The following is a 288,358-nucleotide window of genomic DNA, read 5'->3' as shown; positions in this document are numbered from 1 at the left end:
GGATCAATTCCTTCCATATTAAGACGAGGATCCAATACTGGTCGGCATGATATCAATTGAGGAATCAAAACGTATGCTAAAATCACCGAATGCCAATTCATGATCAAACACAATCAGTCATGTTTTACTGTCACTGGTACGATATATAATACAAATATGCAGCGCTCAATTTGCGGCTCGAAATCATACACTGCGCCGTGAAATTTGTCCTGCGGAAACTTATACTGTCTGTAAAAATTCCTCAAGTTGTACACTTATTTGACACCATCGACACTATAACCATTGACCAACACAAACCCTATTGTTGAGCGCACAGCGTGCACACCAGGTAAATAATTATTTTGTACAGGTGTTAAACGAACCAATTGAAATACGCCCTGCAACGAATCACGTGAATTTGCAAATGCACCGTCAGGCTCTGCTGTGTTACAAAATAAGCCGAATTTATACCTCGTCGCTTAGCGATTGGTATTTGACCAACAAGGTAGCTCACTTTTCACGGAGTTCTATCTCATTGGCTAAAAACCAATCGTTATCGCTCAGCTTGAGGGGAGGGGGTGCTGCAGGAGTGTTTGCTAAAAATTTAATATTTCCGAGTTCCGACTGATTTTGCTTGATCGCATCACATATAATTCCAATTGACACTATTACTGATGGATGTTAATATCATTACAAAAATGTAAATTTTATAACCGCTGGAGTAACATGCATTAGCGCTAGTAGTTAATTCCAATTTTCTTTGCTTTACCTCACTTGTTCGGCTCAAAATCAAAAGGGAACATACCTGACAGTAAAATTACATACAGAAATTCTCTTTCATTTTATAGGCTATCGTGCATTATGTGCACCATGTCCCACCCCAAACGTTGACATTGTGAAAACAATGACATCAGGTTTTGGTAAACGTCATTGATGAAAATCATTCAGAAAGTGTATAGTTTGACATATCTAGGATGTACCACCCTTGAGTCATTTCCTAAAAGGTCAAAGGCCAAATGTTTGTTTTTATTAATCAACACTTATGTGGCGCTCTAACCAATGAGCACAGCGCCTTATGAAATATACAAGCAAAAATAAAGCAAGAAACCAATACAACCAACATTAATACAAATGTGTTTTAAGCAAACGCTTGAAAGCAGGCACAGCCACCGCCTCCCTCAACTGTATAGGCAACTGATTCCAGAGCTGTGGAGCGGCAAACAGCAAACGAATGATCACCAGCTTTCTTATTTGATCGTGGAATCAAGAGCCTTGTTGTATCCGAAGAGAAGCGGAGTCTAGGCCTATTTTCGTGTGTTACCGTGTCGCTGAGCAAGGTGAACAGGTCACATAAATATGGTGGAGTACATCAAACACTTATAGACATACAACAATATTTTAAACAGTATTTTGTCCTTCACTTGAAGCTAATGTAAGGAGTTCAGGAGATCAGCAGAGCACCTGTCCCGGCCACAAGCAAAAACTAGCCTGGTCTCCTTATTCTGGACACGTTGCAGGACACGTTGGCTTCACGAGCACCAAACAAAGGAGCATTAGCATAATTATAGTCTTTGCGGGACAGGACAAGTGCTCTAACGGCATGATGACATGCTTCCTGAGAAATAAAACGGCGTATCCGCCACAAATTGCGAATGTGGAAATTGACACAAGCTACTAATATGAATGGACATGTTCATTGAACCATCGAGTGTTACACCCAGGTTCTTAACAGAGATTGAAGGCTCATTTGTTTTACCATCAAGCTTCAGTTGGATATCAGACACCAAATTTAACACTCTTGGGGTAGCAACAACAAAAAACTCATTTTTTTTTCTTGGTTCAATTGCAGTTTGTTTTAGCCCCCTAAATTCAATAGTCACTTTCACGACCTATGTGCGCCCAAACCTGCCAAAACAGTCAGTCAGATGCCCCCCCCCATTGTTTCAAAAGAAAGAGTAGTCAGTTCTTTGTTCCCAAAGTTCACACCCCTACCATCAAAAAAATTGAGTGGGGGGGGAGGGTTCAGCACCTTTACTGAAGAAAATTTCCATACAATTATTACAGCACATATTTTATGCGTATTTTTATTGCCAAATAAAGTCCGGCTGCCAAACGAAATTTTGCCACAAAAGCTTGTTTTGGTGTCCATAGTTTTGTTTTTGATGGATATTGCTTCTCAAGGCCACCAGCTTTAAAAATAAGTTTACTGGACCTCTGTCAGCATTGGGCAATTTGATATAAATTCAAACTGCGCAAATGCTGTTGAAAAATTACCCAAATTATTCCTCTTGTCATGCCGATCCAGAAAAAAACTTGCTGACGAGTTGTACAGGGTGTCCCAAAAAAAGAGGCCCCTCATTGTACCCTCTTTTTCTCCTATTTCTGAAATGTTGGTCAAGTATATGTTGGTATGTAAAGAAGCATTTAACCGTTAGCTTTAATAAACCGAAACAATTATTTCAATCGGCTCATAACTTTTGAAGATATGCCCTTTTAAAGAAAAGTACCCGTTTTTTCACTCTGTCCACGGATAGCAAACAGAATGGTTAGGATGGTTCATGCTGTGGAGTGGCCTGCAAGATCAAACAGACCTCACACCACTTGATTTCTTCTTCTTGGTTGAGTCGGTAGATACAGATTATTAGCTGCAGTTCACCAACTTTTTGGGTCATGGTCGCGGATATATGGTGCGTGTCTGACGGTGTCTCTATCTAATTGTTCTGTTTGGTTGCACTGTTGAGCCGGTTCTTGAAGCTGTCAATTGTGCTTGCCTTGATTGTTTCTTCTCCTGTTGCGTTCCACTCCCTAATTGATCTTGGAATGTGTTGAGTCTTGCATAAATTGGTTTATAATTGCTGCTGTTCTTCTTCCTGGTTCTTGTTTCTTTTATTAGCTCCATATGGTCGTTCTTGTTTATGCCCACCATGTTGTTTGTTATCTTATACATCATTGCTAGTCTTGCTTGCTTCCTTCTATCTTCCAATAAATCCCATCCTAACTCCTGTATCATCTTGGTCACACTACTTCTTTGCTTGAAGTCCCCCATGCAAAATCTGGCAGCCTTACGCTGCACGGCTTCAAGTTGATTTATTGCTCCATCCTGGTATGGCCCCCAGACTGTGCTTGCATATTCGAGTATTGGTCGCACTAAAGCCATATATGCAGTTTCTTTAACTTCCTTGGTGCAGAACCATAGGTTTCTTCTGAGACAACCAAGCACCCTGTTTGCTTTAGAGATTGTGTTTTTCCTCTGTGTATTCCAATTGAGCTTGTTATCAATTTCTATTCCCAGGTATGGGTGCGATGACACTTCTTGCAGTTTTTGCTGGCAAAAAGTATAATCCATATCCGGAGGTTGCATCTTGTTGCTAATTTTCATTATGTAGCATTTTGCTGCGTTAAAGGACATTCCCCATCTATTCTGCCATTCTTCAAGCTTTCTCAAGTCATCTTGAAGAGTTTGAAGGTCCTGCTGTGTTTTTGCCGCTGTGTAGATGACACAGTCATCCGCGAACATTCTTGCCTTGTTTGCAAGGTTATCTGGAAGATCATTTATATAGATCAAAAAATCCAGTGGTCCTGTGACTGGAAGTAACTTGCTTGGTTTCAGATGTGATCCCATCGCAAACAACTCTTTGTGTTCTTTCTGTTAAAAAGTGACGAATCCATTTTTGCAGATTCCCTCGGATTCCGTAGAAATCTAACTTACTAAGCAGACGTTCGTGCGGCACTTTATCGAATGCCTTTTCAAAATCTAGAATAGTCATGTGTACAGTTTCTCCCTCTTCCATACTTTTTGTCAAGTCATTCAATGTCAGTATTAACTGGGTCTCTGTTGAATGCTTGGCCCGGAAACCATGCTGGTTATCTACTAGAATATTATGCTCTTCCAGATGATCCATGATGTGAGAATGCACTATGTGCTCTAATATTTTGCACACAACACTTGTTAAGGAGACAGGTCTATAGTTACTTGGTTTAGCCCTGTCACCTTTTTTAAATATAGGACATATGTCTGCCTGTCTCCACTGTGTTGGAAGAAAACCCTCATCTATAGACTGCTGAAATAATTTGGTGAGAACCGGAGCCAGTTGCTCTGCCATCATTCTCAACATCCACGGGAATATTCCATCTGGACCCGGAGCTTTATTTGGTTTGAGTTTCAGCAGTTGCTTCTTGACTCCTTCCTCATGAATGACCAAATTCGGGATATTTGTTATGTTGCTTTCCCCAAGTGACGGATGTGACTTTTATCCTCTTGCGTGAATACACTGCAGAACTGGTTGTTGAGTGCTTCCGCCTTTTCCTTGCTGTCTGTTAAAAGTTTGTTGTCAACCTTCAGGTCTGCCACTCCATTATCTTCTTTCCTCAAACTTTTTATGAAAGTCCAGAAAGCCTTAGGATCTTCCTTGACCGCTGACCCCAGATCATTATTGATATACTCCCATCTTGTCTTATTGAGGGCTCTTCTACATTCCTTTTTGTACTCCCTGTATGTCTCCCAATCTTTTGCTTGGCCACTTTGCTTTGCCTTGTTGTACAGCCGCTGTTTCCTTCTTGTTCTTCTCCGACTCTTTCTGTCAAACCATGGTAGATCATTTCTTGTTGATTTCACTTTAATAGGAACATTTTCTTCCACCGTTCTTTTGATTTCCTTTTCAAGATGATTCCATTTGTCTTGCACCGTCAAGTCATCAAGATCTGCAAAGGTCTTTTGGTATTCTCCCATTTCTTGTCTGATCTTCTCTTCATTGGCTTTTTTCCTGATGTAAATTTTTTTAATAACAAGGTTCAGAACAGTGCTTACCATGTCATGATCTCCCACGCCAGGTTCCACTTTGGTGTGATTGACAATGTTGGTATTATTTGTGAAAACTAAGTCTAGGATGCTGTCTCCCCTAGTTGGTTCTGTAACCATCTGCTGCATATTGTATTGCACTGACAGATCCCACAACTTCTCTGCAGCTGCTTTAGATGCATAGTGATCTGGTATCACTGTATTTGTTTCCCAATCAATGTTACCTTGGTTAAAGTCTCCTGTCACTATTATGTCACACGTCCTTGGTTCTGCATTAATCTTTTCACTAGCTTCCCTCGTGCCATCAATCTGTGTTATGTCCGAGTGATTTGGTTTATACCTAACACCAAATATTATTGGTCTCCTCCCTTTAATGTTAACTTGACACCATAGGTTTTCCCCTTCACTTTCTAGATCTAACTTTTTAGAAACTGCAAGGTCTTTCCTGTATACAAGCAGAACTCCTCCATGACTGTCCCCTATTCTGTCACGTCTCAAGATCATATAACCATGTTGCACTATTTCTGTGTTTAGGATATTTCCATTTAACCACGTTTCGGTACCAACTATGATGTCCGGTTTGTAATCCTCAACTATTGCATACCATTCAGCAATCTTGTTCTTTATGCTCTGAAAATTGATTGTAAGGAACTTCAGATTGTTTTGATTTGTCCTCACTTTTGTTGGTGAGGAACAAGTCCAATTAGTCTGATTTCCTCCACTTTCACGACTTGGTGAACCTAAGCTGCTATCTGCTTCGTTCGAGCTGCAACCAGAGGTGTCAGGGCTGTTATCTTTTGTTTCAATATAGTCACAAATTGGGCACACATAAGCAAATGTGGTACCCATAAGTCTGTCATAGTCCATATTGTCAATTCCACCACAATGATTGTGTGTCCAGCAGCCACACTTATCACAATCCATGCCTCTTTGGCCATTTAGAACTGGGTCTTGGCACATAGTACATGGGGCTGCACAGTTGTTGCAATACCATTCTTTCTCACTACACCTCCACTGTTTGTAATCCTTCATCGGCATTGCAATGCAGGTAATATGCGTCCAATATCTGCAGTCACTACACTGAACTCTCAGTTTTCTATCTGTTCCTCCTCTATTGCAAATTTTGGCAAAAGTAGTCACTACCCACTTCTTTTTGTATTGTTGGATCTGGGTCTTGACTCTTTGTGCGCGGAATTGCGCAGTTGCTGCAATACCAGTCTTTCTCATTACACCTCCACAGTTGGTAATCTTTCACCGACATTCCAATGCAGTTGATATGCGTCCATTCTCTGCAGTCGCTACATTGAACTCGTAATTTCTTATCCATACCTCCGCTATTGCAAATCTGACAGCAGTAATCTGTAGGCCCTGGGTTTACACTAATATCTCCTGCCAAGATGATGATTATGAAAAGTCCCAAATGACTTTTGGCTTTCGGTAGCATTTTTGCTCTCCTATAGTTATATTTCAAACCTGTCATGTTCACAAACAAGGATGCATGATCCTCACAATCTACCCTTAGACTGTTGAATTCTGTTTGAAGAACCAAACCAATACCAATACCCAATTTCTCTTTCTCCCCTCTTCCTTCTGTCCGTTTCACAAGCAAGACTAACAAGATGAAGTAACTCACCACTCTTTGCACCTTCATACTTGGTTGTAGGTAACAATTTATTTAATCCGGTAGATGGTCTGATGACTTATGTGAAAGTCTTTGGTGAAAGAGAAAGTGATTTCTTCCTTTGAGGCAAAATCCAAGATCTTCACAAACGTATTACTGCTGCATTCGTAAGTATCCGGCACACAAGGATGGTACCCAACGCAAGTGATGCAATGAGGACCAGGACTGAAACCTGAATTTGCCAAGGAGGCAACCAAGTGTGGGCAGAGCAGCACAGTAAACTCACTTCAGAAGAATCAAGGATAAACCAAAACAATGCCTTTTCAGGGCTACCTTTTATCCTAAAAGAGAAATGACTTATGTTGTAAATAAAAAAGCAAGAAACAACAAAGTAAGAAAGGAAGTAACATAAAAAAACAAAAAGGCATAAAAAACCAAGAAAAAATAAGTAATTGCAAGTAAAGCAAAAGAAGTCCAATTCTGCATCCATTTTACCCACAAATTAATGACACTCTCAAAATCTATAGCCCATAAACCCACCGGTAAAGCACATTTCCTAAATAAAGTTATTTTATAAAGTTATCATGCTTGCAGGAATGCTTGATATTCATAGTTAATTCATGCATGGTACGTATACTCTTTTTCAATCTTGAAGTAGCCAAACCATCTTCGTGGACAGAGTGAAAAACGGGTACATTTCTTTAAAAGAGCATATCTTCAAAAGTTTTGAAGTAATTGAAGTAATTGTTTTGGTTTATTAAAGCTAACGATTGAAGGTTTCTTTACATACCAAAATATATTTCATCAACTTTTCAAAAATAGGAGAAAAATAGGGTGCAATGAGGGGCCTCTTTTATTTGGGACACCCTGTATATATACGAGCTTCATTAATGTCAATCTGGTCCTATAAAAGGCTAAAAACAAAACAAAAACAAAAACAAAAATCCAAAAACCAAAAAAATAAAACAAACAAACAAAAAACAAAAACCCCCCCCCCCCCCCCAAATAAAAACAACCCAAAAAAACAGAAACAAAATTTGTTTCCAGTAGGTGGTTTAAAAATCTAAATGCCAAAAAATAAGTTTTTGTTACATTATTTTCCAGAATCAGGATGTAGGTATCAGTATGGTTCAAATCACTTATTTATTGTAAAGCAGCATAGAGTAGTTTAGATGTAAAAATTGAAAATTAGAACAAATTACTATACACCTGATCAGTGAACTGTATCTTTTTTTAAAGACTTGTCTTGTTAGCGTTGCTATTGGTTTCCATTTATTACAATTTGGTCGTTACAGTATGGTAATCATGTGGATTAATTACACAAGGGCAAATATAAAAGCCCTTGCTTAATGGTATGGTATGATTAAAAAAAAATTATACTAAAGGTATTTTGCCATTATCATTAGGTATTTTGACTAATGATAATCATGAAAATGATATGAGACTTTACATATATCAATTTATACAGACTGTATTACGGTATTTTGAATCACATGAGCGGTATACCGGTTATGATAATCATTAAACGTGTACAGTATAGAAAACAATGCCCTTGTCTAATGTTGCGTTATATATCTCTGACATCTGTGAAGACAACATTCTACGCTATAGGTCTATCTGTTGTGTGTGGTTTATACCACGCAAACATGTTGGGTTTTGAGAAGATTCAAGAGCTCTTCAAAATCATCTTCAAATGGTATGGAGGATTCATATCCCGTTTCCATTGGATATGTATTCTTCTAACTCTCACCATCACTCTCGGAATGATTCCTGGACTTTTTATGATCAATTACGAAGGTAATGTCTACGAGTTATTCACTCCACAAGACGCGAGGTGCAAGGAAGAACGTGCTATCTATGAGAACTTATTTCTTGGTGTTGGAGAAGAAAACACCATTCCTAGCCGATTGATGCACGGTACACGAATCGGAATAGTGATCTTCCAAGCTAAAGATGGGTTGAATGTCCTGACAACCAATGTCATGGAGGAGATTCTAAGCCTTCATTGGTTAATCATGAACATGACTGTTTATGATGGTGAACACAATGAGACAGAGTATCAATTTAACAATCTTTGTCTGAAATGGGAAGGAAAATGTTTGGAAAATGCTGTCTTAGATTCCTACAACTACAACGCGAAAGAAGTGGATAGTATCGAGATAACACATCCTTATGCGAAGAATCCAGAAGATGATGTTTTCTATCTGGGTGGAGATTTAGGAGGAGTAACCGTAGATGATGACCGTAGTGATGACAAAGGCAATGCTCCAATAGAGCACGTAGAAGCGATGCGCATCATGTACTTTCTCCGTGCCACCAAAAAGAGGAGAATCGACTCGGTGCACAATGGGAAAGAGCTTTCCAGAAAGTTGTTCGTAGTTTTGAAAGCGAGAAGGTGAATATAGTAACTTACACGTCAGAGTTAGCGAACCAAGAGATAGATGCTACTGTAGCGGATGCTTTAAGTCTTGGCATGGTAACAGTTTGGCTTATTATCATATTTTGTACTGTCACGTGTATGATGGCGGATTGGGTGTTGAGTAAACCGTGGCTAGGAATTGTGGGATTGCTGACGTCATGCTTGTCACTTGTTGGAGCGTTTGGTATTATGGGATATATCGGAATACCACTTGCGGTTTTAGCAGCTGCGACACCATTTCTTATCATAGGTAGGTAAAGGGGAAGGTAAACTTAATAAAAAAAAGTATAGGTAATGGTGAATCCAACGAACGAGGACACATCAAGTAGGGTAACAAGTAGGATACAATAAATTAGCTACATTAGTGGACGGAACACCTTTGTTCCATAACCATTAAGGTATAGGACATTTTTTGCTTTTGCTATAGCCGACAAATGAAATGTACTTAATTATGTTTGTGAATTTTACATCCGAACTAAGTGCTATTCTTTTTTTTATGGGCATTTTAGTGTCTAAAATGGGCCAAAATGATGGTTTTTCAATATTTCCATCCATTTCTAATCGTCACCCCCATAGACTTTACATGTAAAATAAAAAGGCTCATAAAAATTTAATAGCACCTAGTTCGGATGTAAAATTCACACAAAATGCTTTTTGAGTGATTGCAAAGGTAATTAAATACTTTTCATGCGGGGGCTATGTGGATTTTTTTAATGTATTCCTTGTACAATGAAATTTCACAATAAAATGTCCATTGGAAACAAAGGTGGGAATGCTATTTTGCATCCGCACACCTAGAACGGGGTCCATTTTAAAACCCATATGCTTCCCGCAAGGGGCCGTAGGTCACATTGGGGCCAAAATTAAATATTTGTTATATCATGTTGTAAATAATGTATACCTTAGTTGTTCCTCTTATTACTAGGAATATACAATCAACTGTCATATTGCACTAGGGTGCTTAGTTTAGGAGTTATAGAGAAAAGTATAGGTCAATTGTCAAATATCGCCTGCACAGAGATCAAAATTTCAAAATGCACTGATTCAATAGTAACTTGACTCAAATTACTCCTCTCGGTAAATAAAATATGAAAATAATTTATTTCCGAAATTTGTAACCTCAGAATCGGATGAAATCATGGGTCGAATGTTTAATAATTTACATATTTCTATTGCACTTTTAGCCCATTCAAATTATGAAATGCCCCACCACTAATTACAACAGAATCCATTTCTTCATAAAACAGACATTTCAATTAAAAAAGTGGAATATTATTGGTTAAGAAGCGTACTGCATTGGAATCCTAACAGATAGTAGGTATATTATTTCAATAATTATACTCAAGGTCAGGTTGTTTTCTTTGCAAATCCCTATGCAGATTCAATGTCGATATTTTCAATTAATGCTCACTGAACCAATTCAAAACAAAAAATATCAAACATAACCTACAATGCTGACAACACTGTAACACCACAGATTATAGAAGGATAATCTGTGGTAACACATTCGACCTTACCTAAAGTAATTCCACCAAAGTTGGCGATAGTACGACTTTTACTAGTTGAAGCTGCCGACTCAACCATATCCCGATCCAGATCCAGATTCCAAGGTCACCTTTCCACGGTTCAGAACACTTCTTTGTACAGTTTTGTTCAAAGTTCTGTCATAATGATATGTACTATTATGACACTTTTACTACATGCTTGTCTGAGAGTGCACAGCCACCTTAAGGGCTATCAGTATTCCGACTTAGGGCATCGAGGCTGCTTTATTTGCTGAGATCAAACTATACTGTCAGATATTTTGCCATTTTCATAAGGTATTTTTGGCTATATGATAATCATGATATGAGACTTAACGTATAACAATGTATGCGGACGGTATTGCAGTATTTGTATCACCTGAACTAGGAATTTGCCCGGATTGATTAATGGAATGAAACTTCCTCTTTCTGAATTATTGTAAAAAAGCTTAAATTTCACAGGTATATCAATGTATGCGGACGGTATTGTATTATCACATGAACGGCACGTCGGTCAAGTTTCTCAAACATGTTAGGTCTTGAGAAGATTGAAAAGTTCTTCAGAATAATTTTCAAATGGTATGGAGGATTCATATCACGTTTCCATTGGATATGTATTCTTCTAACTCTCACCATCACTCTCGGAATGATTCCTGGACTTTCTATGATCAATTACGAAGGTAACGTCTACGAATTATTCACTCCACATGACGCGAGGTCTAAGGAAGAACGGGCTATTTATGAGAACTTATTTCTTGGTGTTGGAGATGAAAACACCATTCCTAACCGATTGATACACGATACACGATTCGGAATAGTGATCTTCCAAGCTAAAGATGGGTTGAATATCCTGTCAACCGCTGTCATGGAGGAGATTCTAAGCCTTCATTGGTTAATCATGAACATAACTGTTTATGATGGTGAGCACAATGAGACAGATTTTCAATTTGAAGATATTTGTCTTAAATGGGAAGGAATATGTTTAGAAAATGCTGTCTTAGATTTCTATAACTACACGCACAACGCAGGAGAAGTGTCTAGTATTGTGATAACACATCCTTATGCGACTAATTCAGCAGATGATGTTTTCTATCTGGGTGGAGATTTAGGAGGAGTAACCGTAGATGATGACCGTAGAGATGACCAAGGCAATGCTCCAATTAAGCACGTAGAAGCAATGCGCATCATCTACTTTCTCCGTGCCACCAAAGAAGAAGAGAATCGGCTCGGTGCACAATGGGAAAGAGCTTTCCAGAAAGTTGTTCGTAGTTTTGAAAGCGAGAAGATGAACATAGTAACCTGCACGTCAGAGTTGGCGAACCAAGAGATAGATGCTACTGTAACGGATGCTGTAAGTCTTGGCATGATAATAGTTTGGCTTATTATCATATTTTGTACTGTCACGTGTATGATGGCGGATTGGGTGTTGAGTAAACCGTGGCTAGGAATTGTGGGATTGCTGACGGCTTGCTTGTCACTTGTTGGAGCGTTTGGTTTTATGGGATATGTCGGAATACCACTTGCGGTTTTGGCAGCTGCGACACCGTTTCTTATCATAGGTAGGTAAAGGGTAAGGTAAAATTAATACGAACGAGGACACAAAGCACATCAAGGATCAATAAGTAATACAAGAGGATACCTTGAATATTCGCCATAGAAATGATGATGTAAACGGATTAACTACCATAGCATTAGGTTTAAACAATTGTTGAATATATCGCACCGCACTAGTACGTTCACGCGGTACCTCTGCATTGAGCGTTGAACCATAGATGTCAAAGAACAGGGATAAAGACCTGGATCGAAATTCTACAGAATATTTATATCATGCTGATCACATGTACCTGTAAGACTGTATCCTGTATCTTTGAAAGAGCGGTATTGTAGACATACACATATTCAAAAGTGTATAAACATATTGTTATGATAGTTAATCCTGTTACATCATCACTTCTACGGTGAATACAAACAACTAAAAAGAAAGATCAACTTGGGTATATCAACTTGATGAGGGGAAACAAGTAAAACACAGGGGCTTCTGCAGAGGGGGAACAAGAAACAACAAATGTATGAACAGGAGCAGGTAAAGTTCGATGGCCAAAAATTAGGCTAGTCAAATAAAAAAATTATCCACCACTGAATGCAACAGAATCCATTTCGCACGCGTCCATCTCCAAGCTCACACACAAAAAAATCAAAATTCCCCAAAAATCCAAGTAGTGGAACACTGCCTAATTTGCATAAATCCAAAATGGCCGCTTATGCAGGGGTGAAATTTCAAATTTGGTCGTCAAATCTAGCTAAACACCATACCGATGTATTGCTCTCATCATAAGAATTCAGAAAACACCCCTATTCAACCATGACACCCCTTGACCCACCATGACACCAACTTAATCTCAATGACAGCTCTTGACCAACTATGACACATCTTGACTAACCATGACATTTCTTGAGTTAAGACCAATACTATATAAAAACAAAAGTTTTCATCCTCGGAAAGGACAACCTTTCAAGCCCTGGGATCTCCTCTATGCAATGTATACCATTCCTCTTGTGTGTCAGCTTTATATGACTTTGACGGAGTCTCAATACTAGAGTATAAATACCGCTAGGTCATGCTCCCCCGGCCTGCTTTAATGACAAATCATAATTTTGGTGCAACTTGAGATTTTTTACAGAGGGTTATTGCAACTTATGTAAACAATTAGAATTTTTAATTTTTATGAGGGTAATATCTTTTTCGTTCGGAACAATAGTCAATGTCAATCATCATAGGCGTAGATCGGGGGGGGGGATCCCCCCCAATATTTTGCCAGGGGGTGGTCCATACAATCATCCCCCAATGTTGACGGCCTGTATGTGGGTTTCTGACCAAATTAACCTCGTATTTGGTCATTTTAGCCCCCAAAGTGCCAATTTTTGTGCGCTTCGCGCGAATATATTACACGTTTGCACCATATACAATACTTTTAGCTCAATATGGCGAAATTTGTGGTGGATTAACTATACCCCAAATTCATCCAACCCCATCCCCCCAATGTCAAAAAGAAATCTACGACACTGTCAATCATGCAATTTATTTAATCACCTATTTGGTCTCTCACAAAAAGATTTTCTATGAGCACTCTCGTTGTTGAAGATTGCGCAACTATTATATTGCTGGCGTTATTAACGTTATTCGAATACAGTATAAAATTAATTGACATTTTAAATAAACGTTCTTCTTTTTCAGGAATTGGACTCGATGATACCTACGTTGTTCTTTCTGCGTGGCGTCAGACCGATATAAATGATAACGTGAAGAATCGTCTCAGTGAAGCCCTTGCCGAAGCAGCAATGTCAATCACTATTACGTCAGTAACAGACGCACTCGCATTTGGCATCGGCGCAATCTCCAACTTCCCCGTCATTCGCTACTTTTCCATTTACTGCGGAGTATCTGTTACATTTTGCTATTTGTATCAACTGTTATTTTTTGCACCTTGCTTGGCACTAGCTGGTCACACTGAAAGCACCAAGCGCCATTCATTATGTTGCTGCGCCCGCGCCACGAAGCAAGACGAATCGCGGAGTGGTTTTTGCAATTGGTTGCGCTGTACCGGTGGTGCACCAAAGGAAATGACAAGACACCTTGGTTGATGAACTTCTTTAAAAAATACTACGGTCCATTTCTGAACCATAAAGTGGTGAGTGTGCTGGTCATTATCATATTCTTATGCTACCTTGGGGTCTCCATATGGGGATGCACTTTGATACAACGTGGTCTACCAGAAGAGAAACTTGCACGTGATGGAAGTGAAGCTCGCGAGTATTACGAATTAAAGGCTAAATATTTCAGTCAGTTCGGTCCTCCTATTGCGCTAATAGTCACAGATTATATAGACTATTCAGACCCACAAGTCCAGCAAGATATGGAACATACCCTAGTTACAATGGAAATGAACGACCACGTTCTTGATAAACAGTCATCTTGGCTCAGAACATATCTTCAGTTTCTTCAATCCAATTTTGCGCATCCTCTACCTGCGCCTGAATTTTACGACGTTTTAGGAACTAAGTTTTTGACTGAACCCCAGTTCAAACATTTCACTCTTGATATCATCTTTAATGAGAACACCACCTCCATTATAGCTTCGCGTTTCATTTTAAGTACTACTCATACCGCCAACATACAAAAACACCAGAGTGAGTTGATGTCCGATCTTCGCAGAAAAGCAAAACAACCTGCCCTTCCCTTGATAGTGTATAGTCGTTTTTTCTTGTTTAGTGATCAATATTTGAGTATGTGGTCGAACACATGGCAAAGTCTTGGTATAACATTTTTGATCATGTTTGTCGTGTCTCTCCTTTTAATACCCTCTCTGACATGTTCTTTTGTCGTCACTCTTTCTGTTGCTTCTATAGTCATTGGTGTTTTGGGATTCATGGGGCATTGTCAGATAAGTCTTAGTCCTGTTTCAATGATCAATCTCATATTATGCATTGGTTTTAGTGTGGATTTCTCTGCTCATATCTGCTATGCTTTTGTGAAAGACCGGGGTGAAAAGGAAATGCGTACAGATTACATGGAAATGACACGGCGTGGTGAACATCGTGATCGCTCTACTGCAATAGGCCTAATTCCAACCAATAAAAAGCGCTCTATATATGCCCTCTACAGCCTTGGTCTTCCCATAGTCCAAAGTGCTTTATCCACCATACTCAGTGTCTTAGCACTGGCCTTCAGCACAGCTTATGTCTTTCAAGTCTTTTTCAAGACGATGTTTCTGGTCATCACTTTGGGAGCTTTACATGGCTTGGTATTTCTTCCCATTCTTTTGAGACTTTTGGTTGGTGAAGGTGAGCAGTGGATTGCCAAATACCGTAAAATAGTTGTGGATAGGTTTGCAAATGGCATGATGACTTTGGCTAATGACAGTGGCTACAGTGGCGTAGCCAGTGGGGATACAGGGAGGGCTGAGTCCCCTCCTGACAAAAAATGAAAGAGAAAATTGGGAAGGCAGAGGAAAAGAAAAGGGAAAAGAGAAGGAAAAAAAGGGGGAGGGAAAAGGGAAGCTCCCGGGGAAATTGCCCGGTGCATCTTCTGTGCTGCCCGTTTCCCACCAAAATGTCACACCGATCATGACCAAAAAATCCGGAATATGTATTATCCCACAGATAATACCGTGTCAGATGCAATCAGGAATTGTCTTTCGTCTTTGCTCTTTGCTCCCTCTTTGCGCCCTCTCCCACCACAACCGTTGTTTTATAAGTTTTATTTCTCCCATCAAGAAAGCTGGCTACGCCCCTGATTGGCTAAGGGTCGTCTTCTGTGAGCTCGATGGTCTTTAGTTTTAATTCTTATTATTATTGTGCCGGTCATATGTATAATCTGCATTGTATTATTTACAGTACGTTTTTTGCTGATGTTATGATTACAACAACAACAACAACAAAACCAAATGTGCCTTTGATATTACTCGGATATTATGTGCTTCATTGTATCTTTTCCAAGTTGGATCATGCAGATCTCCGTTTTCTTTTTGTGTTGTGAGCCTCAGTCCGTTTAGGGCCGGCTGCGGAGCACTGCATGATCTGATTATTGGAATCATTTTGCTTTTGATTTGATATTTGTTTTTTAACATGTTTACAATAATCATGTATTGTCGTTTAAGACATCAGTATTCTTTGATGCTCAAGTTCAGTATTTGGCATGCATTATATTTAGTTTCTTCAATGCCTCTACTTATATCAGTACTTGATTGGATTCACATAGCGACTCGGGGTAGTGGAGTGATCTGTGTGTTGTCGGTACCTTGTGTCTGCTCTGTTTTCCTCCCGGCTTTGTTTCCCCAGCTTTGAGTTGCTGTGTGATTCCAATCTTGTACAATGTACCCGATCTCCTTGCAATAGTGCACACCGACATCGCCCGGTTAATAATTACATTATACAGCCAGAGACACTGAAATGAATACCCGGGATCGATACACGTAAATGTGCTATGCACGATTGATATTCAGACGATAAATCTTTGGATACCGGGATAGAAAATGATGAATATCTCGGGTAAATGATTTCGTATAAAGAAACCCGATTTGGTTCCTTGCACTTGAATAGATATGTTCAACGGATATGATAGTCGTTAGCTTGCGTCTTGAGAAAGAAGCGTGCGTCTTGAACTCAAAACTGACACAAATATTCGGATTTTCTGATGTGAGCACTCACTCACATGGCGTATACATACATGTTCACCCCCACACAGAGGTCACACACAGCGTAGTGTGAGCACCCCCTCACATGGCGTATACAAGCTCACTTACACACTAGAGAATTCAATTACCGGGCTATTGTCAGTAGCCTTAGTCGGGACGTCCCTTGGCTCATTATGCGTCTCAAAGGTCGGAACAAAATGGCCATGCGAGGCTGTGGATTCAACCTACCATGGCGATTTCTGCCATGAAGATATCGGGGCGATGACACTGTGTAGTGTGTATGTGTAAAAGTATGTTTGTGTTAGGCTAAGTGTAGCTGTTAGATCTGCTTTTATATCACAATTTTTAGATGATACAACATGTGCGTGGCTGGTTCACGCTTTTGTAACATCGCGCTTGGACTCATGCAATTCTGGTCTTTATGGTTTTCCTTGTTCCGACATCAACAAGCTTCAACGAGTCCAGAACACGGCTGCTAGACTTGTCGCATGCGTATCTCGTCACGAACACATCTCTCCAGTTCTTCATTCCCTTCATTGGCTCCCGGTCAAACAGCGTACAGCTTATAAGATTCTTCTTCTCACCTATAAAGCGATCCACGAACTTGCTCCACGCTACATTTCTGACATCATCTCATTGTACTAGCCCCAAACGTCATCTTCGCTCATCTTCTAAACTCTTCTGTCTGTTACACGCCGCTCATCTACGTAGTTTTACGGCGATAGAGCTTTTGCGTCAGCTGCACCCACACTGTGGAACGCCTTACCAGAAAACATCCGATCCGCTCCATCTGTTGCTTGTTTCAAAAAATTGCTCAAGACACACATGTTTCAATATCTGTAACACCCTGCTTGTTTTTCATTGAGAACCAGATGCTGAAGATCTTGGTTGTGGATGCATGTGATTGTAACCAGGGCTGTTTTATTTTGTTTTTCCGTCGCGTGTTTTGATTATTTTTCTTGTGCTCAGGTTCCCTGCTTGTTTCAAGAGCCAGATGCTGAGGATCTAGGCTGAGGATGCATGTACTGGTGACCTCTGCTCCTCCAGGGTTCCATATAATATTTTGCCTCTACGGTTTCATTTTGCTTCATTATATTATTTGTTGTATTTTATGACATATAAGATTGATTTATCATATTATTATACTTTTGTTTGCATCAAAATGTTGCTCATTATACACTGGCGTGATAATCAATAACTAAACTGAGCTCAAAAAGAAACTTATATTTTTTCACAAGGTCATATCTTGAAATCCTGTCCATCAAATTGAACCAAAATTACACACAGGTTTACTTCAATACTCTACTCTTAACACATGTCAGTAACCAAGCAGATATCAACTGACACAACAGCAAAATGCACTGACATGGAACAGCTTCCTGGACCACATTCACAGCCCAGCCCTGTTTCATGAAAAAAGTGTATGAAAAGCAGAAAGCAGCACCGTTTTATCATCTGTGCAAGGATCTTGTGTGCATTCTCACAGATTTTTTGTGCTGGGTGCCAAATGTTGGGCTGTGAAAGTGGAGGAACTTTCAGGAAGCTGTCCCATGACAGTGCATTTTGCTGTTGTGTCAGTTGGACAACTGCTTGGTTACTGACATGTGTTTTGAGTAGAGTATTAAAGTAATCATGTGTGTAATTTTGGTTCATTTTGATTGACACTATTTTAAGATATGACCTTGTGATTCACAAGTTGTAAAAAATTATAAGTTTCTTTTTGAGCTCAGTTTATGTATTTATGTTTAATTTGTTTGATCTCGATAATTATGTTTTCATAATCTACGTTATGCTTTCATTATCTTTGATTTTCAGATTGATCATTTTGTGGTTCGATTATTTTGCTGAAATGTATGCTTTTAATGATATTTAATACTTTGTTGAAATGTATGCTTATAATGATATGTGTTTTTTGTTCAAATGTATGCTTTAATGATATGCAATATTTTGTTGAAATATGTGCTTATAATGTTTATGTAATATTTTGCTCAAATGTATGCTCTAATGTTATGCATTATTTTGTTGTAATGTATGCTTTAATGATATGCAATATTTTGTTCAAATGTATGCTTTGATGTTATGCATTATTTTGTTGAAATGTATGGTTATAATGATATGCAATATTTTGTTCAAATGTACGCTCTAATGATATGCAATATTTTGTTCAAATGTATGCTTATATTGACATTTAATATTTTGTTCAAATGTATGATGCCGGTCATTCATACTCCCTTATTAATTCTTGCTGCAAAAAATGTTTGCAAAAATAGTTTACAATAACATTTCGAAACCATTTTAAAAATACTGTTGCAGCGTGTTTTCATACAAAAGTTTTAAAACGTTTTCATGACCCTTATATAACCCGACATTTTAATGTTATCAAAACGTTTTTACTTAAACCAAAAGCCAAAATATAACTTATTTAAAACGTTTTTAAAACGTTTTTGTGTTTGCTGGGAATGCGCTTTATTAAGTGCCTGTTTATTATTATTATTATTATTATTATTAGTATTATTATTATTATTATTATTATTATTATTATTATTATTATTATTATTATTATTATTATTATTATTATTATTATTATTATTATTATTATTATTATTTTATTGTACTTTGTAAGCTGATATTATATATATTTAAAAAGAATGTGCCTTGGATGTCGGTGTTTTCAGTCAATCAGGTGTATTTGTCATTAAAGCCATATTATAACATTTCCATAAAAATAGATTAGTATTTCTTTTCCATAAAAATGTTAGCTTTTACTGTCAGATATGTCCCCTTTCAATTTTGAGCCGAACAACTGAGGTGAAGCAATGAAAATTGGAATTTACTACCCAGCGCCGATGTTGTCAATGCATGTCACTACTTTGGTTGTACTACAGTACGATCCTTTGATGTGTCTATCCCGCACAGTGTGTACGTACTGTGACTCTGTGTTAGGGGTGGTGCAATAATTATGTGTACCCCCGGGTGGTGAATTATAGGGGGGGGGCAAAGATTTTTTGGCAGGCAAAGATTTTTTGGCAGGTCGAAAGGGGGGGTCAAGCAATTTTTGGCAGGTCAAAAGGGGGGTGCAAGCCATTTTGGCCCAGATATTTTGGGCACCGTTTCTATATTAGGCCATAAAAAGGTGTAGGAAAACGTTAGGAACACATTCAAATATGCAAAATGTCCTGCTCGCTGCGCTCGCATTCTATGATAAGACAATTTAAGGTTTCAAATTTAGGTTCCCAAAAATCTTGCTGTGTAGGGGGAGGGGGGGTGGGGGCAAAGATTTTTTGGCACATCAAAAGGGGGTGGGCAAAGGTTTTTGGCACGTCAAAGGGGAGGGGTAAAGATTTTTGGCACGGCCAGAGGAGCGCTCAGAGGGGGGGGGCGATTTTTGGCAGACCATTTTGAGAATTCACCACCCCGGGGGTACACATAATTATTGCACCACCCCTTATGAATATCGTAATAATAAAACGACGATTCCTGCGTTTTATTCAAAATCTCGGATTTTGTCAAAACTACATCACCTCTTTACTTTTTGTAGGGTATGTTAGTTGACAAAAGTACAAATAAATCGTGTAAAAACGAATTTTGAAACATTTCGAGGGCGTCCTCCTCAGCAAATGTTATAATATGGCTTTCGCTCTGTATTTTCTAAAGGTTGGGCTAGGTTGATCTCCGTTTCCTTTTGTTTGTTTTCTGAACCTCAGTCCGTTTAGGGCCGGCTGCGGAGCGCTGCATGATCTGACTTTTTGGAATCATTTCGCTTTTGATTTGATTCGTGTTTTTAACTTGTTTAATAACATTCATGTATTGTCGTATTTTGCCATTATTATTTTTACTTGATTGGACTTGCATAGCGACTCAGGGTGGTGGAGTGATCTGTGTGTTGCCGGTACCTTGTCGGGTACCTTGTGTCTGCTCTGTTTTCCTCCCAGCTTTGAGTTGCTGTGTGATTCCAATCTTGTACAATGTACCATATCTCCTTGCAATAGTGGGTGTGTGTATGTTTGTGTTAGGCTACGTGTAGCTTTTAGATCTGTATTATTATATCTATTGTACTTTGTAAGCTGATATTATATAAATTTAAAAAAAAGAATGTGCCTTGGATATGATTTGTATATTTTGTACGGTGCTTTTAATCAATCAGGTGCATTTGTCATTAAGCTGCTCTGTATTTTCTAAAGGTTAGGCTGGGCTGATCTATATTTCCTTTTGTTTGTTTTCTGAACCTCCGTCCGTTTAGGGCCGGCTGCGGAGCGTTTCATGATCTGACTTTTTGCAATCATTGTCGTATTTTGCCATTATTATTTTTACTTGATTAGCATAGCGACTCATGGTGGTGGAGTGGTCTGCGTTTTGCCCCGGCGTTTTGCCGGTTCCTTGTTTTTACTCTGTTTTCTTTCTCCCGACTTGGTTCCCCGCCTATGAAGTGCTGTGGAATTCCGATCTTGAACAATGTACCCGGTAAATTTCTTGCAATATTGTGTATGTGTAATAGTATGTTTAAGTAATAAGGCTAAGCATTGTTTTTAGATTTTAAATTATTGTACACTAGGTTAATATGTTTTGTAAAGCGCTCAGAGGCTTTTTGTGTTGGGCGCTATATTATCTCTCTTTATTATTATTATTATTATTATTATTATTATTATTATTATTATTATTATTATTATTATTATTATTATTATTATTATTATTTTATCAGATTGGTTAAAATAAATAATAAACAAAATTAAACGATTTTAACCAGCCAATATATCTACTTAGATAATTGTACATTAAGCCGCGTGACAGATGCTATATTGTTTGCCCACTATTTGTTTTCACTGTAAAATCCAATTTTTTTATTTCGCTCTTGTCAAATGATTCCAAGTGCTCTACTTGTTAGTTAGGTTGAAATAGTCATTTCCTTTTATTTTTAGGAGACAATTCGGTAAAAATCGCATGTTCGTGAAAGCCAAAAATCAATTTTGCCTATACTTTTGTACACAGCCTGAATTTCCCAAATTTGCATGAGCGCGATCACATTATGACGTCATAGCGCCATTATGTGGGGAATGTTTGTACTTCTTTAGGATTCCCAGTGCTATACATTGATACCAACTATAACGGTATATGACTTTCATTATTGAAAATTCAACCCCCTTTTGCAGTCTGTGTTATAAAATATGGCTCGTATATCCCTGGTATATAATATGGTGACCAAAATGGCTGTCAGTATACAGCCCGGGGTGCGAACTATTTTACCGTAGTTAACATTTGAATAGGGAGCCCGTTTAAGCAACTGTATACGTGGTGTCCCGCCTGTTAGGGTTAGGGTTAGGGTTAGGGTTAGGTTTAGGGTTAGGGTTATAGGGTTAGGGTTAGGGTTAGGGTCTTAGGGTTAGGGTTCAATATTGATCGGAGATAGGGCCTATATACGTATTAACTAGTAATATAGTATATCGTGTATATACGCTTTATTCCGTAATCAACAAGTATGATAGAAAGACGGCTTTCTGGCAGAACTACTCGTAGCATAGTGGTATAGCGTCTGACTATGGATCGCTAGGTTGTTGGTTCGAACCCCGGTCAATCCTTGGTAGAATTTTAAATATAATATAGTTCGTTTCTTTTTGTTAAGTAAGAAGAAATACTTAGTAATAATGGCATGTGGAATCTAGCCTCATAATACATGTAATACTATACATTATGTATTATAAGTTTCTCCTATTCAAATGTTAACTACGGAAAAAAAATTCGCGCCCGGGGTATACAGCGCGCTAGTACTTCGCTTGGAAAAAGATAGCCTATGGTAAAAGTACAAAAGAACAATGTTTTACACACACTTACCATCTCATTTGTTATATCAAAGACCATATTCTGTCGGTCCGTGTCACGTCACTTCCGGTTGATGATGTTCGAGTGAAAACAAGTCCCTGATTCGATTTTTGTTGATGATTTCTGTCATTGGTGTAATGTAAATTTCGATCGCAAATAGTCAGTGGAATCAGACAACCGTTTCTAAGTCTTCAGAATGAAAGAAACTTACTTGATTTACCGTTTATATACTGACAAACTTAAAATTAAATTCCATGGTCGAGTGTCGTTTTTTCCGAAATTGAACATCACTCCAGCAACATCGCTATGTAGCCTCCTTCACAGCCGGTTTCTGTTGTTCACATCAAACCGTGATCCACATGCAGTTTGGGCCCGAGACTAGAGATAGCCCGGATGTCCGACCGACAGAATAAAGATATTAGTACTATAATGAAAGACAGAGATAAAAAGAATTTATCGCGTCTGATGTCACTGTCAATTACGATCCCTGATTGGTTTACACAAGTTAATAGCGCGTAAAAGGAAGGCCAATTTATCTGGTGCCGATCGGAGAAAAGTCAAGCATCGCAGTCAACCATCCACAAATCAGCGATAACTGACCATGTTGTGGACAATAATCATGTCATCAATTGGGATGAGGCAAAGATCGTTGGTAAAGAGAGTGATAAATACACAAGATGGATAAAGGAGGCTATCACCATCAGAAAACAAGGCACCACAATGAACCGAGACGAGGGCCAGTACAACCTAAGTCACATCTTTGACGACCTGTTGATGGAAAAATCGTCTGGCAACTCCGTTGCCAAGCAGCGATCAACAACAGCTGTTCAACGATCATCACATCAACAGTAGCATTGAGAAAGATAGCTGGTAGCTATCGAAACGTCTGCACGTAAGTGTGTTTTACCTGGACTAGTATATGAAAAAATATACAGTTTTATGGAACAGTCCTGATGAATTTGTTCAAGAAATTTCACACAATGTTCCGAAGAAATACGGTAGATGACAATGAAGTTTAATCAATGATGAATTAGTATTGACGTAAATAGGTTTAGATCACAAAAATATTAAAACTTGTTTTTCTCTAAATGACATTTCTTCACTTAAGGCTTTCTAGTACTCAACCCTCGATGTCAAACCCCAAAATAAAAAGTTGCAACGATTTTCAATGGGAACGCATGTATTGCACACAGGCACCACGGGCCAATCAACAAAGCACACAATGTAACAAGGCACAATTGAATCGTTAAAATTGCAAATTTTGATTTTGGGTTTTGATGGTTTGGAGGCGCATATCTTGGTTAATTTTGCTCGATTTTTACGAACAGGGTGTAAAATGAAAAAGCAAAGTCCAATTAACAAAATTTATATTTCAGAATAATAACTGACGAGTTTCTTTTTGTGCCCGGTGTATGCGAGAATCTGAAATAAATGATACAAGCCCAAGAACACCAAGGGTGACTATAACTGTCGAGTTTCTTTTTTTATGCCTGGCGTATATTAATTATTGTATTATTGTATTTGTTATTTGACTTCATCCAAGTCGTTGTGAATTTACAAGAAATTACTGCAAAAGTCTGGATAAATGTTTCTTAAATAATTAAACAATTTTTATCTTGAACACTTAAACCGCACACAGAATGCGTCCGACGTGTTCTGATAATTTTGCAGAATAAACCAGAGGAGGAAATTGTTGTTCTCAGTCGAAAAATATGTCGATGAAGTTGAGCAGATTGCCATTGACGCGTTTGTAAACAAATATATACCTGCAAAAAGACAAAAAGCAATACTGACATGCCTTAGGCCAAAAAAAAAAAATGGTTGATTGTCCTCGACCGTCCAACCGAACTTCCTGTGCCGACCCAAAATGTTTTATTTTATAATTTCTTTACTTTTACATATCATCATGAGAGTTTGTGTATCCATTTCTACCGTGTGTTCATGAATTTAGATCGAGTTTCATGCTAAAAAAATCCGACATACCAACCCTGCCTTCTACAGAGAACAGACAACCAAACAACTTTTTTGGCCTTCTGGGCGGGGTAGCCTACTATTTAGGTATTGCTATCCCCTTTTCACTCAGAACACTACTGACTATCCTCTATTGTCTGATGTATAGTCGTGCTAAAAGTCGATCGATACATGTTGAAATCAGCACAATTCAGAGATGCACCTTTTTGCTTTTTTCTCGGTAAAATAAAAACAAATACGTAGTTTTATTTTTTCAGTAATGTCGGATAAAAACATGGTGATTGCATATATTATTATAAAAATATTCTGGTATTAAAATTAGGCATGAAATTGTGTCTTTTAGTGTAAGATTTTTGATTTTTATAGGGCTCAGCTTCGTCCATGAGCTTTTTTTGGTATTAACTTTTTAGTGTTTCAAACTAATAAAGTTCACTTAATGCACACCGTGTGGGTCGATATATTATAGTTTTGTCAGAATATCTGTTTTGATTTTACCCTTGTTCACTTGCGACTGCCAAAATGACCAACTCAGTACTTCATATAACATCATGATACAAAATCATTCATCCATGGGTCCATTGGCACCAATAACATATAAAACAACACCAATATCAATAGAATAAGGCATAGAATAATATTTTTGATGCAAAATGACAATTTGCTGACCCCCCCCCCCCTGTCCGAATAAATTTTTGGCCGCCACCTTCTCATTTTTTGGCCGATTTCAGTAAATCAGGAGATCATCCTGCTTCAAATAAGCTGGAGCCCTAAGGAATCTGAAACATCATGGGTGTATAACCCAGTATTATTTATAGGCGCAACTGGCTTCACAAGTTGCGTTGGAAGCTCGATCGGGTAATTACTTCAGGTGAAATAGGTTGTCCATAAATCATACTTATTTGGCTGACTCCCATGAATTTGAATAAATTATGTGTTCTTTCTGAATGCCTGACAAGAGATCCAAAAATTTAGGTATGGGCTTGTTTCCTTATATCAGTGTGTGGGGATAATTGGTAATCGGAATTAAAATATGATGCAATCAAAACCGAAATTTTGACAAAACTATGACAGCCACAATGATATGCTGTAGAAAGTTATGAATTATCTTTTATTAGCGAATATTATGTTACTTCGAAAAGCAAAAACGTTGAACCCCCAAAAGCTCATGGGGTAAGTTGAAGCCTGCGAAAATCGACAATCTTACACTAGACGCCGAAATTTCACACCTAAGTTTAACACCAGGGTTTGAAAAAATGTACAGTACCAAACATTGCAGTTTTTTCTGACATTTACAGAAGAACTGAAAGGTATTGCCATAGAAGAACTCCTGGACGCGGCAGCTTTAATTAGCACGAGGCCGCATTGATATGTAAATAGTGTATTGTTATTTAAATTTGTGCCCAGACGTATTGAGGGCGACAGTCATGTTATCCAGACGGAGAATGGCTGCATATGCCGGGCATGTCAAATTGCTGAGTGAATGCTGATAAATCACCTTTCTGTATAGGTAATAAGCTAGTATATTTCTTGTACCAGTTGGTTATAACAAAAAATTAGTATCATATTAAATATATTAAGTGTATAAACTTTAAATTTACATGAATTTGAAGAGCAGAGCTTCAAAATGTAGCTAAGTCAGGTGGTGTGAAATTCTGCTGCGTGACCCCCTCTGCGTGGTAGAATTATATTCATAAAACATTGAATTTAACAGATATCATAGGCAGCCAACCACGATTTATCAGCATTTAAAATATATGTTAATTAACAAAGATAAATAATAAAGATTACAAATAGCAATTAACTAGTAAACAAGCATGCACTCTTAAAATGTACCCACGTGATTTCCCGAACACATGATATGTCAACATGTGACCACTATTCAGATTTACCGTAAATATTTGGAGTATTGTTGCACGGCTTGCACATACACTGTGCATTTCTTTACCTCCGTATAAAATCAACAATTCATGCTGGGAGCCAAGTAACATTCTGTCTGCTTAGTGCAGATTGGTATTTTATTTTACTTGAGAGCATAATAGAAATACATAAGACGAATAAGGCGCCATGATGGAAGGTCAGGTCGGGTATCATAGGTTAATGTAACTTCAAATACTACTTGTATTTCACACCTTGCCTCTGTCACATATTTCCTTCATATTATTGACAGCAAGTCCTAATTTTGACTTTGCTATTGCAAAATGTCATTTCATATCAAACTAGTAGACTTTCTTTGAAAAAACATATCACTGGTGCCTGATAGGAATACCCGTCCGCCATTTCATTAAACTGGATCGTTTTCGCCTGGTTTGTGCCCAGATGTATTGGGGGCGCGCTATACTCTCATTGAACAGGCAAAGTTCGCAAAACTAACAACGTTGTTATTTGCCAATATCAATTAACATGATCCAAGGGGTCGAACATGAATTATTCATAACGGATCGATAACTGACCTCACTTTCTAGCTAGTAAACCAGCGGAATTTTTCACAGGTTTTGCGTTGCTAATAGAACAACCGTGAATTTAGTGTCACCCCCTTGGTATTGCTTTTCATTTGACTGAGAAAACTAATTATGAAGTAAAAGGTGTAATTAAAATATTTTGCTAATTTCAACACCGAATTCGATCGTTTACAGTGCCTAATTAAGTGACTGAGGGGGTCTCGTATAACAATAGCCATGGACTGACTAGCGTTCTGACCTGTTTTAGGCATATCACTACTGAGCTGTCCTATTGTTATTCAGAGACTGCTATGTATTTAAATAATGCTTATGAATAATGAAATAGCTTTGTGAGCTGGTATGACCTTTTCGATGAGATACTTTTAGAATAACACCAAGTATCAAGGGTAAATTGCCAGAGAGGCAAAGATTAAACAAAATCATTCCTCTTGGAATGTTTTAACCTTACTATCTGCTAAAACTTTGCAGACACCTCCATACCCAGCAAACACAAAACGTTTTCGACATCATTCGCAAAAGGTTATAAAAGGTTGTCAGAAAACGTTTAAATGTCGGGTTATAGAAAGGCTATATTAAGAGTATAAAACGTTTTCATAACCTTAAAAAACATTTTTTGATAATTTACTGCTCAGCAAACAAAAATGTTTTACAGAAAACGTTTAAATGTCGGGTTATATAAAGGGTATAAAAACGTTTTAATAACATTCCAAAAACATTCTTGAAAACTTGATACAAAACATTCTAAACAGAATGTTATTTTGGGGTTGAAAAAATATTTTGCGAAAAATGTTTGCCCAAAATATTTTCAATAACGTTTTAAAAACGTTTTCATGACCTTTATATAACCCGACATTTAAATGTTCTTAAAATGTTTTGAAAAAAACATTTTAAAAACATTTCTGTGTTTGCTGGGTTCAAATATTTTAACATAATGTTATTTAAGTATTGACACAATATTTGGCAAAAATGTTTGCAAAAATAGTTTACAATAACATTTTTGAAAACATTTAAAAATATTACTGTAGTGTGTTTTCATACAAAACGTTTTAAAACGTTATCATGACCTTTATATAACCCGACATTTTAATGTTATTAAAACGTTTTTACCTATACCAAAAGCTAAAATATAACTTATTTAAAATGTTTTTAAAACGTTTTTGTGTTTGCTGGGTAGTTACCGTCCCACACTATTCCATAAGACTCCCTAGTGTTGTGCAATTATAAATGGCGTTTGGTTACTAGTGATTTCTTTCTGTCAACTACTATATAGTGGGCAGTAGTTATGCCCCCTTTTTATGCCCCCTTTTAAAAGAATAAAAAAAGGGCTGGTGTATTTACTTATGTATGCTTACCGAGATGTGCCAATGACTGCATCATCCCGGTAGGCAGTCATGATACCATCTTCCCAAACCTTTCCGAGTTTCTCACCGAATGCATTAGTAGTGTGAGTTCCCCAATTAACATGATTGCTTTCGAACCAATAGGACCACTCATGCGCCATACCTAAAAAACAGTATATTGCCATAAGCACGCAGAAAGTTAGAAATTAAGATTCGTCGCTTTAAAATGCTCCATTTTCTTAACATACATATCAGATGTGCACGAAAATAAATATTTTGCGAATAATATTATACAGCTTGCATTTTGGGCAGCGCCTCACCAGTGGCGGCGGAAGCATTAACATTTAGGGAGGGACGCTTCTGCCCTAATGGTAATTCGTAGAATTGGTCAAATCAGATAGTACTTTGACCTTATATGGCCTTCCAAGTTGCAGCGAGTACAAAACTATGGATGGCGGATACCTTCCAAAGACGCCTAAGATAATACGCCTAACCTTACACGTCTAAGATGCAATCTTAGACGTCTAAGATGCAATCTTAGACTTCTAAGATGCAATCTTGAATGTCTAAAATGCAATCTTGAACGTCTACCAATTTCGCGGTAGACTTAAATCAACGAAAAACAAGGTCAGAAATCCCAAAATCATATTAAGCGTATTCAATTATTGACCAATAACATCTTAGACTCGTAAGATTTTATACGCCTAAGATTTCTTTCACGTCTCAGATTAATAATTGTAGTGATGGACGTTTTTCTTTCGATTCCGGGCACTTGCCGAAAATCGCACCATTTGCCCTCCATGGGTGACATATCAAAATGTCTGATTTACCATAACGTTACACATGGGTCAATTTTGAGTCGGGACTCTTTGGGTATAATGGCTTTGATAATTTCAAAACTGAGGTGTCAAGTAATTTAAATGTTTACCTTCTTTACCAAACACAGGTGCTTGTCCATTAATGATATTTATACAATCATCCGTGAATAACTTGTCAATAATGGCCGAATAATCACTGCCTTCTTCGACGTTTTCGACCAATTCATATCTTTTCGCCTTAGTTGCATTGATCTCGTCTTCAAGAGAGAGACTGCCTTTGTTTGGCGCTGAAAGGGAATTCATGGATTCATTTCAATTATTCAAGATGATGCCAACTTGTATACAAATCTGTAACGATGAGATCATTATTTAAACAAGATGCTTCACAAAATGCCAACAATGAGATCTAGTGGTGACATCGTTATGTTACAAGATACATTACAAATGCCGAACGAAAACGTCATTCGATGACTTGAGGTGCTGTTGCAAATATGGTCAAAAGTTAAGGTTTTGAATGCGTCAAATTGTTCAGCGAATTACAGTTTCTGATGATTCGAAGTTGTTCAAATGCGTTTTAATTTGCGATAGAAAGTCTTTCCAAAATACAATTCAATATCGCAATATTATAGGATCAGTTCGGGGTGCGACACGACCACAAGTGTGTCAAGTTAGCTCAATCAATAAGGCGTTCGATTATGGTGCGAGAGGTTGCGGGTTCGAACACTGGTGGTGCCTAGTATGATCTTGTGGACAAATTGAGTTAGCTTGAAATTCCCCTGGACAATGAACTTACTGCTAATTGTCTCGTTGTAACCCGTACGAAACTCGGCGACGGTTCGCTATCTCTACGGACCGCTATCTCTAAGGTTCGCTATCCCTAAGGTTCGTTATCACTAATTACGAAGAAGGTCCACTATACCTAAGGTTCGATATCACTAATTTTTAATAAGGTTCCGTATTTCTAAGGTTCGATATCACTAATTTTAAATAAGGTTCGCTATCTCTAATTTTAAATAAGGTCCGCTGTCACTAATTTATTGAAGGTTCGCTATCTCTAAGGTTCGCTATCACTAATTTTAAATAAGGTCCGCTATCTCTAATTTTAACAATCCCGGTAATTTTTCTTAAGGTTCGCTATCTCTAATTTTAAATAAGGTCCGCTATCTCTAAGGTTCGCTATCTCTAAGGTTCGCTATCACTAATTTCAAATAAGGTTCGCTATCTCTAATTTTAAATAAGGAGATAGCGGGCCTTATTTGAAATTAGAGATAGTGGACCTTGTTTAAAATTAGAGATAGTGGACCTTATTTAAGATTAGTGATAACGAACCTTAGGTATTGCGAACCTTAATTGAAATTAGTGATAGCGAACCTTAGAGATAGCGAACCTTAATTAAATAGGGATAGCGAACCTTAAACAAAATTAGTGATATCGAACCTTAGGTACAGCGGACCTTTATTGCAATTAGTGATAGCGAACCTTAGAGATAGTGAACCTTCAATAAATTAGTGATAGCGGGCCTTTTTCAAAATTAGTGATAGCGAACCTTATTTTAAATTAGTGATAGCGAACCTTATTTTAAATTAGTGATATCGAACCTTAGAACTAGCGAACCTTATTCCAAATTAGCGATATCGAACCTTAGAAGTAGCGGACCTCTTTTTAGGTATAGCGAACCCTTTTCTCTATTAGAGATTTCGGATCTCCATAGACTTTACACGTTAGTGATAGCAAACCTTAGAGATAGAGAACCTTAGAGATAGCGGTCCTTAGAGATAGCGGGATGTTACCCGAAACTCGGGGAGCTGATCCTGGTTGTGAAGGTTATTTGTGGAATGTCTAGGGTGTGTGCTTTTGTAGCAGCAAAGTCCCTGTTAAATGGTTTATGGAATGATGTGGGGCCGTAGTGGTCAGCGACAACATGTAAAGTGTGCTGAGGCTTGTGGATCAACGTCTAGGCGTAGTGCCTGTGCGCAGCGCACAGTGTTAACACCCTGTATTATAAATATTTTTTCCATACAGCTCAATACTCCGTTGAAATCAATATTCTATTATTGACACAGATAAAGAAAGTGTACATATGCATTGCGTTATAGGACATGCACCTGGAACTTAACTAAATGGGCTAAACGCGTTCCTTTATACCTATAAAGTATAATTGTCATTCTCCAAATTAAATATATCTCAATTTTTACGTCGGATTTCAAATTTTTTACATTAAAAATGCAGTAAAAGATATCCACAGCAAGCTGCAAGGCCCCGCTAATTAGTGTACTGCTTTTCGAGTGAGTGTACTGGAAACAAAACCCTGGTTTTACCTGAAAACACATTTTTTTCTTGTAATAGAAACATCATATGGGATACTAGAGCATGCACAAATCGTAATAATGTGTAGAAACGCTGTGGTATCTCATATGATAGTCATGGTATGCTTAGCCTGAGTCGTTCGGCCTATCTCGAACAAAAATCGCCATGCGTAGCTGTTAAAAAACGAGAGGATTCGCTGTACTATCACGGCAATTTTTAACACGAAGATATAGGGATGATGACGATGTGCAGCGCACTATAAATCACTGCGCTTTTTTTTTTAAATTAAAATTCTTTCCACATCCATGATGTGACAGGTAAAGATATATTTAATTCATAACACTAAAGATAGTCTACCTTTTTGTTCTGGATGGGTTCGCTCCTTGCTCTGTATGGATAGGAACTGAGGGGGTACGGAAAAGTGAGCAATTTGGAACATATCTATTTTTTCATACCCATTCAAAATGTAGTATCTAATCAATTTAAGTGCATGTCATTCACAATACCTCAAGAGTTTACAATTGTGTAACTTGTGATGAACAAAGTTGTCCATTACATTTTGTCAGGGGCGTAGCCGGGAAAAACTGCCCCAGGCAAATTTCAGGGTTAAAATGGGGACGGCAAAGAGTAGAGTGTCCTTAAAATAACTAAAAATGGGGAAAAATTGATATCACTGCCTAAAATACGTTATTGAGTCTAAACTGCAAACACGGCATGGGTTATGTTTGTTTATTTTTTCGTATTTTTGCTTTTGCCTCTATTAAGGAATCTCTGATTGGAAAGGTAAACTAGAATTTGTTACAAAATACTAACATTTACCTGTTAATTTTGAACACGGCATTTTACCATTATCATTTTGTTTGTGGTCCTCACAATGCTTAGTGCAGCCCCAGGGGGGGGCACTCCAACTTTGGAGGTGACGCGTATGTAGGGCTGTTAAGACCCCCTTTTCAGCATCGCTGTCACCCAAAGACCCCATATTTTTTACGAACACATGCTCGCTCCGCGTTCTGTCACCCGAAGACCCCTATTTTTCCATTTGATCTGTCACCCAAAGACCCTTACAAGTTCAATTTGAACAGCAACTTTCATTTATCACTGATTTTGTTACTTATTTTGAAAAAATAAAGAAATTTGAAGCCATTTAGAACTAGAAATTCGATTTTCGAGGTTTTTGTGGCGCTGTTTTGGTTCTCACCCAAAGATTCCATTTAAAAAAAGGTCATGTTCTCACCCAATGACCCCATATTTTTTACATTTTGCTCTCACCGAATGCCAAAATCATGCTCTCACCCAATGACCCCATATTTTTTACATGTTGCTCTCACCGAATGCCCCTTAGTGCGAAAGCGCCAGCCCTACACCTATATCCATTTCAAATTGAAGTGCCCCCCTGAGTTAGTGTGTCCGAAACCTCAACGCATTGATCACAGAGAGCGATACAGTCCACCGATTCGGAGTTTGCAGAGTTGCAAAACATGATGAAAATACCAGTAACTAAGACGACTAGGTTAATCTTCATCTTGATTGAGGTATAACCTGTAATATGGTGTGATACATATAAGATTCATGGATTAATGGATTGTAAGTTATTTGGTAGTTGTGAATTCTACAACAAATACAAAAATACAAAAATATTATAGGCCTAAAAAGTTGTGAGAGCTAAGCTTCTGCCGCTGTCCAGGCTGTATCAAAAGTATTGTTACCCACCAGGCTGTTACATCGAAATGCAACACATACAAGATCCTTCTAATTTGTAGATTAAGTGTTTCTGTGTTACGATAGGCTTTTAAACTATGTCTGGTAATTTCAAGAGGATCCAATGTTGCAATTGGAAGAAACAGACCTTTCCATTTATTTTGTCACACAAGAAATAATTCGTCGGTCGAATTAAATCCATTAGTAACCAGAAACATTCTGGAAATTATGGTTTATAAAATACATCTACTTAAATAGCTGAAAACAGTACAATGGACTTCGAAAACCTCCATATTCTTGCTCTCGTTTGCACTTACTAGTTGCTTTACCGTGTCAATTAACTACTTGATCTTGACAATTTGGTTGTGACTGTCCTCTATGATGTAAAACGCTGTGTAAACCAACGTTGTATGCGGTGGGCACGGCACTGTGTATGTGTCAACCCATAATCATTTTAGTACAGGCGTGAAACTAACCAATAGAAATACGCCCGCAATTCCACGTGATTCGCTGCAGGGCGTATTTTTTTTTAGTTTCACGTCTGTACTAAAATAATTATTTACCTGGAGTTGACACAGTGCCGTGCTCACCGTGCCTACAACGTTTACACAGCGTTTTACATCATAGAGGACAGTCACAACCAAATTGTCAAGATCAAGTAGTTAATTGACACGGTAAAGCAATTAGTAAGGTGCAAACGAGAGCAAGAATATGGAGGTTTTCGAAGTCCATTGTACTGTCTTCAGTTATGTTTTTCAGAATGTTTTTAGTTAATGGATTTAATTCGACCAACGAATTATTTCCAGTGTGATAAGATAAATGGCAAGGCCTGTTTCTTCCAATTGTAATATTCATTGAATCCTCTTGAAATTACCAGACATATTTTAAAGGCCTGACGTAACACCCAATCTAAACAAATTAGAAGGATCTTGTATGTGTTGCATTTCGATCTAACAGCTTGGTGGATAATAATACTTTTGATACAGCCTGGATACTAAACAGCGGTAGAATCTTAGCCCCCACAACTGTTTAGGCCTATAATATTTCTGTATTTTTGTATTCGTTGTAGAACTACCAAAATAACTTACAAGGGAATGTTTTAAACGATTCCATTAATCCATGAATGTCACATTCATCACATCATATTACAGGTTATACCTCAATCAAGATGAAGATTAACCTAGTCATCTTAGTTACTGGTATTTCCATCATGTTTTGCAACTCTGCAAACTCCGAATCGGTGGACTGTATCGCTCTCTGTGATCAATGTGTTGAGGTTTCGGACACACTATCTCATATGAGCTGCACTAAGCATTGTGAGGAACACAAGCAGAATGATAATGGTAAAATGCCGTGTTCGAAATTAACAGGTAAATGTTAGTATTTTTGTAACGCATTCTAGTTTCCAGACAGCCACATTTTCGTCCCCATTTGCAATTTTCCCCATTTTTAATCATTTTAAGGACACTTTACTCATTTCCGTCCCCACTTTAACCCTGAAATTTGCCTGGGGTAGTTTTCCCCCGGCTCCCCCAGCTACGCCCCTGACAAAATGTAGTTGACAACTTTGTTCATCACAAGTTACTCAAGTAAACTCTTGAGGTATTAGTGAATGATGGGCACGTAAATTGATTAGATACTACATTTTGAATGGGTATGAAAAATTGATATGTTCCAAATCGCTCACTTGTCCGTACCCCTTCCTATCTATACCGAGCACGGAGAGAACCCATGCAGAGCTGAAAGAGGTAGACTATTGTTAGCGTTTATGAATTAAATATATCCATTGCTATGAAAATAATAAATCTTCAAGCTCTTTACCTGCCACACCATGGATGGGGAAAGAATTTTAATTTATCGTGTCGCACCCCGTAATGATCTTATAATATTTTGCTATTGAATTGTATGTGGGAAATACTTTTGATCGCATATTAAAACGCATTTGTTTGCCTTACACAATGCACAAATTCAAATCATCAGATACTGTAATTCGCTAAACAATTTGACGAATTCACAACCTCAACTTTTGACTATATTTGCAACAGCACCGCAGGTCATTGACATTATTTTATGACATTTTCTTTCGGCATTCGTGAAGCACCTTATTGAAATAATGATTTCATTGTTACATATTTTATGTATACAAGTTGGCATCGTCTTGAATAATTGAAATGAACCATTGCCTTTCCCTTTCAGCACCGAACAAAGGCAGTCTCTCTCTTGAAAACGAGATCAATGCAGCTAACGTGAGAAGATGGGAATTGGCTGAAACCATTGAAGAAGGCGGTGATTATTCAGCCATTGTTGAAAAGTTGTTCACTGATGATTGTATAAATATCATTAATGGACAAACACCTGCGTTTGATAAAGAAGGTAAACATTAAATTATTCGACACCTCAGTTTTTAAATTATCAAAGCGATTATACCCAAAGAGTCCCGACTCAAAATTGACCCGTGTGCAGATGGATTAAACAATTAAAAGATGCGTCTACAGAAATCAGAGGTCGCTTGAGTGCAGTGAGTTAGCAGAACGGATGTTATCTAGCAGGCTGTTCTAAGGAAACGGTGCAGCGAATGCGAATGATTTTTTCCTCATAATACTTGGTAGATGGACGACATGTGACTGTGAGCGATTTTGAAGACGAACGAAGTTTACGACAAAGAAGTACGAGATGAACTGGGAGATGCACAGAGGAGAAAGTTGATTTTGAGCCTTGAAGGTTATGAGAAGTATCTTATAGATTATCCGCTGTTGTACCGGGAGCCAGTGAAGTGCCTGAGGAATAGGAGTAATGTGTTGATACTTGGATGCGGGAGTGACGAGCTGGGCTGCAGTGTTTTGAACTCGCTGCAACTTGGAGATATAACTATTCGAAAGGTGGTATATTAAAGAGTTACAGGAGTCAATCCTTGAAGTGACAAATGAGCTCAAATGCAAGTACTAATCTCGCTGTGCTGACCTCGTTAAGGTAATATCTGATTTGGCTAATTCTACGAATTGCAACAAGGGCATACTTACAGGTGCTGTCGACGTGGTCTTTACAAAGGTGGGAATCCATTACAGCGCCTAGATTGCGCGCACCACTTGAAGGATTGATCACAGAATCCCCGATTACTTGAGTGAAATGGTTGTAGCATGTCTGTTCGAGAAGCGGAAAGTGATGTGACATGGATGACTTCGGTCTTGGCATCGTTAAGGACTAACGTAATATTTGCAACGGCTCAAGATGTATATGCTCGTCCCTCCCTAAATATTAACGCAATATGTATATAATATGGCATACGCAATATTATCTTACTTTCGTGCTTATGGCGTTATATGTGATGCCATCAAGCAAAATCAGTCGGAATTCGTAAATATTAACTTTTCAGTTTCTTATAGGATAGTAAAAAGCATTTACAAATATGGATTTAGCAGAAAACACCATTGAAATTGAACAACCAGTTTCAAAGATATGAGCAATTAAAGAGTTTCCAAAACAACAGGAATCAAAAGAAATATTTCCTTTGTGTGGCTATTATCTCAAAATCATTATTTCCGAGTTCCGACTGATTTTACTTGATCGCATCACAAATGTTTTTTTAATTTCAGTTATAGCGCGTGGGTGGTCCTATTGGTTCGAAAGCAATCATGTTAATAGGGGAATTGACACTACTAATGCATTCGGTGAGAATAACGGAAAGGTTTGGGAAGATGGTATCATGACTGCCTACCACGATGATGCAGCCATTGGGTCATTTCGGTAAGTTCGGATACATAAATAAATACACCGGCCCTTTTTCATTCTTTAAAAAGGGGGCATAACTACTGCCCATAACATACCAGTAGTGACAGAAAGAAATCACTATCCTCTGATCAGCTCGTAATAGGCGGGACTCATAACATCGTGGATTGATACAGAATACCGTACACACAGCTAGGCGCAGCACCTACGCGAACTGCGCTTTGCGTTTTGCGTGAATAACGCGTGCTTTTGTGAATATACGCGTGCTTAAGTTGGAACTTTTTTGACTCGAGCAGTAACAAAAACCTAATAATACCCGCCTATTAAGAGCTGATCATAGTATAGTGACCAAAGGCCATTTTTAATTACACAGCAGTAGGGAGTGTTCAGGAAGACTTGGGTGGGGTGCGTAAAAAGGAATGGTGTGAGGATAAGGTCCGGGGTGATTTTTTTAATATTATGAAAAGAAAAATGTCCAATAGATCTGCGGGGGTGATGGAATCAATTTCACCTTAAATTTGAGCTAAAATAGTGGGAAAGATAATTGTCCCAGTAAAACCAGGAAAAATTATGCCCACCCTTGATTTTGTTAAATCTTTGACTCTCTGACAACTGACCCCTAATACGACAGTGGTGTTTAAAGTATCTCATCGAAAAGGTCATACCAGCTCACATATTGTCTGTCTTGTCTCATGTTGAGAGTAACGCCATGTTGGATATCGTAGTGGCACAATCAAATCTCGCGCTAACCATTACAACAAGTTACCACAGACCGAGTGACAAACTATAATGAGCTGTGACATCATCACCAAATTTACATATCGCCGTCCACAGCCAATACAATTGGAGCACCATTGGCCTGTACATGAGAACCGCATACACTGCCACGAGAGGATGATCATGTACACAATGACTTGCACATGCACGGCTATAGAGGTTGTGCATATGACGTATCATACCGTAAATATGGCGGACTATTCAAATGCATTCAACAAAAATATGATTGCAATCTACCGCGACAGTTCGTCTCACACACATAACAAATGCACTACCATCAAATAGGTTGATGACAACATTTGATTGAATGGACTGTACTGCGCTACTGATTACGATGAAGGACTCCGGTACAAATCCTTTGTTGGAATGTGTACATGCTATGCAATATCGATAGAAGGCAAATTGCGTCATGTGGTCATGCATGATCAATTTGCATAAAGTGGTGGTTTCCGACCAATATTTATGAATATTGCATGGTACATAGAGGAAAAATACCCGAATGATGTCAAAATTTGGCTCAAATATACTTAATGGTTCATACTATCGAGTGAGTTTGATATTTTTATGAATGGACTGTACTATTAATGGTAGCACACAGCCAGACAGGGTCTAATTCTGCATAAAACCGGGCAACGTTATTTCTATAGATCTGCTGCGCATTCAAATTGCATTGTATTGCATCGTAATTTCATTTGTGTCTATGCTAATTATGTTTACACAACATGAACTCACGTGTTTTAAAGCAAATTCGCCCATAATAGGTGATCAAAAGCGATCGGAATGTTACAAAAGTACAGATCGCATTCAGCTTACTTCATATGAGATGATCTTTGGAAAAATACGGCATAATAATATTTGTCTTGGTGTTTGCGGAATGCCATGCAGTAAAATATTAATACGTTGCGGCAATTCATGATTGACAACTAACAATCGGCGTGTCCTTCGTATCCTCCACTGTCAATTTCTTATCCACTCACTAATCCTCACAAAAGCTTTGTGTTGATTACGTAATGTGTGGAGGCAAATTGCAATAAGTACAATGAAATAATGAGCGGGCTCCGAGGCGGGTTTCTGCTTCATCTTACGTAACAGCATTGTTCTCCAAAAAAACCCGGAAGCTTGTCGTTTGGAGCTCTAGCTGAAATACAGCAAGATAATGTAAGATAGTAAATGTAAACCTGTATTTTAGCTAGAGTATCTCGAGCTACACACAGCCTTCTGCACATGTCAAGCTATGTCAGCGCTGAACGCATGGTACGATGTATTGTCAATGGCATTATCGGGTCTTGTATCACTACAAAACAGTGAAATTCTTGGTTGAAATTACATCTGGTACGTGTGTCGGTTTTTTATTTTTTTGCATGTAATATGAAGATAGCATATTCAAATCAATATTAATTGTGATATTTTGGCCTAAATACATTTGTTTAGCAAGATACGGAGTTTGTAAGGAGTGGATACGTGTAGTTAGCCTATACCGATGATTGTCTGATTTTTACGTAGTCAATTCACTACACACGGTGAATGGGAGATGTTCGAAAACTTTTTCTAATGCCTAGAAGGGCGATTTGTCCGTACGCTGGCGACGCAACCGCGCGTAAACGCACTGGTTCGAGTTTGCCCCTACAAAATCAACTTGAGACGAGACGCAGTATAGCTACTTTATTATTCATAAGCCTTATTTAAATATGGCAATTTTTGGTAGTAACAAAAGGACAGATCAGTAGTTATATGTCTAAAATGGGATAGCAATACCTGAATAGTACCGCCCATAAATTATGTCAGTATTTCGTTTTTGTCTTTTTGCAGGTATATATTTGTTTACAAACGCGTCAATGGCACTCTGCTCAATTTCATCAACATATTTTTCGACTGAGAACAACAATTCCCTTCTCTTGTTTATTCTGCGTTCTGTGTGCGGTTTAAGGGGTGGGTTTGGAATGGCAGGTTGGTCAGGGGTGAAAAACAGATTGTCGCCTTTTTGGCAAGAAGACATGTGTATTCATAATGTACAGTAAAAAAAACAACAGAGTAATACCTCAAAGTATCTTTTTTGTTTTTTTTCTATAAATCTCGGTCATGATGCACTCCCCTCTGTTGTTAAAAATGACATGCGTTTGTTTATCATCGCTCGGCAACTGTCGCTAGAGAAATTGATTGACAATTAATTAAATTATCTTCATAGACTTATGTCATAATTTCTGTATGATTTAATTTCATTCACATGTCCTTGTTGGGTGTGTACGTCCATATCAAAACTGCTACATCAAGGCTGCTACATGTGTCTCATTTCACATAATGGCTAGGAATAAATACCAGACTCATCTCCAAATGGAGGTCACTTCAAATCATCCCAAATCACATGGTTAAGGAATAAAGAGAACATTCCTAAACCATGTAACTTGGGATGATTTGAAGTGACCTCCACTTATCAAGTAAGTCAAAAGTGGTAAGAGATATGACAGCAAAAAACATTACTGGACCACAGTTTATTGTAAAATGTTTTTGGTTTTATTTACACACATGTTACAGTGAACAAATTGTTACAATATACAACATTGTATTTCAGTAATTGGTATCATATTAATAATAAAGTACTTTTTTAACATGTAGTCCGGCTGCAAGCCATTGCTTCATCAGATGGTTTTTAGTTTTTAGTTTTCAATTCACCATAGACTTTAACAAAATGTGACCAGCTTTTAATTTTCACCCTTGTAAAACTTTCACCTTGGATATCTGAAATTGGTTGACAATTTACCACCCCTCAAAATCTGTTTTGGCAACCCCCATAGAATTATAACAACAAAGACAAAAAATTTTATTTGCAAAAACAACCTATACACCTTTAAGTAATTTACCACTTTGTTGTCGTTGGTGGCGGTTTGTTTGGCTAACTATAATTAACTGAAAGCGAGGCTAAAGATTTCAAATGAGACTGGGTACATATGTAGTACAAGTACAATAGAAGTATGTGTTTAGCATCTTCCTAATTTTAATTTGTATAATTAATTAGGGTTCATTTCTTGACAAAATTAAATGAACTCTAATAGCCTTTAATTACTTATGCAGATTAAAATGAGCAAAATGCTAAACGTACAATTTTCCTTGTACTACACATACCAAGTGTACCTACATAGTCCTTATGTAATTTGTATGTAACTTACATCTTTAGCCTTCCTTTCAGTTTTCTGCTTTCATGAACTCCATCCTAATTGGAATTAGCACCGGGGAGTTGGCATAGCCAAATGTCGCCAACGGCAGCAAAGTGGTCAATTACGAAAAGGGTGAATACATTGCTCTGCCACCGGACTAATGGGCTATTCCACTTGAAATTCATGTTACCCATGTGGAACATTTTTGAAATATCACAGGGGCAGAATGTTTTCAAATGTAACTTGTCAGGCTTAATCATTTGCAAACTCATACTTCCCCTGTATTATGGCTATATCTTCCACAACTGGAGTGGGTATTACAAATTTATGGAAGTTACCCAATTGTTGATTCTATTCAAAACTCATACTCCATCTGTGGAAGACTACCTAAATCTTCCACAGGGTAGTGTGGATTTTAAATGGAATAACCGAATATGTCATCAAAATGTGATATACAAAATTAGTTTTTATTATGAAACTATCATGTCACTAATCTATAAGCAATCCTTAATTGAAGTTCTTCTTTCAAAGTAACAACTGATTAAATGAAACATGTTCAACTGTATCAAATTTCAACTGTATATAACTATGTATATAAAATTATAAATATCCCAATAGGCCTAGGCAATGTAACAATTATTCATCATCCCATAGCAAAGATATACGATATGGCCCAATTTGGATTCTTTGCATTAAATGAGCGTAACCTTCGATGGACTATGCTAAAATGAGAATGATACATAACATGACGGTAATTGCCATAAAGGGACGGGCATGCAGGGTCACTGTAAATGGGAATTTGTATACATGGTTTTGCATTGTATCAAAAGTAATGCTGCTAAGCACATACAAGTATACATTTTCAACAAGAAAATACTCTAGTGCTGGCAATATACATAATATCTCCACAGGGAAAACAAATTGGCATAGAAAATCAAAAGTAGGAGTTTTCTCAAAGAACTGCTCATTTCGGAAAATGACTAGTTTTTGAGAAAAGTCCCAGATTTGATTTTCCATGCAAATTTGTCCATGTAGGGTAGATATTCTGTATTTTGCACACACTATTACCTTATGAAATTTGTATGACATTTATCTTGAGGCCTACTCATTGATGGTTTCCTACTGATATTTATTATTGCATTTTACATTTACAAGCTGTAATTCCAAAGTTAAAGCCTGAAATTATTTCCTTTTGTCCAGGGATGCTAAAACGAAATGCTTTTATGCACTAAGTAATGACTGCACAAAAGTAATCCTTCAAATTCATGTCATTATTCTTGTTCATGATTCCCACACACTTCATAAATAGAATTGATCACAACTTGAATTCCCTCCTGTGGTTAGTCTCTGTCAATGAAGAGACCAGGTCAGTAGGATATCATTATAATGTAGAGGCAGTATATGACCCAGATGGGTCAATGAGTGACATAAATTCTCCTTGTGTGGTGTTTTTGGGCGTGAGCCAATGTGTGCATTGCTTTTCAAATGTGGGTTGAAAAAAGAGGTGAAAGCAGTGCAACTTAATAGTTTGTAATCAAATAATTAACACAACTCCTACATGTAGAGTACAACACAACTACTCATAATACTTATGGTGTATTGTAAAACTGTTCTGGGTATCAGTGTGAATAAAATTATGTTTATGTTGTTTATACATGTACATTACAGTGTATTTTCTTTAGAGTACCATATTACCGGTAGTTCATATTCCTGATGATACATTTTCAAATATCTTCATAATAATAATTTTTATTGCCGCATTACATTATGTGATGGTGCTTGCTAAACACCTCTACCCTGCAGTCCTGCACTCTAATGAAATGGGGGTGATACTAAGTCATAAAGTAATAGAGGATAGTTTGGTACATGGATTTTCAATCTACTTCAGCAAGGTTGTGTCCGGTATCGAACAACGTGCATAAAGAAACAGTCATGAACAATATTAGACTGTGACACATTTCAGTGGTCCCAACACAGAGTGCCGTACATGAAGGACAAAATAAACTGGCCTCAAAAAGAAACTTATAATTTTATATAAGGTCATATCTTAAAATCCTCTCCATAAAATGAACAAAAATTGCACACAGGATTACTTCAATACTCTACTCTAAACACTGGTCAGTAACCAAACAGTTGTCTAATTGACACAACAGCAAAATACACTGACATGGAACATCTTCCTGGACCAAATTCGCAGCCCAACAGATTTTCTATGAAAATAAGAATTTCATAGTCTTATTTTTATGGACCTAATTGTGTACAACGATATCAAAATGATGCAATTGTCAGCTGCTGCACCAGCCTGCACGAGTCTTGTTTCTTTATAATAGTTAGGAATAAATTACCAGACTCATCTGAAGTGGAGATAACTTCAAATCATCGCCAACTCACATGTTTTTTTTTATTTTTCTCTGTTTCCTAAACCATGTGACTTTGGGGATGATTTGAAGTCAACACCACTTTAGATGAGTCTGGTATTTATTTCTAGCTATTATGTTAAAAGCTGAGACGAATATACCTAAGGTATATTCGTCTCAGGTTAAAAGATACACATGTAGCAGCCTACAAATGAAGTTTTGGTATGGATGTACACAATTAGTTGGGTGTGATACAGAGTAGGCCCAAATAAAATTGAAATGGAAAATGGCTCCAAAAGAGCAATACAGCTCTGCAACACTTTCATTCATTCATACATAAAACCATTCCTTCATTCACTTGTTCAGTCAATACTCAAAGAAAAATTCTTCATTCATTGAAGAAGTAATAAATGAATGACATAGCAAGTGAATGAATGAGTGATAAATTAATAAATGAATGAATGAATGAATGAATGAATGAAAGTAACAAAGAATTATGGACTAAAAGCAAGTAAGAATTTGCAAATAAAATGTTATGACATTTGAAAATAACCTTTGATTGCTTCTGTTGCAAGGTTGGAGAATGATCAGAAGACACTCTTGGACTGAATTTGTGTAGGGGATGGGATGATTTTCACCTTAGGATTGATTGAAATCAAATCTGAAAACTATATGTAGCTGCTCAAATCACCTGCAGATTAAGTAGCTCTAATGAATTATGCAGAATGAACATAATTATATTTCTCTTGTTAGATGTGAAGTAATGTCAAATGTTACAGATGTAAACTGTCTGCATTGAATTATCATTAGGAATGGAAGATGTTATTTCAGCAAGTCATAAATTCCTCACCAGGAGCTGAACATATCGGCATGGAAGATCTGCAGCATTCACCCTAGGCTACTTAATCTGTCAATGACCTTATTTGCTGCATGTATATAATGCACAAGTTTTCCAAGTACACCTATATAAAGTATTCACCCAGTTTTATAAGCTGCCAATGTTCACAAGTTGTTCATGCACTACAACAAAAATCCAATACCTTTTGTTACAGGATGCGTTTTCTTGAATTTGACACCTGAGATCTGCATCCAGAAAGTTGGTTATTATCCAAATCAAAAGTGACACTTGATAAGATTCCCAATAGCATATCACAGCAAAGCTATTCTGGGTAAAATGATTACATGCATGCATGATGACCCACTTTCTGTTGTATAATTAGAGGCTAATAACTGTGCATGGGTTATTTGGAGGGCATTGTAACAAATCTAAACATTTTGCCTTTGGAACCGAGGAATATCCCGAGGGGCACATCCCCGGAGGTATTCGAGTTGCAAACCAAAATGTTTAGATTTGTCACAATCCCTCCTAACAACTAATCTTGATTATCAACCCATAATTGATAATTTGCTGAAGCATCCTTTTGGATTTGGACAATAACAGGCTTTGGGGAGAGATCTCCTTTGCATCCTGCTCAATTTCATAAATGGTGTGTAAAATTATGTAGACATCTTCTGTATCTAAATTTACTTGTCTTAATTGTTGTTTCCTTGAAGGACTTACGAACAATGGCGACTGAGGAAGAGTTGTTACTTAGTATCGTAGGTGTAGAAGAGAATAAGCGGGGTCACTTTGCTTTAAAAATTGACATTATTATGGTGCTATAAATTACAGATTTCTTAACAAGCAAACCATCATGATTTTCAATGTGCTGACAGGAAAATTGGCAGACACATTATGGGACATTTCAATGCAAGTGAAAGACAATATCACTAGAAACCCATAATGACGAGAAACTACCCATTTTTGGGGAGAAATGGTGAGGCTAGGCGAGAAAGGGCCAGGATTTAAAAATGTGAGGAATGGAGATGTTAAGATAACTAAGTCTTGCTCAGATCATGGGCAAGGTTGGCAAGGAAAGGTGAGAAAGAGGTAGGTAAGGCAAGGTACAAGCAGACCTTCAACAGACATTTTGTCTAGAATATGACGCAATTAACACCCATTGTTATCATGTTGACTCAATTGGTCATAACCAATTTATTACACTCAACCAGAAAGCCCAGGAAGATTATGACCAATTGAGTCAACATGATAACAATGGTGTTAATTGGGTGCTACTTAAATTCCAGATAAAATGTCTGTGGCAGGTTTGGATGTGCTGGATGTACCCCCCCCCCCCTTTCCTTGCCATTTCCTGCCTTTTCTTGCCAAACTTGACCAGGATCTAAGCAAGACTTAGTTATCTTAAACTTGTCATTCCTCACCTTTTTAACAGGCTACCCTGCCTTTCCTCACCATTTCTCGCCAAAATGGGTACTTTCTTGCCTTTGTGGGTTTCTATTGATAAGAGCAGCAGAAATTTAAGCATTACAGGACTTACCATGCCGGGGGTACTCAGTACAAATGACCATACGGGATGTGCCGCAAATATGGGTAGCATTTTCAGCCTTCTGGTATATCAATGACCCCTTTTTCAAAGCCTATTTTGGTATATGAATGGGTCCTTTTTCAAAATTTTCTCAATTTTTCCGAAAACAGCCCTTTTTTTCCTTTCTCTTGTAAAAACTAAGACAATTTTGGGTCAATTCGGCAGAAAATTTTGACTTTTGGTATATCGATGGGTCCAAATTTCTTGAAAATTGGTATATTTATGGGTCTACTTCCAAAATCTCAGCGGCACGTCCCTACCAAAACCAAACTTGAGTACCCCCTGGGTTACCATGACCTTTCATTGGGGCCCCGCATGTGCGGCATGTTGGCATCTTGCGTGGTCGCTTAGATGTAGAGCCAACATGATAGCCACCAGACTAAAGTAGTGCCGGGAAGTAGTGGCTATGGTCCGAATGTCGGAAAGCGTGAGCGGTTTGCTCTAAACGCTTCATGACACGCTTTCTCTTATTTGTCAGTAATGCTTTGGCTTGAGCTGCTCTTATCCTGAGTTTGTCTTTACTTGCTAAAGTATGCTGGGAAGAAGTAATACACTCATTTCCTACTACCTGCATCTATAGCCAACCAACATTAAAAGAAATAGTTGACAGCACATTGCTGTCCGAATCAGTGTTGCAGAGCTGTATTGCCATTTTCCAGAGCAAGCTGTTGTAGGACTCATTGGCGTTCTGTGTCAGACACTGACTGCAATGCGATAGTAAGTCAACATCAGATAGGTCCTGTTGAAAAATACAAAGTTCCACATTCCATTATTAAGTAATGTCCATAATGTGTGATCAATTTGCGAATCATGTTTAATATCAATACTGTCAACATTATTAACATTCACTTGTTGCGATGAAGGTAATTTGTGTTGTGGTGATGAGCGCTATAAGCTGCACTAAAGGTTATGATGAATACATCGCATAAATATTTTTGATATACAATCCTTTCTTGGTATATACTGCAAAAGATTATTAGTGCTGTTAATAGTCACACATCAATTGAGGTACAGAATATTGAAACTTTCACTCCATTTAAAGATTATTTATAAACTTTGCTTCAGTGCTGTGCTGAAATGAATGGGAGATATGTTGTAATGATCTTACAGAAGATGCCTACATTTGATATAGTTGTTTGTAAATGAAAAGGAAATTTGATTTAGTTGCTCGGTGCTGTGGTGAAGCTACAAAGTTGCACTATCACATATATATTCTTACATCATAATGGGCTTCATTACTGCTACCATGGCTGGTGTAAATGGATCATCCACTGGTTCAGAGTTGTTAGTACCACTAATCTCATCTTTCTTAAAATTGCACCAGGTGTCATTTCTTGTCGGGCAGTAACTGTGGTCCCCAGCATAGTGATACAGGCCAGCCATTGTTTCTGCTGACGCTGCTTCAGGATTCCCTTTGTTGGTCCTCAAAGCCTTGCCATAAAATCCTTGCAGCAAATCTACTCTTTTACGGTGGAGGCGACCCTTCTCGTCAATGTCTTCCCGTCAGCAAGTTTCACTCCTTTCACCACACAAAAGAAAAGGAATCAATGAAATCAGCTTGGTTTATGTAATAAATTGAGGTTTTATCTTATTTACATCTGTTTTATGATGTGTCCTGTCAAAATTTAATGACGTTAAAAACCACATATGATAAGCTTTTACACTAGTATAAAACTGTATGATACTCCATGAGGTGGTTATTGCTCGTGATCCTATGGCTGTGGAGCAGGCGACTACAGGATTCCTCTATGCACAGCAATCATTGTCAAGTACGACTCTGGTCTCCAGCTATATACTGTCCTCTGATGGATGACCAGTGAAAAGGTTAAATACAAACTTTAATTATTAATACCTTTTTCTTCTCTACAAGCTTTCTGAGTCTGCATCCCATCCTCTTCTGTATGTGGCCGACACATTCCTCTTTAATGGTTGTAACATCTGGCCCATATGGCTGCTCCTGTGTAATTCTTGAAAATGAAGAAGAATCGCCATCCCCTACATAAGTTGTGTATCTCAGTCCAAGAGTGTCTTCTGATCTGTTATCCAAGAAATGTGACTGATCTGAAACTCAAATCATGTGGACAAATCAGGGGATGTGTGTGCAATAAATAATAAATTATCAAACAATGATGACAGTCACATGAAGTATGACCATGCTGGCTTTACCTTTTGGAGGCACTGGGCCAGGCCAAAATTTGGAGGCCCAAACTCACCGTAAGGAAGGATATGCACTCAAGTGGACAAGTTTGGTTTAGGTATATATAAGATCGATAATGGCAGCGGAACCATTACAATTTAGAGATAGACATGCATAGATTTAACCAGGATATTTAGCCAGAAGAGCACACAAATGAAGTGAAATTTGCTATGGGCCAGTGCCCAAGAAGCACTCAAAATTGTGCAATTTGCCCTATTTTGGCCAAAAACATTGTGTTTTGGGGGCTACAAAGCAAGATCCATAACTCAATTGTAGAGGCCCCAAAATTATGGGGCCATGGACCAAGGTCCATGGGTAATACCCAAAAATGTGTCTTTACCTTGCTAGTATTCCTCTTCTCTGGAACAAACCCACTGCTTGTTGATGGTTCATTTTCCATTCTAGCTGACTTGATGATGTGGCATATTCAGAGAAAAACATAAGATAAATAACAGAATTAAATATGTACTAGACCAGTTGAATGTAAAGAAAAATAAGCCAATAATTATGTATGAGATAAGAAACCAAACACAAGATGCAATCCACATGCCAACATTGACAAGTTTAGATTTGTGACTGAAAACCAGTGAATATGAAACTGAATGACTATGGTACATAGTACAGCGTCAAGCACCCTATGTTACTTTGAACATAGCCTCTCAAATTATGTCATTGCAGATAATTCAGTCCTGAAATGGTTTTCAAGCCTTGCAATAACATTAGAATGGATTCTGAATAAATGGGCCTTGATAGTAACATAATATATGGTTGTTCTGTTGGTGTACTTTTACCCACTGGTGTGATTATAACTGGATCATCAGGTTTTACATAACATTTGTAAGTGCAGGGGATTGACCTTTTTTTCGTTTCCATTAATAACTGCAAGTTCTACAGTTTGCGATGCCCCCCAAAAAAAAAAAAAGAACCGTTTTTTTTAATATGGGTTGTTGAAGGACATTTGAAGTAGGGTCAGTTGGGATTATTGTGGTATTTTTGATGAAATTTCTTTCCTGAAGGCTAAATATGACCCTATAATATCACCGAAAGCTTGGAAATTGTGCAAATGTAATGATTTGTTGGCTAACATATCAATTTTGAACATGTTCAGAGTATTTGTCAAAATGTCAACGTCAAAATCAATAAATGTTAGCCCCAAAATGGCTTATTTGACCTGATTGTAGCCAAAACTTGGTAAAAACAAACATTTTCCCAGAACGTAAAATCGGGGTTGGTCACTCCCGTAAAACCGAGGGGGTTTTCATTGCCTACTGGAATCTGATGCGTCCGGCTGATGCGACTCATCATTTTGTGCAACAAAGGTTTGAAATAAAATATTATTCAAAATCTGACCAATTCTAATTTTTTTAACTTACATTCTTCTCAGTTGCTCCTCACTGCAGTGCTATGGGATAACGCAAAAAGATGACACGCTGAAAAGGATTGGAAAGATTTGGCATTAATAAAAGTGCAACCTTCCCTGACCCCTAAAAAAAAAAAAAAATTTGATTACCCTACCACCGATACACCTTACCCTCTAAACAGGCAAAAATTGAACTGAAATCAGTTAAATTATTTGAAATAAAATAAACACACTATCTGTAGTCATCTTGTGACTCAATGCCTACATTTTGGTCATCAAACATGTGATGACCCTCCTATATTTCTGTCCAAATATTTATAAGCAGTCAAGTTAGCTCAATCGATAAGGCGTTCGACTATGGTGCGAGAGGTTGCGGTTCGAACCCTGACGGTGATTAGTTTGCTCTCGTGGAAAAATTGAGTTAGCTTGAAATTCCCTGCACAAGGAACTCACTGCTTATTGTCTCGTTGTAACCCGTACGAAACTCGGGGAGCTGATCCTGGTTGCGAAGGTTATTTGTGGAATGTCTAGGGTGTGCGCTCGTGAAGCTGCAAAGTCCCTGAGTTTTTGTTAAATGGTTATGGAATGATGTGGGGCTGTAGTGGTCAGTGACAACCTGTAAAGTGTGCTGAGGCTTGTGGATCAACGTCTAGGCGTTGTGCCTGTCGTAGCACACTATAAATCACTACACTTTTTTTTAACCCCCCCCAGTATATTCGGGAGTGGGGACCCACCCCCTTCCAAACAAAATGCCAGCCCCCACCCCCAGCTAGGTTGACAGCTAGCTATAAAAATATAAATACTAATAGGACTCAGCTTTCCATGCTTGTTGTGAGTTTAATTAATATTAAGCTATACACTTCTCGATAATAATTATATACTGATGCCTGCTAACTACTACAGTCTACTACATGATCATTCGGACATTCAATCAAATCCAACTAGTATGCATATAAGGGGGTACTACACCCCTGGCCAATTTTTTTTGCCTATTTTTGCATTTTTCTCAAACATTAAAGCGCATTGGTGACAAGTAAGATATGTATATTATAGGGGCAAGGACTACAACTACTGTACTGAAAATTCAGCAACTCAAAGCAAGTAGTTATTGATTTTTTGATCAAATATTGGTTTTCCCTCATTTTTGACTGTAACTCGATATCTGTTGTAGTGCTGAAATAAAATTTCCAGTGCAGTAGTTGTAGTCCTTGCCTCTATAATATACATATCCTACTTGTCCCCAATGCGCTATAATTTGAAAGAAAATGCAAAAATAAGCACAATCTCATGAGGGGTGTAGTACCCCTAAATAATGCAATGCCAATGATGCATGCCACTGCACTGCAGTGTACATGGATCTGCAAACATTTTATGTATCAGCAGTTTATTCAACACGTATGATATGTACTATACTACATCATACATGTATTGACAACTGACTGGTTCATTGATTGCGCATATTCCAAATTTGTAGTTACTACAAAGTACAACTGCTTCATAACAGGCTAGCAGTGCAAAATTCGGCACACATGAGATCAAGTTTGGTGGTTTTAGGTCGGTCTGATTTTTAGGGCAAAACTGAACTCGTTCGGCAGTTCTTAATTTATAGTTCATATTGTTTTTCTTACCTTAAAAGTTACTTTGAGCTTGTAAATATTATAACCAACGACGCGATGACTTTACATGTATTTACTTTGGCAGCTTAGGCTTACCGAGTACTGTGGCGATCAGCTGTTCCACTTTCAATAATTTACATATTAGCAGGTCAACTAATTTCAATATGAATAGTATTAATGATCCGCCCATTAAATGGCTATAAATCAAGAGTATATCATGAAAATGGTATTTTTTACGATTTATACGTATCAGAAGTCAAATAAAATAATAATGAAAACAAAATGAAAGCTAACAAATAAGAAATATGAAAATAAAAACGGGAAATTGTGAATAGCTCCGCCTCTTTGTCACGCCCGTTTTGGGCACCTTTCCATGTCGTAACTTCCGGTAGCTCCTACGATTCATAGTTTTATAAAGCGATTTAAGAAGAAACCAATTATGAATGACATCTCATGATGTGACGTTGTGTTCCCATTGTTCATTGCCTGGGAGCATGCGTACTCATGGTGCTCATTTTTTTTCATTTAGGGCCTGTGCTTTGTAAAGTCCACCACAGTAAAATAAACCATGATGACAGTCAGTGGTTGTATGTACACACCAGTCCCTTGTCGATCTAGACCTAGTCGCACCGGAGTCGCGAGGAAAAGCGACGTTTCATCGTCATCCCCTAGGTCAATTACAGTTTCATCGTTTGTAATGTTGGTTCACAATGTGAACTTAATGTGAACCGAACTTAGTCTTTATAGTTGATGTTGTATCAGGTTGTATTTCAAGTATTTTTTCTACTGTATGACATGTGTTTGTGAGATATGGGGTGTTGGACTCAACTTTTGCAGGAAAAACCTGAAATAATCAACAGAAGATGATAATCGTGAGTATAAATACAAACCACAGAGCAAAGCATGTCTTGGCTTTGAAACGTCTCCAATTTCGGGTCGATACGTTGAATACGTAAGCTTATAGTCAAGGATTTTATCCTCAAAAACTGCGTAGCACTGAATTCGGCAGATTGGACATAAATGACCTGAAATTAGCACTAAACGGAACGATTTAGACAGGAAATAACTACTGAATGCACGTAAATTTACTTTTCCTCGCTCCAACCAATGATGTAGAACTCTTTTCGTTGTGAAAGTGGGAACATTCGTGAATTTTCATTGACAAAATAGCATGTACACATGGTCGTTTCCCAAGATGCAAAATCACATGAATTTTCTGTCTTGACGAGACTAATTAAGGCATTTGTTGAGCTCCGAAGTTCGAAATAAGTATCATAATTATTTCTTTGGAGTTTTCAACATTTTATACCGAAATGATGCGGAAATCGGTATTAGGGAAAGATATGAAATCTGGGGTGAAATAAAAAAGTGCGTGAGCCGATGTGGAACATTATATATACAGACATATTTACATAATTTCCTAGGACCTTGCACAAGTGATCATGCTCAAATAATAAACTAGAGAGGTTGGTCATTGATATGCACCATAAATTTTGAACCTATGATCAGTATTGCTAGGCAAAATTAACAGCAAACATGGCCGATTTTTCCATTTTGGACCAATTTGAAACCAAGCTGGCCCGAGCCCTTAAGTGTTCAAGATAAACATTATTTAATTATTTAAGAAACATTTATCCAGACTTCTACAGTACTTTCTTGTTATTTCACTACAAAGAAGAAAGGAGGCTGCTTTGTTTATGTTAGACAATCAATACGAGACACAATAATATTAATATATGCGAGGTAATAAATGATGCAAATTCTATTCATTACATGTCAGTTTACTCCAGTTAAATGATATGAAGCTGAGGTAAACTTAACTAACATACTACGATAATTGCCTAAGTTACGTAATCACTCGAATTATTTCGGATTATTCCCTTTAATTTGTATCATTATCATTTATTCTTGTGCAATGATTGATGAATAAATATGTTTAAATGCATGCTAGAACCATATCTTGTACTTTGTTCTAAAAATGACACAAAATGACAAATATAGTAGTAGGGTAGTAGGCTGACGATATAATGAATACAATTTCTTGGGCCTCCTTTTTCATTATTTAATACACAGTTGGGCGTTAAGCTAATAAGACACAGTGAGAGAGTATGCAATCATGACATGACTAGGTGAGATCGTGACTTCTCTTGATCTATAGTCCGAAGGGTCGCTAGGGTTCTCTAATCCATAGGTTCTCTAGTCCGAATATCGAACAAGGGTTAGGGTTAGGGTTTAAAGTTATGGTTATGGTTAGAGTTAGGGTTAGGGGTTAGGGTTAGCGAGCCTTATTCTATATTCGGACTAGAGAACCCGATATTCGGACTAGCGAACCTTTTTCAGAATTCGGACTAGCGAATGGTAAATTACGTGTTCGGACTAGCGAACCTTCGGACTAAGGAGCCTTCAGACTAGGGAACCTTCGGACTAGAGAGTTGTCACCGGTGAGATTACCCGTGTACGAACTGATAACTCTCGACCGGTAATCGTGACGTCCGGGGTTCAAACCCCGCTGAGTCGTGATTTGTTCTCCTTTCAATTTATTATTTGCCCAAGCTTCATAAAGAAGTACGTAACATACTAAAATACTAAGTTACGCAGATTTGGTGCACCCAATAGCTTAAGTTGTTTTAATAAAATGGCAGTGTTTACAGAGTGAAGGGTAGGCACCGGCATTGATTGGTACCTGGGTTAATCTTACACTTTAGGTTTATTATCTGGTGAAATTTTGAAAATGAAATGTACAAGCTTAAAGACCCATACAGTGATCCCAGCGCAAGTGTAAAGAAATTAAAATTGTTTATAAATTGATTAAAAGTGAAGGATAAGTCATTCAAATTGTCATTTGGGTATTTTTGAAAGTACAAATTTGGCCAAAAACAAAGAAAATAGCAGTACTGACGAAGTTGAAGCCCCATGCATATACATGTAGCTAATTTAGATACTGTCAGTATCTAAATTACAGATTCGTGTAAAATGTCTTATTTTGTCTTAAATACACGGCTTTCGGCTGAATCACTCGCAGGTTATGTTTGCACATCTATGACAATGACAAAGGTACCAAAATCTGAATTTTGATGATTTTTACGATCGGCCGGATGAGCAATCACTGAATGGGCCTTTTAAGTCATTAGAGCATTAAATTATATGGAAAGGACATTCCGGAGACTCGGGCTAATCGTAAGTTTAACTTGAACACAGATATGGATTATTGTGTCAAGATATTAAAAAGTATTGCAATATCATGATTTGATCGATGCTTGAACATATTTGAAGACCTTATTTCCAAACCGTGTTAAGTCCACAACCACATATGTTTCTCATTTACGTGTGTGATACAGTCACAATTACTAGATTGACATTAGCAGGAATGAGTTGTACCATCAACAAGTCATTATTTACCACAACAATGCTGGTTAACAATATGCATACTATAATTGTTCTCATTTGGGAATCAAAGACCTCACACGGTATTGTGACTGTGCATCCATCCACTGTTTGCTTTATAATGGTGCATCCAACTGAAATTATTAATACCAATAGCATCACAACCCATTGCAATATCGCACAGGTAAATCAGAAACGTGTGTTTGTGGACTTACACCTTGGTCTGGGCCGGCCGGACATTTTAAAAATGAATTTAGGAGAGCAGCAACGACATCACTTGCATTACATTCCAGATGTTAAATCTACATCATATGCAAAATTTGAGGAAATTCACACGAGTCCGTTTTATTTTAGAGCCATTTGTCTATAACTGGTCTTTACATGTAGCCCTATGGAGAGAGTGCCCGTTGAGGGCGCTATAACCCCGTTTTAGGAACAAAATGTGATTTAAAAAAAAGCGGACTCGTCAAATTTTCTAAATTGTCAGAGTACGTAGTATGAACATGTAGACATATAATCAAGTAGTTGCCCTACCTGCTCTTCTCCTAAAAAATAAAAAGTCCTATACCTCAATGATAATGAAACCTAGGTGTATAATCTCTTTGGTTATTTTAAAACTGAGGTGTCAAGTAATTTAAATGTTTACCTTTTTACCAAATACATGTGCTTGCCCATAAATCGCATTTATACGAATAATCACCATTTTAGACATTTTCGATCAACTCCAATTTTCTAGCGTTGATTGTATTGATCTTGTCTTCAAGGAAGAGATTACCTTTGTTCGGCGCTGAAAAGAAAAGACAAGCCTTATTTCAAATATTGAAGACGATGCCAAAATCTGTAACGATGAGATCATTATTAAACAAAATACTTCATGAATGCTAAAAATTAGTTCCAACAATACATTGATATCATCTTCAACGGAACTGAACTGTCTCAGTTAGATTATTTGGTGCTGAATAGAAAAAGGCAATGGTTCATACAAATTATTCAAGATGAAGCCAACTTTTATCATATATAACATGTATAACATCCACAACGATAAGATCATTATTTAAACAAGATGCTTTACAGATTCAAAAATGGGACCCAAAGGTATGTTGAAAATAAGGTTAAAAATGAAAGTTTTTGAATTGGTCCAATTGTTTCGAGCGAATCACAGCATCTGATGATTTGAATTTTTTCATTGTGTAATGCAAACAAAATTATGCGTTAGAAAGTAAGTAAATGTAAATCCATTGAATTGAATTGTCATTTAAAAAAATATAAATAGCTACTGCTCATTGAAAGTACACAGCTGGTTCACAGATGTAAACGGTATTATGTTTAAAAATGTTAATCAGAAAAGAACATGGTTGGAGTTATTAACAAGGGTATGTTTTCATATAAGGATGTAAATCCATTTAATTAAAAAGGTAATTTTGTTATTTAACTACAGCTCAATTAAAGTAAGTACACAGCTGGTTTGCTGACGTCAAGTTAAACAGCGTTATGTTTAAAATGTTAATCAGAAAAGAACATGATTGGAGTTATTAACAAGGGTATGTTTCATATAAAAATGTAAATCCATTTAATTAAAATTGTAATTTTGTTTTTTAACTACAGCTCAATGAAAGTATATGGATCACAGATGGTTTACTGACGTCAAGTTAAACCGCATTATGTTTAAAAATGTTAATAAATAAAAACATGGTTGGAGTTATTAAGAAGGATATGGTTTCATATAAAAATGTAAATCCATTTAATTATAATTGTAATTTTGTTTTTCAACTACGGCTCAATGAAAGTATATGGATCACTGATGTCAAGTTAAAAAAAATGGTAATCAAAAGCGAAAATGATTATAGCAAGAGTTATGTAGAAGGGTAACTTGCTATTTCAAATGAAACTTGATCTTTGATCCCATATGGATTATGTTGATGAAATTTCTTAATGATCACATAAAGAATGAACCTTTGTCTTTCTTGATACCACATACTTGATTACGTAACATCATCAGTATCAAATCAAATATATTGCAAAATTACCAAAAAAAGGAGGGTCTTTTAAATTGTAGTGAAGGTACGTGTTTAAAATATCAGAGAACACGCGTGGGAAATATGTCTAGTTTTGTGAATTAAGAAACATTAGGTCCCTTGACTACCTTTGGTAAAAACCAGAGACACGCCGCTAAACTTACGGTGGAAACAACTTTAGGACTTGAACGGAAGCGATTTATTGATGAAAAAAGGGTGAAAATGTAAAAAGAACAGATTTTTTATTTCCCCCATATATTGGCATTCACTATCAGATACATCCACTTTTATTTTCAGGCCGAACGTCGGTCAACGCAATCCAGCAATCTAGATTCCTTTTATGTTAATCATTATCTTCATTTGGTACATTTCTCATTTCACCAGCCTTTAGTGACATGCTTATCTATAAAACAATATTATAAAATTCAATATGCCCGAACAACAAGTGATCAAACCATCTGTTTACAGGATTTATGGCAAGTAATTAACATTTTGTCATCGAGGGGTGCACACTTTTTGAAATAATTATTTGAACTACATAACAGCTCCACCCGTGTAGAGCGTCATCATCCCTACGATATCTTCATGTCAGAAATTGTCATGATATAGTAATAGGCCAAATCAATCCACTAGTTCTTCAACAGCCACATATAGTTATTCTGTTCCGACGAGTCTAATAGTTTCGAGATAGGGGCCGAGGAACTAAGGCTAAGTATAACAATATAGCTTGAGAGCTCTTGGACGAAAATTGTGTGCTCAGGTGTATCGAGGTGGAAACTGTGCGCATGATGGTTTATAAGAGAATCGTTTTTGTATAGAAACCTTTCCATATGTTTCAAAGCAAAGACTTGGAGATCAAAGCACAGGTGGAAGCTTATCATATTCTTACAACACATATGGTCGAATCCAACCAAAAGTGTCCACGGGCCAAAAATAAAAGTCCGAAATAAAAATGTCTCCACAATTTTTTCCTTTTGCCCATTGATTGATGGCATATTGGCCTTATAGGAACCAAAAGTGCCATTACTAATCTTGAAAAATAAATCCAGGACGTGTGATAGTAAATGTGATATCAAAACCCAATATTACCTACTGAATACCACTAGGATGCTTTCACTATCGCAATACTAATCAACCTAAAACAAATGGAATATTCCCATTGACGCTTTTTTTAAGGTGTAATGTAGACCACAGGGTGTCAGGAAAATGCTAGCTCAACCAGAAAATATTTGTTTTATTTTTATAACGCGATCAATATGATCTTAGTCAATTTATGCTAGTTTATTTTTGAAAATGAAGTTTAGGTCAGTTTCTGTATTTTATTTATCAAATGAGTATGAATCAATTTACACATTGTATTAGAACGAGTAGGATATATGTTTTCAAGAATATTAGGAATTATACGCATACACCTAACGCTTTATACAATGAAAAGGTGAAGAAACCCGGTATTCGTAGGTAACATGAGCGATTTAACAATATCTATATTGAGTTTAGAGGTTTAAATTTGGCTATTATGGTAATGAATTAATAAAATGGTACTTTTTAGATCTCTTTCAGATGGTACGTCCAAATGAATAAATGCTATTACCTCAGATCAAAAATTTTTGATGCTTTTAGCAAGATTTTGACCACTTCATTTTGATATACAAGTAGTTAATCAGCAATTTTACATAATAAATAATTGTTGAATGAATCCGTATATGGGTAATAATAGTATCCTGGGGTACCGCTTAAAGTTTTTGACAATTAATTTCCATTGGTAGAGACACTTCATTACACATGTCATGTATTATGCAGTATTCGTAAGTAACATTTCAGTATTTGTAGGTAAGAATTAGACTTTTGGTGGATATCGCAATCAAAACTTCATTTTATAAAGCACTTTGAATGTATTATTTTCTTTATGTGCCTTTATTGATACTTTAGACCCTATCATGTATTAATAATGTCGGTTCACAGCGGTTGAAAGAGGATTGAAGTAAGAAACAAAGGCACTAAAGTGACTTAAATTTGCTTAATTGCACACAAATCGCTTAAACCGTTATTGCAGACTTGTAAAGTCCATCTTGGAGTCAGTTACGTCTTGTGGCCTTTCGTTTGAGGGCAACTACAATTAGCTTTATACCAGGGTCCATCAATGTGTTGTCTAGATCATGAGACAATGAGAACAGTCGTTTTTTTCCATGGTATTCGTAGGTAACCTTAGCGAAAACGTCAAAAGATACCTTGAATAAATCAATTTGGACACAAATTACTCAGAAACCAGAAGGTCGGTAAACATTTAAAATGAAGCACACATGACAGTTGACAAATCCAAGTATTTATCCCCTTCTAATCTTCTTTGAATCTGATTTTTCTTTCAAATGAGCAGACCGTCGTCTATTTCAGTACATATTTTTCACCAATTAAGCCGTATTCAGCTTTGCATGGTGGGCATGTATGTGAATTCGCAACTTTCATTGACATATGATTTGATAGCAAACATACAGGCCTTTGTTATGTACCAATATGGGCATTGGCATGAATGGCGGTGTTTCACAATACTGTCATGATGTCAAATTGTATTCAGTAGGTAACATTCGGTTACCAAATTTACCTCTGAATACTTTGCTTTTATTGTTGACATCTCAGAAATATTTAAACGCAGGCTATTGAAACTTGGTAGAAATAAAGAGTGTATTACCCTGCACCTATTGCTTAACTATTGTTTACTATTCTCTCACTTTGTGGAAATGGCACAGCTTTTAACATGTATTCGGGGTAATGCATATTTTTTACCAAACCTACCTTTGTGCCATTTAGAATTTCTGGCAGCTAAACACAATAATAAAGATGTCCGAATGCAATGCTTTTCAGTATTGGACATATCAAAGCTTGTATTAATTAGCATTTATTAGTGATTTCCATTTTTAAAGATATATCTAGTGCTATGAAAAATTGTATTCGTAGGTAATGTAAAAAATACCACTCAAAAAATTATCACAAAAAATTCATAATTATGTACAAATATGTGAAAAGTTGAACAGACAATCTTTGAATACACACCTTTCAGGAAATCAATTTAGATTCAATCCAATGACTTCTTTTCATAACTGATTTATATGTTTTTAAAAAATACTTTAAGAAATAGTTTGAAAAAATGGGTAAAAATAGCATGTTTTGGGGTCTCTGTGTCTAAGTTTTTCACAGAAGGGGGTCTTATTATATATGGCGCGTAGCGTATGATCAAGGCGAGTAAACACAATACAAAAACGAATGCCAATTGATTAATACTTTTAAGTTATGGCCCTGAACATGCCGTGTACACTTTTCGTTGGATTCGACCATATATTCAACTGCAAGCCTAACAATAGGTTTTTATAGAAACCAAAAATAAAGGGATATATTGATGGTTTTATACCCAGATCAAGATCATAGATTTCTGCAAATATCAATCAAATAAAACACAAAATACGCATAGTAGTAAACAACAACTTACTGTCTTCATGCCCGGGTCTCAATGGACTAGATATCGATCAATCCGCAATACAAAGGAACAATATATCTCAAGACTTAATTTATACTACATCGCTGAGTGATAGCGATTGGATTGGTCGGCCGATGAGATAGAACTCATATTCTTGCGTTGTGAAAAGCGACCTACTACCTTATTGGTCAAATACCAATTGCTCAGCGACGGCCCGTAGCGACGGAGTAGGGTCTAATAAATTCAGCTTATTTTGTTAACTGGCACTTGACGGTGTGATTTCAATTCCACGTGATTCGCTGCGGGCGTATTTCTATTGGTTAGTTTCACGCCTGTACTAAAATGATTATTTCCCTGGAGTTGACACATACACAGTGCCGTGCCCACCGCATACAATGTTGGTTTACACAGCGTTCTACATCATTGTAAAGGACAGTCACAACCAAATTGTCAAGATCAAGTAGTTAATTGACACGGTAAAGCAACTAGTAAGGTGCAAACGAGATCAAGAACGTGGTGGTTTTCGAAGTGCATTGTACTGTCTTCAGTTATTTTAAATACAGGGTGAGTCAAAAAAACTGCAATAGAGCAAAGAATCGATATTTATGTAAGAACCAAATCGAACTTTCCCAATATTGAAAAATTCTATAAATGCTACACTCAATGGCCACCTTCTGTGAAAATATGAAGTGAATAGCGACTACCGTTTAATTTTTATGAGTCCTTTTGCTGCGATACCCAATTTCGTTATTTGTCCACGAGGTACCATGTATTTTGAATGAGAGCACACAGTGCGCGGTAAAGGCACCATATCGGAAACTGACTTTAACTTAAATTAGGTTGTTTTAATTTCTTTTTTTCTGTTGAAACAAACTTTCTAACATTACTTTAAGTCCTTCATGCCTCACTCGACTCCAACTCCAGTTTTTTAAACCCAATATGTCAACTTACTGGATATTTTGTAATTCACTCCATTTCAATTTGCGCGCATTTCATTTTGACATTTGAAAAACCCGCCTACAAAATGTGTATGTTTTTGATAGAGAATAAACATCTTTAAATTAAAGGTAAAATGAAAATAACAACAAATACTGTTTCTTTTTCTTAAATAAGACCAAGGGCAATAACACCTTGGGTGCTCCATTTATTTTTAATGCCAATGAGGTTAAGAAAATGGCAGTTGTTCCAAATCTACCTTACACAGAGTGGGCTGACATTCAAATTTTAGATGTCTCTTGGACAAACATTAAAATTGGGTAGCGCTATAAAATGTGTCATAAAAACAAAATGGTTAATGCTAACTCCTTAATTTTTTCACACAAAGTCACTGATGGATATACCATATATAAAATGTTTTCAAATCTAAAACGTTCAACTTAAGTAAAAATGGATTCTTTTCTCTATTGCACTTTTTTTGACTCACCCTGTAGTTGTATTTTATAAACCATTATTTCCAGAATGTTTTTGATTACTAATGGATTTAATTCGACCGACGAATTATTTCTTGTGTGATAAGATAAATGGAAAGGTCTGTTTCTTCCAATTGCAACATTCATTGGATCCTCTTGAAATTACCAGACATAGTTTAAGGCGATATAATACCCTGATTTTCATCAGTACCCATCTTCTTTTTTTTGTTGCAAATTTATGAAGTATATAAATATGTTCATCATCTCATGTCCTGAACTTATAAAATACCTCTACATACAAAGTGGTTTTAAACCATTTTAGAAAATCATTTTAGCCCTATATATTTTTTTGTTTACTGTATCCTGGTAACTGAGATGTGTGTTTCATAACAAACCATAATTTATTCTATTGAACATGTCCAAGTAGAATACATGAATAGAATACATTAAATCCTTTGTTATACTATCTATAGAAATGTACTCACTGATTATAACAATGAATAAATTAAATAGGCCTAATCTCTTCCACATAGACTATTTAATACTACACCATGTATGTATCTTCTATAATGTGTTGTTAGGAAAAGAGATTAAAAAAGGCTATAAGGTCATCAAAGGTCAGGTTATAGGTCAATTGGTTCAGGTCAAATTCAGGCATCAATTTTGAATACATGTGATAGTCTGTGATATCATATACATGTCATAATGAGGCATCAATTTTGATATTTTGTCTGTTACTGGATATATAATGGAAATGTGTGAGGTGGATATACTAAAATACCTTGGGATGTAAATGGTGAGTACAATTTAGATTGCCTAGTTGAGATGGATTGGGCAAATAAATATAAAATAGTTACCAAAATCACAAAAATGAAGCTTACGGAAAACTACCTAATATGGTGGTATAGGTGACAAAAATACAATCTTTTTCAACATTGCTGTAGTGTGGTTGTGGTAACCTGTTACCTATGGCTTAATTAAGTTTCAGTGACATAGTGTCGCAAGTTCAAAATACAAAATATAGCTCAACATTGAAAGTAGAAGCATTTTAACCGGTTCGTTTTTGATAGTTGTGGAGCACCAAGTTCATGAAGTCATAAAAGAAATCAGGGACCACTTATTCCCATTTTACATATCAACATTATTTCCCTAATGTGTTAGCAACACATATCCAAAATTTTAACGAAATCCGTTGATAGTAAGCTTTCCAAAATGAAGTGAATTTAAAACATCAGTGATGTACCACTTTTGGCTTATACCATTAGAAGCATGTACGCGTCATTGATACTGATGCCACCAATTGAACGAGAAGATTTGCCCCTTCATTTTGCATACCACTTTGTCCAATTTCTTTTTCTCATTTCTTCACAAAATGCAAAAAAAAAATGCAATGGGTGTAGTACCCCCTTAAAGGCCTGACGTAACACTTAATGTAAAAAATGAGAAGGATCTTGTATGTGTTGCATTTCGATCTAACAGCTTGGTGGATAATAATACTTTTGATACAGCCTGGATACTAAACAGCGGTAGAATCTTAGCCCTCACAACTGTTTAGGCCTATAATATTTCTGTATTTTTGTATTCGTTGTAGAACTATCAAAATAACTTACAAGTGAATGTTTTAAACGATTCCATTAATCCATGAATGTCACATTCATCACATCATATTACAGGTTATACCTCAATCAAGATGAAGATTAACCTAGTCGTCTTAGTTACTGGTATTTGCATCATGTTTTGCAACTCTGCAAACTCCGAATCGGTGGACTGTATCGCTCTCTGTGATCAATGTGTTAAGGTTTCTGACACATTATCTCATATGAGCTGCACTAAGCATTGTGAGGACCACAAGCAAAATGATAATGGTAAAATGTCGTGTTCAAAATTAACAGGTAAATGTTAGTATTTTTGTAACGCATTTTAGTTTCCAACCAGAGATTCCTTACTACAAGCAAAAGCAAAAATACGAAAACATAAACAAGCAAACAAACAAAAAAACAAACAAAACCCATGCCGTGTTTGCAGTTAAGACTTAATAACGTACTTTAGGCAGTGATATCAAGTTCCACCAATCGCAAGCAAAAGGGAGTAGCGTAGCCAGGTGATAGCCAAATTTTCGTCCCCATTTGTCAATTTTCTCCATTTTTAGTCATTTTAAGGACACATTACTCTTTGCCGTCCCCATTTTAACCCTGAAATTTGCCTGGGGTAGTTTTCCCCCGGCTCCCCCAGCTACGCCCCTGACAAAATGTAGTGGACAACTGTTACTCAATTGTAAATTGAGGTATAGTGAATGATATGCACGTAAGTTGGTTAGATACTACATTTTGAATGGGTGTGAAAAATAGATAAATTATGTTCCAATTGCTCACTTGTTCGTACCCCTCAGTTCATATCCATACCGGGCACGGAGAGAACCCATACAGAGCAAAAACGTAGAATATCTTTAGCATTTATGAATTAAATATATCCATTGCTATGAAAATAATAAATTATCTTTAAGCTCTTTACCTGTCACATCATGGATGGAGAAGAATTTTAATTAATCGTGATCTTATAATATTGTGCTATTGAATTGTATGCGGGGAATACTTTCTATTGCATATTAAAACGCATTTATTTGCCTTACACAATGAAAAATTCAAATCATCAGATACTGGAATTCGCTAAACAATTGGATCAATTCAAAACCTTACTTTTGGAACATATTTGCAACAGCACCGCAAGTCATTGAAATCATGGAATGACATTTTTGTTTGGCATTTGTAAGGAGTCTTGTAACATAATGATCTCATCGTTACAGATTTTTATGTATACAAGTTGGCATCGTTTTGAATAATTGAAATGAATCATTGCCTTTCCTTTTCAGCACCGAACAAAGGCAGTCTCTCTCTTGAAGACGAGATCAATGCAACTAACGCGAGAAGATGGGAATTGGTCAAAAACGTCGAAGAAGGCGGTGATTATTCGGCCATTGTTGAAGAGTTATTCACCGATGATTGTATAAATATCGTTAATGGGCAAACACCTGCGTTTGGCAAAGAAGGTAAACATTTAAAATTACTTGACACCTCAGTTTTTAAATTAAGCGATTATACCCAAAGAGTCCCAACTCAAAATTGACCCGTGTGCAGATGGATTAAACAATGCGTCTACAGTCAGAAATTAGAAGTCGCTTGAGTGCAGTGAGTTAGCAGAACGGATGTTATCTAGCAGGCTGTTCTAAGGAAACGGTGCAGCGAATGCGAATGATTTTTTCCTCATTAAATACTTGGTATATGGACGACATGTGACTGTGAGCGATTTTGAAGACGAACGACGTTTGCGACAAAGTAGTACGAGATGAACTGGGAGATGTACAGAGGAGAAAGTTGATTTTGAGCCTTGAAGGTACGATGAGAAGTATCTTATAGATTATCCGCTGTTGTACCGGTAGCCAGTGAAGTGCCTGAGGAATAGGAGTAATGTGTTGATACTTGGTCTACTCTCACATCCCTGGTGCGAGTGACGAGCTGGGCGGCAGAGTTTTGAACTCGCTGCAACTTGGAGATATAACTATCCGAAAGGTCGTTTAATAAAGAGTTACAGGAGTCAATCCTTGAAGTGACAAATGAGCTCAAATGCAAGTACTAATCTCGCTGTGCTGACCTCGTTAAGGTAATATCTGATTTGGCCAATTCTACGAATTGCAACAAGGGCAGACTTACAGGTGCTGTCGATGTGGTCTTTCATACAAAGGTGGGAATCCATTACAGCGCCTAGATAACACCACTTGAAGGATTGACCACAGAATCCCCGATTTACTTGAGTGAAATGGTTGTAGCATGTCTGTTCGAGAAGCGGAAAGTGATGTGTCATGGATGACTTCGGTCTTAGCATCGTTAAGGACTAACTTAATATTTGCAACGGCTCAAGCCCGGGGGGGGGGGCACATCAAAAAAATTTGGTGGGTATGCTCCCCCGGAATTTTGAGGTGGGGGGTCTTTGGGAGCTGACGGCGTACCGGTAAAAGGGGTCTTTCGGAGCTGCGAACCGGGCTGTGAACAAGTAAAATGGGGTCTTTTGGAGCTGCGAAAAGTCAAAATCAAGGGTCTTTCTTGGCTTTTTGGTTGAAAATCGCCTGAAAAAAAAAATATGAGGAATGATCAATTTTTGGGTCTTTTAGAGCTGAAATTATCAAAATCAAGGGTCTTTCGGAGCTTTATTTTGGTCAAATATAGGGGGTCTTTCGGAGCTGCGAAACCCAAAAGGGGGTCTTTCCGGGGAGCATACCCGTATGGTCATTTGTGTTGAGTGCCCCCCCCCCCGGGGGCTCAAGATCTATGCTCGTCCCTCCCTAAATGTTAACGCAATATGTATATAATATGGCATATATTCGCAATATTATCTTAATTTCGTGCTTTAATATGGCATTATATGTGATGCGATCAAGCAAAATCAGTCGGAACTCGTAAATATTAACTTTTCAGTTTCTTATAGGATAGTAAAAAGCATTTACAAATATGGATTTAGCAGAAAACACCACTGAAATTGAACAACCAGTTTCAAAGATGAGCAATTAAAGAGTTTCCAAAACAACAGGAAGCAAAAGAAATATTTCTTTTGTGTGGCAATTATCTCAAAATCATTATTTCCGAGTTCCGACTGATTTTGCTTGATCGCACCACATGTGTTTTTTTAAAATTTCAGGTATGGCGCGTGAGTGGTCCTATTGGTTTGAAAGCAATCATGTTAATCGGGGAATTGACACTACTAATGCATTCGGTGAGAATAACGGAAAGGTTTGGGAAGATGGTATCATGACTGCCTATCGGGATGATGCAGTAATTGGGTCATTTAGGTAAGTTCGGATACATAAATAAATACACCGGCCCTTTTTCATTCTTTAAAAAGGGTGCATACATAACTACTGCCCATAACATACCAACATACCAGTAGTGACAGAAAGAAATCACTAGTGACCAAAGGCCATTTTTAATTACACAACAGTAGGGAGTGTTCAGGAAGACTTGGGCGGGGTGCGTAAAAATGGAATGGTGTGAGGATAAGGTAAATACAGGGTGTCCCAGAATGATTTATACCGGAAAAGATGGAATTCTTTAGGTATGAACGGCATATCTATTGGTCATATTGTTTTGCATTTTAAGTTCTACATATATTTAGCTTCCTCAGATTTTTTAGATTTTAAAAATTGGACGTTTCTAGTAGAAGTTAGAGAGGATTGCGTAAAAATGGTGAATTCCAAGTTTTGACAAAGCAACCTATTTTGAAAATCTGTAAAATTACTAACCGTTCAGCAGAAAGTTATTTGGAAAATGTTATGCAGTATATTTGTTGTGTCCTGTTCTTACTTCTACTAAATAGTCGATATCTATCGTTTATTTATGATGTTACGAAGCAATCTTTGTATGGAATAAAGGATTTGCTACGCTTGATTGACCTTAAACAATTCTTTCTTTGGCGGCAGTTTTGAAGCCAATTATTGCAGTATGTGAGTTTCATCATTTGAAATGCCGGCAGAGATGGATTTTTCATAAAAGTATAGAGATGGTTCGTCCTTAGTGTCACAGCATACATTTATGTACACAGTATATTGGCAAACCCATAGCTACGTGACGAAGATGATTACAATTTTCTGCGGAGGATCCTTGAGGAAGTTATATCCTCTGTAATAATGACATTTTTGGGTACAAATTGGGGTAAAAATCACATAAAAAGTATGTTTTTCAACCTAAATATCTGATGTCATATTGAAATGTTTCACTTATTCCCATATCAAGAATTATTTAGCACTAGCGGGACACCCGCGCTTCGCGCGGGTCCCCGCTAGATGAGTAAATGGGAGCGTTCACTATAACAGGAAGAATTACTGAACAGGTAGAATCATTGAAAAGGACATTTTATTTATCTAAATAAAATCTGTCTCTTCTTACATTTTCTTTTTTAGTTTCTTCTGCTTAGCTTGTGATTTTCCGTTTCCATGTTATTTATTTATTTAACCCCGTTCTCATTATTTTCTAAATCTGATCTTTCTTACATTTCCCTTTTACCTTTTTTTTATTTGCTGCTTGTGATTTCCCGTTTCCATGTTATTTATCTAATTCTATTCTCATTATTTTAGCTTCTTTTTTTTTCTTACATTTCCTGATTAGTTTCTTTCCTTCTTTGTTTCGTTATCATAATCCCGTGACCCGTCCATGTACCTTTTTGTCCTTTATTTTTCCTTCATTCCGTATTGTCATGTCCACTGGTCTCTGGCTCGCAAGTCGGGTGGCTCTGCGTCGTTTACGCGAGCATTGGCGTAGTGCGCATTACGCACGCGGCGCCGACGCGCTACCGGCCAGCTGCAGTGACGCGTAGGCTGGTAACAGATTTTCATAACAAAAACCCCGTTTTTACCCATATTTTCACTGTTTTTGCATCCAATTCTTGACCGTTTCCAACCAAATTTTCGCATTACCGTCTCGGTATATTCCTCGAATTCCTGTATGAATTTGGCGACATTTGAATCGAAACTGACGGAGCCTTTGATGGACTCAGATACAACATTCCCCTATTTATAGTAAGATTGTAAGCTCTACATCTGTGCCAAATTTGGTGTATTTCCTATAAAAGAATGTAGGATTTCTCCAATATATTGCACAGTGCGGCTGGACGATGGTGATAAAGGATCCATGTGTTATGGCGCCTTTGCACTGTAAATTACACACATGCAGTTTTCGTCCATTTTCAGTAATAGCATTGTCACGCGAAAACGAATCAAGCTATTTCCATGAAAGTCACAGAATAAGTAGGAGACTTGTGTGGCATTGTATTGCACTTATTAAAGTTAGATACACTGTTGACTATATATTTTTGATATTTTGTTCAAACACGGTATAAATCATTCTGGGACACCTTGTATGGAGAGGTCTGCAAAATATTAGCTGATAGAAAGGCTGGGTCTATCTCTTTAACAGTCCGGGGGGGGGGGGGATTTTTAATATTATGAAAAGAAAAATGCCCAATAGATCTGCGGGGGTGATGAATCAATTTCACCTTAAATTTGAGCTAAAATAGTGGAAAAGATAATTGTCCCAGTAAAACCAGGAAAAATTATGCTCACCCTGGATTTTGTTAGATCTTTGCCTCTCTGACAACTGACCCCTAAAAAAATACGACAGTGGTGTTTAAAGTATCTCATCGAAAAGGTCATACCAGCTCACATATCAGTCCCAGAACAACGCCAAATATGGATTAAAAGACCTTTGACCTTGGATGTACAACAGCATGTTATGATCTAATGGGAAACTGTGCACATCAACAAACACCATTTCTATCAAAAAGGCAACAGCCGATATAATTTGAAACCACATAAATTACTAGAGTTGGTTCTTCTCTTGGATTTGGACCAAGCTTTAGAATATCGACTGTTGCGTTTTGAAATAAAACAAACCAGAAATTTATCACCCATTGTAAAGATATGGCACATGTACCGTATACATGTACATACATTGGCTGACCTTGTGGATTTCCTGGCCCAGCCATGCTAACCACATAAGGAGATTATACGATTAACCTAGTGCAGCTATTGTCATAGCAGGGTATTATTATGTAATACTCCTGATCCATATTTGGCGTTCTCTTGGACTGCATAATGTCTTGTCTCACATGATGCAGTCATGTCTACAGTAGAATTCATCTCGACCTTTGCAGGACTTAACCCCGTTAAAAGCTATTAAACCAAGATAACACTCATTGAAACAGCTCAACTGATTAAATCGGATCTTCTCTGGTTGTGCACAAGTGTCTGTTTTCATGTGCGATATCGCAATAAAGCTGGTATTATAGCTTCAGTTGGGTAACCGATTATATGATGTGGGGCCGTAGTGGTCAGCGACAACCTGTAAAGTGTGCTGAGGCTTGTGGATCAACGTCTAGACGTTGTGCCTGTGCGTAGCGCACTATAAATCACTGCGCTTTTTTTATTTTTTTTTTATAAAGGAAACGAAAGAAAACAATGGTATGTGTACCTTTGTTCACGAAATGAGACAATGGTCTGCTTTTTGTAAACCAGAATTCTTGAAAATGAGCAACATAATGATTGTTGACTTAACACGGTTTGGAAATAATTTCTTCATATTTTTGGTGTTATCTGTCGTTTACATATCCTTCCTAAAACACCAAAGTGCGACCCTCTCCAAACACCTAAATTAGCTAAAAATTTAGGACATGTTACAAAACTATATTGTCTAGAATTTTAGAAGAGTACTTTTAATATTGGCCGGTTATTTTTCACACAGCGACGTTAACTAGGCAATGTACTATTACCTATAACATTAACTAAAACACCAAAGTACGAATATTTCCAAACATCTAAATTAGCTAAAAATTTAGGACATGTTAAAAACTATATTTTCTAGAACTTTAGAAGAGTACTTTTAATATTGGCCGGTTATTTTTCACACAGCGACGTTAACTAGTCATATCCCCATACTTTTAACGTAGGGCTATTTGTAGAGGTCACGCGTCAATGGGAAAGATCACTGTGTAATGAGGAAAACGGACAGTAACTGCAGTATGATGTTGAGAGTAACGCCATGTTGGATATCGATCGTAGTGGCACAATCAAATTGCGCGCGTTAACCATTACAACAAGTTACCACAAACCGAGTGACAAACTATAATGAGCTGTGACATCATCACCAAATTTACATATCGCCGTCCACAGCCAATACAATTGGAGCACCATTGGCCTGTACATGAGAACCACATACACTGCCACGAGAGGATGATCATGTAAATGAGAATGTACACAATGATCTGCACATGCACGGCTATAGAGGTAAATATGGCGGACTATTCAAATGCATTCAACAAAAGCATGATTGCAATTTACCGCGACAGTTCGTCTGAAATTGTCTCACACACATATAGTGCAGTACCATCAAATAGGTTGATGACAACATTTGATTGAATGAACTGTACTGCGCTACTGATTACAGTCAGGGAATCTCTATTATATCGGGAATTGCCTGTCACACATGATCGCACACAAGGTCGTAGGCAATTGGTCGGACCTCATCTGCTCAGAACATATTGACCCACACCACTCCACGCCATACATAAATTCTCCCAGTCACATTTCCCCAATATGAAATTTAAAAAAAGTTAAATTTTAATATTACTTCTATTAAAGTTTGGCAGAGGCGGGGTTCGAACTCACGGCGGACCACGCCGCTTTGGATATGCTCTATGAGCCTAGCGCCTTAGACCACTCGACCACTTGTCTTGATGGAATCCATTTGAAACTTATTTGAAGATATAATCGCAACTTCAATATAGGCCTACCACGTGACAAGCAAAAGCAGAAAACGTACCATATTTTGGAATTTTATTTGCCTAAAAACATTAATGTGTATTAATAGCGCTCAATTGTTGTTAATCCGACAATAATAAATGATAAATGCGCGTCTATATGGACAATACATTATATCGATTTTGACATGTGCTCGCACGGTGTCAGTACATTAGCATGGTCAGTAAAATACTATAGAGGAACCTACCATTTTCTTGTATACACGTTCGATGTTTTTATCAATTCCCTAAAAAATCCATTTTAGACCCCAAATGTTTCTTCGGGAAATAAAAGATTAGAATACCATAAAAACGAAACAGTAATCTTTTGCCGGGTCTAATGTTATTTATACATAGAATTTTTAACGTTTTTCTATCCTTATTCTTGCTCAATTAAAAAATATTTTGGCGTATATAAAATTGAAATAAAATTCTCTGCCTCATAAACGACCTCAAATATGCCACAATTGGGTATCACGAATAGTTATATATGATGTGCAGTTAATATTCATATTTTCTTTTATACAGAGGATGCTTCAGTTTTGACAGGAAAAATATTTTCTTGAAAACCCTCTCACTCGGTTATTTCAAAACAGTAACCACGCTTCCCTAGAATGTGCAATAATTTAGCATTAAAATTTTTCTTATTCTAACAGCAAGCGTTTCTAGAATGAATTATGGCGAAATGTGGTGTAATATTGACCCAGGTCAGCATACCGCCATATCCTTCCCGACATGCTTAGTAGCCAAGTCCGCAGAAGAGTGGATCCACACACTATGTACACAAATATACATTTGGCCACATTTTATTATTAACAAATATTCTCTAGCAAATCGGTTATAGATGGAACTGGTAGGCATATTATAAATTCAGGGTATTAAATGTCTTCCTGACCAGCCAGATCTGCGCATGGTCAAAGACGAGACGAGTATCAGACCGACGCAAACTGGCTTAGTCTCCACATCAGCCAGTTTGGTTCCGCCCCTCCACAGGGAGCGTAACCTGTGTAGGAGACTCGGTCGGACCTGGTCGGACCTCATCTCTCCCCATCAATTGTGTCCTATAATCCCCGAAATTGCCCTTATGAAGTCACATCGCCCCAAAGAGGTTTTACAGTGAAGGACTCCGGTTCAAATCCTTTGTTGGATTGTGTACATGCTATGCAATATCGATCAGCCAAGCAGAAGGCAAATTGCGTCAAGTGGTCATGCATGATCAATTTGCATAAAGTGGTGGTTTCCGACCAATATTTATGATTATTGCATGGTACATACAGGAAAAATACCCGAATGATGTCAAAATTTAGCTCAAATATACGTTATGGTTCATACTATCGAGTGAGTTTGATATTTTTATGAATGAACTGTACTATTAATGGTAGCACACAGCCTTCTGCACATGTCAAGCTATGTCAGCGCTGAACGCAAGGTACGTTTGTCAATGGTATTTTCGAGCCTTGAATCACTACAAAACAGTGAAATTCTTGGTTGAAATTACATCTGGTACGTGTGTCGGTTTTTTAAATTTTTTTGCATGTAATATGAAGATAACATATTCAAATCAATATTAATTGTGATATTTTGGCCTAAATACATCTGTTTGGCAAGATACGGCGTTTGTAAGGAGTGGATACGTGTAGTTAGACTATCATACCGATGAGTGTCTGATTTTTACGTAGTCAATTCACTACACACGGTGAATGGGATGTCCGAAAACTTTTTCTAATGCCTAGAATGATGATTTATCCGTACGCTGGCGACGCAACCGCGCGTAAACGCACTGATTCGAGTCCGCCATTTCAAAATCCAACATGCGTTACTCTCAACTTGAGACGAGACGCAGTATAGCTACTTTATTATTCATAAACTGTATTTAAATGCATGGCAATCCCTGGTAATACAAAAGGACAGCTCAGTAGTGATATTCCTTAAAGGGGATAGCAATAGCTGAAGAGTACCGCCCATAAATTATGTCAGTATTTCGTTTTTGTCTTTTTGCAGGTATATATTTGTTTACAAACGCGTCAATGGCACTCTGCTCAATTTCATGAACATATTTTTCGACTGAGAACAACAATTTGGCTTAATCTGCAAAATTCTTGGAACCCATCTGTGTGCGGTTTACTTGTTCCAGATAAAAAAACTTAATCCAATTTCTAAGAAACATTTATCCAGACTTCTGCAGTAATTTCTTGTAATTTCACAAAGATAAACTAAAGTCAAATAACTTAACGCCCTGGACACTACCCGGTCATTATAACAGCATTTCGGATTGGTTGATAACTTGAAATGCTCATTGCAATTGCCAATTATGATTAAGCTTTAAACTATTCATGGTCAAACTTGTATTTGTAGATAATTTTATTAATACCTTCCTTGATTGGTTCAAAATTGGACACAATATTCATTTTGGCCAATCGGCAGGTAGTTCTCATGGGGCTAATAATGAAGAAAGGAGGCTGCTGTCTGCCTAGATATGCTTGAATCTGGCAAGGCGTATTAGACATGTTAGACAATAAAATATGCGAAGATCGGAAATAAATGATGCAACCCCAAGAAATAATATTCATTACATGTCAGTTTGCTCCATTTAAATGATTTTATGAAGCTGAGGTAAACAAAACTGACATATTGTCATCCTACTACGATAATTGTACAAAGTACAAAATGTTATATAATCGCCCAAATTATTTCGGATTAATCCCTTTAAATTGTATCATTATCATTTATTAACACGTTTCAGTCATCTGGGATTTGATCAATAGATAATTAAATCTGGTCAACCAGAAAAACTCACTTTTGGTTCTAAAGCGCGCTTCAGACTCCGAGTATTGTACGTACAATATTGTATGTACAATATGTACGTTATTTAATCTATTGCCATTCTATTTCCAGTAATGTTTAAGTTCTAACGAATGTTTGATGACGAAAAATCGATAATATGTTACATACAATATCTAGCAGAAATATATTATCGATTTTACGTCATCAAACATTCGTTAGAACTTAAACATTACTGGAAATAGAATGGCAATAGATTAAATAACGTACATATTGTACATACAATATTGTACGTACAATAAAAAGTCTGTATACTGCTTAAGATGGAATCACCGGAGCGACGGAGTAGGGTCTATTAAATCCAGCTTATTTTGTTAACTGGCACTTGACGGTGTGATTTCAATTCCACGTGATTCGCTGCATGGCGTATTTCTATTGGTTAGTTTCACGCCTGTACTAAAATGATTATTTCCCTGGAGTTGATACGTACACAGTGCCGTGCCCGCAACATACAACGTTTACACAGCGTTTTACATCATTGTAAAGGACAGTCACAACCAAATTGTCAAGATCAAGTAGTTAATTGACAAGGTAAAGAAACTAGTAAGTGCAAACGATCAAGAACATGGTGGTTTTCGAAGTGCATTGTACTGTATTTTATAAACCATAATTTCCAGAATGTTTCTTGTTACTAATGGATTTAATTCGACCGACGAATTATTTCCTGTGTGATAAGATAAATGGAAAGGCCTGTTTCTTCCAATTGCAGCATTGGATCATCCTCTTGAAATTACCAGACATAGTTTAAAGGCCTGTCGTAACACGTGATCTACAAATTAGAAGGATCTTGTATGTGTTGCATTTTGATGTAACAGCCTGGTGGGTAACAATACTTTTGATACAGCCTGGATACTAAACACCTGGACTAAACAGCGACAGAAGCTTAGCCAACACAACTTTTTAAGCCTATAATATTTTTGTATTTTAGTTTCCGTTGTAGAATTCACAACTACGAAATAACTTACAACCCATTAATCCATGAATGTCACATTCATCACACCATATTACAGGTTATACCTCAATTAAGATGGAGATTAACCTAGTCGTCTTAGTGACTGGTATTTTCATCATGTTTTGCAACTCTGCAAACTCCGAATCGGTGGACTGTATCGCTCTCTGTGATCAATGTGTTAAGGTTTCGGACACACTATCTCATATGAGCTGCACTAAGCATTGTGAGGACCACAAGCAAAATGATAATGGTAAAATGTCGTGTTCAAAATTAACAGGTAAATGTTAGTATTTTTGTAACGCATTCTAGTTTCAAAACAGCCACATTTTCGTCCCCATTTGCAATTTCCCCCATTTTTAATCATTTTAAGGGCTGGGGTATGAACGTTTGGACAGTATTTATTTTGGGACATTAGAGCACATCAGACATATCGAATTGCATTCTGAATACGAAGAAAGTCATTCTGATATCAAATAATTTTGATTTTTGAAATTCGCAATTTAATACATTTTATGGCAAATCATTAAAATTGATATTTTTGATATTTAACAGTACTTGAAGTAAACTTTATAAATCTGATGATTTATACTTAATGTGTATGTAGGTGGGATGAAAAGCCGACGATCAATTGAAAATTTTGACCTTTCGTATTGAAGATATGGATTTTTTCCTAAAACACCAAAAAAAAAATAGGTCTTTTGGGAAAAAATCCATATCTTCAATATGAAAGGTCAAAATTTTCAATTGACCGTCGGCATTTCCTCCTGCTACATACACTTTAAGAATATATCATTAGATTTATATAATTTACTTCGAGGACTGTTATATATCAAAAATTTGAAAAATATCAATTTTTATAATTTGTCATAAAATTTGTATTATATTGTGATTTTCAAAAATGAAAATTATTTGATATCAGAAAGACATGCTTCGTATTCAGAATGCAATTCGATAGGTCTGAGGTGCTCTCATGTCCCACAAAAAATACTGTCGAAACACAATAAACGCTCATTTAGAGCCCTTAAGGACACTTTACTCTTTTTCGTCCCCATTTTAACTCTGAAATTTGCCTGGGGCAGTTTTTCCCGGCTACGCCCCTGACAAAATGTAGTTGACAACTTTGTTCATCACAAGTTACTCAAGTAATCTCTTGAGATATTAGTGAATGATATGCACATAAATTGATTAGATACTACATTTTCAATGGGTATGAAAAATAGATATGTTCCAAATCGCTCACTTGTCCGTACCCAATTCCTATCTATACCGAGCACGGAGAGAACCCATGCAGAGCGAAAAGGTAGACTATCGTTAGCGTTTATAAATTAAATATATCCATTGCTATGAAAATAATAAATCTTTAAGCTCTTTACCTGCCACACCATGGATGGGGAAAGAATTTTAATTTATCGTGTCGCACCCCGTAATGATCTTATAATATTTTGCTATTGAATTGTATGTGGGAAATACTTTTTATCGCATATTAAAACACATTTGTTTGCCTTACACAATGCACAAATTCAAATCATCAGATACTGTAATTCGCTAAACAATTTGACGAATTCACAACCTCAACTTTTGACTATATTTGCAACAGCACCGCAGGCCATTGACATTATTGAATGACATTTTCTTTCGGCATTCGTGAAGCACCTTATTGAAATAATGATTTCATTGTTACATATATTATGTATACAAGTTGGCATCGTCTTGAATAATTGAAATGAACCATTGCCTTTCCCTTTCAGCACCGAACAAAGGCAGTCTCTCTCTTGAAAACGAGATCAATGCAGCTAACGTGAGAAGATGGGAATTGGCTGAAACCATTGAAGAAGGCGGCGATTATTCAGCCATTGTTGAAAAGTTGTTCACTGATGATTGTATACATATCATTAATGGACAAACACCTGCGTTTGATAAAGAAGGTAAACATTAAATTACTCGACACCTCAGTTTTTAAATTATCAAAGTGATTATACCCAAAGAGTCCCGACTCAAAATTGACCCGTGTGCAGAAGGATTAAACAATTAAAAGATGCGTCTACAGAAATCAGAAGTCGCTTGAGTGCAGTGAGTTAGCAGAACGGATGTTATCTAGCAGGCTGTTCTAAGGAAACGGTGCAGCGAATGCTGTCGATGTGGTCTTTCATATGAGCTTTCATACAAATGTGGGAATCCATTACAGCGCCTAGATTGCGCGCACCACTTGAAGGATTGATCACAGAATCCCCGATTACTTGAGTGAAATGGTTGTAGCAGAAAAGTGATGTGACATGGATGACTTCGGTCTTGGCATCGTTAAGGACTAACGTAATATTTGCAACGGCTCAAGATCTATATGCTTGTCCCTCCCTAAATGTTAACGCAATATGTATATAATATGGCAAACGCAATATTATCTTACTTTCGTGCTTATGGCGTTATATGTGATGCGATCAAGCAAAATCAGTCGGAATTCGTAAATATTAACTTTTCAGTTTCTTATAGGATAGTAAAAAGCATTTACAAAATAATATGGATTTAGCAGAAAACACCATTGAAATTGAACAACCAGTTTCAAAGATATGAGCAATTAAAGAGTTTCCAAAACAACAGGAATCAAAAGAAATATTTCCTTTATGTGGCTATTATCTCAAAATCATTATTTCCGAGTTCCGACTGATTTTACTTGATCGCATCACATATGTTTTTTTTAAATTTCAGGTATAGCGCGTGCGTGGTCCTATTGGTTCGAAAGCAATCATGTTAATCGGGGAATTGACACTACTAATGCATTCGGTGAGAATAACGGAAAGGTTTGGGAAGATGGTATCATGACTGCCTACCACGATGATGCAGTCATTGGGTCATTTCGGTAAGTTCGGATACATAAATAAATACACCGGCACTTTTTCATTCTTTAAAAAGGGGGCCATGATGCAGTCATGTCTACAGTAGAATTCATCTCGACCTTTGCAGGACTTAACCCCATTAAAAGCTATTAAACCAAGATAACACTCATTGAAACAGCTCAACTGATTAAATCGGATCTTCTCTGGTTGTGCACAAGTGTCTGTTTTCATGTGCGATATCGCAATAAAGCTGGTATTATAGCTTCAGTTGGGTAACCGATTATAAAGGAAACGAAAGGAAACAACGGTATGTGTAGCTTTGTTCACGAAATGAACTGCTTTTTGTAAACCAGCATTCTTGAAAATGAGCAACATAATGATTGTTGACTTAACACGGTTTGGAAATAATTTCTTCATATTTTTGGTGTTATCTGTCGTTTACATATCCTTCCTAAAACACCAAAGTACGAATATTTCCAAACATCTAAATTAGCTAAAAATTTAGGACATGTTACAAAACTATATTGTCTAGAATTTTAGAAGAGTACTTTTAATATTGGCCGGTTATTTTTCACACAGCGACGTTAACTAGGCAATGTACTATTACCTATAACATTAACTAAAACACCAAAGTACGAATATTTCCAAACATCTAAATTAGCTAAAAATTTAGGACATGTTAAAAACTATATTTTCTAGAACTTTAGAAGAGTACTTTTAATATTGGCCGGTTATTTTCACACAGCGACGTTAACTAGTCATATCCCCATACTTTTTAACGTAGGGCTATTTGTAGAGGTCACGCGTCAATGGGAAAGAGCACTGTGTATTGTGTATAGGAAAACGGACAGTAACTGCAGTATGCATAACTACTGCCCATAACATACCAGTAGTGACAGAAAGAAATCACTATACTCTGATCAGCTCGTAATAGGCGGGACTCATACATCGTGGATTGATACAGAATGCCGTACACACAGCTAGGCGCAGCACCTACGCGAACTGCGCTTTGCGTTTTGCGTGAATAACGCGTGCTTTTGTGAATATATGCGTGCTTAAGTTGGAACTTTATTGACTCGCGCAGTAACAAAAACCGAATAATTCCCGCCTATTAAGAGCTGATCATAGTATAGTGACCAAAGGCCATTTTTAATTACACAGCAGTAGGGAGTGTTCAGGAAGACTTGGGTGGGGTGCGTAAAAAAGGTAAATATGGAGAGGTCTGCAACATATTAGGTGATAGAAAGGCTGGGTCTATCTCTTTAACAGTCCGGGGGTGATTTTTTTAATATTATGAAAAGAAAAATGTCCAATAGATCTGCGGGGGTGATGGAATCAATTTCACCTTAAATTTGAGCTAAAATAGTGGAAAAGATAATTGTCCCAGTAAAACCAGGAAAAATTATGCCCACCCTTGATTTTGTTAAATCTTTGACTCTCTGACAACTGACCCCTAATACGACAGTGGTGTTTAAAGGTATCTCATCGAAAAGGTCATACCAGCTCACATATTGTCTGTCTTGTCTCATGTTGAGAGTAACACCATGTTGGATATCGTAGTGGCACAATCAAATCGCGCGCTAACCATTACAACAAGTTACCACAGACCGAGTGACAAACTATAATGAGCTGTGACATCATCACCAAATTTACATATCGCCGTCCACAGCCAATACAATTGGAGCACCATTGGCCTGTACATGAGAACCGCATACACGAGAGGATGATCATGTACACAATGACTTGCACACGCACGGCTATAGAGGTTGTGCATATGACGTATCATACCATAAATATGGCGGACTATTCAAATGCATTCAACAAAAATATGATTGCAATCTACCGCGACAGTTCGTCTCACACACATAACAAATGCACTACCATCAAATAGGTTGATGACAACATTTGATTGAATGGACTGTACTGCGCTACTGATTACGGTGAAGGACTCCGGTACAAATCCTTTGTTGGAATGTGTACATGCTATGCAATATCGATAGAAGGCAAATTGCGTCAAGTGGTCATGCATGATCAATTTGCATAAAGTGGTGGTTTCCGACCAATATTTATGAATATTGCATGGTACATAGAGGAAAAATCCCCGAATGCTGTCAAAATTTGGCTCAAATATACGTTATGGTTCATACTATCGAGTGAGTTTGATATTTTTATGAATGGACTGTACTATTAATGGTAGCACACAGCCTTCTGCACATGTCAAGCTATGTCAGCGCTGAACGCATGGTACCATGTATTGTCAATGGCATTATCGGGCCTTGTATCACTACAAAACAGTGAAATTCTTGGTTGAAATTACATCTGGTACGTGTGTCGGTTTTTTAATTTTTTTGCATGTAATATGAAGATAGCATATTCAAATCAATATTAATTGTGATATTTTGGCCTAAATACATTTGTTTGGCAAGATACGGAGTTTGTAAGGAGTGGATACATGCAGTTAGCCTATACCGATGATTGTCTGATTTTTACGTAGTCAATTCACTACACACGGTGAATGGGAGATGTCCGAAAACTTTTTCTCATACTGCAGTTACTGTCCGTTTTCCTATACACAATACACAGTGCTCTTTCCCATTGACGCGTGACCTTTACAAATAGCCCTACGTTAACAGTATGGGGATATGACTAGTTAACGTCGCTGTGTGAAAAATAACCGGCCAATATTAAAAGTACTCTTCTAAAGTTCTAGAAAATATAGTTTTTAACATGTCCTAAATTTTAGCTAATTTAGATGTTTGGAAATATTCGTACTTTGGTGTTTTAGTTAATGTTATAGGTAATAGTACATTGCCTAGTTAACGTCGCTGTGTGAAAAATAACCGGCCAATATTAAAAGTACTCTTCTAAAATTCTAGACAATATAGTTTTGTAACATGTCCTAAATTTTTAGCTAATTTAGGTGTTTGGAGAGGGTCGTACTTTTGTGTTTTAGGAAGGACATGTAAACGACAGATAACACCAAAAATATGAAGAAATTATTTCCAAACCGTGTTAAGTCAAAAATCATTATGTTGCTCATTTTCAAGAATGCTGGTTTACAAAAGCACGCCATTGTCTGATTTCGTGAACAAAGCCACACATAACATTGTTTCCTTTCGTTTCCTTTATAATCGGTTACCCAACTGAAGCTATGAATACCAGCTTTATTGCGATATCGCACATGAAAACAGTCACTTGTGCACAACCAGAGAAGATCCGATTTAATCAGTTGAGCTGTTTCAATGAGTGTTATCTTGGTTTAATAGCTTTTAATGGGGTTAAGTCCTGCAAAGGTCGAGATGAATTCTACTGTAGACATGACTGCATCATGTAATGCCTAGAAGGGCGATTTTGCCCCTACAAAATCCAACATAGCGTTACTCTCAACTTGAGACGAGACGCAGTATAGCTACTTTATTATTCATAAGCCTTATTTAAATATGGCAATTTTTGGTAGTAACAAAAGGACAGATCAGTAGTTATATGTCTAAAATGGGATAGCAATACCTGAATAGTACCGCCCATAAATTATGTCAGTATTTCGTTTTTGTCTTTTTGCAGGTATATATTTGTTTACAAACGCGTCAATGGCACTCTGCTCAATTTCATCAACATATTTTTCGACTGAGAACAACAATTTCCTTCTCTTGTTTATTCTGCGTTCTGTGTGCGGTTTAAGTGTTCAAGATAAACATTATTTAATTATTTAAGAAACATTTATCCAGACTTCTACAGTACTTTCTTGTTATTTCACAAAGAAGAAAGGAGGCTGCTTTGTTTATGTTAGACAATCAATACGAGACACAATAATATTAATATATGCGAGGTAATAAATGATGCAAATTCTATTCATTACATGTCAGTTTACTCCAGTTAAATGATATGAAGCTGAGGTAAACTTAACTAACATACTACGATAATTGCCTAAGTAACGTAATGACTCGAATTATTTCGGATTATTCCCTTTAATTTGTATCATTATCATTTATTCTTGTGCAAAGATTGATGAATAAATATGTTTTTATGCATGCTAGAACCATATCTTGTACTTTGTTCTAAAAATTACACAAAATGACAATTATAGTAGTAGGGTAGTAGGCTGACGATATAATGAATAAAATTTCTTGGGCCTCCTTTTTCATTATTTAATACACAGTTGGGCGTTAAGCTAATAAGACACAGTGAGAGAGTATGCAATCATGACATGACTAGGTGAGATCGTGACTTCTCTTGATCTATAGTCCGAAGGGTCGCTAGGGTTCTCTAATCCATAGGTTCTCTAGTCCGAATATCGAACAAGGGTTAGGGTTAGGGTTTAAAGTTATGGTTATGGTTAGAGTTAGGGTTAGGGTTTAGGGTTAGGGTTAGCGAGCCTTATTCTATATTCGGACTAGAGAACCCGATATTCGGACTAGCCAACCTCTTTCAGAATTCGGACTAGCGAATGGTAAATTACGTGTTCGGACTAGCGAACCTTCGGACTAAGGAGCCTTCAGACTAGGGAACCTTCGGACTAGAGAGTTGTCACCGGTGAGATTACCCGTGTACGAACTGATAACTCTCGACCGGTAATCGTGACGTCCGGGGTTCAAACCCCGCTGAGTCGTGAATTGTTCTCCTTTCAATTTATTATTTGCCCGAGCTTCATAAAGTTAAAGAAGTACGTAACATACTAAAATACTAAGTTACGCAGATTTGGTGCACCCAATAGCTTAAGTTGTTTTAATAAAATGGCAGTGTTTACAGAGTGAAGGGTAGGCAACGGCATTGATTGGTACCTGGGTTAATCATACACTTTAGGTTTATTATCTGGTGAAATTTTGAAAATGAAAAGTGATCCCAGCGCAAGTGTAAAGAAATTAAAATTGTTTATAAATTGATTAAAAGTGAAGGATAAGTCATTCAAATTGTCATTTGGGTATATTTGAAAGTACAAATTTGGCCAAAAACAAAGAAAATAGCAGTACTGACGAAGTTGAAGCCCCATGCAAATACATGTAGCTAATTTAGATACTGTCAGTATCTAAATTATAGATTCGTGTAAAATGTCTTATTTTGTCTTAAATACACGGCTTTCGGCTGAATCACTCGCAGGTTATGTTTGCACATCTATGACAATGACAAAGGTACCAAAATCTGAATTTTGATGATTTTTACGATCGGCCGGATGAGCAACCACATATGTTTCTCATTTACGTGTGTGATACAGTCACAATTACTAGATTGACATTAGCAGGAATGAGTTGTACCATCAACAAGTCATTATTTACCACAACAATGCTGGTTAACAATATGCATACTATAATTGTTCTCATTTGGGAATCAAAGACCTCACACGGTATTGTGACTGTGCATCCATCCACTGTTTGCTTTATAATGTTGCATCCAACTGAAATTATTAATACCAATACCATCACAACCCATTGCAATATCGCACAGGTAAATCAGAAACGTGTGTTTGTGGACTTGAACACGGTTTAGAAATAAGCTCTTCATTTGTTGACCACGTATAAAAAGAATCACAATAATTTTAGTTTATTTTAAATTGATATCAATTACCTTCGAGTTATTCATCTCATACACAGTATCTATTCGCCGTAGAAGTGATGATGTAACATGATTAACTACCATAGCAATAGGTGAATAAAATTTAATTTTTGAAAATATCGCACTACACTACAAGCAGGTTGCACTCATCACCTGCGTATATTTGCAATTATATATTTGCAATTATAGATTGAATATAATACCATTCAAAGATACTAATCTAATAGTCTGCCCTGTCTAGGATATTTCGTAATCTAGGTAAAGCAACAAGAAAGGTCAACATATTTTGTATTGGTCACTTGGTAAGGAAATATGTTGACCTATTTTGCTCCGTTACCTAGGTAACGGGTTATCCTAGATAGTGCAAAATATTCTTTATTATAATTGTTCTATCAAAACGAAGATTTTGACACCTCTTTCGTCAAAATCGGAGTATCTTTACATTGTTGACCCCATTTGATAGGTCAAATTATACATTTGCTGAATCCTTATGACTAGAGGAATATGCTGGTATACTTTTGAATATATATAATTAAAGCAAGTTTGTAGTTTGACCCCGGTACAAAGTTTATTGACTCTTTAGCATTTGCATACATTGCATACAGATGATTGGTGTTGTCCCGGGAGAATTTAGAGAGGCAAAGATCAGTATACATAGATAAGAAAATGGGGGACTAGGACGGAGCCTTGTGGTATTTCTGAGATGCCTTGGACATGGTTTGAGGGATAACGCCATGGACAACAGCAACAGACTGCATTCTATTATAAAGACACGAAAGGAGCCAGATCTACGTTTTATATCAAAGGACCGTAGCCACGGCAACATCTTACGGTACCGATTCTCTAGAACATCATAGTCATGAACGGTTGTTGTCAGAAAGTGAGAATTGTTGTTCAAATTGAGGGTGTGCTGGTGACCAACTCTTTCCAATAGCTTAATGATAAAAATTGGTTGAAGTAGACCGAGTTGGACCAGATTTGGAGATTGGAAAGTAGCTGAAAGTCGGAAATATATGCAACTCAATAAAAGCTCAGATATAACTGATGTGTCTACTGAAAACTACTTAATTGTTTCATCAACTTCTTCCAAAAGTCTCAGTTAACCTATATAAGCATTTTATGTGTTTCTTATGTATATATATTAATTAACTAGATAAAATAATAAAATACATAGCATTGAAAACTAATTAATCATGTAAAACGTGTATCCGATTTGATTTAACAAAATAATATTAGATATCTACTGTTTCTAGTGTAAACTAAACACCTCAGAAATCGGGGGCGCTAAAAATTCACGATGGTGCGCAATCTGTTAATATGGATCAGGGAATGGTGGTGGTGGGCACAATATTGGATTAAGGGTGGGTAAGATAACAATCACCTCTTCTTCTGGAGGAGGAGAGTAAAAAAGGCTTGCCAAAGCTGGAAGAATCCACCAGAAAAATATAATACATGTACAACAGCTACCGTATGGATGTTCTGCCATGGTTGCACAAATTCCTTTGGTTCCTGTGGCACAAATTCCCAAAACTACCCGAAGATATTTGGCAATCAATTGTTCACCTTCACCAACCAAAAGTCTTAGAAGAACGGGAAGAAATACTAAGCCATGTAAAGCGCCGAAAGCGATGACCAGAAACATTGTCTTGAAAAAAACTTGGAAGACATAAGCCGTGCTGAAGGCCAGTGCTAAGACACTGAGTATGGTGGATAGAGCACCTTGGACTATGGGAAGACCAAGACTGTATAGGGCATTTATAGAGCGTTCTTTATTGGTTGGTATAGTGAGCAAATTTAAGGTACAGCATGAACAGTCAATGTAGATCTCGTCTTCACTAGAGCTACGCCGTCTCCTAGGTTCACCATGCCGAGTCATTTCCATAGAATCTCTGGGCGTTTCATTTTCACCTTTGTATACCACAAACGCATAGCAGATATGAGCAGAGAAATCCACACTAAAACCAATGCACAATATGAGATTGATCATTGAAACAGGACTAAGGCTTATCTGCCAATGCCCCATGAATCCCAAAACGCCAATGACTATAGAAGCAACAGAAAGAGTGACGACAAAAGAACACGTCAGATAGGGTATTAAAAGAAGAGACACACCAAACATGATCGCAAACGTTATACCAAGACTTTGCCATGTGTTCGACCACATACTCAAATATTGATCACTGAACAGGAATGACGGACTATACACTATTAAGGGAAGAGCAGATTGTTTTGCTTTTCTGCGCAGATCAGACGTCAATTCGCTCTGGTGTTTTTGTATGTTAGCGGTGTGATGAGTGCTAAAAAAGAAACGCGAAGCCACAATGGAGGTGTTGTCCTCATTGAATATGATGTCAAGAGTAAAATGTTTAAACTGGGGCTCAGTCAAAAACTTAGTTCGTAAAACGTGGTAAAAGTCAGGCGCAGGCAAAGGCAGCAAACAAATGGATTGAAGAAACTGAAGATATGTTCTCAGCCAAGACACGGTATACATCGAATGTTTATCATGAACGTGGTCGTTCATTTCCATTGCAACTAACGCGTATTCCAAATCTTCCTGGACTTGTGGGATTGAATAGGCTACATAATCTGTGACTATCAGCGCAATTTGTGGACCGAACAGACCGAAATATTCCGACTTCAATTTGTAAAACTCGCGAGCTTCACTGCCATCACGTACCAGCTTCTCTTCTGGTAGACCACGTTGTATCAAAGTGCATCCCCATATGGAGACCCCAAGGTAGCCAAGGAATGTGAGAATGACGACCACAGTCACTGCTTTATGGTTCAGAAATGGAGCGTAATATTTTCTAAAGAAGTTCATCAACCAAGGTGTCTTATCATTTTCCTTTGGTGTACCACCGGTACAGCACAACCAATTGCGAAAACTACCATGGGAATCGTCTTGCTCCGTGGCCGGAGCGCAGCAACAACATGAGTGGCGCTTGGTGCTTTCAGTGTGACCAGCTAGTGCCAAGCAAGGTGCAAAAAATAACAGTTGATACAAATAGCAAAATGTTACAGCTACTCCGCAGTAAATGGAAAAGTATCGAATGGCGGGGAAGTTGGAGATTGCGCCGATGCCAAATGCGAGTGCGTCTGTTACTGACGTAATAGTGATTGACATTGCTGCTTCGGCAAGGGCTTCACTGAGACGCAGTTCCACGTCCTCATATATATCGGTTTGCCGCCACGCAGAAAGGGCAACATAGGTATCATCAAGTCCGATTCCTGAAAATACACACACAAAAAAAACCCACAACCCATTCATAAACCATTCATACAATCTATTAATTGTCAATTTATTTAATTTATTTATATACTGTACTGCAATAACGTTGAAAACGCTGGAACAATAGAAAAGTTGCGTAAACCAGTGCCCATTTTACGGGAAAGATGTTTGGACGCTGCCAAAAACATGATTGGTACCCATCAGTTTCCAGTGATTATGGACAAGACTGTCACATCAATGCAACATAGGAGCTACCTTATTAACTACATATCCTGGGCATTTCAAGAGGATCCAATGTCGCATATTGAAGAAGCAGGCTTGTCAATCAACAACAAAAGCTCATGAGTACCAATCATTTTGATACAGCCTGTATCCCTTTTGTATTCCCTTTCGAAAGTGGTAGAGTGCTCATCGAAATTGCAGTCAAAATCTGTAAAAAAATCTGTACGATATATTGTTAAGCAGAACCACTAGGAGGATTTAATGCCTGGATTTAATGGCGCGCTAGATTTATTTTGGGTTTTGGTCCACGAGCCGTGCGTTCATCCACGGCAGAAGTTTTTTAATTTGCTCCAAAATTACAATATTTTGGATGAAAGTACTGCATGCTTTTTATAGGAATTGACCAACAATCTAAAAAAACATTTTAAGTCTGTTGATTACGACTCATGTGTACGCCTGCCACCAAAGCTACAAAAATGTCCCGATAAAATGCACATACTACAGTATATCGCAGTTTGAGAAAACTTTTTTACGGATAACGGACAGATGATATGAATGCCGAAATTTAGCAGAGGCCAGTATATAGTCAGACGTATTTTCTGCTTCGACAAACTCTGTGTGTTTGATTCTCCTTGCAATTTTCGGTTCTGCGTGCAATTTTCGGCGTAAATAATTAGCTCTGTTCCTAGCTTTATTCAGGGATTTGTTCTCCTAGTCAATCAGTCTTATCGCAAACAACGCTACGGCGCAATTGTCACATCGCTTATCGCAAGAAAAAAACGCACGTAATCCGTCGAACTAAATACTGACCTTTACTCCCTAAAACGCTCATTCACGTCAGGGCAAAGGAGCAATTTGCAGCAAGTTAAATTCTAAATAATTATTTATTTTACCTTCACCTTTACCCACCTATGATAAGAAACGGTGTTGCGCCCGCCAATACCGCAAATGGTATTCCGACATATCCCATCATACCAAACGCTCCAATAAGTGACAAGCAAGCCGTCAGCAATCCCACAATTCCTAGCCATGGTTTACTCAACACCCAATCCGCCATCATACACGCCACAGTACAAAATATAATAAGAACCCAAAACGTTATGATGCCCAGACTTATAGCATCCGTTATAGTAGCATCTATCTCTTGGTTCACCAACTCTGACGTACTGCTTACTATAATCATCGTCTCGCTTTCGAAAGCACGAACAACTTTTTGGAAATCTCTTTCCCACCGTGCACCGCGTCGATTCTCCTCTTCTTTGATGGCACGGAGAAAGTAGGTAATTCGCATTGCTTCTACGTGCTCTATTGGAGCATTGCCTTGGTCATCTCTACGGTCATCATCTACGGTAACTCCTCCTAAATCTCCACCCAGATAGAAAACATCATCTTCTGGATTCGTCGCATAAGGATGTGTGATCTCAATACTATCCACTTCTTTCGCGTTGTAGTTATAGAAATCTAAGACAGCATTTTCCAAACATTTTCCTTCCCATTTAAGACAAAGGTCTTCAAATTGATACTCTGTCTCATTGTGTTCACCATCATAAACAGTTATGTTCATGATCAACCAATGAAGGCTTAGAATATCCTCCATGACAGCGCTTGTTAGGACATTGAACTCATCTTTAGCTTGGAAGATCACTTGCCCGATTCGTGTGTCGTGAATCAATCGGCTAGGAAGGGTGTTTTCATCTCCAGCACCGAGAAATAAGTTCTCATAAATAGCCCGTTCTTCCTTAGACCTCGCGTCATGTGGAGTGAATAACTCGTAGACGTTGCCTTCGTAATTGATCATAGAAAGTCCAGGAATCATTCCGATAGTGATGGCAAGAGTTAGGATAATAAATATCCAATGGTAGTGGGACACGAAGCCTCCATACCATTTGAAGATGATTTTGAAGAGCTCTTCAATCTTCTCAAAACCCAACATGTTTGTGTGGTATTAAAATCAACATACAACAGATAGGCATATACCACAGAATGTTGTCTTCACAGTTGTTAGAAATATTTTACCGCAACATTCGACAAGGGCATATATTTCTATACACGTTTAATTATTATCATGTTGTGATATGATACGAGTTTTTTCATAAGTGAACTTTGGAGCTGTTTCCATAATAGTATTCACACATAATTGGTATAATGATTAACTTTTCATTGAAATATTATTTCAATTTAGAATGATATATCATGTGCAAAACTCGGTTCGTAACCAGTTGTGGTCTATCTTTTTCAAGTTTCGGTTTCAGGTTGTGAAAATTCAACTCAGGAATTCAAAAAGGACATGCAAAGCAAGTCTTCATAATTTTGTTTCATTACAAAGCTTTTCTATGATGTCCCCAAATACCATACTATAATTAAAGATGATGACTTGCTGAACGCGGATTTATAACCGGGCGCCTTATTGTTAATTTTGCACCTTTCGACATGCAAACCATCTCAAAAGTTAGGTCTTTACAGTAGGAAACGTTCTTTGGTGAAGGCACCATGTCAACAATGCCTAGAAAGCTGCTTTTTGCCTTGTAAAAGTACGTAATTTTTCGCAATTTGCTACTATTCCTTTTCTCCGATCAGCACCAGATAGATCGGTCTTCCTTTTACGCGCTGATTAACCTGTGTAAACCAATCAAGGATCGTAATTGACAGTGACATCAGACGCGATAAATTCTTTTTATCTCTGTCTTTAATTATTAAGTCCCAAAACGTCCTCGTAAATGGGGGTCGATTTGGCCGCACTTAGTGAGTAACTGTCCTGCCAATGCGGAACCAATAATTATTTTATTTTATTAAATGAAATTTCAGTCAGGAAACCAAATTCAATAGTGCTTTTATTCAATGATTAAATTATAAAATACGTAAGTTACGAATTAATCTTTGATTGGGGAATGATTATTTCAGTAGTTTTGGTAACACTTTATTGACATTTCTAATGTTGATCAGCAACATGGTGAGTATTACTTGAAATTTAGGATTTCAAAGTAATAACAGGGCAGCACTTGGAAAGGAGAAGTCTTTAATATTTTATCTTCTAATCGAAATATCGGTCATATATGCCACCAATTTTAAAATAGTTTTATAATTAATTAATTAGTTTATTTATTTATTTATTTATTTATTTATTTATTTATTTATTTATTTATTTATTTATTTCATGTATAAACTAAGCACAATATTGGCAGTTAAAAGGCATTTCATGTGATATTTACAATAATATTTAAAAACACTTAAATTTATAAAAAAAAATGCTAACAATTACAAATGTTATATGAGTCAACTTTCACCACCAACAAATAGGCATTGCACATACATTATGATTCAACCTTCGCCAAAATTACAATATACATTACATATATACCCTACCAACGAATGAACTCGTTCTGGAACCCTAAGAGTTTAAAACTTTGGTACTGAATACTGATGTTGCATACTATTCTGAGATACAGAATGCAGTGATAAATCAGTGTAGGCGCCAGATGGCGGTCTGTCTTTCAGTTCTTCATAAGTATCTTCTCCAACTGCAGGTAAGGTGTTCTCGGAAGATACCTTTATAGGTGCAGCTCTTGTAGGTACAGAGTTGTTATGGCCATTGATTGTGGGTTCATTTTGATCCCTAATTGGAGTAATGTAGTAATTATCAAGCTGTTCAGACGGTCGGCGACGTTTGGAATTGGACTTAATTCTGGAGTGTGGCAACAAAAAAACATAGGAGGAGTTAGTGGTAATCTTCAGGAACGAGGAGACGTTACAAGGAAGATGGCATTCTGTTAATCTGGTGCTCAAAATCAGTCCGGCGCACTAAAAATTCACGATGAAATCTTGACAATGAAAATCACAGTGACATTATACCGTCAGCTATGTAAATGAGAGTAATATATATTAAATATAGAATGTGGCAAGGAGAATGATCCAGATATGTCTCATGTATCTCATGAACACTGAAAATTCACTGAAATACTTCTGAAAAGTTTAACCTGGGGCTAACCACACTGAAAATCTACTGAAAAGAATTAACCTCTTGGTAATCATACTGAAATTGTTAACAGTCATGGCAGTGGTATTAACAGGCACTTTTCAGTTAAAACTGGAAATGGGCAAAAATAGCCATTGCACCGCTATCTCTTCCTGCTCGCGCTCATGTAAATGGGATTGTGCCTAGTGGATCGATAATATTGTACTCATTACCATTTTGTCATGTTTTATTTTTGTTGATTTATTGTGTTTTCTTGTTTTTCTTTGTAATTTTGTGCGGGTAGACGTGTACCGCTGATATAAAAGCTTTTGTTCGAATAATAAAATAAAATAAATAAATAAATCTCTGAAAATTCCTTAATCCCGTTGAAATTTATCTATTTATCTAATCACACTCAAATGAGCTGGTCAATGCTATTGTTATGGATATCACAGCCCTGCATTACTGCTCATTACAGAAGTCAATAGCAAGTATCAAAATACTGACAAATACACTGCAATACTTCTGAAAACCAATTTCAGTGTAGACCTTCTTTTGTTCTGGCCAATTAATAACAATGTAGCGGTACAACTTTCAGTGTTTTTTCTCATAATTGTCAAAATTTCATAGTATTGGGGATTTAATGTGATTCAATTTAAGGCTAACAGATTAAACGCGTAGGTAGTCGGTTAATTTGGTGCAGCTGATGGGATGTTTGCCTGGGAAGAAAGTTGTGGGGAGGGAAGGTCTAGTTACGAAGAGTAATAAGACATATAACTTACTTACTGTAGACATATAGTTTTGTTAACTTCCTTTGCAAAGAAGTTGACAACAGAAGTATTATATCATAATGCAACACAGCATCTCAGTCTCTGAATAGGTACCACATGTCAGAAAAGGAACGTGATGAAATGTTAACAGCTATTACCATGGAGAATTGTTTGAAGCCACTTACCTTATACACAGATGAATAGTTATTCCTACGAACAATATTATAACAATTAACATAATGACTCCCAGAATTACAGCAACGGTAAACGTTGTTCCAGGCCCAGTAAATTGGTCTATGGAAAAGGAAGAATTAACAAAGATCATGACATAAAGGAACAAGACTGAAAATAGTGTACAATATTTAATCAACAATTTCATGAGCTGTTACTAATTATTTTAAATTATATGAAATATTAGCAGTGTTCGAAATAAGGTACGGGGCCCCTCCAATCAAAAGCCCGTTAAAATCACTGCGCCCCTCCGATACGCTACCCTTTATCATCAAATTAAGTTAATGTTGAACGTTGCCAACAGGTTTCATGAATATGGTTAAATGAGTTTCAGTTAAAAACGCTGGTAGAATATGACACATTGTTTAAGAAATCTGTAACGTCATGATATTTTCTGCACATCGTAATTACCATGATTACGTCTATTGTATAGTCATAATCCTGGTAGCCAATGTGAATTGTAGTACAACATGAGCCGCAAGTATTACTTACCACTGTTTAGTTTATTATGATTGTCTACCACTTCTACGTGAAAACTACAAAATGACATTTCGCCACTTCTTTCATCGACGAAAGTATACGTAACCTCAGTAACTCCAAGGGGAAAGACGTCACCAGGTTCATGAGTGCTTGCATAGATTCTTGTGGTTGCATCTGTTGCTGGGTCCATCCAAGTAACAGGTGATTCATCATTGGTCTTCGTTATGTCTGCAGGACAATTTACAGGTTCTGCAGGAGGAACTATGAAGATAGGTAAAAGAAAGAACATTGTATATGCAACTGGTGAAGTATAGAATTGGAAAAAAAAATCAGCATTATGATGTGAAATAGAATACAAGGCATAACGTGGTATGGTAAGAAAATCGAACAAACAAACCGTTATTGAAAGACATTAACTTACATTTGATGAATATACCAAGAGAATCAGCAAATCCAATTTCGTTGTCATCTGCAAGATGAAGAAGACGATGATATATAATTGTCATGTTTGGAGAAAATATGAGAATTAGTATTAGAAATAGAGGAATTGATCACAGAAGGACACTCCGAACCAGTTTTTGCTTTTTTTTGGTAACACATCTTCTCGAGGGGGGGGGGTATCACCCTCTGATTTTCAAAATAGATGTTGTATGTATATTTATTTGGTATCATATGATAGCTAAGCAATGGAGTATATATTCAGCTTAACATACACAGAGACTAACTCACTATCAAATCCTTTTTATTAGAGTACTTTGTAAAATACCCGTGCGCAACCCCGGATATAAGGTAGGGTTGTCAGTTTTCATCGATAAAATGAGCGCATAGGATGGTCCTACAATACATAGAGCCGTTCGGTCACTTTAGCGTTTTAGTGTTACAGGGGCGAACTATTAGGGAGCTAAAGTGTGGTAACCCCCTTGGTAGAACGACGTCAATATTGGGATGCATGATTTGTGTGCCGATATATTCGGCCAGAACTTAATGCCGAAATATATTATTTTGACAATCCCTAGTACGAAGGAATATTGTCAAAACTCTAAAACACCGAAATGAACACTACCTGTTATTTTCAGTTGTTTTGCTCGCCGCAATGTAGACTGAGCACCGTCATTTCGGTCCTCGTTTCGGCAAGTCACCGTTTCGACATATCAGGAGTATTGCGGAGAAATTACATATACTTACGAGATTTAATGCCCATTGAAGGCAAGTGACTTTCTGCGTGGGTACACTAGGGTTACTAGTATATAGTTCCCCTCACCTACCTGTTGTCAATGTAGAAATAGGTATCTCACATATTGATTGGAAGAGAGTACTACACGGCCAATCGTGCCATTTTATGGATCGTTGGCGTTGTGCATAGCCTTCCCCTATAACAAGACAATCTTCTTGTTGGCCGTTTGGTTGTTCGCTTTCCCAATCTGTTGAAGAAGCAAATACCATCAGCAATATAAATGATCAGATTATGAGTTTAGCTGAAAAACCTGATGATGTCAAATTGGTTCTATTTCGTAGTAGTCTCCGTCTACTGAACGAATGGCGATTGTCATTTCGCCAATGAAGTAGAGCGTTTGCACAAACACACTGCTTAAAGGAACACTGCGGCAATCATAACATTAGCTAACATTATGCCTTATATGTTAGAAAAATAATTATCAAGCATGAATCACGTGGTTTTATTGAAGTGAAAAACAACTACTTACTCCAGAACCCTCTGCTTGTTCGGTTGGACTCGACAAAGTAATGTAAGCTATCCTCCGGATCATCTAAACACGTCCAGATGCCAGTATCCTTCACATCCCGGCAACCTAACCACGCAGCATAGGTGTTAGCCGGAAAGAGATTCAAGATAAAATTGTGTTCTTCTATGCTGCTAACCACTGTCAAGTCGGCCTGGTTATGGGTTCTTCTACATTGAGCTGAAGCATTGTCCCGGGTCATAGGCTGTTCTTGAAGTAGGTAGCATGAGTTATTCCAGTATATCCAATTAGGACCAAGATTTTCGCAATCGAAATATCCTGTCAAAGGTGCATAATTGGGAAAGAAAGGTGAAAAATGTTTTTATACGTTAAAGATTCCTTGAACATTTTGTCATATTTTACCAACGTTATACTTCGGTGATAACGGAGTAATAACTCGTTCAGTCATACTCTGGTTAACAAATGCTTCCAATATGCCACTTGTTGTCAACATGCAACTCTTAATTGCCTCAGACAAAGGTATTTCCTGTCAAGAAGAATGGGTTAGAAATTAAAGAGCAATGTAACGTAATGAATAATGATATAGTCCGGGAGGTTTTATGTGAAAAGATGGGTACGAGGATGTGCGACAAATTTGGTGGTACATTGTTAGGCTTTTGGGGGTAACTTTGCGTTGCAATTCAGAAGACTTGTTTGGAGATGGGATGTCTTTCAAAACATGCCGTGTGAACAAGCTTAATAACACAAAACAATCATTTTACATGCATATAGGCTACTTACTACCACACCTCTTCTTGGTTCACCAATATCACAACATTCAAAGCTTTCTTCCGGATCATTTGTATAGCACCAAACACATGATTTTTCATCTGGATTGCGACAGTAATTGTGATCACCCAACCCAGCATCCGGGTATCTCTCCGGGGTTCGATTGTGAGTGTGTGGAGTCTGTGATGTCCAATTCTGACAGGATTTGCCCGTCTTTGTGACTGATGTGGTACCCCGGTAATCTCGACCGTCTGATTGTGTGTAGCATTCGGTATCATCATCTATAGAGTTGTTGAAAGAGTACATTTTATGCTTTATTACTAACATTATTCTGAAGGTGAATGAGCGATATCGGCATTAAATTTCTAATGCATTGTGGGCGGTTTTGGCAACTTTTGACCTATTGAAAAAAACCCACCTTTTTGATGTCTTTGTATCTTTGTGATCGCTTTTATAATTTTTAAAATGCTTTACTAAATGCTGAATTAAAAACAAAATAATATGATTATGACTGTATTAAGAAACCACCATAACCTAGACTTCTCCGTAGTCCACTTGCCCATTTTGCATACTCTGGCTATTGCATTTAAGCATAAAACTCTGATTTATATTGATTTGTGTGCAACTGATAGATTTTCACATCTGTATCTGATCTTTTCAGTCACCGCACTCCCTCTGTTTGTTAGCTTCCCAAGTGGATTTCGTGGTTCGCTATCAATAAACTGGTAGATTCCAAAATCAGAATTGTTCAGTATTAAAGTGAGCCATTATAATTATGCAAGATAATGTTGCATTCAATTACTTTTATTGTCACTAATCATCTGATATTCTTAATTCTTTATGACCATTTTACTATTGAAAACTTTAATTTTAACTAGGCGGTTACCCGTATTTGGCGGTTCTCGGCTGTCGCGATTACCTGGCTGCTGCTGACTGTACTCACCAAGTTTTATGCCCATAGGACAGTTTTTAATTTGACCTTGGATGACCCCAAAATGACCGTCCAAAAATTTGACTCTAAAAGTTGACTGTACCCACCAAGTTTCATGCCCATACGACATTTTTACTAATTTGACCTCAGATGACCCTGGGTGACCCCGGATGACCCCAAAATGACCGTCCAAACATTTGACTCTAAAAGTTGACTGTACCCACCAAGTTTCATGCCCATATGACAGTTTTTACTAATTTGACCTCAGATGACCCTGGATGACCTCAGGTGATCTTGGCCCACTAACCGAAACAAACTTGTTCTGTCTGAGGTCCAGATGCACCCACCCACCAAGTTTGAGGAACGTGTGACCCCTAGTCTCCGAGAAAATAGGCGGAAAACAGTTTTAACTAATTTGACCTCAGATGACCCCTGGGTGACCTTGACCCACTAACCAATACAAACTTGTTCCGTCTTAGGTCAAGATCCACCTACCCACCAAGTTGCATGTCCATATGACAGTTTTTACTAATTTGACCCCTAGATGACCTCTGGTGATCTTGACCCACTAACCAATACAAACTTGTTCTGTCCCGGGTCAAGACGCACCCACCCGTCCAGTTTGAGGAACGTGCGACCCCCAGTTTCTGAGAAAAACAGTTTTTACTAATTTGACCCCTGGATGACCTTGGGTGACCTTGACCCACTAACCAATACAAACTTGATCTGTATGGGGTCAAGATGCACCCACCCACCAAGTTTGAGGAACGTGCGACCCCAAGTCTCCGAGAAAATAGGTGGACAGACACACAGACACACAGATACACAGACAGATAGACAGACAGATAGACAGATAGACGATGCGTTTTATTTTATAGATAAACATCAGTATACTTTTAGTTCAACGAAATGGGTTCATCATGACTAATAATAACATATTTTTAATAAAATTCGACTATGGCATAGTCTAATCATAACATTGTCCATAACCCTAATCCTAACCTTAAGTGCCCGAAACCCTAACTTGAACCCTCTTCGGAATAATGACTATTCGGACTAATGGGCTGTTTCTGACTTTCGATCCTTCGGACTAATTTAATGGGCTGTTCCCGTATTGAGCTCGTAATGACACTAGTGCTAGACTTCAACTTTGTTCTTCCATTACCTATTATCCACGAAGGCCATTGTGCTGGTCTTTGACTGCGACTGTATAAGATGAAAGGCAACTTTGTAGCAGTTTGCCATCTACATGTTCCAGTACCAGTCACCATGGTAACTAAACCGATGTCCATACAATCATTCAATAAAGTGCGTTTGATAATAAAACGTTCTGCAGGAGAATTATTGTCAGATCTGGGAAGAAAATTTATATGTACATGTATTAACAAGTAAATATTAACGCAACATAATGGTGACTTTCAAATGAAATATTCAAAACATAGTCAATGATAGTCAATCATTGGATCAACCAACCAACCAATCAATCAATCAATCAATTAATCAAGCAAGCAATCGATCGATCAATCAATCAATCAATCAATCTACTGCATTTTTACTCGGCTCACAAAAATAGCCACTTATTAATGGTCACACGGCAGTCATTTTACAGTTGTGTGAGGACAAGATGGTGATTAAGCTATCAACTACAGTATAGCATTTAGACGAAATACCTCATACTTGTAAACCTAGTGGCATTTTGCAACCGTATATACCCAAGGGGAGCACGGTGGCCGAGCGGAACGAGCTGCGACTCATAATCGGAATGTTGCGGGTTCGAGCCCCGGCGACGCCATCGTGTTATGTCCTTGAGTTACTCCTCTCCACCCAGGTGTATAAATGGGTACCGACATTCTTAAATGCTGGGTATGTAACCGAATCGCTGTGGAGGAGGCGTAGCGATCCCCCAATAGCAACATTACATGGAGGAGTCCCATGTGGCCAATGAAAGAGAGATGGGCACTCCGATCACTGTTTATACAGGATCGTCTCCTTTACCTTTACATTTACTTTTTTACACCCTGAACAACACATCTACCACGTCACAAACGAACATTTGTTAAAACATTGTCAGGAAGAATGACATATTGCTACCACTGCAAAAACATTTTTCTTAATCTTATGTTTGGCGGAAATACCATAATCAGCTAATAATCAAACTTACCCATGAAGTGAAAAAACTAGATTTGAAAGTCCATTGCCTGGGTCTTCGTACGGATTGAATTGAGTGGCTTCCATACTGTGAAAGAATGAGTCTAATTTGGCAGTTGCAAACCAGTTCAAACTATCGCTATGAGTACCATCGAAATGAAATGATATAAGCTCTTTGTTCATGTTGTTATTTCCCGAATACAAGGCCATTTTGACCTGTTTAAAAAGGAATTCAAAAATTGTGTTTTCATTTTAGCATTTTTTGAAGAAAATTGTCTTATGGTTTTTAGATTTTTTTTCTTCTGCTACATATGCTAAATGTCATCCTGATCACGAAACCAATTCAAGTTAAGAACACTTGAAACTGATATACTGTGAGTCCAAACGTTTGGTTCGTTGTTATTAATCTTTTGTTAATAAACAAAAACATGTCCAATTTATACCCTCTATATGTGTGTATAATAAACATACCCAAAAAGAAAGTATCCAGTTTTATTTTGGTCCATAAGTCAAAGAAGGGGTGTTAAATTAAGACCTACCAAAGGTATGTTGCAGATAAATCTGTTCCACAAAGTTTGATACCTCATTTGTCCAAATCAATGTAGAGCTGATGAGACAATGACCTTTTGAAAGCGATCACCTCAATTTTAAAGGTTGCAGTAATTGCTATTGATTTGGTCCTGCTAGTGATTCATTTTATTTCACTGAGATCATGCGTCGCAGATGTCTGGCAGTCATTGGTGCAGCAGGAGGACATAAACATATCAAAAAAAGTAACTAACCCCCCTTAAATAATGGCCATTATTCATAAAGGGACTATTGTATTACAAATCTGTATAATGCGTTGGAAGCGGAATTTATTTCTGCGCATTTTGACACCTCATTTGATACGATAGCCCAGAAAACAATAAAACACCGGTCAATTTAATGTAGTGAGGTCCAGATTTGGAAGTTGCACTTACATACAAATTTTTACAATACAAAAACACTCAGATATCATCACACAGATTTCCTTCCATTACACTGAATGCAAAATCAATAGAATTTACTGCAACTTTCAAATCTTGGGCTACATTGATTTAAATGTACGCTGTGACGTCAATATTTAGTCAATTGCTACAAATGAGGTATCAAAATGTGCAGAAATAAATTCTGCTTCTAACGCATTTTACAGATTTGTAATACAATTATCCGTTTTTGAATAATGGTCATTATTTAAGGGGGGTCAGTTACTTTTTTTGATATGTTTAGTTACCAGTTATTGAGTGTGAAGAGTGACGGGTTAAACATTGAGAAAAGAGTAAAAGAGCAATAAAACACATGAAGTGAAGTCAAACAGTCGTTAATAGTCCGTCTCTGTTATGGTGTACTTTTATGAAGAAACTTGAAAAGCAGGAAAAACACATCAATATGAATTACTACAACTTTAAAATCCTGGGTAGGTGCATTTAAAAGGTAATTGTGTCATTAATTCTGCATCGATGTGGACAAATGAGGTAACAAACTGTGCAGAATAAATTTATCTGTAACATACTTTTGGTAGGTCTTGATTTAAGACCCCATCTTTGACTTATGGACCAAAATCAAACTGGATACTTTCTTTTTGGGATGGGTTTATTTGCAAATAATATTGTGCACATAACGGATATCAACACGGGTGAACATGGACATATTATTTGTCAAGTAATTATATATAGTTTCATCAATTACAGTATCTTGCCTGTGTGATATTCAGCGACTCCCATTTAGAAACCAACATGCTTTTGTACAATCCATGAAAATCACCGGTAAGTTCCATTGCATCTGGCAAATCTGTATTGAGGCTCCCGAAGCTTTCTGATGACCATAGAATATATGGATCAGGAATGGACACACCACTTCTTGCCACAAACACTAGGTGCCAATCTATACAATGGGTAAAGCGTAGGAAGAATAAACTAACGGATGATGAAATCAAAACCTCCCGGTTCCGCCCGATTACCATTGTTTAGAACAATAGCGACCGGACAGAACCGGCGGTCAACCGCCGGTCGTGTTTTGATTTCGTCCCTAAGAAATCATGTACAATATATATCAGACAGTAGCAGAGACATTGAAAGAGCAAAGCCGAACGAAATAAATCACACTTGTCTGAACTATTATTGAGTAAACCACATTTGGATCCTGGAAAGGAAAATAATATTATGTTGAAAATATAATTATAGATAGAAAATAACCTAAAATAAAAACTTGTTATCGGGACAAAATCGACTGCGTTTAACTGAACATAAATAATGCGACCAGTTTCAACTATATAGTGAAACTTTATCTTATCTTTGCTTAAGGGGTCGGTCACCCATTTTTTCAGACACACCAAATTCCATTTTGCATACTAAAATCTCGAATTAAAAAAAAAATCAAAATTTTTTTGATATCAAAAGGACAATCTTTGTATTATATTAACCAGGAAGCAAAGAAAAAAAAAAAAAAAAAAAAAGGAAAAGAACAAAAGAGAGAGCTCACCACGCGTGACGATTTATTAATTTTTTCTTAATACAATAATAAATAGCTATAAAATGTAGTTCTTACGTGAAATAGGAACTTCACAAGTAGTTGTGTGTTTAGTAATGCATGGCCAGTTATGCCAGAACTGTGTTGCCATAGTAATACCACTGACGAGGCAATCTTCATCTTCTCCATCTGGCTCCTGGAAAGTAGCATCGTCGTGTTCATTGTAGTTATCCCAGTCTATGGAGAGAGCAAGTGAACATCCAAATGAATTGATTTACGGGCGGTAATTATGTTATTATTTTACTAGCTTTTACTTTTTTAGATCTTTCGGGCTTTATTCCTTCACTGTAATTTATATAATGTAATGTATTGTATTGTCATAATGTAATGTAATGTAATGTAATGTAATGTAATGTAATGTAATGTAATGTAATGTAATGTAATGTAATGTAATGTAATGTAATGTAATGTAATGTAATGTAATGTAATGTCATCATCATCAGTCGTCCGTGGGCGGAATAGAGGAAACATCAGAAGTATGCTGGGCCCAAAGTCTTCGGTCTTTCATTAGTTGCAGGCCAATCAGGGTATTAAAGTGGCTGTCGCCGTACAACGCAGTATTTGAATTGTGGTCTCACCAGCTGATATTTAACGCTTGACGCAACAGTTGTGTGTAGCATCCATTGAGCCGGTCTTCCATTTTCTTGTGATGTGGTATGGTGTAGTGTAATGTAAAGTAATGTATAATGTAATGTAATGTAATGTAATGTAATGTAATGTAATGTAATGTAATGTAATGTAATGTAATGTAATGTAAATGTAAATGTAAATGTAAATGTGAATGTAAATGTAAATGTAAATGTGGTGTGGTGTGTTGTGGTACTGTGGTGTGGTGTGGTGTGATGTGACGTGTGGTGTGGTGCGGTGCGGTGCGATGGAGTGGAATGCAATTAATGCAAGTGCTACAGTACAATGTCACGTTAGCAATTTAGGGTTGGACCAATACCATGTAGGTCTACGCCTGACGGACGGTGTGTGTTAGTATTAGCCACTGACCATGGTTAGACCCCCGATATTAAATCAAATTAAAATGACAGGATAGAACATACACCAGAATCCAGCACTAGTCCTGTTTGATTCCACATAATAATGGCTACCCGAATCGGCATCATCAACACAGGTCCAGTATCCATTGTTTTTCCAATCTCTACACCCAAGCCACATTGCTTCTGATGAAGGTTGAAGACTTCGTACGAAAGCGTTCTCTTCTTTGTTGTTCACAACTACCACATTGGCTATTGAATTCAACTCCTTACATCTTGATATCGCATTGTCCCACGTGAGTTTTTCATCAACAAAGTGATAACATGATTGCTCCCAATATATCCAATTGGCTCCAAGAAATTTACAATCGCCTGAAAAGAATACTACACATTAGTGTACACACACTCAATTGATTTCGAAAATTGATTTTCAAAAATATCACAGAATATCACATTAAAAGTTTATCATTACAATCATGATTGTGTCGCTGGCTGTACTGTCTACATCATTACAGTAAACAATAGAGAATGAAACACAATCACACTAAACCAAAGGGGCATGGTTTTATCCCGCGTTTCATACAAGGGTCAAAACAAATTTTCAAATTGTGGCCAAAAGGTAACTGAATCCTATAGTCTAGGATCAAAAGGATATAGTTTATTAGTGGCTACCTAGGATAATAAAGGTTCAAGGTAATCCTGTGATGCGGACACTGTTTCCAAAGTCAACAAATTTTTAATCTTAATCCAGAGCATCCAGCGCACATAAACGTTGAAAAAAAAACCCAGTGCATCCGTGGTCGGATTCGAACTGACAACCTTCGTAATAAATTTGTTCATCATATCAACATTTTATTTTCACTTGTTTCAAAACTGTGTCAAATTCCTGATCTTATCATATGAATCAAAATAATGTGATGCGATCAAGCCAAATCAGTCGGAATTCGGAAATATTGATTGTGAGATATAGCCAAACAAAGAAAGTTTTTCCTTGTGTTTCCTCTTGTTTTGGAAACTCTTAAATTGCTCATATCTTTGGAACTGGTTGTTCAATTTCAATGGGGTTTTCTGCAAAATCCAGCTTTGTAAATGCTTTTTACTATCCTATAGGAAACTGAAAATTACGGCCGAGTTCCGACTGATTTTGCTTGATCGCATCACATATTATTGGTTGCACATCCTATTTCATATCGTAGAGCAAAATATATGTGTTAAGGGTCTTTATTTGAAGCACAATGACACCAAATATTGTTGCTCTTGCAATTTTTTCTATTTCTAAATATTGTTGCTCTTGCAACCAGAGTTGACTCGACTATTTTTAATCTTATGACCCCGTGATTTTGTTTTCGTTACATTTTTGTCTAATGGAAAATGTGCATTTGGATTAAAACTCAATGACACTCATACTAGCGTTTCTTAAAAGGACATGTGAACTTGCCTGAACTACAGTTTGATCAGTTCGTAATCGGCGGGCCTTATAACATCGCGGATTAATGTCAATAGGCCCTATATTTTATTTGGAGAATTGTCTTGTGACATCTTGCCAGCATTACAAGTATTACAAATTATTATAATTGAAGTCCTGTACTTTGTCCACTTTCTTTAACACGCAAAATGTGGCCAGGCAGATATCACTCTTAACGTAGGTCTACATTTCGGCGTAGTGATAACCCGAGTGATAAAAGCCTAATAGTTCCCGCCGATTATGAGCTGATCAAAGTATAGATTGCAATTTTTTTTAATGTTATAGATTGAAATTCAATCAATAACATTGAAAAAGTAGATGCTAATCCAAGACTAATCAAAATTGAGATTAAAAACTATATCCAAAGGATTTGATTTTCAATCTATTAGATTAAAAAATGGTAATCTAATTCATATTAGCTCAATTTTAATCTATCAGATTAAGAATTTTTAATAAAAGCTTGGATTTGTCCCTCATCGCAAACGAAGTTTTTAATCTTGGGAAATTTGGAGAGATACCTATAAATAAGTTCAATGAAATAAATGATTGTTTCACTCACGGAATATCAGGCACAATCGTTATTATTTTGTTAAATATAACATTTTTAATACCAGTGAACAATTTAGAATAAAATAAATCATCAAAATACAAACCTTTGTCGGTAACATGTCCATTAGTTGAAAGAAATAGACGCCATAAAATCATCGCGAAGAATACAGACCAATTCCACAATGCCATTTCAACCAAATTAGTTCCTTCTCTGTCAAAAACGCGTCGTAAATAAAATTCTTGTTAAAGTATAAAAGACATCTCTCTCTACCACTTCATCATGCTGGATGATATCATAATAAAATATAAAAAACACAATATCTAAGTGCAATCATATACCTACACTAAACCATAAATATGTAGATATCAATTATTTACATAATTCCAAATCAGATGTATAATCAAACCGTTCTTACCATGCAAATCTTGATGCATTCAAGAGGATAAACGCCAAACCAATAAGCTCCAATATTAACCCAGATATTAAACCAAACTTTTACCAAAGTAAGAAAAGAAACAGTTATTTTATCAAAATTGTTATTTTTATGACATGTAGACCTATTATTTAAAGACACGGACAATTTACTACAGGAATTTTATTTTATTCAATGTTTTCTTCATGATCAGTCAGGTCGAGGTCTTAGTCTTTATCTATTGATAACGTTTAATCCAAGCATCAATTTTAGAGGATAATTAGTAATTAATGCATAGTATCCTTTTAAATTTGGAGTGGAAAATTACACTTGTTTTTGTAATGATGGCGTCTGAGATTATCCCATTTAGTCCAGTGGTTTCAATCGTTGCTTTTGTGTTTAGGTCAGGGATTCCCAAACTCTGGGTCTCGATCTAAAAGTGTATCGCGATCACTTTTAATCAAAAATATAAGGAGTAATAAAAAATAAATAAAAAGATGACAATTGATCTTTTTAGGTCAATTTCGGTATAACAAAGGGGTTTTTTTTCCAGATTTTTCGGAAAAGGAAGAATTCCAAAACTTTATTGAAATTGTGTTTGGCAAATCTGGAGACAATTCTGGGCCTCGGTTATAAGAATTGGTCATTGTCTTGTAAAATTGGTATAAATATCAGTGGAACCACATTCAGGTTCTCGGAAGCATAAAAAGCGCATTAGTTTTGGTAAATAACAACAGTCGCGCTATATTTTTCTCTAATTTATGCCACGGTAAAAGGGTTTGGGAAGCCTTGTGAAGGAACAGACCTTGGGAAAAAGAGATGTGTGACACGATCAGATTCAAGGAGACCAAAGCCGACAATACTAAAAATTGATATGTAGAAAAAACAGCAAAAAATATATTTAAGAAAAAATTCATCACTTAACAACCATGTATCTCTAAATCAGATCGGTCACATATATTGACTGATTTTAAGGGGGTACTACACCCCTGCGCAAGATATGTAGGCCTATATTATAGGGGCAAGGACTACAACTAGGCCTACTGCACTGGAAATTTTATTTCAGCACAGACAACCGTTGTGGAGTTACAGTCAAAAATGAGGGAAACCCAATATTTGATCAATAAATCAATAACTACTTGCCTTGAGTTGCTGAATTTTCAGTGCAGTAGTTGTAGTCCTTGCCTCTATAATATACATATCTTACTTGTCACCAATGCGCTATAATTTTTGAGAAAAATGCAAAAATAGGCACAAAATAGGGGTGCAGTACCCCCTTAAAGGAAAGTCAAATGAATTTCTTATGCTTTTTATTGTTTTGTAAGTGAGCCGATTTTAAAAGAAAGTCATATGGATTTCTTATGTTTTCTATTAAATGAGCAGGCCCGTACGCAGGATTTCATTTGGGGGGGGTGCTGATTTTGAAAAAGTGGACTTTTTTCCCAAGGTGGGGGCGATTTTGTGAAAAGTGGACTTTCTTCCCAAATTGGACCTTTTTGTCCAAAAAAAAGCGTAAAAAACTGATTTTTTTTTTTTCGCTATGCTCGCAAATTCTGAAATTTTGTGACTTTTTGTATACTTTTCCAAAATTGATTTCTGATATTAGGTTTTCTATTGTTTTGTGATTTTATTCTGGGTATTTTTCGCCTCACTCACATAACAATAGAAAACAAAAGAAAGATGAATTATTATGATGTTCTATAGACTTCTCCGTAGTCCACTTGCCCATTTTGTATACTCTGGCTATTACATTTAAGCATAAAACTCTGATTTGTATTAATTTGTGTGCAATTGATAGATTTTCACATCTGATCTTTTCAGTCACCGTACTCCCCCTGTTTGCTAGCTTCCCAAATGGATTTTTTACTCGGGCTTTCGCGATCAATAAACTGGCAGAATATTTGTGACGTGTCATGTCAAAAGGAGACACTTTTGGGCAGGTTGTCAATTTTGAGGTTTTTACATATCTTAAATATAGAGATATTTTACTCCACAACGCTGTTTTCCCCAACAAAATCGGACATTCCTAAGCGAAGATATTGAGTTCATAATATGGTATTATAAAACTGGAAATTGAGATATCGGCCTTTAAGAATATTATTGACAATGTTGAGAGTTGGAATTACCTTGGAAAATGTCTAAAAAAATAAAAGATGCCAGTTATATTCCGGTCTGATACTATCAGACAATATTTTAAACATTAATAACATCACAAATTCGCAACAAACCCAAATTGTGAAAAATCATCCCCGGCAGATTTTTGGCTATATCTCCATTTACGATCCTGCCCAAAAGTGTCTCCTTTGTTGTTCAGTATTGAAATGAGCCATTGTGATTTATGCAAGATATGTTGCATTCAATAACATATGCCTACCGTATACTTTACTTTTACTGTCACTGATTATATAAACTCTTTATAACCATTTTACTGTTAATTTTAATAAACATCAGTATAATTTTGAGTCCAACAGGATGCGTTCATCATGATTAATAATAACATATTTTTATTTATCAAAATTCGACTATGGCATAGTCTAGATGTTCTATTGGTTAGTAAGTTGGCCGAATTTAAAAGAAAGTGAATTGGTGTTCTTATGTTTTCCATTGTTTTGTAAGTGAGATTTTATAAGAAAGTAAAATGGATTTATGTTGTTGTTTTTTAGTTTTTTGAGTGAGACGATTTAGAAAGAAATCATCTGGTTTTCTTTTGTTTTCTATTGTTTTATGAGTGAGCCGATTTTATAAGAAAGTAAAATGGATTTCTTATCTTTTTTTGTTTTATGAGTAAGACGATTTAAGAAGAAATCATCTGGTTTTCTACGGGGTTTTCTACTGTTTCGTGAGTGAGCCGATTTTAAAAGAAAATCTAATAGAGGTTATCCACTTCACTAATGTGTGACTTCTAACAAAAGGCACTGGTTCCCGTAGTATTCCTCATTCAAACTAATTCAATGCACGACCTCGGAGTTACCTGCATGACTTTGGCGGGCTATTTTGAAACAGTCATGGTTGCACATGCAGGTACTTCTTTAGAATGTCCTAAGCAAGGTATAGCAGTCGTTGATAGGACATGCAGCTTATAGAACATGGATAACCTCTATAGATTTCTGTTTTGTGAGCCGAAAAATGCAAAATGGATGTCTGTTTCATATTTTTTTCTACTTTTTTTTTTTATGTGTGAGACCATTTAAAAAAAATCAGCCTGATTTCTTATGTTTACTATTGTTTTGCGAACCGTTTTAAAAGAAAAGTCAAATGTTGCGCCGATTTCAAGTCAAGTCAAGTTCAAGTCAAGTTAAACTTTATTAATCCATTTCTGGAAATTACATGCACATATGAGATCATAAAACTACATTATAAGAGAACAAGCATTATACAAAAACAGGTAATATAAGCAAAATGAAATTCAAGGGCACTCCCAAGAAATTGAATGAAAACATAAATTAACGACGGTATCTCAAGTTATGATAAAAAATAGCTTGTGGAACAAATGAGTTCAGGTATCTGTCTGTATTTGCACGCTGCAGTTGCATACGACCAGATTTTGAGTTATGGTGATATGACAAGCGATGGTGGAGTGGATGTTGGGGATCCTCCATCACATCGGTGAGCTTCTTTAACAAAAGATCAGTGTACACTGTCTCGAAATCCTGTCGTGGTGAGCCTATGATTCTGCTAGCTTCTTTAATTACCCTTTCCACCCTCTGTCTGTCCCCTATGGTAATGTTCCTCCCCAACAAAGTAAACAATATCGCCAAACACTTGCTACAACTGAATCATAAAACAAAGCGAGAATACGAGAATTGACATGAAAGAAATTCAGTTTCCTGAAACAATACATGCGAGAGTTCAGTTTTTAACCATGTGATCAACATGTATATGCCAGTTCAGCTTGTCATCTCTCATGATGCCAAGGTACTTGTATGATGACACACGCCTCGTTACCTCCCTTTAAGACAACGGGACCTGGAGAACGACTTTTAGAGGTTCTAAAGTCAATAACCATTTCCTTTGTTTTGGAGACATTTAGCTCTAAGTAGTTGGCATCACAGTAGTTGACAAACCGAACAAGCTGTTCTGATGTATTCTATTGTTTTATGAGTGAGCCGACTTTAAAAGAAAGTAAAATATATTTGATTTTTTTTGCCTCTCACAGAACAATAGAAAACAACAGATGATTTCTTATCTTTTCTAATGCGTACCAAAGTAAATGGTTTTTTTATATATTTTTTTTATTGTTTTGTGAGTGAGCCAATCAAAATAAATAAATGAATAAATTACTTGTTTTCAATTGTTTTGCGAGGATCCGATTTTATTGGGTGTTGGCTTTTCATCCCAGCTACATACACTGCAAGTACATAGCATTACATTTAAAATTCTGCCTAGTTTACTTGGAGGATTGTTAAATGTCAAAAATGTCAAGTTTGAATAATTTGCCATAAAATTTGTATTATATCGCGAATTTCAAGCATCACATATCATCAGGACATTCCTTGTATTCATCATGCAATTTGGTGTGTCTGATGTGCTCTCATGTCCCACAAAATAAGATACTGTGCAAAGGTGGGTTACCAAGCCCTTTTAAGATATATAAGATAAACAAGATGATGCAATACAATCACGCAACTGATTATCAAGGTTTCCTTTTTATTTCATCACCAATAATTAACATTTGCACAGATACGCTTATTTGGTAATAATAATAATACAGGCTGAATAAGAATGATTGGTATCCATCAGTTTGAAGCTATTATGGACATGACTGCCACATCATAATTCACAATAAGATCTGCACGATTTGTTGATTTATGTCACAAACAGTTTACTTTAATATATAACAGTAAATTATAGTCATTTCAATGGAACCAAGAATGGAAGAAGAATGTTTTTCAATAAGGCCTAAAAATGTTTGATTGGCGCACCTAAAATTAGGTTCGACCCTAACTTTTTTCTTTCCTTTTTTGATAAAAAAAACGAATAAAAAAAAAAAAATTAAAAAAAAAAAAAAAAAAAAAAAATGAAATTTACAGCTGAAAAAGTTTTTAAAAAAAGAAGAAGAAAAAAAAAAAGAATCCCGACTTACCTACCCTAAATTTTTGTATGTTATGCCAATCAAACAATTTTTAGGCCTAACCACCAAACCTGATTGGTACAAATCATTTTGATACAGCCTGTATAATATCAAGGCGATTATAAATTCCAATGATAAAAAAACACTGTTTGCAAATCTCTACAGAGACATATCAATATCTACAGCCTGAATGGCATGAAGTAAGTAAAAAATACACTGATACAAAAATATGATACACAATAAATAAAGTCTAATCTACAGTGATTGTACAAAAAAGTTTCAAAGTGAAATTTCTTTAAAAATATTTTTTATTTAATGGATGCCATAATTCAATATATTTTATTTTTCATCCAGAAAAGCTATTTTTATAGATTTCAATAATTATTAAACACACACACACATCCACACCCCTTGGTGACCCACTTCAATATAGTACTTTGAGGTGGTGTTCTTTGGTTCAGTTTCAAACATCAAGTTTCATAAACACATTTTTTTAAATGTGTATTTTTGCATTCAATAACACTAATTTAAAAGCTAGTGAAATACACCTGTTGTATTTAAGATTTTGTGGGTTTTATAAAGTACGAATTCTCCATTAAGTAGTTCTTGCAATATTTTAAGTGAATGTTAGATAAGACTTTGTTGGGATATCTAGCACAAATATGCCTTATTTTCAACAATTACCTTAAAGGATTGGATAGCAATGTTTGCTATAAATCTACTGATATGTATTTAAAGTGTATGTAGCTGGGGGGAAAAGCTGTCCATCATTTGATTTCATTGATTCATTTTCCCCCCAAACACCTGAATATTTTAGGTCTTTGGGGAGGAATGTGTATCTTCAACACAAAAGGTTAAAATTTTCAAATGATGGACGGTTTTTCCGCCCACCTACATACACTGTAAGTACATATTAGGTTTATAAAGTTTACTTTGAGGACTGTTAAATGTCAAAAATATAAACTATATCAGTTTTTAATAATTTCTCATAAAATTTGTATTATTTCGCAAATTTAAAAACAAAATCAAAATAATTTGATATCAGAAGGAAATTCCTTGTATTCAAACATGGTTCAAACATTTCTATCCAATTCCTTAAATGGCTCGTAGATAACATTTCTGTTGAAACCCATATGTGATGCGATCAAGCAAAATCATTCTGAACTCGGAAATATTGAGTTTGAGATACAGTCAAACAAGGGATATAGTTTCCTTTTGTTTTGGAAACTCTGTAATTGCTCATATCTTTTGAACTGGTTGTTCAATTTCAATGGAGTTTTCTGTCAAATGCAGCTCTGTAAATGCTTTTTACTATCCTATAAGAAACTGTAAATTCAATATTTCCAAGTTCCGACTGATTTTGATTGATGGCATCACATATGTAGTGCCACTTTATTAATGGTTGGTATGAATCCTGAAATTAAGAAAACTTTTGAGCCTTATTACTTTTACTTTGTTGGTCTAAAATATATACATATATGTGACACAATCGGCTCCATGGGAAGTTGGGAACCTTATACAAACATTAGGCTATCATATACTGACAACAGTATATTTTTTGCTTCAAATTTGTTTGCCAGTATCTCAATTTCAAATTTGCATTTCAGATTCAGTTGGGGCCCCTGGACCAGATCGTGTCACATATTTAGAATGTAAAACTTTGATTAAGCCACACTGTGATGTGACCCATTGTTTGCATGAAACACTGACTGTTCTAAGATTTTATCATAATTACTCATCCTGAGTCATTTTCTCATGTGATGCAATATCAAACTCTTCTAATCATCACAGTAATCTCACTGGCATTTGTCAAGAATCCATGACTAAGTTATTCGCTGTAGAAGTGACGTAAGGCAGAGATGTAACTTAGTGTTGCCAAAATTTCCTGAAAAACATGGAAAAATCCTTGCACAGAAAAGGTAGAGCAAAACTTTCCTGAAATTGGTAAACTTTCTTTAAAATTTCCTGAAATCAGGAAATTTCCTGAAAAGTTACATCTCTGGTAAGGCTACCATAGCAATATATGAATACAATTTTTGACTATATTGCCCTGCACTACAACGTTCATGTGGTACCTATGCATTGAATTATATCATGCTGATCACTTGCACCTGTAAGATTAGTATCTTTGAAAACATACACAGGTAATGAGTGCAACCTGCTTAAAGTGCAGGGCGATATAGTAAAAAATTGTATTCATCTATTGCTATGGTAGTTAATCCGATTATGACATCACTTCTACAGCGAAGAGCAGAGTACTTGACAATAGATAATTTACAATATGGTGGGTTAAAGCTTTTGAATTCATCCAAGGTTTCATAACAACAACAACAACAACAACAACAACAACAACAACAACAACAGCAACAATAATAATAATAAATAGCAGATTTTTTTAAAGACTACATTTCATTATAAAAATATATAGTATACCATGTAGTTACTTTCAGCCTTATGACTTGGAATGAATTCAAATTTTCGAAAGACATTTTTTGAAATATAAATAAATAAACATCAAACTTGTGTCATACTAGCAGGATGCCTGCGCTTTGCATAGAAACAAAATCAAAATTACTCCCTATAATCTAAGCTTTCATTTTGTGTATAATCTAAGCTTTCATTTTGTGTATATTTTAGATCAAAATAGAAAAGCCTTTTGATCACAATCGGAACAACACTCTAAAACCTCGTCTACAAGCATAAAGAGTGCCTCTGATGAAAGTTAAATTAATCCAGGCATTATGGAGTTTGAGCAAATAAATTACAGATCCACTCATATACAAATAAGTATTTTTGTAAGACCAATCTATTGTATTTGCATACTTACGCTTGTTTCGTATTAATTAAGCTTTCATTAGAAACACTATATGTGACACGATCAAGGGAAATGAGTCAGATGTCGCTAATATTGATTTTGAGATATTGGGAAAGAAAATGTTAAAATTCTTTTGTTTTATATTGTTTTCAGCGATTGATAAATTGACGTAACTTCACAAAGAAAAGTCGTATCAACATGGGGTTTTCAGTTTCTGAAAGCTCTAAATGTCCTCTTTAGAAACATGTGTAAAACTCATTTTCGACCAGGGCCGACATGTGACTCATTCCCTTGATCATGTCACATATATGCTTGTAGACGAGGTTTTACGGTATTTCCCTAATTGTAGTCTTGCATCCCCATGTATTAAGCTCACAACTTGAAATGGGGTCCCAACCTGTTGCTTGGGAATCCCAGCATTATAAGAAAGTTTGGTTATGCCCACGGACCCCATGCTCCATCTCCTAGTTTTGGATTTGCTTTTAGGTCTCCTGCTGGCCATACTACCGGTACAGCAGTCTTTTGGTATGCCTTCAACTTGGAAACCAACTCTTCAACAACTTCTGGGTGTTTTTTGGAGAGATCATTGTACTCATTAGGATCAGCAGTGATGTTGAAGAGCCAGATGGTATCGTTGAGAGGTTTGACAGGAATGGACGGAGGGTTGATACCAGAGTCTGGTGCTGGCTTCCAGCCACATCCTCTATCAAAACCTGAAATTATAGAATAGAAATATGACAACAGTGTTCAAAAATGCTTATTATTAAAATATATATCTGGAAAGTTCAAATCATCAAATTTTCACACATCCTACGTGCAACTCCCAAATATTGCAAATTGCGTAAAATCACACTCCTAGTGAAAAAGTGATGATGGCGGCCATCTTGGATATGAAGGTAAGGGAAAACATACTATTATTGAAGACCAAATTAAAAAGACTAGTTTGCGTAAAACGTCCTGTCAACCAAATCAAAAATGCTGTACTGTGCAGGTCAGCAACCAATCACGTCACACCTTTGCCCTGACGCCAGGCTCAAACTAGTTTTTAATTCAGTCTTCAATTATACAAATACTTCATTTCAAATGATTATTCCATTCTCATGTCATGGTGGATCTTGTATGTGCAGGAAAAGGAAATTCATAGATGTGGGCTGTGTGGGAGTGTTAAACCATTTATAATTTCTTTTAATTACATATTTCCCATTGGATGACCTGTAACAACAAATTCAGCTGTGTATACATTCCACAAAGGTTACGTTTTGTTACATGGCACAAAGGTCAAAATGTCGCTACTCTTTCCATACATTTCGTTGCTCTGTTGATCAAGTCTTACCCTAAACAACTATGCCAAGTGTCATTTCTACATGTATACTCTAAACACATATGTGACATGATCAAGGGGAATGAGTCACATGTCGGCAATTTTCAATTAGAAGTTTTTTACATAATTTTCTGGCAGTTTAACAATGCTACAATTTTGATGCAAACCCTATCAAAATTGGACATCTGGTTACCGAGTTATGAGCAATTTATCAATGCCTGAAAACAATATAAAACAAAAGAATTTGAACACTATTTTTGCCAATATCTCAAACACAATATTAGCGACATCCGACTCATTCCCCTTGATCATGTCACATATTGGTATTATCATATTCCCAAAGCAATGGTCAATTTTCTTGACTCCAAACCAGTTATTTAAAATGCAAATCACCCATTATAAAGCTGGAAATACACTTAAACTCACCAGGACAGAAATTGTACTGATTTCCTGCAACTTCTCTCTCTATCAAAGGATTCTTAATACATATGTGACCATACAGCACAACTGAGCCCTGAAGTCGCCAATCATCATTTTTGAGATATTCAACCAAACTATTCTGCTTGAAATTAGCTTTAAAATGATGTATATCATGTCTATAGTACTTGACATTTAAGAAGTGAAAAATCAATAAAACAGTCAATAATTCCTTTGTTTCCTATTGTTTATTGTTAAGTTCAATGGAGCATATCTCAATAGTGGCACTGGAGACATCCGGGCTCAGTTGTGGTGGATGGTCACATATTGAGCAAGGATATCCTTTTTCGAATGAAGGAATTCATACGTGTTGGGAAAAGACATCAAAGGTATATTTTAAAACTGGTCCACAACACTCGCTTTTTGAACCAAATATTTCAGAGAAACCATTCTCCGTCATCAGCGGTGCAATGCTGTTGGTAGACTGACTAATGATTCTCCAGTGTTTCTAGATGTTGTAGACAATGTCCTTTTTGATGGTGTTTCTAGAAAGTTCTTAGCCCCTATCCCTATTTAGGGTGGGGCTGGTCTCTTTTTGATAATGGCTTCCCTCACTTTTCTTGGCAAAAGCTTATCTTCTCTGGAGAGTACTTACACATTTCCAATGGGCTATTCTAGTTGAAATCCACACTACCCCTGTGGAAGATTTTGGAAATATCTTCCACAGGGGAAGTATGTTTTTCAAATGTAATTGGTCAGTGTTAACCATTTAGGAACCCATACTCCCCCTGTATTATAGCTTTAGGTATATATCTTCCACAACTGGAGTGAGTATTTCAAATGGAAGTTACCCAAATGTCTATTCTATTCAAAACTTATACTCCCTCTGTGGAAGCTAAATCCTCCACAGGGGTAGTGTGGATTTTAAATGGAATAGCCCAATGTCCAGTGTCCTTGCTGTGCTGTGCTAATGCCGATTGATTTGAGGTTGTCTTGGCAGTGTGTTCTTTCAGACACTCGCTGAGGGTTCGCTTGCTTTAACCCACGCACATAAACCGGACATTGGAAATTGTTGACCAGTTTTAAAATATACCTTTGATATCCTTTTTCTCAAATTTGCTATTTTTATAATATAGCCTGAGATCACTACTCTTCATTGGAATGATATAATTATTTTTATACACTTGTATTTATATCAATTCAATACCTGGGTCTCCAGTGATAAGTTTCCAGTCTCCGTATCGAATTGCTGCATGCATTGATGTGTTATAGTCAGTACATGGTATGCCCGATTCATTGGTAAATATTGTCCTCCCATAAAATGGATCAATATCATGAAGAATTTCCTTCCTCGGAGATAATGTATCTTTACTGAAAATAGTATAAGCAAGAGAGAATAAAACATTTAAAAAAATTTCCTGAAAGAAACAGTGTTGCCAACAGGGCCGTCGCTAGACCAGTCAGACTGGGGGTGTACAGAGTATTTTTTCCGATGGAAATATTTTTGGCAAATTGTTGCTCCAAAATTGTTTTCGTCTGGGTCCTCAAGAATCTAAAAGTAGGGGGTAACAGAGTGGGGTGAGGTTCAAATATTCTTCAGCAATTTGTATCCCTCCTATTATTAGTAACTATACTAATATATACTATACTATACTATTACATAAAGGTATTGCATATCAACAACACAACACACTGGCAACAACCACACATTCCACATTTAATTCTTATGACTCATTGCAATATGACAACAATCATATGGTTTTGTCGACAAACACTCACTTTTTACCGACAAATCTAAGAATTGGGGATGTGTGTCACCCCATACCCCCCGCTAGTGATGGTCCTGGTTGCCAAAACTTTTCAGTGCCTAGGCTTGATGAGTGCACTCACCAGTCCGTGGTGAATGACTCTCAAGTAGCCCAATTTTTAAAGATTCACCCAATAAAGGCTATGCTTGCAGGCAGGTGTAAGCTACAACTCTGACAAACAGCCTTGTCAATAGTACAAAATGGATTTAACTTATTAATTCATCACTAATTTCTATTTTTTCGACCTCAGAAATATTTGCAGATGTCAGACCAATCGTAAGAATCATGTCCATTTTTACCGAGATATTGCGACAGAAAATTAATGTGCATACCTAGCAATGGCATCCCATACATTGAATCCATCCAGTTTGGTTCCAGTCAAGTCCATCCCAGCCACACCCGTTACCAGCGTAGGAAACCAATCACTCACATGGATCATCTCTTTGTTAACTGTCCCCCTCACATCATCTGATAGGACAGGACCGGTTACAAACCCTACCCCTCGTACTCCCCCTTCCCATACAGAGTGTTTTTCTCCACGTAATGGCCAATTGTTGGCTCCTACATTAATAGGTCCACCATTATCTGAAACAGGAAACAAAACAAACAACTTTATTATATTATATTATTAAAGAATAAATCATAAAACACAAAAAGCTACCAATATGACCACTACTCATCAATTATAATGTAGACTCTATTTGATATTATGTTTCATACAGACACTTAATTTTGATTCAAGTCCATCCCAGCCACACCTGTTATTAGCGTAGGACACCAATCACTCACATGGATCATCTCATTGTAAATTGTCCCTCTTGCATCATCTGTTTTGTTATTATAATTATGTATGTTTATTTATGCCCGGACCCAAGGAAGAACAACTTTTGTTGAATTGGCAGTGGCGTGCCCAGCACATTGAAAGTGGCAGGGCCAGGATGTTCAGTTCCCCCGAATGGAGTCTGATTAGGAGTGTAAGGTGCGGGCGGCTTGCCGCGAAGCCCCTCACGGGTGGGGTCCAGGGTCCCCGGAAGCTCTGGGGTTTTAGCGTTTTAAAAGGCCAAGGAATCCTATTTTGAGGGGGCAAATTTTGATGTTTTTGCACCGTCAAAAGTGACAGACTCTTTCATATGTAAATCAGGTAGATTTTGGACAAAACATCAATGGCCTTTGAGTTTTGCTATCCGCGACAGCAAGCATGATTTTGTTCTACTTGGTTTAGGCCTATATAAAGGTTTGAAAATAATTTTTTAATAAGTTTTTCCTTTCACAGGACCTTCCAATTTCCCCGAATGAGTGATTTCCTCCGAATGACCAACAAAGGTGGGGGCCTGTGCCCCCCTTTGCGCACGCCACTGATTGGGCACTCGTGTTGAAATAAGGTCTACTATAAGGGAACAAACCCAAATTTGATTACATCCTATAAAAGAAAGTCCTTTCATTGGAGAGGATCAACTATCTGTCAAAGTTGATCTTTCAGGTTGAAATTTTCAACACTTAATATTATAGGGAGGAGGGAAGGTGGTCAGCCTCCTTGGGACATGATAGTTCCCTGTGACCCTGTCTATGTGTACTTTTATTGAAATAGCTATCATCCGTTAATGCAAATTGATTCAAACCTATTTTATTGTTTCATTTCCATAATATTTTGCCCATATCTCAGTTTCACATTGCCTTGGCTCAGACTGTATCACATATGTGACTGGACACCACAAATCAGTCGTAAAGTCGGCCCCCGGTCAATTTTGTTTTATTTTGTGTTTAGAAACTATAGGCCTATATCATTAGCTTTAAAATGGTATATCATTTGACTTCAAACGATATCCAGAAGCAGGGTTATGGTTTGTTGAACTCTGTTCCTTCAACAAAATTGTACCTTTTTTCGGTTCTACATGTGTCTCTTTTTCCACATTTCTGGTAATAATTAATATCAAACATTCATAAATGGCGTTCGTTTCAAATCATCCCCAAGTCAACAAGTTTCAGGAATGTCCTCTCATTGTTAATTGTTGGTTATACATACCTAGACAAAATACAATACTTTGTAACCCACCACTTGAACAGGATTTAGGCAAAGCAAACGAAGACAAGAACTATTTAAGGACTCTAAAGAAATAGGTAGAGGCTTATTATCCTCTTCAGCAATAGGATTATTGATTGGTTTAAACAGTGTTTGATGAGATACTTGTTGCACCATATTGAGGTACCTATGAATACAACCTTCACGCACAATTTACACGAACTCAGAATACAATTTGCCAACTTTACGGCTCATTCGTAGTGTCCAGTCACATATAATTGTGTTGAATGTGCTTACCTGTTGAGAAGACAATGACTGTATTATTCCACATGCCTGTGTCATGTAGAGTCTGTGTGATATTGCCTATTCCTTCATCCATACATGATACCATGCCAGCAAATGTCTTGCGAGTTTTATGCTTGATTGTTTTATTGTATGGGTCCATGTAGCGTTTGGGGACTTGAAGTGGACTGTGGACAGCTTGGAAGGCTAGGTAGAGAAACATGGGCTGAAAGACAAAATTTGAAATGAAAACAAAAATTAAATATTTGATTTTTCATTACATGATCCATTTTCAGAGTTTTATTTTGCTGGAAACACTATCATAATTAGACTTTCGGTTTCAGAGATATGACAATTTTAGAGTTGCTAAGAACAACAAAATATTAAGGAAATTGTCTTATTTGCTATCTCAAAATTGCTATCTCAAACCATCCGACTGGTTTTGCTTGATCACATCACAGTTTCCCTAAGAGCAATATTGACACTTATTACCTTTGATAAGTCATGCTGTTCTATCACCTCTTGAACACGTTCTGTGAAGACATGGGTTGAGTATTTACCCGAATAATTTGTAGCTTTCTTTTCACCATCTCTTAAGTCCAATGCATTCCATTCCTTTCCAGGACTAAACCCTGCCATGCTGCCACTACGTGTATGTGTGTAATAATTCTCACTTCCAGATAAATAACCTGTGTATGTAAAAAAATATTTTGTAACCTTTTTGAACAAGACCATATTTGAGGGCTTAAAACAAGAATCATCTATGTCCACATTTACATGTTACTCATTTTTGGCAACAAATGGATGGTTAAAAGGCCTAGTCAGTTAAAGCCATATAATGACATTTCTGTAAAAATAGATTAGTATTTATTTTCCATAAAATGTTAGCTTTTACTGTCAGATATGTCCCATTTTGATTTTGAGCTGAACAAGTGAGGTAAAGCATAGAAAATTGGAATTTACTACTAGCGCCCATGCATGTTACTCCCGCGGTACGATCCTCGGGGTGTGTGTATGTGTATCCCGCACGCCGTGTACGCACTGTGCAAACGTGTTCGACTAATATTTCCATCGTAATAATAAAACACCGGTTCCATCGTTTTATTCAAAATCTCGGATTTTTACAAAACTACAGCACCTAAAGTCTTTTTGCAGAGTATCTTTATTGACTAAAGTACATTACAATCGTGTAAAAACCAGAATTTAGAATTTTTTGAGGGCGTTCTCGTCAGCAAATGTTATAATATGGCTTTAAATCAGTCCTCTTTGATCATGTTTCCCTTCCATATCCACAAAGTAGAAAATTTGTAAGGTATTATACTTCTGGCCATTAAAAAAAATGAACAACATGATTTATTTTGCATTAAATGCAAAGGCATAAACCCACAAGCCTAAGAATATTTAATTATCAGGATAGGTAGCAAATTACTTCAGATCATCAAGCTTATCATTAAAACACATTAATTTTGCCCCTTCAAACTCACCAAAATAAGAATCAAATCCCCTACGTGTCGGTAAGCAATCTTTCTTATAGAATCCAAGATGCCATTTACCAACCATATGAGTACTATAACCCGCCTGCTTAAGTTTCTCTGGTAAAGTTGGTAGCGAGACTGGAAGACAATGAGGCTGTGGTGTGTTAATAATCTCATGCTGGAGTCCTGTATATATCTGGATAGAAAGGAAAAATCCCAGTTGTTTATGTATTCCTTATGAATCATCTATATTTTTTTTTGATATTATTTTACACATACACCTGCTTAAAAAAAAAACCAATTTCATCCAATCCGGAGATAGAAAATCAAAGTGAAAGAATTAAAACCAGAAAGGATTATGTTAATATAACAGGGAGTGTGAAGAACTAGAAAGAATGAAATTCTAGAACCTTCTTAAGGTTATTAATTATTTTAAACTGTTGTGATTAGGTAGTTCACAGCATCTTACGAATGGTAGTGAGCTTTGGCAAAAACTACATTGCTCAATTCATAGCGAGTGTGTAGAAGAATTAAATTATCACAGATATACTTTTATAGGTGCTGCGGTTCTTGAGTTATGTTGTAAAGAGGGCTGAAACAACAACACTTTTGTAAAACGTACATAACTCATTAAAAACAATAAATTAAGCAAGTTTGCAAAGTATACGATTTGTAGAATGAACTTTTGCAAAACATCAAGGTGTTATTTTTCAATAATATATTGATCTAGATAATGAAAATAGATTTTTAGGTTGCTTCGACCAACAATACCTCGTCTACCCTTAATGATGTCATTTCCTGTAGGAGATAAAAGAGCCACTTGGTTTTCCAGTGTAAACACTGTAATTTACTCTTACCTGATATCTCCCACTCATAAGTTGACTCCTTGTAGGAGTATATATAGGTTGTACATACATGTAGTAAATCTCTAATCTGACTCTTACCTGATATATCCCACTCATAAGTTGACTACTTGTAGGAGTACATATAGGTTGTACATAGTAATTCTCTAATCTGACTCTTACCTGATATATCCCACTCATAAGTTGACTACTTGTAGGAGTACATATAGGTTGTAAATAATAATTCTCTAATCTGACTCCTTGTCTGACTCTTACCTGATATTTCCCACTTATAACTTGACTCCTTGTAGAAGTACATATGTTGTACATAGTAATTCTCTAATTTGACTCTTTATCTGAATCTTACCTGATATCTCCCACTCATAAGTTGACTCATTGAAGGAGTACATATAGGTTGCATGTAGTAATTCTCTAATTGTACTCTTTATCTGACTCTTACCTGATATCTAGGTTGTAAATAATAATTCTCTAATCTGACTCCTTGTCTGACTCTAACCTGATATTTCCCACTCATAACTTGACTCCTTGTAGAAGTACATATAGGTTGTACATAGTAATTCTCTAATTTGACTCTTTATCTGAATCTTCCCACGCATAAGTTGACTCCTTGAAGGAGTACATATAGGTTGTACATAGTAATTCTCTAATTTGACTCTTTATCTGAATCTTACCTGATATCTTCCACTCATAAGTTGACTCCTTGTAGGAGTACATATAGGTTGAACATAGTAATTCTCTAATCTGACTCCTTGTGCAGACAACTTATCCAAGTTGGGTGTGAGTATCTCGGAACCATGGTAACCAATGTCGTTGTATCCATAATCATCGGCTAATATAAATATTATATTAGGTGATTTTGAAAGAGAAAACTCTATGAAGGTAAGAGTCAGAACTGCTAGAGCCAATATTAATCTTTGCAGAAACATTTTGTGTATTTATTATCACCTGAAATAATAATGTAAAGGAAGTGTGTGTTATTCAATTGAATCAAAATAATGAGCTTTGCATGTTTGGGGACAATTAATTATTAGGCCTAAATTAGTCATACAGGAAAAAACCCATTTAAATTCACATTTATGATCAACTGATAATTAACACTCAATTTTGCTCTTTAAAAAGCCATGTACAATTCTGTCAAATTTTAATTTGGTTATATAATACCCAAAATGCTGAAATATTAAATATCAGTAATATTAACTACCATGAGGTTATGTCCATTTTGAGCCAAAATAATGATGTAAATTCTGGGCTATTTTGGATGTTTATAAATTATAGTGGAGTTCTATGGGGGACTTAGGAATTGTAATTAGGAATTTGCATCAAAATGTTGAATTTGGCCGATTCCATTTTGGTGTAAGTTGGGACATATCCATGGGTAAACATTACAAATATAGCAAAAAAATAAACCAGATTTGAAAAAAAACCACCCAAAATCATATTGTAAGATTATGAAACATAATGGCTATATTAAAACATTTTAATAACACAATACACATAATTTCACAAGTACATATAGGTTAAATCGGCTTTTCAAACTATTACCAGAGCCGTTGTCATGGGAAGATAGCAACTACGTAGTATTTGCTTTGGGCCCATTTCACACAAATGGGTCTAAAGCAATTACTACGCAGTTTGGCCAATTTTGTATATAAAAACTTGAGGAATATCTGCCACTAGCGGGGTCAAATGGAGGTAGAAATATGGATCTCAAGTAAGTGGTCAACTCATTTGGAGGGAAGCAGCAGTCAGATGATGCACTGATCTGCTTGGGTTGCTAGTTGACTTCTTGTTGGTATTGATTGAAGTAACACTGTCATCACCAGAAATCAATACATCGATCATAAAGGTGGCTTAATTTGAATGTGCCATCAACTCTGTTCATAGATTGGGTGCCCCGCCTCAGGATCCAAATGGATTCCTTGACGAGGCGCTAAACATCATCAAGTGTAAGCGAGAAGAAGACAAAGCTTTAAAAGATAGAACTCTTTTGACAGTTGACGACATCATAGAGTTATTAAAATTTGTTCTCACCACAACGTACTTTGTCTTCAGAGGCACCATGTACAGACAAAGATCAGTGCATCATCTGGCTGATGAAAAGAGCAGACCTTAGCTCTTGAAACGTCCCATACAGTAAGTGTTTCAATTGGACTTGCATAGAAGAAATCTTTAATTAAAACAATGCATATTTACATAGAAATTTGAATTTTTTTCGAGAACAGGTCGGTGAAGGAAACCTACATAAATATGTTTTCTATACTTTACTTGACCTAAATATATGCTTTTTTATGGTGATGAGCCATTCGCACATGGAATTTTAGAGGGATTTTGATAGCAGTTCCATTAAAAAAAGCTGCTATCGCCATGAGACTAAGATCTAGAAACACCCCTAAATGCTGTTTTGGGGAATTTTGCTAGCAGAATCTTTTTTGATTGAAGTCAATCTTTGACAAGATATAACTTTGTTACGGAAAGTGCTATGACAAAAATGTTTTCAGTTTTGGCTTTCTTTACTCAAAGAGTCAAGGGCTTTAATTTGATATGTAAAATATCACAGTTTGATGGCAAATTTGAATTCACCTAGCATACCTAAACTAAAGTACACTGCAAGATTCTCATCTGTGTGACGCCGATGTCACCAGAATGTCACTCCATCGGAAACTACACCTCGGTTTTCCATATCGCCGGTCCGAAATAGCCGGGTAGCCAGCCTCCTAGGTTTCTACAGAGTGACTTCAGCGGGCGCCGGGTGACTTCAGAGGAGAGTCACACCGGTGTGACTACGCGACTGGGCCTGGGTGCTCAGTACCGGCGTTTTGGGTTGCCGGTTTTGCTTTTATTGCCATATTTTTTATATTCTCTTGATTTATTCAAATAATATTCTTTATTTCTTGCTTTTTTAGGGTATTAGGGAGGGGAAATTGCAAACTGAACTTTAAAAATAAGGGAAATAGGCCTATTAGATGAATAAAATAAATTTGTTAGTAAAAGAAATAAACATGATCAGTAAACAAAGTATAATTCAATAAACTAACATGATGAATAAAATACATTTTTGTTAATTGGTGGTTATTTGAATAACTAAATAAATAAAAAATTAAGAAATAAATAAACAGGAAGAAACCAATAAACGAAGAATGGAAGAAACAAAGAAACACTTCGAAAGAAAACAACTTGAGAAAAATTGCAAATAAAGAAGTTAAAAGTAGGAATATTATAAGAAGCATGTAGGCCTATTGATGAATTAAAATATTAAATATGTAAATAAATAAATAATTATAACAATAATAATTCATAACAAGCATTAATATTTGCGTGATAAAAAATAAGACACAATTTCAAACAAACGCTGCAATAGGCCTATATTGATGTGACACCGATAGGCATAATTTGATAACGTAAAAAAATCAACATGAAAACAAAGAGTGTTAAAGGCAACTCGCGTCCACCGTGGTTTACAACAAAACTAAAGAAGTTAAAAAAAAAAAAGAGAAATATTACAACAAAGCTAAGAAATCTGGCAAAAAAGCAGACTGGGACAAGTTTGTTAGTGTCAGGAAACAGGTTGATAGATCAATCAGAAGTGCCCACAGACACTTTGTTAATGACATCATGGACTCAGAAAACACCAAATCCTTTTGGCGGTATATTCGCTCCAGAAGAAAAGACAATACAGGTATCCAACCATTAAAAGTTAATGATAAGTTGCTCACCAGTGATATGGAGAAAGCCAAAGCCTTGGCAGACCAGTTTGAAGGAGTGTTTACACACGAAGATGTGAAACCAGAGTCAATGCCTTCGATGTCTGGTGTCCCATTCCCAGACATGCCACCCATCGTTGTTGGGGAAGAAGGTGTGAAAAAGCTGCTTCAAAATATAAATGTTTCAAAGGCTATTGGGCCTGATGCTATACCAAATCAGGCGCTGAAAATGGCAGCTGAAGAACTAGCCCCAGTGCTTAGACATATTTTTCAGCAGTCCCTGGATACGGGGGACCTCCCATTGGACTGGAGGAGAGCCAACATTACGCCCATTTATAAGAAAGGACCTACTACCGACCCTGCAAACTACCGACCAGTTTCCCTGACAAGCACATGTTGTAAGCTCCTCGAGCACATCATCGACAGCAACCTAATGACTCACCTATCCAGATGGAACATCCTGGCAGACAACCAACACGCATTCCAGAAATCAAGATCTTGTGAAACACAACTTATTCTGACCTCCCACGACTTGACGAAGAACTTGGATGATGGACACATCACAGACATAGCCGCTTTAGACTTTTCAAAAGCTTTTGACGTGATGCCGCACTGCGTCGTCTTCTTATTAAACTGGACCACTATGGCATCCGGGTACCACAAAGCAGTGGATTGAGTCGTTTCTTACAAAAAAGACACCAGAGAGTTGTGGTAAATGGAAATTTCTCAGACTGGGTTCCGGTTCTTAGCGGAGCACCACAAGGGACAGTCCTTGGTCCCCACCTTTTCCTCCTTCACATAAACAACATCCATTGTGGAGTGACCAGCACCACCAGATTCTTCGCGGACGACTGTCTTGTTTACAACACCATCAAGTCCCCCGAAGACGAAAACCAACTTCAGTCTGATCTTAACACCATGGTGAACTGGGCGAAACATGGGGCATGAGGTTTAACCCGTCAAAATGCACTACCATGCGCATCACTAGGAAGAGGAATCCAGGCGTAACTTCCTACAACATGATGGGAGTCAAGCTTGAAGAGACAAATAATAGCAAATATCTTGGTATTTTCATCCAAAATGACCTGAGATGGAACGCCCAAGTCAACAATGCCAAAAACAAAGCCTTCAGAGTATTGAACTTTCTTAGAAGGAACTTCCACCATACCTCAACTACTACCAAGGAAAAACTTTACACTTCTCTTGTCCGCCCACACTTGGACTACGCATCTGCAGCATGGGATCCGCATACTGTCAAAAACATCACTGATCTTGAAAAAGTCCAGAATGCTGCAGCTAGATTTGTTACCAGTACTTATGGGAGAGACACAAGTGTCACAGCGCTGAAAAAATCTTTTTAGACTGGCTGCCACTTCAAGAACGTCGCAGAAGAAACAGAATCTCCTGCTTTCACAAGATCCTGAATGGCATCATGGACATTGACCACACCAAATACATCGCCCCAAAGACAGAACGGACCAGAAGAGGACACGACAACCAATACCAAATTTACCAGACCAACACCTACGCTTTCATCAACTCATTTTTCCCACGAACAACTAGAGAGTGGAACAACTTGCCTGCATCCACCATTACTCATCAAACTAATTCAGCTTTCAAGTCTGCCCTGGCTGAATGTAGCGACGTAGGACCCCGACTCCAAAAATAGACCTCTCAATCACACCTCCAGTTAAAACTTCTACAGGGAGTATTTGGAGGTATAGCATCCAAGATCCAAGATCCAAGAAAAACGAATTAAACTAATAGGCCTTTAAAAACACCATTTTGAAAAACGGAAAAAGAAAATAGCACAAGCCAAAGTTTTGCATAAACTTACGGCAGTAAAAGTATAAATTTGTAGTAGGCCTTTCAGGAAAGTGACAAGAAGTAAAACAAAATGCATGCTAGGCCTATAAATCAAAATGTATAAATTGAAAATGCTAGGCCTATAATAGGCATACTTTGCGAACTTCGGCTGAAAATTAATATCTCTTTTAAAACACAATTCGTTTTAAATAAAAAGGTTTCAATAGGCCTAGGCCTATATAACGTTATCATGCAAAATATGAAAAAATAGGCATAATTTGACAGCAAAACATGTCATCTAACCACTGAAGTAAACAAAGCAATGATATAAGTTTTGTGGGAAAACAAGCAAACAAATAAACAAAATAAAAACGTTTGAAATGAAACAAACAAATAAACCAAGAAAAAGAACTGCAAATAAAACACACACAGTTGATGAGATTATTAAACAGGCAGCACGAAAAGAATTAAAATATATAACAGAGAACAACAAATAAAAGAAACAAAATGAATCGGAAGTCTCACAGTTGAAATATAAATGACAAAGAATGCAAAAGCACGATAAAAAACAAAGACGGCAGTAGGGGCCTACAGCCGCAGACTCGCTGTACAGCAGTCTGCATGCATCAATCAATTAATTATAAAACCAACTCATTCCATTCATGAGCGTATACAAGCAGTAAACAAGCATGATACGCGTATTTGTCATCATCAGCGCGTATTTGGTAGATATACGCCGCGTCTCAGAGTGTTCGAACTCATAACAGGGTTCGGTCAACGACCTTTCGCAGCGTAGTCACCTTGAAGTTCGCCGACTGGGCACCGAGCAGGCGACGCGCTGGGGACACGCTTACGAAGTCACTTTGATGTGACTACAAGATGTGGACCACTGTCGGAATCTTGTCAGTGGTGTACATCATGAGGCGCCGATGCGGCATCGAGCAGATAACACATCGGAGGCTAGCAGTTGTAGTCACTGTGTGATGACACTGCTGCATAGTAGCCTACTGCCTTGTTTCCGATGTAGTCACTCTCCTGTAGTGACTCCGTCGGCCACCATAAGGTAAGTTATTATGGCGTGACGGCGGTGGTGACTTCAAAGTTCCAGTGCGATGTAGTCACTTAGTGCCGTACTATTACGCTATGTTTTAGATTTGAGAAGGATGTCGGTATTTACATCCGCTGTTTTACACGTTATTTTCACCCTTTTATGACCGTCTAAAATTCCCTTTGTGAACCTATAGGTGATAACCACTTACTTCTCACTCTATTGCAATACTTCAGGTTTCTCGATGTGCACTGAAAAAGTGAAATTTCTTGGCCCTTTCTTGCGAGTCAGTTGGAGAGTTCCATACCCACGTTGTCCTGTCAAAATTGATCATGGTTGACCCGGTATGACCTGTGTCATCTTGCAAAGGATATGGTTCATTCCATTATTTCTTGAGGGAAATTCTAGGAAATTCCACCCGCGTCACCAGGCGGTGATGAAAGCGATATCGCTAATTTTGAGGTCGCCATTGGATTAACACATATTCATGAAATCTTCACAAACAATTCTAAATTTGTTATGTGGTGTCAAAGCAAAATTATCTTACTCTAAAACCGTCTGGGTACGACCGTGTACCACACTGCAAGTATGTTAATTTTCCATTTGTAATTGCTATTAACCGTGTATTTTGAACGGGGCTGTCAGCCATGTATTATTCGCCAGCCTCGTACGTCACGTGTTGCGCTTCCTATGCCGCCTGATGAAATGGTCAGCACGTCCATCAATGTGATAGAAAACACCCCTATTCGAGAAATGGATGATCAATATGCATTACGTATGAGGTCAACTCAATCAATTAACCTTTAAGGTCAGCCATTTTGCATTTAAAAATAAACAGGCAAGACACGACGAGATTGTGCTCAAGACGTGACTACAAATTGGGTTTTTTTAACGAATGCAGAACGGCTTTTTACGTCGACTGCACACCCAAACCTTGTACTGTATACAAGCAACAATTTGGAGAGCTCATATATGCAGGTGAGACAAATTAAACTCAAAAGTGACATCAATAACACCATGCACAAACGCAGTAGGAACACTTCAGTCGATTTTATAGTATGTATAATCGACTGAATATTCGGTCTAGTAGTCACTCTGTCGCCAGGAATTTTGCAGTGAAACTTATGCTATAGCCAAAATATTAAATTCTCGATCATGAGAGCCAACTTGGGTACGCACAGTTATTTGCGCCGAGCGTACTACGCAAATACCGGCGCTTACGGCGCAAACACAGCTTTTGAGAATTGACCAATCACACAGTCGTTGCTAGGCAATGTCAAGGTTCGGTCATGCCGGTCGCGCGATCGTGTTATTCTATGAAAAGTACGCTGACGCAGGAGGTACATCCTCTCATGATCGAGAATTTATTATTTTAGCTATAGTAGTACCACTACAGATGGGTAAGCTTAAAGTTTACTGATAACATCAACATTTTGTTAATATATGTAGCCATAACACAGTATCAAGTAATGGTTTAATCAATTGTTTGCAAATAAATTATATGCCTACCTGATTTCGTGAAGAATTGTTACCATTTTCTCTACAACAATCGACGAAAACAATCAATCAAGGTCGATAAATAAATGCTAAATGAAGCCCGTCATACAATGCACGCCACCAATGCAGCACTGGTGCCCATTTGGTTGGCAGTGGTGGTGCCATTCTGGTGCCGTATTTGATTGAATGCAGAAAAAACTTTTGTGAAGGTCATTGATAAATTGCGTTGGGGTTGGGTGCAGTGATGTTGTACAGAAATGCACCCCCCAAAATTGCAAAAGTTTTCATAAAGTCCAAAGCGTAGGGAGCCCAAAAATTGGATTTTTAAAGCTCAAGTTTTTTGGTCAAAAAAGGTCCAAATTTGGGGAAGAAAGTCCACTTTTCACAAAATTCCCACCTTGGGAAAAAAGTCCACTTTTTCAAAATCAGCACCCCCCACACAAAAATCCTGGCAATGGGCCGGGGGGGGGGTGATTCATGGGGTCGGAAGCTCTTTGACTTTGTGTTCAAAAAGGAGGCTGTGCAAAAATTATCTGTTGGGGGAAAATTTCAAAATGGTCTGCCAAATATTGACCCTCTTTCTTAGCCATAACTAATTCTTGCAAAATCTGAAACATGATAAAAAAAAACTTCATTGTGTTACTGGCCATTCTCAGTAGCACATGGTCAACTTGGGTTAGGCTAAGGTGGGGGTGGTGTGAATGACGGTGTAAACAGGAGAGAATGTGGGCGTCAATTTAGGGACCGGTCACTATTTACACTGGGGAATAAAGGATTTCAAATTTTTGATGAAAAATTTCGCTTTCCCCCTTGGCTTCCATTCAAAAATTCTGCATTCCCCCTTATTTTATGAAATTTCTCCATTAAAACTTAACATTTCCCCCTCTTTCGTGGCAAAAAATTTTGCATTCCCCCTCTTGCTCACCGAAAAAATTTGCATTCTCCATTCCCCCCCTCTGGTGTAAATAATGACCACTCCCTTAGTACAACAAGTTATACCTAGAATTTTTTCTCAATTTGAATTTTATTGTTTCTAGATGATACACACACCCAAAAAAATCATTGTATAGATCCCTGTACTAGAAGTCAATAGTTTCATCAAATTGCAGATTTACCTTGGCAGGCCTAAATCTGGGGGAGAGGGAGGATGGGCACTTAACTTTGGTTTGGGTAGGGATGTGCGGCTGCAAATTTTGATAATATACCCAAAAAACTACAAAATTTCAACCCATTGGTCATGATAGTTGATGATTGAAAAAAAACTCATTGGACAAAATGTGAATCATAACAAGAGCACCAAGGGTGCTGTAGCTCAATTGTTATTTGAAATTTGACGTAAATATAATGTTCAGATATATGTATAACCGTTGAATATATCAAATTGGGTTTTTTTAATATACTGGTATTTAATTGTGTTTATAACATTTATTTATTTATTTATGTCAAGAATATTGCTAGTTGGTTTGATAAAAACGAGTTAACTCTCAACATTAACAATAAAACTAAATAATATAGTATTTAGTGCATCTCACATTCTTACCAAGTTCAACAATATGACATGCTTGATCATACAAATGAATTCAAGTATCTTGGTGTTACATTAGATCCACTTCTCATGGTGGGGATGTGATTATGTGAAACAAAATTTTAATTTTACGTGGCATAATGTACATGTATATAAACAGGGGCGGATTTAGGGGGGGGCGCAGCCGGCGCGCGCCCCCTCTATTTTTTGACTAGCAAAGGGCGCGGGTAACTTAAAAATACAAAAATGGTAAGAAATTAAAAAAAAGGAACAAATTCGGCCATGAACAGCAAACAATGGGCCAAAACCGTTGAGTTTTCGAGGGGGTAACCCCCTTTAACACATTTTTTTTCGTCGTCGACCAAAAGGCGCCCCCTTTATCAAAAATTCCTGGATCCGACCCTGATAAAGGTCATTTATGTGCAACAGGGCCCTCCACCTTTGTTCCATAACCATTAAAGACTTAATGTACGATTTCCATCAAATTTTAATTTTGTTATTCTTTATTCAAAATGTTGAAATAATATTAGTAATAACTGCCGGGGAGGGTTGCTGTCCGTTTAAGTTGAAATAACGAGGTAAAGTGAAAGAAACCTCACTAGTTATTTTGACCATTTAACATGCAGTTCTATGGTAGGACATATTATCATAATTTTTAAAATTATGATAATATGTCGAACTTTGCTCTGTTGACCTACAAAGACAACAAATTTGGCCGATTCCATTTAGGTGCAAGTTGGGACATGTGTAAACATTACAAATACGCAAAAAAAAAATCTGGTTTGAAAAAAATTAACCAATTTCATATTATAAGATCGTATATTAAGGCTTTAAGGTATAGGAATTTTTTTTTTTTGCTATAGCCGACGAATGAAATGTATTTAATTATGATTGTACTCACTAAGGTAGCATTGTGTGTGAATTTTACAGCCGAACTAAGTGCTATTCTTTTTTTTTTTTTTTTTAGTGACTAAAATGGCCCAAAATGAGGGTTTTTCAATATTGCTGTCCATTTCTAATCATCACCCCCATAGACTTTACATGTAAAATAAAAACGCCCATAAAAATTGAATATGCTTTTGAGTGATTACAAAAATAATTAAATACTTTTAATTCAGGGGCTAATTGTATTTCTTGTGCAATGACATATAGGTCCTTTCACAATAAAATGTCCATCTGAAACAAAGGTGGCCTAATTAGGAACAACAGCATAGCCAGCATTTTAGTGTGCGGGAGTAAAGCCAAACTCTGTCCCCATTTGTCAATTTTTGACCTTTTTCAGTCATTTTAATGACATACTCTGATCCCCATCCCCATTTTCATCACTGGAAATTTCTGTGTTGGGGATGCAACTTTCCCCCTAGCTCCCAATGCCACTGCTCAGGAGGGAGGCAAGGTGTTGAGGTTATTCTGCATATAAATTGTTAATGAATAATAAATAAATGAATGGGCACCAAATATCTTCAGGTATAAACTGACAGGAATATTAGCAGTAATAAATATTTGTCTTTAGGCATGTCCACACAGAGGAATTTTTGCTTGAGCAAAGCGGCTCTCGGACAAAAACTTGGGGGAAATCTACCATGTGAACGCTCTCAAGGAACTAAGTTTACCCCAAATTTATCTGTGTCTGTTAATTAGTTAAATAAATGTGGGCTTCAAGACATCCAAATTGCACCTGCATTGCTGAAAAGCCACCCATTTTTTTCTTAACCATCTGTTTCTGTGGGACAGGAAATTGTTGGAAGTCTCAGGGAAAATCTTCAAAAGTTACCCAATTGTGCTACCAAACCATGAGCTTGGCAACCCTGATTACTTTGTCCTTTATCAAGCACTTGAACAAACACTCTACTGTTGCCATTAGGTTTTAGTGGTTTATGCATATTTAATAGCCTTGATCAAGTCTTTCTCCTTACTTTTTCTCTGTTCATGCTCTTATGAGGAAGTATACCTTGTGGGCATGGTGTGTATTTTGCATGGTGTGTATTTTGCTCAAACACTACCCCTGTAGTGCACAGTGCAATCTAGTAATTCAAATGTCAAATAGATTTTCACAAAGTTATGAATGATGGTAAATAAATATCTTGAAAGAATAGATAACTTCAAAACTTTGGAAAGTAATAGAAATTTTTGGAAGATGTGGCAAAGCTTCCATGATTTTACATTCACTAACTATGGATGCCAAAGGACTTGAAACAAGTCTAATATTTAAGAGCTTTAGAATTTTACAATCTCACATAAAAAATAATTGCTATGTAAAACTATCCTCACAAATATCTGAGAGGTCTCTGCAAAAATACACATGCTCCAAATCTAAACCTCCATAAAACACAGTAACATCATTGGCAAAGCTAAAATGTAAACATGTAACAGATGACTTATATTGCTTAAAACACCAAGGTTAAACCTGGTGTAGCATGTAAGTAATCTAGGAATGAGATTATTCTTGTGAAACTGCACAATTTTTTGTGACAAATTGCTCGAAAAAGCATACTTCCTGTCCATTTTTTCCCAGCAAAATAAGTAACTTTCATGAACAAACTTGCAAAGATCGCCACCTCAAATTACCAGCTCCATTATTCAAACGATGTAGCAAGAGAAAGTAAAAACCATTGCAAATCTGTACGATGACAATAGGTCAATTTGCCTTGCAAATTGAGCTAAAAACTACTGCTGTTGGGTGATCGACAGGCTGGTTCTAAAATTGAATACCCTGATTATATGCACTTCACAATAACTTCACAATCCATGAAAAATAAGTACCATACCATAATTCTATTTTCTGCATCCAGTCTCCAAGTGTATCTGTTGTTTAAGCTTTAGTTACCGGAATTTGAATTTTTCTACCCAGTCTGATCTGATAAAAAAACCACTGAAAATCCCAATTTTTCAAATTAATTGTTGGCACATTTTTGCAACCCTTATAGAGTTTACTTTGCCCAAACGCAGCAAAAAAACCTGGTGCTGCCACAATATAAAGAAAGAAGTTTATGAAGTGAAAATATTAAATGAAGCACTGTTTAAAGAAGTTCTCACACTTGTCCGTTTTGTATTTCATAATCTTACTTGTAATATTTTATTTCACAAAAATAAATACTCAAGATGATAATATATTTGGTTTTATAAATATTGTATGCTTGATGACTTATCTAGTCCATACTATAAAGTACAAATGGCTACCCAGCAAACACAAATGCATTATAAATGTGTTTTGGTTTTGCTTAAAATGTTTTGAAAATGGTAATTGTTATTGTAAAATATTTTTTGGCAAATGCTTTTGGAAAAGTATTTTTTCAACACTTAATAAATTATGTTAGAATGTTTTTCACTATGTTTTCAAAAATGTTTACTGAATGTTATTAAAACGTTTTATACCCTTTTTTTAGGACCATTTTCTGTAAAACGTGTGTTTAAAAAGTGGCTGTGCAAAAATTATCTGTTGGGGGGAAAATGTCAAAATTGTCTGCCAAATAATGCTTGACCCTCTCTCGGCAGCGAGCATAGAGAGCAGGAAATTGTGCATATAAGAATGATTCCATACTGTCATACATAGGGTCGTCTACAGCCTGATAGACGGCACTTGAAATCATGCGATTGTCCAATCAGATTATGTGTCTACAAACTAGGCCCCTCCCACTGACTAAGAATGGATGTTCATGCACAGGACACAATAGTCTGACCAGTAGGTGGAACATGACATGACCCGACCATTAACATTTGGTATCTCATATACAAGTCTAAAATCATGTTTCATCTTTAAAGGTCTCATTAATACTACGTGGCGATTGCTTTGCGGTGCTGTACCACACTGCACGTACCGCAAAATACTGCATTGCGATATCGCAATAAAGTTAAATACATTTTAACTAGGAAATGCGATGAGTCACGTTGATTTGTGGCAAAAGTAACCAATATATCGGCAACGCATCGCAGTGCAAAACAATTGCGGCGTGGTACTGTTATGATGAACGGACCTTATCTCTCTGAATGAATTCTACAACTAAAGTATGTTCTACCTCAAGTTGACACCATGACCTTTGTCCAACCTGAGGCAAGATCCATGCACCTTGGTCTAGGTCATGATACTCCTTACTGGACAGACTAGATATACCGTATTTGTTCCATTAACCACCCAGGGTGCTTAACAAAGTCAATTTGGGTGGGTGCTTATTTTTTACATTGTTTAAGCCGACAATACTTTAAAAATATTCATCCATCATCAACAGTGTGTCATATGTTTCAGACCATGATTCAGATTTGCATGGGCAGTTAATAAACTAATAAATTACAGTTTGCTTGTTGTAAAGTCACTGGGTGGGCGCTTATAGGGGCATGGGGGTTACAAGGTGGGCGCTTTTAGGGGCATGGGGGTTAATGGAAAAAATACAGTACATGCCGTAAGAAGTACAAGCAGATGAAAACAGATGATGGGTGTGATACCGTATTCATTCCATTAACCACCCATGCGCCTACAAGCACCTACCCAGCAACTTCACTACAAACAAACCCACCCCCCAATCTTCATGTGCAGATACCAACTACACATGACCCCCCATCATTTGCAGGAACCAACTACACATGATTTCCTATCGTTATGTGCAGGAACCAACTACACATCAAACATGGAACCATCTATACAATTAAAATCAATATTTTGGGTCATCTTTTAAGTTTGCAATTATGTAACAATGTCAAAAATAAGCCCCCACCCAAAATTACATTGTTAAGCGCCCTGGATGGTTAATGGAATATACCGGTACATCATTTTGATGAAGCGTTCAGATGCAAAACCCATATCAATTTTTCTCAATTTCTCAAAAATAACTGGCTACATATTAAGAAAATATGTGCTACTGTTGATCATCATTTTCAAAAATATACATTGGAATGTATCAAGTAGGGTGTCAATTTAAAGCCGCCATTATAGGGTGCCAATTTAAAGCTGGCATTATAGGGTGAATGTTGGGGCCTATTATCTAAAAAGTTTGAAAATTGCATATGTTGCATTTTGCATCAGAATTCTTCATATTTACCAGTTACTTTTTAGAGAATAAAGGTATTGTTTTTAGCCACTGGAGTGCATCTATCGTCTCATATAACACAGGCGACATCATTATTTTAAGTAAAACAAGGCGAAGCAGAGTTATTTCACGACACCGGCTAAAAACAATACCTTTATTCTCATTCTTAAACACTTCAATTCAAATAAAAATATTCAAGTATTTCGAATTTTAATCAAATTAAATCCTACATTTTGCAAGGAATTATACCTAGGGCTTAAAATCGATCAGTCCTGTTGTTGCTATGTGCCTCCAATTGGTTCAAATAGCGAGTATGTGTATTGCGTCGATGCACACGTGCTGACCCGTGTGATATCGTGTCATATCACACAGATAAGAACCAATAAGATTGCAGGAACATTCTCCAGTGTTTAAGAATGTTGTATATTGCCCTTGCAAGATTAATGAAACATTGATCACATTCTTATTGGGTTATTCCAGTTGAATTCCATACACCCCTGTGGAAGACATGACCTTGAATCTCCCACAAAGGGAGTGGGAATTTCAAATGGGGTTACCTGAATGGGTGCCTCCATTTGAAATCTGCACCCCCTATGTGGAAGATTAAAGTTATGGATTTCAACTGGAATAGCATATATTGCACATTTTAGGTCATGTTACTTGAATCTATCTTTAAAAAGTTTAAAAAATCTAAAGCTGTCTTAATTTTGTGTTGATATCATAGATTTAAATACTAAATTACATATACTTAAAGGAGTATTTTGTGATCCTGGCATCCCCGCTTTATGACATTTTTCAGTAGAGATCATATCCACAAAAAAAGTTTATTCCCAAAATTTCAGTTCATCCCGATTTGCCTTTGCGAGTAATGCATGATTATGCTTATTACGCTGCTCCATAGGCCACTGTTGTAATTTCATTCTGGTAATACCAGAAATCCCAGAATGTTAAAATTTGATGATATTTTTGACAAAAAAATTAATCTGCCAAATATATTTGTACATAAACATTATGTAGCCAGAGGTTACAGTGGTATGAGGCTGTGGATCATGAAATGCCCCTTTAAGTCTACCAACAAAGATGAACTTTCATGCTAAAAATCCCTACCTATATCGATTTATAGTGTGCTACACCAAGTCCACAGGGTTCTGCACACTTAAGAATCCCAATCATTACGGCCCAAGACACCATATTAAATTGTTATAGCACCAAACACATACACAGCTCTATAAAGGCACAGAAGAACCATCAGCCTACATCTACAAATAACCATCACAACTAGGTTCAGCTTCACAAGCTTTCATAAAGTTAAACTGAGGCAATAAACAGTTCCTTGTCAAGGTGAGTTTCATGCCAACTCAGTATGTTTCGAGAACAAACTAATGTGACTATGGGGTTCTAACTCATAGAGCCACACACTAATGCATGGGAGTCTCACCTTATTGATTCAGTTGACTGCTGATAATAATCAAGGCACACTGGCAATAAAAACTTGAAAGAAAATAGCTTGCAAGCACCTTACTTTTGAGCACCTCACCTTATTTTTTCCCAATGAAGATGCTTCCTTTGTGATAAATCCTTATTATAACCATGATAAAAAGTACCTTATTATCCCATCTGCAAGCCAGTTGCGGGTAACTTTGCTGTCCGGCAGGTTACAGTACCTGCGAGGGCCAGGGCAGCATTAGCCTCAGAAGTTTGGGTCCAGGATAGGATCCACAGACTTTTTACAACAAAGACAAATCAATTTTGGGAGTACAAGTGGTCAAAAGTTATCATCCTGGACCCAAAACAAAGGTTAGGCCAAAAAATAAACTGTTTGCTTGTCCTCACACTCTGTGGAAGATAGGGTCGGTCAGATTTTTAAAATCATTTTTTTTTTACAATTTCAGCCAAAACACAATATAAGAAAGCCTATAAATAAGCTTCATAAAGAGCCCAAAATAGATGTGATTTGGGATATTTATCTAACTTCATTCATTCACTCACTGTATCATTCATGTTTTATAACAATTTAGATCTGTGTGAAGAAACTATTTAAGAAACTTTTCAAAATATCAAAAATTCCAAAGGAAAAAAAACTTTTCTGGAATTTGCAAATTTCTTTTGCACAGTAAAATCTTTTTTACAGATTTTACAGAATAGGGTCGGTTTGGGCGAAGACAAGCAAACAATTTTTTGGACCCTATAGTCCCACGCTGTGGTGCCTATACACCATGGTTATAACCAAGGACCCCAAGCACCATCTCCCAATGCAGGATTAGCTCTTTCATCAGCCGGTGGCCATACTACCGGTACAGCTGTCTTTTGGTATGCCTTCAGCTTGGAAACCAACTCTTCAACAACTTCAGGGTGTTTGCTGGAGAGATCATTGTACTCATTAGGATCAGCAGTGATGTTGAAGAGCCAGATGGTATCGTTGAGTGGTTTGATAGGCACAGATGGCGGGTTGATACCGGAGTCTGGGGTGGGAATCCATCCTGGAGCAAATTCAAAACCTAAGGAGGTTGAGAAGACAATTTTGTTTGATTATTTCATATTTTGCATTTTCATCAGTTTGCATAGATCTTATGATTTCATTTTATTATATCATTTTGACTGAAGAATAAAATTGGTTCTCAACTCATTGTATTCCCATGGCAGGAGTATTTGCACAGGGTAACATTTCCACCCGATCCAAAAAAATCTAAAAATAATCACTATTTGAGACCTTTGATGGCCTCCAAATGACAAAATACTGGCGTTCCAAAGTAATGATAATCCATCAATCTTTACTTATCTGACCCTATGAAAATACAGATTGGAAAACAAATTGAAAAAAGGGAAATACATAAATATGCAAATCAGCTACTTAATTATCATATTTAGCGCTAAAAATCTAATAAGGTTGAGAACCTTGGCCCTTGCTACCCTCTATCAAGTTTTGTCACTGTATCCCAATTGGCTCTCCAGATATTAGCAAAAACAAAAACCTAACCAAAATGGAATACTATTGCATAATCAACCTTTATGACTAAAGCCAGGGGATAAAAATGAAAAGGAGACAACAGGAAAGGTGAGATAGAAACAAACAGACATGCAAAGACACAGACAAGACAGAGAGACAGATGCAGAGGGACTTTCAGACACACATGACACATTTAGGGGAAGAGACATAAGATAGGAAACAGGAGATAGCTAGAATGAAGTCAGAAAAACAGTGGAAAGAGAATGATATGAATATTAATAAGGCAAAAATGAAAGGATATAATGATGAGAGTAGCAAAACACAATGTGGGGATTGAAACAAGTCAACTCATTCATACCTGGGTCTCCGGTGATAAGTTTCCAGTCTCCATATCGAATTGCAGCATGCATTGATGTGTTATAGTCAGTACATGGTATGCCCGATTCATTGGTAAATATTGTCCTACCAAAAAATGGATCAATATCATGAAGAATTTCTCTCCTTGGAGATGTTCTACCCTTCCTACAGACAAAAACATGAAAAAGTGATTTGTCAAACAAACATAAATTATATTTTACCTTCTGTTGACTGTATTTTTTCAACTTTATTTGATTGCATCTTTCTTTGTTACAAGTATCTTGCCCAAACTCTTTACACACTGACATACCAACCCCACCCCAACAAATACCCCTACATAAACACACACACCCCACCCCAACAATCACACCCACCCACTGACACCCACCCCACACCCCCTCATATAAACACACACACCAACCCCATTCATATTTAGTGGGTATGTATTTTCACACTATGTAATAGGGGTAAATACCAAAAATAGCTAAAATACCCTATGTGACCAGAACGGGTCCAATCAGGCTAAAAGTGGCAATAATGAAACTGAAACATAGGCAAAAAAGGATGAGAAAAAAACAATAAAAACATATTAAAATTGACATATAAAAGGTTCATAACTTTGCAACCAAGCATTCAATAGACATGGGGAATCAACATCAGTATAAAGTGTAGGTACTGAGCAAGTTAGAAATGGTATTAACTCTAATTTTAAAATTTCCGACTTAAGCCTGAGTGGACCAGATTGGTTATTCCTTCATGTAATTTTACACAGAATTAGGGTTAGGATTAGGGTTAGGCCAAAAAAAAAAAGTTGTTTGCTTGCCCCCGTCCGACCGACCGTCTCGGCAGTCCCGACCGTAGAACTTTTTTTTTTTAAAAAAGGGTTTTTTTTTTTTATTTTCCCAAAAATGCCATGTATTTTTGTCTTAAAAACCGATGATTTAAAAGAAACGTTGTAAAATACCATATCATGCATGTTTACGTGTCCTGACTGTCGGGTTCCACAATTTCGTATACCACCTCAGCGTCTAAGCTCTAATACAATTTGCTATCCACCTGCACATTTCGGACGGCGCATCTAGGGATCACGCCGGGAAAAAGTGGGTAATTCGGTTATCTCATTCCCTAGAAATGTGTATTGCTCACGGGAAATTTTGAGCAAGTGGCACAAAAAAAATTTGAAAAACATGTATTTCTCACATTTATTTACCTCGGGAAAGATTGTCATTATCGTTCATTCTGATCACTGAATGTAATGATGTTTCGTCGTCTTCCGGTGATGACAGCGCTTCGGTTGTTGACAGTCCCTTACATGTGTATCGGTACTCCCGCTGTCGGCTCATACTTCGTAATACGGAAATGCGGAAACCGGAGGGAGGCTCCCTAAATTTGCAAACAGCTAATTATAAATGCAAAATCGAGGGGGATTCACTGTACTCGTCAGGCACTCGTGTAATAATAGGTGATTTCCCGTGATGGTTTGTTTATTATCCACAGATGTAATTTATTTATTTCCTTTCTCTTGGTTTCTTTCTTTCTTTTTTCTTTTCTTTCTTTTATATTTTTTTTTTCTTTTTCCTTTCTTTCTTAATTTTATGTTTCTTGCATTTCTCTTGATTGTTTTATTCTTCTTTCTTCTCCGCGAATCAACTTTGATTTGCGTGTATACCAAGTTAGGCGAATCACTGCGCGAATTGATTCGATGACCCTGCAGCTAAATCAGCTCCATCGATATTATAATAATTTATGCATATGACGTATTGGGGAATACCGCGGAATTCCCATCCTGATTGGTTGTGCAGAGTTGTTTACAGAAAGAATTCACGTGTTCGGAGATTAAGAGATGAAATCGTCTGTGTGAGGAGGAATAGCGCGAATGTGCGCAATTCCAACATGCCCTCAAATTCACCTTGGGAAACCCGACATTGAAGGGCGCGGGGACTTGTCATCACGTGTCGAGTGTAAGTGTTTACAAATTTTTCCCAGGGACGCACTGTACAGTCGGGAGTCGGGGAGTGTTGTCACTGAGTGGATAATATTTTGTGGTTTTATTATACAATGGACAATGGAATGTAGAGGCGTTGTTGGTCAATTGGGCGCAACAAAAAAAAGTTCTTAGAAATGACAATTTTTTATAAGCTTAAAAGTCAGTTTTTATCTCTCAAATTTGTGAAAATATGGCACCAAATGGCGTCAAATTAAGGTCCATTTTTGAAAATTCTTCAACTTCTGGGCACATCCCCCCTCAAACATCCCCCCTGCGCCGCTTACGCGGCGCATGTGACTGCTTCGCAGCCACCTATCACGGGAAATATTTAACAAAGTTTATATTCCCGGGAAACTTTGCATTTTTCCACCTACAGGCAAAATATAACCGTGCATATCGTGCAAGAATGGATACAATATAACAGATGTTAACAGTGCTGTACGGTGCAAAAACTGATTGAGGAGCCAATGGCTCCTAACTTTATAAATTTAGGCGCCCAAATTTTGCTCCCAAGTAAAAAAAACTGAGGCGCCAACGCACCGTATTCCAACTTTTCTCAAGTCATTCTGCCACAATGTTCAATTTTAAGGGGGTTTCCCTGTCACAGCCACATGTTGCGTTGAATGAATCATAGCTGCTGTACTCAATCAACATACTCCATACACAGCATGTACAGTGTAGGCCTATAGATATGTTTTCCAGAAAGTCCCCATTGAGATGTCATGATATTCATAGCTGTACATTTGTATTATTGAACACTACATTATTTATACGTTTTGCATTTGCTGGCGAATAAAAGCTTCAACAGTTGGTCGCCATTGGCGCCAAGGATTAAAGGTTTAGTCGCATCAGAAAAAATCTAGTCGCCAATGCGCCTAAATTGGTCGCACCGTACAGCACTGGATGTTAAAATATGGTAAAAGTAGATACAATTTGAAAACACAGTAACCAAAGTTCTTGATATCTGATCCAGAAATTGCACTTACTTTGTGTACGTTTCAGCAACACTGTTGCCTTTGTCAACACTTGATGATGAGTGATTCCTACTGGCAACCGGCGCTAGATGTATCTCCAGCGTAGGTCTTGGTGTTGCCAGTTGATTTTCCATCTGGGGATTTTCTTGAACCCAGTTCTAGAAACTCATCAAAGATGTGTGAGAGTTGATACGGTCTGTCGTCTCTGTTCATGGTGGTGCCCCTCCTCTTTCTAATTTCTATAGCCTCCTTTATCCAGCGTGTAAAGCGTTCTTGTTCCGTGCCAATGATCTCAGCGTCCCCCCATCCAATAACATGGTTCTTGTCGACTACGTGATCTGTTATTGCAGACTTGTTTACCGTTGTGAGAGACTCTTTTCTACCGGCTCTGGTGGTAACTGTACTGTTAACCTTCTCCACTTCTTTCCTGTGTTCGACAAGTCGTGTACCAAATTTTCTTCCAGTTTCCCCTATGTAGGAAAGGTCACAGTTCAAACAGGGGATCTTGTAGACTGCTTGGGTCAAGTTGTTTGGATCACGCTTATCCTTCGGTGGACCAATTCTCTGCGGAGCGTGTTGTGTGGCTTCATCGCGGTAGAGACATTGTATTTCTTCATCACTCTTGACACATCTTTGATGAGTTTCTAGAACTGGGTTCAAGAAAATCCCCAGATGGAAAATCAACTGGCAACACCAAGACCTACGCTGGAGATACATCTAGCGTCGGTTGCCAGTAGGAATCACTCATCATCAAGTGTTGACAAAGGCAACAGTGTTGCTGAACCGTACACCAAGTAAGTGCAATTTCTGGATCAGATATCAAGAACTTTGGTTACTGAGTTTACTCTACCGATCCTGATGAATTTATTCAACCAATTTGAAAACAGTTGTACCAGATATTCATTTCTTGTTTATAACTATTTAGATTCATGATATTTGTTCGTATCGACTAGGAAGTAACATTGCACTATTTTTTTCAACATGTTTATTGAGGCTACTTTTATTAAGAGCACAAATCGCTCGGTATAAATATGATTTCACTTTAAACATGGCGGACACAACACGATCGAGTAGCGCTAGCTGTACAGGTGAAGCAAGGGACCGAACACGCTGATTAATATGATACTTTTGAAAAGCAGAAAACACTACATGTAGGAGAATTGTACAGTTCATTAAACGTAGGCCTACATGTAGAAGAGCTACAATGGCGAGCACAGATGCTGGACCATGGCGTGATGTTGCTGCTACGGAAATGCTTGAACCATTAATTGCATTCGGTATTCGCCATGTCTGTTTCTGGGAAACGGGAAAAAAAACAACAAAAAAACCTTTTCCCGACCGACCGACCCAATTTTTAAAATCCATTCGAGGGCAAGCAAACAATTTTTTTTTTTTTTTTTTAGAGTTATGATTAGGGTTATGATTATGATTAGGCTTAGGGTTAGGATTAGGGTTAGAGTTAGGATTAGCTTACACGAAATAATTATATCCTCTATAGCCCCACTTTAATACTTTATACACATTTAATCAGTGCTTTCTAAGCATGGATATCGTCCCATTTATACACAGGTATATCCCCAGCACATTACATTACATACATGCATGTATCCCTGTTCTACACATTTTATGCACCCCACACTCCCACAATTATACACTACAGTACTTTGCTTTGCTTGACCACACAATTACCTAGCAATGGCATCCCATACATTGAATCCATCTAGTTTGGTTCCATTCAAGTCCATCCCAGCCACACCTGTTACCAGCGTAGGAAACCAATCACTCACATGGATCATCTCTTTGTTAACTGTCCCCTTCACATCATCTGACAGGACAGGACCGCTTACAAACCCTACCCCTCATACTCCCCCTTCCCATACAGAGTGCATACCTAGCAATGGCATCCCATACATTGAATCCATCCAGTTTGGTTCCAGTCAAGTCCATCCCAGCCACACCTGTTACCAGCGTAGGAAACCAATCACTCACATGGATCATCTCTTTGTTAACTGTCCCCCTCACATCATCTGACAGGACAGGACCGGTCACAAACCCTACCCCTCGTACTCCTCCTTCCCATATTGTTGTTTTGCCACCCCTAAGTGGCCAGTTGTTGCCACCTAGGTCTACACGACCACCGTTATCTGAAAAAGTGAAGGTCATAGAAAAAAGTGAAGGCCATAGACTGTCTTACCATGACTGATGGATCCACAGTAGGTCTCAAGCAACAGATGTAGAATGAATGCCATCAAGCATGGAACTACTTTGCTGATTAATTAGTAATATGACTGGGGTCTTAATGAACTAATTCCTACTTTTGTTCAGCCTGCTGCATTTGTTTTTTAGGCCTCATATGTGACATGATCAAGGGGAATGAGTCACATGTGGGCAATTTTCAATTTTCAATTAGAAGTTTTTGACATCATTTTCTGGCAGTTTACGCATGCTATAATTTGATGCAAACCCCATCAAAATCGGACTCTGGTTACCGAGTTATGAGCAATTTATCAATGGCTGAAAACAATATAAACAAACAAATTTAAACACTGTTTTTGCCAATATCTCAAAAACAATATTAGCGACATCCGACTCATTCCCCTTGATCATGTCATATATATGCTATTTAGTTCAGACTAAGAGTCTCAGGATGAGGAAGATCAAGTAAATCCTATCAAAATCAGGGAGTGCCACTTCCAATTCCTCCTGCAAAAAAACAAACAAAAAAACAACGAAATCTGTTATCTCACCTGCTGAAAATATCAACAATGTATTTTCCCATAAGCCAGTACTTTGTAAAACTTGTGTTATGTTGCCTACAGCCTCATCCATACAGGTTGTCATGCCAGCATAGGTTTTCCGCATTTCATCTTTGATCACTTTTTCATATGGATCGGTGTATTGTTTTGGTACTTCAAGAGGTCCATGTACTGCTTGGAAAGCTAGGTATAGGAAGAGTGGCTGAAGTGATGAGATAAAAAATAAGATAACAAATAAGATAAACCAATTTGGAACAAGCTATCATCAGTAGATATATAGCAACATTGAAACTAAATTGATATAAGCTATCTTCAGTATAGAAACTTAGTAATCAATTTGGTATTAACTAGTTCAGTAGATAACGAAATGTTTTATGAGCTATCTGTGCTAATGGTAACATTAAAAGAAATTTGATATGTTCTAACCTCTGGAGGAAGCAACATTAATAGAAATTTTATAGGTGCTATTTTGAGAAGATAGCAAAATCAAAACAAGATAGCAAAATCAAAACAAGATAGCAAAATCAAAACAAATAAATCAAATTTAATACCAGCTATCTTCAGCAGAGAGCAGCATTAAAACTTTCATATGTGCTATCATCAGAAGATAGCAACATTAAAATCAATTTAATATCACCGTGCTATCTTCAGGAGATAACAACAAATAAATTTCATATAAAAATATATGTAGATAATTATATGGCACTTTGCTGCCTACAAATGGCGTAGGGTTCATTAACAGTTTCCCATTGCACCTGGATGGTGCAAGCGAGGCAAAGCGCTTTGCCCAAGAGCGCAACACGGTGTTGGGACGGCAATTCGAACCCACGCACGTCAAGCAAGCTCTCAGATTATGAGTCCAAAGCCGTAACCACTGAGCCACCGTGTCCTCTAGCATATGTGCTATCTTTGGTAGATAGTAACATTATAATTAATTTGATATCACAGTGCAATCTTCAGGAGATAACAACATTAAAACAAATTTCATATGTTTTATACCAGGGCTGCCATAGACTTTCTGGAGCTTACAAGTCCCTACTGCGTCAGTGCCAGACATGTGACCTATGTCACGGTCGGACGGTCACTGACCAGCAGTAGTAAGCATCATTCACCAGTCATCAATGAGTGAACAAGGAATAGTGTTACATTCCGAAAGCTCTCAGGTGAGCAAAATTTAGCTTTGAGTTCAGGTTTAACTTTCTTCATAAAATTTCATATGGGCTATCTTCAGTAGATAGCAACTAGCAACATTCAAATTAATTTGATATGTGCTATCTTCAGTATATAGCAACATTAAAACCAATTTGATACAATCTGTCTTCAGTAAACAGCAACATTAAATTCAATTTTATATGAGCTATCTTCAGTGGAAAACAATGTCACAACATTTAAGCAACTTTGATGTAAGCTATCCTCAGTAGAAAAACCCCCAAAACTTGTATAAGCTATCTTCTGTTGACAAGCTTCAAAATAAGCAGGCACCCAGGAGCCATTTACCCAATGGTCATAACATTTTAGCTCCTGGTCCACACCCAAATCATATGAACCAGGCTCTACATTTTTTAAATAGAGCCTGGTAGTCAAAGCAGGTTTTGTATTTAATGTGTACAATTGAAATTTAAATGACTCTTAGCTCTTTAAAAATGGCACCTGATTCACTAGATAATCACAGAACCAGGAGCTGGTTTTTCCAAATGTGTGGCTCCTGGTCCAGATCTGCTTATTTAATTTGAGGCTTGTCTGTCAGAGAACCAGGACTCAACTGCCATCTCGATACAGGCCTGGAGCAAAAATTGGGGGTATTCAGTTTCCATCGGAATGCGCTAGAGGCATTCGTTGTCATGCAAGCGACATAGATGATGGGCGATTTGACAGACGCACTGGATGCACCTGCACGCCGAGTACCAAGAATTATTTTTGTTTGTCTCCGCGCACCGTCGACAAGGACCCAAATACCCCTAATTTTCTCCCCACATGTGACGACGCGATTGTATGTGGCGGCATAGGGAGTCCCGGTTCTCTTTATCTAATTCTGTCAGTGTGATATACCAGTGCAGTAGATGGCAACATTAAAACTGCTTTGATAAGTACTACTGTAGATAGCAATATTAAAACTAATTTGATATCATCGTACTATCTCCAGTAGATAACAACATTAAATCAATTTCATATACATGTGCTATCTTTGGTAGATAGCAACATTAAAATAAACTTGAGGAGCTGTATTTAGTGTACAGCAAACATAAATCATATTTAATATTAGCTAACTTCAGTAGACAGTAACATTAAAACTAATTTGATACAAGCTGTCTTCAGTAAACAGCAACATTAAAAATCAATTTATTTTCAGTGGATAGCAACATTGAAGCAAGCTATCATCAGTAGATAGCAAAATTCTACAAGCTATCTTTGCTAGATAGTAACTTTAAATGAAATATGATGTGCTACAATATAGACAGCAACATTAAACTGATTTGATATCACATGCTTATCTTCAGTTGATAACACATCAAAATCAATTTCACATGTGCTATGCTATCTTTGTATAGCAAAACTAAATCAAATTTGATATCAGCTATCTTCAGTAGATAGCAACATCAAAATCAATTTTATATGAGCTCTCTTCGGCAGATATAAATGTTAAATTTAATTTGATGACCTGTATTCAGCGTACAACCAAAATAAATCGAATTTTATATCAGCTATCTTCAGTAGATAGCAAGCAACATTAAAATCAATTCTATATGAGCTCTCTTCGGCAGATATAAATGTTAAATTTAATTTGATGACCTGTATTCAGTGTACAACAAAAATAAATCAAATTTGATATCAGCTATCTTCAGTAGATAGCAACATTAAAATCAATTCACATGTGCTATCTTCAGTAGATATAAATATTAAAATTACTTTGATGACCTGTATTTAGTCACTGTACAACAAAAATAAATCAAATTTGATATTAGCCATCTTCAGAGAGAGCAACATTAAAACCGATTTTATATGAACTCTCTTCATCAGATATACATTAAAACCGGTCACGGTACTCACTGACACACACACACGCCACACACACACACAAAATGAAAAATAGAAAGGAAGAATTGTTTACATAAAATGATAACTTGAAACAATCCAGTATATACCTTTGCTTTATTGTGATTCTTAATCACTTTCTGCACCTTGTCTGCCATAATGAACGTTGAGTAGACACCTTGGTAGCCTGTTGCTGGTTTCTCATTGTCTCTGAAATCCAAGGCAACCCACTGTTTACCCTGGTCAAATCCAGGCATGCCTCCATCTCGCTCGTGGGAATAGTAGTTCTCACTACCACTGAGAAATCCTATAGAAGATGGTGCACAGACAATATTGTATTATGCAATAATGGTGAATCATGATGAATAACTAGGGATGGGGGCTTCTGTATAGTGAATGATTTATAATAACTCCCGCACAAAAGTATAGTTTCTTCAAATCTGTTTCAAAAATATATCAAGGGTTCAGAACTAAAATGCCGTAACTCACTATGACCAGCTCTCACAAAACGATCATAAAGTTGGCTTCTTGCTTTGGTTCAAAAATCAATATTTTTTCCACAGTGTCTTTTGTTTTCTATTGAATTTTGTCATGATTATTGGACTGTATCTTCTATAGTGCCCTGGCAACTTCATGCTCATTTTGTGGGAGCAGTTGATTGTGAGTTGAGGCTTTCTGGTTCTCAACCCTCAATATCTATTTTCCAAAATAAGAGTCATATCCCCTTCTTGTCGGTGAACAATTTTTCTTATAGAATTCTAGATGCCATTTACCTATTTACCAACCATAATGTTTAGAAAAATCTGCCTTCTCAAAAGGGTATTTCGTGATCCACAGCCTCATCCCCCCCCCCCCCACTTTTCTCAAAAAAAGTTGAGATTTTTATATCACTGGAAACCTCTGGCTGCATAATGTTTATGTACAAAATATTTCTTGCAGATTAATTCGTTTAGCAAAGATATTGTGAAATTTGAATTTCGTTCTGGTATACCAGAATGAAATTACAACGCATTCTCTATGGAGCAGTGTAATACACATAATCATGCATAACTCGCGAACGCAAAATCGGAATCAATCAACTGAAATTTTGGGAATAGGTTTTTTTCGTGGATAATATCTAATGAAACATGACATAAATAGAGGATGCTAGGATCACAAAATACTCCTTTAAGTTTATAAACTCACCAAAATAAGAATCAAATCCCCTTCTTGTAGGTAGGCAATCTTTCTTATAGAATCCAAGATGCCATTTACCAACCATATGTGTAGAATAACCCGCCTGCTTAAGTTTCTCTGGTAAAGTTGGTAGTGAGACTGGCAGACAATGAGGCTGTGGGGTTTGAATGTACGTATGCTGTAATCCGGTATGAATCTTGGGATAAAAACACGTACATCAACTTATTTGGAAACTGTAAATGGTCAATATCTTACTTATTTACAGGTACATCAACTTATTTAGAAACTGTAAATGGTCAATATCTTATTTATTTTAAAACATCAATAGATGGGTAACACAAATTAATTCCTAATCCTCATGAATATATGTGTTGCATGAGACCCAATCAAGTTTAAAAGTTATTTGCTAAAACAAGGTTGTCAACAACAAGTTCTACTCCACTGACAAAGGCATTGCCGAAGCTTTAAATCAGCAATTTACTTCTGTTTTCACCAAGGAGAATGTTGATCAGCTACCAGACAAGGGTATCTCTCCTTTTGAGGATATTCCTGACCTCCACATTGATCTGGCAGGAGTGGTAAAACAGCTTGGCCAACTTAACACCAGTAAGGCAAGCGGCCCTGACAACATACCCGCTAGATTCCTTCATGATTATGCAACCGAACTGGGTCCATTTCTTCATTTTATTTATCAACAGTCTTTTGACACTGGCACACTTCCTAACGATTGGAAAAAGGCTCTGGTTACCGGCATATATAAAAAGGGTTCAAAATCTTCACCCGAAAACTACCGCCCGTTAGTCTCACATGTATAACTTGCAAGATCATGGAGCACATCGTCTTATCGCATACAGCAAAACATCTGGCTAGAAACAACATCATAATCGATGAGCAACATGGGTTTCGGCAGATGATGTCATGTGAGACCCAACTGATCCAGGCTACACAGGACTGGTCGGAAGTGCAAAACCGTGGAGGGCAGACAGATGTCTTGCTATTAGACTTTAGCAAGGCATTCGACAAGGTACCACATCTGCGCCTTGCTGCCAAGCTCAACTACTACATGTATGGCATTAGAGGGAAGATGTTAAGTTGGATTCAAGACTTCCTTGTAGGGTGAGACCAATGCGTCGTTGTTAATGGCACGCACACTAAGTGGTCACCAGTGACATCGGGAGTACCCCAGGGCTCGGTCCTCGGTCCCACCCTCTTCTTGTTATACATAAATGACATAGTTAGTGACATCAGTTGCACCCTGCGGCTTTTCGCAGATGACAGCATCCTGTATAAAGAAATAACATGTGCCGATGATTATAATCTCCTTCAAGAAGATCTGAACAAGGTTTTAGATGGGCCGACCAGTGGCAGATGTGTTTTAATGCTGGGAAGTGTGAAGCTCTATCCATCACCCGTAAAACAAAACCATTCAATTACACCTATGAGGTTGACGGGCAACGCATCCAGAAATCATCTAAGCATAAATACCTTGGCGTTACTATCACCAACCAACTGGATTGGAAAGACCATGTTCAAAATGTCACTGCTAGCGCACGAAGCACCTTAGGAGTCCTTAGACGTAATCTTTCATCTTGTCCATCTCAAGTCAAAAGTAGAGCATACCAGGCATTGGTACGACCAAAGTTGGAGTACGCCTGCTGCGTGGAACCCGTCGTCAAACAGCAGGTGAACGCATTGGAGGCAGTGCAGCGTCAAGCAGCTAGATTTGTTTACAACAACTATGAAAGACAGGCTAGTGTTACACAGATGCTGCAACGCCTTGAGTGGGACTCCCTAGCTACATGTACCAGACGTCTGCTCAACCAGAATACAATGTTCTTCAAGATACATCATGGGCTGGCTAATATTCCTTTCCCTTCGACGGTACTACCATCTGTTCGTCAGGGTAGAGCATCCAACATCTATAGCTACCAGGCCATACAACCGAGGGTCAACACCTACCGCTACTCCTTCTTCGTTCGTACAATACCAGTTTGGAATAGATTGCCATCTCCAGTCGTATCATCTTTGACAGTTAGCCATTTCCAGGCCCTGGCGTTACCACTTCTCCGGGATATGGCAACTACACCAACCCACCAATCCTTGTAGTCTTCGGGCTTCGCCTTTTTTACTCGCACTTTTTGTTGATGTTTTTTTAGCACCGAATTTGGCACGTATGCACAGCACAGCTCTCCTAGGAAAAGCCTCGCTTAACAGGAGTTCATCACTCAAGACTCAAGACATGAACGCGATGCACAGTCACGGATGTTTAATAGCGGACATTCATGTGTGATGTGGTATAAAAATGCACTGTTATGACTTCCACATATATGCGTACATGTACATGTACATACTTTGTGAACAAACAGTTTACATGCACACAACTACCATATTAATGGCAACCAACTATGTAGTTGGTTGCCAGCTGGGCAAAATGTTAATGAGAGTTACATTTCAAATTGGATTTTGTTTTAAAAACAAAATATGATAATATTTTATAGATGGAAATCATGGAATTAAACAAATTCAAAAATAACAGTTAAGAATATTTAAGTTTATTGACTTTGCATTATTTATTTATTCAGGTATTATGAAAAGTCTCAGCATTGTGCTTGGACCTAGGCAGTGCGTAGCCAGGAGGCAAAGAGGGCAGCTGCCCCCTGTGAAATGTCCCCACCTCCCGTTAGATGGTGGCTGCCCCAATATTTAAGATTTTAAGTTGTACCCTATTCGATAATTGTACCAAAATTTGTCTTGCCCCCCCCCCCCCTTTACCCACCCTCTGAAAAAGTACTGGCTACGCCACCGGACCTAGGACACTGCTACGTTCCATGCCAAAAGCAAAATGTTTAGATTAATATCAGGCGAATAATTGGAACCTAGCCAAAGAAATCTGATGCGCTGTGAATGTGGAACAGGAAGGTGTTGCATGTCAATGCATTTTGCTGTTGTGTCAGTTGGGCAACTGTTTGTTTACTGACCAGTGTTTTAATAGAGTAGAGTATTGAAGTAATCTTGTGTGCAATTTTAGTTCATTTTTATGGAGAGGATTTTAAGATATGACCTTGTGAAAAATTATAAGTTTCTTTTTGAGGCCAGTTTAGTAATTCTCTAATCTGACTCTTTGTCTGGCTCTTACCTGATATCTCCCACTCATAAGTTGACTCCTTGTAGGAGTACATATAGGTTGTACATAGTAATTCTCTAATCTGACTCCTTGTGCAGACAACTTATCCAAGTTGGGTGTGAGTATCTCGGAACCATGGTAACCAATGTCATTGTATCCATAATCATCGGCAAGGATGAAAATAATGTTGGGCTTCTTTGGTACTTTTAATTTTAACCGAGCATGGATACGCCTGACAAAGAAAACAGCTATGAGCACCACAGCTAGAAGGATGCTTCTGTAGAAATTCTTTTTGAAACTAGGGCTCCTCATCCTCACCTGAAAAATACATGTGAAAAATGGAATTTCAATCAAAATAAGCTCATTAATATTCATAAGTATGCAGATAGAGCAGAGCAGCGTGGCTCAGCAATTTAAGGTCTTTGTGCGAGAGGTTTAATTCTTGGTGGAAACAAAATTGCATTCAAACAATCGCCATTTTTGATTGCTGCATTTGATTGCTTCTATCGCGATCAACATTTTAATGATCGTAATTTCCCACTGCTGCGGACTTATTTTGAGTCCAAGAAAAGTATCAACAGTTATGAATGGTATGCTATAATATTCACTTAGGCCTAAATTAATCGTTAAAAGTCAGTAGAATAGATAATTTAAAAAAAACAGATTTGTCAAGGAAACCTACATAAATATGTTTTCTATACATACTTCTTCACTTGACCCAAATATATGATTTATTTTTGTGATGAGAGAATCACACATGGAATTTTAGGGGGATTGCGATAGTGTGTTCCACATAGAAAAGCTGCACTAGTTATCATGATATGCCTTGGACTGTCTTTTGGAATTTGCAGGAGAGCATAAAATAGCTCTTTTGGAATTTGCAGGAGAGCATAAAATAGCTCTTTTGGAGCCTTCAAGGAGAGCTGTATAGAGTGCTTGCACGAAAGGTCATTAGTTCAAATCATCCTCCAGACACGCTCCAGAAGATATATGCAAATGCATGGAGTACAAAAGAATTACTTTGATCACAGGTGATTGGTATTGTACTCCATTTATTTGCATGTCTTCTGGAGCATGTCTGGAGGATGATTTGAACTAATAACCTTCAGTGCAAGTGCCCTATAGAGCATTTACAATAGAATGTACAAAGAAAGAATGGTCAACTAAGGAGAGCTAAAAATCACTCTCCTATATCTGATTTAAGGAGAGCAGTAAAGAGCAATTGGTGATGATGAGTAACCATGGGTATAAACACAGCTTTACACAATGACTAATTTACATAGGCACAGTCAAAAGACTGTGTTCATGTACCGTTACTCAACCAAACATGGCAGAGTAGGTCCCGGATGTTCGGTACATGTTCCTATCTCCACAATGTTATACCTTTCCAACAAGGAAAGAGATACGAAAAGCGAATGTCTAACCTCGGAATATTCCTCAGTCCCAAAGGCAAAATGTTTTAGATTTTTCACAATGCGCCCTCCAAATAACCGATGCGCAGTTATTAACCTATATAATTATAGATATGCACGTCTGAAAATGATATTACTGCATAGATCTGGACAACAATCCAAAATTAATAAATTATTGCATTTCACAAATCAGCTATATCTGGTTCCATACAGCAATACGCAGTATTGCTGTCTGGTAAGCAGGTACGAATTGAGACGTCGTGAATTGAGACGTCGGAGCCGGTCAAACACAGAGGACTAGCCTACATCCCGTATCCTACTATCACTCAAACAAGCAAATCTCTTCACGAATTCACTCACCTTGCGATCCTACATCATCAGTTGAAACAAACATCTAAGTTTCCAAAAACAACTTTGTCATTCCTCAAAACTACAAGTAACTTCATTAATAAAAATTGAAATCATACTATTACCCGTTATTGAAAATTTTGTTCGATTTATGTGAACCAAAAGAACGCATGCGAGTCGAGTTCAGTTTACCAAAATGGTAGCTCCTGCCTCCTGGTCACCTCAGATATGGCGTCAGTATCAAGCTGCTTATTAAGCGGTGGATCGGATTGGTTGAAATCAACGCCATACGCTTTTTGACCTTACAGGGGTCAGAGATATGCATATATTCATGTATGAAAACAGCGATCGCGGATATCCCGGAACTGAGAATTGCGACATTTTCGATGTTTGTACCGGGAATTTCAGACACAGAGACTCATGGAGATTTCGACAAATTCGTCCAAAGGTAACCAAAGGGTTGGGGATCGCATTTTAACTATCACTAAATGTTTCGAATTGAGGTCGGCTAAAAAGTAGACAGTTTCGGGACTGTAATTGGTGTAGATTAGACTAAACTTGCCAGTCCTATATCGCCCGTACCTATGTATATTGAGGACTGGCTTACGCCATTTTGGATGTCAATGGGAAATACACACTTAACGATTTAGCCGGTTAGAAACTTGAAAGAAAATCTTTAAAATTTCATCAATGTATATAAAAGTGGTACCAACCGTATTGTGCTTGCTAATTTAAGACTCGTTTGAAACAAAATTAAGGATCGAAAGCATTTTAGTGTCCAAAAGGCAAAATTATCGTCAAAGTTCTGCGAAATCGGCACCCTTGCGAAGGGTTCAGAATTGAATCGGGAACGAAAATATCCGATCTTTGCGATCAAAAACACAAAATTACAACTTTAAACATACTATTGGCAAAAGACATTATTACCAAACAATACAGAATAGAAAATTTGACATCATTTTCTCAAAATATTGAAAAAATTTGCTCACTAGACATCGAAAAAGTCGCAATCCAATTCCCGTTCAAGCGCGTGGGAAACTGAAAGTGCGATAATCGTGACTAGTGTAGATGTCACATTTTGAACAGTGAGCGATAAGTGACCAATTTGATGCTCAGCACAAGTGACTATCTTTACTCAGGGTACAAATCAGCAAAATCACTACGGTATTAAGATTTTGGTATACATATGGTATAACTTAGTATAAGTATTTACCAAATTTAATTTATGATTTATTCTTGTATTTTACTTACCTTAAATTCGGCGCCCCATTTTAAGAAGAGCATGAACAATTGTGACCAATATTTTCAGCTTTTTAATATCTTTTAAGTTTTACAATCATCTATTATGACATTTTTATATTTATATCAAATGCCAACTCATCAATACGTCGGTCAAAAAACAACAAAAACATCATGTTAATCAAAGCCCGTAGTACAATTCACACCACTGTTTGTGGTGGCGCCATGGCGCCAAAGAGGCTGGTCGTACTGAATGGTGCAAGTGGTGTATCTACCGGTATGTATTTGTGGCAGTGGCGTAGCTGGGTCCAGGGGCGGATTTAGGGGGGGGCGCAGCCGGCGCGCGCCCCCTCTATTTTTTGACTAGCAAAGGGCGCCGGTAACTTAAAAATACAAAAATTTTAAGAAATTAAAAAAAAGGGAACAAATTCGGCCATGAAGAGCAAACAATGGGCCAAAACCGTTGAGTTTTCGAGGGGGTAACCCCCTTTAACACATTTTTTCGTCGTCGACCAAAAGGCGCCCCCTTTATCAAAAATTCCTGGATCCGACCCTGGGGTCAGGGAGGGGGAAAGGCCCCCAAGGTCATATTGTAATCAAACTTGAAAATTGTTGGGCACATGTATTTCTACTTGCGGTGGCCGAGGAGGGAAGTTTTCTCCTTGCATCTTCCCCGGGGCATCTTCCTTTTCATTCTGGGAGCGCGTAAGGGGCAATGGCGCGGCGGTGCACTGATTATAACCATAATTTAAACCATGCATCCTAGGGGGCTGTCATTTTCTTCGAAAGGGGGTGGGTCATGAATATACTGGAGGGGTGTCATAGAATTTTTATACCAAAATAGGGGGGAGGGGTCATAATTTTTACACCAAAAATAGGGGGGGGGAGGTTATAAAATTATTAAGGGCTGGTGACTCAAGAATTCTGTGCGCTATGCGCGCATTCTTTTAACTGTGTACAAAATGTGTACACAAAATTAATCCTTACATGTAGTGTAAAATTTTTACATGCTCCACACACACGCATTCTTTATACTTACGTGATCACAATTTTTCTGCGCTCTGCCCACTTTCTGTACGCTTACAATCAAAGTTTTTGTGGCCTCCACGCCTTAGTTCCAACAATGAATAAATGTGTCTTGAGTCTGTGTGGGTGGAAAGGGGGTGGCAATATAAATATTTTCATCGCAAAATTGGTGGGTTGTAAAAAATTTAGCCCGCGATAGAGGGTCATAAAAAAATGACTCCGGTTACCAACATATTCATGACCAGAAAATGACAGCCCTCTACTATGATTATTTACAGGGTCAATCCTGGTGGACTACTGAACATGACCCAACTTTTTGACAAATGCGGCATTATCCACCATATTTTTTTTTCAGTCACTTTTACAATTCAGACAAAATGCTCCCCCCACTATCCACTTTCGATCGCTAAGGCTGCTCAAATAGCCAAGATTATAAACCTCACATCGATCAGACTCCGCGCAACAATATCTAGTCCATTTTTGGTGAATATAACCCCTAGCTACGCCACTGAAATGTGCGAACGACCAGCACGAGATCGTACATAGCAACGCCCCACTTCTATGGAATGTCCAATAGGGGAGGGCACTCACTAAAAATGGGTGATGGGGATATGCGGCTACATTGACCCCCATTTTTCAACTCCCTCCCACCAAATGACCCCCTTTTTTGTTTTCCTGACACCAAAAGACCCATTTTTTTTAAAATTTTGATTAATCTCTCACTAAATGCCCTATTTTTTCATAGTTTTTCAAAAAATTTGAAAATTTTGTATCAACTTTTATATTTTGAAATTAAAAACAGGGAAAATATGACACAACATCCAATGGGGGAGTAACACAAAATATATAAACAGAGTTAAAAACCTGACGTTTCGAAAAGACCTGCTCTCAATATAGTGGAGACCAGCTCTGATCATAAAAAGAAGAAGATCAAAAGCTGCATTGACTAAAACATTGATTAAGCAGCAGAAAATAAAAGAAATCTAAATAACAGTAGAGCCTAGAGTGGGTTATGACAGGTGTGAAAAACCATAACAGCAGGCAAAGTATGGAGAGCCAAATGGGACAAAAGACTGGGGAAAGGCACAAAAAACATATGGTAGGCCAAGCAGGTCACAAAGGGGGAAATCAAATGAAAAGGAGGACCACTGACCCCACAACCCAGCACACAGAACAACATAGCCCGCCTAGGTGGGACAGCCAAGCGGTACCAACGTCTATGTGCATTGGTTCCCGCTTCCAGACCATGAAGACGGCATGCCAGGAGTGACGAAGTGGTCTGATTTTGAACAAAAAGTGAAGAGAAAAAGGTATGGGACAGTGACCTGCATGACCGAGCCATGAGCAAGGAGAGGGAGATTATGAATGACCCTTGATGTTGATGCCTTTCGGTGATGTAGTCTGTAGTGTCTTGATCCATTTGGCTTCCAAAGCCAACCGATGGTAGTAATTCTGGCTGTTAGGTCTGTCGATGGCCATGATGGTGATGTCTTCAGTACTGTGACCTGCTTGATTGAAGTGTCTAGCAACTGGCTTGTCTCGGTTGTGTTTGGTGTCTCCACAGTGTTCGAGTAACCGGGTCTTCAGGGCCCTTTTGGTTTCGCCAATGTATTGTTGAAAACATTTCTTGCAAGTGATGAGGTAGATGACATTAGTAGACTGACAGTTAAGAGGGTGTTGAATATGGTATCTTTCTCCTGTGACGGTGCTGCAGAATGTCTCACCAGCAGTTGTGTGTTTGGTGTGCTCTTTGTTGCGTTGACCATGTTGGTGCTTGCATGCGGCACACTTGTCGCACGGAGAGAATCCCAATTCAGGGGCTTCCGTAGAGGGGATCTTGAGAGATGAAGCCAAATGGAAGCCAAATGGATCAAGACACTACAGACTACATTGAGAGCAGATCTCATTTGGGCTTTGGGGGCTAAAATGGCCAAATGTGAGGCTAATTTGGTTGAACCCACCATAGGCGTCAACATTAGGGGGAGGGGGGAGATGATTGTATGGACCACCCCCCTACTCCTATGCCCGTAGTCAGGGGGGGTCACCATGTAAATCAATGCAGGATCTTTATAGACACCGGTATACCAAAAATATATCAATGGTGTAATTTTGGTCTCCAGTAGTGCTATCTACAGAAGATCAAGTTCAAATCATCAAGCAGTTAGTTCTGCAGAGTGTTGTGGCATTTTTTTTTTTTTAAAGAGCAAACCCATGTGAATGTCATGGATGCAACGGATGCACACATCAAATTTGCGCAGTTTTTCGCAATCACACGAGACATTCGATCTACCATGTCTATCATCTTCAGTAGATTTACTACCAGAGCAGATGTCGCCAATGCATGTCACTCCTTCGGTTGTGCTACTGCACAGGCCTTTGATGGCCAGCATCTAAAGTTTTGATTTTTGCAGGGCATGTTAGTAAAAAAAAACCAGAATTTTGAAAAATATTGAGGGTGTTCTCCTCAACAAATGTTGTAATATGGCTTTACAAGTTGTGAAAGACGGCATTTTGTTAATTTTAATCAAAATATTTCTGCTCATGAAACATGTCCATTTTGTCTCAATAAGATAGCTTATTATTTAAAAAAGTGTAAACTTAACATGTAGGCCTAGCCTATCTATGAACCCGTCTATGACCCAACCTTCTGTCTTTCATTATAGTGCATATATAATTTGTAACTTGGGAATAACATCAAATCTTTGATGTCGGGCCAACGTTATTAATCTATCTATTGACTTAGGCCTGTAGGGTTTTTTAGCCTTGCCAGCCTGGCATGAACATTTTGCTCGGAAGCTGGTATTAGCAGCCGACGCACGATAGTCGTCAGCTGACAATACAAGTCATGTGATCAATCAATTAAGTGTTTGATCTTAGGTTTTGTTTTCCCTAAAAATAAATATTTTAATTCTTTATTACAAATTATCATTTATGGACAAATACGTACCAATTCGGATTTTTTTATAGTCTTATGAAGAATAATGATCAGAAAAATATACTTTATTGATTCAAAACAGGTATTTGAAAAATTTGACTGGACTTCTCAAGGAAACACTCGGTATACAGGCTCTCTTTAGCAGTTCTAATCACAATAAATCAAAATCAGGAAATAGGACGTCACTTATAGTGCCTTTTTATTTTATACTTTTACCGTATATAGGCCATCAAAAAGCTGCGTTATCTTTATCCGAGTAGTCTACACTTCATGATGAAGAACCTGTGCATAATTTTATCATTTTATTTGGTTACTAGATGCTCCAGCAAACCACCTCACGTTATCTTCATTTTAGCCGACGATTACGGGTACAACGATGTGGGATATCACGGCTCAGAAATCAAGACACCTAATATTGATAAACTGTCTGGAGAAGGTGTTCGATTAGAGAATTATTATGTGCAACCTATTTGTACACCAACCAGAAGTCAACTTATGAGTGGAAGGTATCAGGTAATTTATGGGACTAATTGAAACTCGAAGTTTGTTGTCTTGTCTCAACTGCTCAACTTACTCGAGAACAATGAGAAAGCTTCGAATTTGCACACAATAGTTACGCTTTCTATGCTAGAGTACATGTATGTTGCTGTCGTTTTTCGGTCGGACAGTGTTGACATTTTTTGTAACGGATGTTATTTATTCTGTTCATGTTGAAATTTGGATGAAAGTTATTTTGATGAGTCAACTGTATCGTTTGAGTAAAGTTTGCCTATTTTGAACAGTCTAAAATGTTGTTGAAGTGCAATTTTAGCAACATTTTTGATGCGATCACCCTTTGTGATCGATGGACCTAGAGCTAGAGCAATTTGGCTAGCTCATTCTTAATGTTTTGAACAATTAATACAGAACCGTACCATATTAAAGTCATAGGTGCGATCTTATAATATGAATTTGGTTAATTTTTTCAAACCTGATTTTTTGGCATATTTGTAATGTTTACACATGTCACAACTTGCACCTAAATGGAATCAGCCAAATTTGTTGTGTTTGTAAGTAAACAGAGCAAAGTTCGACATAAAGTCATAATTCAAGAAATTATGACTTTATGTCCGCCCATAGAACTGTGTGTTAAAAGGCCAAAATAACAAGCAGTGTTTCTTTCACGTTACCTCGTTATTTTAGCTCAAAATGGACAGAAACCATTCCCGATCATTACTAGTATTATTTCAGCATTTTGAGTATATAATGACAAATTTAAAATTTGAAGGAAATCGTACATTAAGCCTTTAAAGTTTCTTATCTTGATTTATCACTGCTTTATTGCTTGGTCTCATCATGGACTGACACATGTTTTTAGTTCATTTTTTTTTTCATTTCATTCGGCTGCGAAGTAGGCGACTACAAAGTTTCTCCATGTACTACGATCTGAAGCCAAAGTGGCAATGGCATCTGGCAGTAGAAAGTTGTCGAAATCCCCCAACAGTTTTTGCACATAAGACAAGTAGGATGTTCTTTGCCTTCCAGGTCTTCTTTTACCATGTAATGGGGTGTAGAGAGCATATCTTCTGCATGGTTCATCTTCCTGCATCCTCAGGATATGTCCCAGGAATCGTAGTTGTCGTGATCTGACAGAGTTGATAAGAGGCACAGTGTTGGTGATGGCATAGACCCTTTCATTACTAACATGGTCGGTGCGCTTGATGTTCAGCATTATCCTGTAACATGATGTACCAAAAGCGTTGATCTTATTTTCCATATCAGTAGATATCACCCAGGACTCACAGCCATAGAGCAATACTGTAACACAAGTGGTGTTAAGGGGGTACTACTCCCTTGCTCAATTTTGTGCCTATTTTTGCATTTTTCTTAAAAATTATAGCGCATTGGTGACAAGTAATATATGTAAATTATAGGGGCAAGGACTACAACTACTGCACTGGTAAATTTATTTCAGCACAGACAGCAGTTGTGGAGTTACAGTCAAAAATGAGGGAAAATCAGTATTTGATCAATAAATCAATAACTACTTGCCTTGAGTTGCGGAATTTTCAGTGCAGTAGTTGTAGTCCTTGCCCCTATAATATAAATATCTTACTTGTCACCAATGCGTTATAATTTTTGAGAAAAATGCAAAAATATGCACAAAATTGGCCAGGGGTGTAGTACCCCCTTAAACAGCTTGACTTTTGTTGCAACAGTGATTGTTGGTCTTCTCCACAGATGCTCCAGTTTCCAAAATGCATACCAAGCAAGCGCCTTCCGTCGGGAGAGGTCACTGGTGCTAGAGCCCATCATGGAACCAAGATATTTAAAATCAGTGACATACTTGATGGGTTCTCCGTATACTTGGAGTGGTGGCTGAGGATTGCAGTTGATGGTCATGTACTCAGTTTTGGGAACACTGATGATGAGACCCAGGCTTTCTGCTGCAGCCGCTGTTCTGGTCAGCTGTGCCTGTGCCCGCTGGATGGAAGATTCAAGCAAGGCAATATCATCAGCGAAATCCAAGTCGTTCAAAACCTTGGCAGGATAACGCCTGGAGCGACGCGGATGTGTTTCAACACCGCTGTTATTCCCCTCGGTAGCCATCGTCATCAAATAATCGATGAGAACAATGAATAGGAATGGGGCCAGAACATCCCCCTGCAATACTCCAGTAGTGACTAGGAAGGGATCCGAGATGTTGCCATCTACCAATACGGCACTTTGCGAATTAGTATACAGTACACGTATTGCCTTTACGATGCTCTCAGGGATACCATAGTGCCGCAAAACAGAAAACATCATCTTCCTGTTGATTGAATCAAAGGCTTTCTTGAAGTCAATGAATGTTATAGTTAGTGGAAGTTGGTAACTATGGAAAGCCTCCATGATTCTACGGAGGATATCGTTTGCTGTGCACAGCTTCTGCCTGGTCTAAATCCGGCCTGGTTACTTCTTATTACAGGATCAACATGGTCCCTGATTCTATTCAGTAGGATCCTATTGTACACCTTAGCTGCAACTGACATCAGTGTGATTCCTCTATAGTTGTTCATGAGGCTGAGGTCTCCTTTCTTTGGAAGGGGAACAATAACATTGGTAATCCACTGTTCTGGTGGCGTAAGCTTTGTGAAAACTTCTACGCAGAATTTATGGATGATGTCTACCATAGCTTCACCACCACCCTGGAGTGCCTCAGCGGTAATCGCACAGTCCAGTCCAGCAGCTTTGTTTGTTTTCATTGCTTGAATGGCTTTTCTTGTCTCTTCCAGAGTAGGTCTGATCAGCACAAATAGGCAAGTCCTGGTCGGCGGGTGGTGGGAGATCAGATGTTGGTGGTCCATTGTCATTGTTCAGCAGGGCACAGAAGTAGTCCTTCCACTCAGCAAGTAGTTCTTTGTCGCTTGAGGGGATTGACCCATCTCTCTTCTTCACTTTGGGATTTGATCTCTTCTTCTTCCCCGAGATGTCATGGATCATTTTCCATGTGGTGTTGTAATTGCCATTTTCATTTGCTACTTGCAGGTCTTCCATCTGCCTGTGTATAGAGGCAAGTTCATCGGCCCTATATGACTTGTTGAGCTGGGTGTTGAGCTTTCTCCACACTTCTCTGGCATGGTGAGTTCTAACAAGTAGATATGTCTTCTTGGCTGCATCTCTTTCTGATCTTAACTTGAGGGTCTTGTCTGTCACCCAGCTTGGCATTCCACAAGGGCTACATTTTCCAACAACCTCTTCCGTGACTTCTTCGACTACTTTCTCAAACATTTCATACCTCTCAGAAATTGGTGACTGGTCGTTGTCGTCACACTGGAGGACCTGGAATCTGTTTGAAAGTTCAATCTGGAAGCGGTTCTTAGTAGGAGCATGAAGCAGCTTCTTCCAGTTGTACTAGGCCTCTTACAAGGTTTACCTTTGGTGGTTCGGAGACTGGTGTGCAGTCGTATGCTGAGTATTCGATGGTCTGAATCCAGCTCTACAGAGTTATAAGCTCTGCAAGTGCGCAGGGAATTAACCCACTTGCTGTTGACAAGGATGTGGTCCAGTTGGTGTTTTGAGCCCGTTGGGTGCATCCATGTCCAGAGACGACTTTTGGGTTGGGGAAATCTTGATTGTGAAGGACGAGCTTGAATTCCTGGCATAAATTCACTAGTCTCTCTCCATTGTCATTTGTTGTGTCGTAAAAACAATGAGGACCAACCACAGCTGGATGAGATACATGGCTATCTTGGCCAATTCTGGCATTGAAATCACCAATGACGAGGTGGATGTTGTGCCTCTTCACCTTTTCAAGATGGTCTTCTAGTGGATTATAGAAACTGTCCTTTTCTCCTGAGGTTGCTGATTCAGTTGGAGCATAAATAATTGTAACTGTAAGCTGGGGTTCCCATTAAATGAAGCTGTTAGTATTCTTTGACTAATGGTCTGCACGCTCTGAAGACACCTATGGATGTGCCTTGACATTAGAAGTCCAACACCTCCCTGCCTCTGGTCTGTGGCAGAACTGTAAATAAGTACCCAGTTCTTGTTGTCTGACCATAACTCGTCGGTGGGGGATGATGTAATAAGACGGTGTTCTTGCACACCGACAATATCGACGCCTGCATCGCTACAACCCGTAATATAGTTGATGGGTTTTTCCTTGTTGGTGTAGGGTACATGTTTTTAGTACGGTACCATAGTATGTGTTATAATTGATTCATTGCATTCTATGAGAAGGAAACAAATAAATTTGATTTGATTTAATAGGCTAATATAGTATAGCATGCATGAAATTGTTTTCACTGGAGTTTCGGAAATGTTGCATCAGTTCTGCACATTGTGTGCACAGGCAGGTGGTTTTTGGGACATAGACAGGAAATGTCCTTTCACAAAAGGAAACATGTTGGGTTCTGGACTCAACAGGAGATGGATGATGAAATTTTTATTTTATTTATTTATTCGTTATTTATTCAGCAAATTCCATCAATACAAATGTACTGGTCTCCCTGGAAGACCTGATTAAAATTATATACATAATAGATGATAATACATGAACATGATAATAACAAAATAAGAAATATATATTATACAAAATGAAAGAACCAAACATGATACAAAACAAAATGCAGCGATGTTGAGCTCAAATTATTATACAAAACTTACAGACCAATTGCATTTTTGAATCCACCCAAACTCATTGAATTAAAATTGATACGAAAATTGGGAGGAAGCTTGTTCCAAGCAACTGAAGATCTGTAAAGGAAAGTTTTCTTTCCAGAAGAGGTTTTCCAGAAGAATGGCATTATTTTCAGCAGCAATGGAAGCATTACATTTAAAGGGGAGCAGACTTTGGGCTGGTTTTTGTTTGGACAATTTACATGGAAAATTGTTAAATTTGTCAACAAATGAAGGTGATTTTTTGTACATACTGGTCTGGAGTTGGGCAATTTTACCTTATTTTGCACCAAGGGTGTTTATCAGGCTAAAAAAAGGAAGATACTGATTTGATTTCTTCTCAGTGAAAAATTAGGGCTGCCTATGATTGATTTTGTAGATTTCGATTCAAGCTTCAAAATAACCAGGCACCCAATGGTCATAATATTTGGCTCCTGGTCCACACTAAAATCCTATGAACCAGGCTCTATATATTTTTTGAAATAGAGCCTGGTACGGTAGTTAAAGCAAGTTTTGTATTTTAATGTGTACAATTGAAATTTAAATGACTCTTAGCTCTTTAAAAATGGCTCCTGGTTCACTAGATAATCTCAGGACCAGCTGCTTTTTTCCAAATGTAGGGCTCCTGGTCCAGATTTGCTTATTTTGAGACTTGTTCCGATTTCTGAATTCATTTACATCACAGATTCACACAGGTTTACAGCATAGCATCATCTGGCCACCTCAACCCAACTGCCTACCATTAGAAGACAAGACAATAGCTCAGGCTCTTAAAGATGCTGGATATGCAACTCATGCTGTTGGCAAATGGCATATTGGAATGTACAAGAAAGCCTGCTGGCCAACACAAAGGGGATTTGATACGTTTTTTGGTAAGTCAACAAAGCTGTACTTGTACTTAGAGCCCGGACTTAGAGACTTTGAATCTGGGAAACTCTGATGATTGATGATGAACTATCCACCATGACTTGGAAAATGGATGCTAAGGGTTTCTGGTGCTTTGTTTTCTTCAACATTAAACCAAAATGAGCAAAATAAAAAACAGAAGTCATTGTCGCCTTTTTAATTTTTTTACCAAAAACAGATTAAATTATGAAGTCAGTATTCAGTTCTTGAAAACAAGGTTTTGAATAACATTCATAGAAAATTGTTCATTTGAGACAAAAATGCACTCAAAAGTTACTCTGAGAAGTTCAATTTTTGTGATTTTGTACAATTTTTCTCTCTTTTTACAAAATATCAGTTGTGTTTTCTATTTCCATTATAATAATTATATAGGTCATCTCACAGGAAGCCATGATTATTACACACATAGACATGGAGGTTGTGGTATAGACATGAAACCAAATTGTAAGAAATGGAATGGCTATGACCTGAGAGAGAATAATGATGTTGTATATGGGTACAATTTAACATTCAATACATATGTGCTGACACAGAGGGTACAAGCTATCTTGGAAAAACATGATCAAAATACAGTGAGTGTTTGAAATTACCTTTTGATAATAATGATATATTCTTTAAAACTTTCCTTGATATCATCTGCATGCATGATATGTTTACATGTGGCCGTGTGTCCTGAACTCGCCACCCTTAGCGTTACATGACAAATATTATGAATTTTTACACCAACCGAGTTTCTAATTAGATTATCTCCACAATCATCAACCCTAAACTAGCAAAAGTATACATTTTTGAAAAGCTGAAGGCATAAGCAATTCAAATATATACATTTCAACTCATTATACAGGGTGACCTGCAAGTTATACAGGGTGGAATAAAAAAGATTTTGATAAAAAATGGGCCACTCAATGCATTGCTTATTACCAACTTACAGTAATAAACTGGAAGTAAACAACATTCATTTGGTTATAGGATATGGAGAGCCAACTGACTTTGGAAGAAACCAAAATCACAGCTGTTTGGTAATCTCGGAATATAGGGTGTCCCAAAGTATGTTAGATTTTTTTACAATTCAACATATTTTGAACCTAAACATTTCCCCCTAACCCAGAAAAAATATGTCCATATTTAGATTCCTCGTCAAATTTCCCTTCAGAAAATCTATACTTTGACTATGATAGGATAAGTAATTAAAATTTTACAGTAACTTTTAGATTTTGAAGACATCTGCATTACTTACTACAGTGTTTAATATGACAACAGGTAGTTTTGTATGGAAAAGTTTGTATTTTCTAGACTAAACCAATCATAAATGATTAAAAACAATTAGTAGAATTGTTTAGCTCTAAGGCCATTAGTCTTTTAGATGCTAAATAGAGTCCAAATCCAATTTACAGCCTTTACAGAAGCAGATTACGCACTAAAAATACCAAACCCATAGAGTTTGTGTGTACCACATCCCCCACCACCACATCCCCCACCACCGCCACCCTGCCCATTCTGAATTCTATGAAGCACAGTGTCAGTATTAAAAAAGTTCAAGTATTTCTTTTTACAGGGTTGAAAGTGCATTTTATTTAGCAATAAAATGAGACCACAAGCATGACAATAACTTCTTGCTTGACAGAGATATTATCATTTGTTTTGAGTCGACTTTGGCAAAATGTAACATCGCCACCTTTTTTTGGTGGCGAGCTCAAGACACACGACCATGTACATGTTCTCCTAAAGGAACATAATGCAATTAAAACTTTTCCATTATCCTTCCACCTAAACAAAGCATTATGTGTCACTGTGTGAGATAGTGAATTACATTTCTTAGATCAAATATTTAACAACTCTTCCTATACCTTTGTGCAGGAGCCAACCGTTGTTAATCCATGATGAATCCACACTTTTACTGAAGCGTATACGTGAACGCGAGCGAGACTACGCGTTACACGAGAGCGCGTAAAATTTGTCATGCCTGGAACCTTTGTGCGTATGCAAGCTTACAAGTTGAATTCAGTATTTTTCAGGTAGCGGCTAAACATTGCTGTTTATAGTTTTATTGCTGATATCAACAGAGAAATCATTGAAGTTTTTGTAAGGCTGAGTGGCAATGAATAACTGACATTCTTTGTGAAATATTATCGTAAATTATACGACCGTTAGCTTCTTTTCGTTGTTGAAAGGGATTCAATCACGTTTCAGCGTTGTTCATCACCAATTGTTCACCGCGTCGTCTGCGTGGTTTACTTCGCGAGGGCAGCTTTAGCTGCCAGAGCGAAAGTAAACCATGCAGACGCGCCGGACGCATCGTTGTTAATCGGTGATGAACAACGGTGAAACATGATTGAATCCCTAATTTAACAATGGAAAGCTGAATTACATTTCTTAGATAGAATATTTAACAAGTGGCCCAAAATATTACACAAACAATGTTAAAATGTTATATAATTTTTAGTTACCTGAAGTGCAAATTAGTAAAAAGCCTGAAAAATCAGCAAGCCAGTGAAGTTGGTCCAGGACCAAAGAACTCATAAGAACTTGTCATGTGGACAATTTTCCTCAGTATACCATGGAGAAGATATCTGTACTACCTATCAAATTACCCTGAAGGGTGCACAATAGTAATAAATTTCCCTATACTTTGTGTACAAAATGGCCTCTATTCAAATGGCTCTACCTACCTTACTGAAGCGACTCAATTTTTTCAAAGTGATGTTTTCCTGACTGACAAACATACAAGCAAGTAAACAAACTAAATTAAATATATTGGTGACCATTGAATTTTCGAGCTACCGGACCACGAATGCAATACACTTTTTTTTCACCCAATTTTCAAAATAGAAGCACTTGTGATTTTACCTAGAAGCAGCCGGTTTAAGAAATACATGAAAAATCTGAATAAAAGCCCAGAATCTTTTCCAATCTTGGCAGATGCTTAGATTCAAGCCTACATTTATTACCTGGCACAAATTTTTCCCAAAATCTGCACAATTTTTTTGGTTTTTAATATTGATTTATAGTTGGTTAACTTTTACCGAAATGTAAAAACACCGCAGATCAGGACGGAATCCCACAAGAGACATTATTTGGTGATGTGAAATCTTCACGGACCTCAAGATGTTTGATTTTATAATTTCCTAAGAGTTTTAATACTAATTAACATTATATAACTTCACTTTGAGTGACCGATCACAAGTTGACATTTTTGGGGCCAAATTCAACTTGGCGCCAAATTCAAATAATGTGATAGCACATGTAATGGAACAAATTAAAATCAATTTATTTTGACAATGTTGATCCCAATCTGTAGGCCTATAATGTCTGAGACATGAAGTTAATTTGGTAATGCACGCAAACAAACAAGCATAAAGGCTGCTGGAGCTCATGACACGGGCCTTGGATCAGGTAAACTTACCTTATGGGTGGGTAGAAGGGGGGGGTAGGCAGGCTAAACTTATGACAGACAGACAGCAAGACAGACACACAGATATGACAGAAGCAGCTGGGAAAACATGACCACAAAGGCAAATGCATGAATTATACAAGTGTTGAATTACATGGGTCTTTGATCATGTTGGTGAAATCATAAGCTTAGCCTAGCCACCCCCCCCAAATCCAGGCAGTTACATAACAGTGCCACCATACCAATGTTTTCTCCATCTCCAATTTGGCTGCCTGTCATAATTAAGCTTAGCCTACCCTACACACACACACCAACAAAAGGTAAGCTTACCTGTTCATGCATTGACCTAACAGTGCAGTGCCTCTATACTGATATTTCTCCAAGTCTGCAATTTCGGGCCATAACTCACCTTAGCACTGATAGCCTAGTAAATGTTGCTTTTTTCTGCAATTTTAGCTATAAATTATATGAATTACAATCAAAAAACACCTCATCAGTCAATATGCAAATGCTAATCAAAACTTGTTTGGCACAGGTCTAACTTGCTGAATCAAAACGTCTTCCGTATAGGCTCACACACGTACTCTCGCTTGAGGGTGCACAATAGTAATAAATTTCCCTATACTTTGTGTACAAAATGGCCTCTATTCAAATGGCTCTACCTACCTTACTGAAGCGACTCAATTTTTCAAAGTGATGTTTTCCTGACTGACAAACATACAAGCAAGTAAACAAACTAAATTAAATATATTGGTGACCATTGAATTTTCGAGCTACCGGACCACGAATGCAATACACTTTTTTCACCCAATTTTCAAAATAGAAGCACTTGTGATTTTACCTAGAAGCAGCCGGTTTAAGAAATACATGAAAAATCTGAATAAAAGCCCAGAATCTTTTCCAATCTTGGCAGATGCTTAGATTCAAGCCTACATTTATTACCTGGCACAAATTTTCCCCAAAATCTGCACAATTTTTTTGGTTTTTTTTATTGATTTATAGTTGGTTAACTTTTACCGAATGTAAAAACACCGCAGATCAGGACGGAATCCCACAAGAGACATTATTTGGTGATGTGAAATCTTCACGGACCTCAAGATGTTTGATTTTATAATTTCCTAAGAGTTTTAATACTAATTAACATTATATAACTTCACTTTGAGTGACCGATCACAAGTTGACATTTTTGGGGCCAAATTCAACTTGGCGCCAAATTCAAATAATGTGCTATCTACTGTAGATAGCACATGTAATGGAACAAATTAAAATCAATTTATTTTGACAATGTTGATCCCAATCTGTAGGCCTATAATGTCTGAGACATGAAGTTAATTTGGTAATGCACGCAAACAAACAAACATAAAGGCTGCTGGAGCTCATGACACGGGCCTTGGATCAGGTAAACTTACCTTATGTGTGTGTAGAAGGGGGGGGGGTAGGCAGGCTAAACTTATGACAGACAGACAGCAAGACAGACACACAGATATGACAGAAGCAGCTGGGAAAACATGACCACAAAGGCAAATGCATGAATTATACAAGTGTTGAATTACATGGGTCTTTGATCATGTTGGTGAAATCATAAGCTTAGCCTAGCCACCCACCCCCCCAAATCCAGGCAGTTACATAACAGTGCCACCATACCAATGTTTTCTCCATCTCCAATTTGGCTGCCTGTCATAATTAAGCTTAGCCTACCCTACACACACACACCAACAAAAGGTAAGCTTACCTGTTCATGCATTGACCTAACAGTGCAGTGCCTCTATACTGATATTTCTCCAAGTCTGCAATTTCGGGCCATAACTCACCTTAGCACTGATAGCCTAGTAAATGTTGCTTTTTTCTGCAATTTTAGCTATAAATTATATGAATTACAATCAAAAACACCTCATCAGTCAATATGCAAATGCTAATCAAAACTTGTTTGGCACAGGTCTAACTTGCTGAATCAAAGCGTCTTCCGTATAGGCTCACACACGTACTCTCGCTTGAGGGTGCACAATAGTAATAAATTTCCCTATACTTTGTGTACAAAATGGCCTCTATTCAAATGGCTCTACCTACCTTACTGAAGCGACTCAATTTTTTCAAAGTGATGTTTTCCTGACTGACAAACATACAAGCAAGTAAACAAACTAAATTAAATATATTGGTGACCATTGAATTTTCGAGCTACCGGACCACGAATGCAATACACTTTTTTCACCCAATTTTCAAAATAGAAGCACTTGTGATTTTACCTAGAAGCAGCCGGTTTAAGAAATACATGAAAAATCTGAATAAAAGCCCAGAATCTTTTCCAATCTTGGCAGATGCTTAGATTCAAGCCTACATTTATTACCTGGCACAAATTTTTCCCAAAATCTGCACAATTTTTTTGGTTTTTATGCCTTTATGCCTCCACCGGAGGTATTATGTTTCCTGGTTGTCCGTCTGTCTGTCTGTCTGTCTGTCTGTCTGTCTCTCTGTCCGTCCGAGCTTGCAGTGCAATTTCTCAGAACTGGTAAGACGTACAGTGATGCAAGTTGGTGGAGGGATGGTTATTGGGGGTCTTCAAATTATAGGAGATTTTCGTGCAAAAATATGGTAATTAAGTACCTAATTTGCATAATTTATGCGTAATATGCGTAATAAGCAAAATACCTTGTGAACAGATTATCTGGAGATCCGTATGGGGTACAGTGACGTAACTTGGTGGGAAGTAGCGTGGCCAGATGTTCTCGACCGTATTAGATTTTCAGTGCAAAATATGCTAATTAAGTACCTAATTTGCATAATTTATGCGTATTTGATGCGTATCAAGCCAAAAAAACCTTGTGAACAGATTATCTGGAGATCCGTATGGGTTACAGTGACGTAACTTGGTGGGGAGTAGCAGGGCTAGAGGTTCTTGACCTGATTAGATTTTCAGCACAAAATATGGTAATTAAGTACCTAATTTGCATAATTTATGCGTAACAAGCAAAATACCATTTTCTCGGAGACTAGGGGTCGCACCTCAAACTTGGTGGGTGGGTGCATCTTGACCCTAGACAGAACAAGTTTGTAATGGACAGTGGGTCAAGGTCACCCGAGGTCATGCAGGGGTCATCTGAGGTCAAATTAGCAAAACTGCCGTATGGACATGAAACTGGGTGAGTACAGTCAACATTTAGAGCCAAAATTTTGGAAGGTCATTTTGGGGTCATCTGAGGTCAAGTTACTAAAAACTGTCGTATGGGCATGAAACTTGGTGGGTACAGTCAACATTTAGAGTCAAATTTTTGGAAGATCATTCCAGGGTCATCCAAGGTCACCCAGAGGTCATCACTGGTTAAAATGATATGCCTCAAGGTGGAGGCATTGTGGCCGACGCTTTGCGTCGAGAACCGCGCAAGTCGAGAACCGCTCTAGTTAATATTGATTTATAGTTGGTTAACTTTTACCGAAATGTAAAAACACCGCAGATCAGGACGGAATCCCACAAGAGACATTATTTGGTGATGTGAAATCTGAAGTCCAGCCTACATAAGTGAATTTTACTATAACTTACTCACCAACTGGTTTTAAAGGGGCACTCCGTTACATTTTAGTCTTAAAAAGGGATATCCAGGTTCTGGCACTTGGTCCAATTCTGAACCGAGCTGGTTGTGCTCTAGCCCTAGTAGTTTCCACCCCAGAGACCAAAGGTCATATATACATCTGAATATGTTTGAATACCTGTGTCCAGCTGGGTGGTTCGAGAACCACACATGTTGTTACACTATAAACATTCAATATTTTATTGGTCTATTTAAGAAGAGGGAAGTGAAAGATAACCTACAAATTTTTGTTTTTCAATTATTTTCCACAGCCTTTGTTCCTGTACCTCCCCTATCAAGCAGTGCATGGTCCACTACAGGTGCCAGAGTTCTATTCCAATCAATATAAGTTCATCAATGATAAAAATCGCCGTGTGTATGCTGGCATGGTAACATGTATGGATGAAGGCGTTGGGAATATTACACAGACATTGAAGAATCTTGGAATGTGGGAAGACACCATAATGATATTTTCAACAGGTACTGTTTTAACATATTGTTTAATCATTTGTTGGAGGCCTTTAACCATTTGCACCTTTAATATACAGTGGCGTATTGCCGTCGCCACAGGGAGGTTGTTCTATAATCCATCAAGCAAGTGGTGGTGAGCGGCTCATACCGTATTTAGCAATGGGCCTAAGCCCTTCTTGGCCAAACTCTCCTTTCTTATTACGTTTAAATTCAGTTTCAGAGAGAATAAATTGTAATATCCTTGATGTATTTATAAATATTAATAGCCCTGGGTGCAAGAATTTACTTCTGGGGTACACCACAAGTTATATTCTAAATCTTGAACTTTAAAATAAATGAACTTTCAAAATTGAATAACAAAATTATTCACTAGAAAGCAAAATTAAACTTCTTGATTTTTTTTCAGATATTGGCGTAATATCATCGTAAGAACAACTTTTTGTTTCTAAGAATATTTTACCTGATTGGTCACACGATTAAGAATATTGCAAATAATTGCAAATGGCTCGTTAGACCACCATTCTCATCATTTTTTTCTGCCATAACTAAAATAGCTACATAAAATAATAGATTTTGAAAGTGCATATGACTCAATGTTATTGTCATTTTTTAAGCCTAGATACAGCTGATGAAAGTACACAGCTGGTTTACGAATATGTCAAATTAATGGTATTATGTTTTATACAATGTTAATCAGAAAAGACCCATTCCATGTCAACTCCAGGGATGTGCACCGCAGCACCTCTTCAATTTTTTTCTTTTTCTGTGTGGTGGTAGATATTGATGAGAAAGTAAAATTCCGAAAATTTGAGCTTCATACTCCATTTCGTTTTCCGTGGCATCAATTTGAAATTTAGGGGGTCAGCGTAAAAATGTATCGCATAGCGCTTGAAGACAACGTTGGAGGTCCATAAATGTATAAAGGAACCATTTACAACTTTGAAAAGTATGTATTCTGGGGTACTTATTTGTGTAGAATTCAAATCTGGCATCAGAAAACTTGTAACTCCTTTACTTGAAGCCATCGAGTCCCAAAGCCAATATCTCTCAGAAATGTTGTCCAAGGACATATCTTCAACATACCTGAAGTTGATGGTGGATCAAAATGCCTGACATTGGTTTTCAGGGGGGTCAAAATGTACAAAAAATGTACAATTGGGGTTTTGCATGGGTAATATCTCAGCTAAAAATATTCTAATAGGCTCAATATTGGTTAAGAGTAATGTCCTACCAAAGGGCTCTGACTAGCAAAAAAATGGACAATAAAATTATTTTTACTTTTGGAGTTTTGACCCCCCAAAGTTGGTCCCGGATGGACGAAGTTGCATTTTGAGGGCCCTATATCTTTTAAAGTAAAGGAGTTACAAGTTTTCTAATGCCAGATTTGAATTCTACACAAATAAGTACCCCAGGATACATACTTTTCAAAGTTGTAAATGGTTCCCTTTATACATTCATGGACCTCCAAACATCGTCTTTTCGCTTGCGACACATTTTTACGCTGACCCCTCTAAATTTCAAATTGATTCCATGGGAAAACGAAATGGAGTATGAAGCTCAAATTTTCAGGATTTTACTTTCTCATCAATATCTACCACCACACAGAAAAAGAAAAAATTGAAGAGGTGCTGCGGTGCACATCCCTGGAGTTGACATGGAATGGGCCAAAAGAAACTGGTTGGAGTTATTTAGACAGTAGGTTTCATTTAAAATATAAATCCATTTAATTGACTTGTCATTATTTTTACCTAGCTACAGCTCAATGAAAGTACACACCTGGTTCATTTATGTCAAATTAACTACATTATGTTTAAAAAAATTATTGTTAATCAGAATGTAAAATTGCATAATTGCATAAAATGCACACATGTGCCTGCAATTTCATATAATTACAATCTTTTAAAACGGATTTATTTTAATAGAAAACTTCAATCCATTGATGGTTTTTACCCACAGCAGAGAAACGTACCTTCCCATGCAGCCTATGTGCGTAGATCCCACATGGAACCCACCATTGAAGACGTGCACGAGTTGCCCATATTTTAGAGGCTGCGTACTTCGTACTGTAACGTGCTCACTTAGTTTTTTCTTCACATTATTGATCCTCATATTAAACTGGGTACCATAACGCTTTTCAATGTAAAAGAGCATCATATTAAAGCATTATTAGACCAAAGAAAAAGTCCACGGATACCAGCTAAATATTATAACGGGTTTTTCCAATGACGGTCTCTTCCGCAGTCAGTTTGATCTGCTCACTGTGGTTTGTGCGGTGTGAGCGGAATCAAGCCAGCAGTAGAAGAGATGGAATTTCGAAGCACATGGACGGATGGTGCGATGGTGTTATTATGACATCGACGCTGTGGGGTTTAGCTGGAATAACATACGGAATATACATGCAATCATGCATCATAGTAATCATGGTAATATCAATGTGAAATGGAAACAGCCAATACCGTAAATCTCAATCAATTTACTGGGATTTTCTTTAAAATTTGTCATCTGTGAAACACAATACAGAGGAAGAATTGCACCAACATGTTTCATTACAAATCATGTGTATCTTGTTTATCCAAAGTCGAATGGCCGGCGTGTACACACACACATAACTACTGAGTACTGTACATGAATTATTTGATATAAAGCAGGTCACCATATCAAAATTTCCCCTCATTTATTTGAACATCTTTGCCCTATTAACACATCAAAAACAACTATGTCTATGCTGAAATCAACACAGATAATTCATATATTACAGTTACAGTCTATTCAATTCATTAAAATTTTGAATCTGTGATCACCAAACCTCAGCGCCGACTGTGGGTAAAGATGGTCGCAGGAAGGATGGGGGACATATTGGTACCATGTACCGTGCATAGGCCTACAGCGTGGGTCATTTGTAGCTAGCCGTGCTGAGGTCTGTTCGCCATCGTGGCTACAATGCAACTGAATGGTCATGTGACTATATCACTAGAATTTTCGCAAAGCATGATGGAAGAAATGTTCGTCTGCTGTGGTTTTTACCTAACTGCATCTCAATGAAAGTACACAGCTGGTGTACTGATATCAAGTATTGGTGTACTGATAAACAGTATTATGTTTAAAAAAAATAATCAGAACTTACAAAAACACATAGAAAGTTGCATAAAATGCACACAGGTGCCTACAATTTCTTAAAATGTCAAAAAGAGTGGCATAAATTTTCAAAAATGTGAGAAGATTTCTGTACAATCCACAACTTACGCGACGCAAAGGTGCATATAAGATATTAACAAATTATATAAAATTGGACAAAGTTGCATACAAATTTTATTACAAAAGATTAAACACACTGTTTATAGTGCTGAACTTTCAATACTAAGATGTTTAGTTCATAAACATGCAAAAAATACCCAAATGATAAGATATGTGTTTATCATTTAGTGTTTCGAAGCATGTTGAAAGTGTTTAATTTAGTGTTTACCTCTATGCTACAACACCAATTTAATAATGATTTATGGACTAATGTTTTTATCACATTTTTCGCAGTTTATATGTTATTATTTGGTTGGTTTTGGTGCATATATGGTCGAATCCAACCAAAAGTGTCCACGGGCCAAAAATAAAAGTCCGAAATAAAAATGTCTCCACAATTTTTTCCTTTTGCCCATTGATTGATGACATATTGGCCTTATAGGAACCAAAAGTGCCATTACTAATCTTGAAAAATAAATCCAGGACGTGTGATAGTAAATGTGATATCAAAACCCAATGTTACCTACGAATACCACTAGGATGCTTTCACTATCGCAATACTAATCAACCTAAAACAAATGGAATATTCCCATTAACTCTTTTTTAGTGTAATGTAGACCACAGTGTCAGGAAAATGCTAGCTTAACCAGAAAATATTTGTTTTTAATTTTATAACGCGATCAATATGATCTTAGTCAATTTATGCTAGTTTATTTTTGAAAATGAAGTTTAGGTCAGTTTCTGTATTATATTTATCAAATGAGTATGAATTCCATTTACACATTGTATTAGAACGAGTAGGATATATGTTTTCAAGAATATTAGGAATTATCGCATACACCTAACGCTTTATACAATGAAAAGGTGAAGAAACCCGGTATTCAGTAGGTAACATGAGCGATTTAACAATATCTATATTGAGTTTAGAGGTTTAAATTTTGCTATTATGGTAATGAATTAATAAAATGGTAGTTTTTAGATCTCTTTCAGATGGTACGTGAAATGAATAAATGCTATTACCTTAGATCAAAATTTGTTGATGCTTTTAGCAGATTTTGACCACTTCATTTTGATATACAAGTAGTTAATCAGCAATTTTACATAATAAATAATTGTTGAATGAATCCGTATATGGGTAATAATAGTGTCCTGGGGTACCGCTTAAAGTTTTGACAATTAATTTCCATAGGTAGGGACACTTCATTACACATGTCATGTATTATGCTGTATTCAGTAAGTAACATTTCAGTATTTGTAGGTAAGAATTAGACTTTTGGTGGATATCGCAATCAAAACTTCATTTTATAAAGCACTTTGAATGTATTATTTTCTTTATGTGCGTTTATTGATACTTTAGACCCTATCATGTATTAATAATGTTGGTTCACAGCGGTTGAAAGAGGATTGAAGTAAGAAACAAAGGCACTAAAGTGACTTTAATTTGCTTAATTGCACACAAATCGCTTAAAACCGTTATTGCAGACTTGTGAAGTCCATCTTGGAGTCAGTTACGTCTTGTGGCCTTTCGTTTGAGGGCAGCTACAATTAGCTTTATACCAGGGTCCATCACTGTGTTGTCTAGATCATGAGACAATGAGAACAGTCGTTTTTCCATGGTATTCGTAGGTAACCTTAGCGAAAACGCCAAAAGTTACCTTCGAATAAATCAATTTGGACACAAATTACTCAGAAACCAGAAGGTCGGTAAACATTTAAAATGAAGCACACATGACAGTTGACAAATCCAAGTATTTATCCCCTTCTAATCTTCTTTGAATCTGATTTTTCTTTCAAATGAGCAGACCGTCATCTATTTCAGTACATATTTTTCAACAATTAAGCCATATTCAGTTTTGCATGGTGGGCATGTATGTGCCCTGGACCAAAACAAGCATATTTAAAGCACTGTACTTTAAATATGCTTTCTAAACAACATTCAATGTGCGACATTTGGAACACGATAAAGTACCTTTAAAGTACAAATAAAGCACAATGACCAGAAAAGTACATTTAAAGCATACTGAATAAAGCACATTTAAAGTACTGTACTTTAATTGTACTTTATACCAAACAAGCATATTTAAAGCACTGTACTTTAAATATGCTTTCTAAACAACATTCCAATGTGCAACATTTGGAACGACGATAAAGTACCTTTAAAGTACAAATAAAGCACAATGACCAGAAAAGTACATTTAAAGCATACTGAAAAAAGCACATTTAAAGTACTGTACTTTAATTGTACTTTATACCAAACAGGCATATTTAAAGCACTGTACTTTAAATATGCTTTCTAAACAACATTCCAATGTGCGACATTTGGAACGACGATAAAGTACCTTTAAAGTACAAATAAAGCACAATGACTAGAAAAGTACATTTAAAGCATACTGAAGTAAGCTTACCACATTTATGGAGCTTATCAAAGTATTGGTAACACAATTATGTTCACATGCAAGCATACATTACCAGTAACTATCTCCTGTAATCAAGCCTGTATTTGTAAGTCCATTAAGTCCCTCATTTTATATAAATATGAACAGTTTTATACATCCATTGCATTATACAACCTTAGCACAAGATGGCCGTTGGTATTTTTCAAATCTAGAAGAATGTAGTCATGTGACTTGTACATGTAAACATCATATATCCATGATGTCCACAATAAAGTACATTTAAAGTACACTGAAAAGCACATTTTAAGTACTCTTACATTGCTGACAATACCGGGGGAAACCAATCCAGGTAAAGTATACATAAAGTACTGATAAAGGATATTTAAAGTACACACTGATGTTCAAAATTTCCAAAGTCCAAAATAAGCACAATTAAAGTATACTCACTGACACTGGGAAAAAAACTAAGTCCAAATAAAGTATAGTTAAAGCAAAAAAAATTTCCCATATTTATCAAAATATTCATAAAGTATAATTAAAGTCACATTTAAAGTACCTTTAAAGTACACAGTTTTTCCAGGATATGAAAAATAAGCACATTTAAAGTACACTTTATATGTACTAATTACCCAGAAAGTACAGTTAAAGTACCCAGAAAGTACAGTTAAAGTACCCATAAAGTACAGATAAAGTACATTTCTAATGTGCTTTATTTGGTCCAGGGTGAATTCGCAACTTTCATTGACATATGATTTGATAGCAAACACACAGGCCTTCGTTATGTACCAATATGGGCATTGGCATGAATGGCGGTGTTTCACAATACTGTCATGATGTCATATTGACTGTATTCGTAGGTAACATTCGGTTACCGAAATTTACCTACAAATACTTGCTTTTATTGTTGACATCTCAGAAATATTTAAACGCAGGCTATTGAAACTTGGTAGAAATAAAGAGTGTATTACCCTGCACCTATTGTTTACTATTCTCTCACTTTGTGGAAATGACACAGCTTTTAACATGTATTCGGAGGTAATGCATATTTTTACCAAACCTACCTTTGTGCCATTTAGAATTTCTGGCAGCTAAACACAATAATAAAGATGTCCGAATGCAATGCATTTCAGTATTGGCTTGTATCAATTATGCATTTATTAGTGATTTCCATTTTTAAAGATATATCTAGTGCTATGAAAAATTGTATTCGTAGGTAATGTAAAAAATACCACTCAAAAATTATCACAAAAAATTCATAATTATGTACAAATATGTGAAAAATTGAACAGGCAATCTTTGAATACACACCTTTCAGGAAATCAATTTAGATTCAATCCAATGACTTCTTTTCATAACTGATTTAGATGTTTTAAATAATACTTTAAGAAATATTTTGAAAAAATGGGTAAAAATAGCATGTTTTGGGGTCTCTGTGTCTAAGTTTTTCACAGAAGGGGTCTTATTATATATGGCGCCAAGCGTATGATCAAAGCGAATAAACACAATACAAAAAACGAATGCCAATTGATTAATACTTTTAAGTTATGGCTCTGAACATGCCGTGTACACTTTTCGTTGGATTCGACCATATATCTGGCGCTTTTAACATGAATATTTAAAATTAAATAGTTGCGTTAGTTGACTTTTGGTTTTCAATAGTCGTAGTCGCGACAACCAATAAATAGGCGTGATTAACGACTAATGGCCCAAGCCTAGTTCTGTGAGTGCAAATAAATGGTGTGTACTGTATTCTTCATCAAAAAGTCAAATATAACAGAAAAACAGAATGCAATAAGCAAGTGATAATAATTTGACCTCTATTTTTTGTCCATCTGTTGTTTTTTTTTGTTCTAGATAATGGTGGTGAAGTATCCGCAGGTGGTAATAATTGGCCGCTGCGAGGATGGAAACACTCCTTGTGGGAAGGTGGTATGCATGGCATAGGCTTTGTCACAGGTGGCGCTTTTCCAGATGCGAGACGTGGTACAACCTACAATGGCATGATGCATGTCAGTGATTGGTTCCCGACTATTGTTAGTGGACTGGCTGGGGGTAGTCTGAATGGAACTAAATTAGATGGGCATGATGTATGGAAATCTATTAGGTAAGGTTTCCCTTCCTTCTGCAATTGACAGGAATATTTTTTTATAATGTGGATGCAGTACTTGAATCCTGGGGGCCACTCAAATCAAGCTTGAAGTCATCCTTGTGCAGGAAAATGCCAAAAAGGGTAGCGTTTTCAGCCTGTGGCACGGCCCACATGGGCTGTGATAAAAATAGGGTATCAATTTTAAGCTTTTTGCAAAAAAGGGTAGTCTTTTTAGCCACTTAGGCCTACAAGTCGGCATTAAGGGTAATGTTTTTCATGTTTTGTCGGAAGCCATTTTCCAACTGGTATTTTAAATACAAAGCAATAACTATTAAAGCCGGTACAGGAGTATTAGGTCTACTTTATTGTATCAGTGAAAAGTGTGTATATTTTGAGTTGATCATTGAAAAGGGTTCGTATTTTGCTCCAAGGTCAGTGATCAGTGTTAATTTTTTCACTCAATGAAGGTCGGTGTTTAGGGTTGGGAATCTGAGGGGCTGCTTGAGGATGACAACACATAATAGTATGTTAGTGCCCCCACCTCCCCCGGGACTTGAATGTGTGAAGACAGTATGAGGAGTTCATATGCAAAATATGGGGATACTTTTTTATTTCAAAGCCAGATCAAAAATGGTTACAGCAACATGTGACATCGCATATTTATCACACATCAAGATATTTAGACATTATGCAACATGATCTGGTCCATGCAGGCTAAAGGAGGCATTTTTGACAATTATGTTATTATAATTATTACCTTTAAAAACAAACATTAGGCTATGATTGATGGCTATCATATACTGAAAACACCAAAGGTCTAGCATACTTGGTTCTGAAATTCTGATGGTTTGTGATGTCTAATAGTGTATTTTATTGAATTTTTTCTCCATATTTTTGCCTTTACACATGTAGATCAATTTCAAATTTGCTGCCTTTGGCCTCCATGGACCAAATCATATGTGAAATCCATGGGATCTCATCAATTTTCATTTGCCCAAACTCAAATTGTAAAATTGTGATATTTATGTTAAACTGGTCCACATTTTCGCGACACTTTCTAAGACTACAGACTTGCAAATCAAAAGCACTGAGCAAATCACAGCATACAGGCCTGGTTAAATGACATCATATGTGGCACGATCTGGTCCATGGGGGCCAAAGGGTGCAAATTTGAAACTGAGATAAAGGTAAAAATATGAAGTAAAAAAACAATGAAATACATAAGAACATAGACATCAAAAAACTTCATAACTTTAGATCCAAGTGTGCTAGACCTTTGGTGTTTTCAGTAAATGATAGCCTATTGTATGTATAATGTAATAATTACAGTAACTCAATTTTCAAAATGCCTCCTTTGGGCCCCCATGGACTAGACTATGTCACATATGATTATGAGGAGTTCCACCATGGATTGATGTTGACGTCAGCATTTAGTCTGTATCTTGCTGACTTTGGTGACAAAATTGCAGGGGCCTGTAGCGTATAGTTTCATAGTTTATTTCATCTCATGCAAAAATGTACAATACAAGATATATAATAACAATAATGATTATATTTATAATAATACAAATATAAAAATAATGAGGAAAAGCTATTCAAATATTATGCAATTGAGACGTGGACGTCACTAAACGCAAAGCATGATAAGTGTGACGCCCAGTTTATGGGCCATTAATGGGCCTGCAGTGATAATCACTGGCTTTTGACCAGAGGGCCCCTCTTATTTTTAACACGGCTTACTGTGAGATTTATTGTACTGTTAACCGTAAAGTCACTCAAATAATGAATGCAATGCAGCTTCTGAATAGTCCATGGTATTCCATTCGAAATCCATACATCCCCTATGGAAGATATGACCTTAATCTCCCACACAGGGGGGTGTAGATTTCAAATGGAGTCACCCATTCAGGTAACCCAAAATTCACACGTTGTGTGTGGGAGATTAAGGTCATGTCTTCCATTGGCGTGTATGATTAACTGCAATAGCTCATCATAATTAGTTGAGTATATTTTGCTGGTTTCCATTTCAGCACTGGGAGTTCATCTCCACGCACAGAGATTCTACACAATATAGACCCTCTACAGCCCCCACCAAAGTCAGGTTTGATAGACAACTCCATAGATAAAGGTTACAAGGCTAACAATGTCTTCAATACATCTATTAGAGCTGCTATAAGAGTTGGAGACTGGAAGCTTATAACTGGAGACCCTGGTAGGTGACTACACAAAAAGGTGGACACTTTGTTAGGCCAAAAAAATTAATTGTTTGGTTGCCCTTCCAAGACAAAACTTTGGAGGGTCGGTAGGATGATCGTTTTTTTTTCATGGGCTGTTCCTCCAATTTTTCCTACATTTTGAAAAGGCTTGTATTGACAAATGCTTGATCATTTTATGGTAAAAATTTGTGCATTTTTGGACTGAATTTAAATGTATATACTACTTGTTTTTAATCAGATATGCATAAAATAAATCAAATGAGTGAATAACAAATATAAAATGTCCTTGATACTGTCCAAATTTAAGGTTTCTTCTTCTAAAAAAACCCAACCCAAGATTTCCAATTTTTGCGATCGGTCTCGGCAACCAAACATATTTTGTTTGGCCTTATTGTATCCATAAGGGAGATAGATAATCGGTTATCAGAGGACCAAAATGTGTCTTACTTCAATAAAGAAGTTTGCCACTGCACTTGTTGAAATTAGTGTCAGTGGCTCCAGAACTGGGGAGACCCAGGAGCTTGGCCACCAATAATGTGTGTGTGTGTGTGGAGAGGGAGGAGTGTGAGCCAAGTACCATGGTTCCCCATTAATTTCTGCCTCATCATATGGATGCCCCCATATTTAAAATCTTCCATAGCCTATGCTAATTTTACCCTGATATAATTTTTCTAGTCTTAGAGAAGTTAATCTTTACCTTGACATTTTACATATCATCTATTTTGTCTACTAAACAGGTAATAGCCACTGGGTCCCTGTGCCAGACTCCGGCATCACGCCACCCGAACCCTCGGATCCAACAGGTAAACGATTATGGTTATTTAACATAGCAGAGGATCCCAATGAGTTCTACGACTTGTCCGAGTTCCGTTCAGATATAGTGGAGCAGCTATACGAGCGTCTACAGGACTACTACAAGACAGCAGTACCTGTGAGATACCCACCAGGTGATGGGAATGCTGATCCTAAATTACACAATGATACATGGTCTTACTGGGAGGAGGATTAAGTGAGTGCTGTCATTCAACATTAATGGGTAAATTTTCTGGACATGTGACCAATGCGTTTCCATGTGAGTGTAACCTTAGAAATCGATAGAAATTTGTACATGGCAAATTTACTGAATATCCAGCAATTTTAATTTCTTCACAATATCATCAAAACGTAATTTCAAAAATATCTGCCAACGGAAAAAAATATTTATTTGCAGAAACTCTTACCATAACATTATTAAATTGTGACAAGTAACTTATTTTGCATCAAAGGAGGAATTCTTCCTATTCAAATACATTGGTAGACCATCTGCTGTGCTCGGGGTCACATTCCATAATGCCAATATGTCCGCTGCGCCCATGGGTGTCACATGTCTAGAAAATTTTCCTGAGAAAATTTACTCATTAATGTTGACTGGCTGTGGAATGAAAATCTGTAGTATATTCTGGGAAGGTGCTTAGAGGGTACAAACTGCCAAGCTCCCTGTCAAACTTTAATGTATCGTATCAGCCAATAGTCGTTTTATATGTTAAAAATGATGTCAAAATGTAATTTTGATATATTATTTTGCAAACATTATTGCAAAATATTTTGCAAATGCTTCAATAACATATGTTAGAATGTTTTGGGTTATCCTTAGTGTAAGAGAGCATGAAATACTAATAGGATTAGAGGTAGGGTTAGAATAAAGGTTAGGGTTAGGGATAGTTAGGATTTGTTTGGTATTCTCTTACACAAAGGATACACCCTGTTTTGTTAATCTTCTCTACATTTTCATGCCTTCGTTCCTTTCCAAGAACCAAAAACCACTACTAGCGTTAAAGTTAATATGCCTATATTTCCATACATTGAGGCCTTGCTTGTAAGTAGGGCAGTAATGTACACTGCAAAATTCCTGGCGAAAGAGTGACTACATCGCACTGGAACTCTGAAGTCACTACCGCCGTCACTCCAGAATAACCTACCCTATGGTGGCCGACAGAGTCACTACAGGAGAGTGACAACATCGGAAACAAGGCAGTAGGCTACTATGCAGCAGTGTCATCACACAGTGACTACAACTGCTAGCCTCCGATGTGTTATCTGCTCGATGTCGCATCGGCGACTCATGATGTACACCACTGACTAGATTCCGACAGTGGTCCACATCTTTTAGTCACATCAAAGTGACTTCCGTAGCGTGTCCCCATGCGTCGCCTGCTCGGTGCCCAGTCGGCGAACTTCAAGGTGACTACACTGCCAAAAGGTCGTTGACCGAACCCTGTTATGAGTTCGAACACTCTGGGGACTCGCGCGTATATCTACCAAATACTGCGCTGATGATGACAAATCGCCGTATCATGCTTGTTTACTGCTTGTATACGCTCATGAATGGAATGAGTTGGTTTTATAATTAATTGATTGATGCATGCTGTACAGCGGGTCTGCGGCTGTAGGCCCCCTACTGCCGTCTTTGTTTTTTATCGTGCTTTTGCATTCTTTGTCATTTATATTTCTACTGTGAGACTTCCGATTCATTTTGTTTCTTTTATTTGTTGTTCTCTTTTATATATTTTAATTGTTTTAGTGCTGCCTGTTTAATAATCTCATCAACTGTGTGTGTTTTACTTTTGCAGTTCTTGTTCTTGGTTTATTTGTTTGTTTCATTTCAAACGTTTTTATTTAGTTTGTTTGTTTGCTTGTTTTCCCACAAAACTTATATCATTGCTTTGTTTACTTCAGTGGTTAGATGACATATTTTGCTATCAAATTATGCTTATTTTTTCATATTTTGCATGATAACGTTATATAGGCCTATTGAAACTTGTTTTATTTAAAACGAATTGTGTTTTAAAAGAGATATTAATTTTTAACCGAAGTTCGCAAAGTATGCCTATTATAGGCCTAGCATTTTCAATTTATACATTTTGATTTGCCAAAACTTTACTTATTTTGAAGCAAGAATTTTTCTGTTATATTTAAAATTGATTTATAGGCCTAGCATGCATTTTGTTTTACTTCTTGTCACTTTCCTGAAAGGCCTACTACAAATTTATACTTTTACTGCCGTAAATTTATGCAAAACTTTGGCTTGTGTTATTTTCTTTTCTCGTTTTTCAAAATGGTGTTTTCATAGGCATATTAGTTTAATTCGTTTTTCATGTTGATTTTTTACGTTATCAAATTATGCCTATAAATCGGTGTCACATCAATATAGGCCTATTGCAGTGTTTGTTTGAAATTGTGTCCTATTTTTTATCACGCAAATATTAATGCTTGTTATGAATTATTATTGTTATAATTATTTATTTATTTTACACATTTAATATTTTTAATTCATCAATAGGCCTACATGCTTCTTATAATATTCCTACTTTTTAACTTCTTTATTTGCAATTTTTCTCAAGTTGTTTTACTGATCTTGTTTATTTCTTTTACTAACAAATCATTTTATTCATCTAATATTTCCCTTATTTTTAAAGTTCAGTTTGCAATTTCCCCCTCCCTAATCCCCTAAAAAAGCAAGAAATAAAGAATATTATTTGAATAAATCAAGAGAATATAAAAAATATGGCAATAAAAGCAAAACCGGCAACCCAAAACGCCGTACTGAGCACCCAGGCCTAGTCGCGTAGTCACACCAGTGTGACTCTCCTGCGAAGTCACCGCGCCGCGAAGTCACTCTGTAGAAACCTAGGAGGCTGGCTACCCGGCTATTTCGGACCGGCGATATGGAAAACCGCGGTGTAGTTTCCGATGGAGTGACATTCTGGTGACATCGGCGTCACGCAGATGAGAATCTTGCAGTGTAGCTTAATGTCATCAGTACGTACACAGCAATAAATGTTATTTGCTGATGATGGCATGTATTGCTATCTACTGATGATAGCACTTATTATATCACTCATACATAAATTCTAGACAGTTCAATGGTTGATTACTATTTGATATTTTGTACATCAACCACCACTGCTTGATACTGTATTAGTGGTAATTTTCGCGTACAGTTATTTTCGCGTGATTTGTAGCGAGAGACACATTTTCGCAAATGTTATTTTCGCGACTGCCCAGTCCTCCCCTATACTTGTAATACATTGCATATATTCACGGGTGTTATTTTTGCAGTTGGAGCTCTAATCACCAAATTCGCAAAAGTAAAACCCTCACAAAAATTTCCACTTATACATTAGTTCTATCATCCCAATGATGCTTATGCTGGGCAATGGGCTATTCTAGCAACTTCCCTATGGAAGATTTTGGAAATATCTTCCACAAGGGGAATATGTTTTTCAAATGTAATTGGTCAGGGTTAATCATTTTGAAACCCATACTCCAGTCCCCTGTGTTATGGTTTTACCTATATATTCCACAGCTGGAGTGAGTATTTCAAATGGAAGTTACCCCAATTGTCTTTTTGATTTGAAACTCATACTCCCTCTGTGGAAGACTTTAGCTAAATCTTCCACAGGGTTAGTGTGGATTTGAAATGGAATAGCCAAATGCATAATAAGCTTCCGCGCCTTGGTTAGACTATGCTATACTTGATTTTCAATAAAGGTTTATATCATTAGTGAAAGTAAAAGTAAAGTATGCATACGCGTATGTTATTGAATGTAAATTATCTTGGCATAATTAATAAGGGCTCACTTATTGAACAATTTTGATTTGGGGATCTACTGGTTTATTGATCGTGAAACCCCAAGTTAAAAAAAATCGACTGTATATGGACTTTGAATTTAAACTGTCCAAAAGCGCCAAACATACATACTTCCATGCACCAAGTGGAGTTTTAACTTTCGTGCTAATAACAGAAAGCCCAGCAAATTTCACAGACAGTCGTGTATGCTGTTGTTAGTGGTAATGGCACATGCCCAAAGGATTTAAATCATCACAAAATCTGGGTGACCAATCACAAGCCAGATCTATATAAAGATACATTACATCTTAGTTAATTTTAGTAGGTCAAAAAACTGGACGGCATTCCATAGATGGCAGTGTTAAGCATTTTAACCCACAATCCAAAGTTAGAGTCCACTTGGAACAGAGGGACTCAGTCACTGAAAGGTCAGATGTGGAAAACCTATCAATTGTGCACAAATCAATACAAATCAGTGTTTTATGTATAAATGTAATAGCTAGAGTATGTACGATGAGCAAGCGGACTACAGAAGTTTATGCCTTGGTCAGACGTAGTATGCGTGTCGTGTATGTGTACTTGTGTGTGCCAGCAAACACAAAATGTTTTCAGCATTATTCGCAAAAGGTTATAAAATGTTGTCAGAAAACATTTAAAAGGGTATAAAACATTTTCATAACATTCAAAAACATTTTTTGTTAACCTACTGCAAATATTTTAACATAATGTTATTTAAGGGGTGGGGTATGAGCGTTTGGACAGTATTTATTTTGGGACATTAGAGCACATCAGACATATCGAATTGCATTCTGAATACGAAGAATGTCATTCTGATATCAAATAATTTTGATTTTTGAAATTAGCAATGTAATACACGTTTTATGGCAAATCATTAAAAATTGATATTTTTGATATTTAACAGTACTTGAAGTAAACTTTATAAATCTGATGATTTATACTTAAAGTGTATGTAGGTGGGATGAAAAGCCGATGATCAATTGAAAATTTTGACCTTTCATATTGAAGATATGGATTTTTTCCCCAAAACACCAAAAAAATCAATTGACCGTCGGCTTTTCCTCCCTGCTACATACACTTTCAGAATATATCATTAGATTTATATAATTTACTTGAGGACTGTTATATATCAAAATTTTGAAAAATATCAAATTTTTATAATTTGTCATAAAATTTGTATTATATTGTGATTTTCAAAAATGAAAATTATTTGATATCAGAAAGACATGCTTCAGATTCAGAATGCAATTCGATAGGTCTAAGGTGCTCTCATGTCCCACAAAAAATACTGTCGAAACGCAATAAACGCTCATTTTAGATCCCTTAAGTGTTGACAAAATATAGTTTACAATAAAATTTTGAAAACATTAAAAAAATAATGTTGTAGTGTGTTTTCATACAAAACGTTTTAAAACATTTTCATGACCTTTATATAACCCAACATTTAATGTTATAGAGAGTTCCCGTGTTTTCAAGCGGAACGGACTACAATAGTGTTTATAACGTGATTCGCACCGCCGTATTCCTCGTTCCTTTGATTTGGTCAATGACCCTATTGGTGCTACATTCTACAAAATAACATTTGCTAATTATTGCGCGAGTGTTGGTATTCTGAAAATTGTAAACGGAGTTTAGGTTTCCCTCCAAGATGGCGGGTAACCCAAAACACGGGAACTCTCTATTAAAATGTTTTTACCTAAACCAAAACCCAAAATATAATATCTATAAAACGTTTTTATAACATTGTTGTGTTTGCTGGGAAATCATGACTTGTCAATTTTAGTTATAGGAAAATTTGGAACTTGGTGTTGTGTTGTAAAATATAAAAAATAAATTGAATTAATGCAGTACGAGTGAAAATAAAACAAATATTAAATATTTTAAATTTGTTTACTGATCCAAATATTATGGTGAAAGATAATATTGTTCCATTCTACAGATCAGATTTTGGAATGGAACAATCCACTTTTCACCTTATTATATTTTGACCATCACACTCCATAGACAGTCAACACTGTCCCATTGCAAAAACAAAACAAAACAAAACTGTAGAGTGCTAAGTTATAGTAACTCTCATTATACTGGTACAACCAGTTTATGTTATTATTAATTAAATAGTACTTTACATAATTATCTTGTACAGAAATCTATTTTTCTATTTTTAATATCTATATAATATTAAATACTTTCTATTTTGGTATCATTGTTGTTATTATTTGTATATGTGGTGCTTGAGTTTTTTACTGTTACTTTTATAGTTTCTTGTGTGTTTACATTTACCTGTAGAGCAAGTAGTGCAACTGCTATGTAAAACTTTCAATAACTAATAAAATAAAGTTTCATGGAAACAAAACTTTATGTAATGTGTGCTCATTATGTCATTGCAGATCATTGTAACATCATGATTTAACTGTATACGCCAATATTTTCGCGTACAGATATTTTCGCGGTTTCAAGTATCACTGACAATTTTACCTGTTTATAGCAAGTAGTGCAAAAATTAACTGCTATGTAAAACTTTCAATAACTAACTAAATAAAGTTTCATGGAAACAAAACTTTATGTAATGTGTGCTCATTATGTCATTAACTGTATGCACCAATATTTTCGCATACAGATATTTTTGCGGTTTCAAGTATCACTGACAATTTTGCGAAGTGTTAAATTCACGGTTGTTGGCAACTTCTTCATTTTAACATATTCGCAGGTTATTTTTTCACGAGCACATATAATCTGCGAAAATTTTAGTGTATACAGTACATATTTCACAACAATATCACAGATCTGGTACCAGCTTGATTATACCAGTATCACTGATTTATTACTCCCCATTACAGAAAAATACAGCATAAATATTTTGGATTCAAAAAATATTATCGTGTTTTGCCAAATGAAACATAGCTAAATCCTAATCCATTAGTTCTAACCGGCAAAGAAAATCAAATATTAATGTTTGGTCAATTTTTGGAAATGATGGTCAAGAACATGCATTTTTAGAGTGTTTTTTGTATTCTGTGACAATCAATCAGTCTTGTACAAAGACTAAATTTCAAGTTATGCGCTATAATTTTTGGAAAACACATTTTCTAATCATTTTCATAACCAATTATCAAAACCAAAATAAAATATTACAATTATGAGCTAACTCTTAGCTTAAACTTGTAAAATTGAATGTTTTTGACCCATTTTCCATAAAATTGCAAATTTATTACTAAAATTTGACTTTTATTGCAAGTTACAACTATTAGGATTAGGATTTAGCCCTGTTTCATTTGGCAAAACAAGTTAACATTTTTTACTTTAAAAAAAATTAATGCTGTATTTTTTATTTCCATTGATGTAGAGGTGGGGAGGACAGGGTTTGGCTAGAAATTGAGGTTTACCTGTTATTTGAATAAAATTGCCTATCCTATAATTTGGCCTTAAAACATTTACCAGATATCGTCAGTCAGGCATTGGGGGTTCAAAGAGTTCAAATGTGTGTTGCTATATGGCCTTGTTTCACTGTCTCACTCTGAGTCGGAACACCAAGATGTTTTGGACTGGAGGATATTTTTCATTTTGTGCATCATCATCTCATAATTTTTCCATTATTTCTAAAAAGCGAGTCCTCTTCCTTGGACTCCCCCAAAATCTTTGACCCCCTCTCAGCACATGTCAATTTGAAATGGTCTAGTTGCCGTTTTCGGTGTGGTGCAATAAATGGTAATTAAAGGGCATGGTAAATCATGATAGTGAGGGGGAGTTTTTTTGGCAGGCCAAAAAGAGGGGAGGGGGTGAATGGCAAGATATTTGGGCACAATTTGATATTATACCATAAGAAGCAGGCCTTGCCGTTTGAGGCGAGCGATCGCTCTCGCTCGCCACCGCTCGCTCAAACTCAATTTCGCCACAGATACTAAATATCGCTCGCTGCAAATCGCCCACAATTGAATCCAATTTACATTCAAGTTTTAGCACTTTCAATGTATTTGATTTATCGTAATAAATTAACCTTGATCCCTGCAAACGAAAGAGAAGGTAACAACAGTACTGTGAGTTCTAGTGCGTCAAGTGTCTCATTTTGCTATGAATGACTTTCAATCCTAGAAAGTGATTCAACCACTGATTCGATCATTCGCCTATCGTCATGCTAGCGAGCAATTGACCACTCGCCTTTAAAATCTAGACGGCAAGGCCTGAAGAAGTGGTAGAAACATGTTTAGGAAACATTCAAATATGCAAGATTTTTTGCTTGCTAGACTCCATCACATGATCAATTTGACTGAGGTTTGGGGGTAATTCCCAAAATCTGGTATCATCGGTGTAAAGGAAGGGGTGAGCAAAGATTTTTTTGGCATGTTGAAAGCAGGGGTGAGGGTGGACTGGGGTGAAAGTGATTTTTGGTAGGCACTGGGGGTACACATAAATTCAGTGCATCATTTTGAGCACAAAAGCCAAATCTGCCAAAAATCACTTTTCCTTTTAAATTATTTCAAACTTTTTTTAATTTAGTCTATCATTTCAGTCACATGACAGAATCTCCAACCTTTTTAAAGGTTAACATTAAAACATTAAAATGTTTTTCAGGCCTGGAATTTTCGGATACATTCATAAATATGATTCTTATACAATGTATAAAGTCTGAGAACCCAAAGGCCAATCACCCATAACATGATATTATCGCTCATTCTACAAAATCCGGTGCCAATCCACTATAAAAATTGAAAAAATAAAAGTTGTTCAAAAAGACCTGCTTTTTGTGTTTTTTAAGAGTAAATGTATCACTACGGTACTTTCAGATGTAAAAAATTGCCAACACCACTTGCATACTTTTCTTTCAGGAAGTCATGATGTTTTTTAACACTAAAACTCAATGTAATGTGAGCTACGTTACCGACTACAAAATGGGCTGGTTTTACTCAATCCAAGGTCATAAAAAGCAAACTAAAGATCTCTTGAGTGAAATGTAAAACATATTTCACTATTTCATAGAAGTTTTGAAGATGCGTAAATGAGTGTGTAACGTAGCTCACAGTAACATAGTTCAATGGTTTTTAATGTTTTGTGTGATTTGCGAACGTTGGAACGTTATGTCGGTTAATTCTAATATAAATGGGGTTCGACCACTGGTAGCTTTCGCATATTATTAGGAAGTAGGCCTACATGTAATACAAGTGCAAGTGCATACTATAGAATCCTGGTAACGTAGCTCACCAATCTTAACATGGTCGGTCGAAATTTCAATGTTAACAACATTTTTATGCCAAAAATGCTACAGCATCACGATTTTTACTGTGATTTTTAAAAACCTATGAGTGTTTCCTTTCAAAAACCGCAAATTACATTGATACCTCTGTTTTACTTCTTTCCAATAACGTGTGTTAATAAGGGTAACGTAGCTCACAGCGTTTTGGTGGAAAGTGCAATTTATTTTAGAATTACACAAAGACATTTTAATCATTAAAAAATAATGTTGATAAACAATATGATGGTGCGTTATCTAATTAAAAAACAACAATTATGTAAAGAAATCGCATTTATTCAAAGAAAATATTCAGGGTTAGATGTGACACTTGAGCAGTGGAAACGCATTTTTAGCGATTTTTGAGCCTTTGCAAGGGTTAATCAGGCTGAAGAAAGCATTTAAAGTATGGAAAACTATATATGTCCATGTAGATCTCGTTGAGTTCTACCAGAAAAACAACATATTTGATGCCCTAAATGCTCGACAAAGTGTTTGTGGACCAAAGAATGGAAAAAAGGCTATTGGCACCGCATTTTGTAGAATGAGCGATATGGAATTAAGGCCTATCTGAGACTGATCTGTGTATATTAAATATAAGCTGGTCCTTGATTTTATTCAGTCACTTTTTTCTTTAATCAAATTTATGTTTGTTTGAAGGTTATATTACTGATTTTCTATGCGTAATTGTGTCTTTGCCTTGAAGTTCCTGTGTGTGTGCTATTAAATGTGGAACAGTTAGCTAGCAGCCGACGTACTGATCACATGATTTAAAGTCATGTGACCAATTAAGCGTTTTTATTTTTACTAAAATTTATCCGCAAACAATGCTTTTCATTATTATTTTTCATGCACAATTTGATAAAAGAACCACATTTTAACTATATTTGTAAAGGTTACGGTTGCAAATATGTGAATAAAAAGCTTCATAATTGAATTTGAAAAAATTAGCCAAGATTTCTGATTCAAAACACTCAAGAAACACTTGCGTGTCTTTGAGGGTAATCCATGTATTCCAGCCGTTCAAGGTACCTATGAATAATTAAGCAGATGACGTATTTACCAACTCTCAGGACTTAGTGTTTCGTCTGTTTTGACGAATACAACTATGTTTGAATGTCAATCCAAAGATAATATTCAATTTATTATTTATTATTACTACTGCTCTTATCATTCATTCATTATTATTATTATTATTATTATTATTATTATTATTATTATTATTATTATTATTATTATTATTATTATTATTATTATTATTATTATAATAATATCAGGGCAGCCAGCATCCCACATGGGGGGGGTAGTTAAAAGGAGCAGGGGTTTTGTCACTGAACTCAACTCAATCAGTTATAGTAATTAACCTAATCAGTTTATTAATCTAATCAAGTAATCAATCAATATCTATGATATCCATGAATGCTGACGATGCTTATGCTTATGATGCTCAGTGCTGATGATGATGCTGTTGATGCTGTTGATGCTGCTGATGATGACGCTACTGATGATGCTAATGCTGATGATGCTGCTGATGATGCAAATGTTGATGCTGCTGCTGATGTTGATACTGATGATGCTAGCTGATGATGCTGCTGCTGACGATGCAGATGCTGATGATGATGTTGATGATGATGATGTTGATGATGCGACTAATGATGATGATGCTGATGATGATGATGATGCTGATGATGCTGCTACTGATGATGCTGCTACTGATGCTGATACTGATGATGATGCTGCTGCTGACGATGCTGCTGCTGCTGATTATGCTGCTGCTGATGATGATGTTGCTGCTGATAATGATGTTGATACTGGTGATGCTGCTGATGATGCTGCATGCTGCTGACAATGCAGGTGCTGATTGTGATGCTGATGATGATGCTGATGATGATGATGTTGATGATGCGACTGATGATGATGCTGCTGCAGATGCTGCTGCTGACGATGCTGATACTGCTCACTGCTGACGATGCAGATGCCGATGATGCTGATGATGTTGATGATGATGATGCTGCTGATGATGCTATTGGCGATGCTAATGCTGCTGATGATGCTGCTGCTGCTGATGATATGTTGCTGCTGCTGATGATGATGCTGATGATGCTGATGATGCTGCTGAAGATGATGCTGATAATGATGCTGCTGCTGATGATGCAGATGTTGATGATGCTGATGATGATGTTGATGATGATGTTGATGATGCTGCTGATGATGACTGATGATGCTGCTGCTGATGATGCTGTTGCTGATGATGCTGATACTGATGATGATGCTGCTGATGATGATGCTGATACTGATGACGCTGATGATGATGCTGCTGATGACGATGTAGATGCTGATGCTGATGCTGCTGACGATGCGGATGCTGATGCTGCTGCTGATGATGATACTGATGATGTTGATGATGATGTTGATGATGACTGATGATGACAATGATGCCTCGGATGATGACTTGCATGATGATGATGCATGATGACCGTAGCATGACATGTATGATCAGTAGCTGTATCATCACCATCATCATCAGCAGCAGGATCATCATCAGCAGCATCAGTATCATCAGTAGCAGTATCAGCATCATCAACAGCATCATCATCAGCATCATAATCAGCAGCATCATCATCAGCAGCATCACCATCATCTGCATCAGAATCATCATCATCAGCAGCAGCAGCATCATCAGCAGCAGCATCATCAGCATCATCATCATTAGAATCATCAGCATCATTATCATATATGGCATCATCAGCATTATCATCATCAGCAGCAGCATCAGTAACATCATCAGCAGCAGCATCACCATCATCTGCATCAGAATCATCATCAGAAGCAGCATCAGCATCATCATCAGCAGCATCATAATCAACATCATAATCAGCAGCATTATCACCATCACCTGCATCAGAATCATCATCAGCATCATCATCATCATCATCATCATCATTAGCATCATCAGCATCATCATCATAATCGGCATCATCAGCATTATCATCATCAACAGCAGCATCATCAGCAGCATCAGCAGCATTATCAGCATTATCATCGGCATCAGAATCATCATCATCATCATTAGCATAATCAGCATCAGCACCATCAACATATCATCATCAACAGCATCATCATCAGCAGCATCAGCAGCATCGTCATCATCATCAGCATCATCATCAGCATCTACATCGTCAGCAGCAGCATCATCGTCAGCGTCATCAGTATCAGCATCATCATCAGCAGCATCATCAACATCAGCAGCAGCATCGTCAGCAGCAGCATCAGTATCAGCATCATCAGCAATAGCATCATCATCATCATCATCAGCAGCAGCAGCAGCATCAGCATCGTCAGCATCATCATCATCAGCATTATCAGTATCAGAATCATTATCAGCAGCAGCATCAACATCATCAGCAGCAGCATCAACATCATCAGTCATCATCAGCAGCATCAACATCATCATCAACATCATCATCAGCATCATCAACATCGGCATCATCATCATCATCAGCAGCAGCATCATCAGTATCAGCATCATCATCAGCATCATCAGCAGCAGCATCATCAGCAGCAGCAACATTATCATCAGCAGCATCAGCATCGCCAATAGCATCTGCAGCAGCATCAGCAGCAGCATCATCATCATCAACATCATCATCAACATCATCAGCATCAGCAGCAGCATCTGCATCGTCAGCAGCATCATCAGCAGCAGCAGTATCAGCATCATCATCAGCAGCAGCAGCAACATCATCAGCAGCATCATCAGCAGCATAATCTGCAGCAGCAGCATCATCAGTCGCATCATCATCAGCAGCATCATCAGCATCTGCATTGTCAGCATCTGCATTGTCAGCATCAGCAGCATCATCAGTATCAACATCATTATCAGCAGCAGCATCAACATCATCAGCAGCAGCATCAACATCATCAGTCATCATCAGCAGCATCAACATCATCAACATCATCATCAGCATCATCAACATCGGCATCATCATCATCATCAGCAGCAGCATCATCAGTATCAGCATCATCATCAGCATCATCAGCAGCAGCATCATCAGCAGCAGCAACATTATCATCAGCAGCATCAGCATCGCCAATAGCATCTGCAGCAGCATCAGCATCGTCATCATCAACATCATCATCAACATCATCAGCATCAGCAGCAGCATCTGCATCGTCAGCAGCATCATCAGCAGCAGCAGTATCAGCATCATCATCAGCAGCAGCAGCAACATCATCAGCAGCATCATCAGCAGCATAATCTGCAGCAGCAGCATCATCAGTCGCATCATCATCAGCAGCATCATCAGCATCTGCATTGTCAGCATCTGCATTGTCAGCATCAGCAGCATCATCAGTATCAACATCATTATCAGCAGCAGCATCAACATCATCAGCAACAGCAGCATCAGCATCGTCAGTATCAGCATCATCAGCATCATCATCAGCAACATCATCAGCAGCAGCATCATATCATCATCAGTATCATCATCAGTCGCATCATCATCATCATCAGCATCATCATCAGCAGCATCATCAGGATCTGCATCGTCAGCATCATCAGCAGCATCATTAGTAGGCCTATCAACATCATTATCAGCAGCAGCATCAACATCAGCATCAGCATCATCAGCAGCAGCATCATCATCAGTAGCGTCATCATCAGCAGCATCATCATCGTCAACAGCATCATCATCAGCAGCATCATAAGCATCAGCATCGCAGCAGCATCATCATCATCAGCAACGCCGGCACCGCGTCGGCATTCATGGATATCGTAGATATTGATTGATTACTTGATAATGATGTAAATAATATTAATGATAATAGTAATAATAATAGGCCTAATAATAATAATAATAATAGGGCCTAATAGGCCTAATAATAATAATAATGATGATAATAATAATAATAAAATAATAATAATAATAATAATAATAATAATAATAATAATAATAATAATAATAATAAATGATATTAAGAGCAGTAGTAATAATAAATAATAAATTGAATATTATCTTTGGATTGACATTCAAACATACATTCAAAACAGACGAAACACTACGTCCTCAGAGTTGGTAAATACGTCATCTGCTTAATTATTCATAGGTACCTTGAACGGCTGGAATACATGGATTACCGTCTTTGAGTATCACGTGACCAATTCTTACCGATTTTTTTGTGTGAAAGTGATGGGGAATTTGCAAAGGAAAAATTGAGATTTACTTGCGTTGATCATCAATTAATGATATCAGAGAGCAATTCGTGTTATTGACTAAGCCTTGGTAGCTTTTGTGTGCTAAAATTAAGTGCGTTTTGGTTTAAAAATGAGGTCTACTTGGTTCCTACCCCTCCTGGTTTTCTTGTGTAACTTTCTGTGTTTGTTTACGCCATGCATCGCAAAACCACCTCACGTCATCTTCATTTTAGCCGACGATTACGGGTACAACGATGTGGGATATCACGGCTCAGAAATCAAGACACCTAATATTGATAAACTGTCTGGAGAAGGTGTAAGATTAGAGAATTATTATGTACAACCTATTTGTACACCAACCAGAAGTCAACTTTTGAGTGGGAGATATCAGGTAAGCTTAAACTAAATTATTGTTTGTTAATTATTCTACAATCTTCATGTTCATTGGTATTGCCTAACATAACCATCAGAGAAGAAGGGGTCTGTGTTATGTAAAATCCAACGACAGAACGATATGACCTTAAACTAGAATGTTGCCGTTTTAATTTTATTAAAAAACAATGGCGTGATAGGGGTATACGTCGAACAACTGAATACATGCACAACGTGTGGACCAATATATTTTTGTTAACATTTTAGGCCTATAACAAAATGTATATTTTGTACAATTGTACAACTATCATTTCTACCATGGTAGGTATTAATAGAAGGAGAATTCACGAACCCACTTCCCTTTGTACTATGATCGTTATGAGTCGATACTGAGCAATCAGGTATGAATGGTGCACTATCGATTTGCTAAGCTTCTTATCTATTGAGCTTGGCCGGTTATGAACCACCGTTATCGCGACTTCTAGGCAGAATGACATCATTTTTACCCACAAAGCACTGTGGCCGTGACCATAAACAAAGGAAAACAATTTATTTCTGGTAATTGTATAAATGCCAATATTTCTTATGGCCAAGCAGGGACAGGCCGAAAACCTTACCTCGATCGTAAAATCCAGCCCATGCATGTCAATTCATTATTTCATTGTGTAAATGTCAGTGATTGTGTCCATGTATTGTTATTGCACCTGCGAGAGCAGTTGTCATGCTGAATTTATACTCGATCCCGGGGGTCACTCCCATTGTGGCCTGTACACCATCCTCGATAATCAACTTTTGAAAAGCACCCTAAACAAGGATTTAACCCTTGGCTAAAACGACACCCTAAACAGGGATTTCATTCCTAACATCAAATTTCATACCCTAAATTTCATTTCCGCGTATTTAGCAATTGCAATTTTGCTACCCTTTTTCCAATTTTTCATGTTTTTGACACCCTAAACGCGATACGCAGCGTATCGTGCCTACCCACGAAAAACGACCCTTTTTACGCGTTTCCATTATCGCGGATGGTTTACAGGCCACAATGGGAGTGACCCCCCCCCCCCCGGGACTCGATCGCTGGATCACCACATGAATTCGCCTCTCGAAAACCTCTCTCGGAGACTTATGCTAATTAAGGAAAAATGCTGCTGCCACCTACGTCCACATGTTGCAAGTGTGACGACGTCGCTGGCCTCACTGCGACAAACAGAGTTTCAAGTCCATCGCACTACGTGCTCTGTATAATTAGTCAATGAAAATATTGAGAGAGAAAAAAATCAGGACTCAGCGGGGATTACGGTAATCCAGTGCCCAGGGTTCAATCCCCGCTGAGTCCTGATTTTTTCTCTCTCAATATTTTTATATGCCAGTTTGCTCGACCCCCAATCACGCCATTTAAATTATAATTTCTCGGGCTTGCATCGTTTATAATTTCTCAGGCTTGCATCGTTTATTTCCGATCCTCGCATATATTCATTTGTGTTTTGCATTGTCTTACGCCCTGCTAGGGTGAAGCATATAGGCTGCCTCCTTCTTCATTATTAAAAAACACACACTGAACAACAACCCATTATAGACCTTTTTCTCAGACGTCACCAATCAATCGATATTGGGTCCAGCATTCCGAGTCATCAGCAATTTTGCGATCAACTTTGCGCCACACTAGGCATCCTGTGTGGAATTGTCAGCTTGCAGTACCGCGTTTAGTTCATCATGGTGTAAAAAGCAAACAAAAATGTGAAATAAAAAAAGATTAATTTTCAAATAGCATGGCGGTTTTCCGTATCTTTGGTATTTTTTTGCATCAAAACAATCTGAAACAAAGTTAACCAGTATACAGTTCCCTTTAAAAAATTATTTTATTGAAGCTAATGTGAAAGATTGCAAAATGAGATGAAAATATGCAGTATTTGGTGTTTTCACACTGTGGGCATGTGGGAAACGCACATGTTGTTTGTTTACAATTACATCTGAGACCCCAATATCGATTAGGTGACATCATCAGAAAAAGTTCTATATCTACTTGTATAGCCATAAGGATGGAGCTATGCAGCATGGTTGTACATGTAGTATGGGGGTCTTCAACTCGGGTGGTGTGGGTAACAATTAGGCGATATTCTTGGGGAGGGGTAGGGGTTTGGCATGAGTAAGGCTGGGTCAGAGTAGGGCTGCTTAGTGGGAACTGCAGGGCTGATATAGTAAGGGAAGTGTGTGGTTCCAGGGTCAGAAATTCGGTGAGAATCTGATAATCCATTCTCGCAAAGATTCTCGTCAACAAAATTGCAAGAATCTAAATAGATTCTCATAAATATTTCAATTTAACATGCAAAGTTATATGGCGTGAATCCATGGATTCCTGCAAAATTCCACTGGGAGAATCCAAAAGGATTCTCGCACTCGGTTGCGAATTTCTGACCCTGGATTCCAAGGTAATAGGGTCATCTGAGATCAAACTTGGTAAAGATTGTTAGAATGTCATGAAACTTGACTTTTTACTTGACTTTTTTCCAGGTTTATATTCCAAGGTAATCAGGGGTCATTTGAGGTCAAATTATTGAAAATTTTTGGATTTTTGTTTACCTAATTCTTGAAATTGTGGCAAATTTTGTCAAGGTAATTTCAGGGTCATCAGGGGTCATATGAGGTCAAATTATTAAAGAGATCCATATGGGTTGCAGTGATTTAACTTGGTAGTGGGGATTTGCAAGTTTTACTGTATTGTTTCAAATATTGCATGAAAAGATCAAGTTGCTTTTTGGCCTCATGGAGCTAAATTTTATTTTATTCCAAACATATTAAATTTGCTATAAAATTTTATGAATAATCATAAAAAGAAATTACATAGCAAACCTGCGGTCTAGTGGCACAGGCCTCTTGAGTTCCTCTCTAAGACGTCTCCAAAACAAATACTGTCCATATCCATCACCTGGCCATTTTAGGCACTGCACTTTACAGAGTAATTGTCTAAGGGGTGGTGCAATAATTATGTGTACCCCGGGGAGGGGGGGTGAATTATAGGGGGGCAAAGATTTTTTGGCAGGTCGAAAGGGGGCAAGCAATTTTGGCACAGATATTTTAGGCACCGTTTCTATATTACGCCCTAAAAAGGCGTGAGGAAAACGCGTTCTGAACACGTTCAAATATGCAAAATTTCCTGCTAAGCTCGCTGCATTATATGTTAAGACAATTTAAGGTTTTAAATTGGGTTCCCAAAATCTTGCATGTGTAAGGGGGGCAAAAATTTTTGGCATGTCAAAAGGGGGGGAAAGGTTTTTGTACGTCGAAAGGGGGGGCAAAGGTTTTTAGCACGGCCAAAGGGGGGGGCGATTTTTGGCAGACCATTTTGAGAATTCACCCCCCCCCCCCGGTACACATAATTATTGCACCAACCCTAAACAATAGAGTCTTTTTATTTTTGGAATCTCTTCCAGGATGATAAGAATCATCACATTGCGATTCTCTTCCAGGACTCTATAATGTGCCATGTCTAGTTCTTTATTACACCAATTGTCTTCAAAAAATTGTGGTGAGAGTATAACAAGAACCTTGCGGCTTCTTTGCATGTGAAGAGATATTTCCGCTAACTTTGTTCTTCCAATACGCATGTCTCGACATCTTAAGAAAAGTCTGAAAGGTTCCTCTCCTTGCTCAATATTGGGTAGAAGCTCTCCATGTACCCAATCATCTGCACTACCTTCATGGTAGGGAACATAGGCATCATATCGAGGGATGCCATTCTCATCATCATCGATACATTCAGCATTTGCAATAAGAAGGTGTTGTTGGTTTCTTCTTTTGTTGAATACTAGGAAAAATTTATACTTGATGTGCCACCAATAACGCACTATAAAAATTCCTGAAATTAACAGAACTACAGCACAAGCAATGCCAATTGAAATGTACTTCCATAGATGTAATGCACAATCTAAATTTACCTGTGTAATACTGTAATCTTTTTCTGAATCTGGTGAAAAACATGTATATCTACTAGTCCCACTACTAGTCCCAATTTGGACCATGTTATCTGTGAGTAACCAGTTCCTAAATGTCTCCACCTTGCAATCACATTGAAATGGATTGTTACTTAGATCCAAAATGCTCATATTAGGATGGACTGATTGAGTTAGAATTTCTGTGGGGACTGTTGGGATTCTGTTGTCATTAAGATACAATTGTCTTATATTGCTTAAGTGCGGCAAACTGCTCACTGATACTAGTTTGTTGTCATTTAAATACAGGGATGTTAAACTACTGAAGGAAGTAAGAAGTTTATTTTCAATGGTAGTAATCCCATTGTTACCCAAATAAAGGCTATTCAATCTAGGTGCTTTGAAGATATTGAGTATAGCTACATTTGCAGAAATTCTTGTGAAAAGCTTATCTAAATAAAGCTTTGTAAAACAGGCAATTTCATTTCAAGATATTTATTATAGTTAATAAAGCGGCACTCGGAAAAATCTAAAGTCTCAAGAAATGGACAGGTAGAATTAGTGATACGGAAGTCAATTGTGGTTGAAATTGCATCAAATGATTTCAAGTATTGTGCAACATGACATACATTTGCACTGAACTTTGTGTCAGCAATAATCGATTGTTGCTGCCCTATTCTTAGTTCTTTCAAATTGTGGGGCGAACATGAACAAACGTGTTGATTGCTATAAAAATTATTGTGTGATAAGTCAATTTTTTCTAGCGATGATATCTTGCACAACTGCTCCCATATAACTTCAAAATCACCACTCAATTGATTGCGGGACAGATCCAAGTCTGTTAGAGAGTCATAACTACTAAATATATTCAGAGCACCAGGTGAAGGTAAATCAATGTCTGCATATTTGATTTTTAATGTATTTAAACATCTTAAACCTTTGAAGGCATTCTCAGACAATGACGATGGAGCATTATTCAATGAAGATAAAGTTAAAACTTTTAGTTCCTTAAACCATTCAAAAGGTGCACCTTGAAACTTGAATTCAGCAGCAACTAATGTTAATGACTGCAAGGACGTCTTCCAATTTCCCCATGATGCAAACGTTGTTGAATTTAAATTGATAGGCTTGCCATACATTCTTAGAGTTAGGGTTTGAAGAGGTGAATCTAGTGAGTTCAAAGCCTCTGTGGCTGTATGAATGTCAATTTCAAGATCAAGGTGAAGACTTGTAACAGTATTGAGTACCTGAAATGCTGGAAAACTGGTAGTACTTGAGGACACTTGTTGAAATCTAAGTTTTGTCAAAGGAATCACTCTGCTACATTTATTACTGGCATTCAGTTGAGTGATATTGTCTTCATATGATGAGCAAAACTTGATTTCAGAACAAGATCCACCAACTTTGATTTCAACTTGTTGTAGGTTGTGTAATCCAATAAACAGGTTGCCAATATTATCACAATCATAAATATTACTAATAATGTAGAGTTCACGTAATGATGACAGTAGAGCTAGAGGGGTACCAGTAATGTTATCAGACCCATCATCAAATGACATTTCCAGAATTTGTAAATTTTCCAATCCTACAAGTGATGAAGTACTGAGATTTGTAACATTTTGCCAACCAAGTTGAAGTTTTTGTAGCGAAGTGAGTTTGCCAAGTGTGCTAAAGGCTTTGTCACTGATGAAGGATATAAAGTTGTGATGCAAGTACAAACTTAGTAGATCATCAAGTCCAGTAAATGCACCATCATGCAATGCTGATATACGGTTGTGAGAAAGATCCAGATGCTGTAACTTGTGAAGGCTGCTGAATACATTAGCATGTATATGGGAAATGAAATTAAAAGACAGGTCTAGAATTAATAGATCATCAGGTCCAGTGAATGCACTGTCATGTAATGTTGATATTTCATTACCACCAAGCATCAAATGTTCCAACATTTTAAAAATTCCAAATGCGTCATCAGAGATAGAAGTTAATTTATTCTGACTTAATTCAAGTGATTTGATTGAAGCAGCATTCCGAAATGGCGGAATACAGACTAAATCTCTCCAGCTACAATCCATATTGGTATAATTCCACATTTTACAAGCCACACTTCCTTGTGGATAACAAGAGTTTGTATTCTCTGCTACTTGTCCATTTTGAGACTGAATGAAGACCAAATTCAGCAGCAACAGATACACAATAATGATGCACATGCACTGTGGTTGTATCAATGCCATTGTGGAGTATATGGAAATGTTATACACAGCAGCAAAATTAAGACAAAATTATTAGTGAATTGTTTTAAATTGCTATCAAAAGTTGCTGATTACATGTATAGTACCAAACTCGAAGGAATACTATTTTTATCAACTTGAATTTTCCAGTAAAGCACAATGTTGCTAGAAGTTCTCAGGCAAATTCTACTCCAATAGCAATTAGGGTATAATGCCATTTTGAAAGGGAATACTATGAATACAAGATCATGATTTTCTTAAAGATGAATGTATCGCAATGTTATACACAGCAGCAAAATTAAGACAAAATTATTAGTGAATTGTTTTAAATTGCTATCAAAAGTTGCTGATTACATGTATAGTACCAAACTCGAAGGAATACTATTTTTATCAACTTGAATTTTCCAGTAAAGCACAATGTTGCTAGAAGTTCTCAGGCAAATTCTACTCCAATAGCAATTAGGGTATAATGCCATTTTGAAAGGGAATACTATGAATACAAGATCATGATTTTCTTAAAGATGAATGTATCGCAATTTTGCATTGCACTTTGAAAGGTAAATTGCAACATGTAAATTTATGGAATGCATGTTGGACTGTGCTGGTTTAATGTGAGCTCTACATAAACAAGTCAACTACCTTTAAAAAAGGATTGAAAAGTAGCCTAAAACAGCCCAATTGTGTGCATAAAATATGTAGAAGTAGTTTGGCAACCCTGAGAGGGAAGTGAATTGTTTCTATAGATTTGTGATACAATGTTAAATTGTTCTGATTCAAAGGCAATGAACCATGATCACAATAAAGTGCAGGAGTTGGTGTTGGTGTTTAAATAAAAGGGTATGTTTGGTGTAAGTTACTTTTTTATGACACAGGTAAACCCCCTCATGTCAGAGATTGCTGTACTATGATGTTAAAAGTTTGATATGGAAATTTAGACAGCCATGATTATACGAGTTAACTGCAGCCTGGCCTGCATGAGGGACATGCTGCAGGCTACATGGATCTTGATCCGGAAAAAACAACTGTAGATCTAACAGGGTGAAATATTTGAAGTAAAACTATACCTTCAAATCCTAATGACAACCACAATATATGACCAGCTCCAACCAGGCCCGTAAGCCAGGGGGATACGCACGCCCCCCCAAATTTGCCAAAGTGTACAAAAAGTTCAAAAGTTCAGAATTTGCAAGCGTGCGGGAGCGAGCAAAAAAATCAGGTTTTTTACGTTTTTTGGTTCAAAAAAGTCCACATTTTGGAAAGTCCACTTTTCACAAACTTGACCCCCCCCCCTGGGAAAAAAGTCCACCTTTTCAAAATCAGCACTCCCCAAAAAAAATCCTGCGTACGGGCCTGGCTCCAACAAAACCCGGAACAAGTCGCCTGATATGTTTTAATGATGTTTTAAGATGACATTTCCTATATAAAAAATCAAATTTGAAATTCTTTATTTCATGGCATTTGACTGTGGGATTTCAGGGTCTTCAACTTGGGAGGGGTGGGGCTAAGAATTGAGGGGTATTTCAAGGTCACTGGAGGTCATCTGAGGTTAAATTAATCCAAGTTTTGTGAATTTTTTTTTAAACAACATGCTCTCAAGTGAACAGTTCACATCTCATTGCAAGCAAACCTGCAGCATAAAGTAAATATTAGCCTAATCGCGCAGTTGGGCTCCTTTGCCTTGGGGTAAGTTTCATGTTCAAATAGAGAGCTCCTTCCCGGGGCTCCTTCCTCAGAAATCCAAACAAGAATTAAAGTTCTGTGCCCTTATTTGCCGGTGGGAAAGGTGGACTTTTAGGTTGTGCTTAAAATTCCACTTATGTCAAGGGAGCCCATAGCACCATTAGGCGAAGCTTTACGGTAGTTCAACTCAGGTGGAGTGGGGTAACAATTAGGGGATATGGTTGGGGAGGGGTAAGGGTTGGTGCAAGGGGTAGGGGTGTGGCATGGTGGCATGGGTATGATTGTAGGTTGCGATAGGGCTGGGATCAGGGTAGGGCTGTTGTCAGAGTAGGGTTGCATGGGTTGTGAGAACTGTAGGGCTGTGATATAGTAAGGGAGGTATGGGGTTCTAAGGTCATCAGGGTCATCTTAGTAAAGATTGCTGGAATATGTCATGAAACTTCTTCAAAAATATGGACTTTTTCCCAGGTTATTCCAAGGTAATCAGGGGTCATTTGAGGTCAAAAGGTTATTGGATTTTTGTTTACCTAATTCTTGAAAATTGTGCATGGCAAATTTTGTCAAGGTAATTTCAGGGTCATCAGGGGTCATATGAGGTCAAATTAGTAAAGAGATCCATATGGGTTGTAGTGACGTAACTTGGTAGTGGGATTTGCAAGTTTTGCTTCCTGTATTGTTTCAGCAAGTTTTACTTGCTGTAGTGTGCACGATGATTCACCATGGCAGCGAAATTACAGCGCTTTGAATCCTTCAAGATCTAGCTGGAAAAAGGCGCTATATAAATCCGAAATTTATTAATTTTATTTTATTATTTATAAATCTTGCATGAAAGGTCAAGTTGCTTTTTGGCTAAATTTTATTTTGTTCCAAACATGTTAAATCTACTATAAAATTTTATGAATAATCATAAAAAGAAATTACATAGCAAACCTGCGGTCTAGTGGCACAGGCCTCTTAAGTTCCTCTCTAAGACGTCTCCAAAACAAATACTGTCCATATCCATCACCTGGCCATTTTAGGCACTGCACTTTACAGAGTAATTGTCTAAACAATAGAGTCTTTTTATTATTTGGAATCTCTTCCAGGATGATAAGAATCATCACATTGCGATTCTCTTCCAGGACTCTATAATGTGCCATGTCTAGTTCTTTATTACACCAATTATCTTCAAAAAATTGTGGTGAGAGTATAACAAGAACCTTGCGGCTTCTTTGCATGTGAAGAGATATTTCAGCTAACTTTGTTCTTCCAATACGCATGTCTCGACATCTTAAGAAAAGTCTGAAAGGTTCTTCTCCTTGCTCAATATTGGGTAAAAGCTCTCCATGCACCCAATCATCAGCACTTTCTTCATGGTAGGGAACATAGGCATCATATCGAGGGGGTCCATTCTCATCGTCATCGATATGGTCAGCATTTTCAATAAGTTGATGTTGTTGGTTTCTTCTTTTGTTGAATACTAGGAAAAATTTATACTTGATGTGCCACCAATAACGCACTATCAAAATTGTTGAAATTAAGAGAACTACAGCACAAGCAATGCCAATTGAAATGTACTTCCCTAGGTGCAATGCACAGTCTAAAGTTACTTGTGTTATGCTATAATCTTTTTCTGAATCTGGTGAAAAACAGGTATATTTGTCCCTCATAAAAGAAGTGATAAGTTGGACTTTTTTATCTGTGAGTAACCAGTTCGTAAATGCCTCCACCTTGCAATCACATTGAAATGGATTGTTACTTAGATCCAAAATGCTCATATTAGGATGGACTGATTGTGTTAGAATTTCTTTGGGGACTCTTGGGATGTTGTTGTCATTAAGAATCAATTGTCTTATATTGCTTAAGTGCTGCAAACTGCTCACTGATACCAGTTTGTTGTTGCGTAAATCCAGCAATTTTAAGTTACTGAAGGAAGTAAAAAGTTTATAAATGGTAGTAATCCCATTTTCACTCAAATCAAGGCTTTGCAATTTAGGTGCTTTGAATATATTGAGTAGACCTTCAGAATAGAATTGAACCTTATGTAAGGAGAGTTTTTGTAAAACAGGTAATTGCATTTCAGGATATTCATAAATATTATTACTAAAACTGCACTCAGAAAGGTCTAGAGTCTTAAGAAATGGACAGCTAGAATTCGAGTGACGGAACTGGATTGTGGTTGCACGTGCACCAAATGATTCCAAGTATGGTGTAACATGACATACACTTGCACTGAATATTGTCTTGTACTGTGGTTGAAATTGCAGCCCTATACTTAGCTCTTTCAAGTTTTTTGGAGAGCATAACCAAGCATGTTGATTACTGTAAATATGATTGCGTAATAAGTCAATTTTTTCAAGTGATGAAATTTTACACAACTGCTCCCATATTACTTCAAAATCAACACCAAATTGATTGTGGGACAGATCCAAGTCTGTTAGAGAGTCATAGGTACTAAATATTTTCAGAGCACCAGATGAAGGCAAATCAATGTTTGCATATTTAATTTTTAATTTATTTAGACATCTTAAACCTTTGAAGGCATTCTCGGAAAATGTTGATGGAGCATTATTAAATGAAGATAAAGTTAAAACTTTTAGTTCCTTAAACCATTCAAAAGGTGCACCTTGAAACTTGAATTCAGCAGCAACTAATGTTAATGCCTGCAATGATGCCTTCCAATTTCCCCATGATGCAAATGTTGTTGAATTTAAGTTGACAGCCTTGCCATACATTCTTTGGGTTAGAGTTTGAAGGGGTGAATCTAGTGAGTTCAAAGCCTCTATGGCTGTATGAATGTCAACTTTTAGAAAAAGGTAGAGATTAGTGAGATTATTGAGTACCTCAAATGCTGGAAAACTTGTAGTACTTGAAGACATCTGGTGAAAGTTAAGATATGTCAAAGGAATCACTCTGCTACATTTATTACTTCTGTTCAGTTGAGTGATATTTTCTTCATATGATGAGCAAAATGTGATTTCAGTACAGGATCCACTAACTGAGATGTCAAGGTGTTGTAGGTTGTGTAATCCAATAAACAGTTTGCCAATATTATCACAATCATAAATATCATGTACTAAAAGTTCACGTAATGATGAAAGTTGAACTAGATATATTGCATCCTTAGTAAGGCTGCGAAGTCTAGCCGTGACCTTGAAATGACCTCTGATGACCTGGAAATGACCTTCACCACATATTTTGCATCATATCCACATAACGTATACTAATTTCCATGCAAATTGAACAAACTTTGCAATTTGACCCCTTTGACCTTTGGTTGACCTCTGGTGACCTTGAAATGACATCCATTATATTTTGAATCATATCAAGATCACATACACTAATTTTCATTTAAATTGGACAAACTTTAGAACTTGACCCCTTTTGATCTTTGGTTGACCTCTGCTGACCTTGACATGACCTCCAATATATTTTGAATCATATCAAGATCACATATACTAATTTTCATTTCAATCGGACAAACTTTAGAATTTTACCCCTTTTGACCCCAAAACAGACCCCTCCTCCATGTTTAAGCCAAATCTGATTACAACCGTATATGAACATAATGCTAGAGCCCTTTTGGCATTATTCGGATGATCACAGTACGTAATATGCAGAAAATATTGAATTTTAAAGTGATTTTCAGTAATCAACCATTTTTGTCCCCTGTATGACCTTGAACTCAAAATCTGTGAGGACCCCATAGACACCAACTAATGTCAATGCATATGTGTCAGTCGCATCTCTGTACCATAGAATCTGTAGGAAAAGAAGCATTTTGAAGGTATTTGGTTATGTGCGGAAATACCACCTTAATGACCTTTGACCCCAAATCTGTGAGGACCCCATAGGCCCCGGCTATAGCCAAGGTCAATGTATAAATCTCATTACTGTACCATGTAATCTGTAGGAGAAGAAGCATTTTGGTAAAAATCACATTTTTAGCCAAAATTACTCATGCATGACGTTTGACCCCAAATGGGTCATGTCAAATGTAAAGGCTGGGGTAGTGGAGCTTGTGCCCAAGTTTGGTCATAATCGGTCAAATAATAAAGGACCTAGAGCAAATTATGTTAAATGTTGACAGAAAGAAGAAGAAGAAGAAGAAGAAGAAGAAGAAGAAGAAGAAGAAGAAGAAGAAAGAAACTACTGGGAAACAGGAGTCTAGCCGCCGCTCGGCTAGACTAACTAGAGGGGTACCAGTAATATTATCAGACCCATCCGTAAATGACATCTTTAGAATTTGTAAATTTTCCAGTCCTACAAATGATGAAGTAGTGAGACTTGTTACATTTTGCCAACAAATATGAAGTGTTTGCAGCGAAGTGAGATTCTGAAAGGGTGCCCTTCTAATGTATGCAACTTGTTTCCCCGTGCACGTACATTCTCAAGCTGGTGAGTTTACTGAAGTGCGCTAAAGGTTTTGTCACTGATGAAGGATATAAAGTTGTCACTCAAGTCCAAACTTAGTAGATCATCAAGTCCAGCAAATGCACCATCATGCAATGCTGTTATGGAGTTGTAAGAAAGATCCATAATTTGTAACTTGTGAAGGCTGCTAAATACATTAGCCTGGATATGGGACATGGAGTTGCCAGATAGAACCAGAGTTAATAGTTCGTCAAGTCCAGTGAATGCACCATCATCTAAAGATGATATTTCATTTTCAGCAAGATTCAAATGTTCCAGCATTTTTAAAATTCTAAATGCATCATCAGAGATAGCAGTTAATGTATTCTCACTTAGATCAAGTGATTTGATTGATGCTGCATGATTTAATGGTGGAACACAGACTAAATCTCTCCAGCTACAATCCATATTGGTAGAATTCCATATTTTACAAACCGCACTTCCTTTTGGATATAAACATGGCTTTGCATTTTCTGCTGACTCTCCATTTTCGGGCTGAATGCAAACAAAATTCAGCAGCAGCAGATACACGATGATTATATACACACATTGTAGTTTTATCAAAGCCATTGTGGAATTTGTTGTGGATAATGGAAATCAGCAGCAAAATGAAGACAAAGTTGGTGAATTGTGTGAAATTTCTATCAAAAGTTGCTGATTAATACCAAACCTGGAAGTAATGATATTTTTATGACCTTGGATTTGCCAGTAATGCACAATGTTGCCAGGATGTCTCAGGCAAATATTCTACTCCGCAATACATGTACATTTGTAGCAGTCAAGTTGGAATACAAGATAGTTATCTTTCAATTCATAAGCCCAGTTCATAAGATGGATGTGTATCACAATTTTGCACTTGTACTTGTACTTAAAGGTGAATTGCAACATGGTAATAATATGTGGAGTGCAAATTGTACTGCAGTAGATAAAATTGAGGTCTACATAAACATGTCAACTACCTTAACAAGATGGAAACAAGCCCAAAACAGCCCAATTGTGTGCCTAAAATGTATAGGTTGACAACCCTGATAGGATGAATGAATTGTTTCTATTATAGACTTTCATTTTTAGGGTTCTTGGAAATCCCCATTATCTAAAGAGGGCATAACTGAAACTGAGATGTGAAAATTTCAAACTCATTTTGGATACTTCTAGGTTTCATATGAAGGTTGAAAGTTGAATTCATTTTTAATGAACTCTTACACACACAGAGAAACTTGAGACCACCATTCAAACTGTGTCCCGTGTCTACATTTGTGTCTACTATTACAAAATATTTTGTTCTTTGCCTATCTAGGTATCTTCATTATGTTAGCAAAAATCTAAAAACCTAAAAAATGTATTTTCTCTTTTTTTTTTTGTTTTCTTTTTTAGATTCATACAGGGTTACAACATCAAATAATCTGGCCTCCTCAAGCAAACTGTTTGCCATTAGATGATAAGACATTAGCCCAGGCGCTCAAAGAACTTGGCTATGCTACACATATTGTTGGCAAATGGCACCTTGGTCAGTACAAGAAAGCCTGCTGGCCAACACACAGAGGATTTGATACATTCTTTGGTAAGTTAGATGAAAAATCATCAATTATTATACTGAAATTAAACTCTGATCTTGTCAGTATTTTCTGAACAAGATATTGGAATAACTGCCACCACCTGAAGAAATTAGGATCAGGGTTTTAGAGGTAGGATTAGGGGTTATTTAGAAAAGCTGGTTGTAACACTTGATGTTTTATACTTCACATTGACGCCCATCACCAAAACATTCTGACTTTTTCCAAGTTTTGAGTTAGATTGCTTCAGTGGTTTGAATTCTAGAAGCAAAAATGTGTATCACAGCATTTGGTCCATAAAACAGTACATGATGTCAGGGGTGATAACCACTAAACTGCCATGTTTTTGGTCATACTGCCTATATACTTAACTTATTTCAGGCCTAAAATGTCACTTGGGTTATGAGAAAATTAGCATTCACTTGATACCAAAAGCTGCATTTTGGGGTCACACACCTATAAGAGATTTTGGTAGTGAGTATATGATCAAGGGGAATGAGTAACATGTCGACCCTGGTCGAAAATGAATTTTACATAATATGTTTCTAAAAAGGACATTTAGAGCTTTAAAAAACTGAAAACCCCATGTTGATACGTCTTTTCTTTGCGAAGTTACGTTAATTTATCAATCGCTAAAAACAATATAAAACAAAAGAATTTTACACTTTCTTTGCCAATATCTCAAAATCAATATTAGCGACATCCGACTCATTTCCCTTGATCGTGTCACATATTAGTTTTATGGTTACAGGTAGGTGGTAGCTGGTGGTATAAGTAGGATTATGTTTTAGGGTTTTGACCTTTTCCAGAACTTGCTTTATTTTCTCAAATGATTAAAAAGATTGATTATAAACTCAAGAATCATGAGGTATGTTCTGTATTTTATTCATCAGTTTCAGTAGCAATTATGGGTGTGGAAGGTGGGAAAATATCCAGACAAAATCAATTCATTCCAATACTTATGACTCCAGGACAAGTAGCTGACTGAGAAATGATCCCATTACCCAATTAGCTTTTAATCAAATGTTCAATGACATCCTATAAACAAAAGTGCTATCATTAGGAGCTGACCCCTCCTGCCGTGATGTAAGTGTGAATTGTTGACAATTCCAAGCGGAAAGATAAACTAGTTTTTTTTACAAACATAATCAGACTTTTCGACCCCTTCCCCAAATTGAAAGGAGTTTTGTTTATAGGCTGGGACGGAGCTACGTCATGCCGGTGAAAACAACCAAGTGCCGGTGAAAACAACTTGTGCAGATTAATCAAATTGGCTCACTGGACCGTGTGCCCACTGCGCATCGCAAGCGTTACACTTTGCGCCAAGTGCGTGCTTGGAATGTTTTGTTTTTGAGCTGCAAGTTGCCAGGGAAATTTGCTAAAAATAACCCAAGTCCGCCCTGTCCTATAGGACGTCATCAAACTTTTGGTTTGTTCCCTAAATTGCGACACATGCACAAATTAGCAAATGAACCAGATGCGAGTAAAACCTCTTCTTTAGTTGGCAAATGCATTTTCTTATGATGCTCATCATAAAACTTGATGCTGAGGAGTGTAGGTGTACCAACGAAACAGTTCTGTATCGAGTGATGGTTTAATTACCAAGATTCACTACATTTAAATATGTGACCATCCACCACAAAGTGGTAGTAAAGTCAGCTCTAGGTCATTTTCTGTTTATTGCAGATTTTGAAAGAATTCACTGTCAGCTTTAAAATGACACCTCAACCAGCTTCATCTGACATCTGAAAGTGAATGGTTCATCAAAGGTCAAATTCCTACTATATTTTACATAGAAATCCATATACTGTTTTTGATTGTATCTCAAAATGGAAAATGCAGACTTTACGACCAGTTTGTGGTGGATGGGCACATATATCTCTGCTCCTTTTTAGTTGAACACTTTATCTGTAGTGATGGTTTCATCCAAATTTACTCTTATTGTAAAATTGTATTCTTTAGTTTTAAAACTATTGTTTAATCACCTTGTGTTTGTTTCCCTTTCCTCCTCTCTAGGCCATCTAACAGGTAGTGAAGATTACTACACACATGAACACACAGGATGTGGTATGACCATGACACCTGCTTGCTCTAATTGGAAAGGTTATGATCTGAGAGAGAATGATGATGTGGTACATGGGTACAAGGGCACATATGGAACACACATGTTTACCCAGAAAGTACAGCAGCTTTTGCAGAAACATGATCAGACAAAGGTATGCATCATATGTGGGTGTGCATATGGGTGTCAGTATCTCTTTTTCTGTGTCTTTGTATAGGTGTGCGCATGGGTGTCAGTATGTCTTTTTCTGTGTGTTTGTGTAGGTGTGCGTATGGGTGTCAGTATGTCTTTTCCTGTGTGTTTGTGTAGGTGTGCACATGGGTGTCAGTATGTTTTTTTCTGTGTGTTTGTGTAGGTGTGCATATGGGTGTCAGTATGTCTTTTTCTGTGTGTTTGTGTAGGTGTGCACATGGGTGTCAGTATGTCTTTTTCTGTGTGTTTGTGTAGGTGTGCATATGGGTGTCAGTATGTCTTTTTCTGTGTGTTTGTGTAGGTGTGCATATGGGTGTCAGTATGTCTTTTTCTGTGTCTTTGTGTAGGTGTGCGTATGGGTGTCAGTATGTCTTTTTCTGTGTCTTTGTGCTGCATATGATTATGTATGGCACATCTCAGCACTTTTCCAATTTGCCGTAAAACTTTAAAACAATTTTGCATTGTTGGCCAATCAGATGCGATGGGTAGAGCATTGGCAAATTTGAGTCATCAGAGACTTGATACACCCTGACATGGAAAAACCTCTCTACGATAATTGCATCAATTGAATGTAACATGCACTATGCATCATGCATGCTACTTCCAGCTACTCCTATGGCCAACCAACCAATCAATAACTTGCCAGCGCCAATTCAATTGAGTCCAGGGCTTTGAAGATAAAATCTTGAGTTCGCACTGAATTTAGGCAACTAAATCAACTGATTCAGAGTTTTAGACAGGATTGGGCTAGCTGCATAATATAAACATTTCTAACCAAAAACTTAAAATATATCTGTAATGTTACAACTCAAAAATGCAGAATTTGTACAACTTTTTTATCTGCTTAGTGATCCTAGATCACAGAAAACCATCCTTCATACAAAATGAAGTAAATAAAAAGCCAAAAACATGTGAAGTCCGTAAGGGTTTTATCTTTATTGTGCACAAATAAAAAGAACAATTAAATTCCAGGTTGAATTCTAGGAATTAATTTGCTGAAATATTAACAGTTATCGCACCAAATGCACAGTCTTTCCAAAGTAGTGAAACAGTTTCCAGCGAACTTTTTCGCGTTTCAAAAAAGCCAAAAAATTGCCGCAATCGTATTTGCTAGCGAATGATTCTTTCATGATTAATAAGGAATACATTTGTTACATGTTGACTACGTGTTTTTACAATGCAGCCCCTGTTCCTGTATCTACCATACCAAGCTGTACATTCGCCACTCATGGCTCCTGCGTATTACACCGACATGTACAAGGATATCAAAAACAAGAAGCGTCGTGTGTATGCTGGCATGGTGACAGCGATGGATGAAGGCATTGGTAACATCACAGATACTCTCAAGAACATTGGCATGTGGGATGATACAGTCATATTCTTCTCAACAGGTATGGTAGAGGCATGCTAGCTATTCCATTTAGAATTCACCCTACCCCTGTAGAAGATTTAGCTAAGTCCTCCACAGAGGGAGTATGAGTTTCAAATAGAATAGACATTTGGGTAACTTCCATTTGAAATACTCACTCCATAAGATATAGGTAAAGCCATAATACCATGGGATTATGGGTTTCAAAATGATTAACTCTGACCCACAGCAGCTAAAGGGAGTATCCCATCATGCATTGCAGTATATCTACTTGCTCCATAGCAAATGTATACAAAAATATAAACAAGGGCCGCTTAGATATTGAGAGATATGGATAGTTTCACAATACTTTAGAGATCATATTTTTTCAAACAAAAGTCTAAGCTTCCCTGATATAAGCGAGTAATTGAAAGTTGAAGTGAGGGATTTTGTGTACACTTTCTATGGCACAAACAGTTTTGTTATGGTACAGCAGAGCATGATGGGATACACCTATCAGCTGCTGTGACTCTGACCAATTACATCTGAAAAAGATACTCCCCCCTGTGGAAGATATTTCCATCTACATTTACAGTAAAGAGTTGTTTGGGTTAGATTTGAGTCATCCTATACTATAGGCCTATATATGTTAAATTTTGGCCCACATTTTGTTCAGTCATATATGTGGTGTGATCAAGCAAAATCAATCTGAAGTCGGGCATATTCAATTTTTAGTTTTTTACATGATTTTGTAAAGCATTTGCAAAGCTACATTTTGCAGAAAACCCCATTGAAATTGAACATTTAAAGATATGAACAGTTGAAGTGTTTCCAAAACAATATGCAACAAAAGAAATTATTGTCTTTGTTTGGTTATATCTGAAATATATCTAATTTCCTACTGATTTTGCTTGATCACATCACATATGTACACTAACTCTGTGTCTATACCAAAGAAAATAATAGTCTCTGAACAGAAGCACGAATAAAGAGGTTCATATTTCACAAGAAAATAATTTAAAACAAATGTAAGCCCAAACTCTAGTGTGTTGCATTTTGGGAGACCATTTATCCCTGTCATTAGTGTAGTTTCATCAGAGCTGTAGTTTGGGATGTTACGAGTCGTACTTGACTCAAGGCCAAAATCACCTTTTACCCGAACTCACACAAATGCACAACACAAATACACTGGTTGATTAAGCTAACAAAATCTAAGTCTTTAATTGAAAGTAATGTAGGATTGGTACAATATATGACAACAAAATGAACATATAAAATAATCACACAATCACAATAATGTTTTAAGTTATTGGTACTTAGCCAGCATTCTTCTTCTTGAAGATAACAGAGTTCTTGCAATGTTCTGGACGACTGATGTAATATATCCTTATTCACTTGTCCTGCGAAAATCAGCGAAGTCCAGTGTACACTTGAGTTTATAAATATCCTTGCATATGAAATCCTCACACAAAAATGGCGTTGCTTTCTCCTTGCACTGCTTTCTCCAAATTTAACTCCTTGCGCCGCTTTCTCCAAACTTAACTCCTTGCGCTGCTTTCTCCAAACTTGGTGCTATTTCCACCTTTCACACAATATCTTCAGGAAACAGGACTGCGATGCAGTTGTCCCCACTTATATTGACAGTTGCGTTGAATCAAAACACCAGACTTCAGCAAGTCGACAGAAGAATATATATTCCTTTCTTGGAAGAAGTACGTTCTTTGGCGTATTCTAGATCTTCTCCGACAACACTGGCAAATAGTAGTACTTTGACTACATAAAATATTTCTGGTTTGCAATTTCCTTTCTTTGAAGGAATTGGACTGTAAGCATATTAGCTAGCTAGCCCAGATCAAAACTATCAACTGTGTCAATAATTGTGTTTACATTTTCTTATATATCAAGCACTGGGAAAAACCCCATTCTATCAATAGGCTATTACTACCTTCACACTATTCTGCAGTCTGGGAAATTCCCAAGTCTTAATTATAACATTAAGATTTCACCTTACATCACTTCCTGTGGGTTTTTCCCACTATTATGTCCATTTCACAATCTGTCTCAGGGGATTATTCCCCTTGACATAAATAGTCTTCATAAATGATGTTGTTATTGCATTCATCTGGGTTTTCCCCCTGATGTCATAATAAACAAACAATTGCATGATTAGGAAGGTAATTTCCCCTATTTCATGATACACAATTATACAGGGTACATCACAGGGAACTATGAATCTCTTCACAGAGACATGGATGTAAGAGACTTCACTTGGGCTATTCCAGATATTTTCCACACTCCCCGCAAAGATGACATAGTTTAAAAAAATTGTGGGACTTTATTCCCATGGGTGGTTTCACAAAACCAAGTGAGATTTCCCAAGGCCCCCATAACAGTGGGATTTCCCAGCCTAAAGACCAAAGAGGGCAAAATCAAAATTTTTGCAAGAAATCAACTACACTTACTGATACTATGAATGCATGCATGCTACCTGATAATCCATGCTTGATTGTGTATCTCAGATAATGGTGGACAAGTCCAACAAGGAGGCAACAACTGGCCGTTAAGAGGTTGGAAAGGATCTCTATGGGAAGGGGGCATGCATGGACTAGGCTGCGCATTTAGTCCCCTTCTACCAGATGCCGTCAAAGGAACCGTATACAAGGGCTTGATGCATGTGTCTGACTGGTTCCCTACTATCGTAGCTGGAGTGGCTGGGGGAAGTGTCAATGGAACAAAACTAGATGGTCATAATATGTGGACAGCAATAAGGTAATTATAATGTAGTTACATGTAGTTAATAACGCAAGATTTCTTTGTTTCTAAATTCTATTCTCTTCAGATAATGGAGGCATGGTGACAGAAGGGGGCAATAATTGGCCGCTACGAGGTTGGAAACACTCTCTGTGGGAAGGGGGAATGCATGGTGTAGGCTTTGTCACAGGTGGCGCTTTTCCAGATGCAAGACGTGGTACAACCTACAATGGACTGATTCATGTCAGTGATTGGTTTCCCACTATTGTTAGTGGACTGGTTGGAAGCAGTGTGAACGGGACTAAATTAGATGGACATGATGTCTGGGATGCGATTAGGTTTGTCATGGATGCTATTTTCATGTGCAATTTCATTGGTCATCAACAGTGCCAATACCACCTTAATTCCCCTTCCATCTATACTTATTCTATGTTGAGTCTCCCACTTGATTGTATATTTGTTTGTGTGTTTGTTTTATAGAATTTTTTGTTAATATGTGTTTGTATGAAGACACATCAAGGACTCGGAGCAGACTGCTTCATCTCCATTTTGATGAATATTAGATTTTGGTACCAACATTTTCAGAAAGTACATGTAATGCATTTTCCAGTAACAACAAAGACTTATGACCATTTCTGACCCTAATAAAAACACAGACCAGCCAGTGAAACATAGCTTTATACAAAGGCATGTGATGCCAGAATTCTTTAAAATGCAATTTTCTCAGAATGGTCAACAATGGAGATAGTCAGTGTTGCACTGAGTCCTTGATAATTATTTGTGACATGATAGGATACAATTAGGCCAAAGAAGTATATTTTAATTTATTTATTGTGAGAACTTGAATTTTTATCATTATCATCAACAACTTTTTGCAACAATTGTCAGGCATTTCTTTGTTTTGAGCTGCTCCTCCCCCATATATTTTTTGCTGTGATTGTTTGCTATTCTATTTTATTGTTTGCTTGTTTGCTATTTCTCAATTTTACTACCTTTGGCCAGTTGTATCAGATTGTATCACACATGTATGTTGCACCATCAATTCAAACCTTCTGCACCAATATACCCAAAAAGACCTGCTACATGCATTCATCAAACATACAGATGTCATGCTTTTTGCAATTTAGAACTGAATTGTTTGCTTCAAGTTTTCATGTTGTAAATAGCATGTACTTCATTTCCAAAGTCTTGGACACCAACATTACATGTTCATTGTTCAATATATAATTAGTGCTTATCATTTTCAAACAGATTTATCAATTCCAATGTATGTTAAAAATGTTTCACCATTATTTTGGAATTAAGTTTACAAAAGTTATATCACTATTATAGTAGCAATAAACATTGTGCGCAATTGCAATGGACTTAAGGGCCAACTATAAATTCCTCCAATGGGCTATTCCAGTTGAAATCCATAAACTCCTATGGAAAACCTTAATCCTCCACACAGGGAGTGTGATTTTCAAGTGGGATTACCTGAATAGGAACTGCGTTTGAAATCCACACCCCTTGTGTGGATGATTAAGGTCATGTCTTCTATTGGGGTGTATGGCTTTCAACTAGAATAGTCCAATTTGAACACAGACTTGTATGCATGGATACAGCTTACTGTTCTGTTTTGATTTTCTTCATTTCAGCACTGGGAGTCCATCCCCACGTACAGAGCTTCTACACAACATCGACCCTTTGCAGCCTTCTCCCAAGGCAGACTTTATGGGGAATTATGTGGTGAAAGATCCTCAAGCTGATACCTTCAATACGTCTATCAGAGGTGCTATTAGAGTAGGAGACTGGAAGCTTATTACTGGGGATCCAGGTAAGCATTATTAACAATGTTATTTGAATAGGATCATTTTGGTTAATGCTCATTGATTAGAGCATCAATGAAGAGTAGCTCATATTTTGAGATGGCAAGCTTGTAAGAGGTAAGGTCCGTTCATACTACGCCGCAATTGCTTTGCGATGCGTTGCATTGCCGATATATGGTTTACTTTTTGCCACAACTCAACTCATCGCATTTTCAAGTTAAAATGTATTTAACTTTATCGCAGTGCGGCAATGCACCACAAAGCAATTGTGGCGGAGTATGAATGGACCTTTAAGTGTTTTGATACTTTTTGGGTGCAAGTATAGTTATGTGAACAGGGGTTTCACCAGTCTTTTGGTTTGTTCCCTGCAAAGATATATATTAAATAAGGACCAAACAGAATACTGTTTGTATTAATAATGGGCTTGCTATATTATTCAAAGCACAAAAGAAATAGTTTGGAAACAAATTTAAGGTTTCCAACTGGTACCAACTTTTCTTAATTTGGTTATAGTGTGCAGGGTTTTCTTTAAGCATGGGTATTTCCAATTTTATTTTTGACCCTTTCAATTGTGAATTTTTCCTCTGAAGGACTCAAAAACATTGCCCAAGGGGTATTTTTATAATATTATTATTGAAGACATTTTTAACAATATGTGTGTTTTTGGAGCCATAGGCGTGATCGGGGGTAATCTCCCCAATATCATCCCCCATAAATGTTGACACCTGTATGTGGGTTTCTGACCAAATTAACCTCATATTTGGTCATTTTAGCCCCCAAAGTGCAAATTTTTGCGCGCTTCTGCGAATTTATTCCACTTTTGCACCATATTTCAACAGTTTAGCTTCAAAATGGTAAAATTGTTTGTACCATAAACTTATTCTTTCACCAAAAGGTGCTGGATTCACTATACCTCAAGACATTTTTTTCACCCTCCCCCAAGTCAAAAAGAAATCTACGCCACTGTTTGGAGCAGTGGCGGATCTAGAGCAGTCAGAAGGGGGTGGGGGCAATTTTAAAAGAAAATAATAATATTTAAAAATGACCCCTTAGAAGTAAGAAACTTTTGCAAAATGAAGACCTAATTGAAGCAATTTGGTGGATCATTTTGGCACTATTAATGTGTAAAATTTCAGTTTAAAAAAGCCGAACATTTGTGAAATGAGCAGTACATGGAGCCTTTCGTGGACGGCAAGTTTTCCCTAATATGGTAGGCCTATAAATTGTGTTAAACATAAATTGGCAAATGTGGAAAGCAGAAGTGAAAGTGGCCATTTTGTTTATCAACTACGCAGGGTGATGTTCCCCCCTCAGAACTTGGAAAATTTTGCAAAATGAAGACCTAATTGGAAGCGATTTGGTGGACCATTTTGGCACTACTACTGTGTAAAATTTAAGTTGAAAAGCGGAAAATTGTGAAATGACGGTCCATGAAACCTTTCGTTGTTACATTTTCCCTATTAGGCCTATAAATTGTGTTGAACATAGGGCCTAAATTGGCAAATGTTGAAAGCAGAAGCGTAAATGGTCACTTGTTTATCCACTACGCATGGGGGTGTCTGAGGGGAATGTTCCCCTCTGAGAGGGAATATTTTGCAAAATTAAAGTCCAATTGAAGACATTTGGTGCATCATTTACACAGAAAAAGGGCCCGAACCCAATTTGCAAGATTTCATACTGACACTACAATTTTAGAGACTCGCAATCACTATAACATGCATGGATCGATGCTGACAAAATGTGATGGGCCCTACACATCGGGAGTAGGTCCTAAATGCCAAAAGCCGAGAATAAATGCACAATATCGGGTGTCTCTATTCAAATCTTGCAATATCTGAATGCGTACGTTTTCAAGATTTTGTACGTGTTGGACTTTGGGACTTTGGATTTGAAGGAGTCAGCAAAGTGCCTGAACGCGTAAATATGCGTGTTTTGTGCGTTAAAGTAAACCCTCATAGTGGGGATGAGACGTTGATAAGAACTACTTCTTTGTAACCAGTTTCTGAACATCTCAACCTGTATTTTCTCATTACAGGTGACAATCGCTGGATGCCCCTTCCTGATTCCGGTATCACCCCTCCCAAGCCTACAGATCCAAAAGGTAAGCGACTATGGTTATTTAACATAGCGGAGGATCCCAATGAGTTCCACGACTTGTCAGAGTTCCGCCCAGATGTCGTAGAGCAGCTATACGAGCGACTACAGGATTATTACAAGACAGCAGTACCTGTGCGATTCCCAGCGGGTGATCCAAAGGCTGATCCTAAATTGCATAATAATACATGGAGTTATTGGGAAGATTAATGGGGCATTGTTTTACGAAGTACAGTGACATGTCTTAAAGGGGTATTTTGTGATTTTAGCATCCTCTTTTTTATTTTAGGGTATGGTTCAATAGATATCCACAAATTTTTTTTTCTAAGATTTCAGTTGATAGGACATTGAATCTGTGAGTTACCCATAATTGCTTCCAAGTATTACATCACCCGCCCCATACATGTAGGCTACTGTGTTGTAATACAAATTGGGCGATATCTGTGTCAAACGACCAAATCTGCAAGAAAGCTTACGCACACAATCATGATGTTGTTTCCAGGTTTCTAATGGTCTAAAAATCTCAACTGTTTTGGAGTAAGTTGGGGATGAGGTTTTGTTGAATGCATTTGAGAAGTCCGACATATTTACGGTATGATACGTCATATGCACAACCTCTATAGGCTAGTGTGTTGTAATACAAATTGGACGATATCTTTATCAAATAACCAAATCTGTAAGAAAGCTTACGCGCACAGTCATGATGTGTTCCCAGGTTTGTAATGGTATATATTCTCAACTTTTTTGGAGTAGAATTGGGGATGAAGTTGTGGATCACAAAGTGCCCCTTTAAAAACATGTTCATTTGTTCAACATGAACATGCCAAACCCAATTGTTTTCTTCCAACTAAATAAGGGCATTATTCAGCATGGTGGTGGTGGCATGAAGCGGCTTACAATTCTACTTCCAGGAACTTGCAAGGGTGTGAGAGCTCCTCTTTTTAGCTGATTTCCTCTTTTTTTGTTGCCAAAATGTACACATTTACTTTTTTTTAGTCCATATTTGGCATTATACCTTGATTTTATGCTGTTTCAGCATTTTTTACTAGTACTTAACCTCTTTTTGGTCTGTGACCTCTCACACCCCTGATGAAGTGTAAATTTCACAAGACATTCTTTAATACTAGTATTCATTGGGAATGTTTTACCATCAAACTTTGAGATTTGGTTTTGTTGATTTGAAATTGCCAATGCACTGCCAAGGAATCTTATACCCAGTGTATTATTGACTCATTTAGGATGTATTTTATAAAGTCTTTCATGTTAACTGACAGAGTCAGTAAATTGCAATTGTCAATGTTTGTTTGTGTGAATCCACTTACATTGAGTGTATTAGGGCCAGGTCTTCATTTTAGAAGTTTCATATGTGATTATGTGATAAAGCAATTTAATGAGTTGGATGTCAAGAATATTGATTTTTAGATATAGCCAATAATGATATTCAACTTCCTTTGTATTTTATTGTACCGAGCAACACTAAAATGACCATATCTCTGGAACCATAAGTCTAATTATGATGGGGGTTTCAGGAAAATATAACTCTGAGAATGTCTCATGTAATGAAATTGAAAACTAAATTTTGATTATGAATGATATCAGACTCATTTAGCTTGATCACATCACATATATGTAAAGTCTGCACAAAAAGTAACTCAGCTGTTATAAATACGCCTATAGATTCAGAATTAATAATAATTGTTTTCACAATATTTCAACATAAAAAGATTTATTTACGCACATTTTGATACCCCATTTGTCCAATTTTGTTCAATATTGACAATACAGCAGTGTTTTGAAAGAAAAATACCCCAATGTAAAAGTTGCAGTTATTTGTATTGATTTGAAGTAAGCGCGAAGATAATGGCGGGCTTTATGTGTTACAGTGCGGGCATTATAACCATTGATCACTGTAAACTGCAACTTTTAAATTCGGGTATTTTTCTGTAAAAGCACTACTGTGTTGTTAATATTGAACGACATTTGACGAATGGGGTATCAAAATGCGGTAAATAAATCATCCTTCTCTATGTTGAAATATTGTGAAAACAATTATTAGTTCTGAATCTATAGGCGTATTTATAACAGCTGAGTTACTTTTTGTGCAGACTTTACAAGTTCATTATGTATTATAGTTTGATCAGCTCGTAATCGGCGGGCCTTACAACATCGCGGATTAATATCAATACATTTTATTTGGAGAATTGTCTTGCAACACCTTCGCCAGAAGTATTACAAATTTTTAATTGAAGTCCTATATATATTGTCTACTTTCTTTAACAAGCAAAATATAGACCAGGCAAATCAATTATATCACTCTTAACGTGGGTCTACTTTTCGGCGTAGTGGTAAAAGCCTAATAATTCCTGCCGATTACAAGCTGATCAAAGTATATCTGTTTACTCATTGTTGAATTTTCATCACATATATTAATGGTCATGGGGAGTAAACCAAAAGATTATATAAAAAAAATCTAAATGTTCAAATCCTTATGTTTTTGTTGTTTAAAGGTGGGTGGGTTGTCAGATTGTAACATGTGCACATCAGCTAAACAGTCTTATTCCAAATAGTTTAAGTGCTCTATCGATTGGTAATTGTGTATTACGGACTGCAGTGCTCCATAGAACAGTACATGACTTCTATGTATATACCACCTAAACAAAATATGTTTCAGGCCTAAATTTATCAGTCACTGGGGTTGTCTAGCTTTTATCTGATACCAAAATCTGCATTTTGATGAGGTGAAGTGGGGTAATGAAGCTCTAAACTGGATGTACCTTTAAATAGGTACATGTAGTGTTTTAACCCCATGAATACTACATTCTGATTGGTTAGAAGAAGACTATTATGATATATTGAGCCAATCAGCAGCATGGTAAGAATGTTGGTAGGACTGAACTGAGTTGAGCTTAAATATCTAGAAGCTGTATTTTAATTGGTCAGTGGTCACTCAGATGAATATTTCATGTAATTAACCAATCAGAAATGTTTGAAGAAATACAGTAGTTCTCAGGGCTTAATCTATAACTTGCTTTGGTTTGACCTATTAGAGGGCATTTACATCAACTTAAAAAAAAAACTTTTCACAAATTTGTCTTTATTTTGCTCAATCAGGTTACATGAATGTTATCTGTACATGATGATATTTATATATATGTGACCATCCAGCACAACTGAGCCCTGAAGTCACCAATCATCATTTTTGAGATATTCAACCAAAATATTCTGCTTGAAATTAGCTTTAAAATGATGTATATCATGTCTATAGTACTTGACATTTAAGTAGTGAAAAATCAATAAAACAGTCAATAAATCCTTTGTTTCCTATTGTTTATTGTTAAGTTCAATGGAGCATCTCAATAGTGGCACTGGCGACATCCGGGCTCAGTTGTGGTGGATGGTCACATATTTGATATTACAACAACATTGTTCTTAATTATTTCAATTAAGTAATAAGAAATTACTTTGATTTTTAACAACATTCCTCTGCATATACATGTACTTGTAAATATTAATAGCAGTCTCATTGACTCTAGTGATCATGATGACAAAACTTTTATTCTGTTTTATAACTATGCAAGATTATACTTCATCAGCATATTGATAGAATAGGTAAATCATGGGAGCAAGATTAATTTGTGTGATGATTAAATTTAAAAATAAATGAGGGAATATTCATGATATCAACAGCATAGACCACACTCTGTGATAAATATTGACAGCATCAATCAAGATTCAAGAAATTAAAGTATAGCCCCCCCCCCCTAAAATGACCATTCAAATGATTTATTATTGTACTATTATTATTATAATATTATTATTAATGGAAGATTTTGCTGGAAGATTATTTAGTACTATATTAGCAAATTATTCTACTGTCCAGTTGATCATGGGAACAAATATAAATCCAGAATATGGTACAGTCTGGCTGTCATCTCAAATGTTATTTGGCACATTTTCTGTCTTCATTATTGCAAAATGGCAAAAAAAGTTCCCAACACGTAACATGGAAGTGATATAAGAAGGTGACTTTTTGCAAAATCCGAACTCAGTAGAAAATAGAAAACAATCCAAACTGTGTAAAATGTGTAATATTTTTTTAATCAAACAAGAAATATTGATCAAGACAATGTATGGAATCAGTGCATTCAGTGGCATGCGCAGCACATTGAAAGTGGGGGAGCAGGTTGTTCAGTTCTCCGAATGGAGTCTGATTTAGGTGTGTAAGGTGCGGTTTTAGTGTTTCCCCCGAATTTCCCCCGAATAACCAACAAAAGTGGGGGAGGGCATGTGCCCCCCCCCTTTGCGCACGCCACTGAGTGCATACCCAAAACAGGTGGATAGATATCGTAGTTGTTACGTTCTTAAGCTTTAATTATTCTTGAGTTCTTATGCCAACCACACATCAGAAGATTGAAAACCCCAATTTTTTAATGCACTTGTTCCTGTATTCCTAGTAGGCACGGGCATGGTATGCACTAGACTACAGGAATGAACTAGTATTAGGCCAAAAAAAAATGTTTCTTTCCTGTAGCAGGTCCAAAAAGTCAAATGCGAAATGCGTTTTTTTTTGGTTTCTTTTAATCCATGTCTTGAAAAAAAAAAAAAAACCTTTTCGCTGCAAATTGGAATGGGAATTTACAGTGGGTTTCTCCGACACACACACACAAAAATATTTCTTCATATTCAAGAATATTTATGACCCCCTTTCAACCTGCAGTAGTTTTTCACTATGCTCGTTTGTTGTGTAATGTGTAAATTGTTTACTCCAGTAGTATTTTCTATTATTTTTTTGCAATTTTTCCTGATTTTTTTTCTTTGTAAGTGAAAAAAAAAAATCAAATGCGCACAAAAGCTGTCAAAAACGAAATGCGCGTGCACTACAGGAAACAAACTTGTTTTTTTGGCCTTATAGTACTGTTGATTCATTCAGAGAGGTATAAAATAAATGAAATAAATGTTAGCATTTTTATAGTGCATTTTCTAATTCATTAAAGCACTTAGACATTTTATTCTGCTAGCTGCCACTATGAAATATCACAGCCTGAAGTTATAAGTAAATACTGTGTTCACACTTTGTTTGTACTCTTATAGATATGGGACAGTGCAGTAATATCTGCAGTACTTTGAAGAAGGGTGACTTGGGTGGGGCATTTTTGTTATAGCATGTCAAGGAAAGAAATATAATATATTTTTGAAATATTTTTTTATCAAGATTTACCATCAAAATGTGTGCGAGGAGCAGAAATAGGCTTTTCTAGTTTGGACACACCTGTAATTACATGTAGGTGCATTCAGTGAATTTGACTGCTCAGTGCTAGAGGTGGGTAAGTGCAATAGCTGCCATGTGCAGCTGCTATGTGTAATGAGTATACTGTGTGTAAATTGACAAATGTTCACAGGGCAGCTATTGCACTTGCCCACTTCTTGCACTGAGCAGTCAAATTACTTGTCCTAATAATAACCAAAATTAATTCCAATTCAGATTTGTATACATGCATTAACAAACTGTATGCAAATGGAAAAGGTCAAAATCAGATAAACTATACTTGGCTTTTTATCATTTGGGACCAAGGACATAGAAAACATTCATGTGTGATGTACAGAAACAGGTCATACACAATGGGTATAGGACCATTGTTTAAATATGTCATAAGAAGCTGCATTTCCTGCAAAGATAGCAGACTGCACATTTAATAGTATAGGGTTCTTTTGAAAATCATAAAACGGGATGTAAATACTAAGTATGCAATCAATCTGAATAAGTCACCCTCTTCAACAGACGATTACTGCACAGGCTCTGGTATATTTTTCTAAACTTTCTAAATAAGGCAAAGCCTTACATGTAGGTGTGTGTGTGAATTTTATATATTATCAATAAATATATAACCATATGAAATAGATGTTGTTTATGCACTGTATTTGTCCATGTGTACACTTGTGATAACAGTTGTTACATTGCAGTAAGGTTTGCAGTGATCCCACTTATTGAGACTTCCCTGTGTAAGAGGATTTATCATTTGCATCACATAATGTAGTATTTCAAAAGGCTGCCTTGTGTGATTTTTATTGTCATTGTTGTATTTCATATTGTTATTTTACATTTCAGTATGCTTCTTTCTTTATGAATGGACATGAGATTGTAATATTGAAAAAATATACCTCAAAATTATATATTTAAGTTAATTTTACAGTCAATCTCATCGGTATTAGATAACCATAAATATAATCACACAAGGCAGCCTTTTGAGATACAAGAGTATGTGAAGCAGACAATTAATTGTAGAAAATATCTCAATTTCTCTGCAGAGATGCAGGCAAAGAGTTTTCATAAAAATTGAGGGATACCATGATCAAGGGGAATGAGTCCCATGTCGACCCTGGTTGAAAATGAGTTCTACATACGTTTCTAAAGAGGACATTTAAAGCTTTCAGAAACTGAAAACCCCATGTTGATACAACTTTTCTTTGAAAAGTTACGTCACTTGATCAATTGCTGAAAACAATATAAAACAAAAGAACTTGAACACTTTCTTTGCCAATATCTCAAAATCAATATTAGCGACATTCGACTCATTTCCCTTGATCGTGTCACATAATTATGGTCATGTACATCAAGAAAGAAACCTATCATTGTCCAAAGAAGGGACAGGAGCAGTGAACCATAGTATATTATTCTTGATTAGATTGACATTGCCTCTCCTGGCTGCCTTTGTGCACATCACATACCTGGTGTTTTAAAACTGCAAATGTTTTGCTCCTCATTGTTGCACATGTGTTGCAGTGAGCAGCATAAATTGAGCTATGCTCATTGCCCAGGCTCATTAAATTGTCGAGTGCTTCCATTTACACTACAAGATTCCTATTGTGGCTGCCTGCTCAGGTACACCATCACCAAAGTATCTGACTGGTACACACAGAGTACCTAAAAATACACATTACCAATGCTGCTACTGCACAGGTCCCACCAGCAGTGGTACTGCACTGGTACTCCCCTGGCTCTTTACAGTACCAGCCAAAAAAGTACCTTAGCGACGGTGTGCCTTTGCAGGCGCACACGGCCCCAATATGAATCTTGTAGTGTAAATGCAGCTGAACTGTTATCACAGCAAGCTGCATTCAATTTAAATCTCTTGACACGATCATCTTTGATCCTAAATGATGATATTCATCCAGAAGTTTTATTTCTTTTAACATAAAACTATTTTACAATTATAGTATATTGTTTGATAGGCATTATTGCCATTTATATTGAACACTTTTCCAAAAAAAAACCCCAACCTTATTTTGAGATATGCTTTTTGGTACTTTCTTTTCATTTAGCTTTTTAGATGGATATTAATTGTCACTTCACAAGACCAACTCACTTCTGCGAGTTGCGAATGAAAAAACAAATAAATTTAAACTCTCCACAACATGTGTAGAGTTCTCCACAACATGTGTAGAGTTAATTGGCAAGACAAAATCTCATTTGCCTTTTCAAATATCCTCTGTAGCATGTGATCAACAGAAACAAGCTCTCAGAAAAGAAGGCATCAAAAGTGTTTGTGAAAGGAATAATATGGTATTGCCATATTAGTTGTGTATTGTTTTGTATTCCCTGCAAAAAGGGCAATTGTCAAATAGGCAATTGTGTTACTATTATTGCATAATATATTGGCGGTTTGAAAATGCACATAAGTTTGACTGCTCAATGATAAGCTGTAAAAATATATACACAGATGGTCAGACCTATAGTTATGATTACTCTCATGGATGCAAAATTGCCAGGAGATTGCAAAATGTTGTTTTAGATGGAGCGTCATCAGAAAGTGTGCATGTGTCTTCTGGAGTCCCGTAAGGAACTGTATTGGGTCCTGCCATGTTCCTCTTGTACATTAATGATCTGGCTAGGAAAGTGAAATCAACTGTTAGGATGTTAGCATATGATTGCATCATGTACAAGAGGATCAATACAACAACAGACAATAATATACTGCAACATGACATTGATACCCTGTGCTCTTGGCAAGACAAAGCTCATGAGATTCTAATCTAAGAAAAGTTTGTTCATAAACGTCACCCACAAGAAGAATCCTGTTACTAACACCTGTAGCATGGGAGGCGTTCCGCTTCAGTCTACAGGTAGTTACACTTACCTGGGAGTCAACATCAATAATAAACTCAATTAGAACCAGCATATCAAAAATTAAACTACAAGCAAGGCAAACAAAACTCTGGGTCTGCTGCACAGAAACGTATATCACTGCAGTACAGCAGTGAATTCAACTGTTTACAAAATACTTGCGCCCGAAGCTAGAATATTGTGGCACAATCTGGGATTTTCATCAGCAAGTATCCATTGACCACATTTGTGCAAAATTGCGCTGCCAGGTTTGCTAAAGAGAACTATAGCAGTGATACATCCATGAAGAAAAACCTTGAATAAGATTCATTAGAAGAGAGATATCTGACAGCTCGGTTAATTCTTGTTTACAAAGCAACAGACCATTCTGCAGCTATAGACATCAACAAATTGCAAGAAAACACTTTTTTGTTGGGCAAGGTTTTGACTGTTGGGGTGCAGTGTATATCATATACTACCTCTGTTAAACTATTCTACACAATTTGGAATGGATCTAGCTATATGTACTGTACTAAACATTTCAAAAGAGATTATTTAGAAGTGGAGGAATATTGGCATGCTAAGCTACCTGACTAACTAGTTTTCATCAGTCACTATTGATGCAGTGTTCAGGTCATGCAGGACTCATACAAGAATGATAATTGGCAGAGTTCTCCAAAGAACAATTACGCAAAGGGGTGGATTTTTCCTGCTGTGTTTGTATTGATCCAAATAACCAAAATGTTCCAGTCCAAAGTAAGACCAAAACATCAAAGCACACTCTGAAATCATACCCATTGATTTCATAACTGGAATTAATGTTCAGTTTGGACATAAACACTTTCTTTTTCAGAAAAGACATGTTGACAATATTTTGGGAAATGATGAAGAAATTCTGTGTATGTTCTTGATTTTGATGACCGAAGTGGCAAACTGGTGTGTAAACACCTGTCGATCCATGATAGTTGATTGTATATACCAAACGCATCTAGAGAAAATGTGGAAATTGGCAGTTATGGCCCTTTAACACACCGTGCTCAAATCCAGACTCCATTCAGATTTTGATAATTTATTCACAAGAGAGAATGATTGATGAAAAAAAAAACGAAAAGGAAAACACATCACACTTTATAATTATACACAACAAGATTCTTATTACAGCTGCCTGCACAAGCATGCTGTTGCCAAGGTACCTGACTGGTGCACACAAAGTACCTACAGAGTACCAATGCTGTTAAATGCTGTTAAAAGACCAACCAGCAGTGATACTTAGGCATGGGAACGTTAAACGCATGTACCGTCGCACGCATGATCCGTTAAACGTGTAGCAATTGTGGTAAACGTGTAACACGCAAGTCATTTTCAACCTTCAATTTTCCATTTTTCAATGCTAATCAACAGTTGAAAGTAACAAAATCTGAAGACAACCTTAATAATTTACATGAAACTTGCTCAAAACATTCACTATTTAACACTAATACGTCGAAATAATGCATAGTTTTTGACATGTTTGGGCCGTTGACTTCGCAAATTTTACCTTATGTACGGCGCCATTGGTACTAACATATTCTGTTAGAAATTCCGGTTTTGTGAGGTGCACCGCACCTATTGTATATTCATAAAATCTTGCCGCCAGACGGGGCTGGATCAATGCGTGTTAATACGTTAAACGCACACATCACTGATGCGTTAAACGTGTAGGAAAATAAACGGAATAAGGCATCCCTAGTGATACTGCACTGGTATGGTACTCCCAGGCTACCATCCAAGTACCTTGGGGATGCATCTTTGCAGGCAGCCGCAATAGGAATCTTGTCTGATAAGTCCTTGAGATACATACACAGTAATTACAAGTCTATTGTTTTTTCTGAATTTAAACTAACTTTTTTCTTTTATGCGTTTCTTTCAGGTACAAACAGCAGAAATTAAAAAAAAGCAGTACTAAACCAATTCTCTTTTAGTAGTGTGTGAACTCTCCTTGCAATAATTGAACTATAGAGCCAGTAACTCTTGAACTATATAGTCTCTAACACAGTCTTTCAACCATGCAGCTTCACATATGCAACCAATTACTAGCCTGTGTGCTACTCTACTTCATGCCACTATGGCACTCCTGTATTAGCAAACCTCCGCATATAGTATTCATTGTAGCCGATGATTATGGATACAATGACATTGGTTACCATGGTTCTGAGATACTCACACCCAACTTGGATAAGTTGTCTGCACAAGGAGTCAGATTAGAGAATTACTATGTACAACCTATATGTACTCCAACAAGGAGTCAACTTATGAGTGGGAGATATCAGGTAAGAGTCAGATAAAGAGTCAAATTAGAGAATTATTATGTACAACCTATATCTACTCCTACAAGGAGTCAACTGATGAGTGGGAGATATCAGGTAAGAGTCAGACAAGGAGTCAGATTAGAGAATTACTATGTGCAACCTATATGTACTCTAACAAGGAGTCAAGTGATGAGTGGGAGATACCAGGTAAGAGTCAGACAAGGAGTCAGATTAGAGAATTACTATATAGAACCTATATGTACTCCTACACCCTGTTGGAAAATAGTTCATGTTAATCAATGGTCGCAAATAGAATTTGATGTCACAATTCAAGTGGACTTCTCTGTGTATAAATGAGGTCCAAGTTAAATTTGATGAGTCTACATTTTTTCTCACATTAGATCCACACCGGGCTTCAGCACAGCATCATCTGGCCTCCTCAAGCAGCATGCCTTCCTCTTGAAGACAAGACTATAGCAGATGCCTTAAAGACTGCTGGTTATGCTACACATATGATTGGCAAGTGGCATCTAGGACAGTACAAAAAGGAATGCTTTCCAAATCATAGGGGTTTTGACTCGTTCTTTGGTAAGAAATTTGACATGAATCATTGTTTCATTGTTTTTGATGTTGTGAATGAGTATAATGTTTTGCATACATTCGTCTGTCATTGGGTTGTTTGAGTTTAAATCAATACACCCCCTATGGAATGAAGACATTACCTTATGCTAATGAAAGAAATCGCTTATTGCCAGAGTGTATTCCAAATTTCAATTATTTTATTACTCCATTTCAGTCTATAAATCAACAAACTATAATTTCATTATCAAAATTTATTTTTAATGCTCATAAAATCAGGCAAACTCTTTTGCCCCCTGGTGATGGGTAAATATATTGTACTGTACTTTATTGTATTGTAAGGCCGAAGGCCTATATATACTGAGAAATAAAATCTCTCCATATGGAGAGAACTGAACTGAACTGAACTTAATCTCCCACACAGGGGGATGTAGATTTCAAATGGAGTCACTCATTCAGGAAATCCCATTTGAAATTCTCACTCCCTGTGTGGAAGATTAAGGGGATATATGGATTTAAAATGGAATAGCACATTGCAACAAATGTATGGCAATTTTTCCACTTAAGTTTTGTAGCTGTGGTAAAAATTTCCAGCAGCAACTAAATGTTGGCGATAAAAATACAGAATGGTTATCACTTATTCACAGGAAAAATGATAAACATGCTAAAACGTTAGACTGTATACAGGACCATATACATGGACTTGGACTTAGTTGACAGTAACAAATTTAGTGTGAACTTTTCTTGATGAAATTACAATAATTGAAACATGTGTATCACAAAAACTGTAAGATGCAGCATTTTCTGTATAAAGCCTGTATATATCCAACCAAAACCAAGCAAATGAAAATATACATAAAATAAAACAATAGAAATCAATGACATATGTGACCTGCTACTAAGAAGTGAGCGTAAAGTCGCAACTTGGTAGTTTTAATATGTCCTGGCTGCTGTGTTGGTGTTCTTTGTTTCACATGCACCTGTTCAAGCCAAAAGTATGCCTGTATGTTCTTTGTAAATGGGAGGGGGACAGAATGGGCCATTCGTTAAGGACATGCAGACATACGGCAAAGAGACAGAACATAAACTCAGCAGCCAGAATATCTTGAAATTACCAACTTGCAACTTTATGCTCTTTTCATGGTAGCAGGTCACATGACAGTTATGTATGTTTAATTATTGTGATGATATACAGGTTTTTTGACGGGTAGCGGAGATTATTTCAAGCATCGTCATGTAGGATGCGGTATCACTATGAATCCAGCCTGCTCTTATTGGACAGGGTGGGATCTGCGAGAAAATGATAAACCTGTTCACGACTATGATGGAATCTACTCCACACATTTGTTTACTCAAAGAGCACAGAAGATCATTCAAGAACATGACAAAACCAAGGTATTGTGTAATATTCTTAGCTTTCGTCTGTAATGTGATCAAATTTGTAATACATGCATTTTGACAGTTCCAGAAAGCCAATTTTAAAGTGCACATTATAAATGGGCAAAGAACTAAAGAGGTCTTGAGTCTTGAGTTCATTCACTCCTTCAGTAAGCTAGGCTTGTCCTAGGAGGATTGTGCTGTGCATATGTGGCAAAAGGTGCTCATAAATTTACAACGTGCAAGTAAAAACCGAAGACCAGCAGGTTACAAGGATTGGTGGGTTGGTGTAGTAGCCATATCCCTGAGGGCTGGTAGGGCCAGGGTCTGGAATTGGCTGACTGTTGTTGCTGCAATGACTGGTTGTGGTAGTTTGTTCCAGATTGGGATGGTGCGAACAAAGAAGGAGTATCTGTATGTGTTTACCCTTGACTGAATGGGTTGGTAACTCAGGGTGTTGGTTGCTCTTCCCAGACGAAGTGATGGTATAACTACAGTCGGGCAGGGGATATTCACAAGTCCATGGTGGATTTTGAAAAACATTTTTTTTTTTTTTTTTTTGTAGACAGCTGATTTTATTAAAAGTTTCTTAATACATAATACTGCCACTAATCAGTGACCTTAATGTACATTTCATTGACATGCATTTGATTAATGACATAGGCATTAATAGAGAGTTATAAGAGGATTGAAAAAACGCAACACTTGAAATAAAAACTAATCAATGCAGAGCAAAATGGGAAACAGAGCACCAAAATGAAGCGAATAGAGCCCAATGCTGACAACTTCTGGATTACGACTCAAATTTAGTAGGCCTATCAAACAAACAATCAACACTGAGCTCCACCCGACTCACCCGCTGTCCCGCTCCCCCTCACTCAACATTAAGCAATTTTTACTATTTAAAAAAAATTAAGAGTGAAGCGAGTTTACAATGGCTAAAATACACAGGGATTAATTTTTTATCATGCCATTAACAGTTGCCAGGATTGCCACCTTTTATTAAACTTTTGTAACTGCAAGCTACATTTTGCTTGGTATTTCAAAACATTGTAATAACATTTAACTTCCCTTTTTAAAACATCGAAATTTGGTCGTTTTTCTGTCATCTTTACTCTATATTTAAATGAAGTTTTGCAATAGTCAAAATCAGTGTTAAAATAAAATCATGTGTTGATCCAAAAAGAATTAATTGAGGGGTCATATCTAGATCTATATTAAGCTTCTCTTTTATCCAATCTTTAACGTTATCCCAAAAGTTTCTAGAAATAGTGCAATCCACAAAGAGATGCTTGATTGTTTCCAGATTTGTCTTACAAAATGTACATAAGTCATCATTTCTCGTGTTCATTTTCAACAACAAGGTGTTTGTGCCTATGATACTCTGATTAATTCTATATTGAAACCATCTCATTTTAATATCAGTAGAAAATTTAAAATTTAAGGTACATATTTTTTTCCAATCATCATTGTCCATTCCAAATTCCGCTTTGCCACTTACTCATTGTATTCTTCATCTTTGATCCAATAGAAATATCATAGAACACTTTGCACCCTTTTCGTTGCTTAAAAAGTAATTCCACATTATATGGCTGAAAAGGCGAGGCTAGTTTGGAGCCTATAGTACCATTGTAATTAAAGTTTGATTGAATTGCCCTGACAATACCATTGTATTCCAAGAAATTGGTCTTCACTTTATAAAGTTGTGTAAATTCTGCACTAGACAAAAAGATCCGCTTACTTTTAAAAGATCATTTATAAACAGCACACCCCTTTTCTTCCAATGGGCATAACAAACTGATTTACCACCAATCTTTATTTTATCGTTCCACCACAAGTATTGTTTTGCAATACGATTGAAATCCAGATTATTATAATTTACAATGTTTATAAGCGAGGACCAAGAAAGCAAAGTATCATACCAGAACTTGTTATCGATCATGTTTTTCATGTCATTAAAACGATTCATACCAAAGCAACAAATATCATCACTTATTACATTCAAACAAAAACGAAATAGCTTAACCCATTTTTGATCACCACGGGCAACTCTCCGAATCCAATTTACCTTCAGAGCATTTATATGCATTTCTACATTTGGCATCTTTACTCCACCATTTTCATAATTTTGTATAAATTGGCTTCTTTTTACTCTGTCTGGCTTGCCGTTCCAAATATATTTATATATCTCATCATTTACCGTTTTGATAAACTCCTTGCTTGGGTTTGGTAGCATTTGAGCAATGTAACTTATTTTTGGCAAAGCCAAATTTGATTTCACAACTACAATCCGTCCCAACACAGTTAAATTTCTTTTTTTCCAACTTGATAACATTTTTCTTATCAAAAGAAGTGCATTATCATAATTATCATTTACCATTTGAACAAGGTTTGTACTAAAAGAAATTCCTAGAAAATCAAAGCCACTAATTTTAGTATTTCTGAATTTCTGAGACCCAATCCAAACTGCAATCGTTTTATCTATATTAATTTTCAAACCAGACATCTCATAAAATGATTGCAATGTTTTAAAGGCACTTTCCAGTGATTTTTCTGTACCATCTAGTATTAATGTAGTGTCATCTGCATACTGCGCAATTTTAAAATTTATGTCATTTATGCAAATTCCTGCTATATCCTTATTTTGTCTTATCATGGAAGCTAATACCTCCGCACATAAAACAAAGACATATGGTGAGAGAGGATCGCCTTGTCTACAACTAAGCTGAATTTGGAATGGTTTAGATATATTTCCATTTATGATTACAGAAGAGGATGCATTCTTATACAAAGCTCTAAACCATTTGCAAATGTCTGATCCGAAATTAAATGCCCTTAAAGTTTTAAGAATAAAATCATGTGAGACCGTGTCAAAAGCTTTTTCAAAATCTATCAGTAAAAACATCCCAGGAATTTCTTTAACTTCTGTATAGCTCAACAAATCATAAATAAGGCGAATACTTTCACCAATGAATCTATTCGGGACAAAACCTGTTTGGTCCTCCGAAATTAAATATGGCAAAACCGATTTTATGCGGTTTGCAATACAGGCAGAGGCCAATTTATATGATACATTTAGAAGTGATATAGGCCTCCAGTTTTTTAAGAACTGGCGGGCTTATCTCCTTTCGCAGAAGAGTAACATGACCCTTTTTGAACTTGAGAAAGAGACCCGTTTTTAAAAACTTCATTTAAACATCGAAGAAGAAAACTGGATATTTCCAACCAGAAACATATGTAAAATTCCACTGTAAACCCATCCGCCCAGGTGTCTTATTGTTCTTCATGTTTTTCAAAGCATAGGTGAGCTCAGAATGAGTAATTTCGCCCTCTAAGGTATTTGATTGTATTTGCGTTAATTTGTTTATGCAACCATAATCATCAATTTTAACATTATTATTTCCACCTTTTTCTTTATACAGATTTTCATAAAACGATACAACTTCCTTTTCAATCTCATCTTGAGCTGTCACCTCTGTGTTATTACTTCTCACAATTTTTACCATTTGTTTGTTTACAAAGTTTCTCTTTTCAAGATTAAGAAAATATTTGGTGGGTTTTTCTCCCTCCTCTATCCATCGGGCCTTTGTTCTACTACGAATATCTTCAAGCTCATGTTTAGCATTATCTAACTCATTCTTTAAAATGTCAACATTAGGGCTATTTTTCAATGAAGCTTCCTCGTATGACGTATTTAAGTTTTCTATTAATTTGTCAAGTGCTTCTTCAGACTTGTCTATCTCTTTCTTGTCCCCTTTGTATATTATTGCTCTTACTTAGACCAATGACTACCATGGAATGATCAGTCCTATAACCTGGTAGAATGTCCTCTGATTTCCAAAAGCAGTGTTTCAAAAAACAGTTGGTCATTAATAGTTAATTCTAACTCCTTTGGATCAATATTGTTTATATTTTCTCTGTCATACGGCGAAGCAGCATAGATTTGTTTCACTTTAGAAGAAATTACACTAATTTTGGGGAAAAACTGTAACCTCTACCTTCGAAGATTTATCATCATCTAGCAGGGTTAGCTTTTTGTCACAGAATAATTTACATCATATTGTACACTTTCATAAATATGCAAGCAAGCAAATAAATGATACAAGTTACTTTTATACAACAATTTCTCAAACGTTTGATGCTTAATAGTGCATATAGTGTTCATTTCATTTTGTTTTCAAGTTTTCTGATTTTTTTTTTTATCAGAGATGCACTTTTTTCTTACTGTTGACTTGAAAATCTGTGAGGGTTTTTCACACCTCCTTATTTTATTTTTATTTGTTCAACTGTTCCTATATATTGAATTTAAATCTTTCACATTTGGATTTTATAACCTTTTCGGTGTTTTTGAAAAACATGGTGACCTGGTTGAGTAGTCGTCTGGTGGCAAGGGAATCCCATTTGAGGCGTTGTAGCATACTAGTCATACTTGCGGTTCGCTCGTAGTTGTTATAAACTAACCCACATGTAGCAGCTTTACGCTGTACAGACTCCAAAGCATTCACCTGCTCACAAGAATACAGGTTCTTTACTTGTCTTCAACTAGCATATTTTTTTGGCAAATATTCATTTTAGTTGACTTTTAAAATTTTTTATTATTTGTAATTATAAGCTGTCAAAATATGATAATACACCCCATATAGGAAGTAAAGTGGTATAGACCACTTGACATTATTGTTTAATAAACAATGTTTATTTGCTCCTACAAGTTTTCAGTCATATTCAGGTTCAGTACTTTTATATCCGTCCATTTGTTTTCAGCCTTTATTCATGTATCAATCCTACCAAGCAGTCCATGGGCCACTTCAAGTACCTGACGAATATCTAGTACCGTACCAGAATGTTACAGACAGATACAGACGGATCTATTCAGGAATGGTCACCTGTATGGATGAGGGTATTGGCAACTTGACACAGACATTACATGACACTGGCTTGTGGGACGACACCATCATTATTTTCTCCACTGGTATGTTAAGTAGTATTGATTTGGAAGATTTTAAGTATACAGATTTTTTTCTTCAAAATGTACAGAGTTTTGTTCTTCAATGATATGCCAACTGGTTTTTGGCACTTTTTAGTCATGCCTCAAGAGCTGCCAACGATTACTCGTCTCCAGTATTTTGTATTGATTTTATTAAAGAATACTGATTTTAAGTCTTCAGATTACTGGAAGGTTGGCAGCTCTGCTCAAGGATTACAGAACTGTGTTGCATTGTATATAGTTCATTGACATATGTGACATGATCAAGAGGAATGGCAATGTTTTGTTTTGTTTTCAGCCATTGATAAATGCTCATAACTTGGTAACCACATGTCATATAGGCCTATTCTCTTGGAGAAGGCTATAATGATCATCTTAATAAACTGATATACTCTTCTAACATGAGAGGCAACAATCTGGTCACATACAGTTCTCAGCAGTCATCTCAAAATAGCTGACACTCACTCCAAGTGTATTGCATGAAAAGATGTTATGGTAGTATGATGCTACACAACATCTTCAGTGAATGAGGTGCCGATACTTCATGATATGATTCAGTTACTCAATGATCACCCAAACACTCCATATTTATGGAAGACATGTGAAAGAACTCTGTATTAGGCCAATGGAACTTGATTGTTAGTTTCCTATTGACCGCCCGCATCACCTTTTCAATTTGACCAAAACTTTCATTATTTTTATAAAAAAGTCAATTATCTGAAAATTGAGATGGAAATAATCAAAATTGAAACTCTCAAAATGTTTGACATCCCCTGCTGATCATAATCAGCCGTTTTCTTAGTTGTAGGGGTAGAGGATGGGGTAAATAATGGAAATTTACGGATTACCTCATCATGCTTCTAGTGATTACAAAAATTGCAAATTTTCTTTTCATAAAAACAAATTCAAATTTTTGTTACTCAATCTGTTGCAAAATGTCTGTAATGATGATCTAAGCATTAATACCTGATTTGAAATGGTCTTTCATCAACAATATACTTTGGTACTGGTGGGGTACCTAAATTTGGAGAAAGCTGTTCATAAATTCATTGATTTTGTTGACATAATGGATAATGAAAAGAGACCGAATAATGAATAATGAAATAGCGACCTCGTCCTTTTTTTTTTTTTTTCAATCGGAAACTAATAATCGAGTTCCATTGGCCTAATGACCATTTCTTTTCCAGATAATGGTGGTGAAATCTACGCCGGAGGTAACAACTGGCCGCTCCGTGGCTGGAAGCATTCTCTGTGGGAAGGTGGTATCCATGGAGTAGGCTTTGTGTCGGGTCCACCATTACCAGATAAGATGAAAGGAACATCCAACAATGGACTGATGCATGTCAGTGATTGGTTCCCTACTATTGTTGGTGGATTGGCTGGTGCTAGCTTAAATGGGACTAAACTGGATGGAGTGGATATGTGGCATTCAATAAGGTATGTCTGAGAGTACTAAATTATGAGAGACAACACTCCAATTACAAAACTGAGGACATTTTATAAGAGCCTTGTTTGAGAGCTGGACAGTGTACGAGCTGGATCTTACATACAAGCATGTACTTCACAACAATTAATGAGCTCGGCATGATGTAAATAAAGCAGACAATGTAAATATAAAAGCTTATTTTTTTCATCTTTGTGGGAAACTCTTTAAGTATCTCTTTCATAGATTGTTTGGTTGGATTTGTGGGGTAGAGCTACCTGTTTTACTTGTTTTTACATTTTGATCACTGATTGTATAAACCCTTTATTCCTGACACTTGATTTGTGGTTGTGCAATGCACATGCATGGTGAATGAAAGCTTCAGGGCGGGCCTTAGCTCATTGATTATTGAGAGTCTCATTTTGTCAGCTCGAGCAAAGATACAAATAGGTGATAGTCACAAAAATATTCAGAAGAGGGTGCCTTAGAATAAGCAGTTCATTGTTCGTCCCGTGCACAGACTTGACCGGTGGTATAGAAGTCACTATCCTATAAAATCATGTTACTAGAGTGAGGCGACTCTTGTACAGAATACTTAACCATGTATTTGGTTGTAAATTTGAAACCCATATTGAAGTAAAATCCCACCTGTGAAGGTACCCTTTTAAATAAAACCGACTGATCATGCACTTATCAAAGACCGTTTTAAATGAGTATATTGTTGAATAGTTATAAAATGTATGTATGGATAAAAATTAACTGACATACATGTAACTTGTAAGGGTAGAAATATAATCACTTGTTGTAAGATGGATTGTTCCCATTAGGTTTCACTACCTGAAGAGAATTAATCAAAAATTGAATTGCTGCCTGAGGTTGGTATCAGATCATTAGGCTGTCATTATAGCTAGAGGCAGTATATAACACAAATGGGTCAATGAATTACAACTTCCCAGGAAGTTGATCAGATCATTAGGCTGTCATTATAGCTAGAGGCAGTATATAACACAAATGGGTCAATGAATTACAACTTCCCAGGAAGTTGATCAGATCATTAGGCTGTCATTATAGCTAGAGGCAGTATATAACACAAATGGGTCAATGAATTACAACTTCCCAGGAAGTTGACCAGATCATTAGGCTGTCATTATAGCTAGAGACAGTATATAACACAAATGGGTCAATGAATTACAACTTCCCAGGAAGTTGACCAGATCATTAGGCTGTCATTATAGCTAGAGGCAGTATATAACACAAATGGGTCAATGAATTACAACTTTCAAGGAAGTTGACCAGATCATTAGGCTGTCATTATAGCTAGAGGCAGTATATAACACAAATGGGTCAATGAATTACAACTTCCCAGGAAGTGAGTTTTGCCTAAGGCAATTTGTGGTTAAATGTTGATCCCTTACTACAAAAGTTATTACCATCGATTTGGTTTTCAGGAGGTGAGACATGATCAGTTCTGTTCAGGCAGTGAAACCTAATGCATATTCACTCACCGTACCAGCATATGAAATGGAACATCTTTAACTTTGTGATTCTATTTCAACCATCACACCATTAATAATTGTATAACAGTAAAACCTTCATCAGGACTGTTAAGTAAATAATATCTGGTCTTTATCACTCTTTAATAATATCACTCTTTGTCTTGTTGATTTCTTTCTCAGTACTGGTGCTGCATCACCAAGAAAGGAAATTCTTCACAACATTGACCCACTGACTGTCACACCTGTACCCTGTTCAACACCTATTGTGTCATCTGATAATAAGACATTTAATACGTCTATCAGAGCAGCTATTAGGGTTGGAGACTGGAAGCTAATTACAGGAGATCCAGGTAAGATATCGAGAACCAGAAAGCCTCAACTCACAATGACCACCTCTCACAAAATCAGGGTTCGCAGGTTTTTGCCGCAAAAAAAAAAAAAAACGCGGTTTTAACCACAGTTTTTCCACTTGGCAAAAACAGTTTTTGCCGGCAAAAATGGCAAAAACTAAAAACCTGATAAATGTTTCACTTTTTTCATCTCAAAACAAATTATTAAGTCACAAAAATAATTTCCTAGATTTAATACAGCAAGATTTGGTAATTATAAGTAACATTTTAAGAAATTAAATGTATGGATTTTCATTGCTCACTAGTGCACTTAGCATGCTTAGTGCATAAGTGTCATATCAAATTCAAATGTTTTCATTTTAAGGACTTGATAAGACAAAAAATATGTTTTAAATGATTACTGTTACTATTTATGAGCTTTCTGTGTTACTTTTTAATTCTTGACTGACTATATGTGAGTTTTTACCAGTTTTTGCTATTTTTGCTGGTTTAAACCAGGCAAAAACTGGCAAAAACAGGTTTTTGCTGGCAAAAACCGAACCCTGCACAAAATGAGCATAAAGTTGACAAAATAACTGTCTGAGATATTCCAGATTTAAAATAATTATTTTATACCCTTTAAAATCATACCAAACATTTTAGGATAGCTCAGTCCTGGGAGGGCTCCTTGCTTTTGTCTTCAAAAATCAATATTTCCTCCAAATGATCTTTGGTTTTCTGTTGAATTTTGTTGTGTTTAATGGACTATTTCTTCTATAGTGCCCTGGTGACTTTATGCTCATTTTGTGGGAGTAGGTGATTGTGGGTTGAGGCTTTCTGGCTCTCAACTCGTGATATGTTAAAGCCATAATGTATTCACTCTTGTAACAAAAAACAAAAAATCAAACTTGACTTTTTGACATATGTCCCAACTGAAGCTTTTTGTTGTAATTATGACATTTAATCTCCCCCCCCCCCATAGAGCTCTACAGTTAAGTGTCCAAGATAGTAAGTGGGTTTTCTTTCATATTACATGATTATTTTTGCTTAAAATGACAGAAAACCTTCCTGACAGTTGTTAGTATACAAATATATACTGCCATGAGAGGTCTGGTTAAAACTATGGGCCCGAGGTGAGATCAATAGTACTATTTTCCTGAGGTGCGCAGCCCCGAAGGAAAATAGTATTAATTGATCTCAACGAGGGACCATAGTTTTAACCAGAACTTCGAATAAAGGCAGTATATATATGTTTTATATACTTCATTAATATGTTCTTTGTTCATTAATTGGTTAAAAGAAAATTATTTGATGTTTTGACTCTAGCTTCTATCCTGAGTGAACAGCACAACCAATTTAAGCACAACCTATATTTTGCCCTTCAAAAAAATAGAATAGGCTAAAATTGGGCTAAGCAATTACAGCATCGCGAAATCACGCTATGGCAGTTTCGCGTGCGTGAACTGTTCTGTCGCATCAAATGCGCACGCACGGAAGGCATGGTCAAAAGTACTATTTACGACTTGGAGGTAATTAGGCTCATCCGGGACATTGAAAATACTATTTACAGCTTAGAGGTACTATTTACGGATAGGAGTACTGATGGTAGAACTATTTTTGGTCATGTGATCCACTTTTAACCAATCAATGAACAAGAATATATTAATGAAGTATATAATAATTGTTGTTTATAATTTTTAGCAAAGAGGAATAAAATTGTATATGATGGCATTAATGTCAGGGTAGATGACCCTCACACAGAAGGATGAGTCTCACCAGCTACATTGTGATTAGCAAATATATTAAGGGGGTACTACACCCCTGTGGTAAATTTGTGACTATTTTTGCATTTTTCTCAAAAAATAAACACACTGGTAATAAAAGTTATGTATATTATTGGGGCAAGGAATCCAATTACTATACTGAAATTTCAGTGACTCAAGACAAGCGGTTCAGTATATATGATAGGAAACGAGGTACATCCTAGCTGTACCTTATTTCTGATCATAAATAACAAACCGCTTGTCTTGGGTCACTGAAATTCCAGTGTAGTAATTGGATTTCTTGCCCCTATAATATACATAACTTTTGTTACCATTGTGTTATTAGTTTTTGAGAAAAATGCAAAAATAAACACAAATTTATCAAGGGGTGTAAATACTATTAAGGGCAAGCTGAAATGTTGGTGGACCAGTTCTAAAGCACAGCAACTGAACCATCAGGCAAAGTGATAAAAAAGTTAAAATGTTATTCAATTTATATCAGATTCAAGAAAAAAAGGTTGTGTTTGCAATATGTTTGTTAATTTAATTGTTTTAGAAAGTCAAATTTGGTGAATATCTGGCTCATGGATTACAATTGGTGATATGTGACATGATCAAGGGGAATGAGTTACATGTCGGCCCTGGTCGAAAATGAGTTTTACACATGTTTCTTAAGAGGACATTCAGAGCTTTCAGAAACGGAAAACCCCATGTTGATACGACTTTTCTTTGTAAAGTTACGTCAATTTATCAATCGCTGAAAACAATATAAAACAAAAGTATTTTAATACTTTCTTTGCCAATATCTCAAAATCAATATTAGCGACATCCGACTCATTTCCCTTGATCGTGTCACATATAGATAATCTGGAATTTTCATGAATGCTTTAACGATCCTTTAAGGCTACATGCTCTTTTTGGTTGAAATTTTTGGCGGGAAATTACCCCACACATATATTAAAGTAATATTTTCCCACAACTAAATATCATAGTCAGGAAATTAATGATGCATCTGGTAGCTTAGATCATAACTTTCATATACTTTAGTTGCAATTATCCCAGAAAATTCTTGCTTTGTTTTTACAGAGTCTTGAATTGACGAGGTTTATAATCAAAAAACTTCACTCGGTGTATTTTGAAATTCGAGACCATAACTCTTCTCAAATTAGCCCCAAATCATAATTTATTATATACACGTGTAGCAAACACCAATGGGAATAATTGGACGTTGTTTGCGGAGCCTAAATTTGATTTGATTTTATTTCACAATATTTCTAGTATGAGAATTTTGACCTGTCAATCCCTTTTCGGATTTCGCATCCGAATTCATTAAAATATGATATTTTGAATAAATAATGAGTACGCTTACCTTTCTGCAACACTTCCCGGTACCATTGCGCATCTGGTGACAGCCAATATTTTGGCTGAAAACAGTCCCTTCATATCATTTGTGAACAAAATATGCCTCGAAATTACGTACATGACACATATATCTTGGCACAGCGAGGAAATGAATCGAGCTATTTACGGTGGGGTAGGATATTGGAAGCTATTATGGTACCAGGCATGTCAAGCAGATGCATACACAAGGGCGGTATATTCAAATGCTATTGTCTGGATCATTGAGTATCGATCGCGCATGTAGGCTTATACACGTAGGGGTGTGTTGTCGCTCCCCTGGTTTTGACATAAATTACAAGGACATCTTGCATGACCCAGCGTTTTTATTATATTTATTAGAAAATTAATCGTCGTTTATTACGAGTCCTAAGAGTCATACCAGTTCAATTCATTAAAATTAATTTGTATTAAATGAAAAACAAACAGACAAGTAGAGTCCAATGTCTTACTATGACTGTATTCCTACCAAAATCTGCTTTTCAATACACTAGAAACGTGTTGATATGTATATCTTTGAAAATCGTCAGACATTAACCACTGGTACCGTTGTGGCACAGTTGCATCGTTCACTGTTCAGCATCCATAGTGTATCGGCAGTGGTTCGAACCCTGGTGTAAATTTTAGTATTTTTTATTCTTTTTACTAATACGCTATGCCGTTTTTCAAACACGCCCCTGAATGAAATTCATGGGCAAGTACCCTTAACTATTAGTAATATAGATGAGGTGGCATCACGTATACAGAACATTTTTGCCATTTATAAGTTGGACAATGCATCTGAGAGGAGGCTACTATATAGTTTGATTGCATTTATATATTATCAGGCCCGACTGCATATCTTAATGCCTACACCTCCCATTTTTTCATCCCATTTATGCAGGTAATGGCACTTGGTTTCCAGTCCCAAATTCGGGCAACATCCCACGCAAGAACACTGATCTTCCCGACAAACGTGTGTGGTTATTCAACATAGCAGATGACCCAAGAGAGTTCAATGACCTTTCAGAATACCACCCAGACATTGTAGATCAATTGTTTAACAGACTTCAGGAGCATTACACAGATTCAGTGCCGGTATTTTATCCCGATGGGGATCCCAAGGCAGATCCAGCCAGGCATAATGATACATGGAGTGATTGGGAATGATGTGTTGTTAATTACCAGGATAATTTTTTACAGTGGTAATGGAAGGTAACTGCAACATTATCACAGATACTCATGGTGCATTACACTATAGTGACAATTTGAAATGAATGAACACTGCCTGCTATTTTAAGTCACACGTAATTACATACATCCGCTATACGCTGTAGAAGTGACGTCATAATCGGATTAATTACCATAGCAATGGATGAATACAATTTTTGAATGTACCGCGCTGCACTACAGGCAGGTTGCCTGTGTATGTGTATGCCTGCAACCTGTATGCCTGCAATCATAGATTGAATACAATACCGCTCTTTTCAATGATACTAATCTGACAGGTGCGAGTGATTAACATTTCTTTGACATCTATGGTTCAATGCATCGGTACCACGTGAACGTTGTAGTGCGGGCGATATAGTCAGAATTGTATTCATCCATTTCTATGGTAGTTAATCCGATTAACTACGGCACTTCTACGGCGTATAGGCAAAATATTTAGTTCTCGATCATGAGAGCCAACTTGGGTACGCACTGATATTTGCATTGAGCATACTACGCCAGACCACACGCTTACGGAGCAAGCACATCTTTTGAGAATTGGCCAATCACGGTCTGAAGTTGCGCGATCGTGTTGTTCCACGAAAAGTATGCCGACGCACAACCTCTCATGATCGAGAATTGTTTATTTTGCCTATAATCTCCCCGTGAGCACATTAATTGTCATGGCTGATTGGTGGGAATTAACAGGTTTTGTTCATCACAAGGTGTTCATTTATTTGAAATTCCCTCTCTAAGCTGCATTTGCTAACATGTATATACTGCGCCAAAAAAGTATCCTTACACTTGGAAAAATAATCACAATTTCCAGACTGAACAATATTGGAGTAAATTTGTTTTTGTAATAGATGCACTATCTAATCCTGCACATTATGACACCACATTGAATCCAATGTGACTTCAAGAAGCAAAGTTACAAGCATTTGATTAGACGAAGGTCCCGTTTTAAAATTGACAAACTGGCCTATTCAAAACTCCACAGACTAGACATCTGGTTTGAGAGTGGTGAATGGCTAATTTATCGTTTGGCTTTAATTTAAAACAAAAGGAACAAAAGAAAACTGAAACAAAAGAACTGACAAATAAAATGAAAGTTATGAAAAGTACAGAGAAGCAAAAACTGAAATAAAAACTGCTTTAAATAATGCTTCATTGAAGAAACTGTGTTGTCTCTTTGTTTCGCTTGTTGGAATCTTTATGCGCTTTTAGGCCAGTCTGTCACTTTTAAAACCGGACCTTCGTTTATTCAATTGCTTGTAACTTTACTTCTTGAGGTCACATTGGATTCAATGTGGTGTCATAATGTGCAGGATTAGATAGTGCATCTGTTAAAACAAACAAATTTACCCCAATATTGTTCAGTTTAGAAATTGTGATTATTTTTCCAAGTGTAAGGATACTTTATTGACGCAGTGTATGAAAGGGGCTTTTTGCAACCTGGAGATTATGCAAGAAGTGTTTTATACAGCACCAAATGATTTATCACCTTGATGTCATAATGGGCTATTCCATCTGAAATCCACATTCCCCTGTGGCTGATTTGGCCACAGAGGAGTGTGGGTTTCAAATAGAATAAACAATTGGGTAACTTCCATTTGAAATACTCACCCCAGTTGTGGAAGATAGAGGTAAAGCCAAATTCAGGGGGAGTATGAGTTTCAATATAATTCATCACAGCTAATTCCATTTGAAAAACATACTCCCTTTGTGGAAAACTGTTCTTAAATCTTCCACACAGGTATGGGAGATTTCAAATAAGATAGCCCAATCTGAATGTGTAGATTGGGTTTTTTTATGTGTTGTTTTCTGCAAATATAATCAACCAAAATGAGTCATTACTAAAACTGGTAAATAACTATGCCTGAGGAAGTGAAAGTATAATTTTGGTAAGATTTTCTGCAAACTGTAGCCTTTAAGAGAACAAACAACAAGATTGATGAAGTCCTATAAATGCAATTTTGTTTCATACATGGGCGTCGATCCCGGGTGGATAAATCCCCCCCAATATTTTGCCGGGGGGGATGGTCCATACAATTACCCCCCCCCCCCAATGTTGACGCCTGATAATGCGATTCTGACCAAAAACCTCATATTTGCCCATTTTAGCCCAAAAGTACAAATTTTCCCCACGCTTCGCGCGCATTTAATCTACTTTTACACCATTTTTCATCAATTTAGCTTCAAAATAACAAAAAAATTTGCACGCTTCGCGCACATTTGTACCACAAACTTATTCGGTCACCAAATGGAAATCTACGCCACTGGTTTCATAGCTGGGCTGACCCCCTCCTTCCCTGTTTGTAACGAAACTGGAAGTAGATCAAAATGTTACTGATCATTTGTAAGAGCGTAGAAAAAACACAATCAACTTTTTTTCACTCACTTAACTAGATTCATTCATAGGACTTCACTCAATCTGTTGGGTAAATGGACAAGTACAGTAAATGAAAAATTAAAATTGGTCCCCCCCCCCCCAGAGCACTTATAAATATTTCAAGTTGTACGTCTTTCTTCTGCATACAACAGGAAAAGGGGTATTTTTTCACAGCCAGGCACACATATCTTGTTTGGTGTATCAAACATAGCAAAATGGATACCTTAAGGGGGTACTACACCCCTGGCCAATTTTGTGCCTATTTTTGCATTTTTCTCAAAAATTAAAGCACATTGCTGACAAGTAAGATAATAGGGGCAAGGACTACAACTACTGCACTGAAAATTCAGGAACTCAAGGCAAGCAGTTATTGATTTATTGATCAAATATTGGTTTTCCCTCATTTTTGACTGTAACTCCACAACTGTTATCTGTGCTGAAATACAATTTCCAGTGCAGTAGTTGTAGTCCTTGCCCCTATAATATACATATCTTACTTGTCACCAATGCTGTATAATTTTGAGAAAAATGCAAAAATAGGCACAAAATTAGGCAGGGGTGTAGTACCCCCTTAAGTGCACAGATATTAATTGAAAAGGGTTGCTAAACTTGGCACCCAGCTGCCTCAATTCTACTCAAAACCCTAAAAAATGATGTGCTTTTTCGTTCATGCCTCTTGATCTGGGCTCTTGATTGATCGCTACCAGCCTCCATTTGTTACGGGTACCAAAGGTTTTAGGTGTTCTAATCACAAATCATAACATTATAATACTTGCTTAGGGCAGGAAAACAACCATGTAATTCTTGCTTTGGGTCCATTTTACAGCAAGGAAAAATACTTGCTTTGAGCACTTTTGGAAATACAAGTGATTTTCCCTGATCACATAGTTTGACATTTTACCGGGGGCACTCAAATATAATGCTGTAAGCATGCGTGACCAAAAAAAACGTGTGGAAAGGGGTGGTTTATTTTTCTTGATCATTGTACCAATATGTTAAGGCCAAAAAATAGTCAAAATTCAGCAAAACTTGCCTAGTGGGTCAAATTTAGCCAAAAACTTGTTTAGGGGGTCAAAATTGGACAACAACTTGTTTAGGGGGTCAAATATTTGGGGAAAGCGTGCTAAAAACTTGTTTAGGGGGTCATTTTGCTCACAGAGGAAAACTTGTTTAGGGGTGTTGGGAAAAAAATTGGTCACGCATGTCGTACACTGTTATATTTGAGTGCCCCCGGACATTTTTAAGAAGCAAGAAATGAAAACAAAATATTGACAGCAACAACTAAAATCCCTTGCATAGCCCATTGTTTATTATTTGTATTAGTAACACATTTAGTAATTATCTTAGTAACACTACGGAGGTGTGCATAATCCATGGGTAACACTTTTCAAAGTGGTAGGAATTTTCTGCTTGAATGATGTATCAAGGTCATGCTTTATACTGTATTGAAAGGTGTTGTGCATGGATTATGTGCTCCCCCCCCCCCATTATCAAAGACCAAATTAAAAAGACTAGTTTGCGTCTGACGTCAGAGCAAAGGCACAACGTGGTTGGTGGTCAGTACGGTATTTTGACAGTTGACATGACGGCAAACTAGTCTTTTTTTAAATTCGGTCTTGAATTATAATTTTTAGTCACCGTAAGGTAGATAAAATACATTTTGTTTATTTTTATATTTTTCATATAAATTATTTGCAGCTTTAAATTGAATTGGGAAAATCAGATAGAAGATTCTTTATGTTAACTTACATGAAAGAAAAATCAAAATCAAAATGTGGAACTATTTACATTTAAAAATTCTTTCAATGATGTCACAACTAGAAACCTATCAGTTTTTCCAAAGATTTTTTATTGATTTTTCATAAAATTGAAACATATATGACCAAGCTGCTTATTCTTACTTTCGTCGTTGAAATAAAAAGTCATTCAATGCAAAAAAATGGTTGTGAAGCCATCAAGGGAGGTTCTCAAACTAACGTATAGTTCCCTAAATATACATTTAACACTTCTCATACATATGTACATATCACATAATGTTTAAAAGGTCTGTATATTAATTCATATGCAAACCTGTTTATTTTGGGATTTTGTCATTATTTTGGTTTTGGTTTAAAATTTGATTGCTTCAGTTTAAAATGCCTCATTTTCATGCAGATATGCTAATATTAGATTCAATCAAACAATGTAGCTTCCCATTTACATGTTAATGATTATTTTGTAAATTTTGTTTCTATACAAAAAAAATATTGTGATATTTATATTTGTTAGTTTAATTAAAAACACCCAAGAAATAGGTAATATTTTGGACAATTCCATATTCCTATCTTTATCAAAAGGTCGACTTAAAAATGTATGATTATAATGTAAATATGGCATTTTCCTGTAAATATAATGGTGTATATGATATGGTATGAAAATGCACATCTTATTACCGTATTGGTCCGAGTATAGTCCCACCCGTTTTTTAGGTGAAATTTTTTCACAATTGGGGGTGGGATTATACTTTAATTTAAATGTTTTTTTTTTTTACAATTTCTGGAATTTTTCAAAAATGGGGTGGGGGTGGGACTATACTCGACGTGGGACTATACTCGACGAATACGGTAAATATTAATATATTTATTAAGAAATGAGAATGAGAATACAGTGATATGTGTGTAGTATTTTTCTAATAATGATTATCATTGTGATACCATCAGTGAAATTGATTTAGGTCTTCTTTGTATTGATCGATGCCTCTTCCCACTCCCAAGATAATAACTGACAATTTGTAGTCAATGTTGATGTGTAAAAACTTCAAGTTGAACTATACATGATGACTATAGTACAATTGGAGTAATTTGAAAAAGTCATCAAGATTTGATAAGGAAATTTACAATTGTACTTGTACTTGTAATTGCAGTATTAAAAGGGCATTTAAATGATCCACAGCCTCCCCCACTTTTCTTTTTTTTAAAAAGTTGAGATTTTTACACCACTGAAACCCTCTGGCTACATCATGTTTATGTTCAAAATATTTCTTGCAGATTAATTCGTTTAGCAAAAATATCACTAATTTTAAATCATGTTCTGGTAAACCAGAGCGAAATTACAACAGTGGTCTATGGGGAAGTGTAATACCAGGAAAGTTGAAAAAGTCTTTCTCAACTTTCCTGGTAATACACATAATCATGCATAACTCGCAAACGTAAAATCGGAATCAACTGAAATTTTTGGGATAAGCTTTTTTCGTGAATATCTTTGAAAAATGTCACAAAAAGATGCTAGGATCACAAAATACTCCTTTAATGCCCAATAGTATTATGTGTAGGCTACATAATATTACTAGCATGTGAAATAAATTGACTTGTTAAAAATCAGCTCATAAGATATATCTTGACTGTACTACAAACTACAGATATCAATTTTATGCTCAATAATGGCTAAAAAAATTTTTGGACTGTCAGACTTACAATATACAGTAAGCAAAAGAATTAAGGTACCAGTTGTGTTCACCCCGGTATATCCTAAATAAAAAAAAATGTGTCAAAATTAAAACAAGCAGTCTACGCCTGTACTCTTTAGCTCCGATTTAAGACCTTATTTGTTGAAATTGGTTGAGAATTAAAGAAACGGTGATCCAAAACCTAATGAAGATACGAAATAAAAAGTTGCACTTTTGTGTTCTAATCAATGAAAGCACAACGCTAGTTCTCTTGTTCGCAAACGCTTGTGTACAAATCAATAGGGCATGCAATGTGGCAAACTGCTACTTTTAAATTTGCATCTTTCTAGGGTTTTTGGATCGTCGTGTCTTTATTTCTTGAACAATTTCAACGAATGAGGTCTTAAATTCGAGCTAAAAGATGCAGCTATATTGGCTGTTGGTTCCAATTATGACATATCTGCCTTTGTTTAGGATATACAGGGGGTGAACGTAACTGGTACCTTAATTATTTGGCTTACTGCATAGCAATAATGCATCTTCAAGATTTTGGCTCCATGTTATGGTCATGGATCATGATTAGATAACAGATCTGTTTACAATTCAAAATATTTTCCTTTCTATACCCCACTAGCTCTATATTGGACTGTAGAAAATAAGAACAATATAAAAATAAATCATGAGATGTAACAGAGAATGAAAATTATTCCCTAATTCCTTTTAAATTTACAGTAAGGACATACAATATCAAATGAGTGACTGCAAAGTAATTCACTTTCTTATGGTCCCAGACCATAATATAGTGCCAAAAAATCTTCAAGATTATAAACTTATAAAGGATAATTCTTTGAGAATTTACACTCACTGTTCTAAACTAGAGCAGTGCTGTAGTCATGGATAGAGGATATGCCATCGACTCATCCTGTAAAACAAAAAAGTGATAATTTGTTAAATTGAAGAAAAAAATATCAGAAAGTGTTGTGGAGTAAAGGAAATGTTAAATACCCATTAGCAAACAGTTTGAAAGCACGACGCTAGTTTTAACGTGTTAATCAATGGAAGCGCGGCGCTAGTTCTCTTGTTCATGAACGCTTTGTGTACACATCAATAGGGCTTGCAAGCTGGGGCGTAAATCCATTTTTGAAAGTGGGGGGGACACAATGAAAATTATAAGTCATTGATACTTGGTAGCGACAGCGCTGCATGTCAGCGCCCAGCGACGTAGGGGGTGTCTGAGGGGATGTGCCCCCTGAGAAGTAAAAACTTTTGCAAAATGAAGACCTAATTGAAGCCATTTGGTGGACCATTTTGGCATTATTATTGTGTAAAATTTTAACTTGAAACAGCTGAAAATTTGTGAAATAGCGACCTAATAAGCGATTCGTGGACAAGTCTTCACTAAAACAGAAACGAAAGCAACCGCTTGTTTATGTATACGCAGGGGGGTGTCTGAGGGGATGTGCCCCCTCAGAAGTAAGAAACTTTTGCAAAATGAAGACCTAATTGAAGCCATTTGGTGGCCCATTTTGGCATTATTATTGTGTAAAATTTTAACTTGAAACAGCTGAAAATTTGTGAAATGACGACCTAATAAGCGATTAAGTGGACAAGTCTTCACTAAAACAGAAGCGAAAGCAACCGCTTGTTTATGTATACGCAGGGGGTGTCTGAGGGGATGTGCCCCCTCATAAGTAAGAAACTTTTGCAAAATGAAGACCTAATTGAAGCCATTTGGTGGCCAATTTTGGCATTATTATTGTGTAAAATTTTAACTTGAAACAGCTGAAAATTTGTGAAATGAGCGACCTAATAAGCGATTCAGTAGACAAGTCTTCACTCAAACAGAAGCGAAAGCAACCGCTTGTTTATGTATAAGTAGGGGGTGTCTGAGGGGATGTTCCCCCCCTCAGAAGTAAAAACTTTTGCAAAATGAAGACCTAATTGAAGCCATTTGGTGGACCATTTTGGCACTATTATTGTGTAAAATTTTAGCTTGAAACAGCTGAAAAAATGACGGCCTAACTTGTGGGCGAGTCTTCACTAAAACAGAAGCGAAAGCGACCACTTGTTTATGTATACGCAGGGGGATGTTCCGCCCTCAGGCGTTGGAAAATTTTGCAAAATGAAGGTCCAATTGAAGTCATTTGGTGCATAATTTTTACACTGTTATCATAAAACAAACAAAAAAGGGACCGAACTCAATTTGCAAAATTTTACTTCAGATTTGAGATTCGGAATTATTACTAAAGCATGCATGGATTGATGTTAAAGTCATCTTTGAGTCCGTCTTAAAACTGAATTTGGTGATAAAATGTGACAGGCCTTGCATATCGGCGGGCCCAAGCAGTACAGGCTTTTGGGCCGAGGACCCACCTTCAAACAATTTGCCCAAAATAATCACAGGCCTATAATATATTATACTTACGATCGACCCAGCTGTGCGGATTTTTAGGTATGGGCAGTGATGGGCCTACCCAATTCGTGCAATCTTCTCTTTTCTCCTTTTCTCTTCTCTTTTCTCCTTTCTCTTCTCTTTTTCCTTTTCTCCCTTTCTCTTCTCTCCTTTCCCTTTTTTTGGGGGTGGGGACCAAAATGTGGGGGACATTTGATATTGTGTCCCCCCCACTTTGAAAAGTGAGGGGGACGTGTCCCCCTGTCCCCCACCCGATTTACGCCCTTGCTTGCAATGGAGCAAACTGCAACTTTTAAATTGGTATCTTCCTTGGGTATTTGGATCATCGTGTTTTTAGCTCATTGTGTTAGCACAATGAACTCTAGGCATGATCCATTTTTCTGTATGTTTTTTTCTTTCTCTTGCTACATCGTTTGAGCAATGGATCTGGTAATTTGAGGCGGCGATCTTTGCATGATGGTTCATGATTGTTACTTATTTAGCTAAAAAAATTCGGACGGAAAGTATCATTTTTAGAGCATTTTCTTCTGAAAAGTTTTACCTAGTTTCATGGAATAGTCTCCTATGCAGACTGTTTGTGGTGCTTTTCATATTACAAACACTGTACAAACTCCTTGATCATGCAATTTGTAAAAGAGATGGTTGAACTTTACTGTTTCGGTCTTGGCTACAATGTCTGCTTTTCAGTGTTGCTTTTAGCACCAATTGGGCTTGTGCAGTCTATAGGCCCTTACTTCTGTGCACAAGCCATGAGCAAATAGTGTCTCAAATTCTCCCAAATCAGAAATAATTGGGCTACCAAATTGTTGGTTGGCAACCCTGATTATGAACAAACATCTCACTCATTTACACTTTATATCACACATCTTGACCCAATTAGTTATGTAAACATTTACTCAAGGACACAGGTGAAATGTCCTTTTGACTGGTACTGGCCTAGTATATCAGTATATGGGACCATGACAACCCCTCTCTGACATTACAAAACAGACAACCAGAAAGTCTGAACAGGGAAGTGCTGGGGTAAACACTAGGCTAGTGGCCTTTCCCTGTTCTGAAGATAGAAGGGAGCACTTGTTTGAAATATGAAGTCAGGAAAATTAGATGTGTGTGCAAAATTTTATTTATTTATTTATTTCATTTACCATGAAAGTGTGGTAGTTTTTAAGTTTCAAGTTTTTATTTGGAAATTGCTTTTACATCAGTGGCACTCATCTATCCGATGGTGCATCCAAGACATTAAATATACTTGTGAACAAAACTGTATTAAACAAAATAAAATCAAAGGATACTCGACAAGCAAAAGGTACAAATAAATAAATGCCTTGAATAAATAAATATCTTGAGAACCGCAAGTATATTTTCAAAATGCTGATTTGTGCTTGATCACAGCGCTATGGTGATTTTGAGGTTTGAGAATACTGAAATGTGTTTTTTCAAAGTTGGCAGCCCTGTATACATAGTTATACATGGCTATACATGGCTATACATGGCTATACATAGCTATATATGGCTATACATGGTTATGACATGGTTACATATGGCTATACATAACTATGTATGGCTATACATGGTCATACATAGCTATCCATGGCTATACATAGCTATGCATGGCTATACATAGCTATGCATGGCTATACATAGCTATGCATGGCTATACATAGCTATGCATGCCATTTACCATGAAAGTGTTGAAGTTTTTAAGTTTCAAGTTTTTATTTGGAAATTGCTTTTTACATCAGTGGCACTCATCTATCCGATGGTGCATCCAAGACATTAAATATACAAACAAAACTGTATTAAACAAAATAAAATCAAAGGATACTCGACAAGCAAAAGGTACAAATAAATAAATGCCTTGAATAAATAAATATCTTGAGAACCGTAAGTATATTTTCAAAATGCTGATTTGTGCTTGATCACAGCACTATGGTGATTTTGAGAATACTGAAATGTGTTTTTCAAAGTTGGCAGCCCTGTATACATAGCTATACATGGCCATACATGGCCATGACATGGTTACATATGGCTATACATGGCCATACATAGCTATCCATGGCTATACATAGCTATCCATGGCTATACATAGCTATCCATGGCTATACATAGCTATGCATGGCTATACATAGCTATGCATGGCTATACATAGCTATGCATGGCTATACATAACTATGCATGGCTATACTATGCATGGCTATACTATGCATGGCTATACATAGCTATGCATGGCCATACATAGCTATGCATGGCTATACATATCTATGCATGGCTATACATAGCTACGCATGGTATTCCTGACCATAACCCATAACAAATGAGCTACAGCACCAGTGGTGCTCTTGTTATTTCTAGAACAATTTCCAAGAAATCAGGTCTTAAATTTGAGCTAAAAGATGCAGCTGTTGGTTGCTGGTTCCAATTATGACATATCTGTCTTTGTATAGGATATACAGAGGGTGAACATAACCGGTACCTTAATTTTGTGGCTTGCTGTACATTTTATTACTTATGATTACTTGTGCTCAAAGTAAGGCCACTCAATATAGTAGGGACTTTCTTTTTTGATCCAAATGGTTCAATTCACACACAAAATGATATTTTCCATGCATAAGGTCGGATCTTTTTGTTTAAATTATTAAAAGGAAACGTACCATCCAAGCTGCCGCCATCAACTAGGGAGCCTCCTTCATAGAACTTTCTGAAATATAAAATTTGCAGACAAGGGTCAAACTTAAGCAATGTGATAGTTTGGGTCAACACTATGTATACAATGTAGGTTTCAACATTTCATAGTCACAGTTATGAGTTACTGATTCTACTTTTTGTTGAAAATACAATTTGGTAATTGAATAGAAAATCATTGAAAGCAAATGCTTTATGAAAAATCTTGAAAAATAAATGGACTTTATAAAGGCCTAAAAATATTGTATACGCGTGTTTCCGATGACCCAAAGATATGAATAAATAGGGTCACATTTTTTTATTTGAATTTTATAAAATTGGTGAAATGTTTTAACTGATATTCCAAAAAAGGAACCTGACAAAGCCTTGTAAATCATTGTACATAGGCTACCATCGTAATTTGTGGTTAATTTGACTTTTTAATATCGTTTACCATCCTATTTTGTGGTGAACTAGTGGTTTTTTAATAATATTGTTTATCCTATTGCAACCATTATTATGTTTTGCTGAGTGTTGCAGCAGTAGGCCTATCATAATCGAGCACTTTGCGAATTTCATTAATGTTTCTAATCTGAAAATAAGTTGATTTGCACACATTTTTGATGTGGTCGTCCATTGAGAGAATGTTGTCAAATATAATTCCCAGATTGCGAGTATTAGTAGAAGCTTGAATGTTGGCAGAATCAACTTTTGAAGAGAGTTGGAGTGAAGTTTTGATTGATTATATTTGGAGGTGATAATAAGAAGTTCAGTTTTGTCATCATTTAATTTCAATTTATTTACAGTCATCCATGATTTAATGTCCTTGATACATAATTCAATTTGCGAACGTGAAGAAAATTCATCTGATGCACTATCTAAATCAAAAGATAAATAAAGCTGTGTGTCGTCGGCGTACATGTGAACTTGTAATCCATGTTTGCGGGCGATGTTACACCGGTGTTCATTTCGCGAAATAGCGACAGCGAGGTAAGACGCGCTTGCCAGGCTGGCAGTCGTTTCTTAGTAACGCGCTAGCACGCACATGCTGCATTTTGCATAGCGTTACACGTAAATAGCGCCAATCTATATAAATAAAAGGAAGTCGCTAAATCTTGTGCACGAATAGACTCAGAGATGCTTTCACTTTCAGCTCTGATTTATTCGTACATTGATCGGGTACATATTGCCATTTATAAACCATCTGAGGTTCATTTTTGCAAAAATTGATGGTAACTAAGAGAATAACATAAAACACTGTCGTGTTGCTATGCAAAATCGCATGCAGTGGCATTGTGGGTAATAAGGACAGTGTGAACCGCGTAATAATATTTCCATTAAAAAACCATACGCAGAGCAACATTGCCCTGTTTTCTGCCAACTGCGAGGTGGCCAAGAAATGATTCAGGCTATCTAGATGCACAACGTCGCGTACTTTAAGAATGATCTTACGAGCTTTTCGCCCCTACGCAGAGCTACGCACCCCATTTTCCGCCACTGCACCGAAGTTGGCAGCCAAGAGATTAACCCTAACACCCAAAAATCTTACAAAATCTTACGATGAAAAAATATGCGCATGCATGAATCCCAGGGTCTGCGATGACGCAATCAGCCTAAGTGTCATATGCGCACGGAATTGCTGGCCGGGCAGCAATAACCCGTGTAGCTACCGGACCGTGATCGTGTGGTTGGCATGCGAGGGGTCAAAGGTTCGAATCCCGGGGGTGCCAAGTCAAAAAATTCTTCTCCTTGACTTTTTCGGATCTTCTTTGACTTCCGATCCCAAAAAGCAGGGTCCAGTGTTAGGGTTAACTAAGATGTATTTTTCCAGATTAGAGCCTACTATAACCCTAACACCCAAAAATCTTACAAAATCTTACGATGAAAAAATATGCGCATGCATGAATCCCAGGGTCTGCGATGACGCAATCAGCCTAAGTGTCATATGCGCACGGAATTGCTGGCCGGGCAGCAATAACCCGTGTAGCTACCGGACCGTGATCGTGTGGTTGGCATGCGAGAGGTCAAAGGTTCGAATCCCGGGGTGCCAAGTCAAAATTCTTCTTCTCCTTGACTTTTCGGATCTTCTTTGACTTCCGATCCCAAAAAGCAGGGTCCAGTGTTAGGGTTAAGGCTACGTCGCGTGAATTTTATTATTTACTAGCGGGAGACCCGCGCTTCGCGCGGGTCCCCGCTAGTTGAGTAAACGGGAGCGGTTAGTAAACGGGAGTGGTTAGTAAACATGTAAACGGTGATGATAATCATGGTGTCTTTGTGTAGATCATCTTATTCATCCAGTATAGCAATGATCATGTTAGCTTGATAATCATAAATATCCAGACCTGTGATAATGTTGTTACTCATTCAATCCATCAGATTACTTTTGAAACAGCTCGCGACAAAAATGATTGATTTTAACTTTATTCCAACGAACATAAAACATTAAGGTTAGAAGAGGTTGCTAGAAAACGTTTCAATTTCGGGTTATAATCGTAAGCAACATTAAAAGTTGCTGCAAAACATTTTTAGCGATTCCGTGTTGTTAATAGCAAGGCCTATATTCTAGCCAGGATTTAATTGCGAGGCGGGGGCCTCAGAATTTCCAAAATGTGGACATTCACCCACACCCTAACATTTAACCTTTTGGGGCTATACTGAACAGTTCTGTCCCTGTTGGCTACATTTTAACATTCCCTCTGAAAAGTGGACTTTCTTGCAAATCTGTCACCCAATGAACCCCTTTTCATCAGCTTACACCCATGATCCCCGAAATGGCTTCAAGGCCTTTACTCACCAAGTTTTCAATTCTGAGGGGACACAACCCCCTGCACGGCGCGCGACACAATGGTGCTTCGTGGCCATTCAAAAAGGTGGCGGCAAAAACGTCGAGTGTGCCCCCCCCCTTCGCCACTATCTAGGCCTACGCGCGGAAGCCAACATTAAATGCGTCCATACCATGCGCGGCAATGCGCGTGAAACTATGGTGCCGTGTACGCGCAGGTGCGTGACTCGCCACTTACTGCATTTGACGCGCTTGCTGTCATGACCTAATCCATAAGGTTATTGACCTCAACGGCCTAGCAACCAACCATTTTTTTTGTTATTTCCATAGTGATTGAATAGTTTTGCAAAAATGAATGTCAGATGGTTTAATGGCAATATGTACCCGATCAATGTACGCAAAAATCAGAGCTGAAAGTGAAAGCATCTCGGCGCCTGCTTCTGGACAAGATTTAGCGACTTCCTTTTATTTATATAGATTCTAGGCCTATGAATCGTCGTTTAGTTTTACAGCCAAATTCATACGGGAGATTGAGGGATATACCGGGAACGCATTGCACTTTATTTGGTTGAAAACTGTCAAGACCAAGAATTGGCCTCAAAATCAGTGAAAATATGGTTAAAACCGGGGTTTTTCCCGGGATTTTTTGTTGTCAAAACTCAGTGGTAGCGCGTACCGTAACTAACTGGCAGCAGCGCGTTGGCGTTAGTACGGTACGTCGGCGTACTCCCAGACATAGATATGTCTATGGGCGTACTGAGCAATGTGACGCGCACGTACGGGGTGCATAATATGCACAGACCAACTTTCCGTGCCAGAGAAATAGAAAAGAAAAGAAAGGAAGACAAAACTGAAAAGGTAGGCCTATGGACGGGTCGGGTTGTGGATTATATGCATGGTACTGGATTCGATTAAGAGATTACCCGCCAAGATGATAAAAAATCGTGAGGATACGAGAGGAAAGAAGGAAGCTAAAAATGAATAAATAAATAAATAAATAAATAAATAAATAACTCATGTAAAAAAACTAAAATAATGAGAATAGAATTAAATAGATAAAATTCAAACGGGAAATCACAAGCTAAGCAGGAAATATGAAAAATGGGAATAAAATGTAGAAAAAAGCCAAAACTAAAAGGAGAAATGTAAGAAATGGTAGATTTATAAAATAATGCATGGGAACGGGGCTCAATAAATGAATAACATGGAAACGGAAACAGAAATCACAAGCTAAGCAGCATGGGAACAAAATAGACCTATGCAAAAAAAACTGAAGAGAAAGAAAGGAGCTAAATGAAAAAAAAGAAAAAAAAGAAGAAGACAAAAAAGGTACGGGTAGGCCTATTATACGGGTTATGGTTACAGTAACTAAATGAAACGGGAGCAAACTATTAAGAGGAAAGAAAGAAACTAATCAGGAAAAAAAAAAAAAAAAGGCAGAAGAAGTTAAAATTAGAAACTAATCAGGAAAAATAAATAACAACTGAAGGAAACGGGAAATCACAAGCTAAGCAGCTAATAAAAATGAAGCTATAAAGGGAAACGTATAAGAAAGGATAGATTTAGAAAATAATGGGAATGGGGTCAGGCATAGATAGATAAATAACATGGAAACGGAAAATCACAAGCTAAATAGCATTTTGTTTTAATGGAAACAAACTAGGCCCGTGCAGAAGAAACTGAAAAGAAAATGGAAATGCAAGAAGGTAGACAGGTTTAGAAAAGGTAAATTTTACCTTTCAATGATTCTACCTTTTCAGTAATTCCTCCTGTTTTTGATCGCTCCATTTACTCATCTAGCATGGGTCCCGCGCGAGTTTGTCTCCCATTAAAAATTGCTATTTAGCTTGGGATACCCGTTTCCCGCTGTTATTTATTTATTTAGGCTTATCCGTATTCCCATTATGTTCCAATTCTGTCCTTTCTTACGTTTCCCTTTTTAGCTTTTTTTTATGCTGCTTAGCTTGTGATTTCCCGTTATTTATGTTAATATATTTAATTCCGTTTTCATTATTTTGGCTTCATTTTCCTTATATTTTCTGATTAGTTTTTAATTTTAGCTTTTTTTTTTCTTACGTTTCCTGATTAGTTTCTTTCTTTCCTTCTTTATTTTGCTCCCGTTTCATTTAGTAACCTGTATAATACCCGTATCTTTTTTGTCTTCCCTTTCTTGTTCTTTTTATTCATTTTATTCTTTCTTTCTTTTCAGTTTCTTCTACATAAATCTATTTTGTTCCAATAGATATATGCTGCTTAGCTTGTGATTTTCCGTTCCCATGTTATTTATTTATTGAACCCCGTTCATATGCATTATTTTATAAATCTACCCTTACTTAGATTTGTCCTTTTTGGTTTAAGTTTTTTTTTCTATTATTTTGTTCCCATTTTTCATATTTCCTGCTTATAAGTTATAGCTTGTGATTTCCCGTTTGTATTTAATTCTGTTCTCATTATTTTAGCTTCCTTTTTCATGAATTATTTATTTATTTATTTATTCTTTCATTTTTTTTCCTTCCTGCCTCCCGTATCCTTACGATTTTTATCATTTTGGTAATCTCTTAACCAAACCCATTACCCCTTTTTGTCCTACTTTCTTTTCTTTTCTGGCACGGAAAGTTGGCCTATGCATATGCGTCTTCCTTTTATTTACTCTAATCCACAACCCTGTACCCATAACCCATCCATAGTAGGCCTACCTTTTCAGTTTTGTCCTACTTTCTTTTCTTTTCTATTTCTCTGGCACGGAAAGTTGGCCTATGCATATGCGACCCGTGCGTGCGAGTCACATCCTTTGTACGCCAACGCACTAACACCAACGCGCTGCCAGTTAGTTACGGTACGCGCTACCACTGAGTTTTGACAATAAAAGGCCCGGGAAAAAAAATTCCGGTTTTAACCATTTGTTGACCGTTTTCAACCAAATAAAGTGCAATGCATTTCCCGTATATATTCCTCAATCTCCGGACGATTCATAGGCCTAGAATAAATAATGAAATTGTACACTGACTGTCTGCACCCCGGGTCTCCACGCACCCTCTATCACCACTCTAGACATAATACCAGACCACTGTTTCCTACGTTACCTTAGTGATGACGCAAAGACCTGATTCACGCGTCGTAGCCTTAATTTCTTGGCTGCCAACCTTGATGCAGTGGCGGTAAATGGGGCGCGTAGATCTGCGTAGGGACGAAAAGCTCGTAAGATCATTATTAAATTATGCGCTGTTGTGCATCTAGATAGCCTGAATCATTTCTTGGCCACCTCGCAGTTGGCAGAAAACGGGGCAATGTTGCTCTGCGTATGGTTTTTAATGGAAATATTATTACGCGGTTCACACTGTCCTTATTACCCACAATGCCACTGCGATCGATTTTGCATAGCAACACGACAGTTTTTTATGTTATTCTCTTAGTTACCACCAATTTTGGCAAAAATGAACCTCAGATGGTTTAATGGCAATATGTACCCGATCAATGTACCAATAAATCAGAGCTGAAAGTGAAATCATCTCTGAGTCTATTCGCGCACAAGATTTAGCGACTTCCTTTTATTTATATAGACTAGCGGGATACCCGCGCTTCGCGCGGGTCCCCGCTAGATGAGTAGGCCTAAATGGGAGCGTTAACTATAACAGGAAGAATTACTGAACAGGTAGAATTATTTGAAAAGGTACATTTTATTTATCTAAATCTGTCTCTTCTTACATTTTCGTTTTAGTTTCTTCTGCTTAGCTTGTGATTTTCCGTTGCCATGTTATTTATTTATTCACCCGTTATCACAATCCCGTGACCCGTCGATGTACCTTTTTGTCCTTTATTTTTCCTTCTTTCCGTATTATCATGTCCACTGGTCTCTGGCTCAAGAACCTAGACCTATAACTTTGGTTTGCGTAGTGAAGTCAACACTGCTTAGCAACGATTTTGACAAGGACGCAACCCGGACGCAAAAAAGCTGACATGTTCGCGTCTACAGAACATGTTGCATTTTACGCGGGCGATAACGGCGCAACAATCACGCAAACGATCGCGTTTTCGTTCCAGACATGAACGCTTATTTCTCCGCGTCCGACCACCCGACCAAAATCACCTTGGATACGTGGCTTCACCTACTGCCATGGTTAGGGATGGGCAGTTACAGGTCTAGGTGGTATGTCTATGCTCTGGCTCGCAAGTCGCGTGGCTCTGCGCCGTTTACTCGCGCATTGGCGTAGTGCGCACTACGCACGCAGCGCCGACGCGATGCCGGCCAGCTGCAGTGACGCGTAGGCTGTCAACCGATTTTCATAACAAAAACCCCGTATTTTCCCCGTTTTTGCAGCCAATTCTTAACCGTTTTCAACCAAATAAAGACCAGTCCATTTCTCATATATTCCTCGATCTCCCGTATGAATTTGGCGTCATTTGGATCCAAACTGACGGAGCCTTTCGATCTTCATACATAGATAGATACAACATTCGCCTATTTATAGTAAGATTCGGGCCGTTATTGTTTCAAAAATGTCAAAGCCGCTCGTATTTTCTGGACAAAACTATATTGATTCTCAAAAATTATAGACATAGTAGTTTCATATTTTGGGACATTTATCCTGGTATCCTAAAATTTGTTAAAGTTATGGTTGGTTTAAAACCCGGGTATAAAACGTGAATTCAACCTGTTTGATATAAACGATGCGAAGCCAGGGGATAGTGGTGCAACTTACAAGAAGATCCGGCAAGAAGAAATATTACATGCATCCTAAAGTTTGCATTTGTTTGTTTGTTTGTTTGTTTGTTTGTTTGTTTGTTTGTTTGTTTGTTTATTTATTTATTTATTTGGATGACCTATTCGTGCATTGTTTAGAGACAAAATCACGTTTTCTTCGATTGATATAGGCCCTAATTGTTTTCTTCTTGTCCTCTAATTTTGCCCTCCGATGGCCTTCTCTTTTATTCTATTTATCTATTAGGCCTATGTCTTCAAAAGTTTCTTTCTTGTTTTCTCTGTAAATTTCTTTTCCAAAGAAAAAAAGGCGAAAAAAGAAATTAGAAAGGTTGATTTGATTTGATTTGTTTAAATTTCCTTTCATTATATTCAATACCCCCGGTACACCACAATTAGGCCTTGGTTCTATAAAGTTTTGATGACTATGGTTTTAATAACATTGTTTTAGCCTTTTAGGGCCTAATGATGCACCGGGCGATCGAATTACTGCTGTGTGTCAGGATTTATTAGAAAACAGACCGAAGCCTACTCTCATTAAATTCCAAATGTTATTGTCAAATTAGTTGCAAATTATAGGGCTATATATCAATGTGAAAAAATGACTTTGATACTAGGCCTAGGGCCTATATGATTTCCAATCTCACTTTCATCAACTTTAAAGAAAAACATTTTAAACATTTCTTTCGGGCAATGTTTGCACGAAAATGACAGTATCTTCTGTATTTTTAATACAAAAATGAAATGGAAAAACCAAAAAAAAAATATTTTCGTCCTGCAGGAATCGGTGTTTATCATAAGCCTATTACATTAGGCCTAAGCTGGGACGGAAAACCCCTGCTCTCTTGATACGGGGGGACGTTTGTATTAACGTGTTTGTTTTTGTTTTTTTGTGCAATGACATAAAACTCCTTTAAAATAGCAACAAGCTGTAAAAAAATGTGCAATTAATTGTTCACTCGCGATTTTCAGTCGAAATCAGTTAATGTTTGCAAAACATGGCTCATTCCCCAAAACGCAAATCGGTATACAGGTCCGCAACCTTCTTTTTTTCCCGGTCGCCTAATGATTCTTTTAGCGTTTTTTATTGAAATTATAAAATATTTGTATACATGTAATGAAAAGATTAGGCCTATGCAAGTTATTAGTAGGGTCATTTTTGGACCTCCAGTGACCATCATTTCTGAACAGCAATTTTTTGATGGATTCTTGTACTTTGGGGTATTTTAAACAAAATAAGCTCCTATGTCCCTCACCAAAGTGTGGGCATTAGCTGGGAGAGGCCAAAATCCAAAATGGCCGCCGGCGGCCATTTTGAAAAAGTGAATTTTCGGTATCTTCTGAACGCTTTGGTCGTTTGAAGTCATTAAGGTGTCATTTTCGACTAATTTTGTGGTGAAAAATCCATTAAAGGCATTATTTTACCCATTTTTGGCCATCTTCTTCATCAAATCCAAGATGGCCGCCTTTGGCTGTACTAGAAATACATTAAAATATACAGTACATTGAGAAACAACTCATAAGGGAGCACACCACTAATTCAGCGTCCCATTGAAACACACGGGAAAACACTCCTTTTCTTTGCGCGATTTTAGACCTTTTCGGCAACAAATTGACTATAAAAATACTACCAATCGATTGCAAATCGATGAAAATTTAATATATGTTTCAATGTACGGGTAGTCTTCCGATTAAATTTCGAGAAATGGGCGTTTGAAAAGCACCATGACCATTTTCGACCCGATTTTACCCTGAAAACCCGTTTCTGGCCATTTTCTCATTCCGAGGGCCTACTTTTTTCAAAAATTAGGGAATGCAACTTTTTTGGGATCCAAGTTCATGTATATGTCTCAAACTTTTATTTAAGTTATAACATGCTTTTCTTTTTGATTACAAGTTCACAGAAAGGCCCAAAATACCTCAAAAAAGATTCCGTTTTTACCGGAACTCATTAGGGTTACACAAATGGCGCATTGATTTAGAGGTGTGCGCCCATAAAAATGTATTACAAGTGCACTTAATTCATCGTTCGTTTGTATTATAAATTGAACACCGATTCAATGTTTGTAACATTTATTCACAAATGAGATCGTCTGCTACTGAAAACAATCCAAAATGGCCGCCCATAGCAACCAAAATCCTCATAGCAACGCATTAAAATAACAAAAAATCAACGTTTTTGTTTGAGCAAGCTTCTGAGGGGCCATATCGACCCCCCATCTGTCATACTCCCTGCGTAGCCCCCCCCAATGTTATGTTACAAACTAAGGTGGCCGTTTTGGCTACTGTTTTGGAAACCCGTAAACCTTTTGTTGAGCACGATATCTTTTTGCTTAATAATGAGAATGGTCCTCGAATGGCTTCAATTCATAGCCCTTCATTTTCACAACTTTTTTCTACAAACTTTTACACCGTAATAGTCTGGTAATATACCCCGGGAAGGGGTGAAAGGCGATAAGTAAATAAGTCTGGTAATAGTGTCAAAATTGTCCCCCAAATGGTTTTAGTCTGGCCTTCATTTTGCAGCAAAAGTTTCGAACTTATCTGGGGGCGTCCGGTCCCCTTTGCGTGATGGCTGCTATAGGCCTATATTTAACACATTTAGCACTGATGCCTAACGGGGTCGGATTTACCTTTTTGGGGCCCTGGGCCCGATTTGGAGGCCCAAACTCACAGTGGGTATGGTGAGGAAGGCATGTGCAATCAAGTTTTGGTTTACAAATAGGCCTAGGGCCTATAGGGGCAGCGGAAGCATTACAGTTTAACATGTTTAAAGGGAGACAAGCATATTTTGTTCCGATTTTACTAGGACATTTGCGTGCTAACCCCGACTATTTTAAACCCCAAATGAAGGCGAATTCTGCTATGCAAAGGGCCAGAGCGTATAGTTTTGTATACGCGCCTGCTAGGCCTAGGCCTAAATTGCCCGGCTACATTGCTGCAGCACTAGATTCGATCAAAGGCCTAAAGTAGAGTATAAAAATTTATGTCTCCGGAAAAACATTTCTTTCTGACACCACCAAGAATAATAGTAGGGCTAAATACATGTATGTTTAGTGAATTGAATCTTTTGAACAAGATGAGAAACTATAACAGTCTAGGTTTGTCTCTCAAACCCATGAAAACAATAGTGAGTAGCTAGGGCCTATGCGCTGGCTTTTTTTAATAGGCTTTTATATTGTTATAGGCCTACTCTTTTACTTTTAGTAAGAAAAAATGGGGAAATGCATAACACAGCAATTTTGCTACACGTTTAAGAGACAACCTCTTTAAATAGTTGTGCTTTGAGGCAAATATCACCATTAATAGCCTTTAATCCTGACTCTAAAACGTAAAAATAAAACACTTCCTGAGAAATTTCGAAACAGCGAGCTTTTTCCTTTTAACGTTTTTGTAGCCGCTGAAAGTGTTTCAGACAGTGCCAAACATGTTTAGGCCTCTCAGTTAAATGGGCTATTCCAAAAATAGGTGCACACCCCTATAGAGGAGTAAATTTTAATCAAAGAAATGTCCGGATTTCCAATTCTGCTTTCTGAAAATGACTGGAATTCCAGTTGCCAATGTTACTGAAAAAAGCTTGGAAATCCAATCAAATTAAGGAAAAATCACGGAAATGTTAAAAATGAGCTCTCAAATGGAGGATTTCTGATTTTGAACTATTATTCTGCCGGATTTTTTATTTTTTTTGCCTTTGGGCACTTTAAAAGTCTGCAGGGATATCCAACAGTCACGACTGGACAAAAAGTCCGGAAATCCGAACTCCTCTATAGGGGGTCTGCAGCTGCATCTATTTTCTGGAATAGCCCAATGTAAAGCTATGTTCAGGAAAGGAACAGAAAAGGGGAAGAAATTCAACACACAACAACAAAACTTTAAAAAACCAAACTAACTTAATATTAAAGTGCTATATAAATTTTTATTATTGTATTAAATTTGATCAGTCATGCCCAGTAACGGTAACTAAAGTTAAGAAAGAAAGAAAAAAGGCACAACAAAAGGTAGATACTAGACAGAAAGAAAGAAAGATATAGAAAGACAAGAGAGAACGAAAGAGAAAAACTTCGGATAGGAATAAATAAATAAATAAACAAACAAACAAACAAACAAACAAACAAACAAACAAACAAACAAACAAACAAACAAATAAATAAATAAATAAATAAATAAATAAATAAATAAATAAATAAATAAATAAATAAATAAATAAACAAACAAATAAATATGCAAAAATAAACAAACATATAAATAAAACTAATTGGAACAGAAAGGCACGGTCCGTGTATACTGTGCTAGGCCAACGCGTAATAGCCGCGGGGTAATAGCTAGGGGCATACCGCGATTTACGCCTCATTTTGGCGATTTCGGAAGCAACTTCAGAATGCTCGCTAATGAACACTATTTAGGATACCTCTAAGAGGTAAAGTTGATGACCTGGGTTGAATGTTGCATTGTCTGAAAATATCTTTGATTTTGGCCAAAAAATCGACATATTTTTTTCTTTCACAAAATATAAGCGTGTGTATAGTTAACATGATTAAATAGTCTTGTAAATAGGCCTACTATCAGAAAGCTGCGAAATAAAAGATAACCAATGATCAAATTTTGATAAATAGATGCAGAACAATGTTTTATACCAGCATCTAAAGAAATTTCATCGCTAAACATGAATTTTACCGTTAAACATACGCGAAAAATACCGCACGAAAGCAAGTGACTGAAATTGGCCAAATCTGCATTCAAATTGCGCGGGAAATATCTACAACTTTGTGAGCGCGCCATCACCTGGTTGCCGTGCGCGAACAGCGGTGGTTAGCTATTGGAGACGAGTAAATGGTGAAGAATTGAGGTCCTAATACAGATCCTTGGGGGACACCGAAAAGGAGTGGAATGAATGATGACAAACAACCATTGATGTTGACAGCCTGCAATCTGTCGGTCAAATAAGAACGGATCCATTCAAGTGCACTACCTCTAATACCAAAAGAGGAGAGACGCGACAGAAGGAGACCATGGTCTATGGTGTCGAAGGCAGCAGATAGATCAAGTAATACCAAAAATACACCACGTTTTTTATCCAAATTACATAATGTCATTTTGAACACGAAGTAATGCTGTTTCAGTTCCATGATGTTTTCTATACGCTGATTGGAAGCGCTCATATAGGTTGTTCGCAGTAAGATGATCAGCTATATACGAGATGAAACAACTTTTTCAATTATTTTTGAGATGAAAGCCAAGTTTGATATCGGTCGGTAATTTTTCAAGATTTCAGAGTCAAGCGATGGCTTTTTAAGAAGAGGTGTGACGAGGGCAGTTTTGAAACAAGATGGAAAAACTGCTGATTCCAATGAAAGATTAACAATGCGTGTAATAAGCGGAGCAAGCAGCTGAAGATGATTCTTTAAAAGCCAAGTAGGAATAGGGTCAGAGTCACATGATTTTGGTGGTGAAGCACTGATGATTTTACAAATTTCCTCTTCCGACGCAGGCGGGAAAGCATCTAAATAAGATTTTAAATCATGTTCAATGTCCAAAGTAGTGGATGTGTTTTGCTTGTCAATAGCAGTAAGTTCAGAGTCCAAATCATCACGTATTTTAGTAATTTTTGAAGTGAAGAAACTATTAAATTTTTGTGCCAGTTGTTCCTTAGAGTTGTGAGAAGGAAGTTTTGCTTTTCCTTTTTGGTGCAGCAGACTTTCAACAATCTTAAAAAGTTCCTTTTGGTCAGAACAATTTGAAATTTTGTCTCTATAGTATGCTGCCTTGGCATCATAAATCATGTTATAAACATGTTGGCGTTGAGTTATAAAAAGCTGGCGATCCACTTCCAATTTGGTTTTCCTCCACTTACGTTCAAGTCTTTTCCTCAATTTCTTCGCTTCATCAATCTCAGGGGAGTACCAGGGATGGGAAGGGCGAATTCAGTGGCGTACCGTGGCCGCCCCTTCCCCGGGGGGCTGAAGAAAATTTTGCCGCCCCTTCCTCAACAGCCCGAAAAGGTTGCCCCAATTTTTTTTACGGTCGTTTGAAAAGTGAAGAGCAAAAAAAAAAAAGGATTTATAGGCGCTACCCCCCAAATGCAACACATTTTGATGTATAGGCCTAGTACAATTTTTCATATTTTTCGCCTTTTTTTCTTTACTAATTCTTTTTGCCGCCCCTTCTTCTTCCGCCGCCCCTCTTTTTGCCGCCCCTTCTTCTTTCCGCCGCCCCTTCGATTTGGCCGCCCCCTGCATTGACCCGGGGGGCTTGCGCCCCCAAAGCCCCCCCCCCAAATGCGCATGCATTTCAAGGTTTGCTGTCTTATCTACTGTCATGACTGTAGATAGCAACCCATCAGAGTTGTGATTTCGGCTATTTTTATTGCCAAAACTTGCTCAATTTCTTTTCAGCCCATTATTGGTGTTTTTACCCTGATTTTACGCTGTTTTCAGCTATTTTAGTAATTTTCCTCTTTTTGTCACAGGCCTCTTACACCCCTGTTTCATAAATATTGCGGCCAACATGCAGTGTCCTTGGGCAAGGCATTTAACATGTTTATTTAATCCCACTTGCTTCACTTCAACCAGGTTAGGTCTACATCAGGCCCATAGTCAGAATTTTTGTAGGGGTGGATATTTTCCAAATGCAGACCTTTTTAACAGAAATCTTCATTCAGTTCATGACTTAAAAATGAAAAGGAAAAGTGCCCCTCTGTCAAAAATTAAAGATAAAATCGGGAAGGCAAAGAAAAAGAACGTGCCGCAAACATAGGTAGCATTTAATTTACAGCCTTTTGGGATATATTTTGGTGTATAGATGGGCGAGTTGGATCCTCCATAGTTTTCTCAATTTCTCAATTTGAAAAATTTTGCCTGCCTCTGTTAAAATTTTGGAAATATCCCCAAAATTTGGAGAAATAGTTGTAATTTGGCAGAAATTTATTTTTGTATATCAATGGGACAAATTTCTTGAAAAAAATTATATTGATGGGTCCACTTTCAAATTCTCAGTGGCACACCCCTAAGTACCTCCCCCCGAAAAAAAGCCGACACCATTTGAAATATATTGATTTATAAACAAATAGAACAGGGAGAGGAAGAAAATTATTTTTCAATTAACAAGTCCATCAACATAAAACTGATTTTTTTTCCGCAGGCGGATATAATACGGAATTTGCTGGGGATAAAATATAATTATTTGACACATAATTGTGACTGTGGAAATTGTTTTTGTGTTTGGTAGCTTTATGTATAACAAGATTGACTTATGTAAAATTGTTGTTGTATATGCGTTGAGCTTGTATAACAAGATTGACTTATGTAAAATTGTTGTTGTATATGCGTTGAGTTTGTGTACGATAATTTGGAAAAAAACATTCATTTTAATATACTATTTTTAGAAACACTGTCTCTCTGGCCTAGGCACATGGAGTTGCATACACGTGCAATAAATTATGCATGTCAAGTAATAATAATTGTGGGAAATGTTAAATTGTTTTATTGTCGTATACAATTGTTGTATAGGTCTACTAGAAGCTGACAATCAATTCAAAGAAGATAATGAAGAATGATGAGGAAATGTTTTTGACCGATTTTGACCATTTAACCACCAAAATACTTCTATTGATGAGTTCTATCCAGAAAACGATCTTTTGTAGCAATAGGGGCAACATGAAATTTTGATGGTTATCCCTAATAGAAGGTTACCATGCGAAATGACTTGACCAGGTCAGCACGTCAGTGCATACTGCGAGTTTGTTATCAAGATTTTTTATGAACCCAAGCTCAAGTGCACTAATTCAGCATCGAAGTGGTTACGTAATTCTCTTGGTTACCGGATCACGCTATTTTGATATCCTTCGAGTACCATATACTTTGTGTGGTGATTGTTTCGATCATAGTTCATTACTCTGGCGCGTGATCCCGTTGGCATAGTAACATTACGTAACTTCGATACTGAATTGCTTCTTGTAGCATCACCAAGGTAAACATTCGCATGGCCTTGTAAGTTATGCATGTTCTCTAACACAGTGGACTTGACATGTACGTTCTCTGTATGCTGCTTTCAGCATAATTATAGACCTTTACAGGGTCTATGCTTACAAACCTGTTACTCAGATAAAAAGTATCATAACTCCAAAAATGCTATTTTAAAGAAAACTAAAAACCACATTCTTGTGATTCCATTGAAATTAAGTTATGTGTAGTACTGATTTAAAAGCAACCCTTTGAACCCAATACAAAGTCTGTGAAATTCCAGAAGTTACGTATTAAATATGTGACACAATCTGATCATGCAGAACAAAGGATGCATTTTTCACAATTCATTTCCCGGAGGGGGGGGGGGCACTCCTATTGTCGCCTGTACACCATCCGCGATAATCAACTTTTGAAAGCACCCTAAACAAGGATTTAACCCTTGGCAAAAACGACACCCTAAACAGGTAACACGCGCCTGTTTCACACCCTAAACAGGGATTTTATCAAATCAGGTTCTAGAGTTCTGATGATTTGTAGTATCCATTTTCTTAAATGTTATTTTTGTTGGCCCCTACACCATATTTTTGCCTTGATCTCAATTACAAATTTGCCGGCTTGGTCCCTAAACCAGATAGCCTATCACACATTGTTACAAAACATTCCAGCAACCTGTTATTTCAATTACTTGTCTTTATATGAATATACTAAAGTGAAGTCAAATAGGCCTACAGCATCTAACTCAATTCATACAAAATCTCAGTTTTGTTAGGCATTGAGTGTTAATGCTGTGCTGACCTTTCAATCTATAATAAATTACTGAGTTTGGCGACTTTGTAAGGCTAAAAACTTCTACGTTTTACATTATTTCGGAAAACGGATTTTTGCGTTGCGTAGAGTAAAGTTGTCCGCACCCCAATAAAACGTCCAATTTTGTTTTTGTTTACGTTAAGGGTGTCAAATTATGTTAATTAGTTTCAAAGGCACTAGCAAGCAACCTGCGAGCTAAGCACTGAGTAAAGGCCCGGTCACACTATGACGGACAATAAGCAACGAAAGGTGACAAACGTGAAAATCACAAAATGTTGACGGCAAAGCGACGACAAAAAGAGGAAAAACAAGATTCGGTGACGAGTGGGAAAAAAATATTAATATCGATATAAAAAAAAAACAAAAATATTACACATATCAATAATATTCAAAAATATTACACATATCAATAATAATCAAAACTATTAATATCTTTATCAATAATAATCAAAAATATTACCATCAATATCAATAATCATAATCATAAAAATAGTAAAATCAATATAAATAATAATCTACTTTTAATATCTATATCAATAATAATCAAAAATATTAACATCAATATCAATAATAATAAATTCAAAATTGCAATTCGCAGCTTAACGTCGCTTGCCGTTCACCCCTATTCGTCATAGTGTGACCGGGCCTTAAACACTGACAAAACAGTCACAATACACTACAATACAGTCATGCTGTTTAACATGAACACCCGCAAATCCTATGTCTGATCTGATCAATGCTGAGATTGGGTCACTCATACCATTACACAGGAGAATCTGACTTGAGTAATTAACATGCATTGTTTATTCAACTAATTTGTCAACATTATCATGCCAGTGTTCAAACTAGAACCTATTGTCAACAGTTAAATGTTTGTTTATTGAATTAGGAGTCTCCAAATCACCCAAATTAAACAGGGTTGCCAAACTGTGAATTAGTAGCCCAAATGGGTGACTTTTTAAGATCCCCCAACTTTTGACAATTTCCTGTCCCATAGAGACAGATGGTTAAGAAAAATGGGTGACTTTTTAGCAATGCAGGTACAAGTCTGATTAGGCTTACCGTAACTCACAGGTTAGCGGCATAATCAGTGAATTAGGTCAAAGTCTCCAAATCACCCAAATTAAACAGGGTTGCCAAACTGTGATTTAGTAGCCCAAATGGGTGACTTTTGAAGATTCCCCCAACATTTGACAATTTCCTGTCCCATAGAGACAGATGGTTAAGAAAAATGGGTGACTTTTTTAATAGCAACGCAGGTACAAGTCTGGTAAGCATGGCAAGGCTCACCGTAACTCACAGGTTAGCAGCATAATCAGTGTCTGTGCAAAATACTTTGCCAATGTTGAAAGTAAGTGTTCTACAAAATTGTACATTTATTTTGATTATTCCGAGACTGCACCTCAAATTGCCCTGCACCAGGTGAAACTAAATTAACATCTATTGTTTATTCAACCAATTTGTCAACATGGTCACTGAACTTACCAATTCGAAAAACTCAGTAATTTATTATAGATACCTTAAAGGAGTATTTCGTGATCCTAGCATCCTCTATTTATGTCATTTTTCATTAGATATCCACGAAAAAACCTATTCCCAAAATTTCAGTTGATTCCGATTTTGCGTTCGCGAGTTATACATGATTATGTGTATTACACTGCTCCATAGACAATGCGTTGTAATTTCGTTCTGGTGCACCAGAACGAAATTCAAATTTCACGATATCTTTGCTAAACGAATTAATCTGCAAGAAATATTTTGTACATAGACATTATGTAGCAAGAGGTTTCCAGTGATGTAAAAATCTCAACTTTTTTTGAGAAAAGTGGGGGGATGAGGCTGTGGATCACGAAATGCCCTTTTAAGCAATCACACAATATTATTTAATACCAGGGACTGTGTATGAACACCTAATTAGTCACACATCAATAATGTCAACATTTACTGAGGTCATGATCCAATTGCCTATTTGCATGCCTTATCAAACCACTGAATTTTACCATGCTATGTTATATGAAACAGAGTGTAAGGATATGTGAATAAAATTGTTTCATCTGCACAGTGGTGTAGCCAGGACTTTTTCAGAGAGAGAGGGGGAGAAGGCAAATTTCAGGGGGGGGGGGCAAATTGTCACAAATGGGCTAAAAAGTAAAAGGTACAACAAAATTTATCCAAAATGGGCTAACAAATAAAAAGTACAACAAAATGCATACAAATGCATACAAATCTTAAATATCCGTAGCCAGCATACCATAGGGGCCCAAGAGGGAAGTAAATAAAATTGTGTTCATCTGCTCAGTGATGTAGCCAGGACTTTTGCAGGGGGCAGCAAGGTACATTTCAAGGTTGGGGATGGACAAACTTGGACGAAAATGGTAACAACTGGGCTAAAAGGTACAACAAATTTGTCCAAAATGGGCAAAAAATTAATGTATTTACAAATGCATAAAAATTTTAAATATCAGGGGCCGGGGGCCCAGCATCCCACAGGGGCAAGACTTCTCACGGTGGATATGATATGGTGGCAAGAAGACTTCCATCATGATCTAATTGCAATTTCAAGCCATTGATTTATATGGAAAAGATACTAAATATTATATTTCTAAATGATTATCTCCTCTCATACCATTAATCACATTAAATAAAACATTTACATGTACAAAAAATATACAAAATTTACCAACCGCGAAAGACTCTGACCGCGAAAGACGGGTGACCGCTAGTTAATATTAATTAACAACATTAACAACATTGAAGACAAACCTGCAGTGACAAAATCATTAAACGGAGACGAATATAACTATTCGTCTCAGATGTGACATGTTTTCATTCAAAGATTATTTATTCTATACTTCTCTTAAGTTAAGTGCTTTCAGTGATCCCAGCGAAAGTACAAAGAAATTTTGTCTTAAATACATAGCTTTCAGCTGAATTACTATGTTAGCACATCTATGACAATGCAAAGGTACCAAAATCTGAATTTTGATGACTCACGATACGATCGTCCAAATAAGCAAATCGCCGAATGGGCCTTTAAAACCTGTTACTTTTAAATCAGTGGCTCCGGAACCGAGGCAAATCCATCATGTTTCCTTTAATCACTGCGTTGTCTTTTTTAAAGACATTTCTTGTTTAAAAATTAAATGATAACTGACCTTCTTCATACTCATAGGTAAAGGTCACAAAAGCTCTAACACCTCGGAAACTGTCAAACAAGTCGGCCAGGAACATGATATCCAGATATTCACCAACATTCTTAACGCCATTGCACGGGGTGTTTGCAAGATGATAGATACGACGTTTGCGTTGTCTTTCCAAGATTACGGCATCTCCGACCTGAAATCAAAATTAAAAGAAACTTAACCAGAAATGTTCAGTAATGTTGTATTCTCAAGAGCGCTCAAGTGAAACGTGTGGACGTGGGTCAGAGGGGAGCATGATTTAGCAGTGTTCGCACGCAAATATTGAGATAAATAAAGCTGACACACAAGATGAATGGTATCCCAAGGCATGATATTATGATTTCTTATGACGACGAGCGACAAGCGGGGGAAAAGTTCAAAAATGTCCCCTTCCCCCTTGAAGCCACCACACTGTATAGGCCCGTATTTTCTATTTACAGATAGAACTGCGGGTAATTCCCCCAATCTGTGGTTGCGGCCAATTAACAAAGAACCGAATCTACTACGAGGGTCATTCAGAAAGTTCTACCTCCATCGTCACAGCTCTGTTATCTTACGTGCCAGGAAATTGAAATTACCCATGATTATACTCTTAAATCTTGGTACAAAATCAAAGTTATTTGGTTAAAATGTGATTTTTGGTTGTTAAGATGTCTTAGTTAACGTGAATACAGACTTTCGCCCGATGCAATATTAGTCGCCAAATGTTGACATTAAAGGAGTATTTCGTGATCCTAGCATCCTCTATTTATGTCATTTTTCATTAGATATCCACGAAAAAACCTATTCCCAAAATTTCAGTTGATTCCGATTTTGCGTTCGCGAGTTATGCATGATTATGTGTATTACAGAGGTTTCCAGTGATATAAAAATCTCAACTTTTTTTTGAGAAAAGTGGGGGGATGAGGCCGTGGATCACGAAATGCCCTTTTAAGTAACAGGTGTCATACTGGAATGCTTTGGCCAAAACCCTTTTCAGCTAAGTCGTTGGTAAAATTTGACAAAGTGTTTAAGAGACACACAGCGTAAGGTAATATTTTAGACTTACATCTAGGTGATAAATCTTGCGTGGGAATTCCATAGTAATTATCCATGAAGTGGTTGGAGCAGTAATAGGTATGTGCAACCTGCCAACGAAGCCACCATACCACTCCTTGTAGATGGTCGAATTCAACCCCACAACAGCTAAAATGGATGGCGTAATAAAAAGCAACTACTTTTAGTTCACAGTTGTGTGTATTTTGTTTGTTTTCACTTTAACATTGATTAATTAGAATATTTGTCAATTTTGTCATCAATAAATTTCAACTTACTGCACCCCTTTACAAATCCTATAATATAGTCAAATACCCCAGCGCGTGGAACAAAACACACTTCACTGATGGGCACAAACGCACTTTATCACCGATATATATAGGCCTATATGTAGGAAGTGATTTAGAAAGTGAGCAACGTTTTTCTATTCATTTTCTCCATTCCTTCCGCATGCATCGTTTCCTCGATTTTGATAGTCATTTCCTAGGATCGGTGCGGTGCTCCCCGTTGCACTGCCCCATCTCTGTATCCTGGTGTATCACGTTTTATTCGACCGCCGAGCTTAAACCAGGGTTCCCACACCTTGCATCCACTGTGCCTTGAAGCACTTAAAATTCAAGGACTTTTCAATGAATTTTCAAGGTCCAAAAGCATGATTTTCAAGGACTGACCACAACACAAAAAGCTGCGTAAAATAACGAAAGTTACAGCTCCTGACTCCCCAAAGTTTGTCAAAATTATACTTTAGGTATAAAAATTCCAATTTTGAAGGACTTTCAAGGACCTTGTGCAAATTTCCAGGACTTTCAAGGCCTTGCAAAGGTGCAAATTCAAGGACCGTGTGAACCCTGTTAAACGCACACGTAGGCCCAACATGCATAAAGAGAGTGTCAACGTTTATCAGGCATGAGAATTTTCGGTTTTAAAACTGAATTCAGTTTTTTTAGTCAAAACTTCCGCAACTTGATTTAAGGGATCTAAAATGAGCGTTTATTGCGTTTTGACAGTATTTTTGTGGGACATGAGAGCACCTCAGACCTATCGAATTGCATTCTGAATACGAAGCATGTCTTTCTGATATCAAATAATTTTCATTTTTGACAATCACAATATAATACAAATTTTATGACAAATTATAAAAATTTGATATTTTTCAAATTTTGATATATAACAGTCCTCGAAGTAAATTATATAAATCTAATGATATATTCTTAAAGTGTATGTAGCAGCGAGGAAAAGCCGACGGTCAATTGAAAATTTTGACCTTTCATATTGAAGATACGGATTTTTTCCCAAAAGACCTAATTTTTTTGGTGTTTTGGGAAAAAATCCATATCTTCAATACGAAAGGTCAAAATTTTCAATTGATCGTCGGCTTTTCATCCCACCTACATACACTTTAAGTATAAATCATCAGATTTATAAAGTACTGTTAAATATCAAAAATATCAATTTTTAATGATTTGCCATAAAATGTGTATTAGATTGCGAATTTCAAAAAATCAAAATTATTTGATATCAGAATGACATTCTTCGTATTCAGAATGCAATTCGATATGTCCGATGTGCTCTAATGTCCCAAAATAAATACTGTCCAAACGTTCATACCCCAGCCCTTAATTTCAGCCAGTTTTTGGTACTTTTTGACCAATTTCACGCGCATTTTTTAGGAAAGTGCAGTCTCATGCCTGGTTTATACTTACGGCATCCCAGTTCATCGGACGAATCCATACAGTCAAATTCGCCATCGCATGGAATATAACATGTTTCACCCGATGGGCACATTGAAGTTCCTTCGTCTGGACAACCAACTGAAATAAATGTAAAAATATAATCCACGTATTTACCCCGTATCTTCTACTTTTGTTCGGGGGCGGGGGCACTTCAACTTTGGAGGTGACGCGTATGTAGGGCTGTTAAGACTCCCTTTTTCAGCATCGCTGTCACCCAAAGACCCCATATTTTTTACGAACACATGCTCTGTCCCGGCTCTGTCACCCGAAGACCCCCTATTTTTCCATTTGATCTGTCACCCAAAGACCCTTACAAGTTCAATTTGAACAGCAATTTTCATTTATCACTGATTTTGTTACTTATTTTGAAAAAACAAAGAAACTTGAAGCCATTTAGAACTTCGATTTTCGAGGTTTCTGTGGCACTTTTTCGGTTCTCACCCAAAGATTCTATTTCTCACCCAATGACCCCATATTTTTTACATTTTGCTCTCACCGAATGCCAAAAATCATGCTCTCACCCAATGACCCCATATTTTTTTACATTTTGCTCTCACCGAATGCCCCTTAGTGCGACAGTGCCAGCCCTACACCTATATATCCATTTCAAATTGAAGTGGCCCCCCCCCCGGCTTTTGTTACGAATCAGAAAGACCCCAGGCCAATGATGCACCTTTTCCAAGTTCTCATACGAATGCATAACAAAGTTAACAATAGCTGAATCTTTAATGAATTGACAATGGTTCTGCACATAAACATAAATGCATACATTTAATAAATCACAGTATAATTATACTATACTTATCCGGTAGATGTCTTCTTGTTGATTACAAAGTTCTGTTGCACTTATTGTTCCGGACGACTGATGTATATCTTGATTCAAACTTTGTCATGCAAATACCACTGTTCAGCGAAGTTCACTGTCAACTTGGAAGTTATATATCCTTTGCGTATAAAAATCCTCGCCCAGATGACAATTTCCAAAATGGTGCTGCTTTCACCAGGGATATGAGACTTTCAAATCACTAGGTAACCGGCCTCCGCACTGTTTCTCTTTAATGACAGACGTGTTGTTTCATAAACCATATTTCAGCAAAGCGACATAAAATAGTATTCCAATGGGATATAAACACTTTCGTGTTCTCGAAAACTCCTTCGTTATTGCTGTAGGCCTATTAATAGTACATTATTGGCCATGCAAATTGGCTGGATCACAGGTAGGCCTACCTTTTCTGAAGGTATCCGACCGTACATCTAGACTACCAACAAAGCTTACAATAGCCACGAAAACATGTTGTTTTTACCTTTTATACTAAAGTACATATAGTAAAACTGAAAATTCCCCAGCTATATTCTTATTCATTTTCAAATATTGGTAGGTCTGTCATATCTCCCGCGGATGCCCATATCCGTGGCTCTTAATAAAGAATGTAATCACTTGTTCATTATAAAACACTATTTGTTTGTTAACCATGTTAACCCCATGAGAATTACCTGCCGATTGGCCAACAAGAAGTTTTCATTATCGATTGGACCAATCAGTAACATTGTTAGAATAATTTCACCATACACAAAATTGGGGCGAAATATTGGCAAAGCTCCATTCTGATTGGTGATTAAAGTGAAGATATCACGTAATTGACCAATCAGAGCTGAGACTAGTATAGATCAGCAGGCAGGACCGTTCCGACCATTAGGCCAGGTAAGGCGGACGCCTAGGGCGGCAAACGCAGAGGGGCGCAAAAAAAAAAGGCGAATAAAGGAAATAAAAAGTGGGCGAAAAGAAAACAGAAAACAGGGCGGAAAAGGGGGACCGGAGAAAAAGAAAAGAAACGGGGCAGAGAAAAGAAAAGAAGACACGGGGCGAAGAAAAAGAAAAAAGAAACGGGGCGGAGAAAGAGAAAGAAGAAACGGGCGGAGAAAAGGAAGATGAAAAGCGGTTAAAAAACAGAAGGAAAAAAGAAAAACAGAAGAAAAAATAGAAGAGAGGAGAAAAGAATCGAAGAAGAAAGTGTCGAAGAACAAAAAGTGGGGTAAAAAATACAGAAAAGAGGGAAAACCATAGGGGTAAATTCCAGGTGGGATGGTCCATACCATAACCCCCCCCCCCATTTTTGCACCACATTTCAATAGTTTAGCTTCAAAATGGCAAAATGTTTTGCGCGCTTCGCGCGCATTTGTACCCCAAACTTATTGTGTCGCTTAAGGTGCTGAATTCACTATAGTTCAAGAATTTATTTCCAACCCCATCCCTCCAAAAAATGTCAAAAAGAAATCTACGCCACTGAGGAAAACGGTCGTGGGCAGTATACAAATAGGTCTAAATTGATGACTTAACACTTTTTTTTGGTTTACTTTGGTGGGGCGGCAGGGAGAGGCTTTGCCTAGGGCGGCAACATCCCTAGGAAGTGTCGGCAGGTAGTGCTCAGGGGGTTAACGGGGTAGGCTACTTTGGATCAATTTATGTGTTTTATGTACTTACTTAAAATGCGGACCGTATCCGCTTGATCTATAACAAACATGGTATCACCATCTTCTGGTGTCGACACTGTGCAAGCCAGAAGTGTATCATTATCAGCCCCGGTTGGAGTAAATCTAAAACGACAAAAGACCATCATCACTGATCATGTCATAACCAAAGATCCTTTTATCTTTAGGATCTTTGTCACAAAAGACTCATAACCAAGTTCTAAACTATAAAATGTCTCCTAGGGGGACCTTGGGTTCGCTTTTACTTTTACTCCCGCACAGCAAATTACCTTTTTGAATCCGAACCTTAAAACGCATGGAAAACGTCGGGCTATATAAGGTCCCGAGGTATTGAGGTGGATTCCGAGACATTTTGAAAATGCTCCAAGAATATTTATAAAACATTAATCGAGTAGGGCAACATATAGCCTACACTGGCCTTTGTTTGAAGCTAATCGGATATATATAGTTTTGTTTGTTGTTTTTTACCAAAATTTTTGATATATACCAAATGGCCGATACGACGGTCAATCATTTGTACTTACGTGAATGTGGATTCGTAGACAAAAATCCCTGTTTCTTGCTCAATCTTGTATTCTGTTACAGTGCCTCCCGCTTCAGTTGCATTTGTACCATTCAGTGTCCATCGAAGTTGAAGTAAATCCCCGTTGGCTTCCCTGTAATCAGACATTCAAATATCAGATACATTTATATAATATATAGGCTATGTCCTTAATAAAGTGGTGTCATAGGGTGCCCTCAAGTCAAACAATGTAGCTCACCGCTGTGCTAACAAGAACCATGCAAAAACTAACAAGACTCATTATAGGGTATCAAATAAAAAAATTATAAAAAAATTACTTTCTCTAGGGACATCATATTCCAAAAGTCTGTTTCTGGTTCAATACATTAGGTTTCAGTGCCTGAACAGAATTGTTCATGTCTCATCACCTTTTTCAACCAAATCAACGGTAATTACTCTTGTAGTGAGGGATCAACATTTAACCACAAATTGCCTCAGGCAAAACTCACTTCCTGGGAACTAAATACCACACAAGTTCACTTATGTAACTCATTGACCCATCCATCTGTGTCATATGCATATACTGCCTCTAGCTATAATGACAGCCTGGTGATCTGGTCACCTCATTGACAGATACTAAACAACCCAGTTGTGGTCAATTCTCTCTAGGCAGTGAAACGTAATGAATTGCAATATTTGTTTGTCCCCCCCCCGACTAGCGTGGCAGAAACTATACATTTGGTTTGAAAATAGGTTAATTTTGTATCCGGACTCAAGTACGCACAAAGTACGTGTTGCCTTTTTTTGTACAGTTCCTAGCAGTGGCGTAGCCAGGGGAAATGGAGGGTCACACCCCCCCCCGTGAGAAGTGTTTCCCCAACCCCACCCCTGTGGGATGCTGGCCGTCCTGATATTTTATATTTTAGGCCTTTGTTGTACCCTTTAGCCCATTTTTAAAAACCATTTTCGCCCAAGTTTTCCCCCTTAAAAGTTGGCTTGCCCCGTTTTGCCCACCCTCTGAAACAGTGGTGGCTATGCCACTGGTTCCTATAGTATATTCTTTATTTAAAAAGTCAGAACCTCTCATAAAGAAATTCAGAACCGATTCAAAAGAAAACAATACTGTTCGATGCATAAATCTTTCTTGCAGATTCGGAGTGTTTGACAAAGTTGTCGTTCTATTTGTAGTTTCCTGGCTATATGTACAACACAGTGTCTTGCGTATGGGCTTAACGTCAATGTCCGAATCATGTCAACTGATCAACTGAAATAGGCTCAGCGCTCTTCTTTCGTGGATATCTTTTGAATTTATTATTACCTTAAAAAGAGGATGCTAAATCATGAAATACCCATTTTTTATCGAAAAGGTTACCCAGCTAGCGGGCACATCGACATCAACGTTGAAACAAAGTCGAAACTCTAACCTGCGCCGTTCCACCAGGGGCGTATCGTATTCTTGATTGTTTAAGAGGTCCTCGAAATGACACATGACCTGTAGGTCGATAGCTCATAATGGGCATATGTGAGTGACCCCCCCAAAAAAAAAGAAAAAAGGATAAACCCTTGCATGCTTACAAGACACGGTCGGTACCACATCGAAAGGAAACTTCTCTTCCCGGAGCCACTACCGCGTCAGGTGGGCCTACAACGTCTTTGTAGAAATCATCCGGTGCATCGCCATCTTCCCTCCAAAAACTGAGGAAAACATAATCGTACTTGTTGTCACCACGCCCCAGAACTGAAAGAAATTAAATGATTTGAGTTCATTTGTATCTTCTTTATTTGTTGCTATATTTAAATGACTTTCTGGACCACTTTTTCATAACATTATAATATTCGAACCAGTAAGTCTTCACTGACCAAGCAGTCATGGAACTCCCTATAAAAAAAAACCATTAAGAACCCAAATCAAGTCTTGGAAACCGATTTGTGTTTTGTTTTTATTTTGCTATAAGGGGCTGTGCAATAATTATGAGCCCCCCGGGGGGGGGGGGGGGGGGTAAAATTTCCAAACGGCTCGCCAAAATCGCTTGCCCCCCTCTCGGCCCGCCAAAAATCGCTTGCCCCCCCTCTCGGCTCGCCCAAAATTCTTTGCCCCCCCCCTTGAACATGCCAAATTTTGGGATCCCAAATTGCAAACCTTAAATGGTCTAGATGTATGTTGCGAGCGCAGCGAGCAGGAAAATTTGCATATTTAAGGGTTTCCGTACTGTTTTCTTAAGCCTTTTTAGAGCGTTTTATTAAAAAGGCACCAAATGAATGCGTGCCAAAAATCGTTTTCCCCCCTTCTCGGCTTGCCAAAATTGCTTGCCCCCCTTTTGGCTCGCCAAAAATTTCATGGTTCAACAAAAAGGTCAACAAACATGATAAAACTAAGACCCCAAGGTGTGTGGGGGGGGGAGACAGAAAACAAGGGTAGGCCTAATCCGAAAATTTTGAGCGGACGAGAGGGGGGGGGGGGCAAATATTTTGTCGATTTTATACCCCTTGCGTAAATATTTAACGGCCCCTTAGGCGTTAGATCTTGGTAATAGGCCTATATATACACCCAGGAAAATGATACTAGCAACTTGAAGGGTTGTGACCCGATCAACAACCTCATTCCCAGTTTCTATAAAAACTGAGATGTTGGTATTAGAAGAAAGCTCATTTTTGGGCGAAAATCGCGAAGCGATTTTCGTCCTTATTGCGATGGGTTTTGGCATACTTATTTCCTCACAGCGTTGCAGAATAAAAATTAAATAATCGTGCTGTCTATATGTAATCAGGAAACTACAGAGGCGATAGTGTACATTTAAATTTGTCATTACTACTTCATGTTGATATTCAAACAGTGCTATAAAGTTGTCTTACCAAGGAATGTGTTTGTATTAAAAGAAATAATTGTTTTACAACTTGGATGAACTAGAATTACTTTTATGCAAATCCGAAAATCTTTAAGATTTAGCGGTATTGCCAGATTGTACGTACAGTTGGGCTACATTAATAGCCTCATTATAGTTTTATTGATACTGGCAAAATACTTGCCTGTATGTGCTTGTTGTACTGCTATAGCGTATAGAATCTGTTAATGATACCACACAGTCAATTAATTTATGTCAACATGACGTTTTCACCAGGCTGTGTTTATATAACTGAATCATTTATACAAACACAACCTTGAGTAAATTAAAGAGAGTACTTAAGGGACCTGGAATGGGCGTTTCGATAGTATTTTAGTATGTGGGACATGAGAGCACATCAGACATATGGAATTGCATTCCTAATACGAAGAATGTCTTTCTGATATCAAATAATTTTCATTTTTTGAAAATCACGATGTAATAGGCCTACAAATTTTATGACAAATTATTAAAATTTGATATTTTTCATATTTTTGATATATAACAGTCCTCGAAGTAAATTTTATAAATCTAATGACATATTCTTAAAGTGTATGTAGCTGGGAGGAAAAAGCCGATCAATTGAAAAATTTTGACCTTTCATATTGAAAATATTTGATTTTTTTTCCCAAAATGACCTAATTGTTTTGTGTTTTGGGAAAAAGATCCAAATCTTCAATACGAAAGGTCAAAATTTTCAATTGATCGTCGGCTTTTTCATCCCACCTACATACACTTTAAGTAAAAATCATCATTTGCGAATTTCAAAAAATCAAAATTATTTTATATCAAAAGGACATTCTTCGTATTCAGAATGCAATTCAACATGTCTGATGTGCTCTAATGTCCCACAATAAATACTGTCCAAACGTTCATACCCCATCCCTTAAATGGGGAAACTTAGGCAGGCGATAAAGAGAAAATATATTTACTTTAGCACTGAGCCCTGTGCAATACAAATCGCCCGGACTTATTTGCTCAGACCATGAGTGTTTGCTTATTGACCAATTACCATGATTACCAGGAGAAAAGTCAATAACTGGTTGCCCTTTATCTGCTAACTTGGTTGAACCTGGTATGGTGGTATACAGTTGTATACGTTGAAGTCAATGTTCAATAAATGCCAAATGTTGCTAGCAGTAAAATAATTAAATAGGCCTACTGCCTGCAATGACAATAAAAAAAAGTTTATGATGTCGTCATGCATAGATCTTAAAGTGGTATTTGCGGCATATTCTAGAAATTAATAAATGGCTGAGACAAAACCGTTTGTCTTTCAGAAGATTTTAAGGTATGTAATTTGAAAATAAATTATTTGACTTTGATTTGTTATATGTCTAATTCGTTTTAGGCCTAAATTTTTCATTAATAGTATACTCTTTATAATATAGATATTTTATTACTTTCAGAAGATTTTATTTTCATTTTGATTTTGAGTTAATAGTATGATCGCCACATCTCTAACTTAAAAGACGGAAAATAAAGTACTAGTTTTAATAACCAGCGTGACATAAACAGTAGAAATACAATGCATGGGGAGGTACATTATTGGCATTCAACATGTTCAAAATAAAAGAATTTTATGCAGAGGGTGAATTTGTTCAACTGATAAATACATTTTGTAGATGTCAGCATGAAATTATTTTAGGTATAAATACTTTCGTTAACGAATAACCGGAGCAACATGAAAAGTAGAAATATGGGGGAGACTCACTATTGGCATTCAACAGAATGAACTAATGGATGTTTTCATTCAAGTGCAAATTATGTTAGCTTAAACTTTAATAATTGACAAGAACCTATTCATTTTTTTAATCAAATTTGATTCTTTTCTTGTCATTTTGATGAGAATATCCGATTCATTTTGAAGAGAAATATGTTCATTTTGCAGGAAATCTGTTATATCCCCACCCGAATAGCTCCTCATGTCAAAAGTTTCTATTCAAAAATAATTAGATCTTTTTAAGAGTGTAGCCATAATATTCATATTATTTTTAACATGCATAGAGCACTTCCAAAATGCCTCAAATATATCATCTTAATGCGAGAGCTTTTAAAAAACGACTGGTTTGGAGATTATGGCAGCGAACGAGGAAGAGCGAGGTTTATAAACAATATTTTTGAAAATATGATTTTTCACTAATCACACTGATTTAGCCATGTCAAATCGGTATAGACTACATTTACACTTTATTTAGTATTCATTGAAATATTTAAACAGATTTAATGTAACACAAAAAGTCGGGTCAAGTGGGGTATGAAAAGTCGGGTATATGAGAAGTAGGGTCACCAATTGTACCAACCACATTAAGACATAGATGTAACAAATTGTTATACGTTTATGAACATTAATAAATAGATGTAGGCCTATAGAGGATGTTACGCTTATGAACATGATTTTCAACATTGTTAACAATATTGCTAGTATGTCAACAAATGAAAGTTCTGTAATTTGTTGAAATTCTTCAATGCTAAATTATTTTGAATGTCATCAAATTGTAAATCTCTAGTCACATTTTTGATGTATTAACAACTAGCTATGTAGCAAAGACGTTAACTTCATGTACAAAACATTAACACTCTTATTTTGTAAACATTGTATACCCATAGCTACATTAATCAACAATACATGTTCTGTAATTGTTCCTTATCCTTCATTTATATTAGACTTTCCGTGTATTAGATGTATAAGTAGATGTATATATGTATAACAGATGTTATTTGTTTGTAAACACTTTATTTCATAAACATAGGAGAAGCTACTTATTATGCTAACAATGAACGTTCATTGACTGTTAGGCTAAGTAAACGTTACAGGATAATATGTATTCAAATTTTGCATCAAGGTTCCTGCTTAAATTGTGTTCAAGAATCAACTAAGATTTATTTGGCCCACCTTTTGCCAGTAAATAGGCTGTCATGAATTATCCAGTGTATTTTATTATACGTGCCCGGTCTTATCACTTGGTACACAATAGCTCACCAATCTGAAAGCCTGCTTTAATCACAATGGTCAGAATTAAATAGCCAAAATTATTAGACAAATAGGCTACACTGTCCATACACTGAGTACAGTCTCATTGCAAGATCATAGGCTAAGTACCGTAGTCCTTGTCATTTGAGGTACGTAAAAACATACTCATTATGATCGATGCGAATTATAGAAACAGTTCAAACAATAAAATAACTACACCTTTATCTTGACACTTCCTCATTTGTTCGCCCTGTTCCTTTTTAAAGGAATTTTTATTCTCACTACCCTGGTTAAATTTAACGCTCTAGATACGTAGTTGGTGTGAACAAAAAAATGTGGTGAATTGTGGTAACCACACCGGAAATATAATGTACAATCCTATGGGCATCAATTATTGTTATACGCTCATCCGGGACGCTCATATCAAACCCGCTGGAGCAATATACTAGTAACTCAAAATTTGGAACATTGTTATAATGGTAGGCTTTAATTTTAGATAGAAAAACATGAAGATTGGACCACGCCCCTTGGATAGAGGATAGTTAAATTATATCGCGATGTATTCGCGCATCGCATATGGGTGTATTTAAAATGGGAAGAGAAGCCCAATGCAAGAGAAATAATGCAACAATGGTTGCACTATTTTTATGATCTTTCACTAATAGCTACTAAAAATTCATACACAAAAGCTCACAAAATCCTTTCCAAACAAAATATTCATCAACAGTGAACATACGAGCGTATATAATCGTAATGATCGCCTTTCAAACTACATTAAGGGGGTACTACACCCTTCGATAAATTTGTGTCTATTTTTGCATTTTTCTCAAAAATTAATAACACAGTGGTTACAAAAGTTATGTATATTATAGGGGCAAGGAATTCAATTACTACACTGGAATTTCAGTGACCCAAGACAAGCGGTTCGTTATTTATGACAAGAAATATGGTACCGCTAGGATGTACCTCATTTCCTATTATACTGAACCGCTTGTCTTGAGCCACTGAAATTTCAGTGTAGTAATTGGATTCCTTGCCCCAACAATATACATAACTTTTGTTACCAGTATGTTATTATTTTTGAGAAAAATGCAAAATAGTCACAATTTACTAGGGGTGTACTGGTGTAGTACCCCTTAACAATATCATACTGCGTGAAAGTATATGGACATACTTTCAATACCCCTTTTAGTCTGCCGCTATTAATTTTATTCTAAGAACGGTATTATTTACTGCATTTACTTTTATATTTTCCATACCTTGTAACGGAAGACCTATTGCAAGGATCACCAAAAGATACTGCAGCGATTGGAACCCCATCTTGTATTCCAATTGAGCCACGAAATACCAAAAAGAAATAGATGGTATCTTTATCTGGATTCTATTAGTCTTCTATTGCACCACATATATGGGCGAGACTTTGTATTTTGTCCTCGATCTTCTTTTGTTAGCTCACTGCTTTTCGAGCCTTCTGAAGCAGATTTGGATTTTTCTTATTGTATAACAATTCGCATGATCGCATCTTCCCACTACTTATGCAAAATGCATAACAAAATAATGAACCATTCTTTTGGTGCCTACTGAACCACGAAAAGTTTTTATACAAGGAGGTATACTCAAAAAATTCTGCAGCTAAAGTTTGGGTTATACTCAGAATCGGAAAAAACTGCGCAAGCGAGGCGCGAGGGGGTTGTATTAGGATTCACGTTAATAGGACAAGAAAAAAAATTGTTTGCTTGCCCTCTATATTATAATGAGTTTACAGTAATGATTTTCTTCTTAAGAAAAATGTTGTTAGCCAAATTTAGCTTTGAAATGAACTCGAGACACAGAAAAGTAATATAAAACCATTGAAATTATAAACTAAAAAAAAAAAAAAAAAAAATCTTAAAAGGGCCGACCCTGATTTCGGCCAATTTTGGGGC

At 37.1% G+C, this 288,358-nt stretch overlaps 15 protein-coding genes and 2 long non-coding RNA genes across 27 annotated transcripts in view; 6 read left to right on the top strand and 11 right to left on the bottom strand.

Annotated features, from left to right (window-relative positions):
* LOC140156910 (bone morphogenetic protein 1-like) overlaps positions 1–215 on the bottom strand; it is a 7,874-nt gene extending 7,659 nt beyond the window's left edge. The window contains exon 1 of the mRNA XM_072179952.1: positions 1–215. This exon is cut by the window's left edge and continues 77 nt beyond it. Coding sequence (XP_072036053.1) covers positions 1–101 — 101 coding nt within the window. The 5' untranslated portion in view covers positions 102–215.
* A 3,980-nt stretch (positions 216–4,195) lies between these two features.
* Positions 4,196–5,815, bottom strand: LOC140157724 (uncharacterized). Its single transcript, XM_072180968.1, has one exon. It carries the CDS (start codon positions 5,813–5,815, stop codon positions 4,196–4,198), a length of 1,620 nt encoding a protein of 539 aa, XP_072037069.1.
* A 4,662-nt stretch (positions 5,816–10,477) lies between these two features.
* LOC140156909 (patched domain-containing protein 3-like) lies at positions 10,478–17,811 on the top strand. Its single transcript, XM_072179951.1, has 2 exons — positions 10,478–11,899; positions 13,576–17,811. The coding sequence occupies exons 1-2, from the start codon at positions 10,870–10,872 to the stop codon at positions 13,980–13,982; spliced, it is 1,437 nt and encodes a 478-aa protein (XP_072036052.1). The 5' UTR covers positions 10,478–10,869; the 3' UTR covers positions 13,983–17,811.
* Positions 17,812–23,350: 5,539 nt separating this feature from the next.
* Positions 23,351–32,125, bottom strand: LOC140156908 (uncharacterized). Its single transcript, XM_072179950.1, has 4 exons — positions 32,063–32,125; positions 29,047–29,223; positions 28,131–28,281; positions 23,351–24,114 (listed from the first exon to the last, which is right to left on the bottom strand). Exons 1-4 carry the CDS (start codon positions 32,082–32,084, stop codon positions 24,048–24,050), a joined length of 417 nt encoding a protein of 138 aa, XP_072036051.1. The 5' UTR covers positions 32,085–32,125; the 3' UTR covers positions 23,351–24,047.
* Positions 32,126–33,504: 1,379 nt separating this feature from the next.
* LOC140156314 (uncharacterized) lies at positions 33,505–39,367 on the top strand. Of its 3 annotated transcripts, none has more exons than XM_072179295.1 (5): positions 33,505–33,615; positions 34,093–34,311; positions 35,138–35,314; positions 36,535–36,685; positions 39,254–39,367. In XM_072179295.1, the coding sequence occupies exons 2-5, from the start codon at positions 34,110–34,112 to the stop codon at positions 39,318–39,320; spliced, it is 597 nt and encodes a 198-aa protein (XP_072035396.1). In that variant the 5' UTR covers positions 33,505–33,615; positions 34,093–34,109; the 3' UTR covers positions 39,321–39,367. The 3 variants fall into 3 exon arrangements, with proteins under 3 accessions (XP_072035396.1, XP_072035394.1, XP_072035395.1); XM_072179293.1 differs by having other exon boundaries at positions 34,093–34,317; XM_072179294.1 differs by having other exon boundaries at positions 33,505–33,627; positions 34,093–34,317.
* Positions 39,368–47,243: 7,876 nt separating this feature from the next.
* Positions 47,244–50,771, bottom strand: LOC140156313 (uncharacterized). The gene is made up of 4 exons (XR_011859521.1): positions 50,565–50,771; positions 48,950–49,006; positions 47,917–47,985; positions 47,244–47,415 (listed from the first exon to the last, which is right to left on the bottom strand). It is a non-coding gene; the product is annotated as an uncharacterized lncRNA (long non-coding RNA).
* Positions 50,772–59,770: 8,999 nt separating this feature from the next.
* Positions 59,771–80,828, top strand: LOC140156907 (uncharacterized). Of its 6 annotated transcripts, none has more exons than XM_072179945.1 (5): positions 59,771–59,896; positions 62,503–62,721; positions 63,699–63,875; positions 65,519–65,669; positions 72,167–72,943. In XM_072179945.1, exons 2-5 carry the CDS (start codon positions 62,520–62,522, stop codon positions 72,231–72,233), a joined length of 597 nt encoding a protein of 198 aa, XP_072036046.1. In that variant the 5' UTR covers positions 59,771–59,896; positions 62,503–62,519; the 3' UTR covers positions 72,234–72,943. The 6 variants fall into 6 exon arrangements, with proteins under 6 accessions (XP_072036046.1, XP_072036049.1, XP_072036047.1 ...); XM_072179948.1 differs by lacking the exons at positions 62,503–62,721; positions 63,699–63,875; positions 65,519–65,669; positions 72,167–72,943 and adding exons at positions 74,017–74,235; positions 75,707–75,883; positions 76,662–76,812; positions 80,351–80,828 and having other exon boundaries at positions 59,775–59,955; XM_072179946.1 differs by lacking the exons at positions 62,503–62,721; positions 63,699–63,875; positions 65,519–65,669; positions 72,167–72,943 and adding exons at positions 74,017–74,235; positions 75,707–75,883; positions 76,662–76,812; positions 80,351–80,828 and having other exon boundaries at positions 59,775–59,984.
* Positions 80,829–83,648: 2,820 nt separating this feature from the next.
* LOC140157723 (patched domain-containing protein 3-like) lies at positions 83,649–87,720 on the bottom strand. The gene is made up of 3 exons (XM_072180967.1): positions 86,697–87,720; positions 84,874–85,564; positions 83,649–84,291 (listed from the first exon to the last, which is right to left on the bottom strand). The coding sequence occupies exons 1-3, from the start codon at positions 87,718–87,720 to the stop codon at positions 83,649–83,651; spliced, it is 2,358 nt and encodes a 785-aa protein (XP_072037068.1).
* Positions 87,721–89,130: 1,410 nt separating this feature from the next.
* LOC140156312 (uncharacterized) lies at positions 89,131–93,232 on the bottom strand. Its single transcript, XM_072179292.1, has 6 exons — positions 92,924–93,232; positions 92,486–92,641; positions 91,642–91,689; positions 91,233–91,481; positions 90,695–90,803; positions 89,131–89,469 (listed from the first exon to the last, which is right to left on the bottom strand). The coding sequence occupies exons 1-6, from the start codon at positions 93,159–93,161 to the stop codon at positions 89,184–89,186; spliced, it is 1,086 nt and encodes a 361-aa protein (XP_072035393.1). The 5' UTR covers positions 93,162–93,232; the 3' UTR covers positions 89,131–89,183.
* A 609-nt stretch (positions 93,233–93,841) lies between these two features.
* LOC140156311 (uncharacterized) lies at positions 93,842–95,964 on the bottom strand. The gene is made up of 2 exons (XR_011859520.1): positions 95,785–95,964; positions 93,842–93,969 (listed from the first exon to the last, which is right to left on the bottom strand). It is a non-coding gene; the product is annotated as an uncharacterized lncRNA (long non-coding RNA).
* A 2,505-nt stretch (positions 95,965–98,469) lies between these two features.
* LOC140157722 (snaclec agglucetin subunit beta-2-like) lies at positions 98,470–102,574 on the bottom strand. The gene is made up of 4 exons (XM_072180966.1): positions 102,419–102,574; positions 100,367–100,672; positions 99,336–99,494; positions 98,470–98,672 (listed from the first exon to the last, which is right to left on the bottom strand). Exons 1-4 carry the CDS (start codon positions 102,501–102,503, stop codon positions 98,470–98,472), a joined length of 753 nt encoding a protein of 250 aa, XP_072037067.1. The 5' UTR covers positions 102,504–102,574.
* Positions 102,575–109,310: 6,736 nt separating this feature from the next.
* LOC140156905 (arylsulfatase B-like) lies at positions 109,311–126,925 on the bottom strand. Of its 3 annotated transcripts, none has more exons than XM_072179940.1 (8): positions 126,864–126,925; positions 119,471–119,744; positions 117,946–118,132; positions 116,954–117,150; positions 116,477–116,687; positions 114,492–114,744; positions 113,559–113,722; positions 109,311–111,326 (listed from the first exon to the last, which is right to left on the bottom strand). In XM_072179940.1, exons 2-8 carry the CDS (start codon positions 119,723–119,725, stop codon positions 111,049–111,051), a joined length of 1,545 nt encoding a protein of 514 aa, XP_072036041.1. In that variant the 5' UTR covers positions 119,726–119,744; positions 126,864–126,925; the 3' UTR covers positions 109,311–111,048. The 3 variants fall into 3 exon arrangements, with proteins under 3 accessions (XP_072036041.1, XP_072036043.1, XP_072036042.1); XM_072179942.1 differs by having other exon boundaries at positions 119,471–119,670; positions 126,864–126,912; XM_072179941.1 differs by lacking the exons at positions 119,471–119,744; positions 126,864–126,925 and adding an exon at positions 118,794–118,868.
* An 8,527-nt stretch (positions 126,926–135,452) lies between these two features.
* Positions 135,453–152,904, bottom strand: LOC140156906 (arylsulfatase B-like). Its single transcript, XM_072179943.1, has 8 exons — positions 152,763–152,904; positions 149,764–150,069; positions 146,637–146,823; positions 145,562–145,758; positions 142,410–142,620; positions 141,554–141,806; positions 136,703–136,866; positions 135,453–135,895 (listed from the first exon to the last, which is right to left on the bottom strand). Exons 1-8 carry the CDS (start codon positions 152,793–152,795, stop codon positions 135,618–135,620), a joined length of 1,629 nt encoding a protein of 542 aa, XP_072036044.1. The 5' UTR covers positions 152,796–152,904; the 3' UTR covers positions 135,453–135,617.
* A 3,977-nt stretch (positions 152,905–156,881) lies between these two features.
* Positions 156,882–181,985, top strand: LOC140156904 (arylsulfatase B-like). Its single transcript, XM_072179938.1, has 7 exons — positions 156,882–157,224; positions 162,536–162,722; positions 163,129–163,328; positions 169,983–170,190; positions 177,666–177,915; positions 179,931–180,112; positions 180,854–181,985. Exons 1-7 carry the CDS (start codon positions 156,982–156,984, stop codon positions 181,123–181,125), a joined length of 1,542 nt encoding a protein of 513 aa, XP_072036039.1. The 5' UTR covers positions 156,882–156,981; the 3' UTR covers positions 181,126–181,985.
* Positions 181,986–195,145: 13,160 nt separating this feature from the next.
* On the top strand, positions 195,146–220,721 carry LOC140156903 (arylsulfatase B-like). Of its 2 annotated transcripts, none has more exons than XM_072179937.1 (7): positions 195,146–195,552; positions 209,137–209,323; positions 211,332–211,531; positions 212,753–212,960; positions 215,757–216,006; positions 217,306–217,484; positions 219,512–220,721. In XM_072179937.1, exons 1-7 carry the CDS (start codon positions 195,292–195,294, stop codon positions 219,778–219,780), a joined length of 1,554 nt encoding a protein of 517 aa, XP_072036038.1. In that variant the 5' UTR covers positions 195,146–195,291; the 3' UTR covers positions 219,781–220,721. The 2 variants fall into 2 exon arrangements, with proteins under 2 accessions (XP_072036038.1, XP_072036037.1); XM_072179936.1 differs by lacking the exon at positions 215,757–216,006 and adding an exon at positions 215,437–215,686.
* An 8,865-nt stretch (positions 220,722–229,586) lies between these two features.
* Positions 229,587–248,086, top strand: LOC140156901 (arylsulfatase B-like). Its single transcript, XM_072179935.1, has 7 exons — positions 229,587–229,980; positions 230,361–230,547; positions 231,734–231,933; positions 236,677–236,884; positions 238,087–238,336; positions 239,999–240,168; positions 244,192–248,086. The coding sequence occupies exons 1-7, from the start codon at positions 229,717–229,719 to the stop codon at positions 244,455–244,457; spliced, it is 1,545 nt and encodes a 514-aa protein (XP_072036036.1). The 5' UTR covers positions 229,587–229,716; the 3' UTR covers positions 244,458–248,086.
* A 2,967-nt stretch (positions 248,087–251,053) lies between these two features.
* On the bottom strand, positions 251,054–288,094 carry LOC140156897 (uncharacterized). The gene is made up of 9 exons (XM_072179927.1): positions 287,693–288,094; positions 282,153–282,315; positions 280,600–280,731; positions 280,068–280,180; positions 277,556–277,663; positions 275,866–276,002; positions 274,791–274,971; positions 255,377–255,423; positions 251,054–251,234 (listed from the first exon to the last, which is right to left on the bottom strand). Exons 1-8 carry the CDS (start codon positions 287,751–287,753, stop codon positions 255,398–255,400), a joined length of 921 nt encoding a protein of 306 aa, XP_072036028.1. The 5' UTR covers positions 287,754–288,094; the 3' UTR covers positions 251,054–251,234; positions 255,377–255,397.
* Between the last annotated feature and the right edge of the window lie 264 nt (positions 288,095–288,358).

Source organism: Amphiura filiformis, chromosome 7 (genome assembly GCF_039555335.1).
Source record: "Amphiura filiformis chromosome 7, Afil_fr2py, whole genome shotgun sequence".
NCBI lineage: Eukaryota > Metazoa > Echinodermata > Ophiuroidea > Amphilepidida > Amphiuridae > Amphiura > Amphiura filiformis.
The sequence above is the reverse complement of the archived record's forward strand: the minus strand, read 5'-3'. Positions and strand labels throughout refer to the sequence as shown.

Coding starts and splice junctions, on each gene's coding strand:
- LOC140157724 (XM_072180968.1), bottom strand. CDS start 5,815: ATGCCGATGAAGGATTACAAACAGTGGAGGTGTAGTGAGAAAGAATGG.
- LOC140156909 (XM_072179951.1), top strand. CDS start 10,870: ATGTTAGGTCTTGAGAAGATTGAAAAGTTCTTCAGAATAATTTTCAAA. Junction 11,900..13,575: donor GACACCGTTTCTTATCATAG/GTAGGTAAAGGG, acceptor CTTCTTTTTCAG/GAATTGGACTCGATGATACC.
- LOC140156908 (XM_072179950.1), bottom strand. CDS start 32,084: ATGCCGTGTTCAAAATTAACAG. Junction 28,282..29,046: donor ACCTGTGTTTGGTAAAGAAG/GTAAACATTTAA, acceptor ACTGTTTTTTAG/GTATGGCGCATGAGTGGTCC. Junction 24,115..28,130: donor GCAGTCATTGGCACATCTCG/GTAAGCATACAT, acceptor GTCTTTTTGCAG/GTATATATTTGTTTACAAAC.
- LOC140156314 (XM_072179293.1), top strand. CDS start 34,110: ATGAAGATTAACCTAGTCATCTTAGTTACTGGTATTTCCATCATGTTT. Junction 34,318..35,137: donor TTCGAAATTAACAGGTAAAT/GTTAGTATTTTT, acceptor TTTCCCTTTCAG/CACCGAACAAAGGCAGTCTC. Junction 36,686..39,253: donor GCAGCCATTGGGTCATTTCG/GTAAGTTCGGAT, acceptor GTCTTTTTGCAG/GTATATATTTGTTTACAAAC.
- LOC140156907 (XM_072179948.1), top strand. CDS start 74,034: ATGGAGATTAACCTAGTCGTCTTAGTGACTGGTATTTTCATCATGTTT. Junction 74,236..75,706: donor GTCGTGTTCAAAATTAACAG/GTAAATGTTAGT, acceptor TTTCCCTTTCAG/CACCGAACAAAGGCAGTCTC. Junction 75,884..76,661: donor ACCTGCGTTTGATAAAGAAG/GTAAACATTAAA, acceptor TTTAAATTTCAG/GTATAGCGCGTGCGTGGTCC.
- LOC140157723 (XM_072180967.1), bottom strand. CDS start 87,720: ATGTTGGGTTTTGAGAAGATTGAAGAGCTCTTCAAAATCATCTTCAAA. Junction 85,565..86,696: donor AACACCGTTTCTTATCATAG/GTGGGTAAAGGT, acceptor GTGTATTTTCAG/GAATCGGACTTGATGATACC. Junction 84,292..84,873: donor CAGGAAGATTTGGAATACGC/GTTAGTTGCAAT, acceptor CATTGGTTTTAG/TGTGGATTTCTCTGCTCATA.
- LOC140156312 (XM_072179292.1), bottom strand. CDS start 93,161: ATGACCCGGGACAATGCTTCAGCTCAATGTAGAAGAACCCATAACCAG. Junction 92,642..92,923: donor AACAAGCAGAGGGTTCTGGA/GTAAGTAGTTGT, acceptor CTTCTTCAACAG/ATTGGGAAAGCGAACAACCA. Junction 90,804..91,232: donor TCATAATAAACTAAACAGTG/GTAAGTAATACT, acceptor CCTTTTCCATAG/ACCAATTTACTGGGCCTGGA.
- LOC140157722 (XM_072180966.1), bottom strand. CDS start 102,503: ATGGCATTGTGGAATTGGTCTGTATTCTTCGCGATGATTTTATGGCGT. Junction 99,495..100,366: donor GACTAGTGCTGGATTCTGGT/GTATGTTCTATC, acceptor CTCTCTCCATAG/ACTGGGATAACTACAATGAA. Junction 98,673..99,335: donor TTGTGAAGTTCCTATTTCAC/GTAAGAACTACA, acceptor CCCATTGTATAG/ATTGGCACCTAGTGTTTGTG.
- LOC140156905 (XM_072179940.1), bottom strand. CDS start 119,725: ATGTTTCTGCAAAGATTAATATTGGCTCTAGCAGTTCTGACTCTTACC. Junction 118,133..119,470: donor TTATGAGTGGAAGATATCAG/GTAAGATTCAGA, acceptor CTTTCTATCCAG/ATATATACAGGACTCCAGCA. Junction 113,723..114,491: donor GTATGGGATGCCATTGCTAG/GTATGCACATTA, acceptor TACTATTTTCAG/TAAAGATACATTATCTCCGA.
- LOC140156906 (XM_072179943.1), bottom strand. CDS start 152,795: ATGCTCTTCTTAAAATGGGGCGCCGAATTTAAG. Junction 145,759..146,636: donor GGGATTTGATTCTTATTTTG/GTGAGTTTATAA, acceptor CATCTTCTATAG/GATTTCTCAGTGGTAGTGAG. Junction 142,621..145,561: donor AGAATCACAATAAAGCAAAG/GTATATACTGGA, acceptor TCATCACTTCAG/CCACTCTTCCTATACCTAGC.
- LOC140156904 (XM_072179938.1), top strand. CDS start 156,982: ATGATGAAGAACCTGTGCATAATTTTATCATTTTATTTGGTTACTAGA. Junction 162,723..163,128: donor GGGATTTGATACGTTTTTTG/GTAAGTCAACAA, acceptor ATAATTATATAG/GTCATCTCACAGGAAGCCAT. Junction 180,113..180,853: donor GCTTATAACTGGAGACCCTG/GTAGGTGACTAC, acceptor TCTACTAAACAG/GTAATAGCCACTGGGTCCCT.
- LOC140156903 (XM_072179937.1), top strand. CDS start 195,292: ATGAGGTCTACTTGGTTCCTACCCCTCCTGGTTTTCTTGTGTAACTTT. Junction 209,324..211,331: donor AGGATTTGATACATTCTTTG/GTAAGTTAGATG, acceptor CCTCCTCTCTAG/GCCATCTAACAGGTAGTGAA. Junction 216,007..217,305: donor GATGTCTGGGATGCGATTAG/GTTTGTCATGGA, acceptor TCTTCATTTCAG/CACTGGGAGTCCATCCCCAC.
- LOC140156901 (XM_072179935.1), top strand. CDS start 229,717: ATGCAGCTTCACATATGCAACCAATTACTAGCCTGTGTGCTACTCTAC. Junction 229,981..230,360: donor TTATGAGTGGGAGATATCAG/GTAAGAGTCAGA, acceptor TTCTCACATTAG/ATCCACACCGGGCTTCAGCA. Junction 236,885..238,086: donor CATCATTATTTTCTCCACTG/GTATGTTAAGTA, acceptor TTTCTTTTCCAG/ATAATGGTGGTGAAATCTAC.
- LOC140156897 (XM_072179927.1), bottom strand. CDS start 287,753: ATGGGGTTCCAATCGCTGCAGTATCTTTTGGTGATCCTTGCAATAGGT. Junction 280,181..280,599: donor GTCTACGAATCCACATTCAC/GTAAGTACAAAT, acceptor TTGTCGTTTTAG/ATTTACTCCAACCGGGGCTG. Junction 255,424..274,790: donor TACCTATGAGTATGAAGAAG/GTCAGTTATCAT, acceptor TTTATATTTCAG/AAAGTTCTATGAAGGAGGCT.